The 286,163-nt window shown below is 42.8% G+C and overlaps 15 protein-coding genes and 1 long non-coding RNA gene across 28 annotated transcripts in view; 12 read left to right on the forward strand and 4 right to left on the reverse strand.

Moving 5' to 3' along the window:
- Positions 1-901: 901 nt before the first annotated feature.
- On the forward strand, positions 902-8,080 carry lxn (latexin). Its single transcript, XM_069706348.1, has 7 exons — positions 902-1,125; positions 4,119-4,292; positions 4,413-4,475; positions 5,765-5,939; positions 6,164-6,300; positions 7,302-7,364; positions 7,675-8,080. The coding sequence occupies exons 1-7, from the start codon at positions 982-984 to the stop codon at positions 7,789-7,791; spliced, it is 873 nt and encodes a 290-aa protein (XP_069562449.1). The 5' UTR covers positions 902-981; the 3' UTR covers positions 7,792-8,080.
- gfm1 (G elongation factor, mitochondrial 1) lies at positions 1,309-13,206 on the reverse strand. The gene is made up of 17 exons (XM_069706347.1): positions 13,024-13,206; positions 12,614-12,899; positions 11,412-11,616; positions 10,672-10,788; positions 10,374-10,524; positions 9,905-10,059; positions 9,704-9,788; positions 9,454-9,591; positions 9,036-9,137; positions 8,837-8,893; positions 8,607-8,744; positions 8,274-8,356; positions 3,098-3,260; positions 2,803-2,947; positions 2,532-2,692; positions 2,385-2,438; positions 1,309-1,796 (listed from the first exon to the last, which is right to left on the reverse strand). Exons 1-17 carry the CDS (start codon positions 13,096-13,098, stop codon positions 1,665-1,667), a joined length of 2,247 nt encoding a protein of 748 aa, XP_069562448.1. The 5' UTR covers positions 13,099-13,206; the 3' UTR covers positions 1,309-1,664.
- A 914-nt stretch (positions 13,207-14,120) lies between these two features.
- itpkcb (inositol-trisphosphate 3-kinase Cb) lies at positions 14,121-31,037 on the forward strand. Its single transcript, XM_069706349.1, has 8 exons — positions 14,121-14,477; positions 16,265-17,546; positions 26,135-26,234; positions 26,671-26,884; positions 27,207-27,411; positions 27,969-28,070; positions 28,778-28,849; positions 28,988-31,037. The coding sequence occupies exons 2-8, from the start codon at positions 16,422-16,424 to the stop codon at positions 29,195-29,197; spliced, it is 2,028 nt and encodes a 675-aa protein (XP_069562450.1). The 5' UTR covers positions 14,121-14,477; positions 16,265-16,421; the 3' UTR covers positions 29,198-31,037.
- Positions 31,038-31,121: 84 nt separating this feature from the next.
- On the reverse strand, positions 31,122-35,844 carry actmap (actin maturation protease). Of its 3 annotated transcripts, none has more exons than XM_069706351.1 (7): positions 35,640-35,844; positions 34,983-35,194; positions 34,285-34,353; positions 33,989-34,113; positions 33,632-33,761; positions 33,438-33,508; positions 31,122-32,019 (listed from the first exon to the last, which is right to left on the reverse strand). In XM_069706351.1, exons 2-7 carry the CDS (start codon positions 35,165-35,167, stop codon positions 31,685-31,687), a joined length of 915 nt encoding a protein of 304 aa, XP_069562452.1. In that variant the 5' UTR covers positions 35,168-35,194; positions 35,640-35,844; the 3' UTR covers positions 31,122-31,684. The 3 variants fall into 3 exon arrangements, with proteins under 3 accessions (XP_069562452.1, XP_069562453.1, XP_069562451.1); XM_069706352.1 differs by having other exon boundaries at positions 35,703-35,843; XM_069706350.1 differs by having other exon boundaries at positions 34,983-35,275; positions 35,703-35,843.
- Positions 35,845-35,894: 50 nt separating this feature from the next.
- Positions 35,895-38,621, forward strand: snrpa (small nuclear ribonucleoprotein polypeptide A). 3 transcript variants are annotated; one of them, XM_069706354.1, is made up of 7 exons: positions 35,895-35,955; positions 36,249-36,328; positions 36,419-36,591; positions 37,346-37,522; positions 37,618-37,791; positions 37,900-37,988; positions 38,075-38,621. In XM_069706354.1, the coding sequence occupies exons 2-7, from the start codon at positions 36,256-36,258 to the stop codon at positions 38,232-38,234; spliced, it is 846 nt and encodes a 281-aa protein (XP_069562455.1). In that variant the 5' UTR covers positions 35,895-35,955; positions 36,249-36,255; the 3' UTR covers positions 38,235-38,621. The 3 variants fall into 3 exon arrangements, with proteins under 3 accessions (XP_069562455.1, XP_069562456.1, XP_069562457.1); XM_069706355.1 differs by having other exon boundaries at positions 35,905-35,951; XM_069706356.1 differs by lacking the exon at positions 35,895-35,955 and adding an exon at positions 35,963-35,981.
- A 4,077-nt stretch (positions 38,622-42,698) lies between these two features.
- LOC138625446 (protein jagged-1b) lies at positions 42,699-87,340 on the forward strand. The gene is made up of 14 exons (XM_069706376.1): positions 42,699-43,499; positions 49,550-49,885; positions 67,354-67,411; positions 72,868-73,116; positions 74,827-74,887; positions 75,642-75,772; positions 77,520-77,639; positions 78,067-78,180; positions 81,101-81,214; positions 84,279-84,392; positions 84,762-84,808; positions 85,239-85,415; positions 85,878-86,028; positions 86,112-87,340. Exons 1-14 carry the CDS (start codon positions 43,341-43,343, stop codon positions 86,546-86,548), a joined length of 2,268 nt encoding a protein of 755 aa, XP_069562477.1. The 5' UTR covers positions 42,699-43,340; the 3' UTR covers positions 86,549-87,340.
- A 2,418-nt stretch (positions 87,341-89,758) lies between these two features.
- clasrp (CLK4-associating serine/arginine rich protein) lies at positions 89,759-102,605 on the forward strand. Of its 2 annotated transcripts, XM_069706357.1 has the most exons (21): positions 89,759-89,859; positions 91,480-91,619; positions 92,040-92,137; positions 92,260-92,361; positions 93,142-93,221; positions 93,421-93,505; positions 93,635-93,771; positions 94,473-94,569; positions 95,555-95,633; positions 95,715-95,788; positions 95,888-95,929; positions 96,030-96,218; positions 96,487-96,792; positions 96,874-97,059; positions 97,921-97,960; positions 99,323-99,383; positions 99,560-99,618; positions 99,700-99,746; positions 99,846-99,931; positions 100,201-100,225; positions 101,867-102,605. In XM_069706357.1, the coding sequence occupies exons 2-21, from the start codon at positions 91,521-91,523 to the stop codon at positions 101,907-101,909; spliced, it is 1,935 nt and encodes a 644-aa protein (XP_069562458.1). In that variant the 5' UTR covers positions 89,759-89,859; positions 91,480-91,520; the 3' UTR covers positions 101,910-102,605. The 2 variants fall into 2 exon arrangements, with proteins under 2 accessions (XP_069562458.1, XP_069562459.1); XM_069706358.1 differs by lacking the exons at positions 99,846-99,931; positions 100,201-100,225; positions 101,867-102,605 and having other exon boundaries at positions 97,921-97,964.
- An 836-nt stretch (positions 102,606-103,441) lies between these two features.
- Positions 103,442-113,087, forward strand: znf296 (zinc finger protein 296). Its single transcript, XM_069706359.1, has 3 exons — positions 103,442-103,647; positions 106,070-106,435; positions 110,049-113,087. Exons 1-3 carry the CDS (start codon positions 103,596-103,598, stop codon positions 111,833-111,835), a joined length of 2,205 nt encoding a protein of 734 aa, XP_069562460.1. The 5' UTR covers positions 103,442-103,595; the 3' UTR covers positions 111,836-113,087.
- A 10,617-nt stretch (positions 113,088-123,704) lies between these two features.
- capn12 (calpain 12) lies at positions 123,705-137,301 on the forward strand. The gene is made up of 22 exons (XM_069706454.1): positions 123,705-123,948; positions 125,445-125,514; positions 126,420-126,538; positions 129,471-129,604; positions 129,734-129,905; positions 129,986-130,069; positions 131,097-131,182; positions 131,286-131,363; positions 131,448-131,620; positions 131,712-131,956; positions 132,041-132,052; positions 132,175-132,254; positions 132,809-132,931; positions 133,840-133,876; positions 133,970-134,041; positions 134,139-134,184; positions 134,530-134,591; positions 134,906-134,974; positions 135,200-135,278; positions 135,483-135,599; positions 136,836-136,888; positions 136,978-137,301. Exons 1-22 carry the CDS (start codon positions 123,748-123,750, stop codon positions 137,002-137,004), a joined length of 2,139 nt encoding a protein of 712 aa, XP_069562555.1. The 5' UTR covers positions 123,705-123,747; the 3' UTR covers positions 137,005-137,301.
- A 5,715-nt stretch (positions 137,302-143,016) lies between these two features.
- LOC138625500 (uncharacterized) lies at positions 143,017-148,748 on the reverse strand. Its single transcript, XR_011311237.1, has 3 exons — positions 148,331-148,748; positions 147,983-148,013; positions 143,017-143,401 (listed from the first exon to the last, which is right to left on the reverse strand). It is a non-coding gene; the product is annotated as an uncharacterized lncRNA (long non-coding RNA).
- A 1,965-nt stretch (positions 148,749-150,713) lies between these two features.
- fosb (FBJ murine osteosarcoma viral oncogene homolog B) lies at positions 150,714-159,457 on the forward strand. Of its 5 annotated transcripts, none has more exons than XM_069706365.1 (6): positions 150,714-150,998; positions 151,328-151,515; positions 152,986-153,369; positions 153,897-154,004; positions 154,475-154,819; positions 155,921-159,457. In XM_069706365.1, exons 1-6 carry the CDS (start codon positions 150,935-150,937, stop codon positions 155,972-155,974), a joined length of 1,143 nt encoding a protein of 380 aa, XP_069562466.1. In that variant the 5' UTR covers positions 150,714-150,934; the 3' UTR covers positions 155,975-159,457. The 5 variants fall into 5 exon arrangements, with proteins under 5 accessions (XP_069562466.1, XP_069562465.1, XP_069562461.1 ...); XM_069706364.1 differs by lacking the exon at positions 155,921-159,457 and adding an exon at positions 154,980-155,187; XM_069706360.1 differs by lacking the exon at positions 155,921-159,457 and having other exon boundaries at positions 154,475-155,187.
- A 4,131-nt stretch (positions 159,458-163,588) lies between these two features.
- cunh19orf47 (chromosome unknown C19orf47 homolog) lies at positions 163,589-170,336 on the forward strand. 2 transcript variants are annotated; one of them, XM_069706366.1, is made up of 8 exons: positions 163,589-163,639; positions 164,837-164,924; positions 165,022-165,136; positions 165,595-165,676; positions 167,065-167,190; positions 167,311-167,460; positions 168,137-168,210; positions 168,294-170,336. In XM_069706366.1, exons 1-8 carry the CDS (start codon positions 163,621-163,623, stop codon positions 168,915-168,917), a joined length of 1,278 nt encoding a protein of 425 aa, XP_069562467.1. In that variant the 5' UTR covers positions 163,589-163,620; the 3' UTR covers positions 168,918-170,336. The 2 variants fall into 2 exon arrangements, with proteins under 2 accessions (XP_069562467.1, XP_069562468.1); XM_069706367.1 differs by having other exon boundaries at positions 167,311-167,385.
- Positions 170,337-172,575: 2,239 nt separating this feature from the next.
- Positions 172,576-286,163, forward strand: part of tbcb (tubulin folding cofactor B) — a 170,981-nt gene continuing 57,393 nt past the window's right edge. Inside the window, exon 1 of the mRNA XM_069706378.1 lies at positions 172,576-172,581. The gene's annotated coding sequence lies outside the window, so the exon portion shown is untranslated. The remainder of the gene's footprint in view (positions 172,582-286,163) is intronic.
- ttc9b (tetratricopeptide repeat domain 9B) lies at positions 172,590-193,644 on the forward strand. Its single transcript, XM_069706380.1, has 3 exons — positions 172,590-173,105; positions 190,038-190,220; positions 191,293-193,644. The coding sequence occupies exons 1-3, from the start codon at positions 172,646-172,648 to the stop codon at positions 191,385-191,387; spliced, it is 738 nt and encodes a 245-aa protein (XP_069562481.1). The 5' UTR covers positions 172,590-172,645; the 3' UTR covers positions 191,388-193,644.
- On the reverse strand, positions 198,910-234,436 carry map3k10 (mitogen-activated protein kinase kinase kinase 10). The gene is given in 12 exon segments (XM_069706368.1): positions 198,910-201,429; positions 202,763-203,297; positions 204,205-204,503; positions 204,587-204,699; positions 205,610-205,748; positions 205,826-205,948; positions 207,301-207,547; positions 208,016-208,191; positions 211,619-211,767; positions 212,845-213,025; positions 233,181-234,026; positions 234,029-234,436. Coding segments are annotated over 12 exon segments (3,348 nt in total). The 5' UTR covers positions 234,168-234,436; the 3' UTR covers positions 198,910-201,028.
- Positions 272,850-286,163, forward strand: part of sipa1l3 (signal-induced proliferation-associated 1 like 3) — a 34,437-nt gene continuing 21,123 nt past the window's right edge. For all 3 annotated transcript variants that reach the window (XM_069706369.1, XM_069706370.1, XM_069706372.1), the window contains exons 1-4: positions 272,850-272,933; positions 280,041-280,779; positions 281,618-282,575; positions 285,956-286,086. In XM_069706369.1, the coding sequence (XP_069562470.1) occupies positions 280,288-280,779; positions 281,618-282,575; positions 285,956-286,086 (1,581 nt within the window). In that variant the 5' untranslated portion in view covers positions 272,850-272,933; positions 280,041-280,287. The remainder of the gene's footprint in view (positions 272,934-280,040; positions 280,780-281,617; positions 282,576-285,955; positions 286,087-286,163) is intronic.

A 286,163-nucleotide genomic window follows, 5' to 3' on the forward strand; every position in this document is an offset into this window, starting at 1 on the left:
ATGAGAAGCTAAAGCGGATTATCAGGAGTATTTGTATGACATGAAGTGTTAAAGTTCCAGGAACAGAGTCAGATAATGCTTTGCAAAACACAGATTATCAGCCATTTCAAGAAACCCAGAGCTCTGACTCGCTTTCTTCCTCCTCTCCCATCAGTTACCAGGAGAAAAGTCTGCACACACAATCTCACTACGAAAGCCGTTGGTACTTTTTAACCTTATGGTGAGATTGTTTCATGATCTACTGTTTTCTAGGTCAAGAAGTACATTCAATCTCAAGGAAAAACATGTTGTCATTGTCAAACTCTAGCCCAAAGCACAATGGAATCTTTTGGGTGTAACATTTTTACATGAGGATAAATAGACAGTGCAGTATTTCTTTAGAGAATATTCTGTTGTAAAAGTCAGATTATGACCTTATGATGGACTCAGTATTCTAGCTGTCCTCTTGGGAGTTGCATAACGTCACTGTCCAGCACCACCTTCAGTCGTAAACTTTGTACATTTTGACCAAAAATCCCCGGGACAGGTTTAATTTGCCTCATTGAACGTCTCGCTTCCCCACATTTCATCTAACAAACTGTAGATCAGGCAAAGCTGCAACTCATCAAACTCTCACTAATCACACCTGCATCACCAGCAGCAGCAGCTGCAATAGGAAAACTGACCTCAAGCCAATCACTTCTGTGATGGGTTTAGGTGTTGAAACAATTAGGGAGCTGACAGCTTCAGCGAGTTGTTTGAGAGCATATGAGGAACAGAACCAGATAAAGTGAGGCGGTCTGTTGAGTTAAGAGGAAAAAAAAAAGAAACAAACAGATAATGCCAGGAAGACGGCAGGATCTGGACAGTCTGTTCTCTGCTTCCCCTTCCTCCTCCCCGTTATATAAACCCACACTGACAGCAGGCTCATTTCCCTGCCTGCGCTCTTTCACAGAAGTCCTCTTTTACTTTTCTCTAACGTCTGTTTTACAGCATACAGTAATGGGTTTGAGGATCCTGATTGTTCTGGCTGTGTTAATGGGGGTAACTGGGATCAACAGTGTGACAGTCAGACCTGAAACGGCCTCGACAGACGGATCAGCTCATCCCAACAGTGTACCCGAGATGGCAGAGGAAACAGGAAAGGTGAGAAGCACTAGCTATGACTGATGGTGGTGCATAATTTTGTATTCTTTTTAACGCGTTTTGAAGCTAATCAGCCGCATTTCACCGTATGGTATTGTTCAAGAAGAATCTGGGCTTGCCACTAACCAAGCATCTCTATGGGTTTGTTTGTTGTAAAATAAATAATCAGAACAGAAAAAAAAATACACTTTAAAAGAAGGACATATGTCTTTGTTGCAATCATTATTATATGAAAACCATTCTGTACATAGTACAAAAGCCATTATAAGCTCAAGTGAAAACACAGAGCTTGCTGTAATGATCCATTTTTGAACAGTGACTGCAGAGTGTAGAGGTCAAATGGTTCTAAAATCAGAGTAATAAATATATTTTCTTCAGGGGTCAGACGTTAGCAGGGAGGGAAACTAAAACAACAAAGAAAAGTACAATGTCCTGTCTTTGTTTGGCTCCATAAATTAAAGCCTTATTGTCAAATCGTGGTTGATGAGGGACGGGGGAGATGTCAAAAGTCCAACAGTGAACGGTTGAGCAGACGGCTTTCAGCTCTTCCACTTGTTCTTCTTTGCAGGCAGCTGTCCTGTGGCCTCTAAGTATTTGTGGATGAGTTCTTCTTGTGTGGCAGGCAGGCAGGGCTGATATCTGCTGTAGTCCATGGTGTACTCTCCTTTTCCCTGAATAAACAATGACGCAACATGTTAGTAATTCTAAGGAATTATTGAAATCTTATTGAACAAACTGTGTCTGAATTTTAAGAATCGTGTGTGAGGGTGTAATTTTCACTATTTTTTACTCCAGTTTCAGTTTGATTTCCTCTCTAAAAACTCTCTGAACAGTGTTCACTGACTGTCAAGCTGCCAAGATCCGGCGGAGAGAACTGAGGAGCTGATCAACATACTGACATACTCATCTGAGTCTCCCTCACTTATTACTGTGAGCTCTGCGCTCTAACATTTCTGAGTGCTTTGTAGGTGTTATTTGCCCTGTATGTCACTTCTCTGGCTCTGTAGAAGGTGGAGGCTGCACCAACAGACTGAGGAGGACTGAAGACGTTGGAAAAACACTGCAGAGTTCAGATTTTTTTCTTTTTTAAATAGAAAAGAATCTATATTTAGAAATACAGTTATAGATGCTACAATTAAATATCAAAGGCAGTAGTAAATACATAAAAACACAGTTTATCACAGAGTATCACCATTATCTTAAATGCTCAACATGATCTGACTGAAATGGATTTTTAGGGTGTCCGAGGTTGAACTTACTTCAGTACAGGAGCGCAGTTCTGTGGCGTAGCCAAACATGTCGTTCAGAGGAACCTGTTGGGAGAGACCAGTTGAAATTAGTGAAGGAAGACGGAGCGAAAAGATAGTGGATACGTGCTGTTTGAAAGATGTACAAACTAGACTCACATCAGCGTAGAGAGTGAAGTATCCCTCAGCTCCGTCCTGCCCTGTGATGACACCGTGGCGACGGTTTACTCCAGCAATGACGGTTCCCTGAAACTCCTGAGGAGCAACGATTTCAACCGACATGATCGGCTCCAGGATGGTTGCGTTGGCCTTCTCCATGGCTGTGAAGGGAGACCAACAATACCAGAGTTTAATGCACAAAAATACCAAATGAAGCAGACACTGAAAGAGATGAAATGACCTGAGAACAGGAGGTCGGTGTGACCTTCACCTTGTTTCAGAGCGCCCTCCCCCGCGCGGATGAAGGAGATCTCATTGGAGTCGACCATGTGGTTTGCTCCGTCTTCCAGGAGGAATCGGACTCCTGAGATCTTGTGCCCGCTCAGTGGTCCCTTCACACAGGCCTCCCTGAAGCCCTGTGGCATGATGGGAAGAAACCAGCAAGAGGAGACGATGAGACTGAAAACATACATTGCTTTTAATCTGTGTTTGAATAAATATTTATTCACACTGAATATTTCACATATATATAGCGGAGTGTGGTGAGAACTGTAGTTTGCGCTCGCCTTTTCAACGGCGGGTACAAATTGCTTCGGGACGTTGGTTCCGACAGTCTGGTCTTCAAACTCCAGCTTGGTGAAATGCTCTGGCTCGAGAGGCTCAAGGACCCCGATGACTTTACCGAACTGCCCGGAGCCGCCACTCTGCTTCTTGTGGGTGAAGTCAAACCTACAGAAAAAGCAATAAAACATCCAGATTTTAAAGTAATGATGATGCAGTGGATCCGGAGGAAATTGTTTTAAGAGTTATACAAATCTTTGCATATTTAGTATCCGGATCTTTCAGTTAGAGAAGACCGTCATTTCTAAACATATAATTGAAAATGTATTTGTTTTGTTATTATTATCATCATTAATGAAAAAGTATTTGTAAATGTTTGGAGGGGATCTTTATATGATCTGGATTTTATTAACCTCAGCTCACCTCATTAAAATGTAAACTTACCTTTATATTTTAAGTGTAGTTGAAACACGGACTTCTGCAGCACCAAATTATTATATTAAAAACATTTGTAAAGGTCTGTTTGAGGGCACTGAAAGTTCTCTAAAGTTGTTTGAAGTCAGGAGGATATTGAAAACAAGACAAAGGCTCTGTCGCTTTAAAAAAAAAAAAAAAAAAAGAGGGCGGTGCTCAGAGCTCTGCTGTCAAAGGAAGTAGGAAGTAGTCTTTCCACTAACATGAGGAGCAGCTGACTCGGAACACTAAACAGATTAAATTTTCCACCTGACAAGTGGTCGACAGGAAGTCTCAGCTTCCACTTACAGGCAAGATCAGACTCCCTAATTTAATTCACTGTTCATCACATTTTACAGCTGCACAGCTCTTCACCCTGAACTTAAATATTTGCTTTCCTTTCCACTTTTTACAGTGGTTGTCTTATGTCTAAGATTTGTGGAAAGATAAAAGCTTCACTCTGCTCACACATGAAGGTCAAAGTCCTTCGGGGACTGGAAGCCCATCCCTGCTCACTGGACCAGCTTCTGGCCTCATTCCCTCTATTTTATTTCCCTCTTTCTCTGTCCACAGAAAGAAGTAGCAGAGGTAGCTGAAGAGGAGGATGTGATGGCAACTGGTGATCTGAACCCCAATCACTACCCTGCTCAGAGAGCAGCTAAGGTGGTCCAACACTACCTCAACACCCGCTACGGCTCACCGTACAGGCTGTTTGGACTGCAGAGGGTCAACAGTGGAAACGCAGAGGTGAGCTGGCCTTCAAAACATCAACAAGCCTCAGACTTTTACATCCGTGTTAGCTGGTCGACACACAGAAAGCGATGGACACAAGTTCTACCTATGGCTGAATCCTGATTTCTCCTTTAGGACGTGGCAGAGTCTGGAAGAAAGTATCAGCTGGAGATTTCAGTGGAGGAGATCATCGGAAAGGTACGGTATGTTTTTGGCTTTGTTTTTTGTTGTTTTTAAATCACACGGAAAAAAAAAATCACAGAGATCGTCCGATTAAGATACAGAGAAGAATCACTACAGTAGCTTCATTCATATTTTGAGCACCTTTTATGTCTCATTGTAGATTTGGTTTGATTCCTGACTGCACTACACATCCAATTACATTTTTTCTGAGTCATATAAATACAAACTTTTTTTTAATTACTTTTGGAGCTGTAAGGTTTATTTGGTTTTGTCTCTAAAGACATCTAAACAGACAAATACGGAGAAACATAATCTATGTTCCCCCCCCCCCCCCCCCCCCCCCCCCCCCCCCCCCCCCCCCCCCCCCCCCCCCCCCCCCCCCCCCCCCCCCCCCCCCCCCCCCCCCCCCCCCCCCCCCCCCCCCCCCCCCCCCCCCCCCCCCCCCCCCCCCCCCCCCCCCCCCCCCCCCCCCCCCCCCCCCCCCCCCCCCCCCCCCCCCCCCCCCCCCCCCCCCCCCCCCCCCCCCCCCCCCCCCCCCCCCCCCCCCCCCCCCCCCCCCCCCCCCCCCCCCCCCCCCCCCCCCCCCCCCCCCCCCCCCCCCCCCCCCCCCCCCCCCCCCCCCCCCCCCCCCCCCCCCCCCCCCCCCCCCCCCCCCCCCCCCCCCCCCCCCCCCCCCCCCCCCCCCCCCCCCCCCCCCCCCCCCCCCCCCCCCCCCCCCCCCCCCCCCCCCCCCCCCCCCCCCCCCCCCCCCCCCCCCCCCCCCCCCCCCCCCCCCCCCCCCCCCCCCCCCCCCCCCCCCCCCCCCCCCCCCCCCCCCCCCCCCCCCCCCCCCCCCCCCCCCCCCCCCCCCCCCCCCCCCCCCCCCCCCCCCCCCCCCCCCCCCCCCCCCCCCCCCCCCCCCCCCCCCCCCCCCCCCCCCCCCCCCCCCCCCCCCCCCCCCCCCCCCCCCCCCCCATTCACCTAAACTTAATATCATTGTGTTCACTAAGTGCTCATGGAACAACATTGTAATTAAGTATAGTGTATGCGTTTTAGTTAAAAGTAAACAGTGGAATAATCTCTGGTTTCAGAGTGAGCAGTTCTAACCTGGACTGACAGATTACTAAACTCCCAGAAAAAGGAGGCTCGCATGATTAACTGTGTGGTGCAGCTATGACTCACTGGCTGCCATGGTAACATCTCGACTACGCCTTTGCTCTGTCCAATCCCTCTCCTTTTTCTTGCTCATCAAACCTGCCTTTGTGCTTTTCTTCTTCTTCTTTTTTTTTTTTTTTAACCCCGTGTTGCTTTGTTTACCCGTCCAGACTACACAGAAATGCTCTGCAGAGGTTTTGTTTCCACGGGGAGAGAGGCAACACTCAGCCCAAGTCCAGGCCCCGTGTGATGAGCTCCTTAAAATCAACACTGCAGCTCAGGAGGAGGACTTATACCAACAGTACAAGATGAACCAAATCCTGCTGTCAGCACAATATTTACCTGGTAAATAACTGACAAACTGCGCATATTACTGCTCCTAAAGTCAGATGTTACACAACATCTGCTTTTGCCATTTCAACATTTAGTGTTGTGGTTGTTGAGGGAACTCTGTGTTCCTCTTAATCATAATGCATCACAAACAGCTGTCATCACTTGAAACTGTAATCTGATGTACAAGAAAACGTGATATATGTGGCATAATCAGACACTATACACACTTTCCTCAGATAGTCACGGTCACGTTGAGCATGACATGAGGCCTCTCTGGCACCTGGGCATTGTGGCCTCCAGCTTCATCATGCTGAATGAATCCACTGAAGACACCCTGTTCAACATGGCTCAGGTGGCCAACATCACACAGCTGGTAGGTTGTTTTATCTGTTGTTGCATCTGCTCATCATATTCAGTTATTTTAAGTAGGGTTTCTTGATAGGGGTGCATTATATTGGATTTTTGCTGATTGACAGATATATGCACATGCTCTCTTTGTTTTTCACAAAATTCATCTTGATGATCAGGATGAAGGTTTTTGAGATGGACAGTCCAATTTGTAGTGTTGAAGGAATGTGATGTGGCTCCTCGCATGACCAGTGCTGGGCAATCACGTAAAAAGCAACTTTGCTGTCTGATTTGAACACTTTTAAAACCTACACACTGCAGACATGCGGGTGAATCATCTGTTGTACATGAACAGAGCACAGCGATGTGATGTAAGAGGAGCAGGGGGAAGCTATCGACAGAAACTATCTTAGGAGTTTTTTGATCCACCTCTCTACAGTATTGTTGCAGCTTCTTTCAAGTTCGACGCAAGAGATGCAGGATCACCATTGTCCCAGGGTCATTGCGTCAAGAATTTCATCAAGCATCGAGCCGTCGGATAAAATTAAATTGGGATTTTATTGGCCTGTCATATTGGCAGAAATTTTCATTTTGGGCTAATGCTAATATTTGATATTAAAGTCAATATCAGCCAATATGATGATGCGCCGGTGTTATTGTGCATCCCTGGTACTGGAAACTGACTATTTAAATACCGGCATATATATATATATAAAACTGGAAGATTCTTCTATTTTTAAGGGACGCATTGTACAATGAATGTAAAAGCAAGTGCACTATGTCTGCATCATAGTGCATAATCCACACTCAGCTGCAGATTGTGCACACTACAGAAGGAGAGCTTCTGCTCAGTCTGTTCAATGTATTCAGGTTTCCAGTCACAGTCCTTCATCAGGCTTCCAAAGCAGGTTGCACAGATCAAATACTGAGAAAGAAGCTGCACACCAGTTGAGGATTAAACCTGTAACATTTGTACTGGACTTATGTTGTGTTATTGGGCTTTATTTTTTCCCTCATCTACCGCAGGCAACGGAGAACGACCAGATCAAGTTCGACAGTCATGTACTGCTGCATGAGTTGGTCTCCCAGGTAAACATTTACCATTTTAAACTTCTTAATACACTTGAAAATATTAATATCCAGAGCTACAGCTGGCTAATTGTTTTCAAAATCACCCTGATCAAATATTGAAATTTATTTATGAATGTGTAAAATGCCTTAAAAAATGAATGGCAACCACAACTCATCAATGTCGGGAGCTTTGTCTTCACATTTCTCAGTCAGACTCTCATGAATCTAAGGAGAACCCTGATTTGATTATTTCCAAACTGATTTGCAACATTTATAAAAGTGTAAACAGTAAATATTATCGATATTTTCATAATAATTATTGTTGCAGGAAATCCTTCACTGGAAGCTGCAGTTCACGTGGTCTCCTGCAGAGGGAGTCAAAGTGCTGAAGATGGACCAGCTGCCTCACTGCCATGATTGTGAAAAACCTCCAAACACAAACTAAACTGCTGGCATCCATCACACGGGGGTTACAACCAAAACCACATCTTGATGCTCACGTTTTGTATTCAAATATTGGAGCATAAATGTGTTTATAATGATGCTGCAAGTGCTAAGCCAAGATATGCTGTTGATTCTATCAGCACAAACCTTTTGTAGGACTAAAAAGTGGAGTTTAAACTCCACAAATTGTATTCAAACTTCATTTATATAAGTAAATGATATCTTTGCAATGTGCTGCATTTTTGGTTTATGGTGTATTTTAGCCTAATTAAACTGTTTACTAAAGAACAGTCTCATGTGTGTGTGGGGTTGTTTTTATATTCTGGTGAGTCCCTGCTTTTGGAGGGATAAGGCATAGTTTTCAGGGTTCAAGGTTAAGCATTTAGTTGTACTAGTTAAGGGGTGAGAGAAGGTATTGTGTTCATAAGTATCCCCGTGGGGATAGTGAAACAAGAACGTGTGTGTTGGGAGGTCAGGACTTACGGTACGGGGCTGGTGACCGTCTCTCTGAAAGCCACTTTGGGCTTCCCCATCACACAGGGACAGTTGTATTCCCTCTCCATCCTCTGAAACAACAAATCAAAAACATACAGCAGGTCAGATGTGCTACAACTTCAAAGTGACACTTGACATTCACTGTGTCTCAACGATTTGTGGAGGTTTGCTTGATGTCAAATGGGAGCTCACAAAGCACCACTGGTTAAGACAAACCATTTACTATGTTTTTAGATGGACTGTTCCATCAAAGCAGCAACGTCACATCTTGCATGAAACACTCAGTGTAACTTGGGAGTTCCACTCTGCCTGATCAGGTACCTGAGAGTAGATTTCAAGATGCAGCTCGCCCATGCCGGAGATGATGGTTTCTTTGCTCTCTGTGTCAAAATGCACTCTGAACGTGGGATCTTCCCTGGTGAAACGGTTGATACCTTTGGAGAATTTATCCAGGTCATTCTGGTTGAACACAAGATAATAAGAGATGCACAGAGATAAGAGAGATGCATATAGAGTTGTAGTCCTTACAGGTAAATGTCAGGATTTGTTACCTTGTTGGAAGGTTTCATGGACATGGAGATGACAGGCTCTGGGATGTGAATGGACTCCTGTGGGAACAAAATGATACACAAATGGATTCAAGACGCTCCTGGTATCTTGGGACAAAAGAAAAAAATGGTTTCCAAAAGCTTTTTAAAAACAAGCCGGTTTCTTGCTCTTCTGTCCAGTGAAAACATTTAGGCTACTCACCAGGGAAAGGTTAGCGCTCGTCTTGGATGTAAACGTGTCTCCACTCGCACAGTCAATCCCAAACAGAGCGCAGATATCTCCAGCATACACCTCATCGACATCCTTAAACAGCAGGAGTAGAAAAGAAAGGAGAGAACAAGGGGTTACATCGGGGGACTGACTCGATCCTAATATATTTATATAATATCAATGAATACTCTCTACAAAAAAAACGTCAAAATATTGAACATCTTGTTCAGACAGATGGAAACATGTTATTCTGGTGTCGCAGGGGATGTGGTTCTTATCTTGATTAAAGCTGAAAGAGGAACCTGACATTTTGACCAGTCACGCTCCTCTGCTGCTTCAACTACAAACCACAGATGGAAAACTGTGACCTAACAGCCTGCTGACGTGCAGCACGCCAGTTTGTGCTCACCTCCATCTGATCAGCATGGAGACGCACAAGCCTCTGAACTCTGACTCTCTTGCTTGTGCGTGTGTTGTAGATGTATTCTCCCTTCTTCAGGCAGCCCTGGTACACTCGTATATACGTCAGCTGGCCAAACCTTCCAGCCTGTTGATGAAAAACAACACAGCGTGACAGAATGAGACCTTCCTGTGATGCAAAAGTGTGGAAATAAAGCAGAGACAAGACAAAACTGATCTTCCCTTTCAGAGTATCTCACCTCCAGTTTGAAGGCCAGACCAACATAGGGGCTTGCAGAGTCTCTTGTAGAGTCCATTTCAATCTTGGATGTTTCAGTGGAATCTCTAACACAGTGAGAATCACACTATCATGAGTGGAACAATTTCCTCAAGAGAGAAAACGTTAAAAAATAATTCCAGGAGATTTTTCATGCAAACTGACAACCCGCAACCATACTTACTCATTATTGAGGATGGCGTAGTTTTTGACTTCGCTGGGGTTCGGCAGATACTCCAGGACAGCGTTGAGCAGTGGCTGGATGCCCTTGTTCTTCAGTGCTGTGCCCACCAACACGGGGCTGAAGAGACGCTGCACCGTGGCCCTGCGGATTGCAGCCTGAGGACACAGTGGTGAAAAGTGACAGTGATTATAAATACTGACGTAAAAGGTTCTCATCCCAGTTCAGATGTGCAGTTTATGAGTCATTTTGGATGATTTAAGTGGTGATGGTTTGCTGACTTTAAATTAATAGAAAATATCCTGTTTTTTTTGGCTCTAGCATAGACATAGTTATGCTTCGTGTTTTCATTAAAAACAAAAACCAGGACTTTGAATTTTTTTGCTTCGAATTTCCGTTTGTTATTATAATTTGTCAAAGGTCCCTCAGATTTCACACACAACACGTGTTGTCTGTCTGTGACGACACAAACCTTCAGGTCATCTTTGGTTGGAATCTTCTCCTCCAGGAACATCTCTCCCAAGAGTTCATCAGCGTTGGCGACACACTCCACCAGTTCCTGCCTCCTGTCTGCAGCCTCAGCGCGGAAATCTGCCGGGATCTCGTCATAGCGGACATTTTGACTGCAGGGAGGGAGAAACAGTTGGAGTCCATTTCATACAGTTCAGATTTGCAAAGAAGTTAGAAATGAAGACTTGCTGTGTTACAGATGCTGTTGGTAAATATTCTTTTAACTCTGCTGTAACCGAGCTGTCGGTCTCACGCCTTACCCAAATGGTCCTTCAAAGTACATGCTCCGCTCCTCTACAAGGTCAATGATGCCGCGCATGTTCCCCTCCAACCCGATGGGGATGTTCACAAAAGCAACGTTGTGGTTCAGTTTAGATCTGAAGGGAAAAAAACATTCATTTAAACGAGGGCAAAGGAAAACCACAGCTGCTTACAGCCTTTGTTGGTTGATTACTTGTTATGATTTCCTGCCTAAAGGAGGGACATGAGGGTTCACTGTTACTGTTTGTACCATAAGAACTGGATCCAGTCTGATACTCCCTTCACATTTTATGGTTTCCATCTCTATAGTTTCATTTATTGCAAAACCAAATAAAACAACATAAATTCAAGAAAATCCTTGCTGGAAACATAAATCATGCAAACAGAACTGGGAAATACAGAATTTGGATTTTGAGCTGTATTTTGCAATCTGATTTGGGATCTGGGGTTTTTATTGTAATGTGATGACATCGGTTAAATATAGTTGTTTTCCCTGGTTTTAAGAGATGTACCAAACCCTGGTTTGTGTCTGCCGGGTGAATGGAACCATTATGGTACATTATCTGCCAGTTTGGCTGACATGTTTAGAAAATTTGGGGGAAAAAAAAAAGCCTGAACAGAAAAACAAGGACTTCCCAAACCCTGCACCACTTTTACTTCCTTTCTCCACCTTTTGGTTTCCCACCTTCATCTGACACCAAACATATAGCATCACACAATCTGCGTGAACAAACTGTACCTCATCTGCTGCAAGGCTCGGCCGGGGTTGGAGCCCATTCGGTCCAGCTTGTTGATGAAGGTGAGGAAGGGAACGTTGTAGCGTTTCATCTGTCTGTTTACCGTCATGGTCTGACACTGGACGCCTCCCACGGCACACAGAACCAGCACGGCTCCGTCCAGCACTCGCAGCGCTCGCTCCACTTCGATGGTAAAGTCCACGTGGCCTGTGAAAGACGCGTTTAGAACGACTGTGCTGTACATGTGATGACACGGTCCTTTCAACTTGAGACACAACTACAGTCGTGGACATGATTCATCATCTTCTTCCTCTCGGACTGCAGGAAAGAAATCAAAGCATCTCCGATACAGTAAAATACACCGAAACACTTCACTGAACTACCAAATGGGCAAAGTGGGCGACTTTCTTGTGCCTCCAGATCCTCCGGGGCATCAGCCTGTATTTAATTGCTAGAAATAAATAAGTGTGAATCAATCCCCGGAGGATCTGGAGCCACAAGAAAGTCGCCCACTTTGCCCATTTGGTAGTTCAGTGAAGTGTTTCGGTGTATTTTACTGTATCGGAGATGCTTTGATTTCTTTCCTGGAGTCCGAGAGGAAGAAGATGAATCATGTCTATGAAGACTGAGTGAAATATTGTTTCTTTAATCTATTAACTTTGGCATTATGTAGTTTCTGTGGCAAATTGATCTTCTAGTTTAAGAAAGTGTGCTAGAAAAGCTTCACATCACCTGAAATATTAAGGATTTTAAAGGGGCATTGCTTTGATTCTACACATGATCAGTGTTCTCGTTAGGGTTACTACTACTACTCAACAATTACACTGTGTTTCTTCTGCAGCTTTGATCAAATCAAGCCTCGCAATGTAATCAGGACTGGACATCAGTAGCAGAGAGGATGCGTGACACAGTGGGGGGGGGGGGGATTTGGTTTGAAGAACATGAACGTTTAACCAGCAGAGAGGGTGTCCTTCCTACTAAACTGCACTGTGGGAAATGTAGCATCTAATGGACCCGTTCCAGGACCTGAAAGTCAGCCTGCCGCTTCAGTTTTGACCATCTATTGTTAAAATTGTCCCTCAGCAGCCCCCCAAACTTTCATGCAGTCATTAAAGATCAGATAAGAGCCCTAACCCCGATGATTATCGCCTAACCTTCCATTTGATGCTGTAAATCCTGTCCCCAGTGACCCGGGGTGAAGTACCTGGTGTGTCAATGATGTTGATGTTGTGATTCTTCCACATGGTGTATGTGGCGGCTGACTGGATGGTGATGCCTCTCTGTCTCTCCAGCTCCATGGAGTCCATGGTGGCTCCAACTCCATCCTTCCCCTTCACCTCGTGGATCTCCGCTATCCTGCCGGTGTAGTAGAGGACACGCTCGGTCAGGGTGGTCTTCCCCGAGTCGATGTGAGCGGAGATCCCGATGTTACGGATCCGCTCGTTGGGAATAACACCGGAGGAGCACGTCCGACAGCTGCCGACGAGCACCTTGAGGACACACACCAGAGGAACATCACGATCCAAAACATTTCTCTGTCCGTTTACCGATTGTGAAACGCAGAGGACCGGTGGTCCGTCAGGTCAAAATGAGGTTCAGGCTAGCTAATGTTACCTTTTTAAGCGTGACGCTCCCTGGTGCCAAAACATGCGTTTTAGCCAAATACAGTCCCGCTTTTAATAATCTCATTTTGACGGCAGGTTGGTCGAGCACAGCGTGGTCGTATTTCTGCTTTTACACGACCCCCAGCACTGCTGACAACCCGGTGAAAGTCACGCCGGGCCCCTGGTGGCTGGTTGTGAAACACTACTTCCGCAACTACGGAAACGCAGGCGGCCCAAAACTATAAATGTTTGTGTTAAACTAAAAAAAAACAAAAAAACAGCGAAGCACAATAAACAGAAGTCGTCTGCGATATGAACGTTTATCTGTTCAAATATATTAAACCCCAAATTTATTTGTTTAATAAAAACGCATAAAATGGACAAAGATGCTGCTTTCAAGTGTTGTCAGAGGGAGCGAGACAGACTCCGGCGAAGTGTTAAAATTATTTTTGTGAATAATCTTGATAGAGTCCCAGAGTGTTTAATGTTGGATAAATGAACACCATATTAGCCTACATATATATATAAAATGTTTAAAGTATTTAAAATACGTTGCCCTTATTAAAACATTTTGTAGAAACCATTAAAACATCGACTTTTTTAATTCAACCTGGCGTGTTAGTATGTATACCTTTGATAGAGTAAATATTCAAACTTGCTTAATTAAAAATGACATCAAGATTTTCTAAGTTGAGCAACTTTATTTATCACACAGATATTATGTACAAACTTAGTGCTCTAAAAAAAATGTTTTTGTTGAATACAGAATCACATATCCTGTGAAAAATCACGGATAAACATACTTTTTTTTTATTTTTTTTTTTTTACCATATATTGCTTGTAGGAAATAAAAAAAAATAGTTTTGAAGAAAAGACAACGAAAAAAAAACAACAACGTTGAGCCGTTGAAATAAAACGACGTCAATAAAGTTATTTAATTACTTTATTTTGAAAGGGATCAAAGTTATAACGGCGACAAAGGCGAAATCCCGAAGAGCACGTGAAGGCAGCACTTTAACGCACACTGACAGGCCACCCCAAAGCTGCCCGTTTTTAAAAAAATTTTTTTAACGTTTTTATTAGAGGCAGTATAAATTGTAATTTGGGTTGAATCATTTTTGCTCAATTTTGGCCCGTTTGTTTCAGTCACTTCGTTCGTTTTATGGTCATATTTGCGTTTTAACTGCGCTGAATGTGACGACGTGAAGCTCCTTCGAGTCCGGTGGAAAGCCAGTTCAGTAGTTCGTGTGACGTCACGTGTCGCTTTAAGTAAAAAAACAAAAACAAAAAAACAACCTAACCCTGTTTCCTCTTTCACGGTGAACACATGCCGACACTACTCAGCGGCGTTTCGCACTCCGATGAGCCGCAGACAGAAACATCACCTTTTAAATATTCAGACACCTCCGCGTCCACGGCAGCCTGTTGAACAGCCGCCTCTCGCGTCAGAAGAGCGTCTGTCGGGTAAGTTTGGTCAAATGTCTTTTCCTCTGTGGTGATTTTAGTCGGCCGTTTTGTTCCCTTATGGATCAATTTGAGCATTTTGTGTTGCCAAACGAAAAGAAGAAGAAGAAGAAAAAAAAGGAAGAAGAAGAAGCAGAAGGATCGATACTTTTAAATTATTGATTAAAACCATCCTTGGACAGTTAAAAGTCTGGATTAAAAAGCCTAAATGCAAAACACCGTTATTGTTAACTGAAGTAAACCGTTATGAAGAGCGGCTGCGTGTCTTCCTGATTTGGGGGCAAACAAACAACGAGTGATTGTTGTTTGTGGTGATGTTTTGTGTTAATTCTTCTAAAAAAAAAAAAAAAAATCTTAATATAAAAACTTTTTTTCTTGAAGTGACCAACTTCCCATAAAGGATGTGTCACAGTTTTTATGTGTGCACTTGTCAGTGTGGCACAAGTAATTCACCGTGGTGAGTCATTATTTATGATTTTGATTACACAAGAATGTAGGCCACTTGTGTATTGTTGTGTGAATGAGTGGTTCATTGTGAGCTATTCTTTCCTTTTGTTATTCCTCCCGTCTCACTTCCTCTCTGTGAGCATTTCTCCTGACTGCAGAGCTGTCAATAAGACTCAGCGGCTCCTCCCTTCGCCGAGTAGAAATGCTTTAAATTGTCCCCGGACGCCATGAAACGCGTCTTCAACAGGAGGGAAGCTCATATTTACCGTAGTTTGGTCTTCCCTATGCAGTTTGTGAATCTGTACGAGTTGACAGAGGGAAGTTGAATTTGAAGCTCGCGTATTGTGAAAATTTGCTGCATTTTTTTTTTTTTTTGTGTGTGTTGGGACATTTATTTAGTGCCGAGATGAATAGTTGATCAATCTAGGAGTGTTACAAGTCTATGATTAAGTACACAGACCTTTTACTTTAGTAAAAGTAGTAATACCACCCTGAAAATGTTTTCAATAACAAGTAAAACACGACAGCATTCAAAGCTTACTTAAGTAGAATTGCGTAAGAAAAATGTACTTAAAGTACATTGTCTGAGCTAACTTCAAGATGTGATACTCCATAGTCTAATGTAGGTATAACGATGCAAAAATAAAAAAATAAAAAACGGATCATTTTATTTTACGTATAAAATGTTGATCTGAAAAGTAACTAGTAACTGAAATTGTGTAATAAATGTGGTGGAGTAAAAGTACAATATTTCCCTCTAAAATGTAAAGTGGAGTGACTATATAAAGTAGCAGAAAACAGGAAATACTCGGGTAAAGTAGGCCTACCTCTTTTTACCTCAGTAAATGTACTTAGTTACATCCCACCACTGCATACAGAGAGCCATCAAAGTTCAATTGAGCCGACTGGACCTGGTTTCAATGTCCAGACACATGAGGGCAGTATTTCACTAAGGTGAAACCCTTGCATTTTCTTTGCACTCAGCTGTTTTTCTGTCATTTTAAATCATTCCTCTTGTCATATTTTCCTGGGACAATGTCCCACTGCAGTTAATTTGACTTTCATCAGGCAGTTTCTATCTGCTGTAGGAAATAAAAATCGGAATGTAAGAAGTGATAAATCACAGATTACTCGGCATTTTAGGGCTTAATAATGGGATCAATGTCTGCAGTTGTTTCCTGCAGCTGTTGAGAGTGTGCTTTATATGTGCTGTTGGTCATTACATTGTCACTGTGATCAATGGAGTTTGAGGAAAGGGAGTGTCGGTGACAGATTGTGTTGTAGGAACAGACTATTTACTCATGCAGGTACTAAATTATGAATCATCTGCTTGTTCACAGAAATTACCAATCAAGACAAGGAGCAAGGAGATTGACCAGATCTCACAGGCTGGAAACATTGATTGCGTGAGTAATGGCTTACTGTAGATTGTAGGAGTTGTTTCAAATCAAACGCGGAGGGTGTGTCTGGGTCGCTGCTACTACTACGGCATGCAGGATGGGCCAAACTGGCTCAGATCTATCGCGCAGCCCCACCACACCAGGCACAACGAAATGGAAAGCGGACGAAACAGCACAGCGACTCCGTATCCGCACTTTTAGGAGCAGAGAGAAACAACGGAGTGATCGGTTGAACAGGAATCCGATGAAAAATAAAGTACTGTCGTGTCTGGGACGGAGAAAGCGAGACTCCAGCCAAACGGACGCGGATGTTGGTTGCAGAAACGCAGCCGCAGATCCAGCAACGCGCCGCGGCCACAGAGTAGGGAAGTTGCCGAGGGACGAGGTTGTGTCGGCGGCTGAGGGGCACCGAGCAGCCCCGGGTTGTTTTGACACAACATCCGGCCTAGATGATAACACGGAAGCTCTCCAACACGCCGTGAACCCGGAGGCAACGCCTGGTTCGTCCGATGCCTCAGGCTCTGGATCGCGGACCGGTAAAGTCAGCGGCGAGGAGCCGAAACCCGAGCGAGAGGACAATGCCTCGGATCCCCCTACGAGGGCCATGGAAGATCAGCCACAGGGGGGGGACACGCAGGCTCGCGTTGTGTCTGATGATGGGGTATTGACTGGTACGAGTCTGAGCTCAGCACCGCTGCTCACCTTTGACTCGGACACTGAACGGACCTCGTCTATCTTGTCCCCGGGTCAACATTTGGATGGTGGGCTGTTGATAACGGATGCTTACGGTGAGACTAAAATGACAAAAACTGACTGCGGCACCGTTTCATGTCCGCCCAAAGCGGCCGGTGATCAAAGCAACTGTTGTCCAGTTGAAACTGAGAGCCAAAAGGACTCTGATCAGACCCATCACAGTCCCACAGTGGGCCAAAGCTTTCCAGGAACCATACCGAAACTCATCATAACAAGAGACTCCAGTCCGACCCGCCCTCAGGTGATACTGAGCGAACTTCACCCGGACGAAGAGTCCCCCTGCTCGGACAGCGGCTGCGGAGGGTCCCCAGCTCTGATGCGCTCCCCGAGGAAGCTGTCCAACTCCTCGTCCATCGGCCTGTCCTCCGCCTCGTCCTTCGAGGAATCCGAGGACGACTTCACTGCCAGCGACATCGAGTCCAGTCTGTCTCCGGCCCGGTCTCTGTGCAGCCCGGACGATGGGACAGTGGTGAGTGTCTTTTCAAGTCTTTTTCCACCAAAGATAAACTTTAATAATAAGCATGATCATTGCTCTTATTCACTGGTTTAATAATAATAATAATAATTTTTTTTTAAAATTCAAAACTGAACTCCCACAATCATAAACCGGTTTTACTGCTTCAGATACCAAAACTGACAAACGCAATTTACCAAATACCAAAGCCGTGATTAGGGCTTTTCCTCCTCTGAACAAACCTCGCTTTTATCAGCAAAATGACCACACGGGTACAAATATAGGTAAGGGAATAGATTTTAAATTTGAACATTCAGTACACACACTGCATATAGGACAGGTGCAGGTTAACACTTGTATATCAGGTGACAGTTTTAACCACAGGCACTTTGTTTAGTTATTAGATACCTTGTAGGTGCATGAAAACACTCTCCCATGTATTTCCATATTTCCTTCAGTTTACCCAGCTGCTCTGTATTGGTATACAGACGCTTCATGTCAGGGATTAGATCTGGACAATCTGTTGGTATTTTAAGGTAGTTAATTCCCAGGATATGAAGATCTTTGAAGTGCTGTTGTACAAATGAGAAAAAACAAGGCTTTCAGTCAGTCATGAGGTTTTTTTTAGGTAGTGTGAGCTTCATGTTTGGGTAGCTCTGTCTCACGAATTAACAAAAATAACCACATTTGAAATAATTTGTGTGATGTGTGGTTCTGCGTCATAACAGATGGACTCCCACCATCCTCCATAATGAAACACGACTATAATAGATTTAAACCAGAGGAAACTGACGCCCATCTCCGCGTCCTTCTGCAGCCATGCCTCATGATCACATGGCTGTGATGAGCTCAGCCTCTGGGCCATTTAAACACTGTCCGGGCGCATTTTTGATTTGCTTGTCATCTGTTTGTGCGAGCCACTTTGTGCTGTAAATAGAGCTCGAAGAAGCTATCAAGAGATTTTAGTTTGAAGCCCCAAAGGCTCAAAGTTTTCTTCTCCTACCAGAGACAAGCTGCATTTTCCAGTTTCTAAGTGGGAGGTTGTGATGTTTCCCTCCAGTGTCAGGAGGCTTCGATGCACTGTTGACTAGACATGCCTGGAATGTCTTAAAAACAGGATGTCTCTGCTGGAGACGGTCTTCCAGTATGTCCACTTCTGCTCACGGCAGGATGTGAATGCTGACTGTCCAGGTTTTGTATTGGGGCCACGTCACCAGGCCCTCGTGTTGGCAGATGTTCAGCTGTCAGTATGCTATTCATACAGCACTGCTCGGGTCTCTTGCCCAGCCAGAAGAGGCTGTGCTCATCATATATTTGTTAATAATCCAGCCCCAGTTATTTTTCCACCGCCAATAATCCACCCTGGGTTCTTTTTCCAGTGGGAGACAATGAGAGAGGCACGACACGGAAAACATTTGAAAGGTTAGAACGTCAGTGGGACTTCATGCCTGTGGCTTTCTTTGTGTAAGATTTTATTTAAATTTCCCTAAATGATATAAAACAAACAACAGCCACAACAAAAAAAACAACAACTGAAAAACAGAATCAAAAGTGCCCACATATTGAATACACACAAATATTTCAGCATCCCAATGTAGATAAAACATCAATTAGCTTAAATCATATTATATATAATATACTCGTCTATTATCCTCGACCAGCTGAAACATTGTTCAAACATTTTGCCGTTTTTATTATTGTCCTATTTCATATCCTAAACCTTCAGATTAGTGATTTATGCGCTCGCATCTTTAGAACAGTACGGGATTATTATCACAATCTGTTAGTTGTGTTTCAACGGCACAATGTCAGAAAACAGTGACAAATCCCATCTATCATATCTTCAAATGTTTTGTGTCCGTATATTCAGCAGTTTAAAACACAAATTTATTCACATAACAGTGTAATATAATAACATCAGTGAAGGAGAAGTGTGGCGTTTTTGCTTGAAACAATTTGTCACATCATTTCTTAATCAAAGTAGTTGCTGAATACTTTTACACAACTTGCGATACTTCTGCCCATATTTTTGAAGTTGATGTCATTTCCACATGCAAATAATAGCATATTTCCTTTTTCCAGTGTTGTAATGGTAGAGGACGTACAGCCTCCGATTCAAAAAATAAAATGTATAATTTATATTCAGTGTTTTTCAGTTTCTGATAGGCTGTTGAATTTTTTGTTAAATCATGGAAATGCAGATTTCTACACATCGTCGTGCGTATTGATTCACTCCTTGTTACGGTAATGATCTTTTGAATCAGCGCTTCTGTGGACAGTGTAATTTCCTGGCCATTTTTACTGACGGCCAGGAAATGAGCAACTTGCACTTGAGCTGTTGTAACAAACAGGATGACGTTGGCCTGTGGCTTCTGATAAGAGCTGGTTTTAATGGGCATGTTTTGTCCTCTTGCAGTTGAGTAAAAGCCCTGCTGTGTGCTGTAATCAGAAGAATGAGGGCGTGTGTTTGTTGTCATTGGTTTTAAAATGCCGTGGCCGCGCTGTCAGCTCCCAGACAAACCTTACATTTGCATCTTGTACGCTCAGCGACGTGTGAGCAGATACTTGCTCGCACATGCATAGACACGCGCATACTCATTCGCAGCGATGCCGTCTTGCATTCAGAGTTCAATGTGTGTCATGGAAAATTGGGCTGAAGGCTGAGCCGGTTGCTAGGCGACGCCTTTGCCATATATGGTACTTTTTTTCTCCTCGTCTCTCTCTTTCTCTCTCTCTCTCTCTCTCTCTCTCTCTCACCGACAGTATCAACTCTGTCTCTGACATTTGAATGCTATTAGATGTAAATTCCTATGAATGTCTGCTCAGCCCGACAGTGCACACATTATTTTAGGTTTTTATCAGATTACTCCCCTCCCATGTGAGACACTCTTTCTCCCCCCACATTCAGCCGGGCTCTAAACTTAATATTTTCCTCTGAGACACCATGAGACATCCAGTGGAACAGGACACAAGAGGAAAATTAGGGTAAGCTGACTAAAGATAGAGCGCACACAGACAAAAACATCCACTGAAACTTTGAACACGCAGCCTACACGTGATGATTGCTCTTATTTATGCATGCGTATTCACTCATGAGCCACAATTGCACTCTTGTTTTCTGCCCCACACTTCACTCCCACAGCACTTATACACAAAATCCATGATGGAAAAAAAAAAAAAAATCCATGCTGCAAAGTTAAAAATGAAAAAAGAACAAACACAACACACATTTGTCTGATCTACATTTCTATTATGTATAAATAAATATATTCTAATATTTTTCAGTATAACTCAACACCACCTGCATACAACCTAGAATTACATCATGTGACTGAAAATACAACGCCTACACTCAAAAGACACGCAGTGGTGGTGGAACTATTTAATCCTCAAGTAAGAGAAACAATGCCACATGTGAAGATACTTCATTATAAGCAAGCAAGTTTAATCTGTCGTTAAGTTGAAGTAGGTAAGTGTGATTAGCAATGAGGGAAAAACAGTCAAATTCTTCCTGTGAATTATATTATTGGGGTGTTATTATGTGTAAATAGGAGCTGAGTGATGGGGACAAAATCAAGTATCATGATATTGCAGCAATATTGTAGGAACGACTATTGGTGCTTTCATGAAATATTTATAGAATATATACAGAATGAAATATTTTATAATCATCAGCAATGTGGATATAATGACTAAGAGAGTAAAGGCAAACAATACAACAGCTAGAAGAGTCTGGTAGGGTCAGAAAATGATATCACTTTACTAGAATGCAGCTTTTAACACCAGGAAAAGGCAACACCTATCACATTATCATGATACTCTAAATCTAAGACAATATTTAGTCTAATTTCTCAGTGTTATACAATATATAATAGGGCTGACAATAAAACTATATTTTAATATTAATTAATTTTCATTCATTTAATATATAAATAGTAGTGGAAAATGGAAAAATTCATCTGCTATCATAAGTTTCAGAGCTCAGGGTAACATCAGTAAATGTAGAAAATCTCCACATATTCAGTTCACAATGATATAATGGAGAGAGAAGCAGCAAATCTTCAAACCAGAGAGGATTAAACCAACAAATAATGATAATATGAACTGATGATAATGAATTGGCACATTGGTTCAGCTCATGCACTGGAACATTACACTCAAAATTAGACAGAAAAGAGGCTCAGAAACAAGCTCAGAGAAAATAAATAGCAGTATATTATGATATTGAACACTTTTCATTGTTTAATGTCTCTTTTGAACACCACCCTCCTCTGTACGTTCAGTTGCCCACCACAACTGAGCTGCTGCAACACTGAAGACTTTAGTTAAGGGAAAGGGATGTGGTTTACCTATGACTAGTTTTGAAGAAAGAAGCTCTAACAGTACCTGAAAACAACCTTAATGTACACGTATGTTGTCACTCCTGTAGTTGATGTCAGTCGTCTGACAGGTTCTGCTTTGTCTCCGCCCGCACACACACAGACACACACACACACACAGAAACCTCTGTAGTACTGAAGAACTTGTCTCGCAGAGAAAAGGAGAACGCTGGGAGGATCTGGAGAGGCCTGTTGTCCCTACCCCCATGACGCCATGTCGGTCATGAATCTGGCAGGAGATTGGCTCGGCATGAGGCTCAAGATAGGCCCTGTGGGGATTAAAGGATGAGAAGGAGAGAGAGGCGAAGAACAAAGGTTATACTGAGAGAAGGAGAAGATAGTTCATGCTGTTGGAGGTTTGTACTTCCAGGGGGACAGAGCAAGTGATTTCTGGGGAGGAAGCACAAGGAAAGGGGACAAGTTGAAGCAGGCAGACGGGAGAGAGAAAGAGCAAAATGACACATCAGCTCGGTGTGTGGATATCCTCGATGACAGCAGCAAAGATATCAGGTATTGAGAAAGTGTAAAGAAAGGAACAAGTTGTTGAAACAGGAGAAATTGTGAATGACAGGAAGAGGTTGTAAAGAGGGAGAAAGCAGTCAGTGTGAGAGCTTAAAACGGGAAGATTATTTACTAGGCAACACAAGCCTCAGTTTACAGCAGGGGTTTACAGACCGAATGACTGAAGCCACATAACCGGAGTAAGACGGAGCATTCGCTACGAGCTACCAGCAGACCCGGTTAAAGGAGGTTATAGATGATTCTGAATGATCCGGAGTGCACAGGGAGGCACACATCCCTGGTAGTGCTTGACCAGGCAGACCCTGTGCTGATGGTGCAGAGCATTTTGTGCTGGCTGCGTTCTCGCCTCGTCTCGGGGGGAGTGTGTGCCTGTGTCACCGCCTGCCTCCTCCTCCACTACTGCTCCGTCTGCCAGGTAAGTAGTGGATCATGACGGAGAGCAGGGATACAGATTTAGATTCAGCCTACCTTAGCTCCAGACCGTCAGACGTGTTTGCTAACGTCACGCTCGTACAGAAAGGGGATGAAGAATCCAGATTAAACCAAATGTAGGTGGTAGGTTTGGGTATTCAGTTGTGATGTGATTGATAGCGCAGCTCTATCTGGGTTAAGAAGCCAGGAAGCTAAGCAGCAGGATCATCGTGCTTCAGACTGTAATACTCGATGCACTCGGATAGTTTCTCAGAATTTGACTTTGTTATCTTCTTGTGAGAAATGCTCTCGGTTACAGTTTAATTACAGTAGGTGCAGCTGTAACGGCTAAAACTAATTGTTTGCTAAGATAGACTAAATATTAGAAACACCTGGCCATATCATGTAACAAATTAAAGCCTCTTAATTCATCATAATTTTGAAACAATGCCTCTCTTCGGCACCAAAAGCGGAGCGTTATAATCTTAATGACAGCTTTATTGTAGCTCTGTTGTATCAGACTGCATCAGTTTTAGCAAGGGGTACCTAATAAACTGGCAACTGAGTGTGTTTCTAACTGGGCACATTTGTGACCATGTGTTTAAAAGGTGAAGAGGGTCCTGAGGAACATTCGTGTGGTCCGTGTGACTTCTTCCAGTATGACCACTGTTGTTGTCATGTGAACCACCGAGGGACCCTGGCAGGGTCCAGCGTTTGTGTGTGTTGCTTCATGACGAGTGCTAAATACATTCCCGGGATTCCAAATACAAATATCGGGGAGGATGGGAATGTGACGAGAGTATGGAGAATAATGCAGAAAGCGTTGGAGGGAAGCAGATTAAAAGAGGGGAAAACAAGCTTGAGAAAGGAAGAGGACTGTGCACATTTATCGATGTCAAAGCTTTGGAGGATGAGTAGGAGGCTTTAAAAGCAGACTAATAAAATGAAGCTGTGTGTTATATATTGATGAGTTATATAAAAGACAAAGAAGAGATGGAAGAGTTTTGGCTGTGTGGGGTGAAATGTGACCTGTGTGTGTGTGTGTGTGTGTGTGTGTGTGTGTGTGTGTGTGTGTGTGTGTGTGTGTGTGTGTATTATTACTTCATAATATGAAGTAGATGCGTTCAACTCCACTGAGGCACATTAAACTGTCAGCATGAGGCAATTAGAGATCTGATGTGGATGAGAGGGGTGAAAGAAGAGAGGCCAGAGCGCCGGGTGTCTGCTTCACCGTCCTCTCCTCTCATCCCCCCCATGACTTCCATCTGTCAACGAGGTCATCATCAGATGAGGGAAGACGCCGCTTATAACCGCTAAATAAAAACAAACTGATGTTAAAGATATGGTTGAACACGGTTTGTTTTTGGCTACCTCAGCAGATTAATTTTAGGCTTCAGCTTTGTTCAAACTAATCTTTATGTGTGTACTGTAACGACATTGTTGGTGCGGCCTGCTGGAAATGTCGACCTTTGACAGTTTCACTTACACACAACATCCGTAATGTACTAACATGATCTAACTTGATAATAAGGTTGAAGGTTCAATATCCTACATTGTGTGATATTTGCAAATATAATCAAACAGAGTGCACATATGTGCTTTTCAAATTTAAATACCCTGATCAAGGCTGTAATTGTTTGTGTGTTTCAGCTTAAACTTAAAAAGTACAGTCCTGTTATTTTAAACAAACTGAAAAAGTACAGCCTTCGGGTTTGATTAACGAAGCATGTCAAAATGATCAAGAGGAATTTCTGTCATGTTGCAAGTTCTGGTTTTCACATTGCACATTTTGGTGAAATGAAGTCTCTGTTGCATCACTGTTGTTGACCCCGAGGGTGCGGAGGTTATGTGGAGGGTAATCTGTTGATGCGATTGAAGGCTCAGTTGACGCAGCCGTCTGATTTTCCCTCTCTCTGCCTCTTGCTGGCCAGCTGTCTGACAAAGCACAAACCAGTTCAGTGCAGTTTGTTTCCACGTGGAGCCAACAGAGCAATCTTAATTAGTCACCTGGGAAGATTTCAAATGTGAAAAATTTGTGACGTGAATGAAACTGATGCATCATATTGGAGGCTTCATAATTTTCTAGAGGTCTATGAATATTTTAGTACTTGAATCCTGTCTTCATAAGACAAATTATTCATCGAAATGTAGGTGGATTTAATTTGACCTAATTAGTGTTGGGGTATTGCAGATATTTTTGTCACTTTGTAAAATAAAGTGGCAAATAGATATTGTACATGCACCGTGTGTTGCGTCCTTTCTGTCTGCTGTTCTGGACTTTAAACCGGTTAAAGCCATTTAAAATCAAGGTTTTTGTCCAGAATTTCTCAGCAACAATCAAAGTTTTGAAAGGGTTAGAATATAACACTTAAACTAGGTTAATCGTCTTTCCCTAGCTCAAGCAGATTATTTAGTGTTACTTATTGTAAGAAGTGGATTGCAAAAACATGTTTTTTAAAGGCTTTCAAACTTTTGAGTTACAAAACAGTGCTGCCTAACGCCAAATAAAGCATTTCTTTCTCCTCTTCTAGAGTAAACGCAGAGCCACAGCTTCTGTTGTGTGTGTGTGTGGGTGGATGTACTGTATATTCCTGCATTAAGATTGTTTTATTGGGACAGAGTTTCAACAGAGCAGCTGGAGAAACAATGCAGAGCAGAGATTGGCCAAGCACTGTGAAAAACAGCCATTTACAGAAGTACTTCAGCTATAGGAATAAATGGACTGAAAATTCAGAAGGAGCCAAGACAAATATTAAATGATATTGTTTGACTTCCAGTACTGTAATGTAACATACACACATTCCCATCTACAACTGGCTGTTCATTTGTTGTGATTTCCCACAGACACACACACACATTTTAATCAATCAATGTCAGGGTCCTCTCGCACTGCTTGCGTCAAAGCCCCTGTTGCACACTGTCCTTGCCCTGGTGTTTCCCAACACAGATAACTATTTCACACACACGTGCACACTTTCAGACGGTAAAGGAGTGTTTTACGACTACACAGTGGTGTCTTTGGTAAATGTTTTATGAATGAGCTTTGTCATGGACATTGTGCACCTGGCCTTGGCTAAAGGGGAGGGTCCGTCCAATGTCTACTGATACGTTTGTACGTGCAGGGTGTGTTTTCCCCTTAAATGAATAATCAGTCTTTCTGCCAGCATTTGAAACAGTGCTTTGTTTGACCGGAGGAGAAAACCCTGGATTAGTCAGTGCTTCAGATTTTTTTTTAAATTTTTTGAGCACCATCAGGAAGATGAAAATCTTTGTTGTTTTTCTTTTTCCCAGAATAAGTCCTGGCAGAAGTTGAAGACCATGGTTCACTGGTCCCCCTTCGTCGTGTCCTTCAAGAAGCGTTACCCGTGGGTGCAGCTAGCTGGCCATGCAGGTATGTGTAAATATGCTGTGTATATCATGCATTCAGCCTTTAACCTCATTCTTTAAATCAATAGTTTCTGGGGAAATACACTCATTTAGGTTGTTACCAAGAGCTGAAAGAGAAGAACAGAAGGCTGCAGCCTGTTAGTTTAGCTCAGCATAAAGATTAGAAACAGTGAAACAGCGAACCTGGCTCTGTCCAAAGGTAACGGTCTGCCTGGCGGCTCCTCTAAAACTCACTTAGACCTCATTTGTTTAATCTGTACTCAAACCAAAATGTCAGGACATGTTGTGGTTTCTAAGCGAACTGTCTCCAGATTCATATTTTGTGCACAGATACAAGAGAGGTGTCAATATCCTCATGTAACTCTCAGCAAAAACAAATAAGGATACTTTTCAAAATGTCAGACTGTTCCTTTAATCCTCACTGTGTGTGCTTCTTCAAGGTAACTTCCAGGCCGGGGAGTTCGGACGCTTGTTGAAGCGATACTGTGAGTGTGAGCAGCAGTGCCTACAGAAGCTAATGAAGGACACTCTGCGTCCCCATGTGCCTGGATATTATGGTGTAGTGCAGAGGGACGAGCAGGACTATAACCTGATGGATGACCTGCTGGCTGACTTTGACTCACCCTCCATCATGGACTGTAAAATGGGCAGCAGGTAAGACTTATCACGGGATGTGCAAACTGGTGTCTTGTGACCAACATTTTCCAAGACCACACCGACTTATCAGAGCTTATCTGATGCTTTTGGGAGATTTAGCCTTGAAAATGAGCATTCATGCACATTTAAACTTTAACACAGTTTATTCCCACTAGTTTTCTGCCTTTGTTATTTTCATATGAAATACAGGCTGTGTTTGTGGTCAACAAAGGGTTTCAGACTGCAAACTTTCAAAATTAGAATATGCAGTGAATTACAATAAGGGAAAAATATCAAGAGAAAAATCTGAATATCTAAATATTAAGTGTTTTCTTTTCAGGACATACTTGGAGGAGGAGCTGATGAAAGCCAGAGAGCGTCCACGTCTACGGAAAGACATGTATGACAAGATGGTCGCAGTGGACCCCGGCGCCCCAACAGAGCAGGAACGGGCCCAGCAGGGTGTCATCAAACCGCGATACATGCAATGGAGGGAGACGCTCAGCTCCACCGCCACCCATGGCTTCCGCATCGAAGGCATTAAGGTCAGAGGTCATCCTGGAAGTCCAGCACTGTCAATGTGTCCGGCTGTAGTTCTCGGTGTTCTGCAGGAGAATAAACAGTGCTGCATGTTTCCATGAGGAGCAAACCAATCAGTGGGAGTAAATACTTATCAGCGTATTCACAACACAGACCACACACGCGCTGCAGTGGGAATGGAAAACACAGTTCAAGTTTTTGGCTCGACGTGCAGCCATTAAGAGGACTGTTTGTTCTTTCAAAAATAAATCCAGGGCCGGTTATCAGGGCAGCCCAATGGTAGATTTGCATGTTACTACTCGGTCACGAATGAAAATGTCTGATCGCACGCCGTGAGCACTCAAGGCAACCTGCTGCGGTCTTATTTTCCAGGTGAGCAAAAGTTACCATTTGTTTTTTTTTTTTAATCCTCAGCATGCGATTAAAGCCTGAACTTTGGCAGACAGTAACATCTATCGGCAGAATCTGCAGCTGGAAGCTTTGAAATTGCTGAAATGAATTATCGTCCTCATGGAGATCAAAAAACATGATATACATTATCTTATGTTTCTTACGTCAACAGAAGGCTGATGGGACTTGTAACACCAACTTCAAGAAGACAAAGCACAGAGAGCAAGTGATGAAGGCCTTGGAGGACTTTGTCGATGGCAACACTCAGATTCTGGTATGTTTTGTAAATGCAAAACAGCATTTTTTTTTAAAAATAAATTAATTTTTGCTTTCAAGACTTGTTTTCTTTTTTGTCAAGCGTTAGATGGGAAGACTCGTGTGGACTTACAATAAATATGAATCTACCACCAGCAGCTGGTTAGCTTAGCTTAACATAAAGACTGGAAACAAAAGTAAACCGTTAGTCTGCCGCTGTCCAAATGTAACAAAATCCACCTGTCAGTACCACCAAAGTTCACTAAGCGACACAAACAACACAATAATGTGTTGTCGGGGATCAATCGTTTCCTGGAGAGTCTGACTGGTTGTTTAGCGACTGGTTCTAGTTTAGAAAGAGTTTGGCAAACAACAAACAACAAGGTTTTCTACATATTCAATAATCAAGACATGATGTGTTAATGGTGAGCGTTGCTGGTAGGTGGATTTTGTTACTTTTTAAGAGAACCAGTTTCCAGTGTTTATGCTAAGCTAAATTAGTCAGCTCCTGGCAGTAGCTTTATGTTTACTTTCCAAACTGTGTTGTTTTTTTCCAAATGTATTCAGTGGTACCGTCATTAAAAAAGGATATGAGGCTTTAGGCTCACAGTTAAGTAGGAAAGAAAACCAAAAATATATTTTTGTTCCATGATGCAACTTCCTTTCTGTTTCTGTTCTCTAATCCTGATTTTCGACATGTCTTTCTATTTTTTTAATTTTTATTAGAAACTCTACCTGCAGCGGCTGGAGGAACTCCGCTCCGTCCTTGAGCAGTCACAGTTCTTCAGGACACACGAGGTGAGACACACCAACACACACTCAGGATTCAAGATTCCTAAACAAGTTTCTTATCCAACTTATAAACTTATCATTCAGTAGGCTTGTGAATTGCTCGTATACACGTAGTCATCTGTCTCACTGGTTTCTCCACTGCAGGTCGTGGGCAGCTCTCTGCTGTTTGTGCACGATGCCTCGGGGAAGGCCAGAGTGTGGATGATTGACTTCGGGAAGACGGTTCCCCTGCCGGCCCCTCGCACCTTGGACCACAGAACTCCCTGGGTGGAGGGCAACAGGGAGGACGGCTACCTGTGGGGACTGGACAACCTCATCGACATCTTCAGCAGCATGCTCCCTCAGACACCTTGAGAGGGAGATGTGACTTAGAAGGCTGCAGTGAAACACTGGTGGATGTCCTGGTGGAGAAGAGAGAAGAGTACACAAACTAAGAAAACCACCAGTTTGATTACTTTTTTCAAGACCCGCGCCAGGATCCGAGTGTCTTTACCCACTTGTACCTGTGTGAGAAGAAGAGGCAAAACAAGCACAGGATTTCTAGCTCAAAGTGGAATATGCCAAAGGCTGACGATATGCATTATGTGGAACTTTGGGGGCAGATGATGTGAGCTGAAGCAAAAGGTGAAAGAAGTGGAAAGAGGGAGAATTTAAAGCACAATTATATCTGAATTCATTGACCTTTGGCAGTAACTTTCATGCAAAGACACTCATGTAAAATCACTCATCTCCCTCCTCAACAGCTCCCTCTGTTGGTTAGAGGTGCACACAGCAGTCATCTCACAACCATGAACTTGATCCAGAGGAAACTCTTTGAGGATCATTGGGACATTTTATTTTTGTCATGGACCATTTTTGATGTTTAAGTACAAAGCAACACTAAAACACAGGTTAGACCTTGTATTAACTAGCTCTGTGTGTAAATACAGTTTAATTTAATTTTTTTTTTGGCCTTGGTATAACCTTCTTAACCTTGTTTGTACAATTTCTGTGCCTGGCATTTTAATGTTTGATCATTCCAGTGCAGTGAACTCCTGCTGTTTTCCTTGCAAAGAGTTCACCCAAGCATAAACTGATTTACATTTAATCCCAAAGTTGAACTTCTAGTTGAACCTGAAAGTGTTTTCTTAATTGGATTTTTGTATAATGATGCAGTGAAAAGTTTTTTTTCTTTTTCATTTAACTGTACAGTAAGCAGCTTTGCAACCATGTGTGTGTGGAGTTAGTTGCACTATGGATCCTCACAAAGCCATTGAACAAAACAAGGGGTGCCTCCGTGTGTCTTAAGATGGGAAGCAGCAGTGAAGTACTGCCTGGGTTTACAGTTCAGCATGAATTTATTTCGGCGTTATCACTCGCTCGTCTCTGATCAGTTTTGCGTCAGAGAATTTTACAGTAAAGCAGTCGTTTGACAGGTGTAATGAAACTGGAATTACCTGATTATACTGATCAGCCTCTTCAGGCTTCTGCAAAGTCTCACTTAGGTATCAGAATAGATCTTGAAACTGGAAAATCCAAACTAATGATTCAAAGGATGATGCTTAATTGAAGATCAGAAAATGACTTTTAATCATGAGGCAGTGCTGGAAACCTCATTTAGCTACACCAAACAGGAGCTTTGTGGGTTTCACCTTTTGTATGCAACACTGAGAGTTTACAAAGAAACAGCGTTGTTATATTTAGAAATCATGGCAGTGCTTGTGAGCATATGGCATTCCACGACTGGAATGAGACAGGTCGGTGAGCATAACAGTGTTCTGTCTTCCAGATGGCCTTTGGCAGTGTCAGGCAGCATTGTGTGTGTGTGTGTGTGCGCGCGCGCATGTGTGTGTGTGTGTGTGTGTGTGTGTGTGTGTGCGCATGTGTGTGCATCTGTGTGCGTCGGCGGTTCACTTAGAACACAAATGTCCAGCATCTGACTTCATCAAGTTGGAATTCAGACATTCAGTTCTTTCATCTCGGAAAAGCAAACATACCAGAAGAGAGGACTATTGTAGTGTTTACAAGGTATTATAATTCTTTGCCCACAAATTCTCTATATTTGTAAAACTATCAGGTTTTCAAACTGGATTCGTCACCCCATTTTGTACTTTGAAGGCATTTTACAGTCTCAAAACACAGACTGGTGGAAATTGTCAATAAATCCCTGCTTTGTCTACAAGGTCATGGATTGCAATAAACTGAAAATGAGAGTTTTTGTTGTTGTTTTTCTGAGAGTCTCTTTAAACACACCACTCGGTTGCTGCAAATCTCACACACAATGAATCGAGACAAAATATCAAATCAAGAGTTTTATTGTATAAACAGTCAGTCAGTTGTGAAGATTTATCAATTCGTAAACCCAAAAGATAAAAATATAAATCTCCATTAAAACTACTCAGTTTAAATAAAACTAATAAGATATAGGGGTAAACGATATGATCTTGTGTCCCTGAACACTGATTGTTTTAGCTGAAATTCAGCTGTAGATAAAATAACTAGTTAAGAATTCGTTTTTTGGTTCAAGTAGTGAATTAAATACTTTAAAAATATCTATTTGTTTCCATCTTATCGATGCCACAACAATTATTTTTGACAATGTGAGATATTAAAGGCACAGATCATGTGGACAATTATTGTCACGAGTTATCCCGGACAATCCACCAGGCACATACGGTGTTATTACTGTAACATGAAAACACTTTGAAGCCCTTCCAGACTTGCAGATATCATGTCGACCCATTTAAATGTTCCTGAATGAAAAGGGTCATACTGCACCATGAGAGTTCGCTGCGATGCCTCCCAGCAGAATAAACTTACGTCCCACACAGCTGGGTCCTGACCCGAGCAGCATCACACTCCTTACTGCTTCTGCGTCCTCGTGTGGACCAGCACCGCCTGTCCCGCCAGCCCGGCCTCCACCCCTCCCTGAGGAACCACATACTGGGTCCCATCGTTAGCTCTCTGAGGGTCCATCATCCTCAGCTGCTTGTTGCTCTGGGCGACACCATCCAAACTCCACAGCTGGTAGCGCAGGCTTTTACCCTGCTTGGCCAGGATGTAAACCTCTTTGACTGCCGTGCTGTCGACAGGACAAGGTGAGCATCTGTCCGAGGCGAGGAGGAGCCAGGGCAGCGTGGGGTCATGCTGAGTGTGCTCTCTGCTCACACTGCCCTGGTCCAAACCCAAGAGAACACCTGGAATGAATTCATGTGGTTACCGTGTGCCAAGATAACCAGTTAAACCACGCTCGTTTCATGAAGGCGGTCGAAATAAGTCCGACCCAGGTTACCATGGAAACGCCTCCATATATATATAGCCAAGTGTGTGAAGGTGCAAGACCGCAAGGAGCCGCTGGTAAACAGAATTGAAGATTACAAAAATAAAAGGCATTTTGATTTTTTTTTTTCTTTTCTGTAGCCTATACTTTGACATATCTCTGTATCCTCAATAATATTTCTGGCCTACGTGGTCATATAAGTTTTAATAAAATAATTGTTTTATACATTCATAAAAAAGTGCTTTTTTTGTTGTCAGCAATTAGAAAAACTACAATGTTTATATTGCAATTAACTGTGGGTAAATAAATTAGTAGTCTGGACACAGAGTAGACTTTCTAGAAGTGTGCAGAAAGTGGATGAATTGTGGGTTTGGGGAGACTTCAGCATCGGCGAGGTCTGCAGGAACGATGAAATCCGCCTGTTTGGATGGACCTCAGGCATCACTGGTGTTACAATCATCTGCCAGGCTGAAACGGTGCATTGATCAACGGTTCCTTTTTACTGCTGCACTGTGAACACGTTTTTAGTTCACATAAAATTCATGTCACATATTGGCAACAGATTGTACTTAATTGCTTTTTTAAATTTTTTTATTTGAAAACATTTGCAGAGCATTCCAGGCAACATCTGTCCCTTTAAATGCACTGCAAAAAAACAACAACAAGAATCTCTGCCACATGGCTCTGCGGTTACCTCCTCGTAAGTATTTTAACCGTTTTTTTCTCACTTTAAAAGGTCACAAAATAAAATGTATATAAAGTCATACACGTAGACATGCATTTATTAAACAAGCAGAAAGTGGTGGATTCCTAATCTGAGATATTCAAACAACATTTGAACCATCTGGAGGCTGATGTGCCACTTGTACCAACATAATTAAACTGATGAAATAAATAAAAGACCTGACCAGTTGTTTCATAGCGTGTAGCCTCCAATACACCATTTTTCAGCTGTGTCTATACAAACCCACAGCAACTAACAGATGATTTGAGTTCATCACCACATCCTGCAAGATGTTCTCCGTTGCTGTGTTTCTGGTAGTGATTGTAAGTTTGGACTGTAACATTTTACTCTCTATATTCAATGTTGAATAAGTATTGCTTTGTGGCTGCAAATGCTGCCTTGACATCTGTGTGTTATCTTCACCGTGAACCGATGTGATCTGTGCATGATGTTTCCGATCTGTGTTTCAACCTGGCAGAGACAACGGACACTAAACCAAGCCATTATGAAACACTGATCCTGGGTCAGTTTGTGAGGTTACATAAAGTCATGCTAAGGCCTACTTTTTTTTTTGAACCACCTTCATGAAACTCTAGGTAATCTGGTTTTACCTGAAGCGACTGCCCAGTGCGCCCTGTGGCCGCTACGCTGGCATGGCTCGTGGTTGTAGTCCTCATCATACCTGTGCACACTTGTCAAGGACGTTTCCCCTGTAACCATAAACTTTTATGTTGCAGTAAAAAAACAAAAAAAAAAAAAAACCACCACAGGATTGAGTCTTTTTCTTTGTTTGTGTTCAGGATACGGGATGAGAACAGGCTGTCTACCCCACAGGTGTGTGACGATGGCTGCAGTGTTTTTACCACTCAAACCCCCTGAGAGCAGTTCAGCCTTACAGCCACAAACCTCCTCTGCCAGCAGGGCCATGTGGTCAGCTGAAAAATGAAACACTTAATGAGAACATAAAGAACCCAAAACACCATAAACTCAACACAGTGTGACATTTGTAATTGAAGTGCTTGTGAAACATAAAGAGTGAATCACCACTAAAACAAAAGTGAGTTGTAAAGCAGGATCTGTGGCTTGCATCTGGAGGCAGACGGTAAAACCTGTGCTTCTATACTATCAGAAAACACCCCAGCAGTTTATGCACTTTTATTACCTGAAAACATTTCGCCCTGAGCCGTGTATCCCCGACTCAGCGCTGTCTGAACCACTGTTTCCATGTCAATACTCAGCTTTGGCTGCCGAAGGTGAGCAGCCATCCACAAAGCCACCAGACCGCACCTGAAACAAATAACACTCACTCGGCGAAATCCCGGCAAATATGTCACGTTTAATGACCGAGACATTCAGTTCAGCATAATAACACAAAAGACCCGTTGTGATATTCACATAATAAACATGGCAACAGTTTTACACGTGTTATAGAAAAATATTTCTGTGAGACAGACTCACTGTGGTCCATCTTGGATGAGTGAAGGCACATATGTGTTCACCAGTATCCACTGCAGGTCCTTCCTAAAACTGGAGCACAAGGAAATGGCACTGCACACATATTCCATGACAACAAACTTTGCTGTCAGCCTTCACATAGTTGTTTGTTACACTTTTGCATTGCAGCCCTACAATAGGTATTCTCCCTGAAACACATTTAGACATGTCAGAGTAGCTACTTTGGTTTCAGGGTCCTGGACAGTCAACTGTAATGAACCATTAATCCTGCCATCATGAACACTTGTGATTTTCTTGCTATTACATTATAGTTGCAGATTATGTTGGATTTCTTAATCCAATATCTTAACAGTTACAATGCCTCCGTATGTGTGTACCGGTATCATCAACAGAAAGGTAAACGTAATCAGCCTTACTGGGTTATTTTGGACATGTGCATCAAATAATTTGGTGAGCTTTTGTGATAAAAAAAATAATAATTTTTTTTTACATTTTTTTTTTTAAAGACATCTGATACAACTCTCAGCTGACATAATGAGCGATGTGACGCAATGTGTCAAATGTCGGACGTGGAAATTACAGCCGGGCTCATGAAGATTTCGCGCAAGATGCGTGTGCAGAAATGACTTGAGATTCCAGACAAGCTGAAAACCAATGAACGGTCAAAATGAAGGAGATGTTTAGGTTTCTGCAAACCTCACCTGCTCTCCCTCTGACTGAGCAGTAGGCGGGCCTCGGTGTGGTTCCCCTCTACGGGACTCCTGCTGCTGCCTATAGTCTGATACAGCTTCTTCTTTGGAGCTGAGGCTGGAGGAGGAGGAGGAGGAGGACATGGCACAGGTGGAGGAGGTGGAGGAGGAGGTGACAGGGGACACTCCACTGACATCTTTGCTCAGCTCCTTTTGGATGAACCCTGACAGAAGTGGTGGCTCGGTTTAGTATTTTTTGTTTGTTTTTTGTTGCATCTTTTCAGGGCGGCAAGTTGCAGCAGGACCTGACGATTACAGATACACACGGTAAACACTGTAACACCGTGGTGCGGTGATGTTGTCCCTTAATTTGGGGCTCGCTGGTAGTTATTTTACACACTAGTCCTACACTCACTTTTCAGACGAGCAAAGCGAGCTGACAACACCGGTATTATACCCATATTTGGCAATATCCTCTCTCTCTCTCTCTCGTTTCCTTCTTCTTCTTCTCTGTCTGTATTCTTGGATCACACGCGAACAGTAAAGCGCCATACCGCCCCCTGGCGTTACTAGATAAATCTCGATATTAACTGCACGTGTCTCAGTAAATTGTACTTTCTGAAAGGCAAAAGGCGATTGAAAAGGGCAATAAAACGGTGCTAAACTAACCTGAACAACAACATGCGTTTACAGCAGCGGCCGGACGGTGAAATGTATGGTCGGGGGACTTACTTTAGTCGATGCAGTTTCACGCATATGGAAATGTAGATCTAAAACATGTCGTAATGGTCAACTGTAACGTATAAATCTGCATCTAAAGCCAAACCGAGCTACTGGCGGAAGAAGTGGTCAAATACCTTTAAAAAAAAAATATATACAACTAATCGGAACGCGGAACCGGAAACTACGTTGCGTTGCTTCTTAACGCGAGAACTGAGAACGAGATTTGCGACGGCCGGGGTTTTCATTCATCGTTTCGAAGTGAGTATTCTTCCACATCAAGTTTAACAGGTAAACCTGTTTTTTGGGGGGGTAGAAAGATTTGGTGCGATCAATTTGTGCATTTAGGTCACATCTTTGTAATAATAATATGAGACACGCATAAGGGACAGATAGATGGGAGTTCGCTGGATAACGTTAGCGAACTTATAGCTAGTAGTTAGCTTCCATGCTAACGTCCCCCCCACACACACACACGTTTTTCATCCTGTATGATTGTTAGCCAACAGTTTTGAGAGAAATATCTTATTTTATTCCCCTTCTGACCAGAAAGTTAAGTTAGAGGATGGCTGCTCCGGACGTACGGCTCAATCACACCATCTACATCAACAACCTGAACGAGAAAATCAAGAAAGACGGTACGTTTGCAGCCTTCCGGTGAACACGGCGCACCGAGCTCTCTTCTCTCTCCCCCCCTCTCATGTCGTCTCTCTTCTTTCTACTTGCAGAGTTGAAGAAGTCGCTGTACGCCATCTTTTCACAGTTCGGACAGATTTTGGACATCTTGGTCGCACGAAACATTAAGATGAAGGGTCAGGCCTTTGTGATCTTCAAAGAGGTCAACAGCGCCTCCAACGCACTGAGATCCATGCAGGGTTTCCCCTTCTACGACAAACCCATGGTAGGTTCAGGAGCTTCTTCTTATCTTATCCTTTTTTTTTTTTTTTTTTTTTTAATGTATTTCCATGCCTCTGTAAAGCACTTTGAACTGCATTGTGTCTGAAAGGTGCTTTATGTAGAAGTGCTTTAAACGGAGCTTCCTCATGTCCTCTATTAGGACAGATGCAGGAGATCATTCCTGCCCGCTGCAATAAGACTGTACAATAACTCACCTCTGGCAAAATCCATCACATGTTTGGTTGTTTAAATATATAAAAAAAAACAAAAAAACTTTGCACTATTGTATAGTTAGTTTTAATGTAATTATTCTATTTTATTCTATTTTAGTGTATATACTGTCCCTTTTTATATTTAATATTTTTTACTGTTGTTTTATTTCTTTCCTCTATCTATAAATGCTGCTGTAGCGGAACATTTTTTCCTCTTGGGGATTAATAAAGTAACTATCTATCTATCTATCTATCTATCTATCTATCTATGACATGGAGGGCTGGGAGGTGCCTCTTAAAGTCACTGTTAAAAAAGGTTTAAAATGCACAGCATAACGAATATTATAATTACGCAAATGCATTTGATTGGAAATAAGATATTAAGATGTAACCCCATTTGTAATCATCAACATATTGAATAACAAATGTAGTTAGATATATTTACATATCGGTAATTAATTACAACTACATATATTTTGTAATTTAATAGTTACATGTAACTAGTTACTCCCCAACACTGGTCTTAACATACGTGTCTTCCTGCAGCGTATCCAGTATGCCAAAATGGACTCCGACATCATAGCTAAAATGAAGGGGACCTATGTAGAACGTGACCGTAAAAAAGAGAAGAAATTGAAGACCAAGGCTGATGGAGCGGGTGCTAAGAAAGGTGTACCAGGAGCTGCTGCCCCCATGGTGGCTGGGGTACCTTCTGCCATGCCTGTAAGTGGGGCAGGGGGAGTTTTTATTGGTAAAATTAATGTTGGCAACAGAATTTGTGACTGACATGCTCAGCATTGTTGTACTTTACTCTGAAGGGAATGCCTCCCATGAGCCAGGCACCCCGCATGATGCACATGCCAGGCCAGCCGCCTTACATGCCCCCTCCAGGCATGATGCCTCCTCCAGGGATGGCCCCTGGTCAGATGCCTCCGGGTGCTATGCCGGGTCAGATGATGCCCGGACAGATGCCTGGACAAATGCCTCAGCAGGTAGTGTGTCCTGTTTTCTGAACGAGCATATTCTCTTCACTTGGAAAATAGTATAAAAAATAAATAAATATTGCAATTGGTTTGATTCTGACTACTTTCTGCTCACAGGTTGCAGAAAATCCACCCAATCACATCCTCTTCCTCACCAACCTGCCAGAGGAGACAAACGAACTCATGCTCTCCATGCTTTTCAACCAGTCAGTAAAACTACTTTATTTTCTGTATTTGATTGTGCACATTTGTACGTGTTTAAGGCTGAGCCTAACTGTTGTTGTGTGTTCAGGTTCCCGGGGTTCAAGGAGGTGCGTCTGGTCCCTGGTCGCCACGACATCGCCTTTGTGGAGTTTGAGAACGAGGTGCAGGCTGGCGCTGCACGAGATGCACTACAGGGCTTTAAGATCACACAGACGAATGCCATGAAGATCTCATTTGCTAAGAAGTAACACCTCTCGGGATCTGTTTCTTGCATACAAGTAGATCTTTTTTTGAAATCTACAGCAATCGCCCAAACTAAAGTTTTATTTTTAAATTGACATTTGCGATCAGTTATCAATATTTTCCCTCCTCCCAGGATTACATGTAAGTATAAATTTTGTCTTTCCAGACTCACGGTTCAGGTAAATTTGTAGAGGTTAAATTCTGCATCCTACTGATATATAAATTTTATAAATATATCAGGTTTTTTCTTTATACTCAACACCTTGACATGTTGACTGTTCTTGAATAATTTGTCTGTCTTAAAGCATTGCACCCAGAGTCTGGTCTACCGGACACTGTACCTGGAGCTTTTGTTTTTCTTTTTATAATTAAAATTGTTACTGGAGACAGTGCTCTTTCGCTCTTCTTCTTCTTTGTGTGTGTGTACGTTTGGTTGCGAGTTGGTTGTAAGCAGACAGGTGGTGCTATAAACCTTTTTTTTTCTTTCACTGCTGATGTGGAAATAGGTGAATAAAAGGATGAATAAAACACTTAATAACAATAATGATTAGTAGTCACATGTACACCTTGCACCCACTACTGCTGTCTCTGAAGCTACAGCAGTAATCTGTCGGCAGGAAACCATTTTCTATGGAAGAACGTGAGAGAACTGAGGTGAGGAGATTTCCTCTTCAGAACAGCCTCCTGTATCTGGTGAGATTGCTTGTCATGTGGCTTTTACTTGGATTGTAAAACAGCCGATGGGCAGCCTTTTGTGGGACAACACTGATTGTCAGAATCGTTAGCGGAGCTTGAAAGGAAAGGAGGCCGGAGAACAAGCTCGAGTCTTTCCTCTCAGGATGCTGATGTTGTGATGCAGGCTGCAGGTCGGCCACATTTACCCAGAAGTCCTACTTTGTAGAAAATGAAATTCCTTCAGGTGTTTCCATGAGTGTTGCATTTATTAGAAAGGGTGATTTGGTTCAGTGCATTATCCCTCTATACAAATCATTGTATCTCTTCTACTTTTTAAAGTAAACCAGTTGGAATCTCATTCAGTGTCTGCTTTGTAGTATTCAGTGCATGCCTGAGCAAAACAGATGCATCTTTATTTGGTATTTCTGCTCTGCTAAAGAGCGAGAGAGATAACTCTTTAAATTATTAGATTATGTCTTTTAGTGGCTGGCTGGTCTTGTAACTTTCCCTTTCCTGTTTCAAGCTGCAGCGGGTTTTTTTTATTCCCTTCAAGATAGATGTTTCAGATGTCAGATGACAATGATTACGTTTATTTCACTTTAGTGCAGCTACGTGCAGAGATAATAATTTTATTTGACAAAATCAGTGTCCTCTGTAATTTCCTGCTTGTAGATGTCTTCATATATAACATGTTCATTTGACACAGATCTTTGTGATGGCACTGGAACCCGAGGTGGAAAAATAGAAAGTTCTCAGAACCAGTGAAAATACTCGGAAGAAAAAACCCTGTACTCAAAATGTAAGTACTCATTATGCAGTGAAAAGTGGCCGATTTGTCAGTGTTTACTAAAACATTCATGTAATATCAGTTAAGGATGAGCAATTAAATATATTTGGGTAGTTAAATTGACTTTTATATACTGTATATGACTTTATTTGTTCTGCCATTATATATGTGAAAGGTTTCTTGTAATGACAGAAGTCAGATGAGTGTAGTGAAATGTAGGAGTAAACTTGTAAAGCAAGCAGAATTATGATTGACTACATGCAAGTAATTGCAGTTTAAACAAATAACTCAATGCCATTGGTTACAGTTCCCACATGTCCACGATTGTCTCAGTTTGCAAATTAATAAATTCCTGCTGTTTGTATGCAGCACATCCTCATATGCTCCTCTCACTTCAGATGATGTAGGTTTGCAGAGGGATTACAGCAAGGCCCACCTCCTCCTCTCAAAGGCCAGATTCATGAGCGCCAGTTGGAGCAATGTGTGAATTAGGCCTGAAAAGCTTAATTTAGACCTACACTATCAACTGTGCTCGGTGCACAGAGGGCCTCCCTGTTGTGGACTTAAACTGTGCCCCGAGTAATTGTCTTCAGGTCAGCCCAACAGTGTACACAGAAATTCACATTCTTCTGCAGTTTCCCAAGCCTTTCCACACTCCCTTATTTTGCCTTGAGAAAGTGCTGACCTTAGCCACCAGGGCGCCATATGTGAGTGAGAGAAAGAGAGTATGTGTGTGTGTTTGTGGCATGATCTTGGCAACATGTCTAAAGCCTTCTCCCTTCACCAACACAGCAATCTTTCAGTTGCAGGGACTGAAAGGCAACTTATATCGTCAGCTGGGTTTATGCGGGCGAGTTGTGCCTGTCTGTCACTGCAGAGACCAAAAATCTTCACACAATGTTAGGATACAAAACTCAAACTGTGTGGATGAACCGCTCAAATCCTCAGAAACTTTCAATTCAACAGGGGAACCCAAAGTGTTCCAAAGATAAAATCATTTTAATTCACACCTTCACTGAAGAGAGAACAAGCTGATAGAGGATCAGAATACAATGATTGTAACAAGCTCTGAGGTGTGGAAACTGTTTAAAGTTTCACATTTTATTTGATCTTTGAAGGTTTTGCCTACATTTGACAGTTTGCAGTGTAAATAAAAACCAAGGACAGAGAAAGGGAGGCTCACCTGCAGCATAAGTTACCAGCCAGAATCAAACTGCGGATGTTATATTCACATGTCTTGTATACAGCAGGCAAAAGAGATTACCTAAATTCACTTTCTGTGAGAACTGATGTTGGAAAAAGCAGAAAACTTGCAGGTTTGTCACTGTCTTTGTCTAATTGGATGTCCTCTGTCAGCTAAAACGCCCTAAAAATGTATTTTTTTATGCAGTTTCTTACTGAGTGATAGGCTCATACACAAATGCAACATTTTATGCCAAGGTTAAAACAGTTTTTCCAACCGTATACTGTACTGCATACTTCAGGTTTTTTTTCCCACTGGAGATTTCTGTCTTTTCTTTCCCCTTTCTTTGTGGTCTTTTGATTGGATTAAAGTGACCACGACTCAGATAAACATTATGTAACATAAATGTCAATCAAATCTGATTCCCCCCCCCCTTCCCTCCTCCTCCCATATCCTGATGAAGCTGACTGAGATTTTAAGTGTTAAACTCTCAATACAATATTATTTACTAACTTGTTTGACAGGGCTTCACTGGCCATCAAAAAGTCTCACTTCCTCAAATTTGGACCTTAAAGGAAACGCGTGACCATTAGATGGTGCCAAATGCACAAACTACAAGACTTCCATTTGGGTAGGAAGCAGCAGAGTGAAGCTGGTGCATATTTTTGGTGACTTTTCCTCAGGTGAACCTCACACAGCAGCCTCTGAGCAGTCCCATTGATGTCTGTGCGTTTCCGGATGGTTGGTTAGAATTCAGCTCATGTTTGGAGGTCACTGCTCCTCTATGCAAATCAATCCTCTGCTCCTCAAGAGCCCTCTGTTCCGATCCCGGGTCACAGCAGAGCGCCAAGCCACGGAAACACCAGCGGTTGTCAGGGAAGCTCTTGAGCAACAAGCCCGTGATAGACCTTAAGATGGAGGAGGAGGAGAAGGAGGAGGGAGGCAGAATCTCATTAGGCTTCCTTCGATAAAGAAGGTACATTGTGTGGAGGTCTTGAGTCCAACAAGACAAGCCCTGGAGGTCAGATGTGGAAAATGTGCCATGTAACTGGTGCCAATATTCAAAAGACGTCTTCACGCCCTACAATTCGCTTTTATATTTATGCGCTCACCCGGTTAGTATTTGCAGCCGGCGGCTTCATTAGGCAACGACATGCGCGAACAGTGCAGAGCGGCAGCTGTCGGAACAAGTTTAATCATACATTACAGATCGACTACTCATTTCATGAGAAATCAGTCCACATTAAGGTGATAGCTGCGCCTCGGCACCTATGCCATGTGCGTCCTGACCACGCGCGTAATAGCCAATCACCTGCAACAAAGCCTCACGCAGCTCTGAAGGCATGCTGTGTTTGTTTCCTAACTTCCATTGCATCATCCATATCAGAGGGATATCTTAATTATGGAGGGCTTCGCTTGAAAGCCTCTAAACGTTTCCATTCAGGGATCACCAGAGCCCAGGCAGAACTGTGAAAACAGTTAATTTGCACGCCGGAGCTTTGATGTGGGCCGCGGAGATCAGAGGCCTGAAACTGGAGGAGAGGAACCAGTGAGGTGCTACAAAAGGTATAGAGGGAACAGAAAACCCAGATAGGAGAACTGAGAGGCGAAACGCATTCAGGATAATCCCATGCGTAAATGCGCCCACACACACACACACACACACACACACACCGAAAAAAAAAAAGTTTGGGTTGGGCTACAGGTTGCTCAAAGTGTAGAGAGGGAGAGAAAGGGATGAGAACGGTGCGCGCTGGGAACCATCCGGACAAGAGCTGAAATACGGATATTCCCTGCCTCAGGACACACCCTCCAATGCTCTCTCTCTCTCTCTCCTTCTCCCTCATTGTTTCCCACACTGACTGTATCGCCGCCAGGCTTCGTATCGGGTTGACAAATGACCAGCCAGCCGCTCCGATGAGAAGAAAGTGAAATCAGTCCGCTGGACAGACGGAACTTTGGTTGCTGCGTCCACACGCTCATCATGAAATAGGATGAATATAGATTTTTGTATCATTTTAAGCGTGGATCAAGCTTGAGGAGAGACGGGAGATGAAGAGAGAGTATCAGCTAATTGGGATGAGAGTTCAAGTCAAGTGAGCCGGCAGATTGTAAATCCTCTTAACGCAGGTGGTGGGAGGAATACAGCGCAAGGGGAGTGTGTGTTTATGTGGAGTGTGTATGTTTGTGTGCATGTGTCATTCCAAGTGGAAATCTACCCTGGAAACAACAGCAAGGGGGTGATCAGGTGTACGCGTGTGTGGGTGGGTTGGTTGGGGTTAAATCCAAGCAGAGACAGAGATAGTTATGCTTTCTCTGAAGTGGACGCGATGAAGTGGCTTTGCGGGAGTTTCAGGGTTTAACAACGGAGAAAAGGAGAGCTGGGCGGACGGAGGACACAGAAAGGCAGGAGGAGGGGGGCACCGCCAAAGCGCACAACACGGTCCCCAGTCCCTTGACGCAGGGATGGAGAGCACAAGAGCGCACAGGATAACTCAGCTCGATCCCAGAAGCAGGGGCGGAAAGATCAACGGGAAGCCAGACATGAGAGCTGAGAGACATCGGGGACACCTCCACCTGCAACGGACTGTGATTTTTCTCGTCGCTCTCACAATACAACCGCAGGTAAGCCACCGATTAAGTGCTATTTCAGGCGGCATGCCCTTAAACTCCCGAAGCTGACTTGGAACTGTGGTTTGGTTGTTGTTTTTTTAAATTACAGCTGCGTGAAAACAGTCAATAATGGAGTCCACACACTCTGTCCCTTTCCTCTTTGTGCTGCCCTCATTCTGCTCCTACATGGCGCTGTGCCCACCTGTTGTTTCAACCCGCTGGTGTCTATTATCTCACGCAACATAACGAGTGTAATGCTGTTTGAGAAGCATGGGATGCAAATAATACAGCAAAACATGTGTCGGTGTCACATGGAAAAAACATTTTTCAGCATTATAGTAAAGTTACTGTATATTATGCCGCATGTTTGCCAAACAAAGAGTGTACTGAAGCGGACAACAGGCCAATCAATCTGCATACAGCTGCTGAATATGGTTCATTTGTAGCTTCCCGTGCTAAATATATTCTTAATTCTTTTGGATATATTTGGAAGAATCCTCGATGAATAATGGAGAAGAAAAAACATGAAGTAGCACACACCCTCTAATCAGAGTCAGTTCCCTGGTTAGTAGCTGCATCTGCATCTCTTGGACCTTTGTCTATTTTGAATAGTATTTGCCACTTTCTGACTATTTCACATCTTCTCTGTCGTTATACCTTATGGCTGCATGTATGCACGCCTCTTTGGCTTTTGTAACAGCAAAGTTCAAATAAAACTGCAAATTCTGTCAACCTGGGAATTTTTTTTGGCAACATAAAATCTTTGCATGTTACGCCAACATGGGCATGAAGAAGCAAAACTCAAGACAATTTTCAGTCTTGTGAGCTGTGAGGCAGCAACTGGTTTTGGATGCGTAATTTGTGACAGGATCGACTCACCAGTACCAAGAACAAACCCAGAGGTGCTCCAGACTGTGTGCGTGTATGCGCGCGTGTTTGTTTTTGTTTTTTTCCGAATCCCTGACATCCAGCATCTGTGTCTTGGGTGTGTGTGGAGCCCAGGGCCGAATAAACTCCGGGGCGTGTGAATGTTGAACATTGGGGGGCAGCGCTGTGTGTCTCTCACTGCACCTCTACAACCCCTTCACAGCTGAGGAACAGCACACTCCACTCCCTCCCTCTCCGACTGCACTGCAGTGGGAAACACACTCAGGATCTTCTGCAGCTGCTGATGCCCATTTATAATGCAAAGGACAGGAGATATCAAACCTGTGGTTCATAAATGAGGCTTCTTGACACTCCAGCAGTCCCTCCGTGTTGTCTGTTGTCCTGTTCTATATCTCAATGCTTACACTGCTGTATAGGACGGCTCGCAACGTAGACTTTCAAACTGTGGCTTAAAACCTTTTTTTTTTTTATTGTTATTATTATTATTATTTTTAATTATATATATATATATATATATATATATAATTTTTTTAATGAAATCAACTTTATCACAAAAAAATCTTTGAAATCTCTCAAGCTGTCTGTTTCAACATCTCAAGCATGAACTGTTTTTAATTTTTTTCCCCATAAACTTCACATTGGAAACAAAGAACTTGTAGACTGAAGAAAACACAGTTCAAAAGGTTAGAAGTTCATTTACAATTGGATTTTCCATATTAAAGGGCAAGTTCACACAAAAATATAATAAAAGCCAATTTATCCTCTAACCAATAAATCTATCCAGATACTGCAGCTTCAGTGAGTTAAGATACAGACTTACCACAATAATGTTAAGTATGTACGGCTGCAACTAAAATGTAATTCATTAATCTGACATACACAATTATTTTTACAATATAGTTATATATTTGCACCTCGTGCATTTCCAGTCGAATAAGACTTGATTTTTGATAGGAAAACACAGAAAGTCTTTACGTTTGAGAGGCTGAAACCAGCAGAACGTTTGCCATTTTTCCATGAAATGATTCATCGGTCATTAAAATGGTTCCCACTAATTTTCAGCTCATTTAATAATCAGTTAATTAAATAGTTGTTCTCTCTGCAACGTCAATCAAAGTACCACATCAAAAACAGCAAAGCTTAAAAGAAATTAAGCTTTTCCAAATATAATTATCTGATAACTACTGTATGTGCCAAGAAACTGTTCACTGCACAGTCTGTGAACTATTGTGTATTTCATACTTGAAACACATTCAACATACCGATTGTATATGCATACATTTGATTTTTTTTTAAGTGATTTTATTTCCATCTTTTTGTTTGGTTTATTTGTCTTCTAATTAGAACGACAGCTGATGCATCCAAAATGACATACTTGACTTTGAAAAGGAATGAGAACTTTCCCTCTAACTTTCTCCTGTTCTGTTCTCAGACAGGTGGACTACTTTATAACCGTATCACTGGCCTTGAACAGCAAATCAGAGTTCAGTTACTGAACCTTGAGTGTCAGTCTTCAGAGGATTTGTTGTGAGACAGTTTTTAGTGTAGTGAGCCTTTAGCTGCTGAAGCTCTCCTGCAGAGATGGTCTGAGCTTCGATTCGGACCTGTCTCACTCTATCACATTGTCTCTGTGTCTCACTCTCTATGGGTCTGACTGCCTCTGGTTAGACTGAGCGCTGAAATGCTGGTATGCAGGGAATGGCTCGGCCAGCGAGTGGAGGAGAGGAAGAAAGGAGGATGTAGAGTGATGAGCGCCACTGTATCTCCACAAGCCTTTTGATGTAGACAAGTTCACCCCCACCACCACCACCACCACCACCATTCCCACCTCACCCCCTCACCCCCTTTCAGCTCAGGGACAGGGTGCAGGAGAGGGACACGCAACCAGTAACAATGGGGCAACTGAGATCGTGGCTCAGTCTCGGGCAGCTCGGCTAAAACAGCAGACTCATGAGATGTTGTTGGTCTTGGTGATTTCTGTCCATGATGTAATTCACAGCACCTCTGAGGTTACACGATTCTAATTCTTCGAATGAATTAGCTGTCATTGTTTCAGCGTTTGGGCAAGAAAGTCTAAAGGCCTGTGAATTATTCAGATTTATTCTGATGACAGTGGCCTTAGTTTTGTGCTTACCACTGTTGGAAGAAGCCAAAAACCCCACACAGGAGTTAAAACACACACACACACACACACACACACACACACACACACACACACACACACACACACACACACACACACACACACACACACACACACACACACACACACACACACACACACACACACACACACACTCACACACTCGTGTGTGTGTGTGTGTGTGTGTGTGTGTGTGTGTGTGTGTGTGTGTGTGTGTGTGTGTGTGTGTGTGTGTGTGTGTGTGTGTGTGTGTGTGTGTGTGTGTGTATAAGAGACTGTGTCACCCTCCATCCATTCTTAAAGAGGGAGGGAACACAGAGAAAAGAAAAGAAAGGGAGGCAGATGAAAGGGAGGATGGCAACAATGTTGAAAAGAGCCAATCGCCACCCGAAAGAGAAATTACAGCTTGTTCTCAGATAGAGAAAGAAGTGAGGAGGAGGTGGAGGAGGAGGAGGAGAGCAGAATCCCAGTGTCATCGTCTCCTGGGAATAGAAAGTGAGAAATAAGATGGGAGTGGTAGAGACACATAGGAGGAGTAAAGAAAGAAAGACAAGAGGAGACGAAGCAAATAAAAGGAAGTTGAGTGATAAACATTTAGAGGATTATGTGGCAGGAGTCCTGGAGTATCTGTTCATTATTTAAATGGAAAATGTTTGCTTTTTCCTCCACTGGAGGTCAGACAGAGTTGTGGGAATTCATGTTATGGCCTCATTTCTTTCTCTCTCTCTTGTAACAAACTGATAAACAGATGATACTGAGGAGACATGCAGGCCGATTTAGATTCCCACAAGCAGGAAGACAGAATGCTGCAGAAAACTTTAATCCAAAACTGTTATCCACTACATACAAAATGTCTAAATTGAGCTCAAGTGACCTTGGTTTCTTGTACTTTTTAGTGACAGTTATACATCTTTGTAAATCATCCATCAGTCGTGGAAGGTGGCAATATGGTTTTAGATTGTCCGTCCAACTCTCGTGGATGCGATATCTCAGCATCATTTGGGGAAATTTCCTCAAATTTGGCACAAATGTGAACTTGGACTTAAGGACGACCTGATTAGAATTTGAAAGTTAAAGGTCAAAGGTCATTGTGACCTCACAAAACACATTTGTGTCCATAACTCATGAAGTAATGTGCTAATTATGACAAAATACAAAAGTCTTATGAGATCAAATAGTGATGATGTTTATATCCAAAAAGTCAAAGGTCAACTTCACTGCGACATACAAATGTTCTGCAGAAAAACCTTTCTGTCTGTAACTCAACACCATAACTCGGGAAAAGAATTGGAGATTGTGCCCATATTTCACATTTGGTCAAATAATGAATTGGTGACACTAATCTTGACTGTCCCTCTTAAAAATTGTGGAGGTTGTAAAGATCTTCTGAGCTGTCAGGTTGACGATGTGTGTGAAGCATCAACGTTTCAGAAGCTTCTTTGCAGCAACATCCATATTTGAAGCATTGTCTTCTGTTTTGGCTGCAACTTTTGTTCTATCAGAATCAGCTATCAGCCAAGCATGTGAACACATTTAAGGATTCCTGTTAAGTCTTCACTACATAAATTATTTGAGTCTGATCAGACATGCATGTAAACTGTAACTTGACCGGTTGGATGCAGACAACTGTGAGGCGCTAATTGTTGTTTCCTTTAAAGTGTTTGTTTGTTGTAAAAAAAAAAAAGTGGTTCAGCACAAAATTTGTCAAACCAACAGGAGCAGTTTTGATACACAAACTGATATTTATCTTCCCTGTGTTGCCGGGGATATTGAGGGTCTGAGTGTCTCGATAGGGTCATCAATTATTTCTGACCAGCAGTGGCTCTTTTTACTCCAAAAAGTGGAGGATATAAAAACCAATTATCCCGTGAACCTTTACCTTCTCTATTTTTTTTAGTTTTGTGATTTTGTGGTCTAAAAGTTGGATTTTAAAAATATGACCTGTCTTTGGAGCAAAAAAACTTCTCCAATTATTAAAACATTAAAGGTAGTCAGGCACTTTGACTTTTGGAAAATACACTTATTTGCTTTCTTGTCGAGAGTTAAATGTGAAGATTGATACCACTCCTATGTCTGCACACTACATATGAGGCTACAGATAAGTGACTGCTGTAACTTCATAATTTTGTGATTTCCTGAAATCTCGAAAGCAATCGAAAGAAATCGAAAGCAAAGAAATGTGTATCCCAACATGCTGCACTGTTCCTTTAATCAGATTGTTTAACCCCATTGCATTACTACAGGTCGTGTCAAACACGTACTGTATTTTAAATGGCATCTGCATATTTCTGAGTCAACTTATATCATTTGAAAGCACAAAACCTCATGATGCAAACAATGCAAACCATCTTAAGGTACCGGTAACAATCAACAATAGCAGCAGCAGTTGTCTATACTTTGGAAAAGATTTAGGTTACACATACTCGTTAATTACTTTGTGCTGCACACTGTTTTCACCTTAAGAGTCATACGAACAAAATGCGTCCCGCTTTTATCATTTTTTAGTGAAAAGGGGTGAATGTTAAGCGGTTAAAATTTGTCAGGAGTGTTTCTGTCCTTCAGGCACTCGAAGTCCCGTCCACTTTCAAATTAGCTTCTGTTCCACTGGCTTTCATTGCTCAGTGTTACATCTCACAAAAGGCTTCTTTGAAATATCTTCCTCAAAAGCATTTTGGTAATGTTTTTTTTAAAGATAAATTGGTTTCCACTACTGCACTGTTAAGTAACTTAAATAGCTCTTGATTTGAACAAAGTTCAAAGCGACAACCCACGCCAGAGACAACTTTGAATCAGTCGAAATTACCTGCAACCTTTCCTCCCTGCAGCACTGAAGCATAATTTTTATGATGCTTTTACAGAGTACATTTTGCAGAGTGTAGTGAATTTTCAAACAACCTTAAATGACCTTAAATAAAGTATTCTCTACGTGCAATGAGTGCTTGCATACTGTAACTGTGCCAGTTTAATAACTGATAATATGTTAAAGTAACCCTCTCCTTCCTGCCCTGCTCTCTGCTCCCTCTGGACTCAGGCTGTGTGTGCAGTGGGGATGTTCGAGCTTCAGATCCGTCACTTCCAGAACCCACACGGTATCCTGCAGAACGGAGCCTGCTGCGACCTCCAGGCCAACGGGGGACAACGATGCTCTGCCAGGGACCAGTGTGACACTTTCTTCCAAGCCTGCCTCAAGGAGTACCAGGCCCGGGTCGCCCCAATTGGAGCCTGCACGTTTGGGTCGGGCAGCACAGGGATCCTAGGTGGAAACTCCCAGTCGCTCCGCCACCGAGGAAACGATGGAGGAGGAGGAGGAGGAGGAGAAGATGGGACTAATGGACACATTGTCATTCCCTTCAAATACGCCTGGCCAGTAAGTACAGGGGCAGTAGTGGTTACCAGTATGGTTACCATGGGAACAGGCTAAGCTTCAAGTACAAAACAATACACTCAAATTGAGGCAGTGGAATAACAATGACACTCATTGGCAGAGTTCAGACTCACATTTGTCATTACAATAGAGCATCTATTTTTTTCCACTGCTGGCAGCAGTCACAATATATATTTACATGTAGGAAAGACAATTGACGCAACAGAATATGATGAGTTTTATGTCACTGCTTGGTCTCCTCTCCTGAAAAACAAGTTCACTTTACAAAATTTGAATAGACTTTAAAAGAAAATGTACAAAAATGTAAAAAAAAAAAGAAAAAAGCAGAGGATCTGTTTGATACATCGAATGTATCAGGCCGTTGTTTAGATTAGTGGTTCTCAGCCTGGCAGCTGAACGCGGGACTCACCCGAGCAGATTCTGGGGAGTCAAATGATTATCAAAGGGGAAAAAATGCGTGCTTCTATTAGCTATAATAGTTTATTTTTGTAACATTTTAGGCTTGTTGGCATTGTGGCCTGAGAGAAAACAATGTTCAGTCCACTGCTTTGGTCAGGACTGAATTATGTTATCAACTATTATCATGATATTCAAAACGGACGTTATTGTGCCAAGATGCAATAATGTCTCATTTTGGTAACATTTGGTGACTTGTGAACTTTCATCGGACACCATCATCACATCAAAATTTTCAATTTATCATTACTTTGAATATATGACCAAAACAAGTGCAAAACGAATGACATTTGCTGTGTTCCAAATCATGTACTAACACTTACTATTTTGAGTGCATTCACTCTGTCAAGTGTGGAAACATGAGTACCAGGATGGTGCACTCAAAACAGTCCACAAAATGAGTGTGAAACGACATTTTCATCAACCTAAGGTATTTTCAACCTTCAGTGGCTGAAGAAGCTGCAGCTGTTGTTGAAAACCACATCCAGGTGATTATTTTTTTAACTAATTAGCACCATAGTGCTGTTGGATAGAAGCCATCACTGTGTTAAACAGAGGGCACAAAAATACCTTATTTCCAGGTAAAATAATGAAAGACGTCAGATATGTTGCCAAGTAATGCATTCACGTTACGGTTATTTCTGGTAACTGGAGAACAGCGGTGTTATTTGAGACAACAATACCCTGTTGAAATTCAAGCAATACACAAGTCAGAGTACTAAGAAAGAGTAGTATGTGGTTCTATTGAGGGAAGTACATCATTTGGAACAGTCATTCCCCTTCAGCCTCAGCTGTTTCGTATTTAGCGCTAAATTGTAAATGTTTAGCGTCTTAATTCAATTCGATTATATTATATTTATATATCTCCTAATCACAACAAAGGTTATTTCATGGCATTTAACACATTAAAGTCCTTACAGCAGAACTTTACAGCATTATACAGAGAATCCCAGCAATTCAACAATTTCCACATAAGCTAGGAGGGAAAAACTCTTCTTTAAGGGAGAAAACCTCCAACAGAGGGAAGAAAAACTCCCTCTGAACAGGAAGAAACCTCCGACAGAACCCACTAAACCAAGATGGTGAAAATGGTAAACATTATATCTGCTGAAGATCAGCGTGTGAAACTCATCATTGCGAGCATGTTAGGATGCTGATGATTAAATTTAGCCCAAAGCACTCTTGTGCCACGAAATGTAGCTTGTTCAAATTAAACAAGAAAAACTAACTCTTGTCAAACTGCTCACACGCGGCTTACGTCCACACTGAGGCAGGTAAAATATGTTTTGTGTTAAAAGGTCAGAAGCCTGGGAACCACTGGTTCTGAGTCTGAACATCATCTGCTACATAAGATGATCACCAGAGGAGAAGGACTGATACATGAGAATAGTAACAGATGATAAACTAAATTATAGGATCTTTTTTTTTGTATTTCGCTGTAGTTTGTCCCTTAATCGGTCACATTGTCTCCTTCCTGCATATATTTGTTTCCTTCTCCCTCTTCTCCTCCATCCATCCAAAACTTTCTGTTCTTCTGTTACAACTGCTGGTCTTCTGGGAGCTTTCTTCAGGGCGTATCGAACAATCTGCACCTCGATCTAACATCGCTCAGCTTGCTGCTCCATCTTGTGTCCTCATTAAATATCAGAACAATTAAACTACAATTAGAAGTAGGCAAGTGGAGCCAAGATAGATATTGATTATTCAATCCACCTTTTTCTTTCCTCCTCCGGCCCTCCGTCTCACCCTCTATCTGTGTTTTTGTTCCCCCGATACCACATAAAGAAGCCCCAAAAAAAAAAAACACTGACACGAGTTTGTGTGGATGAAGAGAGTTTTTCATCTGTAGAAGCCTCCTCACCAAACAAAATAGTGATTGTTGGACATATAATTGCTTCACTTTATTGTGCATCTATCATTTACACACACTGTAATAACAGAACTGAACCCACGTAGGCAGATAATTAGCAAGTGAATCCACTGAAAAATACCTGTTAAATACAGTATTTTGATCATTGTTTAATTGCTTCTCAAATATGGATATTTTCTCAGTTGTTAATGAAAATAAGTTTCAGGACCTTTATGTATCTCCGTTCATTTCTTGTTCTCTTTTTGTTTAATTTGAGCTTCAAAATTCTTGAAATGAGAAGACAGAGAGTAAAACAAATACTCTAATACCTGTTGGACATGTCTGCACTCATTAGTCGCTTCTTTCCTGGACTTCACTCCAGCAATTTATGCGTTTTTATCACTAAAGCTATAGCTGGAGAGAATCCCTTCAAAATGAATCAGTACATGTAGGAGTCAGCCACAATTTTCACAAGGATTTTAGAGGGTTTGTTTGTTTCTTTCACTGCAGTCTTTTCCTTTTTCCCCCTTTCTCTATGCCTTTGACCGCCCACAGCACGGTCGGCTGGTTTCTCATAATGAAAGGATTACAGAAATGGCAATAGAGGGCCTTATGGTTCTGATCCATAATCATATTGGGCTCTAATAATGTTTGTAATGTTGCACAAAACCCAGGTGAAGCTTCAGATCTGCACGCACACACACACACACACACACACACACACACACACACACACACACACACACACACACACACACACACACACACACACACACACACACACACACACACACACACACACACACACACACACACACAGCCATGTTGCTATCCCTTTAGACATTCCCTATACCATAATCATTATTTGTTGAACCAAGTCTTCATTCTAAAATTAATTTTTTTTCTGGTTTTCTTGTTCCCAAAAGGGAGAGTCCCTACACTGTGACTCTGTAAACAGCTTTATGTCTTCACTACATAAGTAATATAAGTACACACACGTACACACGCACACACGCACACACGCACACACAAGAATGTTACACAGCACTGGTTTAGGTTTCTTCTTGATTAGTATCAGTCCAATTACCTGTGAGACACTGTGTCCCAGAGCCAATTATCCTCTCTTATCTGTGTAGTTTGCTTTCGTGTGTGTGTGTGTGTGTGTGTGTGTGTGTGTGTGTGTGTGTGTGTGTGTGTGTGTGTGTGTGTGTGTGTGTGTGTGTGTGTGTGTGTGCGTGTGTGTGTGTGTGTGTATATATGTATATGTGTATATGTGTGTGAGACACTTTCCTCGTGTTTTTTTCTCGCTCCTGCCATACACTGGGGAGGTGTGTGATTGGCAGGTGTATGAGTGTGAGAAAGTTCTCCATCAGAAAGCCTACCTGGATCAGTTTCAGGGCCGGGCTGCAGGGGAGAGAGAGCGGGGACGCACTGTGGCAACCTCAGCGCATTTTCGGCTGAAAGGCTGGCTTTATCTGGCCATCTCTGGGAGGCGGAGGGTGGTGGGGCGGAGGAGGAGGAGGAGGAGGAGGGGGCAGAGAGGGAGAGTGATCCCCTGCCCCAGGTGAGGGGATGAACAGGTGAGCACAGTCATTATGAGGAAAGGTGAGCTCCCTGTTCACTTGTTCATTCTCTCTTTCTCCCACTAATCTCTTCAGGGAGAAATGTGCCACAGCAGTCATATGTGTGTGTCTGTATTTGCTTATGAATGTGAGCATAGTTGTAATTTGTTGTGTCGTGTTTGTTTTGCGTATAATGTTATCAAGATTGCCTGCATGGCTTCATCTCTGTTAGCCGGCTGTAAGTCTGTGCTGTGATTATTCTGGTTAGAGCTATAAATCCATTTTATTTCAGGCAGTTTTTAAACCACCTGTAAAAGTTTTCATCCTGGGTAACCTCTCTTTGTCGTATAATAAGAATAATTCAACCTTTTGTAAAATACATTTTTTTTGTTTAAGAGCTAGATGAGAAGATCGATACCACCCTCAATCCGTGCACTACAGAGCTATGTATGGTGTCACATTTCTCTTTGTCAACAGATGAAACAAGATATAACATAAGTAATGAGTGAGTTAGAGGTACCCAGTTCCATACACAGCACATAGACATTGCACTTGATTCGAATGTTATCAGTCTATTAGATAGCCGTCACCGTTTGTTAACACCCACGTAATAAATCTTCAGACTGGGTTGACTGAATCTCCAATGCAACCGAACCGGCTTTAGTAATTATGGCGGGATCAAAGGAGGAAGTCAGGTAACCTTGCATAAAGTCTTACAAAGGCTGGTGTTATACTGGATCAGCGGGAGGGTTGGTTGTTGCATTGTGGGAGGTTAAAGTTAAGGTTAAGGTTAAGGGTAGGTTGAAGATTAGGGATAGCGTTAGGGACCAGTTGACTGACAGTGAACCCACCAATCACCATAATTCAAACGAAGAAGCGTATTTTCCAAAGTGGCAAACAGTTTTATGGCTCAGTGAGGAAAGTTTATTAAATTGTTAAAAACAAATGTGACAGCATTTAGTGGACATTCATCATTATGGAAAAATTGCCGGTAATTGATCCTGTATTTAAAAACTACAAACGCAGAGGAAGGAGTAACATGTCCTTCTCTGGTTTTAATGTTAAAATCTGGATTTTGTCTTTGCCCTCTGGTCATCAGTGATCTTAGAGATTGTCAGAGGGACGTGCCTTCCTTTTGACTCCAGCGTTAAGAGTCACAGACACTCAGCGGTCTTGGATATTTAAGCTGTACTGCCTCCGCAGAGATCACAAAAGTTCAAAGACTTCATAAACTGCAATGTCATTTCTTTAAGCCGGCTGTCTGTTGGTGATTTCTCTGATGAAGGGAGATGGTGTAAAACCACCACTCAGCAGATGGTATGGGAAGTGAATCTGATATTTCCTGACCTTTTGTTGCTGAGTACTGATTCATCAAGGTCTAGTTAAGACTCACTCCTTTGTTAAAAGAACCTGTGACAAATGACAATATGATAGGTGCCATAGAAATACTTTTAAGATGAAGTGAATGGAGAGAAGTCCCAACCGTTTGTAATCCTCATGTCAAGTGTCAAAACTCCTTCATGGTCAGGTTCACTGCCGGAGGCCAGAGCTGGATGTTCCTGGGAAAGACTCAGCAAAGTGTGTGTGTGTGTGTGTGTGTGTGTGTGTGTGTGTGTGTGTGTGTGTGTGTGTGTGTGTGTGTGTGTGTGTGTGTGTGTGTGTGCGCGTGTGCGCATGAGTGCGTGTGTGTGCGTGTGTGTGTCTGTGTGTGTATGTCTGTGTGTTAACAGATAACATGGGTTGTTCTGATGTTTGAACGACTGTGACCGAAGATAAACTGTTGATGATATTGCTGTATGATATTAAGTTTGTGACTTTTAAAAAGCTACCATGTCAGTTAAGATTTAGATTTAGACTTAGACTTTATTAATCCCACAGTGGGGAAATTGAGTCATCACAGCAGCATAGAAACACAAAAAGGTGCACACAATAAGAACAAATTTACAAATATGTATACATAAAATAAGATAGATAGAAATAATTATTTTTGAAAAAAATAAGAGCAATAATTACATTTAAAAAAAAAATACAGTTTGGGATGAATGGAAAGTGTCAGGTGTTATGAAAATAAAATAAAATAAAGTGTTCTGTATACACTGTATACAGTGACTCCAGTTTTATGATAGCTGCAGATAGATGTGGCTGAAATATGACTAAGGCCTTTGACTTTAGTAAAAATGATAATACCACAATGCAAAAATACTCTTTCACGAATACAACTACTGCATTAAAACTTCTACAAAGACAAAGTAATTTCAGAAAAATAAAATCCATAGGATATTATTATTAAGACATTAAGATATAAGCAACATTTTCATGTCATGACTTGTTAAATTGGAGCATTACCATTTTATATTTTATGAGTTTATTACATATTTTCAATTTAAAATAATTGAATAATGGACAAAAATTATTACTTTATTCTTTAAATGACATAGATGTAATCTGTCCATTACCATAATTTTTTATATTTAAATTAATACAACTCAGAGTTGTACTAAAATGCAATGCAAAGTATACTGCAGTCTATACTTAGCTCTCCAGCACTACATCGCAACGTTTGCTGCAAATATTCCTCCGCACTCTGTTTACACTGTCAACTTTACAATGAAGTCTAACAGTAATCTTTTCACTCCTCCATTTTCTTGATCCGTTGAGGCTACTTAAAATTTTTTTTTAAATACAGTACAAGGCCTGTGATAAATGTTCACAGTGAGATCTGTAGAATATCCTCAGTAATCATGACAATGTTTCTAAAACGACACGTTCAGATTCACAAACGTAATTTATCCGATGTGTCGAGAGCACCACAGATCACTCCTTTCTCCTATCTAACAACTTCAGCTCATAAAATCCAAAACAAAGTAGTATCGGAGAACAAAAAGGTAGTTGTGCGTGTGAAGCACTTTTTCCTCAGAGCAAAATGCAAAGTGCAGCAGGCATGCAAATATTTTCACATGTAGCTGCTATGAAGTGTGCCGATTCTACCCATCAGTCTCTATTGGTTCCTTTGTCATTCTGCTATCTTTATCTATGTTCCCTCATCAATGTTGAATTCAAACAGAGGTGAAAAATGGCTTTTGTGTGTGTTACTATTGTCATATTTTGAGAATATCATCATTGCAAAGTGTATGAAGGGAAATGGGAGCTGCAGTTTATTCAGAAACAGCTCTTCAGACTAACATCGACAACTAACACACTATTATTGCTTTGTGTATCTGTGTCTCATCTCCTGCTGGTGTTGTTCTCCTGTGAGTCGTATTAAAGGGAAAAAACACCTAAATAGTTGTTTCGGTCATAGGACTTGTTGAACAAAGCTCCCCGGTCAGGAGTTGAACAGTGGACGTTGTAGTTATGTTATGCGCCTTCCTGGAGATGCCGCTGGTTGCATGGGAACAGCCAAGAAATAATCTGACATGTAAATATTGTTTGTAGACTTCTGATTTTGTACAGATTAAACAAACAAAGTATACCGTTTTAATTAGTGAGCTTTATACAGTGGGTACCTGAGGGGAAATATGTTGCCTTTGGACTTTGGCCAGGCTAACTGTTTGCCTATTTGTAGTCTTTATGTTAACAAAGCTCACTGGCTGTCAGATACATAGTGGAGTAAAAAGATCAATATTTCCCTCTGTTGCAGAAATGGAAACACTTAAACAACCACATAACTTTCATATAGCTTACAGTAATCGAGGGAATGTACTGAGTTACTTTCCACCACTGAAACTGAATGGAAGGGACTCTCGGTATCATCAAACAGGACACACGTTGTAACCTGTGCATTCCTGCTGTGTGGGAGCCGAGCAGAGGGAAGTCAGTGAAGGGAAACGAAAGGAGAGGAGCATAGTTGGAGCTTTCTTTTTCTGCCGAGTCTCCTTTTCACTCTTTCTCTACCTGTCGTTTGTGTTCTCCTCTCTTTTGTCCCCTAATTGACTCTCCTACGCAGCCTTGCATACCTGCATGTATGCCGATACTGTTGTGCACATCGTCTGCACATACACACCTGCAGGCGCACACGCACACAGACAGACACACACAGACACAGACACAGACACGGACACACACATTTCTCTATACAGACACACCCCAAAAACACAGATCAGGAATCCATCAAGCGACACACACACTAAACTCAAAAAGGCTAATTCCATCAGGATTCGGAGCTTGTGTTTTTCAGAGATAAGTTAATAACCCGGGGGTAAACGTCTCAAGGGAAGGGTGTTTTAATGATTTCATTTGTGTGCAAATTGGATGGAAAGTGGGAGTCTATTTATTAGAGAAGAAAAGAGGCAGAGGAATCTTGATTTACATGATCAGTGTGAAATTACGGTGTGTCCCTGTCATTGTGTGTCACTGAATGCAGGTAGACTATTTTTAAAATGCCTGTAATTACAAAAAGTAGTTTCCTTTCAGTGCCATCGATTTGTTTGTCTCTCTGTCTGTCCTACCTGCTTCTCTGACTTCTCTCACCCATCATCTCTCTCACACAGACTCAATGTCTCGCTTGAATTGCTCGTTGCTTTCAGTGTCACTGCCCTCCAGTTATGTTCAGCCACATCACGTCCCTGTGGATCACACACAGCAGACAGAGTTACATTACAGCTGCCATAAATCCTCCTCTGCTCTCTGTGGTTTGTCCCCGAAGCTCAACAGGAGCAACAACAAACATTTTTAGCCATTATATTGTGAAATCTTTAAATCTGAGTCCCAGTGGTAATTTTAATCCGGCCTCTGCAGCTCTGGTCTGATATCCAACACCTGTATGGTCCCACTTTGGATGAGTAGCAACACATGAACTATGTGATGACTGTTGATCTTATATAATAAGATAATAATATACATTAAAATAGATGTAAATTTAGGTTAGCGCTCAATGTAGTCATTTCTAGTTGTTTTTTACTCCTTAATTTATTAAAATATTTAGATGTTACATCAAACATATAGAAATCCCAATCACTGTTTTTCTAATAATCTCTTAAAGAATTGAAATCTTTCAAATATGCCTACTTTGAACCACTTTTCAAATTTTTTTATTGAAAAAATTGGGTGATATGTTTAAGAAGACTTCAGAAATCTGAATAACAAACACACAGAAACACACACTAATAACACACACACTTCCCAGACTCGTCCTGTTTTCTCACTCATAATACCGCTCTCTTAAAATGAAGCGTCCAGCAGCTTAACAAGGTAATTTCCTGCGGAAGTGAGAGAGGAGAAGGGGGTTTTGTTGGGGATGAGGGCAGTCGGTCTGGGTTGCGATGGGGGATGTGAGGGAGGGGTGGAAGGCTGTAGAAATAGATGAGATTAATAGACGAAAGGGTAAAGTTGGTGTTTTGGGTGGAGGTGCGTGTGTCATAGGAGCTTACTCACACTGTTGAGACAATCACAAGCAGCAGGGGCTGGTTATGGGGGGGTTTGAGGAGGGAGCACAGGATGAAGATGAGGCAGGGTGACATGGAGGATGAGGGCACATCGTGTCAAGAGGCCTCTGTTGTTCCACAGTGTTTGAAGTAGCCGCATAGTTTGGTTTAAGCCAATTACCCCTGCAGGAATGTGATGGTCAGACAGTGAGGGGGCGAGGATGTTGAGAGGGACAGGCAGATGGAGAAAGCAAGTACATTTACTCGAATACCACGTTTCAAAGAGAAATTCTGTGATTTTTATTCCACCATCTGACAGCTGCAGTTACAGATGAAGCACTGGACTTTTGCTTGTAATGGAGATTTTTTTTTTACACCCTTGTGTGGCTGTTGATGACAGGATCTGCGTCTGCTGGAGGGTAGAGAGTCTGAAGACAGACGAAGAGGTGTCGAGGTGGAGATGATGGCAGTGGCAGCAGTGCTGGCGGACACATGGAAAGTGAGTGCAGGGCACAGAGAGGAAGATAAAGTCTGGTGCTAATTATATCCACAATGGAAGAAAAACAGAGGAGACGTCGAGAATGTGACAACAGACAGCTGTAATTATAGAGACGGGGTCATGAGAGCTGGGTGGGGTGGACGGCTGCACACTGGGGGTCTAATTCCTCGTCTTGTGCAGTGTGTGTGTGTGTGTGTGTGTGTGTGTGTGTGTGTGTGTGTGTGTGTGTGTGTGTGTGTGTGTGTGTGTGTGTGTGTGTGTGTGTGTGTGTGTGTGTGTGTGTTTTCTCTACCTGAGGGCAGGGAGCTGGTCGGCACTGGATAATACCCACAGAGACTTTTGAAATTAACAAATTAGCCACTAGCCTTTAACGTCTTGTCTCTTCCACCTCTTGTGCACTTAGTACTCCTTGATCCACAGAGATCAATGTTTTTTATTTGTTTTTGTAAGCCAACGATCAATCAATAACACAATAATCATGTGTGACGCGAGGCTTCTTTGATTGTGGGTCTTTAGGGAGCTTGAGTGGTCAGATAATATTTTATTTTACTCTTCAAAGGAGTGACCTTTTGCCGTGTTCTTTACATTTTAATGTTATGAAATAACATAAACCCAGATTGTCACGTTTACTGCATTGACTTGTCTTACAGTTAGGTAGACCTGCAGGTTTGCTGCTGGAATAGTAATGCCATTGTTACTGTGGTTACCTCCACTGCTAATTTTTATAGTGCAGGTGAGATTTCAGCCATCCAATCCAGCTCGGGCACAGGTGCTGTCATGACAACCGTTTGCATGTTTGTGTTTGAGTCTGTAATTACATGAGCTTTCTGATGTGGTTGAACAACAAATGTTCAGATGAGCATTACGAATATTAAAAGTTGTGTAAAAAACAACTGTTAATTTAATTTTCTCAGCAAATGTTTTCAATTATCAGTTTGTCTTGCATGCGTGTGTTTCATATGTGCATAAAGGCTTAAGTGCATTTGTTTAATTCTTGTATGCAGGCCTTACTTGATGTTTACGAGGTTAGATGTAGGAGGCGAGCATGGGTGTGTCACACTTGATTACATATATAAAGATTTCTATTGTTTGACAAGATATGGAGCCCAAAAATCAGGAAAAAGAAATAAAGATATATCAAATGAGAAAAACATTTTAATACTACTGCCACTTAAAAAAAAGTGTTAGTTAAAACAAAAATAAAGATCTATAATTTTCCTTTGAACTTTAAAAAAAGAGAAAAACGGTATATCTTTTGCCTTTATCAGATGACAGAATAAATTATAACCTAATTTAAAACATCATCTCCCTCCATCAGTGCTCTGGACATACACGGACACTCCCATCTCATCATCATACATGCATTAGGAAAATTGGAAATGTGCTGAAAAAGTGGAAATGTTATGTGATGAAAATGGGGAATAGATAATGATTAAATGTGTGGGTGTAAAATAGAAAAAAAATGAAAGAGAAGACAGGAATCAGCTAGTGAGAACAACAATCAGTCAATAAACTAAAACTCTGTGTGTTTGAGTTTGTGTAAATGGATGGCAAAAATTGTAAAGAGCTTAAAGCTACTACATAAATGCAGACCATTTGCCAAAGAACAGAATACTGTCTGTATTTACTTTAGAGTCATTACCAAGTTGGTTCCAAACAGACCTGTAAAATAAATGTTTTTTATTCTAATTTTGTCCGTTTCTGGCTTCCGTAGATGGCAGATATTTTTGAATGATTAAAGCAAAAAAAAAAATCCTGTTTGTTTTCTAAATTGATAAATGACACATTTTATCTGCTGCAATCTCTAATTATTTCAGGCTAAATAATAGCCGTGTGTGTGGAAAACTAAAGGTTGCTGCCATTGGACGCCTGGCAAAGTCTGAATTGCGTGTACACTGGCATGCGGGTGTCTGCTCGCGTGCGTGTGCGCGTGCGCGTGTGCGTGTGCGTGGTATGTATGCATTCGTGTGTGAGCTCTGAGGGGAAATTCCTCTCTCAGGGCTGGGAGTTCTTCCTGTCGTAGAGCTGTGTTTGTACAGCCTGGCTTTGTCGGGATATCCTACCCTGCCCATGTCTGAGAGAGAGAGGGAGAGATGGAGGGAGGGATGAAGGGAGCACCGATAAGGGGGGGAGCGAGGGAGGGAGGGTGGGAGGGAGAGATGGAGAGGAAAGGATCAGGCTGAGAAACTGCAGTGGAGCAGTGAGAGAGGCAGTGGCAGGAGCTTGAAGGATGGAAAACAAACTTGACTTTTTAAAAACTTCATTTAATAGAATTTGGCATGCAATGACTAATGTCTGCCGAGTGGCTTGAATGAGCATAGTCCGCTGTAATCCTCAGCTTTACCGCTGTTAGACTGATGTGAGGCTGCGGGCGAAGGGTCTAGGCCGGACGACCAGACAGCCTGCAGCCAGAGGGTAGGGACAATTCATCATGCAGACTAATTCTCTTGTTTTCATGGTGTCTTGTTTTTTTTGGACATGTCTGTCCTCTCCGGTCACAGACTTAGACCACCTGCACATGTGATGACTGGCAACAATCAGAGAGCGGGTCTCTGAAAATGAGTTGTTTTTGTGCAGGGGGCCACGTCACTGACTCAAACTCAGAGATATCAGGATCTGATGTTGCAGAGAAAACAATCTATAAAGCTACTGAGTGGATGTGGTTTTGAAGGAGAGACACGGAAATAGAAGTGATTCTGATCATTCTTTCGGTGCGTTGGATAGAGAGGAAATCAAATATCTGTCTAGAAATATTTTCTCTCAAACTTGCTGAGTCTGTCTACAACTATGTTTTGCTCAGCACACTGATGACACATATTACTTGTCCGTGTCTGATATTTTATGTGGATCTGAAAAAAAAAATCCAAATATAATGTCCCAAAGTCTGTAAAACTGTTAACAGTTTTGAGCGACTGCCCAGTTTTTCCTGTTAAAACACTTCACTGAGTTTTCTTGTTCAGTTAAAAAACAAATCTCAGGTTGAAAGCATCACTGCACCTACAGAGTGAAAGTTTATGTTCTCTAACAGAATGAGCACTAAAGGGTTGTAAACTGGGGGAACAAATGGAGCGAACACAACCTGAAAAAGAATTCAAGGTAAACTTGCGTATTGACATTTTGACGTGTCAGATGCAGGTGTACTAAATAACTAATTAAAAATGTCTATAATACATGTCATTAACTACTGGAACAGAGTCATCATTAGTGTAATTAGGCCCACCTGTGCTTTACCTGCCAGGTGATGCTTATTTTTTATCATCTATTTCTATTTTTTTTTTGTCTTTGAAAACTATAAGATGCATTTTTCAGTTTATATTTACACATCAAAAACTAAAAAAGAAACATGCAAGTACATGATAATGATTTTTTAATGAGGCCTTTTTATTATCCAGCTGGCTGCTTAGCTCTATGGATGGCAGTGTTAATATAACACTTTGGTCCAGTCTGAAATATTTCAGTAACGTATGGAGTGCTGAGGTCTTACAGACATTTATGGTCTAAAACCTGCAAAACTCATTGCAATCTCATTAGCTGCACTTTTGTTTGGGTGCTACTTAGCAAATGTTAGCAGCTAAGATATTAAATTAAGATATCCTGAAACATATGTTAGCATGTGGACATTAGCGCTTGGCTTAAAGCTGTGCGGAAGTAGCCTCAGAGAGCCACAAGCATACAGAGTCTCAGTCTTGTCTCTAAAAATCTAATTTCAACTGTCAACTGTAAAGACAAAGAAAACAAAAATAATACTTGATGTTTCAGATATGTTTCTTATCACTGTTTTGAGAGGGGCTATTCTTCTCTGCACACACAAACATACAGTACAAGCACAAAGACACATTTTCCCCATTATGTCATTTCCAGCTGCACTTTGGTCATTATCGCCACAAACGGCACGAATAACACTATCATATTGTTTGTGTTAGAACAAAGTTAAAATATCACTCCATCCCTGATTGTGATCTTATCAGCTTCTAGTTTTTGTTGTTTACTTTTTGATCTTCCTCCCTATGCGTGTTATTTTTTCATGAACAGACTGTGAGGTCACTTTGCATGACCTGGCCTCTAATAGCCTCGGTCTGTCACACACAATCACAAACTTTGTTATTTCAAAACAAATTGCTGTGGAGTTCATCTGAGTGGTAATGTTTTGGAAAGGTTGTCAGGAAGGGCTTATTAAATCTTTTCAGACGCGGTTGTTGTGATTTTAACTTGGTAACCATGGTTAGTTTGACCCTTCCTGGCCGCAATGCAGGACCATAACCGTAACAACAGGGCTTACCACAGATACACCCTTCCTGCATCAGTCACTATGTCATGACTTACCTGGCTGTGTGCACTCAGTGGATGTGAGGAGAAAAGGCTCTGGATTTTCCGCAGGTCTCAGCGCCGCCATATTAGTTGTCAGAGGATGCAGGCAGAGAGAGGGAGAGGCGGACACAGTGGATGGAAGGAAGGATGAGGGAAGAGGGAGGGCGATGGGAAAGATAAGGCTAAGAGGTCTGCGAGCAGGACAACAGTGAGGTAATGCTGCGTGTGCATTTTGCAGTAGTGGACACTTCATCATAACCGGCATGATTGTCAGAATGCTCCAACTCCAGCAGCATTTCATCCACTGAACGTTTACCAACCTGCTGCAGCAGAGTCCTGCTGGTTTCATGTTGTAGTGACATTACTTCTGTACTGTGGTGGAAATCAGTTAAGTGTATTTGCTTGAATATACCTAAGGTGATCAGTTGATCAGTTTTACCCTGCCTTACTCGTACTTCAGTGTCACAGCATTTCAGATTCAGAGTGTGGAACAGTTTAAATAATCATTTTACAAAAGTTATATCTTCCTGTTAAGTCAGGCATGCTGCTGACTTAACACACAGAGGATATTCAAGTTGAACACATATTAACCTGCAAATGACAAACCAAGAAGGTTGTAAGAAAATATATTTAAAAAAATATAGAACCAAATATCTTAGAAAATAATAATATGACCACTTAAAGTAAATGGAGCCAACAAAATCACATTAATATTTAGTAGCAGTTAATTAGAAACACATTTTAGAGACAAACCCACTGGAGGATGGTTGACCTCCCGGTGTCACACTGGACTAAATTATCAAACTAAGTGATTAAAGCGCCACCTCGAGCAGCTGCAGAGGTAAATGCTGCTTGCCCATTGTTACCTCAGTATTGTTACTCTACTCTATACTGTCCAATAAAAACAAATGAAAGGGGTCATTTTTCTGCAGAACAACTACTTCTGATGAAATTTATTGTACTGATACTTAGAAGAAGGATGTAAGTGCATGTTCCATCCTGTGCAGAACAAATGTTATTGTAGTCGGCTGCAAGATCCCACATTGTAGATGTAAATTATTAATACCAAACATTGCTTCAGGGGAGAGTTTTAAGCCAAAGCTTAATGACTCCAGCTGGTCCAACTGTGGGTTACCTGCTATCTGCCAGCCTTAATGAACCCTCTGCAGCCCAGCACATCTCATTAGCACCATGACTTCTGTGTGTGTGAGTTCTTCCACTTCCCTTCCTACATGTTTCTTCTTTCATCTTTTCTCTTGTATTTCATCTTCCTTTTGCTTCACCCCCCATCTGCCCTCTTTGTTGTCTTTTCCCACCACATATCTGAAAATCTGGCAAACTCCAGGAGTCCTACAAATGAATCCACCGCAGCTGCATTTTGCCTCTTTATTTCTTTGCTCTTTTCTTCACATACTCCCCACGTATTTCTCCTTTCTATCCCCTTACTCATCCCTTTTCTCGTTCTGTACAATCACTCGGCTCACTTTTACCGCCCAACTGCTCATCTAGTGCAATTCAGACATACTGGATACCTCCAATTGAAGCAAATCCCTGACTCAATGTTTTCTGCCACACAATTTTCACTTCACTAACGTTTTGCAGCTTCACTGCAACCCTTCATCTTCTCTCTTGCTCCTTGCATGTTGCCTCGAGCTAACATTAATGCTGCTGCCAACCTCGTGCCCTGAACCTCCCTCTAAATCCATCTCTCCCTCACTTCACACCTCGCTCACCTCCTGTGCCCATCACCTTCCCCCTGTCCTCCCACTCGTCCTCCTCCTGGCTGTTTAGGCTCCCTCAGCACAGACGTGACTACACATCCATGCAGCCCTCTAGGAGAACCTTACCCACAATGTACACGGTGGAGCAATTTGCATGGTAGGCGCTTGTGCGTTTCACAGAGGGAGGGACGGATGAATGCAGAGAGATAAAAAAAAAAAAAAAAAAAACGGCGAAACAGAGAGTTGCAGGAGAAAGTGTTGGTCTGAATTATTCATTGCTGATCTATAGGATGATTGAATGTATCAGAAAAGAGGAGGACACAAGAAAAAATACCTGCCCTCTGTTATCTCTCCAGAGTGTGATATCTTTGTAAGCTCAAAGTCATCATTTGAACATGTTCAGCATATGCGAAAGTCCTCTGCTACTGTACTGCTGGATAGCAGAATGACTTTTTTTAATAAAAAAAATATCTAGATTTAGCCAAATGAACTGCAAGTCCTCTAAACAGAACAACCTGCCCCATCATCCAGGTTTGAGTTGTATATTGGAGCACAGGAGGCAAAGGCTTGTTGGAGTGTATAAAGCATGATGAGGGGCAATGCAGTGAATCCATTACATTTAACAGGAGTTTTGGGATGTCCCCTCTCACTGCAGGAAGGAAAGAAACTCACCATTTAATTTTTGAAATATTTTAGCTGACCTTATTTCAAATATACAGGATTATAGCAGATGACATATTCATTGTATGACACTTATGGGTAGAGAAAGCCCCACCTGTGGGGTTCAAAAAGGGTCTATAACGTAATCAAACGATGAAATAATGAGCAGAAATCATTTCAGCATCCGTATCACTGTTTGTAAAACTGTGGAGAAACTGTGCAAAAACTTTAAGTTTGTGGGTGTAGAAAAGATTTGTAGTTGCAGATAAATGTGAGAATGACTTCCTTTGGCCATTTGAGGAAACTGCAAAAATCGAATTTGAAAGAATGAGTGGCAAAGGGAAAATCAAATATTTACACACTTTCAACATTTTTCTAGAATTTTTATTTTTTATTTTTATTTTTTACATATTTAGACATTTTAATTTGTCATGCAGAGTTTGTGGCTATCACAGGGTTTAAAAGGAATTAATTTTATAAGCTCAAAGTCTTAGAGACACAGCCAGACTACAACTGTTTCAGCTGAGAGAAAACAAAATGTTTAGCTCCGTTTTCATAAGCTTTCAATTAGGAGCCCCTGTTCACAAAAAGTGAGTGCATGCACAGGGCTACCAAATATCCATACACTGATCCACATTCATATCTAACAAGCTGATATTTACAACCAAAAACTTCATTAAAAAGAACATCCGGAGTTTTAAATTTCTCGATAAAAACAACTTTATTTAAAGGCTATAAAGACTATATTTATATGTTGTAATCTTGACACTTTTTCAAAGGTCTTGAAGTGGAGAAACATTAAATAAATACTGAACATGCTGGGGGAACTGGACAAAAGCGGATCATGTGATTGTTGTATGTGACTCGTACTCTACGTGTACAGCGTCCACTGCATTCACGACAGCAGTTATGATGGATGACATGTTTGCCACACGGGTGGCAGAAAGAGACATGATTTTTTTGTTGTTGTTGCTTTGTATTAAACTTAACTGCAACAAATGTTTTAGATGCTTTTGTGTGTTTTCTTGACAGAAGTCCTTCTCTCTGGTGTTGGAGGTTCTGGACTACGACAACGACACATCCGATTCAGGTAATGCTGCAACTGCGTGTACCTGCAAACCTTTTTAATTGTGCAGACTTGTAAAAATGGGGGAAACATTACAGGAAACACTGTAACAGAAAAAAACAGATAAATTATTTTTTTCTATCACTATTTTGAAGTTCAAAGAAATTCTACATGTTTATTATGATCTTTTGCCAATGACTATTTCATTCCAGTCTCAGAAAATAGTTATTTTGTAAGATTTCAACAAGCAACACTTCATAAACAGCACGAGTGCTTGTTTACGTGGAGCCCCAATGTGTGGTTCGACATGATGAAACAATGTGGAAAATATCCTGTGTGTCTTAATGTCTGTGATCATACAAGTTTGGAGGCTCTTTTATCCAGACCCTTTAATTTCCTGCTCGTATCCTTGTTGTTTCTCCTCATAATCGAGGAAAGCTCCATCACAGAGAATGTGAGCTGCATGCTATAAAAAGCCTAACACACACACGCACACACACACTCAAATGCACCCCCCCCCACACACACACACACACACAGACAGATGTTCCTATGCCTTCCTCATTCCTGTCATGCCACAGTCCTCCCTCTCATCCCCCCATCCTCTACCTCCCTCTCAGACAGCAGAGTTACCGCAGTCATATCTAAAAGATGGCTGGTATAATAAGAAACTCAGTAACTGCACCAGAGATCCTTCCTCTTCTCTGCGGTGTCTTTCCTCTCCTTTTCCTTATCTCCTCCCCTGTGCCCTCCGGCACTGCTCTTACATCTTGTTTGCATTATCTTTCGTTTCAACCTGAGCTCCTGACAGCCCTTACATTGGGTCTAAAGCCATTCACTAGGCAGCTTAGCTCAGCCCAAACACAGGCATCCTATAACAGTCTGAATGGATTTATCGGACCCTGCTGCTAATCAGAAAGGATTACCGAGCACGACTGTACCCTATGAAACAGTCCTTGGAAATGGTGATAAAATATGATGTTCTTCGAGCGCTGACAGTACGACCTTCACTGAGTTTTGTTTTAGAAAATGCCGCTTTAGAGTTAATGTGCCCGGGCATACCTTTGTCTGGTACAGGATAATTTCAATTTGGTTCAAAGTTGGTTTTATTTCCATTGTGTTGGCCTCAATTTTATTCAGTAAGTGAAGACATTTTACTCACAAAAATAATTGCTTTGATTGGGAATATGATGGCCAGCCTTGCTCCACCTGACAATTCCTCACAGCTTCAGTCTTCACTGTGATTATTGTCTGGAAACCCTGTGCATGAAGGTTTGCTCTGAAGGGTAGTCCAATCAGCGACCAGTGAGGGTGACCAGGTGTGATGACGTTGAGGTAGTTCCAACAATGGTAACAGTTGTAGAGTTTCAGCGCCATAGACAGTAGATAAAAGTGGTCGTAGTTTCCAGGTCTGAAAAATGAGGCCAATGCGGAAATGCTTTAAACTGTAATACTACCGAGGGCCACTAGGAGTTGGCTCCAAAAAGGCTCCAGCGCCATAGACTCCCATTCAACTTCTCTTATGAAATACAAAGTCCCTCAATTTTTTTCCACAAGTCATCAAGTCATATACGCTAAAGTCACTCCTCTTTATTAGTTTTCTAGCGGTCGATATGAAAATAATCCCATCATTAATGAGATTTATGCCTCAAATAGTGGTATGTTTGGGGGGCGTGTCTGATTGACAGACCTGTGGAGCATTCAGGTTTCACCTATAGGTTGGCGGGAGTAGTATCCTCGGGTTTCCAGTCAGATTGAATCAGATTTTGAACAATGTCATCTGTGATGCTGTTCAGCCATATTTCATTATACAGACAGGTGCTTCTGCTATTTAGCCAATTTTAATTGAAATAAATACAGTGAACCAAGCAACAGAAACACACATCAGCGTAACACAGCACAAATTTAAAGCACCACATCATCACCTGTCCAAAACAAGAAATTACTAAACATCATAACTTCATGATGGTGGGATTTATTGCAGGACTGTACGGATCAGATTTAGCTACTGTCGGTGTACCCAAAAAACTGGTAGCTGAATGCATAAATTTAACATTATTCAGATAACTACAAAGAGCATAAATGACAGAAAATTAAAAGTGGAGTTCACCAAATCAGCACATCATAATCATGTCACACATTAAGGCAATAAAAAGAAAAGAATGTCAAAATGAAGAAGCAAACATCCTTAAGAATTAATTAACTTCTTTTTTCAATTTTCAAAAGATAGTGAGCACCACCCACCTACATCTCCACATCTGAGGGAATACTGAACATGTTTAGTTTTATTAAAGGATAAAGGAGGTCGTCAGCCTGTCTAGTGCTGTGAGGAGAAATTGGAGAATTATATTTTTAGATGTTAAGGGATGTGAGAAAGTGGCAGGAACATTTCAGTATATGTTCTGAATCTTACATTTGAAATACTTGCCTTGAGCAGTGAACTGATTTCATGTTGCAAATTGCAGCTTGCATGTGGCTAATACAGAGATTTGTTTAAAACCTGTTCCTGCACCATCTGCCATGTTCTCGGACTTCAGGATTTAAGATACCTTGTCGAGTGGCTTTTTATTTTGACCAATCCAAGGCAATAATCATGCTGTTTAATCAGCATCTTGATGTACCACAGCTGTCAGGTGGATGGATCTTCTTAGCATAGATGAAATGCCCACTAACGCAGATTTTAAACAGAGAAATAAACCTTTTCTGTCTAATGAGGAAGCCTTATATCTTTTGTTTCAACTGATGAAAAATGGGAGCAAAAACAAAATTATTGCGTTCACATTTTTCTTGACTGCAGAACAAATTTGTTTCTCATAAAACATTTGCAGAGTTTACTTTTGGAAGCCCTTTAAACCACCAGTGGAATGAAACCACTAACAAGACTGTTTATCACGCATATGGATGTCCCTTCATATGCGTGTGCACACTAACAAAATAAGGACCCCCTCTGAAAAACATGTGCTCTCTGGCACTGCTGGTGGCTAACCCCCCTGCAGGGAGCTTTGAACTTGTAATAAAGGAATCATCATAAAATAGCAGCAGTTAGTTTCCCCTATGTTTTTGCCTCTGTTTGCATATTTGTATGGTTATTTTTGAGAGCATACTTGCTGCTGTGCTCATCCACATTTAAACTGTATTGATGTTACACTCACAGCCACAAAACTGCCACCGCCGCTGGAAAGAAAGTTAGATGCTTCATAATCCGGAGCAGCTTGTCCAAAAAGATTCAAGACACATGTTCAGATTTAGCGCTTCATCCATGTGAGAATAAATACATTAGGACAGCTTATACTAGAATGAAATTGAAAATACAAGTGAAACCTACACACATCAAAACCAGGTGAGACACCAACACTATCTGGCTGATCCATCGGCTTCCATTGGTCTATTGATTTGTTGGTAGGTGATATAGACAGAAAGTCAAAGGGATGTGTTGTCTCTCCTGCTGTGTTTTCTCAGCCACAGTCAAAAGCAGACACTTCACAGCTAACAGCAGGCAGTGAGGAACAATCACCTGAGTCCAAAGACCTTTAAGTGTTTTTACTACCTGCAGACACAAGCCCTGCTGCTTTTGCCATCTAATATTTGAGCTCCTCTCTCAGGCTTCCTCTTAGTCTCCACTTGTGCTCGCTGGTTATTGTGCTATCTCATCTAATCACATTACACCGGAAATCAGACTCTCTTATACACCTTCCCTGCTGTGCTGGATGATAATTCAGTTATTTCTTCTTCTTTTCTGGCAGAGAAATGGTGATGATGAAATTAACAATTGACATGCCAGAGTCATTAAATAATGAAAAACCCACAATGCACTGCAGTGGCATGATGGCTGTAAAACCCGGCCCTCAAGGCTGTGGAGGAATTGGGCAACGGCTGAGCTCGCAGTTCGCTCAGTGTCCGCTCTGTTCCCATTCCTCTTGTGCTCTTAAACACACACACACACACACACACACACACACACACACACACACACACACACACACACACACACACACACACACACACACACACACACACACACACACACACACACACACACACACACACACACACACACACACACACCAGTCAGTATGTATCCCTGTTTTCATTCCTTTGTGTCAAACCACAGTGATCTCATCTCTCCATCAGGCAGTTTGTTATGTGTGTGTGCTAATAGCTGTTTCGCTTCCCCTTTGGCTCTGTTTGCCTCTGTCTGTCTGTCTCTCGCTCGCTCTCTCACACACACACACACACACACACACACACACACACACACACACACACACACACACACACACACACACACACACACACACACACACACACACACACACACACTCTCTCTCTCTCTCTCTCTCTCTCTCTCTCTCTCTCTCTCTCTCTGCTGACTTACTTCCAACAAGGCTTTTATGTTACTATCATTCAGTCTTTCCCTTTCTTCTCACCAGCATCTCTGAAATGTTCACATATATACCCTGAGCCACACAGACACAGTTTATGTGCCCACACACATGTTCTCAGTACTTGTGTTAACACCCTGTCAGAGAGGATTATGAGTTGGGGATGACAGCGCCTCGAGGAAATCCCCTCCGGGGGTCAGGAGCAGCAGTGCTGCCCTGGAGTTGCCCCGGGGCTTGTCTGGTCCTCACTGGTGTTGTGGCGGGTCCCCTCTCTTCTCTGCAGACCCTCGACCCCCTTTTCTCTGGTCCTAGTCGACCCTTGTCTCCATCGGTATTCAAACCAGGACTGTTTTTGAGTTTTCTCACCATATTCATGCTATTTGGTCAAGTGATTGTACCGATGGTTGAATATTAGAACGTCAATACCATAATGCAGATCAGTTCAAATATATTTTTCATTTTGGGAGGGCCTATCATCTAACACGAACTGACAGGGCGTGGTTGTCGTGTGAACAGACAAAACAATGATATTGAACAACGTGATGGCAGAGAAGTTCAAAACTGCACTTTTCAATATTTTCATATTAATAAGGGATCGAATGGCAAATGTTAAAGAGGTTCGTCACAGTGATCATCCCACTGAAATTGTCAGTCTCACATCTCTACAGGCCATTATAGAGTCTTACAACTGATTTTTTTTTTTTCAGTTATCAGCTCACAGCTTCAATGTTTTGGTTCACTCTGTTTCCAGCCTCAGTGGGAATCTTTTTTTTTTGTGATGATGTTGCTCCATAAATGCTCAACTTTAAAAGGTGATAATATTTCAGTGTTATGTTTATGGTTTGTTCTGTTTGCCTTAAGTGGCTACAAAAATCATTTAATACAATTTGAAACCTTTTCTCTCAGTTTGGACATTAAACTATAATTTTGACTCATCACCAGCTTTTTCAAAATGACCTACATTAATGTGAACATGTCTTCTTCTTACCCTCTCTTCTCCCTTTTAGCACCCCAGTTTCCTCCACTAAAGGCAAAATATCAAATAAAAGTAGTGCATGTGTTTTACTTAAAAGTATGTCTCCCTTCGGTCCTCCTCAGGTCAGCTGATCGAGCGAGTCCTCCTTTCCTCCATGTTGAACCCCGGTGAACAATGGCAGACGTATCGCCATCATGGACGGACTCTCAGCCTGGAGTACCGGCTTCGCTTCCGTTGTGACTCCAACTACTACGGACCTTTCTGCAACAAGTTCTGCCGAGGCCGCAACGACTTCTTCGGCCATTTCAGCTGTGACCCCAGCGGCTCCAAGGTCTGCATGGACGGCTGGACGGGACCAGAGTGCAAAGACGGTAAAAAAAGAAACCCAAAAGTGTCCTGTGTATGAAGTTTTCTTGTAAACAATCTAAAGTTGTGGTCACTTTATGTCTAAAGACATTGGGTTAGGGTTACAAGGTTAGGGTTAAAAGGTCAGGATTAAGGTTACAAGATTATGGTTACAAGGTTAGGATTACGGTTACAAGATTAGAATTACGGTTACAAGATTAGAGTCACGGTTAGGCAACGGAGGGCGCTAGACATGAGAAACTTTACAGGCATAAGGTGGCCCTAAAGACATTCAGCTACACTAACTTTCACATCCCTGAAATCTTTCTTCTGAAAGTTATTAAGAGACCATCACTTATTAGGATCCCCTTATCCGAATGAACAGACGAGAGGTGGTGCAAGGACCAGCCTCCAGGTGGGTCTCCCAGCCCAGTCCCACTCCATCCTGCTGTGGTTTCCGTGGGGATAATTTTTTCGTAGGCCATGGCGGAGGACGGTTCTGTCCTTTCCAGTGGCGAACGGGGGTCCAATTGAAGTTTTAGCCATGCTCATGGTTAATGGGGGAAATAATAAAATCAAATTTAAAAATGGCAATTAAATCATAATTTTTAAAATAGAAAATAATGTCTGTGGTGTGCCATATTTGTGTCTGTGGTGTGCCATATTTATCCGATATAACTTGAGTCTGCTGAATAAAATATATATTTTTTTCTTTCCATTTATTTGTTCCACTCGGAGAAGGGGGGTTACTTATTAGTGACCCTTCCCAAGGTTTCTTAAAGGTTTTTAAACATTGGCCTCTGAGGCCTTTTGAAATCTGTATTGCGCTGTTAAAGTAAACTTCATCGCTTTAATTTCGTGGATATGTCAGTTTGGAACTTAAATACTCAAATTTACCTTTAAATCCACATATTTACACATATTTATACTGACAATTTAATATTTAAACTGATTTATATAATTATTTATGGCCCTGTAACAAAAACTCAACAAAAATGGAACACTAAAACCGACACACACATCAAGTCCTGTCAGTAAGACTGCAGGATCATCCCACTGTTACACTCCAGTACATTAGTAAATCCATGTCAGTTCAGTGGAGAGGGTGTGGGCCATTATTTTGTGTGACTCATCAGCTGCACGACCTCGCTCAGTGACCTCGGAGCGCTGCCATCATGTTGCAATGGTAAAAGTGAATGGAGGAAACCAGAGTGGAAAACCATGGGAACCCTGAAGGACGCACAGCTAGTTTAAGGACATCCTGCAGCCCTGCCCCTGTCTTCACTTCGTCCGACTTCCTCCTCAGCACGACGCTGATTGGACTGCAAAGAAGCAGGAAGTTTGAGAAATTAGCGCTGGTCTCCCTGTTACCCCATGCAGGCTACTGATGATGATGAAATTCAGGGAGTTGTCGGTCTTGGACATGAAATAACCAACTAGTGTAATAGTACTTCCAGGTTTTTTAGGCTTTGCGTAAGTTTTGTGTTCTATAGCCGACTTGGTCCGTGTTCTGTGTATCTGGTGAAATCTGAGATATTCTGTCACCCACATGTTGTTGTCTGTTCTGTTTATATGGCAGCAAAATCACATGCATACATCTTAGATCTCCATGTGCTGTAACTCACCGAAAGAAAACAGTGAGGGTAAAAAACCTGGAGGTCTTTTCTGATTCTTTGTTATTGTTTATTGTCTATAATTGCTCTCTTTTTCTGTGTGTGTTAATTTTGTCTTCACAGCGGTGTGCAGGCAGGGATGTCATCAGGCCCATGGCTCCTGTACTGTACCTGGAGAATGCAAGTAAGTGAGACCAACCCCCAAGAATATGTCTGTATTACCACTCTGAGCACCGGTCCTGATACATATGATTTCATTTCAAAACCATTGTAAAATGTAACAAAATCAAATTACAATGACGGCTTCAGTCTCTACTTGATAAAACCAGAAATGAACATTAAATAAACGAGTGCATGTGATATTTTAAACTAAAGACTGTCATGTGATGCTGTAATTTCTTGATCCATTTCTAAATACTGTCTTCATCCACTCACTCATGGGAGGTGATACCCATTCTTTATGGACCAGCCAAAATACAATATTGATGCCATGTTAATTTTGAACATTAGACTGGATCAGATGTCTGCATGGGGGTTTGAATCTCATTAAATCCTGCAGCAGTAGGCAGGTGAGGGTTTGTCTTCACGAATGGGTTGTTTCCATGATAATGTTGCCGTTGTTATTACTGAAGCAATGAACCCCCTTTACAAATATAACTACTGAAGTTAAAAGCTGCGTGAGACCTGTTAAATTATCTTTTTAATGTGGTGAATTTACAGTAGATGGTCCAGCAGTAGCAGACACTCATCCAGAGAACTCATCCAGTGAACATTACTGACGCATCAGCATGAAGCGATCAGATAATGAAAACATTGACCTGAAAAGAAAAAGCATCTCGCCCTTCAACACTTAATTTAACTGCAGCTTCCTGATGCAGATAAAGTGACTTACTGAACTGCTTACAATCTGCCTCTCTGCTCTCGTCTGCTTCTTCTAGGTGTCATTATGGCTGGAAGGGTCCTCTGTGTGACCAATGTGTGACCTTCCCCGGCTGTGTGTACGGGAGCTGCACCGAACCTTGGCAGTGTGTGTGTGACGTCAACTGGGGAGGACTGCTGTGTGACAAAGGTCCGATATTTGACGCATTAAGAAGAAAGCGTTCTTATGCCAGTGAGCGGTTTAGCATCTCACGTGTAACTGGAGCCGTGTGTACTGAAGATACTGCGCTGACTATCAGACTCACATGATCCTCGCTGATAAATCTCACCCTGGACGTTAGCATTTCTTTGGATACACAATTCTTCTGCCCAAAATTAGTGACACACATATGCAACAGTTTCTTCACCTACACAAAACAAGTGAAAAAAGCCAGCTGACTATATGACAACTTCTCAGAATTGCTACCACCTTTAACCCAGTATGGTGTGGCACAGTTATGCAAAATTCCTGATTTCTATCACTTCTACTCTTATGAGTGTAAAACATACATTTTTGTGTCGTGTATTTTAGTTTTTATACCCAAAGGTATGAGAGATTTAACCTGCACTTTGCACTTCATGCTCAGAGACACCATGATTTTATAGCACAACAACAGCCTCTAAAGCCTTATCAGAACAAAGACTTGAATAAATCACTGAGCCGAGAACGCTGATATATCAGTGTATTTATCACTTTTTGTCTTGGATAACAGCATATATTTTTCATTAGAATTTTATTTTACTGTAAGCATTTTCAAACAAAGTTCTCCATGGCTAATTTCAATACATGAAAGACTGTGTCATCCACACGCAGAGTGAAGAGCTTTGCCAGGTATTGTGTGTCCAGTCTGTGTGGTTGTGGGACAGAGAAAGAAACATTGTGTGTATTAGTTAATAATGTGTTGTTCCTCACACGTCTCTATGCATGACATACGTATCTTCTGGATGCGATAAGACAAACCTCCCTGTGGGCTTCACACTCCACTCTGTTGTAACTTTTCCCACCACACTGTAGCAAAATTCGTCCCACGTTATCCCAGCATACAACTCTCACCTCCCACCTCTGTCCCAGTGAGCTGGGATCCGGGAGCCAAACGAGTGCCCACGGGACAGTGTATTGTGCAAAAGGAAAGGCGATAGCCTTGGGTAAGATGAACGTGAGCGGGGTTGGGCTGGGTGCTTTTAGTTAGGTGGGGTCCAAAGCTTTTTCTGTGCATTCAATAAGGCTCTGTAAAGAACTGCGTTGAGACAAAGGGGCTGTGGGCACAGAGGAAATGATTAGAGAAAGCAAAGCTTTAATCACTGGAGACAACAGGCCCTGCGGCTACTGGCCTGCACAGTCAGCACACTGAGCTGACCTGGATACACTTCAGCCCCCTCGGTGCTTTTTACGTGAAACTGGAATAAGCCTTGATCCGGCCGCACCCGCTCTCCTTTATCTTTTTGTTCCTGTTTACTTTGTTTCTCTGCTGTTTTGTGCTGTGAGTTAAAATATAGAACTATAATCCATCCATTATCTATACCCACTGTATTCTGAACAGGGTCACAGGGGTCTGGCGCCTATCCCAGCTCACTTTGGGCGAAGGCAGGGTGCACCCTGGACAGATCACTAGTCTATCACAGGGCCAACATATAGAGAAAGACAGAAACAAAGACCATTCACACTCTCATTCACACCTAAGGGCAATTTTGTAGAATCACCAATTAACCTGAGATGCATGTTTTTGGATGGTGGGAGGAAGCCGGAGTACCCGGAGAGAACCCACACAGGCACAGGGAGAATATGCAAACTCCACACAGAAAGGCCCCAGCTGAGGTTTGAACCCAGAACCTTCTTGCTGTGAGGAGACAGTGCTAACCAGAACCATAATCTGAATATATTTTTTATGTGGTTTCAGATCTGAACTATTGTGGCACCCACCAGCCCTGTAAGAACGGCGGGACCTGCACGAACACGGAGCCAAACGAGTATCACTGCGAGTGCCATGAAGGTTTCAAAGGACGCAACTGTGACATCGGTGAGTTCTGCCCTGCTATCCTGAAAACTGTTTGTTCATACAACAAGTGACGAAATGAAACGAGTTTTGTTTGTTTACGCAAATGGAAGAGATCTTCAGAGAAGCAAAAGATAGAGACTGAGAAGACTTTGGCAGAAGGAAAGAATTATTATTGTTCCTATTCATAGATAAAAACCGAAAAATAAGATATTGAAAATGTATAAATCTAAACCTGGGAATACTACAAGTTAATTCTGAATGTGGTACACTCAAAATTTTACCATATTTATAGGAATTTGTTTTCATTTTGAGAGAAAACAATCTGTGACATCCCTCTGATTTTATTACATTATAATTATACTGGGTGTTCAAATGTTTCCTCTATTGTGATTGTATTTCTCTCCTATCCTCGTCCCCTCCACCTACTCTGTCTCTTTCCTCCCTTCAGTGGAACACGCCTGTTTGTCGTCCCCGTGTATGAACGGAGCCACCTGTGTGGAGGACCCGACGGGCTTCAGCTGCATCTGTACCGAAGGCTGGACTGGACACACCTGTGCAGAAGGTGATTGTTAATGCCGCATGCATGCCGAGTCAGAGCTGAGGGGGCCGGGCACATTGAGATTGTCTGTGATTAGTTGTAATTGGATCAAAGCCAGAGAGTGACTCTAATCAATCCAAGAGTGGAAGCTAAATTAGTCTGAACACAAACAGTATCAACAACAATCAATCATCTGTCTCACCCTCCGTGCGGCTGTGTGTGTGTGTGTGTGTGTGTGTGTGTGTGTGTGTGTGTGTGTGTGTGTGTGTGTGTGTGTGTGTGTGTGTGTGTGTGTGTGTGTGTGTGTGTGTGTGTGTGTGTGTGTGTGTGTGTGTGTGTGTGTGTGTGTGTGTGTGTGTGAGTGAGTGAGTGAGTGAGTGAGTGAGTGAGTGTGTGAGTGAGTGAGTGAGATGTTTCTATGATGGTATGAAAAATAGCAAAGGAAGTAATAGTTTGATTTGAGAGTATGAAACACAAAGCAGATGCTTATGATGCATCAGTTTCCCACTGTTGACAAGAAAGCCAAACGGTTTCCCTTAAGAATTCAAGTCGCATGTTTACTTACACAAAGCACAAACCACAGTGAGCATCGACTGCACATTACATCATACTCTCATAGACAAGTGATTACCGAAACAACAGACCAGAATCACAGATGTGAGAATTTGTGCAGCAACATCCGGTTCCCTTGTGATATGTGTACATGAGAAAAAACTACTAAAAGTACCAAAGTGTCTGCCAAGTGAATGTAATGTTATCAGATTTTGTTTTCTCTGTGAGGAAACTGAGACCACAGCTAAACATAAAACACTTGTGTTTATGACAGAAATAACATGCTGTTGCTGGCCTTTGTGCTTATCCGTTTTGGTGATGTTATTTTGCTGTACAGTAGCCAGATGTTCTTTTCCTAAAAATATGCAACGCCAGACAGTCCAACATTAGCCATTTCAAGTACTGCTAAACACCAGCAACAGCAGCTGATCGTAAAAGAGACAATTCACAGCAACAATAACTGACATTATGACATGCGTCTGGTCCAAGAGAGTTGGAGAATTTATTCAGATTCTGAGAGATGGAGAGATTTCTGCTGAAGGAATATGGTCTCTCTTCTATGCAAAGCATAAACAGGGATTTAAAAAGGATCATGTGCTTGATAAAGGCTTAAAAAATAAAAATGTTGACATCGGTCTGGATGAAATAAATGCAATAAATCATAAACATAGAGGTTCATCCATGAATTCAAAAATTCTTAGATTGTAAGCAGCAAAGGCCAAGTAACCATTACTTTGAATGAAACGTCAAGCTCAGAAATGATGGATTCGGGCTACTTCTGGCAATATCATCATGGTGTTTTTCACATCCACGGCCACAGAAGACATCATACAGCCTTTTCACAGCCTATTTAGTCTTAATGATCAGTACAATGACCTTTAAGTATAAAAGAAGTGAAGTGCACCTTTAAGGTGGCACGCTTAAGGCCTCCAGATGTCTAAATCAATCAGCGCCCACAGCTAAACAGCTTCCTGTAAATTCAGACACATACAGTTAGAGGGAATGTTTTGAAAGAATGAATTCACACAACTTGTAAAAGTTTGATGTGTCTGAATTTTGTATCCGTCACACACCACTGACTTACAGCGGCCCTCAAACCTTGTAAGATCCTCCATTTCCATGTTTTGAAGGGTGGATAAAGGTCAACCGTGTTTTGGGCTGCAAACAACTGAGCTGTCACATCAGTGTGCCCTGGGCTCGATCATGTGGTCTGTCTGTGTGTGGGCCTCCTGTACGGTTTGAGCTCATGTTGTGTGTGCGGCGGTAGGTGAGATCGGATCACGCGGGTTATGCTCTGTCAGAGCTGTGTGTGTAAACAAGCGTCGTTCCACATCCTCCTATCAGGATTAACAGCACGGCAGGTCTGGCCCTGGCCTGTAAACACTTCAGCAAGAGGCATTTATATGAGAGACAGACAGAGAATAAGACGAGAGGGACAAGCAGGGGAATAAAAGAAGAGTTTATTTTTGCTCTTGTTATTTGTTGCTCGTTTGATTAACAGTCAGAGAGGCGGTCTATCTGTGTATGTGATGTGGGGGGGGGCGCTCTGGGGAATACACAGTGAGAGGATTGTGTGGCTTGCAGAGAATGACAACCAAAACCACAACAAGGCTCTGTTTTCAGAATAGATTTATATATTTAACCGATATTAATTAAAGGCTTCTCTGTTTGTTATGAATTCTTTGTCTCGTTTTGAAAGAAGTGCCGCTAGCTTGGCGAGGTTAGTATTGCTCGGGGTTGGAGTTAGGGTCAGGAAGATGGAAAATGGTTGCCGTGCAGTGTTAGGTAAATGAAAAAAGGTTATGAGAGCTCTTGAGTGAAAGCTGTATACCACAGAGATATGCATGGGAAAAGTTTGAATGCGACTACTGCACAAATATGCCATATGGAATAGGAAGTTATGTATGGTTAACCCCTATACAGTGAGCTCCTCTTTGTCTTTCTGTCTGTCTGTTTGTGCTCCTTTTCCTCACATTTCCTCCTCTTCTTTATCTTATTTTAAATCCTTGTCTAATGAACACAATCAGACCATTTTTTTATATTTCTATTTAAACCCTGTCTTTTGTTTTTTCCTATTATCTTTTCTTTTATTTAAAGGCATTCTATCCTCTCTCTTCTCTGGGAAAGGTTTGAGGTGTCAGCAATGTATGTACAGCAGATGATTGTATTTATCACTGTTTGCACAGAAACCAGAGCAGCAGAAAGGAGAATGAAAACACCCACCACCAAAGCATCCCCATACCAATGCCACAGTTCAGATCACACATGTCTACATGGTGGCATCACGCAGACTCAGTGACACACATACAAGATGTCTCCTTAATATTCACACACACATTCCCATTACACAGACCAGTGGTTGATGTACAATATTTTCTCTCCCTCTTCTCAGCGGTGAGGCAGTGTGATCGCAGCCCCTGCGGTCGTGGAGCGACGTGTCAGGAGGCTCCCGGAGGTTATCGGTGCCTCTGTCCGCCTGGATGGACCGGCAGAACGTGCCAGCTGGGTCAGTGGGTCAGGATTAAATGTATTATACCTATTAAATATGTAAATGTAGAGTGTCACTGCCTCTGAATAATGGGAGAATATTATGCAAGTACACTCATAAATAGTGCATAAATCGTGGCAATATGCCTCACTAGGGAATACATAAAAGCACAAATGACTAAATAAAGAATAAAAGCTGGGCTGGGCAGTAATTTAACATTTTTGTTGGTTGAATTTATTATGTGATCATATTTCATTATCATTCAATACATTAAGTTTATAAAAATGGATCACAATTAATTAAATTAATGGCCAAATTAGTTGCACATGGTCCTTTCAGTAGCTATAATAAGGGAACCTGCCCAGTTTACACAAAAGTATAGATATTTCAATTTGAAATTTCTTGACCTTAGAAATGGATTTCAATTTTGTAATATTAATTTAAAGTAAACTGAAAGTAAAAGTAACGTGAGCAAAGCAACTTAAAGGAAACTTAAAAGCAAAACTGAGATGCACATCGTGTTTTTAACAATGGAGGAGCAAAACAGGCACATTTTATTTATGATTGGCCATTAAGTACAAGAATTGTGTCTTTATTAGAAAGAAATGTTTGTAAAGAAAATTAGTGTTTGATTTTGGAAATAGATTAAATTGAAACAACAGAAGAAAAAAAAAAACAAGCTGGTGCTGTCATGGATTTGGTGCAGTTCAGTTAAACCTATACTTCACAGGATAAGCTGGCATCATCGGGGATAAACTGCACGGAAGTCTTTAAGCTGTGATCACATCTTACAAGCTTTAGGGCAAAGACTTCCTCCTTCCTCCAAGTTGTATTACTGATCAATAAGATATTGAATTTTGATGTGACCACTATGAAGACACTGCAGAGATTTCCTCTGAGGGTTCCTCTGTAATGATTCAAAAGTTTAGCAAAGTGCAGTTTTTGTGTTAGTGAGGATTTTATTTTGTTAGAGTATGATACTGAAGTTGTTTATACACAGTTCTGCTAATGAGAAAATCAATTTATCATCTTCAAAGGAATCTGTTCATGGGATTGTTAACACTGATCCTCTAACAAGAGAATCAATCTGAGCCGTGATACTCGGCTGGTTTCAAAAGCTGCAAAACAGATTTTTAAACGGGCAATATGTGAATAGATGTTCCATTTGACGTGAAATATGCATTTAAAGCACAAATTAAAGAGGCAGAAAAAAGCTGGCAGCAAGTTAATTCTCCATCAACTCATCCTAGCTGTGAATCAATATTCTAGAAATGCACCGTCACGTCTCTTTGGGTTCCGTTCGCTCATATTGATGAGTGTGCTCCCAGAGGGTTGGTGTGTTAGAGAGTACAACAAAGGGAATATTATACAGAATCAGGTCACACACACACAAACTATATATACTGAGGCTTCAGGCTTATGAAGTAAAAACTGAGACATATTTCAGGATGACATCTTCTCCTACTCCTCTGTGTTACAGTGATATGTCACTCTGACACTTGATAATTCCCCATAGTTCCACATCACAGGTCAGTAGCTCACTGTATAGCACGCACACACACACACAGTGTTCAAACACAAGTGATAAAAAACTCTTTATAGCCTGAACCAGTAGGCAGTGCTTCAAATGGTGAAAGGCAATTATACTGTCTATCAGTTTCTATCAGTTTCACTCCTTTATTAGCTGATTTCAGTCCTCACAGTTTCTCCCTAAATGACTGAATCCCCGGGCTCTTACCACAGGTAACCCCCCCCCCCCCTCACACACACACACACACACACGCACACACACGGTAATACACAACACTGCTCAGCCTGACTGTAAAAGATTTAGATTACCTGTAATTTACTGACTACTTCGTCCTTATTCATTTAGCGTTTCTTTCTAATCTTGCTGTGCTACCAGATAAGAGCCCTCGAAGGCTCCTTAACAGTCAGCACGACAGCAGGCGAGAATAGACACACATAACCTTAACAGAAGCAGTGGTGCAGTGAACCTATAAACAAAGATGATGTACGATGCTTGACCTTTTATGTGCTGTCCATCTGACAAGATAATATTTGTCAAAGGTGCATTCTGTCTCTCAGCGTTGGAGTCATACTCCTGGCTTCTACCCAGCGATTCTTCTCTTCACAGTCCAGTTCAAGCATTTAGTTCACAATCGAATTGAACTTTGGTTTAACTGGTGGCTAAAGATCGTCTTAGCTCACTGGGAGACATGCAGGATTAGATTCAATAGTTTTATGGGATGTGTGTCTCTGAGAAAAAGGGATTTATGTGATGTTTTATCTCATTCCAGTGAGAAGTTTATTTAATGTATTTCTGCAACCCGATTATGCTCCTATTTTTGTTTATGGATATTGTCCCTCTGTTTTTGGTGGCCAACTGAGAGACCTTTCTGTATGAATTCGGCATGTTCACCTTGTGTTCATGTGGGTTTCTTCATTTCAAAAACATCCATTCTTGGTTTTAGAAATATCCTTAAAATTGCTTTGACCATGTAAGACCAGACTTTTTGTTTGACTTTGATCGAATTGCTGAACAAGACGGAGTTACTCAGAACTGGTTCAAATTAGATAGTTTGAGGCAGACAAACTTCCCCAAACAGATCAATAATAAAACGATTTAAACTGTTACAAATCAGATATCAGCCTGTTAATTGGCCCTCTGTGTAAATGCAATAAAAGTACCCTCATCAGCTGAACAACAGATTTCATTTCAACTGGTTTTAATAGAAACCTTTAATTTCACATGATGAAAAATGTCTTGTGACCCATTTTCTTACCTAATAACTAATGTGTATTTTGTGACTGAAAAAGAGACAATACTTTATAAATAGTTTATAAACATTCGTCAGTATTCATACTACGTTTCCACACTTTTCTTAATGGAAACAAATTGCAATGCTCAAGAGAATTAGAGGTTCAGTACTTGGATAATCGTTATGAAGATCTATGAACAGTTTTACGTCCTTTTGTCACAGGGGGTGTTGAGCAGTGACAGAGATAAAATGTGGTTCTTTTTACCCTCATCAGATTTTTTTTTTTAGAAACTTTGTTCTCTTTGTCTTTGTTTCATTAGACACCAATGAGTGTGAAAGGAGTATATGTGCCCACGCCCGCTCCTGTCGCAACCTGATCGGCGGATACCTGTGTGACTGCCTTCCAGGATGGACGGGGCCAAACTGTGACATCAGTAAGTATAAAAGGATTAGAAAGGAAAAAAACCAACAGGAGGGCAAAAAATTTATAGAAGAGAAAAGTCGTAGTGAAACATGAAGCTGCCCTAAAGCAGCAGATCATTTTATTTCAACTGCAGTTTTTCACAGGGTTTCACTATAACACCGTGAATGTAACTTCCTCTCCTTAGTTTATGTTGACATGTTATTGTAAAAAGCTTCAATCTGTTTGGTTGTACAGTAATGCAACGTCCCTAATTCACATGACCGTGTGTCAGTCTGTTCTGTTTTTACTTTGTATATTGTTTACAGCTTCATAAATATGATAGATATTTTGTCTTTGTGTGACAGATTAATCTAGTTTTTCTGGTATCTCTGATTTCTAGGGAACAGCAGCTGTCAGGGTTTGTGTTTGAATAGCGGACGCTGTGAGGTGAGAGTCCTGGCTGTTTTTCCTTCCTGTGTCTGTCTAATTTGCCTGTAGTCTCTGCATGTCTGACCAGCTTCATTGTCCTCCTCTCACGCCGCCATTTACTCTGTTGTGACATCGTTACTTCCTTTATATGAGTATTCTTCTTTATTTGCTCTGTAAAAAAAAGTTGTCAGACAACTTTGAAAGAAAGAAAATCTTTGTAATAGGCATGTTGGGTATTATTCAGAAAATGCAGCCTTGTTTTGAGATGATTTTCCTTAATTTGAGCTCCATTTATTCTAAAATGGACAAATGTTTTATTGCTTGTCGTTAACCCATGACAGGCCTCCGCTGTTCCTGTCCTGTGCCTTTTTCCTGAAATGCATGTAATAATTGCTCTCTCTGTGTACATTCACATAAATTACATCTACATATTTACTGTCACATATAGGACCAGGTGTCAGGGTCCAGATGCTTGTGTCCACCTGGTTTCTCGGGGAAATATTGCCAAAATGGGCCAAGTCCCTGTGACAGCGCCCCCTGTCTGCATGGAGGGCAGTGCGTGGTGAAGGATGGAAGGACGGCTACCTGCGACTGTCCGATGGGATATTCGGGAATCTTCTGTGAGGTTGGAGAACCATTTATTTAAATGTTCAATATCTCAGATTGAGTGTTGTGTAAAGAGAAAAACTAACAAAGGGAGTTTAATAATGTAAAAGAAAAGGATACAAACAGTACAAAATGAAATATAAAGGACAAATCAAACAATACATTCGGAGGTGGGGGGGGAAATGCACTTGAGATGGCTGAGATGGCTTTGATTAAATCTCGAAGACATAACAAATTGGGTGACTTAACTGTAGTTTTGATTTCATCCTATCAGAGAGACACCTTTATATATACAGTCTGTTAATAACAAAAACTACGCCAGCAGGGGAATTAAAGTCTGAAAAAGTTGTTGAACATTTGGAAAATGTCAGAGACTATTAGATACATAAAGGACATGTAGAAAATAAGTTTAAGAATTGTAGATGAGTAAAGAAGAGTAAATCTTTCCTACACTTCTTATTTTTTGTTCTATTTATTTCAGATAATATTGGATTTGTGTAATCCCAACCCCTGCCAGCAGGGGGTCCAGTGTCACAGCACAGAGGGCAGGTACATGTGTGCCTGTCCTGACGGTTACTATGGTAACGAATGCATGAGCCTCAAAAATCCCTGCATTGGTAAACACTGTCCAGGTAAGAGAATTGTAATGTGTATCTAAAAAAAAAAATGCAGAACCTTTCTGAACTCTGGTCTAATCGTTCCTCGTTGTCTGAAGGTGCCATGTCTGACACCACACACGGGGGCATCAGCTTCTACATGATCCTGGTGGGGGTCTTGGCTTTGGTGACGGTGTGTGGCTGTGCCGCCTGCGCCTTCATCCTCTCTCACTTTCATCGAAAGCGAAAAAAGCGGCAGGCTGTCCCGCAGGAAGAAGGCATCAACAACCAGAGAGAGTTCGTCAACCTCATCAGAAACGTGGACCGTCCCGTGCCCCTCCTGCCCCCCGCCGCCCCTCTCACACACCCTCCGGCTCCTGCCCCTGTATCACGTTGCTACGAGGAGATTGAACTGACCCTGCCGCCCTCCCCGGCTCCTTCACACCCCTCCCCGGCGCTAAAGCCAGCCCACGCCCCCAAACTGGACATCTCAAACCGGGAGAGGGAGAAGTTGAACCGCTTCCACCACACAGACAACCAGGAACTGGAGGTCTGACCTTGTCCTGAATTGTTGAGCCTCTGCGGAGCTTTTCTGACTTTATTTTACGTCCTCTGCACTCTTTTGCTCACAGGACCTCGTCTCCAGTTACTTGCACTGTGCAGTTATGAAAATAGGGTGACCTATCGACAGACACCTGAGGAGCAAAGGCTGCTAATTAGAAAGGTCAATAGTCTTATTGTGTTGTCGTCTTTGAGTTTATTTTTGACAGCTATGAGAGGCAGCAGGTGGATGATGTTGGACTGAAAGACTCATAACTTATAGGGAGACTTCAAAACTTGCCTTGGAGTGCCTGAAATACTTTCAAATAAGTAAACAGAGGGTCATCCTCTGCAGGAGTCCCTCAACATGTTTCCTGATCCATGATGCCATCAGACTGGTGTTCAGACTGAACTCTGACTGACAGACAGACAGTAGAGACCAGTCAATGGATGCCTATTTAACATGTGGTGTGTTTCTGTGTCTGATTGTGTGAGAGTGAAAGAGAGAATGTATATTATGAGTGTATGTTGGGGGGACAAAAGGGCAGAAACATTTTACTTTACAAAAAGAAAACAAAGATGATATACTTGTCATACAACTATACACTGTTGCCTGTATTGTCTCTGTAATACTGCAGTTTGTCAAAATGTATGATTTTTTTCATACGTGCATGTAAAATAGCTTTTTTGTACATAAATATATTGTACATATTGATTCCTTTTTGTACTGTGATTTGGTCGTCACTGTATTACTTTGCTCTGTTTGTCCTGTTTCACTCTTTGGAACAACCAGCACATGTTGATTGTAATAAAAGTGCATTTACCAAATCTGTTTTATGTTTTTTTTTTATTGCCTGTAATCTTAATTAACACTGTGAGGCCTACAGTTCTCTGCTGAAGGGAGTTGTCAGCACCATCACACAGATTAATAACTTGGGTTATTGGAAAAGAGAGTGAAGTGCTTTTCTACCTTTTATAATTGCATAATAATTACATATTTGAGACACTATTACAACCATTCTTTTCATTGTCAATGTCCCAAGCAAGGACCTATAACACTCATTTGTAGTTTTCATTCACTCTAAATGTATAATAATAATAATTTATCATACATTACAATTTAAGTGAACTACGAGCTCAAAGTTTGTCTTTCTAGTGTGCAGGATCAGTTGTCACAGTCCAAACTCTTAATAAACTTCTTAAGTTATTTAAGTGTGTCCCTCTTTACAAATTTATGTTCCCATATAAATACCAAATATGTCTAAATGTTATGGAAATATATAATTTATGCAGAAAGTACCTCACATATTTTCTTATTATTATTTTATGAAATAATGCATTAACAAGAACAAGTTTTGTGAGCATCATGCAGCTTTAAACGTTAAAACAGATTATTTGGAGGATTTTACTTCGACCTTTAAGCAATTTAAAGATATTCTCGATGACATAAACAGTCGATTTAGGTTTAGGGATATAAATTAAAAAATTAAAAATAAAAAAAAAATCAATATTACAAATGAAATAAAACCTATTTAAAAAAAATATATATAATGACTAATAATACTAGTCTTTGTAATGGAGAATTGGATGCTTTTTACTCTTTGTGTTTGTGTCTGCAGTTCAGATGATACAACAAGCTTTCTTGTTCATATAACACTCTGTCAGAAGGCCCACTGGGAAGATATTTCATAGTGGAGCTCGGCCACAATGACTAGGTCAATGGGTCATTTTATACACATGGACTGTCACTATTGCTGTCTTTCTCTCTCTCTATGACACACACTCACAAACAATGATGGTGACGGTGCCAGGAAAAAAACGGAAAACCACCAGGGTGACTTCAGCCCTTCAGAGCGGCTGTGTTGCTCTGAGAAAGTTGTCTGTTGCTGGAAAGTTGTTTCAAAAGTGTTTGAATACTACACAGAATAACACCAACGTGCAGTTTCTGAATTTAATGTGTTTACAATGACTGAAGTCAGGCTTAACAAATACAACTAAATTATATCAAGAACATATCGATACACGGCAGTGTGCATGAGCTCATATCCATTACAGTGATGCACGTGAGATGGTGTTAAAATTATAAAGTGCAAAATGACAGTGTGTGAAAGGAAAGGTTTTGTGATTTGGGGCGGTGTAAAGTGACCACAAGGTCACAGCAGTGACAGTTAATGGACAAATTAATGTGACAAATGTGACCTTCAGCCCATGCAAACAGCAGCCTGGAAATGAACACGGGTTTCCTGTCACCATGCTGGTTAGGAGGAAATGTAGGATGTAGAGTTTACACACAGACATGCACACACAGTGACTCTTTCCACACCTGCTGGGCACTGCAGGATGTCAGACCCATAGATTGGACAGTTTACATTCAGCGAGGCAGGTTGCTGCCCCTCAGTCCATGTTTCATTTCATAACCTGTCTACCTGTTATATCCCAGGTGTTGACAGTGCTGCAACTAATGCTCAGTTTTCAGTTTGTTCCCCTCAGCTCTGATGCATTGACCTGAGAACAATACTAGTCTCACAAAGGAAAATTTTTGTCTTTCTGTCACTTCTTCTTTGAAACAGTCAGACACTTGAAATATGTATTTATCCTGGGACTTCTCTTGACAGCCAGTGAGTACAAATAAAGGCTGATATAAGCAGAAGAAGACCTATTGCATATGAGGATAAAAAAGAGAATCATTTATTATAATTCTGATCATCTAGGTTGAAACGATCAGTATTTCATCTCCAAACAAAGTTTTTGTGCACAGTAATCATTTCAAATGACTGCAATATATTTCATTTCACCAGAATAATTAAAAGGTGGACCTCAAAGTTGCTGCATTTACCCAGCCTTACGGGGACATCTGGTGGCCATAACAGGTACACTAACTGTAAAACCACTGACTATTTTTTTTTAATAACTATATACTACCTTTCTTATAACCAGCGGTGGAAATTAACAGATTGAATACATTTACTAAGTGCTACTTAGTGGCCTACTTTACTTGAGTATTTCCACCATATACTTCCATTTCACTGCATTTTGGAGGGAAATATTATACTTTCTCGTTCACTACATTAATTTGACAGCTTTAGTCACTTTCTGTATGAGCACTTTGACCATTTCACCATTGACCCATTAACATCGGAGTATATTCGCACACGCCGTCCTGGATGTGAAGCTGATAATACAGCGCCCCCTCACAGGCCGAGCCCGGTACTGCAGGCCATCAGGTCTTTTTTTTTGAAGGAGAAGGAGGCGTGTGGCGCTGCTTCACTGACGTCGCCTTCGGCTTCCGAAAACAACCCCAGTTTGTAGAGGAGGCCAGTAAAACAGGTACCCAGTGAAATTGTAGACGTTGCAGCTGTATTTCATATTTTTCTTGGGGTTATGAGGCTGTTATTCAGGCGCTGCTTCTAAACGTCTTTGCAGACCAGACAAGCTAAGCTAAGCTAAGCTAAGCTATGTGCTAACTGGCTAACAGCAGCATTGCATTAAAAAAAAAAAAAAAAAAAAAAAAGGCCCGGGCTTGCAATTTAGGCCCATGTGTGCTAAACAAACTCCTCGATAACTTTGAAAACATTAGGGTTTCGTATCCTGTCAGACCAAAAGCTACACAAGTCGGGCGCAAATTACGTAATAAAATGCACAGTTTCTATGTGATCAGCAGCTCGGGGTGTATTCAGCTTGACAACGTTTATATTGGTTAGTTTGCCAGGTTAGTTTTTTTTTTTTTTTTTTTAGCTGCAGACCGTGTAGCTGCTCTCAGAAACTTAAACACACAAACCAGAGATCAAATGGACAGGTGACACCTGGGTTTACAAAAAAAAAAAAAACAACCATTTGTGTCATTTAATGATACACAAGCAGAGATAATTCACATTGTTAATGTTGTAAATATTAATGTTGAATAAGATTGAAACTGTCAAAATGTGGGTTGTTTCTTAGGATTAGGTTTACATTTGAATGTAATGGCTATAGCTGAGCATATATAAGTACATTTGCTGTATATTTGTGCTTTCTTTGAAGTTGTAAATGTACCTTACATACTCTTGGTTTCTTGAATATACTGTACTGTATATACTGTTTTATATTTAATATTTTTTTACTGCTATTTTATTGCTTTTTTAAAATTCTATTATTATTATCTTATTGATTCTGTATGCTGCTGTAGCGAAACAAATTTCCCCTTGGAGATTATTAAAGTAACTACCTAACCTAACCTACTAAAAAAATTGTGAATTCAGTGCCAGTAAACCCTGTGAGAAATGTATAGATAGTATAGAGAACGGTCTAATCTATTGCCAGTCATATCTACCAGCTTTTGTTTTGTTAAACATTGGTTTGAATGTCTTATCATCAGATCGTCTTTGCTACAGTCGGAGCAGAGTGAATATTTTAGGACACGTTGGTGACTTAAGTCCATAAATGTATACAGAAGCACTCCGTTTAGAAACTGTGTCTGTTTATGTGCGATCTGTATGGAAAATAAATACCAATAAGTGATTAAAACAAACTTGTTTTAACATTTAGTAAGTAAGAGCCATCATGTCTGTTATAGTTGACAACTTATTTACAAGATATCTGTGTGTAATGTAGATTTTCAGAGTCTAAGCCTTGTATTGTTTCGACTTTATGTGCTCGCCGTATCAGAGACAAGTAAAATACTTTGAATGATCAGTAGTTCACAGTATACCGTAGGCATTTTAGTGGGTCAGTAATTTTCCTTGCCCGCTGCTATCTCTATTCAGCTTCAGTTTTGGCATTGTGTTTGCAAATGTGTTGATTGTGGGTTTTGTTCAATTCTGTTGAGGAAGAACTGCTGTAAACTGTCGGATGTTATGATTTCAATATTGATGTGCACGAAATTATGCGGTTTGCGGAAGTTGCGTGCAGTAAATCTATCCGTCGTGCTCTGATGTATGAAACTCAAACATCTTGTTGTCCTCTGTGTAGCAGCCGTGCCCCGCCGCGCCCCCACCCCCAGCGGAGCCGTCATGTGGCAGGAGGCCCGCAAACACGAGCGCAAGCTCCGTGGCATGATGGTAGACTACAAGCGCCGGGGCGAGCGCCGGCGAGAGTACTACGAAAAGATAGTAAGAGACATTGTCATCTAGCGGAGCAGTTTATACCGGCATATTTAAATATTATTACTGCTACAGTGTGTCTCCGTGCCATCGGACTGAGTAAATCTAGTCAAAGTTCAAAGTGCCGGCAGCTTTATTTCTCTCAGTTATTTTTTATTAAAGCTGTCTAATTGCCGCCTAATTTGGACCTGAAGATGAGAGATGAATACGCCAACTTTTACACTTGCAGCGATGTCCTGGACAATAATACAAAATTTGAGAGCAAAGTCTGGATTCCCTTCACAAGACCCTGTAAAGTAGCCACATGAAGCCTGATGTGTCCTACTGGTTTGAATAGAAGATGAAACTAAGAAGTTATAGTGCTTTTTGCAGTCTTATTGCTTTTATGTTATTTTTGCCTTTTGACAGTCTCTTATTTTTCCTTGACAGAAAAAAGATCCGGCTCAGTTTCTTCAGGTTCATGGCAGAGCCTACAAGATCCATCTGGATCCTGCTGTGGCGTTGGCCGCAGAGAGCCCTGTGAACATGTGAGGGATAACACACACGCATACACACACACAAACACAAAACAGATGCAAAACACACACACACAGGACTTGTGGGATCTTGGTGATGAGTTTATAGCTCTTTCCTGTTGTTTTGTCTGAAGGATGCCGTGGCAAGGAGATGCCAACAACATGATTGACAGGTTTGATGTAAGGGCTCACCTGGATTACATTCCCACCTACACCCCTCCACTGCTCAGCACAACGTAAGTTTTGAATTTACTCAGAGCCGTGTTTAACCCCAGAACCTGCCTTTTGGGAATATTTGTTTATGTTAAATTTCTTGCTTTATGGTTATACATGGGACAATTGTTGGGGAATTTACATGATATCTGTCCAAAATATAACGTCATGCATTAGGAGAGAGTGATGTAAAGTAATAATCGGAGAGGTTTTTGTGTTTCTATTCTTTCATTTTGTTGTTTTGGTAGCTCCACTTATCAAAATACATGTTTGCCTTTTGTATAGAACTAATGACTGTACATGTTCATTTGTGTGGTGTTCTCTGCGTTTGTGACTTCTGTAAAGTACTTTGTGTTGCCTTGTTGTTGAAAGGTGCCTTACATTGAAGCTTTAAAGTGGTTTTAATCAGATTTTTCTGTTGATGTAAAATGGGGAAAGAAACTATCAGCATTTAACTTTTCTGTAGTTTATAAATTATCATTTGCCTGAATCAAATACACTCCACAATGCTTTTATTATGTGATTAATGGTTTGATTTATATTGGAACATTTCTCAACAGAATACATCATTAAGGTTCACAAAATTGTTGCATGCATCTCCTACCTCATGAGTTGTAATCATGGACATGGTGGTCAGTAACACCACAACAGTACTTTTAATAGAGTTGTTATTGATGAGACTATCTCTTCAGGCTGAAGCTTTGTTCTCAGTCAAAAGCCCAAACTGCTTGGCCTGGTGGGATTTGAGTGTTCATTGAAGTGGTAAATGTTACAAACGATCCTCTACTATTTGTTTTGTTCAGCACTCCAGAGCAGGAGATGGAGGAGAGGAAATGTAATTACGAACGCTACAGAGGCCTCGTACAAAATGACTTTGCCACAAGTGAGTGTTTCCACATGATTGTAATTTCAAGAACAACAGACGTCAACAGGGAATAACATGCACATTAACCACCGTTAATACATTACTCACATGCACAGTGCTGCACACGTATTCTTAATTTGACTAGTAGTCTGTTAACCTGATCTCAGTGGGTATATTTTGCAGTTGTGTTCTTGAACTCCCTGCTGTCCTCCTACAGTTTCCGAGGAGCAGTGTTTATACCAGATCTACCTGGACGAGCTCTACGGCGGCCTGCCGAAGCCAAATGAGGACGAGAAGAAAAAGTATGCAATTTAAATGTTAAAGTGGTTTGATCATCCCCTGCTGTGCATTTAAATTTACAATTCTTTGTGTTTCTGGTCACTGAATTTAAATTGGCGATGCATTTATAAATCCCTCCTTACAATGTGCAGATTGGCTGAGAAAAAGGCCACCATCGGTTACACATATGAAGACAGCACTGTGACGGAGCCCGACCCCCAGTCAGACAAAGATGAGGAGAATTCAGAGAACAGCGAATCCGAAGAGGACGAGGGCATCCCAGATATTGGTGAGGAAATGTGACGGGCATTAATGAGAATCACACATTTGGGGAGTTAAAACTGCAGAGAAAAACCAAAAAGAAAGCTCTGATGTCAAACGAGATAGGATCCAATGCAGAAATGTGCACCCACATTTAAAAACTGTTTTCAGTTTGTACATCCTTACTAGTTTTGAAGAAAACCGGTGGAGTGTTTTGGTAAGTCCTACTCCTCTTGGATGTTTGAGCTTCACTGTCGAGAACGATTTATGTGCAGAGTTCTGTTTTCAAATTCTTCTGCTGAAAGTGCAAAGCACCCCTGACCTCAGCTGAAATTGGAGATTAAGGTGCGCCAGTGTGAGCAGGATTTTTGACATCACCACAAGGTTTAAAGCCAGAAGCGTGACGTGCACCAACTCTTAGTGAAGTCGGCTATATCTTGGAAAGAGCAGATCAATGTTTTGAAAGGAAAAATTATTGCATAGATTCTGGATTTTTATTTTCCATTTTAACAAGGGAATTCAACTTTTTAATGTCAAAACCACATCAGACACAAATAGAAAACCAGTGAATTTTTATACATCTTAGAGTTTGAACCTGAGGGATCTTCAGAAACTATGTCTGTGTTTAGAGGGGGGGGGGGTTGAAATAATGTGTATAAAGTGTGAGGGTAAGATGTGACATGTTAATGTGTTGAAAAGTTACGTTTCATCTCGTGTGTGAATATATAGATGTGGAGGTCGATGTTGATGAGCTGAACCAGGAACAGGTGTTGGACCTAAACAAAATGGCGACTCCGTATGGGATGGCTGAAGGCGACTTTGTCAGGTAACATGTCAGTGATTACATCATCATGTGAAAGTCAAACAAAGGGGCAATCAAAAGGTTTCTAGATTGTTCCTGTTGCTCAGGAACAGAGCGCAGCGTCGAATGGGAAGCAATAACTTCAGGGAGTGATTCTTCCAAGTTACGTCTCTTGATCAATATCAGCACCGGAGTTACTCGTGTTTTTGTGAGCACTGGTACGTGTGCATTTGCAATTTCACCGTCGACCTGAAACTTGAGCAGATAGTCATATTGTGTGTCATATTTGAAGGGAACAGAAGGAAGTAGCAGGGTGCCAAATCCAGTAAGTAACAGGTGGTGGGGTGTCAGGATAGTGTAGTTATACAAGCAAAAAAACAGTTTCAACACGCTGTGATGGTCACAAGAAGGTGTGTAACACGGGTGCTGATGCTGACCAAGTGATGTAATTTGGGATACTTAATCACAAATGTTATTGCTTCCACCTGCTCCGTGTACATCACTTTGCTACGCTCCCTTTGTGCACAACAAGTACGATATCAGGCCTAATGGCTGATTAATTTGTTATGAATAACAATCCCCTGCTGCGAGAGGATGCAGGTGGGTTTAATGTTTCTTAAAAATATTGTCAGAGTTTGCAAAATTACTTTGTTAGCTACAGAAACGGATGATATCATTGTCATGATGTTGTTGTTGTTTTTTTCATTATTATTGTAAAAAAAAAATATATATATATATATATATATACACTATGCTGCCATGAGGTCTTTAAACCGAAGAGCTTTATTTTCAATTAATAGGTGGTGCAACCACATAAAACACTGATGCCATTTAGTTCAGGGACATTTGTTCATTTTCCTTATCAAACCTACTTCCAGTTTTTGGAGAGTCACTTCATGTTTTGAAAATATTACTGACCGTGCTCATGAATGTGGTTCCATGTTCACCCTGCTGTTATTACAGATGTGTGTATTAATGTAATGCTGTGATTATGTTACCTGTTTGTCAGGATGTTGAGGAAAGACAAGGAGGAAGTGGAGGCCATCAAACATGCCAAAGCTTTGGAAGCGGAGAAGGCCATGTACTCGGTAAGATTATATCCAGGGAGGACATTGTTGGTGTGTGTTTTCTTTACAGTTTTGTAATGGATGTATGCTTCATCGTCTCAGGGCCGCCGCTCTCGCAGACAGAGGAGGGAGTTCAGAGAGAAGAGGCTAAAAGGTCGACAGATCAGCCCACCAAGGTAAATTCATGTTGTTTTTAGAGTTGTTGTTTTTTTTCCTTCATTAAGAATCCAATTGTATTAACATGCTTATCTTATGTTACTTACTCACTATTTCAGCTATGCCAGGAGAGACAGTCCAACATATGATCCATATAAACGGTAAGTTAACCCGCTGTTTTTTGTTGTTGTTGTTTTTTTCCTTTTCGTGATTCGTTGTGTCCGTGTTTGTATTACAACTGTCTTTTCGGATCTCTTTCAGGCCAGAGTCAGAATCCAGCTCTGAGTCGCGGTCCCGCTCTCGTTCTCCCGGTCCGGAGAAGATCACCTTCATCACCAGCTTCGGCGGCAGTGACGAGGAAGCTGCGGCAGCGACACAAACAGCTGCTCCTCACTCTGGCCACACCCCCTCCAATTCGCAGCACTCTTCAGGTCATAGCAGGGGCTCCCGGTCGGTAACTTTCCCTCTTCCTGGTTTTTTTCTTTGGTTGTTTTCCTCCTTCAGTCACGATGTTCATTTAAATGACCACATATTATGGCAATGCAAGTATAGCCAAAGCACTGGAATCTGCCTGGCTAATATGAAATTAATAGTACAAATTAATAATTTAAGAAAATGTTATATATATTTGTCCTTTAAAAAAAGCAGAAATATTCTAAAGATAGGTTAGGTGCTGGGGTCGTATTGGTACTAAAACTTTGTGTCTGTGTTCATTTAGGAGACGAAGGTCATCGTCCAGTCCCTCCCCTTCCTCCTCCTCCCACTCTTCATCTCAGTCCTCCTCTCGCTCATCTTCTCGCTCACGGCGCGCCCGACGAGGACGTGGAGGAAGGGACGGGCGGCGGTCCCGGAGTCGCTCCCGGTCGAGGCGGCGTTCCAGATCTCACTCTAGAGGAAGAGGAGGGAACGGAGGAGGCGGATCCTGGAGGAGACGTGACAGGACTCGATCACGGTCCCGAGACCGGGAGCGAGACCGGGACAGAGACCGGGACAGGAGACGATACTCGGCACGCAAACGAACGAGGTTGGATTGATCTCCCAGCAGCGCCGCAGTTACTGTTTCACAACAAACATCAGTGACCGAAGCCCTTCTCTTTCGTGTCAGGTCCCGCTCCAGCTCACGGCAGGGCGGCAGCTCGAGACGAAGGGGTCGGAGCAGCGGAGGACACCGTCGGGGAGACAGCGGCAGCCGCAGTCCCTCTCTGTCTCCCAGCCGCCCACACCACAGTCCCTCCCCTGCTCACAGAGGGGGCCAGCCTCCTCCCACCACCGTCTCTGACAAGCTAAGAAAGTAAGAAGTCCGAGTGAGCCTTACCACAGGGAGGCGGGAATTCACACTATTTAACAGACACGCGTGGGAATATAGAAAAAATATCTTGTATAAGTTTTATGTAGGATGTTTTCAAACAAACTTTGTACCAGTCACAATGTAAACACACATCCTGACTATTTGAGTAAAAACGTTACAAATTTGACTTTAATGATTATTATTTATGTTTTGATAAAATACTAAAGAGTGGTAGAATATATCATGCATACCAGTGGTGGTTCCCAACCTGTTGATCTGGAACTCTCCGGGGGTCAGAGGGTAAACCTGAGGGGTCCCAAGATGATGGACAGAAAGAAATATGAAATATTATTATATGTTTCTAATATTTACAAGTATTATAATCTAATATACACTGGAATCACATTGACGTCGGAGACCTGTAAAAAGTTTAACGCTTTTTGTTGCTTCAGTTCAATGGCTCATCAGACAAAAAGTGTGTTGTAAACTGGACAATGAAGTCCTTCATTCGATTGCTCTCTCGCCAGCATGTTAGCGTGTTTATTATACTCTCTCTTCCAATTTATCCAAAACATTGCGAGGTCATTTATTGTAACTTTTAAGAGGGTTATGGATGTTTTAGACCCTTCTGAGGAGAGTAATCATAAATCAATAACAGTAGTGCTGTGACATCAGACCATAATAAATCATAAAACGGTCAGCTTTAACGTCATGAAGTCAGAACAACCTGTTAAGACCAATTTTATCTCATTTTTGTTAAAGCTTTATTTACCCCTCAGCGTTGAAATGTGTTACAAAGTCCATATTTATTTGAGGATGTCTTTATCACCTCAGCTTGTACTTTTTCTTCTCTCCTCTCTCCAGGCCTGACACTGCGGGTGGTAAAGAGACGGGAGCTGCCAAAGTCAGTAAGAATTTGATCTAGCTGGGTTTCTTGCTAAAGCCTACGCCTCCCTCATCCCTGACAGGCTGACATGGTTGTCCATCAGACTGGGATGTAGGAGCCATTGTTGCCCACAGAGCAGAAAATGATTTTTTTACTTTACCCCCCCCCCCCCCTCCAAAAAAAAAAAGTGGACATGCACTGCCATGACAGTATTCTCTCTAACTCTGACAAATGACAGAATTAATGCCGCCATTTCTTTGTGACGTGAACATTCAGGAACTCTTTATTTACTGTCTTCATGGTGCTTCTAGTCTGGCTGGTGAATGTTTGTATGCTGTTCCTCTACGTGTGTGTGAGAGAGTGCATTGTCTTTCTATATCTGTTCGTAGTCTCAGATGCACTGCAGCGTGTCATCAGTGGCCCCGAGAGGAAGACGACGACCTCTTTCTCTTATCACCATTTGTCTCATTACAACTTATGAATCGGTGTTGGCCAGGGGACAGAAGGCGTCCCATCAGTCTTGAATGAAAAATAAGACGTGCGCTCTCGACAGTAATATCTGAGCTTGTTTTAACCCGCAGTAGCGCTCGCTCTGCCTCTTCAAGTGAAACGTTTAATGTCTTAACAAACAGTTTAAAGATTCGGGGTGAGAGTTAAAGAAATAGTTTTTTTTTGTTTTTTTTTTCAAAATAGACATTTTGGGAACTTTTTGACCCTCCTTTTCTTCTCGCACCATTTCCTGGAAAAGACTAAAAATGGTTTGAATACATTCCAACAGTGAAACACAGAGGAGACGTTCCGTTGTGAATTTCTGCTGAACTCGCCTGCAGTGTTGTGACCTGCAGTTTTTCTTGCCTGGCCAGGTGTGACTAGCCCAGCGAAGGGTGTGTCGGTGACTAAACACCACTGGCTCTTTCTGAACTTTCTAAACTCATGGCACCTGAATTTGCTCTTCCTTTACTTTATGCCCCCCCCCCCCCACCCCCACCCCTCACCCCCCTCTCCTTCTTCAGCCGTCCTCCTCCCTTTTATCTCCCTGACAGTGTTCGTATGTATAAATATGGATCCTGCCCGACAGCAGCAGTTTGCCTCTGTCCCACACACACACACACACACACACACACACACACACACACACACACACACACACACACACACACACACACACACACACACACACACACACAGCCCGTGTGCCTGTAGATTCAACAAACATCACTTGTTTGTCGCCTTTTATCTCCACCAGCTACTGTACATGAAGGTGATAGTATGGAATTTGTATAACAGCACGGTACCTTTGATCTTGCAGACACACAAACATTCACAGACACCTGTGTCCGGCTGTGAACGGTAGTGCTAACACATCTGTGTCATCTGCAGAGCAAGATGACGCCACAGGAGCGGCTAAAACTACGAATGCAGAAGGCGCTCAACAAGCAGTGTGAGTACAGCCGAGCGGAGCGCCTTCGTTTGTGCTTTGGTTTGTGTCACGGGAAAGACCTTTTCACTGTGAACACATTCAGATGTAGCCCAGATACATTTGGTCCGATTATGCAAATTGTAAAGATTAAAAATACGATTACTTGTGTTTTTTTTGTTTGTTTGTCTGACCTGCAGCCAAGGCGGATAAAAAAGCAGCACAGGTGAAAATCCAGCTTCAGGAACACAAACGGCAGGTGTGTTTGTGTGTTTTTCTGTGTTTGTAGTTGGCTCTCTCATCCTCCATTTTCCCTCATTGCTGTTTGTTTATTTTACAGGAACGAGAAGGAGAACTTCGCGCAATGGCACGCAAGATACGCATGAAGTAAGGCTGTGTGTGTGTGTGTGTGCGTGTGCGTGCGCGCGGGTGGAGTGTTTGGCGTTTGTGTGTTGCAACTGTCTGACCCTGAGGCTCTGCATTTAGGGAGCGCGAGCGCCGTGAGAAAGAGAGGGACGAATGGGAGAGACAGTACGGGCGGCAGAGCCACTCGCCGTCTCCTTCCAAATATGGTGAGACTTCAGTGTTTCAAGCGCCCACAGCCGTATGGATCTAATGTAATGACGATAATAATTTGGTTTAGTGAACATGCTGCGTTTATTCCGAGTGCAGTCATGCATCCACACACACACACACACACACAGACGTAACCAAAATATTCAATCAGCTGAGCCTCTGTCTGATTCTCTGCCACCAGTTTCTGCTCTGACAGTTTTATTGGCTTTAAGATGTTTCAGCATGCAATTGTTTTGATCGTGTCTCTGTGTCCTCTGTCCCTCAGGCCGGGAATCCAACTCGCACAGAAGGTATGTGAGAGAAGCCGCAACAATCTGAGCAGCTCCAGTGTAGCTGAGTGAATTATGTCTTTGTTCCACATTAACACAAAGGCTCATCACAATACCCGCAGACACAATACTGAGGCTACTTCTACATTAGTCTTGAGACGGCAGGGGCCAAGTGAGGAAAAAGTTAGAAGAAACATATTCTCCCAATCTATTAATTCCTGAAACCAAACCCAAACTTTATGTGCAGGTAAACTATTCCTCAGCTACAGAACCACTCACAGCGCACTTCACGTGGAATAACTTACTTGTACCGGGATCTGCTATCCCTTTCTTCTGAAAACAGACTCCATTTTTGGTGTCATGGAGATGATCTACTGAAGTCAGATCTGGTGACTGCGGAGGCCACTGATTCGAGTTCACGAAACATGACCTTTCCTTCATCGTGTTCTAAGCAGCCATTAGAAGAAGGTCAACTGTGGGCCTAAAGAGATTCAGATGGTCAGCAACAATACGCAGACAGGCCGTGATTTTCACACCATGATTGATGGGTATTAATGGGGCCCAAAGTGTGAGAAGAAAACATTCCTCACACCCCGTGACACCACCACCACCAGCAGCAGCAGCAGCAGCAGCCTGGACAGATGACACGAGGCAACTGCTCAGTTTTGGTGCCTCTGCGGCCTTCTGTTTTCAGTAAGAGGGGAACCCGACCTGGTGTTCTGCTGCCGGAGCCAATCCGCCACTCTTTCTTTCGTTTTTTTTCACGCCACTCTTGAGTAAACGGAGTAAATATCCCAGGAGAGCAGCAGGCTCAGAAATACTCAAACCAGCCAGTTTGGCATCAACAATCACGTGACGGACATTCTGATGTTTGATGTGAACTTGAACTGAAGCTCCTGAACTGTCGCGGCACCGCTGCCTCACGATTGGCTGATTGGATAATGGCATGAACGAGCAGGCGTTCCTAATGAAGTGCTCAGTGAGTGTACTTCTAATTTGTACAGCATAAGGTCATTTGCCGAAGACACGTTTAGAAATGCGTTGAGTCTATCACAGTTTTAGGTCTCAAACAATTCCCCAACCAGTTTTAAATATCATATCGTATCTATATTTTTGATCAAATTCCCTAACATTTTCATGATGAAACAAATCTTTGCCTTTCCTGTAATGCAGTTTCTTAAATCTATTGCCTTACACGTAGGCCAGCTTTGTCAAATGCGGTATGGACATATCGGCCAATATATTGATCCAGACAATTTTCTTTACCGTCTAGATTAAATACAGCTGTGATTCCAGTCCAGCTCGTTAAAATCATGGCTGGACTAATAACCACAAAATGATATTTATTGAGGCTCAGTCTATCATTGACTTGTAGAGTAACTCGACAGCTTAACCATCAAATGTGTTTGGTGTCAAAGTGTTTACGAACGTAAACCAACTCCCCCCCCCCCCCAAAAAAAAAAAAAAAACTAAGATTGTGTTATTAAATCATAAACATGCCTACTTTAGTTTGCACATGTGCTTAGAAGTAATGAATTATCCACTTTTGCACATAATAACTATTTACTTTATATGTATTAGTAAAATTACAGATACCACAGTTAAAATTCAATATAAATATGATGTTGGTTGTTTTTTTTTGGGCTGACTTGTTTTTCCCAGGAGGTCACGGTCTCGGTCGCGGAGTCCATACAGCCGACACTGAACTGACGGGTGGGAAACGGGACGCATCCCGCAGAACCTTCAGTACATTAGCTCGTCAGTGGGACATTGTCCAACAAACGCCTAATACATGGAAATACGAAGTCCTGGAGCGACTGGCTAACAATCCACACCTTGAACACGTTTGTTCTCTGGTGCTGGTCATGTATACCGGGTCAAACATCTGCGATAGATTCACTAATCACACAGCTGATGGGCTCAGCCACGCTGAGTTTCGTCTGCCCCTTTCATTTCTGCCTCATCTTATAAAGACGGTCCCGTTCAGTTTCTTCACTTCTGCATGTTCCCTCTCTTTTTTTTTTTGTATTTCCCTCCCGGACAGCTCTTCTCTGTGTGGAGACATTCGTAAGTAACACTAAGCAATACCTGAAGTTTTACCTTATAATCTTCCTCACGTCAAGATGCTCTCCCACACTCTCCCACACTCTTCCACTCTTGCGAAATAGGAAATACTCAAACTAAAGGACCATTTTAAAGGACATGAACCGGTGTACACAATGGTCATACACGTCCATTAGAAACTTCTCCGTGAAAGCCGATAAATTCAAAGTTCATGCATTCATTAAAACAAATAACCGATTGCTCTTTTTGTACTCCGTCTTCAGCCAGCCGGTTAATAACAGCAAACACCTCTTATTTTTTAATTTTTTTTTCGTTAGCGGTAATGTGAAATGTTAAATACAAATAAAACTTCCTTTGAAATTATTTGCTGGGTTTCTGTTTTTCCTGTTCACAATCGTTTTTGATACACATTATACATGAAGAAATATTAACTGAAATCTTAATGGAGTGCCTTGAATAGTACATCAAATACTGATCACAAGAAGGAGTACATGATATGAATGAGACCTTTATTGCCCCCGGGGGAATTTGCTTTGCACAAAGAGCATCAACAACAACCACACATGACAACACATAATCTGACGTAAAACACAAACATGACGCAAGAAAGCGGCAAAGTGTAAATATTTTTGGTGAGATTATTTCGTGTGAAGTTTTTTTTTTTAAGGCATGCAGGTCGTTATTTATATCAGTAGGAGGCGACATATCAGCGTTTCACTGCCGCTTCTCGTTTCTGAGTCGTTCTCTTAACTTTTTAGGTGCTTTTCTCTGTTTTCTTCATTTTAATGAGGATTTAACAGACCCAGGTGGTCAAGAAGGAAAGGAGAAATGAATGTTACTCTGGTTCCGGTTTGGTTTAGGCGACACCTGTGGGCAACAAGCGAGGCGGTTCCTCTGAGCTGCTGAGGAGGAACTAGATGTCGATTCTCACTATCAGATGTGGAATCGACGATTTAAACAGACTAGTTGTCTCTCAGTAGAAACAAATACAAAGAAGGCTTTTAAAGTGATAGAAGCTGGTGTTTACGGGAGTGTGTTACCCGAGGAGGGCGGGGTCAGGGTCGGAGCAGCAGAGTGGCGGGGCGGGCGGTGCCTTCAGTCGCCCATGCCCACTTTTGCCCTCCGCTCGCAGCGGGGGAAGAAGCGTGAACTTGAACGCAGCCTTCACAGCTCAGCGCGAGTCCAGGCAGAGGCCAGACAGCGTTATCCGTCCATCTCCGTCGCCAGGGTTTCGGTCAACTTATTGGAGAAGCAGCAGCCTGGACGGGGTCCGGTTTGGTTTGGGTTCGCTGGTTGGGTCCCAGAACGGTGCCAAACGCTCGACGCGATGTCCAGGCGCAAACTTGGAAGCAAACCGCGGCACCTGAGTGCGATTCAAGGTAAAGACGGAGGGGAGAGCAGCGGTGTGTGTGTGTGTGTGTGTGTGTGTGGGAGCCGTGAAACTGGTGGCGGACGGATGTGATGTGTTGACGTGAAACTTAAAACGCATTCAGGTCCTGGTTCTGTTTTATTGACAGTTTGGGCGCGTGGTTTGGATGTGCGTCAGCACCGGTTTTCAGATGAATTGATTGGAGCGTTATTCTTTCTTTTTTTTTTTTAAATTTCCCACCACGAAAGTGAGTCCTCAAAAGGTTTCAAAGTGTCTCCGTGTTCGCGCTGACCTCAATCGGGCCAATTTAGATGTTTAATCCTGTAGTCAGATTTCACACGCAAATATTTAAATAAGCGCTCGTAACGTTCGTGCTGTGTTTGTCCTGCTGTGTATTGTAGATGCAGCAGTTTCCACAGAGGAAGGACCGGTTTATTGGCACGCTGTGTTCAGAGGCTACAGGTCCGAACACGATTATTAATATTTCCAGGTTAGGCGATGATCAAGTTTCTCGCTCGGTCTCTGTCGCACTTTTTTTCCCTTCCTGTTCATCACTTTAAAGCCAAGGCGCTGGCTGCGTCCTGCTTCACATCACGCCAGCGGTTTTTAATAGGCTTATCGGCCAATTAAATAATACCCGCAAAATAAAAATGTTGACTAGATTTCCATTCAATCTCAATTGATCCTGTTCGGATTAAAGATGCGGCTCACAAAGACATGTGAGTGAATAAAGACAGAAACTTAAGCCCCATTTGTTTTTGTTTTTTTACAGTTCTGCACTGGAGACCAGTGGTGCATGTCTGGTGTGACCACATGCCCTGACTCAACCGCGCGTGTGTGTATGTGTGTGTGTGTGTGTGTGCGCGCGAGCGCGCGTGCGTGTGTGTCTAACCGCGCCTTGCAAGTCTGCACAAACAGCTCAGCTATGAAACAGGAAAGGTGACATTTTTGACTAACAACTGGTGAGATCTGACTTCAGACTGTACTGTCTGTACCTGTCCTGTATGCGAGCCGGTCCAGCCTGGGCAGGTGGATTCAGTCCAGGCATCAAGGTGTGCCCCGTGATCGGGTTGAGCAATAGACTTCTGATCCCCCCCCTTCTTCCTCCTCCTCCTCTCCAAAGAGACCTACCTGGTCTGAGACTGTCTGAAGAAATAGCCAGTGTTTACACAGGCTCTCCGGAGGTTTAGTTTAAGTTGTGTGTAGGTCCCTGCCTGCAAACTGCAAACCACATAAGATTTGCTATGTTGTTAATCAGATGAGCTGCCCTGCACACACCGGTGAACACAGAAACACAGGGCTGCTCTTATCTCAAACACCTTCAGTCACTTTTTTCTTTTTCTTTTTTTCCACTTTTATTGCAATCCACTTCCTGTTGAGAAACTCCGGCTGCATGTGAATGGCAGGGCAGATTTTCATTGTGAGTGAAAGGTGAAACTCTCGGTCTTGATTTTACACTTTTAATTCAGTAAATTGACTTTGACTCATCAACAGAAGGTTGAAGTTTGTGCTAAGATGGACAGTTGGGCTCCTCTCTCTCTCTCTCTCTCTCTCTCTCTCTCTCTCTCTCTCTCTACCCAGCAGCCCCTGCCAGAGAGAGCAGAAATGTTTCTGGGTTGCTTAAGGGAAGTGGTCAGTGTTGGCTGAGCAGATTGGCCTCATTGCTTTTGCGCTTACAACTGAAACTAGCACTTTCAATCACCATGCTTGTTTGTTGTTCCAATGAGGTCAACAGCACTTTGTCAATAATTTGTTAGAGCATGCAATAAACTTATATTCAGAAACCTGAATTAGGTGTGACCCAGCACTCCCTGATAATGTCCATACATTCATCTGCTTTTCGGGGAGACAACCTTATATCTGTCTCTGAGTTCAAACGTGCTACAGAGAAACATCTGCACTATTTTTACAGACACTGTTAACCCGAAAAAGAGGACTTGGGACACTTTGACTGCAGTAAGAGGGGCATGAAAAATACTACATAAAATAGGAATACTATTAGGAGGTAGGCCTCTTTATTAAAAAAAAAAAAAAAAAAAAAACTGGACTGTGACTGAAGCTGATTTTTTATTATCATTGATTATCACAGATTGTTTTCCTAATTACTCATTTGGTCTATAAAATGTCATGCAGTGTGAAAAATGCCAAATCATTTTATTCTCAAATAAAACATGATAACATTCACTTTTGAGAAGCTGAAATCTGCTTGAAATTTTACTTAAATGATGAATTTTCTGTCAATCGGTTAAGCATGTAATCAAGTCATTTGTGCACCTTTTATAAACAGTCTTCTTTAGTTTTTCGACACTGAATCTGCACTGTCTGTGTTAACTGACTCCATCCTGGACGTTGTACTTCTAGTAAAAAAAAAAAAAAAAAGAAGTTTTCCTCTGGTAGTATGTGAACTCTCTCTCTCGCCTCCTCTTCCTCAGATGCCACTGTTGTGCCGGATGGCCACAGCTCATCAGGGGACCACCCTCCTCCTCCTCCTCCTCCTCCTCCACAGGTCCGAGCCCCTGACGAGGGCAGTGACCTCCTAACTTGTGGCCAGTGCAGCCAGGCCTTCCCCCTCGCCCACATCCTGGCGTTCATCCAGCACAAACAGGGCGGCTGCGGCTCCCGTAACCCGGCCCCGAACGCCAACGCCACGCCTCCCTCACCTGCCAGCAGAGCACGGCAGCAGGTCAGCAGCGCTGAGCTGGGGCCAGGCTTCATCGAGCTGCGGAGAGGGGCGGCCAGGGACCGAGTCTGGGGGGAGGAGCCCGGCGTGAGAGTGAAGGCGGAGCCCAGCAGAGCAGGTGAGTGCCTGGAAGACGCAGAAACAGAAGAAGAGGGCAGGTTGCTAATTATTGACTCTGTTTTTTTTGTTTTTTTTTTGTTTTTCCAACCGCCCTCCTCTTCATTTAACAACTGTTCCTCCTCCCTCCCGAGTCCAGCTCATTAACTAGCCGTTGCCATTAGCAGACCTGCGTGAGTTAGTGATGCACGGGCTAATTGTGTGGAAAGGATAGGCGTCAGGAACATTCGGAGGGCACCGAGGCTCCCTGAGGGCTCCACACTGAGCACCTGAGCTCCCTCATATCTCCCTGACTGTCAGTCTCTGAGGTGGAATGGCCAGGTAAACATGTTGCTCATCCACTGCGTCCTGGACAACAGAGACTGAAACCACGTCCCCTGTAACCCAAGACGGGAGCAGGTTTCAGTGTTGACGCGGCCGGTCCGTTTACTTTGTAAAGGGGACTGATGGTTGTAGTCGTGCGCTGCAGTGTGAAACGGTCAGAGGAGGGGATGTGAGAAAGATTGTGTAGCTCTCCTCACTGTCATGACACCGTAATGGAGGACATTGCATCATGTGCCGCTCCTCTGCTATCTCCCACTGTTCTGCCCCGGGCCGAGCCACCTGAGCTCCTGGGAATCGCCTCCATCCTCCTGCTTTTTCTTCATCTTATTCATCCACCGCTTCCTCTTCTTCCCCTCGTCTTCATATTTTCTGTGTCCTAACCCATCCCCTCTTCTTTTTCTGCCTTAACTGTATAAAATATCAGCACTGATTTTCCTAAAGGTCTATTTCTTCACGCCTTTCCAGTTGCTGTTCAATTTTTTTTTTTTTTTTTTTAGAGGGGATGAGTAAAAATGTACGCGGACACTGCGATGCCAAATATAATATGTCACGGTGTGGGGGTCAAGCCCATCAAAGCTCAATCAGAAAATCATGAATTTTCATTGAAATCCTTTTAAAGAAATTTCATGTCCACCTGAAGAAAATGTGTGCGAGTTTGTTGTGTCTTCCCTGCAAAGGTCAGACGTGAAGGTCACGCTGAATCACAAAAGTGAAGAAATTGTTGTGAGTCTGAAAGATGTTGTAAAGGATTGCAAATGGACGGAGCCTCTTGCGACATGCGCTCGTAGTAGGTATGAGTGCCCCTGAGCACATTTTGAAACTCCCTGTCATGCACGCACACGTTAGCAGTTCCTTCCTTTGTGTAACACTCAAGGGACGGGTGCACGCTCCGTTTCCGTTTGTCCACAACCTCTCTCGTTTTTCTATTTCACTCTGTTTTTCATCTCTCGCTCTGGTTCTCTTTCGCAGCCAGAGAACACACCAGTTTAGTAATTTGGTGCCCGCAGGATTATACAACAAACCTAACACGTGCACATGGCGAGGAGGGGGAAAGAGCATGACAGCTCGTGAATAATGCAAAAGTAGTTAAGTTTGGATTAAATTTTTATTCAGGAATGTAGGTTGCATTTGGTTGGAGTTCATAAAAGTACATTTTCCCCCCAGTTTTAGTTTTTACCTTCTCAGTCGAGACAAAGTTTTGAGTTCTTGGATGTCAAATCAGGGAAAGTATATATTTAATTGGACACCCTGCTGCCTTGTGTTGTACTTGAGCTGAGCTGTTTTGTGGGAGAGAAACTGAGCATCTGAAGCGTCGGAGATGACTGAAAGTGAAAGAGCAGTTATCCCACAACACACAGGTCCTCCATCTATTTTCAGTATTCAAGAGAGACGTGTCGAGGACGGAGGAGGAATGGGGGTAGAGCGGCATGGATTACTGAAGAGCTGTGTGCATCTGTCTCATTCCTTTTTATTTATTCTCCTTGTTTGTTTTGTTTTTTTTCCTCATCTCCGACGTCCCCCCCCCCCCCCATCTTCAACACACTTTCGCTTTGCCCTCTTTCAATTTCTCGCCACCCCCCCTTCTTCCTCTCTTTTCTCCTCCCTCTGCCTCCCAAGGGAAAAGAGATTCTGCCTGCTGCTCGTTAGTGCTCCCAGCCAATCTGCATTTTTAATTAGTAGTTATTGCTTCTGCTTAATATTCAAGTGCTACCCCGGGCCAAATGGGAATCCTTACAAAAAAAAAAAAAAAAAAAAAAAAAAGCAAGGAGTGAGCGGGGAGCGAGTGAAGGAAAGAGAAACCGGCTGGGTATTGTGTTTCACTCCAGGACCCCGAGACAAAAGCACACCCCCCCCCCCCCCCCTCACCTCAGGGAAAGATTTGGAGGGTTTTGGGGGGCAGTGGGGGTGAGGGGTACGGGGTTGGAGGATGGGTCTCAAGTACCATCCAAAGGGGTGACATATTTTCGTGGTGTCTCTTGGCCCCCCGTACTACATTATAATCTTTTTATCTCATTTTCTTTTTATCTCTTGAGCCCTGACCTACCTATCGCTCTCCTCTTTTTTTTTTTTTTTACAGCTCTCACTCTTCACCCTATTTTTAAAAGAAGTATCTGAACTTCTCCTGGGTTTCTCCTCAGGCTAGGTTAAAGGACATGAACACCATCGTCTCCAGACAGAGGGAGGGCGGGCGAGGGGAAGAAGAGAAAGAAACAGTTGCTCTCTTTTTCATCTTCACTCTCCTCCCCCCTCCAGTAAAATACAGAAGGATTTGACTTGAGGAAACATGAAAGAGGCTTATATCAGAGTCGGCTTTGAACCTCTCCAAAACTGAAAAAAAGTGGGGGAAAAAAAAAAATGTTTTCCTCTCAATTTGGGGATCTTCTCTCCAATTTTGATTTATGCAGAAAGGCCTCATTTGTCAAGCAGGCTGAGTCAGTGCCTGATTTGCATAAAGCGTTCGTTTTCTACGTTCTGCTAATTAGCAATTTGCAGCTTAATTGGAGAGTGGCTCTCGGTTAGGAGACAAAGCTATCCACATATAAAAATATTTCCAGATGTACTTTGCGCCCCGACTTGCCTCTGTCGGCCTTTCAGCTTCCGCACTTCTCTCTTCTGCTTTGGGTCTTACTTTTGCACACACCTTTCCCTTGTTTGGCTCTTTGTCCTCGTTTGAACCGTTCCTCCTCATCACTTGGCCCTTTGTCTGACATTCGAGACCATGGCAGTCTCTCTGCACCGATGCATTTGTCTTTTATTATGTATCAGCGCCTACGACTTAAACACTGCTATCATTAATGTTTTCATATTAATAAAGGATCATCTGACAACTTGTGAAAGGGGTCGCTTTCAATGATAAAACAACACATGATAATCACTCATATCTTCAGTTCTATTTAGCTCTATTGAGACTTTGAACTCATCGTTTTGATTTTCATTCCCACTGTGCTCACAGAGTTGCAGCAAAAGTTCCACGTGCCCACCACCAAACTGCAGACAGACAAAGTTAGTGCACAATGTAGCAACTAGAGAGCCACATATTTCCTACAGGCGATGGTGGTGACCAAAACAGAGCTTAAATGAGAGAATATTGGACTTCCTTTCCCCAGGTGGAGAATGACACCTTGCTCTGTTTTGTTTCCAGCTTCTTTCTATTGTTGAGCATTAAGAATGCGCAAAGAATTTATCTCCGGGTGGAAGTTTCAAAAGAGCATGACATTATATTGCTGTATTCTTTACTAACATCCATTAATCAAAACCTCCAACTCTGTTTTGTCCATCTTTGTCTCCAGTGCTGGAGGAGCCCTCTTCATTCACCTGCCAGCAGTGCGAGAGCATGTTTCCATCTGCATGGGCGCTCTTACAGCACGCTCAGCACACACACTGCTTCAGCATCTACCAGGAGGACGAGGAGGATGACACAGACATGGAAGGAGGAGGAGGAGGAGGAGGAGGCCGTAAAGAGCACAAACCTGCTACAGCCACTCTGGACCCACGCCACCTGAGCCAAGCTCTCGCCTCGGCCTTCCAACCCTCCACCCTGCGCCTCGCTCGTTCCCGTCAGACTGGCGCCACCTCCACCAGCATCCAGCAGGCTCTGAACTTTTCAGTGCGACTCAAGGAGCTCGCCGAGGGGAATAATACAACCACTGGCAGCTCCATCGGAGGCCTGGCGTTGTCTCCATCCTCGTCTCCACCGGCAGCTTCTCCCTTTCCTCAGACTGGCGCCCACCGGGCAGACTTCCACTGCGAGCTGTGTGACCAGAACTTCCGGTCCCTGCGTGCCCTGTCCGCCCATCGCCGGACTCACGCCTGCGCGAGGCCCTATCACTGCGGAGTGTGCGGGCAGGCCTTCGCCCAGAGCGGTCAGCTGGCTCGGCACATAAGGAGCCATCACCGGGAGGCTGGAGGAGGAGGAAATGTATACGAGTCGGTGGAAATGGTCATGATGGAGGAGGATATAGGGAGACAGGGGATGAGAGGGAGGTTTCAGATGCAGCCAGCAGGAATCATGGGAAAGGGAATGGTCGGTACAGACGTGAGAGCGCAGGGCGCCTGTGAGCTGGACCTGTCCCTCCCCAAACACCCCTCCATAGCTTCAGGCCTAATGCTGCTGACCTCCCAGGTTAGACCGCCAGACAGGGAGCTGCTGCGGCTGTACCAGCGCCAGAGAGAGGGTGGAGAGGAGGAGGCAGAGGGGCAGGGAGAGCCCCAGCACACCTCACCCTGTGCCAGCCCCTCTGAAGGCTCACTGGAGAGCGGAGACACGGGAGGGAGCGGTGAGAGCGGCATCGCTAGTGGCAACTGCACCCCCAAACGTCCGGAGATGAGCGACAAGGTGCGAGGAGTTGGAGAGTGGGAGAACGAAAGACGAGAGATCATTGAGAGGGAGAAGGACTGGAGTTCAGCCAAAGTCAGCGAGGCTCTGCAGGAGTGGCAGAGGGACAATGACCGCCGGAGTGGAGAAGGAGTTGCTCACACTGGAGGAAACAATAACAGCTCCTCTGCTGGTTCTGCCGGTAAGAAGAAGAAAGACGAGGCATGCGAGTACTGTGGTAAACATTTCAGAAACAGCAGCAACCTGACTGTGCACCGCCGCAGCCACACAGGTGAGCGGCCCTACCGCTGCGGCCTCTGCAATTATGCCTGCGCACAGAGTTCAAAGTTAACGCGCCACATGAAGACCCACGGTGCCCAGGGGGCGAAGGCCTCCTTCATGTGCCAGCTGTGCGCGGTGCCCTTCACTGTCTACGCCACGCTGGAGAAACATCTGAAGAAAGTTCACGGCCTGAGTCACGCCAGCGTAGGCGCGTACGCACAGGCCAGCGCTGCGGACACTTTAGCTGCTATAAAAGCTGATGGAGAAGCAGTGGTGGTGAAAATGGAGGAGGATGAGGCCAGTTTGGATCGGGTAGAAATGGAGAGCAAAATGCAAAGTGATCTGGTGAGAAGCATGGAGGTGGAGGAGGGGCAGAGCCGAGCAGAGTATGTGGAGAACAGAGGGAGTCCCGTCATAGTGGGCGATCTCTCAACGGAGAGCAGTGCAGAGGCGAGCGTAGCTTTGACTTCTGCACCCTGAGAGCCATTCTCATTCACTCATTGACAGTAAAATAGCACTGTATAGGATTGAACTCACCCATTCAAATGAAAATAACTCATCCCACCACTGAACTGACAGTCGAGTTAAACTGGAGTCTATTTTAAAGAAGAAGCTGCAGCGCTGTAGAAAGCAGCAGGCAGTCCCGCTCTCCCCGCCAGCTCTGAGGCACACAGCAGCCACCATGTTCACGATTGTATGCAAAGCTGCTGATTGAAGTGCCTACAGTTCTTTAGACCACAGAGAAAAACAAGGCCATGACATTCAACGGGGAGATTACCAAAGCTCTTGAACAGGAAGTGAACCGCCACAGTCCACGCCGACACAGGAAGCTGATCACCTCGCTGCAGTGCAGGATGCAAAAGACGTTTGATTTATGTCTCTGGTGACCCACTGGACAGGTGGAGACAAATCTTAACTGTCAAGATTATGCAGAGAACAGATTATATAGACTAAAAATGCCTAGCAATAGAACGATGTTAATATATTTTCATCACCAACAAATGTAGAGTTGATAATGTGCTACCTAGCTGTTGCTGGTTTTCTTTTGAGAAGGCCTTTTAAAGACTAAAGATGTTTGAACAGACACAGGGATGAAATGAATCCAAACACTGTCTGCCTGCAGTTTCTCAGACTCCTCTTTTTAAAGGCGCTTGGTTGTCACAACACTTGTCACTTAACGTAATGTTTACAAGGCCCTCGGGGCCTCGCAAGGTTGTGCTCCGGACTTAGTGACAGTATGTGTGGATAATTTTCTGTTCTGTTTTCTTTTTTTTTTTTTCCTAAATTTATAAATGTGAATAAGGAGACTTTAAAATCTCATCTACTGATGTTTTCCATGATTAGTTTCTATGCATAAAAAAAAACTGTAATTTTACATGTGAAACGGGTGTGTATTATTTCTCTCTATTTGTACTTATTATTGTGATGGTAATTTCGCTCTTTCATTGTTTACATTTGTAAAGTGGCGGACTGCTTGAAGCTCTTGCATGTTTTGCAGCAATTTCGTTAGACTTTTTTTTGTTGTTGTTGGCTGTGTTTGAATTCTTCCTAATTTATGGACACTGCATGTTGGTGGTTGTGCAAATGAAAACGTTTTTTTCACTGCTGAACTACAGGGTCAAGAGGGGCGGGAGGAGTTAGTTGATTGGTGGAACTTCCACCGTGTGTGTGTGTGTGTGTGTGTGTGTGTGTGTGTGTGTGTGTGTGTGTGTGTGTGTGTGTGTGTGTGTGTGTGTGTGTGTGTGTGTGTGTGTGTGTGTGTGTGTGTGTGTGTGTGTGTGTGTGTGTGTGTGTGTGTAAGTACCCGTACATAAAATTCTGAAAAAACTCCTCAGGTGACACTTCTACTTGAACCCTCTGTCCTGTGATCGTGTGTCCTAAGCTTGACTGAACTGGTCATTATCGCAGCATCGTGCTTCTGACGGGTCATCGTGCTGGTCATTGGAGAAATTAAACAGGTCAGAGTCTTCCAGTAGATCGCTGTCATCAATTTCGTGACTACTGTGATGAGTTTGTGTTACTGTTATCTGATGTGTGCTGCATTCAGGTCAAAACAAGTTTGTGCGTGTGGTTTGAAAGTGATTTTGAATGAGTGCAGTGTTGCTGTTCAGGGATAATATTTTGTACATAGATTGCCATTCTTGCCGTTGCTCTCCGTATTATTATTATTGTTGTTGTATGGTCTGCCTGCCTCTGTTACACGCTCTCCATTTTTCCAAGCATTGCTGATTGTTTCCTTTTACGCTGAACACTGGCTATTGTGAAGCTATGGCGCTCTGCTGTCTTTGTAAACTTGACACCATTTTGTAACTGACCTTGTCAAAAGGAGTCTCAATAAAGAATTGAGGTCAAATGTTTTATATTGTTGGATGTTTTTGCTTCGCACCGGATGTTTTTTTGTTTTTTTTTCTTATTCTGGGACTCACAACAAAGCTTTTGAAACTATTTTTAAGTGTCTTTTCTCACCAGGATGCTGTCTTAGTCACAGTGAGGGTCGTTTCTCTGAGGACTACAGTCAGCGCTGAGTTATTAATTTTTAATGTGAGTGTTTGGATTGGGGACCCTCACTCCTTGTTTACATCCCTGTGATGTTACTGGCTTTGTCTAGAAACACTGTAATGTAATTCTACTGGGGGGGGGGGGGTGAGAGCGTGAACTCTACTGTGTGTGTGTGTGTGTGTGTGTGTGTGTGTGTGTGTGTGTGTGTGTGTGTGTGTGTGTGTGTGTGTGTGTGCGTGCGTGTGTGTGTGTAGATTTATTTGAGTTGGTGTCAGTCACAGATTGTGAGATGGGTGCTGTGATGAGACATGGGTGACCAGGATTTCTCAGGATACAAAATTGGGGTGCAGTTTGGTTATTGTTTGTGGGCATGTTAGGAGGAAGAGTTGGGTGGGTGGGTAGTGTCAAGGGGTTGGGATAATTGCTGACTCCATTTTAAGGGCATAAAAACCTCTGCTCCAGCATCTCTGGCCTTAACCCCCACACCCCCCCCCTAATGAAAATTAAGTTCTATGATCCCTCTAGCTCATTAACAGCAGGCCTTTTAATGAGCTTTCAACAGGGTGGGGGCTGGGTAGATGAAGAGGAGGAGCGGGGTTAGATGTGTGTGTGTGTGTGTGTGTGTGTGTGTGTGTGTGTGTGTGTGTGTGTGTGTGTGGGGGGGGGGTTGTTGCACCAGATGCACACACGCCCACTTCTACCAATTACCATTGTGTTGTTGAGAATAAGGAGGAAGTGAAGACAGAAGCCCCTCGGATCCAGATGAGTCAGTTTGTCCGTTTCTCTCCACAGAGACAGCAGAAAACAAGGAGGGAGGACAGTCCAGGTGACGGATAACATCGTCCCGTCTCTCCGCTCTGACTGTCTGTTAGGCGCCACAGCCAGCGCCATTTGGTGCTCGTATGGAACCAATTATGTAAGGTAAGGTGATACAGAGCAGAACACAGCATACTAGCCCCTACAGCAAGTGGATATCTTTTCCCGGTCCCTGAGTGCCCTTTGTCTTCCTGCAGTCCACACCTACCTGAGCTGCTGTCAAACCCTGCGCAGGTCAGTGTCGGTACCCAAACCAGCCAATCACAATGTGGAGACTTTATCATGTCTGCCAATGTCTAGTCTGATCAGTGACTGCCCATGGGCGATCGTAACATGGACTTTGAGATCTAATAGTTGTGTCTCGGCTTAACAGAAAAAGCTTTTGTCACAGTGGAAGCTGGGAGAAGTCGCTGCCGGACAGACACACACAACCAGCACTGTCACTGGGGAAGTTAATATGTTTCACACACATTAAAAGCTATTTCTGTATTAAAATGGATTGACACAAGAAGAAAGTTTCTGAAATTTGTATCATATTAACATTCTCACATAATTTAAAGTTGTGCTTTTAGCATCAGATCACTGTGAAGTGAAACTGTTTCATGAACTTTTTGTGCAGTTTGAGTTTCAAGAAAAAGTGCTGAAGCACTTTAGGCCATGCGTGAGATGTGCTCAATATCTTGTGGCCAGTACATAAAGAAAACTTCTGCTTACTAAAATCCTCAATGATATGGTATTGTTAATGTCATGGCCTAACACAAATATTGTTGTATGTTACTGCCAGTTTCGTTTTCTTCATCAAAAAGTTTGTGTGGTAGTAATACATTATTTTAATTTACTCTTTGATCCTTTACTTATACAACAGTTGGAGCAGTTCACTCTTTTGTAGGAGTGCCCGGTTTACACAGACAATAAAATTAGAACAAGAAACTGAAAGGGGTAGATAGTGAAAACAAGGCTTTCACGTGAACAATAGATGAAACTTTTACCACAACAATGTGGGATTAAGGCTCGATTAACTTTAAAGACTTAGACTCTGATATAATGATTGCAGTTAGAGATACAGACAGTGGTGGACTCAGTTAAAACAATAAAAACAGCCAAAAAAAAACAGATTATCCAATTTTAATTCATGATGCATTTAAATTAATCTGAATGGAACGAAAACAGGCCTTTTCATCGAGCACTGTTTTGCTTTTGTGAATGAGATCAGGTATAACAGTGATTTTTCATTTGCTGTGGAGTTTTTATAAAGTTGAGTGAGTTCATGTAACGGTGATATTTGAATATCAGCTGCAAAGAAGTGATAGACCTTTAAATTAGCATACATGTGGAAAACAGTATGTGACTCAGGACAGTCCAGGAATCAAAAGTCCTGAAATGCAACTGAGAAACTCCAGTCAGGAGGAAAACCACTTCAGAGCTGACCCTGAAAGTCCAAACCTGCATTAAAACCCAGCATTACAAACATAGAGCATTCACCCGCATCAGTTAAAACAGTGAATTGTCGACTGAGCCATCTAATTGCTCAACTTCATTGGTAGTCATGCACTTTGCAGACATGAAACGCTTTTTCCTGGCAGTAATGGAACAATCACACACTCAGATTAAATTTAAGATGATTAGCTCTGAAACTCAACAACAAAGGGAATGATGTTTGCTTTGCTATAGGGAAGGCCTGTGGCCATGAGAGGCTCTCACTTATGTATGAGAAGATTGTGCTTTATCATGGAAAAAGCCAATTAACTGTGAGTTTTAATTACATTTCTCATGGTATACTGCAGCCTCTGCCCTGTTGTCTTCTGCCTCCTCAAAATAGCTGAGGAGGAGGCAGAAGCTCAGGAATACATCATCAGCCGGCGGTCTGAGATGGGGATTACAAGAAAGAGAAAGATGGATTTGGGAGTGGTCAGACAAACCGCAGGACTCCCTCTCTGCTCTTTATCCTCGCATAGTTCCCACAATCCCCACCTTCTCTCGCCTGTCCTTCCTCCCGCAATGACCGCAGAGAGAAACCCGAACCCTGGAATTACACCGCTTCGTCTCACCCCCCTTCCTCCTCCCAACAGTGAGAGTGTGGGAGGACAAGGTGAGGGGCGACCAGGTCCCGGGCAGCCATCCGTCAATCCTCTCTTTTTTGCTTTTCAACACCTTCAGATAATGAGAGCATGGAAAGACAAGGAGGGCTCATTCTTATAGGGGGTTATATAATGTCACTGATCAGTGAGGACGAACTCTGAGGGAGGAGTATCCCTTCAGTCTTCTCTCAGTCAAGTGGTACTGATGAGACTGGAGGCGGGTTTATTTAAAAACAAAAGAGGAGGACATTCACTAATTTCTCTTCTTCACGGTGTAAAATGTTGTTGCAGGACAGCCAGAAACTGAAGCTACATAATGAGGGTAAAAATAACTACGATGCCATACATTACGATACGATATAATACGATACGTTTTGATACGATACAAAACGGTACTGTACGAAATAATACAATGCATTCCAATACATTTTGATAAATTACAATATGATACAAAAGGAAACGAGATTAAACTAAACGAAATGATACGATCCATTTTGATACAATACAAAACGAAACAATACAATACATTTCGATACAATTCGATACATAACAATAGGTCTGTGATGCCAAATAATACGATACGATACATTTTGATACAAAATGAAATGATGTAAAACAACAAAATATGATACATTTCAATACAAACTGTAACGGTACGAAACCGTATGAATAATAACATAATATACAAAACAATACAACATGATACGACTATGGAATGATACTTTAGCTTCAATACAATTCATTATGGTGCGACACAATGTAATACAATATGATACAAAACTACACGATACCCTACGATACAATACAGCAAGACAAAACTATGATATATTACAATTTGGTAATATACAGTATGGTATAATGTGGTGCGATAAGAAACACTACAGTGTGATATAGTGTGATGCAATTAGATACGTCACATTTTTACCTGATACTTTGTAATACAATACAACATGATGCAATATGATGCGACTTAATGCCCATACAAATACAGTACAATATGATCAAATTCGATAAAATAAACTTTGATGTAGCTTAATGACTTTATACGTCATTGTGTGAACAGGGCTTCTGAAGTGATTGCTGACCTGAGTATTGGCAAATGTAGATGTTTACACTGTTTACTGATGAATGTTTCTCTACTGTTGTATAAGTGTGAACAAAAATGCAATCAAACAAACAGCCTAAAAAAGATGGACGAGATTATCAAACATCTGCACACAAAAACGCTCTCTGATAAACCGTTCTTCAAACGTCTGATACTCTTTGTCTTGCAGAAATGCATTCACATTAGAGTTATGCAGTTACACAGGTAAACACACACACACACATACACGCACATATTGAGGTCAGTCAGTTTTTTTTCTCCTCAACCCGCCCAGAGGCGTCTATCCATATGCTGGAAAAACTGGATTTTGACCATGGACCACATTGCCCCACCCCCCCCCCAAACACACACACACACACACACACACACACACACACACACACACACACACACACACACACACACACACACACACACACACACACACACACACACACACACACACACACAGTGCTGGAGTCAGAGGTGCTGCCTTCATAACATGCACAGTAAGGTTAGGAGGGAGAGTTCAGTCCTGTGACAGGTGAAAATGCTTTCATGTGTTTGTTTCCTGCAGGCCCGAGGGCAGGTGAACTACAGCTCCTAACCGCCTCAACCAGAGTCTCCACATGCAACAAATCTTTACTGTCAGCCCGCTTATATTCCACATACTTTGTCCAAAGTTTTTCTTTGTCTTTTCATATCTTTGTATGTGGCATTGCATCAATATGACTGAGCATTGATTAGTTACTTAGAGGTAGATGTACTTCACTCTGAAATGGTCAAGTGAGACTGTATCTTGTCTCAGTAGACTTTGCAGAGAACATACTAACAGCAGCTGAGAGCTTTGTCAATACTGATGTTTGTTTCCCATCTAAAGAAGTATAAATACAGCCAGCAGTTGGAGCAGGTGTTTCCGTATAACAACAATAAACTATCATAACCCTATGACACATTTTATAAGAATAATTTACAAATATCACATTAAAACAGGAAACTTGAACTGAAATACACAATAAAGTATCAGTTGTATTACTGTTGTAAGGAAACTGATTTGAAATACTTTGTAGTGGTGCTTGAAAGTTTGTGAACCCTTCAGAATATTCTACATTTCTGCACGAATATGACCTAAAACCATCAGATTTTTACACAAGTCCTAAAAGTAGATAAAGACAACCCAATTAAACAAATGAGACAGAAATATTTTGTTCGTACTTTGTCTTTTAGTTATTGAGAAAAATCTGTAAGTGACATAGTTTGAAAAATATTACATGTGAGTACCGATCATATGGCTGAACACAGAACATTATTTACCTCTGAAATGTAGTGAAGTAGAAGTATGAAGTAGCACGAAATGTAGGAGTACCTGATACTTCTTAAGTAAATTAAACACTTTCCATCATGAGGATTAATGATGTAGATGGGAATAATCTTACAGTCGCATTACTAAGGGCTTTAACAGGATAGCATACCAAGAATATTATATGATATGACATCAGAGAAGTTAATTCAAATGCTATCAAGTTTGAATTAGAATATAGTGATTCTTTGGAGACTTTATTTAAAATGAGTTTAAACATAGATCAGACTGCCTCTAAACATAGAGACAGCTAAAACTATATAGACTACATCTCCCTCAGTACCAGCAAGACTTTTAAAATAAACAAACAGCACAATCAAAATGTCAAAAGAAAGTAACATAATGTGTTCATACAGCAAGAGAAAGTACTGCTTACTTAGTACAATAAAATCTAGTAACAGGCGAGGGAGAGTAAAAACGCCATCAAATAGACATAAATTGGATTTTCAAATTGGAAAAACACAAAGAGAGGTCTAAAAGAAATCCCCATTATTTGTTATTCTTCATATATAATTGGTGTCTCCTGTTGATCTCCCCTCAGTGGTACTGGGTGACAATAAGGTTCCCTTTTTCCATCTACTGACCCGTTCAGCCTGGTGTGATGTGTGAGTGATGCGGCAGAAAACGGGCCGGGACAAAGCCGGTTAACTAGCGGGGAGAGTGAGAGGGTCGGGGTGGCTGCTGGTGCCGGGGTCGTGGGATCAGAGCGGGTCATGGAGGTGGGAGTGTCTGCTCGGCCCTCTGACCTTTGTCACTGAAGCGTCCTATAATTCCATCCTCAAAGACCAAACAGACATAATGGAGAGCCCATGAATGGAGTTAAATGGTGACCATTAGGTGGATCTGTGTCGCTATTCTTCTTGTTTGTTTAGTGCCGGTCAGTCTCACGTTTTCAGTCTAATCAGGCGTATGATAGAGGGACGCCTGAGGAGGCCTGGAGTGAGCACCGCAGGGCAACAGTTTATTGGAGATGGATATCCACCTAAAGTTCACTGAAGAACACAACACAAGAGGGCAGAGAGAGGTGGAGTAGGGTGGCGGTAATTGGATGTCCACTTATGATTATTTGAGTTTAGAACATGGTTCACAAGTGGTCCACACAGAAGGAGGCCAACGCACCCCTTCCAAAAACAATTTACAATGGTCCATGAAGGTATCACAGAAAAAAAGCACTTATGAATAGTTTAATACACCAGTCTCATGCAAAACACGTCTCAAGATATTCAATCTCATATATTGAAACCCCGACAATGTTGTTCAAACAGAGGTGAGATTATTTTGTTCCAAGGAAATCTTTAGAAATGCCATAAAAGATGAAGTAGAAGCAAGAGAGAAGGATTTGTGGTGGACATTTTTCTGTGCTTCAGGTAATAATGAAGGTTTGTCATTTAAATAAATGTCTGTTAGAGCCATACGCTAAATAACTCTAAATGAGGTAACACAGCGGTGATTAAAGCCAGCCCCACTGATGAAAGCCTTTGCATTTGCAGTAATACGGACAGAACGGATTGGTGGTGGTGTCATTACATCACATTATATTACATTATCAGCGCCGTTAGTGACGCTTTTTCCATCATCCAGCGGTGGTTGTTTCACCAGAGAGGGTGGGCGAGGCGAACACAGCAGGTTCGCTCTTCAACTGCCAGCTAGCTGCAGTTTTTGCATATTGGCACAGGTGGAGCCAAACACCACAAAACCCAGATTGTAACTTTGATAGCTGTCTATTTAAAGCAAGACTATGTAACTTTCGCTGAGTGGCAGCAACAGCGGCCTCTGTGGCAGTGGGTGGTACTAATAACACAAAATCATAATTTCAATGCAACCAGTGATCGAGCTGTAAATTCATATTAAATAAAAAAATTAAAAAAATCAATGGGATGCTAACAAACAATGAATAGCTGGTCAACTAAAGTAACCTTACAAAAATGCGATGTAAACCTGGATGGCAACTTAGCCTACAAAGATGAACAGCAACCGAGGCGAGAGCATTTGTTACCAGTAATGATGTCTAAGCATGTTATCTGGCGTTTTGCTGACATGGCATCCAAATGTCTGCGTAACAGCTAAACTCCTGCTGAAAGTTGCTGACTTGGTTAATGATCAAAAACTGGAGTCAACAACTTTGCTAGCACAACAAAATGCCAAGCAAGTAGGCTTCAATAACACAATACACGGCAAACCGTATACATTACAGCTACCAGTCCAACAACAAAGAGGGCCAGCTCAGCGTCTTTCCCGCAGCCTTTTATTTCGTAACGCTCTCACCAACGACTGCAGGCCGGTCCGAGATTTACTCCTTCTGACTCTTACTTTTCTCTCGTTAGCTTCCTCCGTCACTGCTCACTTCAGTCACTCCACCTTTATCATGACGTCAGTACTGAGAATACAGAGCGGGCTTGGTGGTGTGATGTAGCCGTGTAAAACGTTCCTTTTCGCGGGAGACCCAAGTTACAATGCAAGAACAGGCATTCGAGGTGCACAGCGGTAATAAAATTTATTTTTTTTAAAGTTACATTCTTCCTGTTGTAGGTCTGTGTACCATAAAAAATACTTTTGAAGCTGTTATTTTAAGAAGAAAAAAAAGTTTCACAACTACCTTAAGTGATGGGTTAGGGTACCACTGCATAAAATGCATTTCTGGTGAGTGATTAAATAATAAAGTAACAATGAAGTCTCAAATACACTGTTAACACTTTGAGAAAGAGAACTGCAGTACCACCTGTCAAAATTTGATGGGTGGTGACCTTTGACCTTAACCCCCACCGCCCCCCATTTGGTAGGGGGCCCCTATTCAACGAGAGCAAAGAGGTGGAGTTGAAAGCGAACCAATGACAGTGACAGTGGGTGTGATCAATGAGGTCCAATCAGGTGCCGTTGGGTCGGCTTTATAGGGAACCAATGGAAGCTTAAGGACAAATCGAACTCGCTACTCTAAGCGCCACAATGACAAATTGCTTGCTAAAAGTTAAACATTCTGTTGTTCTCTAAACAAGCTGGCTCTCGTTATCATAAAAAATAATTTAAAAAAAGGATTCTATAGGAAATGAAACCACCAGGAGGTCAAAGGTCAATTTACCTAACCCTAAAACTATACAAAGGGAAGCAGCTAGGGGCACCAAACCTGGCATGCAGGGGAGTTGGGCCGAGGGCAGCATACACACAAAATGTGGTGCCCTTCCCACTTACGGTTCAGGAGATATTCCGAGACCATCACTTTTTTCCTTTGAATTGGGGTCCAAAGCAGCTATGCCAAGAGAGGGCGCTAGAGTCGAGAGATTTTACAGGCAACTTTCAGATCCCTGACATCTTTCTTCTGGAAGTTATTTAGAGACTATCAGTTATTTTTTTCCTGGTTCCAAGTTTTTACAACAACCAGTCTTTTAATTGAATTTTCTTGGTTCATGACCGTGACAAACTACAGCAGACTGAGGAACTAAAAAGGACAAAGCAAGTGTCCTGCTGGAGGAGGAGAGATATTTCAGAATAAATTGATGAATAATTAAAACACTCAAATGATTTCTAATCATACAGCATGTGATGACTATGTGTAGGCGATAGCCCTGACAAAAAGGTCAGGTGTTAGTAAATTGTGTTAGAATCAGTTCAGATTAAATACAGCATGCAGGGCGTCAATATTTATATAGAAATAGGTTTATATCACGTTTCTGGTTCATAAAGGGCTCAAAAGATAAATTATGTGTCAACAGCTCTAGTTTTCTATCATCCAAAAACACAGAGGCGGGACAGTAAAAACACCGCTTAGAAAGATTTTAATAAAATAGTCAATTGTCTTCATCATTTCACTCTGGATGTAGTGATCCGTGGTCTGGTGGCTTTAGGTGGAGTAGACTGCCCCCCCGCGGTGGTTTTAGAGATCTGACGGGGATCTCAGCTACTTTATAAGCAGCATCCTTTTCTGCAGAATACACAAACACAAACTGGCTGCATCTGACGGTATGCTCGATAAACGGGTCGTTATTATCTGTCTCTCTTCTCAAACGGGGACACACGCCTGTGCCCACACTGACATTGACACATTTTGTACCTGCAACAAGAGGAATTGTTTCTAGTATTTTTGCTTTGAAATAAAATGGTGACGTCTTTTAATGAGTCTGTAATTTCTTGAAAAGTTTCCTGGAAAAACTGAACATTAAACTGAATAAAGAAAGAAGAAAAAATACAAATAGCCTACTTGAAGCATTGTCGCGGTGGTGGAGGCAGTGTGCTTTGACTTAAATCCCTGCACAATTGTCCCAAGTTATGCTATATGACCGTAATTAGACTGTCCTTTTTCTCTTTACCTCTCTCTGCCCGCTCAGGACGATAGCGATGATGGACGATACATTTAGCAGGATCAAAGACGCTGTTGGCACCGTGTCATTACGCCGACTCCAGCTCCTCAGGGCCCCCGGCACTCTTGCATACCTTCCCGGGCCGGGCCAAGCCGGGGAGGCGCTCCAGTGGCGCTCGCTGGATCTGGTGGGTGTGCGCTCTTAACTGTATTTAAGCGCCAGCTGCCTCTGATCAAGAGTTTTTCTGAACATCCACTGACAGCATGGCGGCTGACAAGAAGGCACCTCTGGGCTCCATCGAGAATCCGATCAAGTTCCGGGACCAAGACTTTAATACTCTGCTGCAGGAGTCCCTGAAGTCTGGTGTGCTGTTCTCTGATCCAGCCTTTCTAGCTGAGCAGAAGTCCATCGGGATGCCAGAAGATCCGGACCCCAAAAAGGCCGTGCAATGGAAGAGACCCAAGGTGCGACTGTTTGACCATTGTCCTGTCGTAGCTACTGTCAAGTGCCAGTTGTTGTCCAGATGTTTTAGGGTGTTGTTGTTATCTGTTGGGATGGGGCTTTACTCAATTTAGTCGATAATTAAGTTATAAAATTGTTTATGCTAATTGTATTTTATTTTAAATGTGTTTTTAAAAGAAAGCAGTCATTTTTTGGGGCTACTTTTAAAAAGCTGCCTGAACAATAAGAAAATGCCAAATGTTCCCCAAGTATTTTTTTTAATTTTTTTTTTTTGCATTGGTTTTTCTCATGAACTCTGTCAGCAGTGTTGCTGGGTGTCAGCTGTCTGTGATTTAACAAAGTGTGGCTCAGGTCTGAGGACCTGCAGCACTTTCCTAAAGGGAGAAAGAAAGTAACTGAAGAAATCACGCAAATAACACTGACCATTACTATGCCAGGCTATGCAAGGTGGACAGATGTTATAAAGTGTCTTAATTTAAAAATTATTTGTGAATAGTGATCTTTTCTCTGCTGTATCAAACCTTCCAAGTAAACTCTCACAGATGTGTGTTCTAATCATTAATTTGAGGGACTTTGTCCTTAAAATCTTTTAAATACCTCTTTCAATATGAATCCTGAATATTATTATGATAGCCACAAAACATGAGCTACAAATAAAGCAAATATTGTAGATGGTATGGAAATCGTGGAGATGAGGTGAAGAAGTTAGAGGAGACCGTTCTGGGTGACAACGCAGCTTATTGGCAGCAGCTGGATGGAGGAGAGAGGCCACAACGGGTGGTCGCTACTAAACCTCTCCGTCTATACTCTCAAAAGGGCTCAACTACAAGAAAAATATTGGTTCTTATAAAGATAAGAATGTGTCCTTGGCTGAATACTGTCAGATAGAGAGTCAGACATGTTGTGTCCAATGTGACCACAGTCAATTTTTATCATGGACGGTTAGTTCCTGAGGTCAGGGTATCATTTATTGAACCTTTACCCCATTCAGGGAATCAGAGGAGTCTCATAGTATGTCGGGCCTAAACAATAGAGTTTCCTTGACAGTAGATTCTGTAAAACGTCAGAAAAAATATCAAATAGACATATTTTTTCCCCAGATACCATGCTAACATATTTAAATGTCTTCTTTTGTCAGAACAACAGTCCAAAAACCCCAAATATCAATCTACTATTACCAGAGAAAAAAAACACAATCCTTATATTGGAGGAGCTAAAACCATTGATTTTTGCTTCAAATTGACTTAATTGATTATTAACATTTATCTGAATTGTTGGAGAATTGATTTTATTTTATTTTGAATGAATCAATTAATTGTTTAATCTCTAATCATAGAAATCAATTCCCCCAAAGATAATTAGATTGCAGCATAGAACAATGATGCTGACCTTTTCTTAAAACATCCCACTCACAATGTCCAAACTCAGTAACATCAATTTTTGCTGTTATTAGAGCCTCTTGGACTCATGTTGTTTTCTCCTTGTTTCATATCTGAAGGAAATCAGTGACAACGCCGTGTTTGTGGAGGGCACGATTGGGACTACTGACATCTGTCAGGGCCAACTAGGTAAGACCATCAGAAATATATTCAAATCTGCTGCTCATCTATCATCCTCATGGACTGCGTGTTGAATCTGGGGCACGTCATGCTGAACTGTCCTAAATTGGCATTGCACAACATCATGGAAAAGTTAAATCCACATAACCAAAAGCTGACGCGCTTCTTTTTTTGAATACAGTAAAATGTGGTGACTTCATTACTTGTCTGCAGCTCACGTCCTTAGAGACCCAACTTCAAAGGATAAAGAGGAGGAACCCTCTGTGGTCCCCAAACCCAGGATCTGCTGGGGGTCCCTCTCCCCCATCCAGCCACGTCATTCTTATCCCACAGACTGTTAATCGGTGTTTTTCTGTCTGTTTCCTATTTCTGGTTTAATGACGTGACTGTTGTCTGCACAACCGCTAAATCTCTTTCCACCTCTGGGATTTCTGGATTGATCGTTTGTGTTGCCAGTTGTTTGCAAATATGTCAGTGACACACATCGATACCTCCTCCTTTTCCTCCTCCGCCTCTTTCTTCATCTTCTTCTCCGTCTTCCATGTGTGAATTTTGGGGATTTGCACAGATGATACCAGTGACTGCAACATCTGCAGAGAAACAACACAGAACAGATGTTTGTTGTTGGAGAGGAATGTGGCTTGTTAAGTGTGTGTGTGTGTGTGTGTGTGTGTGTGTGTGTGTGTGTGTGTGTGTGCGTGCGTGCGTGCGTGCGTGCGTGCGTGTGTGTGTGTGTGTGTGTGTGCGTGTGTGTGTGTGTGTGTGTGTGACAGTGAGAGTGAGAGGGCTACCTGAAAAACACTGCCAATAAAACATAAATGACACTTCACAGGAGACTAGTACCCGGACTCAAACTGAAATACTTTGATACCAATCACGAATCAATCATCATTACTGTTTCTTTTGTTTATCAGGTAACTGCTGGTTGCTAGCGGCCCTGTCCTGTCTGACAATGCACCCCTCACTCTTCGTAAAGGTAGTGCCACCCAACCAAAGCCTGGCCAAGCCTTACGCAGGGATCTTCCATTTTAGAGTAAGTACAAACTACATCTAAGCCCTCCCTTTTCTTACCAATCAAAAAAACCTCTAAATTAGAGCCTTTTTATTCCTTCAAAACACACAGTCATGCTCATATACTTTAGTGCTCATTCTCATCACTCATCTAATTTTTGCCTGCAAATGTTGCTTGATGTTTGTGATGGAAATGATGGAGCGGAGGTGGAGAAGGCAGAGGAGACCGTTTTGGGTGTCAACGCAGTGATGTTTATTGGCAGCAGCTCGTACGAGGAGAGAGGCCACAACGTGTGGCGATGACCGGTTGCTAAGCCTCTCTAACTGTACTCTCGCACGGGCTCAACTATAGGAACACATTGTGTTCTTGGTGAGACAGAGTCAGACATGATCAACATGTATCAGGAACAGTTCCTGTTCTTTATGTCAGGACTAAAGGTCAAGGTTTAAACAATGCATCGCAGCAACATTGAATATGCATTTTGTTTTGGCGGTGCAGCTCCGCCTATTAGAATATGAGGAAGTTTGACACGCACAGACCCCGAGCTCACAAATCCGGAGTCCCAGATACGTCTGTGTAATAAGTGCTTCGATTATGGATGCTGATTGATTTGACTGAAAGCACAATTCTTCCACAGCAGCTCCTCGGTGGTTTGTAAGTGTAAGTCCCTGCACAATGCATTCCTCCCTCTTGTTAAAACCCAAACAAAGTTGAGTGATGACATTGGGGGATCTCTTTAAACGGTTTAATTGTCCTACATTCACTCGTGTTCACACACATCACATCAAACCTGGGGCCAGGCATTTCAGGTGTTTTATACAAGGTAAATGAATCATTCTTGAGAAAGGCCGTGGTCATATATAATTTGATGTTAACTGTTCGTACCTGCCTGAACTACCTTGAAGCTCCAGTAGTGACGATCTCTGTTTATAGATATCAGGCCTGCACATAGAGAATGATTTATGCCCCATAATTCACACTCGCTCATTTCACGTGTGTCATAGAGGACTGTTTGTCTACATTTGATCTGATCTGACTCTATTCTTTCAGACTTCTTCGATAAGATGTCTGCTGACTAAGCTGTCATGCCACATCGCTGGTATTTAATGAAATCTGATGGATCAAACAAGTATTAACTTATCCAGGAGAAATCGCTTGCACGGCAGTCTCGCACGTAAAACACAAACATTAAGCCCTAATCTCCATCTCCTCATTAGAAGTGGTGATTCTAATCTGGAGCGTTCATCACTCGCTGGCTCTGACCTGCCAGGATCAATAAAATATCTTCTCAGACATATCAATCTTGTAAAAGCAAACAGACTAGTCGGTGATTATTTTGCCCTGAAGCTTTGGTCCTTTAGAGACCTTTAAGGAGAATGTGGCGTGACTGGACATGCAGGACAGAAACACTGGAAACTCATTTTGCCCTGTCAGGGTGATGGGAGAGCCGTCCAGACATGCAGGCAGTGACTACCCCTGGGAAACACACACACACACACACACACACCACACACATAGAGCTGCAGCTATGTAAGGCCAGTGCAGGCCTGCTCTTAGTTGCTGTTGTGTACTCAGTAAGCAGTAATTACACACCTCTAGTCGTGACTAGAACCGGTCTGAGGAGGGGTTTTAATAACGTGTTCCTTTAACTCGTCCTTTACTGACCAAAAGGTTTCATTTTGATTGATATTTCCTCGATTCAGATTTTCATTCTCGTGAAACATTAGTGTGTCATGTTGATGTTTTTGCTCTGATCCTTGAATATGACATATGATCATGTTAAATTACTTTAATTTTATTTGTATTATTATTTATTAAGGCGAGGAAAGTTTGTTTGAAGACCATGGAGTGAGTTCACTGATGTCAACCTTTACTAGAAATAAGTCATATGTTTGAGGATGAACAAGTGAGTAGACAACCAGCATCCTTAAAGAAGCAATAATTAAGGAAAAAAAAAAAGCTTGACAAAGCTTAGTTATGAACTTCGTGACATACATGTTAATTCATATCTTTATCAATCATATACTAATATTTGTTTGCACTTTAATTACCATTTAAACCTTTAGTACCAGTTAATACATTAACTGGTACTAAAGGTTTATTACTATATTTACTAATGCCCAAAGAATCTTTCTAAACTATTAAAAAAAAATCATAAATGTATAATTTAGTTAACATGAACACCCTTGATAAATGATTCTAGACACAATAGTTAAGTGCATTAATAATAAATAGTTCATCTCTAATGCTAAAAGCATCTTTATTAACTATTAACTAAGGCCTAAATTGATACCTTAGTTAACTGGAACATCCTTAATAGATGATTATCTAAGTATTAGTTGACTTTTAATTAAATGTTAGTTCACGTTTATTACAGCCTTAACTAAGGTTATGTAATCTACCCTTATCATAAAGTCTTACCAATTGAGTTGACTCGGGTTAGCGTGCGTGTGTGAGAGAGGGCAGCTGACATCGTCGGTGCTGAGACTGTTTCATCTTCAAACACGGCAGGCAGCTGTTTTCAGCAGGAAAAAAAAAACCTACCTGCTCAACAGCTAATGACAGACACACAACGTTAATGACGAGCTGAAAAACACAGTGGAACGTTTAGCAGCGAAAGAGACAGAGATTTATCTGAGGAGTTGGTGGAAACTGAACCAAAGCAGGAGAAAGGGTGAAAAATATTGGACCTACATTCATCAGGTGGCCAGAAACACAACTCAGTATGACAACTAACGTTTTCTGTGTCTACCGGGTATCGAAATAGGCAACTGTTTTCAAACAAGTTCATTGCATTAACTTTTTTAGTCTGTTAAAGATTTGGGACTATAAAGTTTCGGGTTGCACTCTGCCTTCCTCCTCGTTATCTTTCCTCCTGACTCATCACATCTATTCCTCCTGTTCTCTCACCATCTCCCTCTTCCTGTCGCCGTCTCTCTCTCCCTCCGTGCAGTTCTGGCAGTATGGTGAGTGGGTGGAGGTGGTTGTGGATGACAGGCTGCCAGTACGCGAAGGCCGTCTGCTCTTCAGCTACTCTCGCACCCGCAATGAGTTTTGGAGCGCCCTGGTGGAGAAGGCCTATGCCAAGTCAGTTGCCACTACCAGCATATGTTTGTGGGTTGTAATGTCTGAGATCACCCACTCTTTTTCTGTTTGTGAGATTGCCACAAAAATACACAGTCACCAAGAGAATCATTTCTCACCTCTCATATGTAGGTTAGTCGGATCCTACGGGAGCCTGAAGGGGGGCAACATTTCAGAGGGGATGGAGGATTTCACAGGAGGCATCGCATACTCTCTCGATGTCTCCTCTCGTACCCCTCGAGTCCTCTGGAGGTCTCTGACAGCTGCTCTGTCCCGAGGCAGCCTGCTCAGCTGCTTCATCCAGGTACATGCAGTATAATCCGCCAAATGTTCACACTGCACACGTGGAAAAATCCACTCGAGTTTCTGTCTTTGTCTTCACAGGTCAGCAGCTACCATGAGGTCGGTAAAGTGACCGGAGACGGACTGGTAAAGGGCCACGCTTACGCAATCACTGACACGGACAAGGTCAGTGTGACACAGAGATGACACTGCATTGCTCTCATCATCAACACGTTGTGTTTTCTTCTCTTTTTCTTTAGTTACTCTGAAGTATGTACGAGTTTCTTGCAATGATCCCAAAACAGTTTCCTCATCATCTCACCTCATGTCATTTGATTTTAGTCTAATGTAATTCAATGTGATATTTAATCTCATTTTATCCTAATCTAATTGAATACATTGTTATTTAATACATTTTCATCTAAATGTAATGCGATATGTTTTCAAATAATCTCATTGAAATACAATCAAATTTTATTTTGTCTCATCTCTAATCAAATCAAACAGGGTCAAACTGAGTCAACTGGATTTGATTCAAATCTAATCTCATTTTAATCAGATGTAATCTCCTTCAAATTTAACTTTATCTCCTTTTATTTCATGCCATTTATTCTCTAAGAATCTAGTCTAAATAATTGAATTCAATCCAATCTAAATAATAGAGTCAAAATTAATAGATTTGATTATAATAATAATCTAATAATAATCTAATCCATCCAAATGATCTAAATCTAATCACATCCCATGTCATTGCATGTCACCCTGATATATAGTTTTTTTATTTTATTTTTATTCAGTATACATTAATTTAATACGTAACTACATAATTGTACATATGTAAATTCACCAAAATTAAATGTAATCTCATGTTATTTATTCTGATATTATTCCATCTCATCATACTTTAATTTAATCTGAACTAATCATTGGTAAAACTGCCTCTCTATAATAAGAAGAAGGTTTATAAGAATCAGCTCTGGAGCTTTCGATTTGATCTTGATGATATTTTATGACTTCTCACAAACTGCGACTGAAAGTTCATACTTGACCCTGGAAACAGAGTAATACTATAAAATATGACGACCAATGGGCGGTTTAGTGAACCTTAATCTAATCCCATCTGATGTCATCTCATTTTTCAGTTGAAATAAATAATGGGGATATTATTAGGAACATTTCCTTTCAAAACAAGATCTCTCTGTTTACATTTTAGGTGAAAAAAGCATCAGAAGAGATTTTGTTGCTGAGGCTGAGGAACCCCTGGGGTTTTGTCGAATATCGAGGACCGTGGAGTGACAAGTGAGTAAAATTGCTGTTTGTGCACGTCGCACAAGAGAGATTACAGACGCATGCAGATTACAGACACTACATGGCGGTTCTCTCTGTCTGTTTGTGTCTGCAGGGGTAAAGAGTGGAACGAGGTGGGCCAATCGGAGAAGGAAAGGATTGAGCTGAAATCGAGAGAAGATGGAGAGTTCTGGTACGGAGGAGATACTGAAATTTACACCAGTGAATAACCTCTCAAAACATCCTGACCTCTGATGTAAATTATGGTCTGTATCAGGATCAGTGCTGACGACTTCAGCAGCCTCTTTGACATCGTGGAGCTCTGCAATGTGAACCCTGACTCTCTTGAGGAGGGAAACACTCCTGCCGTCCCGTCTACCTGGACCATCAGTGAACACGAGGGATTGTGGGTACCAGGAAGCTCTGCGGGTGGCAGCCGCAGATACAAGAGTGTGTTCATGACATGTTATTTGCACATTCATCATTTAAGCCCTGCTGGGGCCGTTTCTTTTGTTATGCTTGCTGCTGTTCTTTTCCTCAGAATCGTTCTGGAAGAATCCTCAGTTCCAGCTGGTTCTCAGAGAGCAGGATGAGGATTCGGATTCGGATGATGAGGATGATGATGATGACGAGGAAGATGAGGGGATAACCCCAGAAGAGAAGAATAGAGAAGAGAAACAGAAGCAGAAAGCCAAACAGTGCACAGTGCTGGTGGAGATGCTGCAGAAAAACCGCAGGAAGAAGGAGAAAATCCACTTCCTCTACATCGCTTTCCACATCTACAAGGTGAGAAAGAAACTAGTTATTTGTCTCAGCACCTTTATTCTGTCTCTTAATAAACTCACATGTCTTTGTACTTCTTTTTTCCAGGTTCCTTCTGAGGTGAGTGTCTAACAATTTTCAATTATCTATCGGACATTATCTCCTCAATATCAGAACAATCCGACATTGTCAGCAGCCGTTTAAAACTGTAGGACTTTTCCATCCATTTATACTCTGTACAGCTGGAGGGCATGTGTCTGGATCACAGCTTCTTTATGAAAAATCGCCCCGTGAGTCGCTCTGGGAAATACACTGCTCAAAGGTAAAAGACTAACATGAGAAGAAATGTCTGCTTCCTTGTCTAAACGGCCAAAGTTTTGAGCTGATGTGTTTATTTGGGGACAATAGAGTAAAACTTCTCCGTTACTGTGCTGACTGCAGGCTGCTGCTAATTCACTTCCACACAAAACTAAATATTAGCCCAATAGTTCCACCAAATGCAGACCATGTTGCTGTTTACAACTCTGCAGACATTTTTGTCTCGAAATTTGCGTAAATTTTGAGTTAATTCAAGCTATCTGGTTTGTTTTATTTAAAACTCACCTATAAAGTTAGAGTTTTAGCAGAAGTGCCAAAATCCATTCAGTGGATTATTGTAATCTATAAATAATGTTGAACAGCAGCTATTTGTGCTCATGGTGCTCATGGTGGCCAACATGGATAGCATAGTCTACATATAGTAGTATATATAAGAACATGTTTTGTATATAGAACAGTGCTTGGACTGAGCACTTTTAATGCAATTGTTTAAAGTTTCATAGCTGATGGCTTGTTGGTTATGTTCAATGACTATAACTGATTAACTTTATCCCACAGGGGTGTGTGGAGGAAGCTGCATTTGGACCCGGGTAACTACATCATCGTGGCATCCACCTATCGACCCAACCAGCCCGGAGACTTCTTTGTCCGCATTTTCTCCAAGACTGGAAACACTCTGGGGTGAGACGGAGGATATTCAACTCTGATGACCCGCAAACAGCGGACTAAAATACAGAGGAGGAGACTGCTTAGAGCTTGACGATAATACCCTCAAATTAGTGCCAGAAAACAGAAAAACTGCTGTTTATATAACTTTTAGTGCGTGTGTCTCCCGTCATCGATATTTATTTAAATCGTAAACCCACAACATTTCCTGAGGGTTCCACTGCACACCTGATTCGCCTGCCACACTCGCGCTCAGCAGCGCAGTCATAGTCACCCACACTCCCCTGTACTTACACTCAGGCTGACACTGTGATCCAACATCATACTAATGTAAAATAAAACAATTTGCCTTAACAACAAGAGGCTGATAAAATGACCAAATATTTTGGCTTCTGTCTGTAACATAACAATAATCGTTATTATTTTATTGTGTTTGGAAGAAGTCAAGTATGTTTACTTTAATAAAAAATATGAGTTTTACATTATTCTTCTACTCAGTTTAATTTTCAAGGCCAATAATGTACTTTTGACTCCTAAACGACCAGTTTATGAACCTTGATATAAGGTCACCTCTAAGAATGATAAAGTTTTAATTTGTCCTGCGACAAAGTCCTGAAAAATATTCTGTATAACTGCTAAAAACGTCTCTGAGCACCTTTTGGGGCACCTTAATTTAACACATGCATAATGAATTATTTTTGTTTGAATAAATGTTTCTGATAATTGTTTCACTTTGAGTTGAGATTTGACTGCACGACCTTTAACTGTGACATTGTAACATAATGGAATATTTTCACATGCTTTTACTTAGGTAGCCTGAAGGTTTTGAACACTTCCACCTCTGTTATTTTTGGTCAGTGAAAGTGCGAGTAAGTAAACTGATTGTGAGCATCACTGACAGTCTATCCCGCTCTGTGTTCCAGGACTCAAGACTTTACCTGCTTCTCTGGTTTCCTCCAGGTGAGTTCACAGACCTCGTCAACATATTAAACCACCAGCTAATTACAGACGACCAAACAGCTGTAATATGTTTATGTGTGTTCCACGTTTCAGGTTATGGCGGCTCCTGTCTCCCCTGAGGATCGAGTGATGGTTCAGAAGACTTTTGATGAGGAGGCTGGCCCAGTAAGTTCTGCTTCACACATACACTTTCTGCTACCTCACACAATAAAAGTGTATTTTGGAGCTTTGGGTGAACAGATATCTGCTGTCGTCCCGACAGGATGACCGGCTGAATGCCAAAGAGATCGCAAAGCTGCTCAACTCAGGTTAGAAGATACACTATATCAGGGTTTTTTTTGCTACTGTTTTTAAATGCATCATGCAAAAGCAGCCGGTTCAGCAAAAGCGATCATTGACAGCAATACCTGTAATGACCACTAGGTGGGAGCAAAGTAGCAACATGCTCCCTCTTAAACTGGAACAGTGGAGCAGAGGTCAGCGGTCTAGACAGAGGCTCATAGCTGCAGTCAGTAAAAATAAAGTAAATTAAACTTGGTTTAGTAATACACGTGAGACACTTGTCCTCACTTTCACCTTGCTTCAGCTAAATCCAATTTAAACCTGTATTTTCCTTCTCTGCCTCAAACTGTGCCTTTCTTTCCTAATCACAGTTCTTGTCAAAGATTACCATCTGCCACTGGAGACGTGCAGAGAGCTCATCTTTGGAGAGGATGTATCCTTTACTCCGCTGTATATTCTTTAATGTCACTCACACTCCAGTCTCCTTGTGGTTCAGTTCAACCCATGTTTACCACTGACGGCTATATATATGTCTTGTTTACGCAGTACTACATGGTTTTTCATGAGTTAACGTTGCAACTGCTGCTGATGACCTCTGCTGGTTTCACACTTCCTCGGTGCAGATGCTTGCTGACGAAAGGATCTGAACTGTGCTTCTGGGGTTGACTCATCATGACACCCTGCTGCTCACTTTCACTCTCCTCTCTGTCGTCTGTCCTGTTGAGATGTCCTTAACTCTGCTGGCAGACTAAAGGACGCTCCACTCTGAGTCGTGAGCAAGCAGAAACCCTGCTGTCCGGTCTGCGCAATCTGCAGGTACAGCACAGTGTGTGTGTGTGTGTGTGTGTGTGTGTGTGTGTGTGTGTGTGTGTGTGTGTGTGTGTGTGTGTGTGTGTGTGTGTGTGTGTGTGTGTGTGTGTGTGTGTGTGTGTGTGTGTGTGTGAGTGTGAGTGTGAGTGAGTATGTGAGTGTGTGTAAGTGTAAGTGAGAGAGGAAGTAGGGGAGCCATGTCAGTGTTTCTGACACTGCTTTCTGCTTCAGTCCATCTTTTTTCAGTTTGATGAGGAGTCTTCTGGGACCATGAGCCCCTTTGACCTCAGCACAGCACTGCAAGCTGTTGGTATGCATATATATATAGTGTACACACACACACACACACACACACACACACACACACACACACACACACACACACACACACACACACACACACACACACACACACACACACACACACACACACACACACACACACACACACACACACACACAGGGGGTTGCTGGTGTTTGGCTTCACACCTTCATTCACCCCTCTGTTTCCCAGGTCTGCAGTGTGATAACAAGGTAGTTCAGATGCTGTCTGAGCGCTTTGCATCCGGAGAGCTTCGCATGCCCTTCCATGGCTTTGTGTCATGTGTCACCAGGCTGCGCAAGCTTTTTGGTAATTACCACACACACACACACACACACACACAACTAGCTCGACCAGCTGCAGCTGTAAAATGCTGCTTATACATGTTGAATCTATTTTAACAATCTAATAGTCACATATCAATCTGAAACTGTGCATCTGTTATATGTCAGATTATTATTGTGATCTCTCGAAATGTGTGCGGCTTCTTATCTCCGTATGCACCTTGTACTAATAGACAGTGTATTATAATATTACAATCACTGTACAGAGTATGCTCAATATAGATATGGGTTTATTTTTATTTATTTATTCTATATTCTCTATTAAGAGCGGGAGGAAACAATCTATACAGAATAGATCACAGTATGATGCATCACAATATTGTATTGATGCACAGATGTCAACTATCCATATTTTGTTGTATAAATGAATTTGTCAAGTGCATGACATGTTTTAATTAGAGTTCTGGTCAGTCTGTCTGCTTGACAATCCTATGTTGCCGCATTAAAAGATGTCATAAGGGGGATGAACAGAATGAAAACTGTATTGTATTAAATAAAACAGATGTTGAGTTAAGAAAGTTTCCTACTAGGACAAAATTTGCAGTTTAAAAAGATCACAATATTTGCAGTATACAGTGTGTTATTGTAATACTCAACATATTGAAAATAGTTTGAAATCATTTTGTGACTTAGTTATAATGATAACATTGCATCGCTCTGGTGAGTCCCACTCTTCTATTTAGCCGTTTTAGTTATTGCATCAAAGTTCAGCCTTTGATTGCATCGTTTGTTTTTTAGCTACCTTGTCTTTGTTTTTGTATTTCACGTGAAGTTGCTTCTTAAACTGTTAAACTATAGTTTAAGTAATTCTGTGGTAAATTGTCGGCTGTGACAGTTAAAGAACATTTTAATGACACTATTTTTAGTTGAATTAAACTGAATTCAGGGCTGTATTATCGCATAGTTGAATAGCAACTTCCAAGAGACCGTTATAACGTTGTCTTTCTGAAGAAGAGTGTATCTTTTTGTGTATCTAATGATATGATCATAGCGTGATAAACACTATGTTAATGTCCTGGTGACATTTCACATTTTGTTTACATATCAAGCTTTAAGCATATTAAAACTGTCACTCAATAAACTTGGGATACTTGACAGGATCTCTGTTTTGACAACACGAAACTCGATGCAGAAGTTTCTGAGCGTTAGAGCTTTGAAAAGATGTTGTGTGCAGTGATCTCCTCTCCTCCTCCCTCCTCAGCTCTGTATGAATCAGAGACCAGGCAAGAGGTGAAACACAGAGGCATCAATTCTGTGAGTTATCTGGCCAAATATGCTCCGCTGTGTGTTCGTACTGACCCGAGGAGGTTTATGGTCTCTGATCTCCTGTTGTTCCTCCACAGTGGCTGCTCCAGTTCCTGACCGTGTGAAGACACTTCACAAAGAGAGACTCCACGTGAACCCAGATGAACTACAATATAAATAACAGGCAACATACAGAAACAGCATTTTACTTTTAAACTTTACAGCATTGTTTTGTTCTTGCTTATCTCTTCTGCCGATCATTTCATTGCTATAAAATACTATCCTATTACTCCACATCAATTTCACAACTGCAGAAATGAGTGCAGAAATATCCTTAGTGCTTTCTTCTTTTCAAAGTATTAACTCTATTATCAAGTAAATTGTTTCAAATCTAAATATAATCCATGTTATCCTTCCTTAAAGTGATTGTTTTTTTTCTTAAGCTGCTCTTCAGAAATGGTTGGTACAATTATTTAAAACATAGTTTGATATTACAAAAAAATATTCGCCTTGAACAAAATGCACACATGAGCATATCCTGGGAAATATCTGTGCACATGCATGCACTCATTGACACACACACACACACACACACACTCATGAGTGAGTACTGCCTGCCCCACTGAGGGTGTGAGGGTGATGTCTCAGCTACACGCACCATCTCTATTCTTATCGCACTGACGCCACGTACAGCGTCAACATACACTCACCCCCTCCTCCACTACATTCCCTCACTCCCTCCATCCATCCCTCATTCTTCCCCCCCCCCCCCCCTCCTGTTCTCTCTAGTAACTGTCTGAGTCTCACAATTTGCATCCTCCTCCTCCCTGTTACATGCTGGCCACTCTCACTCACACAGACACACACACAAACACACACATCCGCAAGCAAGCAAATGTCCTTTCTACACATGCTATTAATAGCACCTTTACTCACACACCACTTCCTGTTCATCCTTAGGTGAGTACACACAGGTTGCCCTCGGCAACCGTCCATCTACATTGTGATAGAGAGAGGGTAGAGAGACAGGAAGGACCCATAGAGAGTCCTTCTCATGATTCCTCTGAATGACTTGCCTCATATTAACATCGAGCTGCTTCATTATCTGATTTTCCTTTCTTTAAATCATGCACTTCCTCTTATTTGTGCGTCTGTGGCCTGGAGAAGGCTTGTGATCTGAGCCATCTGTTATCCTCACAGGACTCCAACAGATGTGCTCACTTTTCCACTGTCTCCTTCTCTGTCTCCAGAAAGTGAACAACAATCTAAAGGTTGGTGACGCTGCATTTGGGCTTGGTGGTACTAAATGCAATGTTAGCTGAGACTGATGTCATTAGTTTTGCAGGTATTTGGTCACAAACCAAAGCTCAAATTAAAATGTTGACCATATGATGGTGCTCTACGTAAATTTAAAGACTCACCAAAGCTTTTGCAATTCGCCCAGACGCTAAGTACAAAGTATCATCCAAAAAAACCACCAAAGTCCCTCTGATTGATCTTCTGGGTGTACCAAATTTCAAGGTAATTAAATACAAGGGTGGATCAAAAAGCTCCCGTTGGGCACGCATGGTGCGCAGCACCATGATGTGTAGGGAGCACAGAGAGGTTATACCCTATGTGAGAAAGTACTCCTAAATTTTGGCCCTTGATGAAAATCAGCACCTGAGTTACATGTGTTTTTGTGAGCAGTGGGTGTGTAGGTGATTTTTCCCTTGAAAGCCTTTAGGAAGCCTATGGCAGTGAAGCAATGATCTTAAAGTTGTTTTGAGTTACATTACCAGTTCCAAATGGGTGGAGTCACTGTCCAAAACCAGTCGCACAACCAGCTGGGTTTTTGTTTACATTTCTGTGGGGCTGTGCACTGTAAATTCATCCCTCAGGATCAGACTATCAACACTGAGTTTTAGTTTGTGACTATCTGAGGTGTATTGAGGGAACCACCACTCCTACTCACGGGATTTGGCTCACTACAGCTTCTTTCTGGACTTTGATGGGCATTCTCTGCTCAAGTTTCAGGTGCGTAAAGAATCACAAATGCACTAGGACCACTACTCACAAAAGCAGGTACAACTGAGGTGCTGATTTATATCAAGCAATGAAACTTAAGAATACTTACTCACGAAAATGACAGCTTCTGTGTGCTCCGTGCAGGTCATGGTGCTGCAGGAGAAGTCTCTGTACTTTTTGATCCGCCCTCATAGTTGCATCATTTGAGTCAGTGGCGGTGGTGTTCAAAGAAACATCAGAAGATTTTCAATTTGATTAGGATCATCATCTGGGGACCATAAATCTTACAAAATTTCACGTCAGTTCACGCAATAGTTATTGAAATATTATATTTTGGAGAAAAGTGGTGGACTGACTGACACCCTGCTAGCAAATCAATAAACACCAATCCTCCATTCAGTCTTTAACCTTGAATCTCTGCATGACTATCCTCAACCAGTGCTGAAAATGAGATTTCACTATAAAAAAAAAATATGTATCTTTACTCATGAATACTTTAATGAATTTCCGAACACAGGACAAAAATAACTTCAATTCAAAATTGAAATGGACATAAAACAGAACAGACACAAGAAAAATACCAGAAAGAAACAAAATACACTTAAAAGTGGGATTTAGGTCACCAATAATAAATAAAAACTACATAGTTACGTAATATAAATGTATAAAAACACTGCTTATAAAAAGACAGCCAAAGTGAAAGCAGATGACAACAAATACATTTGAATTAATTACAAGTATAAAATTCAAATCAAAACATTTGCTTTAAAAAGAGTTCACACCTCAATCAATTAGTAATTGAGATCACCCGTGTGCAGACGCTGCATATATTAATACATAAATATGTAGTGGAGTAAACAGCAACAATAAAGAAATTCATTTTTAAGTTCCTTTATGTCTGTGTTTGTGAAAAAGGGTCCTTATAGCTTCCTAAAACATGCAAATTTTTTTCCAGCTTAAAGAAGAAAAGGTCTCCCATCCAGGTAACATTTTACTTTAACAGACCTCTTTAGCCTTAATAAGCACAATTTAAACAGATCAACAAGTGCTTTATCAGGCGCTATAATTAGGTGTGATTCTATTTTTAATTGTTTATTAATGTAAAGTACGACTAAACTTTTATTACTTCCCACATGAAGACATATTTTCTGTTATTACTGCAGTTTTACTTATATTATCTTATTATCTGTTTATAGAGCAGCGTTGAGTCAGAAGGTCAAAACTTGTAGTGATTATAAATCTGAAATGTTGGAGTAAAATAGAAGTGCGTCCAAAAAGCTATTATATTTTTTTCATATAATTTGATTCTGAGCAGAAACTGGAGATAAATTAAAAGGTATTATGATTGATGACTCTAATAGTCCTCGTAAATGTTGCATAAAAGCACACACTTCCTGAGAGGAGCAGCATCTCAGTCGGCCGCCTTCAGATCAAAGTAAAGAGAAACAGTTTGCAGCTGATCTACCAGGATAAAGCTGTAAACTGCGTCTCCTCCCTCATGGAGAGAGTCTGCAATTTCTCTGTTGATTCTTCTCTCTTGACAGCAGCTGTGCTCATCCTTCCACCTGCTCTCCTCCACCCCCACGCCCCCCTCCCTCCCCCAGACACACACACACCCACACAAACACACACAGGTTGTTTCACACCTGTCAGAGCATCATGTGATGATGAGATGATGCTCTGACAGGCTTGGCGTCTGTTCTTGAAGGTGCTGGTATTTCCGTGCCACAGCGGCGGGGGCTGCTACAGGAATAGTGTCGAAGTTGTAGTGTACAGTGTGGGGGTGTGATCTGGGAGGAGGGCTGGGAGGTTTGAGAACTGAGATTTTAAGCCATTGTGTAGACAGGACAGGAGGGAGACCAGGGAGGATTGCGTAAGTTGGCTCCCCGGCTGCAAATTTAGCCTGGGCTCGCTCACGCATAAATGTGATGAGCAGCACCATCTCAGTCGTCAGAGCCGCAGTATTTTAAGATGTGAGCGAGTGCTGACATGGGATGTAGGGTGTATTTATTGTGCCTGTTTATTTACAAGTCGTGAAGTGCGATGGCTGATAATATTAGATGCAAAGAGCTGCAGTATCATCTCCCCTTCACTCTGCTCTCTGTTCCTCATCCTGTTGTTGTTTCTTTTCCAAATGGCAGACTGGTATAGATGCTGGTGACCCGGTTGTTCACAGTCACTCACTGTGCCACAGAAATATAACAGTGATGTGATATTGCACTTAAACTTCCTTTTTAACTGAAGCTTCATGTTCAGAGTTGGCAAGAAAAAACTTGAGACAATTAATTAAGTTAATTTACAGATTTGCAGCCTTTCTATTTCCCACTTAGGTCCTTTGTTTTGTCTAATTGCATACATGGGTGTTGGTCTGAAGTGTGTCTTACAGTACAAACACGTCCTTTTATACACGCTGTATATTTCTATACTCTGAATACTGTGCATTTTTAACGATTAATATTGTTAAGCGCAGTGGGTTAGAGAAAAAAGGTGAATTGGTAGTAATACGTAAAGAGGAACAAATGTGAATCCTCCACACTCTGTACACATTTAATTTGTCCCTTAGTGAAGAAAATAGATTAAAAAAATAATAGAATAAGATTTTTCCTAGGAATGCCCTAGATGGGAATGCATTATATCCCCCCCAGGAGGAGCTGGAAAAGGTTGCGGAGTAGAGAAGCATCTAACTTGCCCAAGCTGCTGCCACATTGACCCGACCCTGGATAAGCAGCAGAAAATGGATGAACGGATTAATGGAATTTGGCAGGTTATTATCTAAACCAGCCTGTCAGTGCAGTACATTTCATACTAATTGCAGTGTGTTGATTCCGCATCGCATTCACACTCCAGCGTGATCTAACATTTGGCAGCAGAATTGGTGAGGCACTACTTTAAACATGTACATCAAATGCAATGTCTTTTCGATATTCAACTAACTGTCGTGCTTTTTTTCTTTGACAGTGTGTTCCTCTTTTCATCCGCTCTACAGCGAGACGATCACAGCCAGCACTCTGGACTGATCTCAGCAGACCCTTTAATCACGTCAGTTTTCTTACAGCAAACCAGGTTGAGACCTCAGCTGGCTTAAAAACACACACACACACACACACACACACACGCAATTTTTGCACCTATTTTGCAGCAATAATAGTTTATTTTGATCGGTGGATCGCTTAGGTGTGACATGATAAGTGAAAAATGTAAACAGACTGAGATGTGCATAGATGAGATAAAAAAAAAAAATAAATAAAAAATGCAGAATGCAGTTCAATAAACAATACATTTTACATGATTAAACTCGTATAATTATATGACAAAAGTTTAACTGACACACAAAAAACTTAAGACCAGTCTACATGTGTACAGAGGAGGTGAATGTGCAAACCTCAAAACCAAACTGCTGTCGTCAGTTGCTTACGCTTGCGTTACTCAAATGCCCCGCAGCGAAAACACGTTCACAGTTCTGTTCATGACTCGGATACCATGTCAGCATTGCGTGTTATGCTTGGCTTGTTTGTATAACTCATTGCAGGCAAATGAGGTTTCAAGCGTCTCATAATTATTGGCCATTTGAAAAATATGTTCAGTCATATTCTGGATATTTCCACAGACCTGAGATTTAATAATCAATGTTCTTGTGTTTGGTACAATTTTCTGTAAAAAAAAAAATAAAAAAAAGTCTGATTAAAGGAAATTTAAAGCTGCAGTGGGAAATATTACAATTCAGACTGAAATCATTTGGACCACTGCATGTCGCTGACAATATCTAATTGAAGTGCTCCTTTAAACAAACGTGTCTCCGTCAACACCTGATCCTTTTTAGTATTTAAAAAAAAAACTGGAACCAGTCCGAATCAAACAACCAATCACAGTTGGCTAACACATATCTAGCTAATCACAGTGACTCTGTACAAACAAGGGTCATCCAGTCTCGACATGTCTTGTATCTTCCCTCCCTCTCTGCAAGGCTCCGAGGTGCACACGCAGAAGTTGTGTCGAGTAAAATTTCCAATACCTCCCTTATCTCTGAGTACGACAGACATTATTATTATTATTATTATTATTATTTGCATGTTTGATGTGAGGGGCTCAGTGGGATGATGCGAGGCAGCCGAGAGAAGCAGAAGATGAAGTGGTGACCAGTGGTGTCAGTCTGTCTCTCAGTCGGGTACTTCTGCACCAACTGGGTTGTAGGTTAACTACCCAGCATCAATGGGTAGTTGTGACCCAGTGTTGTTTATATATCACTATATATTACTTTATAATGTCGGTCATGTGTTTTGTACTGTATGTACAAAGCTTTTATCTTACAAAGGACAAATGCTGTCAAATAAATCTGGAGAAGCATAAACAAACAGACAGACAGACTTAGTGCCGTGTGGTGAGCAGCAGTAGGTCACCTGTGTCCTCAGATGATTTCTCTGCTGTGGCCAGCGTGGACAACATGCCGTGACAGAAAATGGGTCGTCATGTCACAAAGGTGGTTGGTGACGGAGGGAGCCGCAGGGGTCTGGGAATCTGTAAGAGGGGAAGCGATACCAAAGGTTGCCGACAACGTCTTCATCTGGTGACAAGCAGATGCCCTCCTGGAGACTGCAGCGTAAGAGGGGTTGAGATAGTGGGAGGAAGCGTGCAGAGAAAAGGAGAGGGCTCCGGTAAAGAGGTAAAAAAGCAAAAGGAAAGGATGAGGAGCAGGAGATGTGCAGTGTGTGGGCAGGGAAGGGCATCGAGGTGAGGGGCAATGACGGGGACACATGCTGGTTTGTGTCTTCCTGACGTGAGCAGTGTACACATAGTCCTCTCTTCTGCCCCCATATCTTTTCTCTCTCCCTTCATTGGATCTCATCCTCTATCATTCCCTCTTCCTCACCCACTCACTCCCTTTATTCCTACCTCTTACTGGTCCCTGAATAAAATAGGGCAACCCTTATGTAAGGACAAGAAGTGGGGAGGGGGGGGGGACTGAGAGCAGAGGAAAAAAGGTTGAAATAAAACCCTCTCGATCGAAACAAGCAAACACAGAGAGAAAGAGTGGAAGGAAAAATGAAGGGAGAAGACAAATTCAAAGATATTTAAAACAATGGTAGCAAGGAAACACTGCTAAATAAGTAAATGTCCTCATTTCCAAATGATCTGTTCAAGAAAAATCTAAGGACCATGTCAAAATGTTAATAATAATGAATCTGTAAATTGGTGTTGCAGACAAATTATAGCAATTCACTACACTTTGTAAGCCTTTCGTAGAGCACAGGCTTTACGTGTCCTGTGGGTTATTGGATTACAAATGCTATAATCACTAGTTACGCTGCATTCTTACATACGAGACATTTGTTACATCAAATTACAGCTCTCACTAAAATTCACTTTAAATTCATGACATGTTTTTCTTTCATTTAAAATCCAGTATATGTTGGAGTAAAGAGCCAGAACAAAACTTTCATGAGAAAACTTTCACGCAAAATAGCAATCTGTCAGTCATTAAAGCTGTCATGTGCTGTTTTAGTTTTCACAGGAGACATTTTGGCGTGTAAAAGCAGAAACGCAAACGTGTAAATAATATCTAATGAATGATGGCTGAATCCCATTTAGCTGCTTTTGGTTCTAGCGTTTGGTTCTAGCGTTTGGTTCTAGCACGCAGGCTCACTGTCCCGCAGTGAAGGCTGACTGGGACACGAGCAGAACAGAGCCATCTGTAATGCTGTTAGTAACGCCTGTGCTTTTCCCACTATGATGAGTTAAGAGTGTCTGTTGTGAGAAAAAAAAAAAAAGTGGACTAATTACTTTGAAACAGGGAATGTAGGAATGTTTTGAACAAATGCTTCAAATTACAACCCCGGATTTAACGCCTTAACAGTACACCTAATGAACAAAAGTGTTTAAGTACAGTCTTGAGGCACATACTGAGTTACTTTTCACTGCTGATCTCATTCTCAGTCTCTCTCGCCCTCCTGCTCTGGTCCCTCTCTTTTTCTGGCACGTTGCCTCTCTGACTGGCAGCGAGCCTGTTGAAAGTAGGCTAGGATTGACGCGCTGCTCGGGTCTGAGTCACAGAGAGCTGTGGAATACTGAAACCCACTGATTGCATTTAACTTTAGGCATCCGACTCCCATGCAGTGCATGATACAATAGCATCCACTCTTCTTTTTGCACCTCAATGCTGACGTTTATAGCTGAACTTACAGCAACAACAAAAAAAGAAAAGAACAAAAAAGGAACGCCGATTGTTCTGACGTTATGAACAATTGCAGAGATGGTTATGTAGAGGCATTTCTAATATACACATAAAGAAATGATCTCACTCACTACGTATTATAGGAACACCAAAATTAGACTATCCATCACGCGGTTGCTCACTGAAAGGTTTCGAATGATACTAAACAATAACGACGGGCTACAGATGCATCATATAATCTTAATTTTCTGCCTTGGTACAATCACGTCTCTCTTGCACAAAGCTGTCAAGCGTCTTTTTAATTTGTGCTTCATCATCCAGTCCAAGAACCTATTTACAGCAGGTCAGCCCTGCCACAGTCACCCGTAGCCCCAAACACCGAACGAAACAAGTACATGAGGCCTGACAGCACTCTGGTGAGTAAATGAAGATGACGCGAGAACATTTTTGTTTCACACCGAGGCAATGACGCATGCACAGCAGTTGAATGTTTTACCTTCTCCACATATTACTCTAAATGCTGTGCGTGTGTGCTGTGTGGGTTTGCGTAAACACACGAGCTTGTTACTTAACTGGGGAGCCGCAGGAATTACACAATATAAACACACACACATGAACATAAACAGGTCAAAAGGAAGCTGCAACGTGGATGTGTGCTGAAGAAGGGAACCAGAAAGACTGGAAAGTCACAAGTGTTAATAGTGTAATAATAATAATAGGCTCTTTACACTCACTTATGTTGACTCGATGGGAAAAATTCCCATGGCCTCTTTTGCATGGGTTTTATGGTCCTGGGAGGGGGGAGGGGGGGGGTTATGGGGTGTCAGGGCTGGTACTTTAGTGAGTCCAAAAGCAGGCGAGCTTTTACCAGTAAACGAAAAACTGAAACAAAAGCAGTTCACCGAACAATTGTTAAGTAACACAAAACAGGCACAACCAGACTGTACTTGTCTGAGCAACATTACGAATAGTATAGAGAGCCGGGAGGAAGTGGAGGTTCACATTGAAGCAATCTGCTTGTAATTTGGCTCTAACAACAAAACAAAACAAAAAAAAGGACAACGATTTCCCACCTCCCCTCCTTATCTGTGGTACAACTAACAGCTGCAGTCTGCCCCGGGCCATACGAGAGAACAGGACAAATCTGGACAGCACGTTTTCATTTGTTGCTCATAAAATGAAGCGGAGAGCTGAAGTACTTAGTTTCCTTTCAGACTATTACTAGGCCTGTCACAATTATGTCAGCTGTCTGTAATCATTTTTGAAGAACTGTTCAAATTGTTTCTTCTCATCTGTATAAATCAGCTGGATGCAGCTAACTGAAATGTCATATTTCCATCAACATGTCTACATTATTTTCCACAATTTGGGGTTTGATTTGCTCTTTTAATGACATTATCCTTCTATGGTTAAACAGGTGAAAAATTTGTGCCAACAACCGTTTGTCTTAAGGCGCTTAACTTCTGATATTCAAGCGGCAGCATTTCTATGAGCTTGTTTTGACATTAACGTCATGGATTCGGTTGCAAAACCAGACACCACCGCATTTCTGTGAGCACTGTTTGCTTTAAACCAAATGAAAAAAGGAGAGCCAATACGTGGAGGAGGCGATTTGTCAGATTTGCAGCAAAAAGGTGGCAATTACAGAAAATTAAATGGAAAAGACAACTAAATCGTTAATCGCAATTATTTGAATGACAATTCTTCGTGACTGTGACAGCTATTACCGAAAGACTACAGCAGCTAGTATACAAGCCAGGGGAGAGCTACAGAATAATGTAAACACTTCACAACATCATGACATCGAATACAACAACAAAACCTGTGATCTCAAAAACTGCTGTATATTTCCACGTACTGCTAACACACACACACACACACACACACACACACACACACACACACACACACACACACACACACACACACACACACACACACACACACACCCCTAAAAACCAAACTTAATCTCTTCAAAGTTAGTATTCATTGCAGGCATTTTGCAGCTGTCTTTGACTTGAAATTTGATCACAATCATTCAAAATGTAATAACGTTTAAATTTTATAAACAGACAGAAGAGAAACACGCTGCTTTACAGAATTAAAAGAGGATTTCCCGAGTTCAAGAGTTTATAGTTTAATCTAAGCAGAAATATTAATAAATGTAGGGGCCACCTTTTTTTTTTATTTTATTTTTTTCAGCTAATTCAGTATACACAAGCGCTGTTTACATAGACGTGCGGGAGGGTCTTTAACTCTGCCAAGAAAGCATTACTGGATTCAGACAAGAATAAGATGTCTTATTAAACCTTTACGGAGGTTTTAAGAAAAACCCGCCTGACAGATCACGTGACAATAAGCTTCAGGGCCATTTAGCCACAAGGCTGACCCGAAAGACAAGCATGGGGGGGGGTTCATCAACAATTCCGGTCTCGGTATCTTTTGCTGAGTCGCTGAGTGAGGACGGCTCTGACCCAATACTGAACAGACCGAAGGAAAATGTTGAGTGGCTGAGAGAAAAAAAAAAAAAAAAAACTTTGGTACGAGGCCATGAGACATTTTTTGGGTTGGCTGGAGAGAGAGAGAGAGAGAGAAGACCGATTAAATTTCTCTCGGCGAGGTGGGGAAAGCCTGTGAGAGTTAGTTACGCAATGTTGTCGGGATACGGAGCCAGAAAGGGGTGTAAACAACAGCGTTCTCAAATGGGACGGGCCTGTCGTTGCCTGGCAACAAATATTTGGGGCCAGACTAGGCAAACACTGGCCCGCCTTCCTAAAGGAAATAGGGGCTGGCCTCAAGAGCGCAGTGCAACTTAGTGGCTTCCCGAAAATAAGCTAAGAGACAGGGGCAAGCAAAACAAAGCACAATCAGGGCCATTAGACGAAACTGCTTATTTTATTTTTATTTTTTTTTTATTTTTTTTTTACCTGGCCTGGCTGGAGTCTAGACCGCCACGAGCTGTAAACAAAACAGAGGTTTGAATGTCTGACTCTAAACAAAACCGGTGATTCAGGCACATGCAGTAAAAGAAACCCGTGAAATAACTTCAGCCTGCTGTAACACCGTTTCACTGCTGATGAAGATGTTAATGCGCAATACAATACCCACGAGCTTTCAAATAGGCTATAAAAGTGAAATCTGGACTGTAGTAACACTTGACAACTACTCTTTGACACGGTTTACATTTTAAAGTTCATATATGTGCGCTATGTACCAAAAACAACAACAAAAAAATCCGCAGAATGGGTTAATATACAAGAATAATGAATGCCTACCTTTCTGAGAAAACGTAAGCCGTTTTGTCTATTTATTGAACTGAAAACGCAGCGGTCGGTTTTGTTTTGTGTTTCGCTCGTTACAGCACAACAACAACAACAACAACAACAACAACATGCATACGAATTGTGTTTACGGCGCGTTCCACAGCGCGAGCGTTTACATTTCGACTCGGGCACGGGACAAATACAAGTTTAGTAAAACGCAAAAGTTTCCCCTGTTGCCGCCAGACGTGACACATGACAGTGCACAAAGTAAGAAGCGCCGGCGTCCAGAGCTGTGTCAGTAAGACATTCTTCTTTGTGCTGCTGTTCTCTGTCCACAAAGAATCCGGAAGCCATATTGTGTGCTCGCTGGTGTATGTCACCCAGAGAGAAGGTTTCCACGGAAACCGGTTGCTAAGCGGCATAACATTTTTTTTTCTGAGCGGCATAACAACAAAAAAAAAAGCCCAAATTTATACGTCCTTACGTCAGAGGCAACGGCGTATCCATGGCGACAGAACGCTACACACATGCAGCAAAACCCATGGATAGCACATGGTCACTGCCACTTGTTTTTTTTGTGTGTGTTTTTTTTTTTTAGCACAAAATATCTCCTTCCGATGTGGTACAGCGGACTGGTTTTTTTTGTTGTGTTTTTTTTTAATGTCGTGTGTGCTGTTTGGTCAACCGGAAAGTCTATTTGAACGTTTACAAGTACACAAACTGCAGCTAAAATAGAGCTAAACTATTAGTCAGAACGGTTTCGTGCCCTCGGAGTTAAATTCAACCATTATCGTTTGCTCTGGTTATTTCCACACGAATGTGGGCTGCTCGCCCGCGTTATTCACCTCGATAATTCCCCCATCATGAACAACTTACATCGACGGAGTTAGTCATCCCGGTTTGTGCAGCGCCGCGCCGGTAACGGCGGCCCGGATGGGACGCAAACGTCCTCCGTCTAATCCTCGCCTCTGACGTTGTTGCCGTGCTGACTAATAACTTGTTATCCCCCAAACTCTTTCCCTTTTTTGCTCACGCCTTTTCACACAATCGGCTGGAGCAGGAGCCCTTTTTCACAGCGGCATGCCCGTCCCGTGACATTGTCTGGCATCACAGCCCAAAACAAACAAACAAACAAACAAAACAACAACAACAAAAAACCCGTCGGCCTTGAATTTGAGATCTTTCATTCATGATTTGCCACCCGGTCTTCCCGCAAAAAAAAAAAAAAAAAAACCCTCAACCAAAGCCTACCTCCCACCCGCCACATTTCCACTGGTGTCCGCATGTAGGCCATAATAATAATAATGATGAATCACATTTTTGCTCGATGTTTTGGCAAATGACAAACGCCGATTTCCGTCACTGCTGCCCACTTGTCCATGACTGAGTTACACTGCTGTTTACCAATTCATGTTTTGTTTCTTCACTTTTTGTTGTTGTTGTTGTTGTTGTTGTTGTTGTTGCTTTGAGGGGGCGGGTGTGTGAATGCTGTTGCTGCTCTTGTGCTCTCTGCTCCGAGTCTTTCCTACACTCAAAAAAAAATAAAAAATCCATAAAAGATTAGGAGCATCGCTTGTACATTTCAAAGATTATTTCTCCAACTTTTTTCCCCCAGTAAATCCATACTTGGCATCGTAGCTGCGTTCAGGAGGTCAGGGAGTGTTCAGATGAAAAGGAGGCTTTCCTCTCATTTACAGTTTAAGCTCTGGAGCAAAGAGGACTCCCCAGGGCGTGTCCTGAGAAACTTTTCAGCAGGATTTCCCTCTCATGCTGACGGGACTCCGTCTGAGCGGAGTGTTGCGTAATCTTTTTTCTTTTTTTTAATATTTACCAGGTCATACCCGCAGCCTACTCGATCAATTAAAGCGGCTCTAGATTAACCAGGAAATATCTTCCATTATCCTAATCTACACCCGATAGGTTAACTGAAGACGTGACGCGTCAATGTACGGCTGATTTCAACTAAATTAATTCAACAAACAACCCGCACATGCTCACAGATAAAGGATATTATAGGAATAGTACGATGTGTTCTTACAGCCCATGATCCAAAATGTTCCAATCGAGACAGACGCAAATATAGTCCGAAATAAACACTTTCCGTATTTATCACTTTTAAGTTTCTTAAAATTTCCTCGCAGGAATTGTCAGACGGTGAGAAATATCTCGTGCCTCTGACAATACCAAAAAAAAAAAAAAAAAAAACCCCGTCTAATATTATCCGCGGCGAGGTGAGCTTCTGGTCCGTCTGAGTGGGAGAGGGATTCCCTCAACGTCACCAAGGATACCAAACACAACATCGTACCAAATATGGGCATGTACGTCAGCGGAACTCCGAGGCGGGTCTTCGACGCCAGAAATGCCTTGCTGTTATACTCGAGGAGGATGGATTCATTCATAAGACAAGATCTGATACTGTGGGCCGTAATACAGCTAACGTCCCCCGGCGTACCGCGGATGGGCTTTATGGATTTATAATTGCACGTTTGACGGACGGGCAAAGGGGGAGAAAAAAAAGAAGCGCTCCGAGGATTTAGAGCTGAACGGGGAGGACTTCCTCACACAGACTGAACCGGGACACTTTTCCCCCTAAACGCGGGGAACTGAAGCTTCTTCATGCAACTTTTTTGGAAAGAAACCAAGAGCAGCTCACCGGGGAATCACAAACAGATCAACAAAGGTAAGACGACGCCGACTTTATGTGGACGATATGGCTGCAGTCTTAGCGTTAACAGCGTTTAAAAAAAATTAAAAAAAATAATAAATAAAAGTAGGTCGGAAACATCTGTCCTCCGCTGCCCGTCGTAGGCTTCCCTGTTAATGTTGCTCTCACCAAACAAATTCCACCTTTTGTCAGGGAATATCCTTCTTTTAAAACCACGATCACCCTCATCACTTTTGGTTTTGCTGCGCTATGCAACATCAGCCCCGGTCTCCCTCCGGTCGCCTACCTGCCCGTTAGTCGCCTACTCTTTGTGTGTGTGTGTGTGTGTGTGTGTGTGGCCGCAGGTGACATCGCGCTTTCCCCGGTAACTGCAGGTGTCGCATTCTTTTCCGGTCCCTCCGGGGAGATGTACCAAGGGTTCCCCGGCGACCCCGACAGCGGATCCCGTGGGAGCTCGTCTCCATCCATAGAGTCCCAGTACCTTTCCTCCGTGGACTCCTTCGGGAGCCCGCCGACCACCAGTGCTCCGCAGGTAAGCCAGAGTTTAACAGTCTGTTAAGATATATAACAAAAAATAATAATGCTTGGAAGCCGATGTTAGAATAATAGCCTACTCCGTTTGAGAATAATTGGTTAAATTAAGTTAAAACAAAAAGACGGACAACGTTACTGCTGGTTATTTGCTTATTTATTTCGTCCTGAATGCAACAGGTCGGACTCGTAAGCAGAGGTGGACCTGTGCTTACATCTGTGGTTCTACAGGCACAGAACATGTGCTTTTGCTTAAAAGAAATAATAATTTTTAAAGACGTGTTGTAAAACGCATCAAGCTTGTCACTTAATTTGATCGGATCTGCATAAAAGTAGGCAAATAACATAAAGAAAAATAGCAACGTATAAAGACTACAAAACACCGAAATTTCGGGACAGTGTGTTCGTGCAGTCAGACGCAAACAGTCCGGTAGGATTCAGTACAGATTTTGTCGGAGCTCCGTTGCTTGTCGGAGCCCCGGCGGCGGCGGTGACAACGTGCCCGGTCCACAGCGCGCCGCAGAGCGGATGACAAGAGTGCTGGAACTCTCCTACGTCAGCGCCGGAGCCACGCCCCTCCCCGCCTCTGTCCTTCCACGCGCGCGCCGCTCTCCTCTCACAAGCCTCGCCGTGACGTAAATTAAAGTTCTATTTTGGAGTGCTACGTCGCGTTGCCAAGGGGAACACCGGGGGTGTGACGGGGGAGGAGGATGGAAGGAAGGAGGGAGGAGAAGCTCTTTGAGAGAAACGATTGGTCGAGGCGGCCGCTTTCAGAGCCGCCTGTCCCAATGTCTTAACACGCTTTTAAATGAATATTAATGGTAGACGATACTCCTCCTCGGGGCTAAAATAAACCAAAACAAGACCTGCGACAGATCTGAGCTTTCCGTGTGTATTTTTAGACGTATATCCTGACACTTAAAACAAACCAAAAAAAGGTGGTGACACACTGCAACAAAAGCAGATTCAAAACGAGTACATTTTCACTTGTAAGTTAACTTGTACGTTAAACAAACGTTTTTCCTCTAAAAACTCATGCTCTATATCTACTTGTTCGAGCACTTTTCATAAACTATATCAAACTTAACCTTTATCATGTTAAAATAAAGAAAATTTATAGACGACACTAGCAAATATGTACATCAATTTAAAAGTTTGGGGTATTTTACAGTTAAAAAAAAAACACTTTTCGTACTTGTAAAGTCATGACGTCTATCTAGAACTCAAAATATGACTTCATCGGGACTGATTAGAATTTCAAAACAGCATATCTGTAATAATGGATCATCGAAGGAAGGATTTCATTGCAGAAGTAAAGTTTAACCAATGGTTGGAAAGATGGTGACAATAACTTTTGATATAACATGACAAAGCACTATTTCAAGGTAATCCGTGTCTGTACTTCTGACTGTCTAAGTTTGATTACATGTCTACACGCTCTGTAAATTAATGTTTCATATCCGCTGTTCAGGAGTGTGTGTCAGCAGGCGCTGGCTTGAGCATTGTGGGCAGCGGGCCAGGGACCAGTACTGGAGGTGAGATGCCCGGTTCATTTGTGCCCACCGTCACCGCCATCACCACCAGTCAGGACCTGCAGTGGATGGTACAGCCGACCCTCATCTCCTCCCAGGCCTCTGGACAGAGTGGCTCGACTGGCACCACAGCCATGAACCAGCCGGTGTCACTGGTTGACCCGTATGACATGCCAGGCCCCAGTTATTCTTCGGGGTCTGGGTTCACTCCTACGAGTTCAGAAACTCTGGGGCCAGCACCCGGCCCCATCCGCCAGCCCAGAACCCGCAGCCGCCGTACACGAGACGAGTCTGTGAGTGAAGATGGAGATGTTGGTGTGTTAGTAAGTTTGTGTGTTTGAACGGTTTGTTTGTCGACCCCCACATATTACACATGCAGTGCAGTATATTATTTACAAGGGAGCCAGAAGAACCAATACTAGCCTACAGTGTATTCTGCTGTTACACACTTTAAGGGCGATGGGTAACAGATTTTAAAAAAGGGTACCCCCTGTCTGCTGTAGGCCCTTCTCATATACACAAACATATAGAAACAGGGAGAGGCCAGGTCAATGTTGAGGGGTGTGTGGCTGGAGGGATCAAACATACATCTTTCAACTGTGGCTTGATTTAATCTTATTTGGTGTAATTCAGGGAATTTATTTCTTAGCAAGATAAAAGATTTTTAAAAAAAATGTGAATCAAGTTTTTTCAAACTCATTGAGAAAAGGGCAAGTTTCAGCCTTAACACAACCACAGCTGGTGTAGTAACCCTGACTGTGTGTCCACTACTGCTGCTTACACAACATGGTAACATTTTCAAGAACAAAGACAAAACTTTTATCCTAATCCATGTTTTTCTTCACTTTAGCTGACACCTGAGGAGGAGGAAAAGAGGCGTGTTCGTCGAGAGAGAAACAAGCTGGCTGCTGCCAAATGCAGAAACCGCAGGAGAGAACTCACAGACAGACTGCAGTCGGTGAGCTTGGCCCCATTTTAGCTGCCAGAGTGAATGATGATCATAATTATGTACTTTGTGTTCCCTCCCATAGCATTGTGGAGTGTTTTAATAAATGTCTTCATGTGTGTATATAAAAAATAATAATAATAATTTTTTTTTTTTTTTTTTAAAAAGACGATTATGGTAATGAGGTGTTTAGCTAAGTTAATGACTATCATAGTCCTCAAGAGAAACTATTGTACCTTCAGTATTTATGGATTAATTAAGGAGCTCTCCTATAAGACACCTTGTATATCCAACTGCAGGAGAGGAAGGTATTTCTGTTGGGATGGATACATCCACCCCCACAAACACTGAAGTAGAAGTTCGGTGTAACTAACACTCCTATCCTCTCTTTCTGCTTCACATCCTCCTCCCTCCCTGATCCATTTCACCCACCTTTGGCTCCCCTTCGCCATGTTTCTTTCATTCTCTGTACCAACCCGCAGGAGACGGACATACTGGAGGAGGAAAAGGCAGAGCTGGAGGCTGAGATCTCGGAGCTGCAGAAGGAGAAAGAGCGCCTGGAGTTTGTCCTGGTGGCCCACCAGCCAAGCTGTAAGATCCAATACCAGGATCAGCCCCAGCAGGGCTCAGGGCAGCTCCCTCCGGTGCAGTCCCAGCTCCCTCCCCAGACCTTACAACCGCCTGTTTCCATTGTGGGCTTGACAGTGAAGGAAGACTCTTTCTATCTGCCTCCTGCCTACACAGCCCATCCGGCCTCCACACAGTCCCAGCCTCTGGTTCAGCAGCCACAAGTCCAGCAGCAGCCTCAGCCAGGATTAATGCAGGAGGTAGAGTTTTCTAGTTCTTTCTATGGCTCATGCGAGCCAGCACCTGGTGGGCCATGCCTTATGGCCAGCGACAGTGGGGGTGGTGGTGCTAACCTTGACGGTGCGGCCATTGGCAGCTACAACACCTCATACACATCTTCATTTGTGTTCACCTACCCAGAGGGAGCCTGCGGGGTCAGTGCCAACCAGCGGAACAGCAGTAGCGAGCAGTCATCTGACTCCCTGAACTCGCCTTCGCTGCTGGCGCTCTGACTGACCGATAGACACACACACGCACACACATATTAACACGCACTCACATTCTGCTTCCTGGAAGTAGAGGCTGACACAAGTGAGTGCACAGCACCAACCAGTCTCACAGATGGAGGGGAAAAAAAAATCAAAAAAAAAAATCAACCAATCGAGTATAAGAATGAGTTCAAGTTTACTCATTCTGAAATACATTCCAATAAATAAAGAGCCATGAAAAAATAGTTGCTCATTAGACTCAACCTTTCGCATTGAGTTTCAACAAAGAGTTAATTTCAGCAGAATACTTGCAAGTGGACATAAGAAGTAAATACAAACTCAGTAACAAAACCAAGTCCGTGTTGCCAGTCTAAGTGCTCGGAATTAAAAGACTAATTCACAATGATTTCTCTCATTCTCGTACTGGAATAGAGCCAAAAACAACATTCTTACATTACACCCCTACAAGCACAAGTGCCCCCACCTTGTTCCCTCTGTCGGTTGCTCCTTTTCCAGTGCTCTTGCTCTCATCCTTTTCCATCCTTTTCTCCCCTCTTCCTCTTGCTGAATGTATTTGTGCCAATCTGAAATAGGGACCAAGGACACTTTGTTCAGAGTCTTTCCTTGTGGGAGACAGACTGCTGACCTCTCGCTCACCTCTAACGCTTCATCTGCTCGACTACCCTCAGCTTCTTCATTTGTTGCTTGGACTTGGCAAGTTGGGGATCTGAGTATCACAGCTGCCACTAAATCTTGTGCTTTCTACTCTCGTTTTGAAAATTCCTCTGCCGACTACCTACCTGTCATCCAACCCATCTCTACCCATCTTTGTTTTCTCCTGTTCTGTCTCTATGTTTCTCCCTCCCCCTGAAGTCTTCGACCCCCGAGAGCCCGAAGACCCCCGAGAGCCCTTGGGACCTTGAGTGAAAGCCGGCCCAACTAACATGCTCTTTTGCACCCTGTCAATCAAGGGCATGGGATCCACCCAAAAAGAAGAACCTTTTTCTTGAAGTGCATTGCTCCATCGCATTTCTCTTTACAGTGAACAGCAGCTAAATACTTTTTAACATGCACATAGACACACAAAATGCAAGATGGATGCCACTGTCTTCTGCTGAGCCATTTTTCATGTCGTTCACACGATGAAGATTAGACACATTTGTCGTGAGGCTTGTTAATAGTGATTATGGATAGAGATTTAGCAGTGTGAGCAACCCAGACCAACTCTGATGGAGTCTGGATCGAGGATGACTCCCATCCTGACCATCGATTTTTGGAACCAAATGTTGAAAACAAAGATAGAGCCAAATGTTAAAAACAAAGCAAAAAAAGAACGGGAAAAATAAATAAATCCTCCTGCTCTTGCCAACTGTGTGGAAGGGTGACCTCAGTAAAAACACCTCCATACCGCAGAGCCTCATCATTCTGGGCCTACATGCGTATAGTCACACCATCGCTTTTAAGTCTCTGAACTGAAGATACAGACGTTTTGCTGCAGCGCAACAGCTCTGAATTCTGCTCAGAATCAATCAGATGTGAACCGATGCCTTTATTTAGAGGAGAGACGCTTTTTGTGATTCAGACAACCTCTAAACATTGGGCTCAGTGGTCTCTGCACCTCCCCTTGTCTCTCAGAAGAGATGAGGTGGAGGTGCATTTATTGTGAGTGCGTCCACTCCGAGGCACCTGGCCTGTTTATTTCTTTCTTTATTGAGGTTGATGTGGCGAGTGAGCACAAAGCAAGACCTGGAAACAAAAGAGGGCAACATGTGAGTCGATGTTGTGGAGTGAGCGTCCTTTCTTCGCCTGTGAATTTGTAAGATTTGTTTTCCCTGTATGTTTGAGTGAGAACTGTTATATATTTTAATGTTTATATTTGTTTGTGTGTTTCATTGTTTTGCATTGACCTCTGCTTTCTCTTGTATTGTTGCCGTTTCTTGTTTTTCTTTGTTGTTTTAATCGGGAGATTTCCTCATAACTGTTACTATTATTATTGCATTGTAACAATTGTTTCATTATTTTATTGTATTTTCATTTGGCAACTTCAGAGGCATGTTGTGCACTACAAAAAAATATAATTGTAAGTCTATATACATATACATATATACAGGTAACATGTATATATAAGTGTATGTACCATGATTGTAAAGTATGAATGTCTGCAGATCTAAATGGAATATTTTTGTCAATGAAGAACAAGATAAAATGTTAAAATGAATATTTTTCTAAAGGAACAAAAAAAAAGCTATAATAAATTTAAAGTAATGCCCTGTCCCTCCAGATGAAGCACAATGTCACTGCCTCTGTCAATGTGTATTTATGTTTTATAGACAATATAAAGCACTATCAAAGTTACATTAAATGTATGTTTATAATGATGACGTTAGAAGGTTGTGGTAACGCCTTTGTTTTGTTTTGTTTTTTTCTCTGTGAGGTCTGTTCCAAAGCTACTGACACCTTAATGCCATGAGATCCTTACTGCAAAATGAGGAAGAAAAAAAAAAAACAGTGCTTAAATGTCAATACACATATTAAAAGTGTAAGTGTTCATATGACCACAAAATGACTAACCTGTTTCTTTTTAAGGACAAAGTATTACTCGTATGCAGTATAAACATATCACTCAGTAACATTTATACCGCAAAAAAAAAATGGATCGTTTGATTGACATTATCATGTTAAGGTTATTCTATTCTTGTACTCAATAAAACATGTTGTCTAACTGAGATTTTTTTAAAATCTTGCGATTGTATAAGAAGTTTTATTTTGAATAAAATAAACTTGTTTATTCAAAACAACAGCCAGATTAATGGTATAAATGTTTGATCCAATGTGGTTCTTGGTGGTCAGAAAGTGGGCAGACCTCATTTAAAAAAAATGTTGAATAAGGACTGTGTTTGTACAGATGTTGGAGATGCCTTTTGATTTCTCTCCAAATGCAAATGTGATGAGACTATGTTCTGGTGTCAGAATAAGTATAAAACATATTCAATAGTTCTCATTTATTTAGATTTTTGTGGTGCTACTTATATTAGACTATAACGATGAGGCAGTTTTACATTGAATGGTGGAACGTTACAATTTGCCAATGCTAAGGCTGCAGAAAAATGAAAACATTGATTGTCTCATCAGGATGTTTTATTTTGAATGACAGCCAATAACAGTACACAGTTGAAACTCTGAGAGCTCAGTCACTCTGTGACAACCATTGTTATATATCAACTGCTTGCTCTATTTTTAAGTATGATCAACAGATCTCAGAGGGCCCTTGTACTGTACCTGCACTCTACACCTGTGCCCCTGATCACCACACAACATATTAGACTCAATCTGTCATCTAATTTCTTTGCTTTGGATTTAATTGAAACTTTCTGAATTTGCTTTATATTTTTGTAAGGTTGCAATCACAGATGGGTTGCTCATGATTTGGGAAAGGAGAAACATTCAGCCACCAGTTATAGACAAAGAACCTGCCCGCACCTACCTGTGTTGTGCGGTGGCTATGATAGCGTTAACTGAACAAGAGCTTTTACTATTTTTCTATGATGAGGTGAATGTTGTTATGTGTTTCTATTTTTCCACTATTCCCATATGCACTCTGATTTCATATCATCCCTGTGTATGAAATGCAATACTTATTATCCTCTTGGATGAACATAATGTAGCAAATCAAGCAGTGATCAAACTGACTGCTACTATATGTCAAGTGTGATGATGTATTGCTTTAATTCTCCACATCCGTAACAGTGTTGAAAGTTGTCCTTGATATCTAAAATAACATTTAGTTTTGAGGAAAACGTGATGAGGAAATTTATCTAAATAATATTTATAGCCTTTATTGGTGATGCATTGAGACTAGAAAAGCTCCTCCCTTTCAGAAAGCTGTTGCTTTTGTTTCAATCCATTCCTTTAATCAACGTTTCATCATTTTCATTTTAGCCATTTACTTTTTTGTTTCTTTTTCTGTGAGCAAACACTACAATTTTGTCACATTTGAAATACATGAGATAAATGACAGATAGTTTCCATGATTTGGTATATTTTTAGGTTTCACAAGTGAAAGGAACAAAGAAACTTGAATTAAGGTTGTCGCTGAGGGCTCATGGATAAATACATAACTTGCTGATGAAGGTGCTCTGAAATCAAATTGTCTTCTTTTGAGTGTATATAATTCAACAGAGCCTATTTGTTTTCTGTACATCGCTGTAAAGTACTGTTTACTTATTTTTATAACTTCATTTTCATTTGTTTCTACTTTTGAGGTGTATGACTTCTCGATGATCCTCTGACCCCTTTTTCTATCTTGAAACGTTTCTGATGAAGTGTTTTTCTCAGTTTCTAGACTGCAAAAGCTGGGTGAGCTGTCTCCTTTAATGACGGTTTGTGAAGAATTACATAAATAAAATGACATATTATAAGGTACACGTCCTTTGATTGTAAATGCTTTCCTTTCATTGAGTTCTTTGACCTTAAAGTTCTTTGATACTTAAAAAAAAAAAAATCAATTTCCATCTTTGTTGCTTGAGTTGAGGCTGCAGGCGGTCAGCACAGACCTGAAAAGTGATAATGTTTTTGTATATAAAAATACACATTGAACTGCAGTTATTTTCAGCATCTTTTAATCTAATGACTATTTTAATGCAAAAAAAGAAAAAAAGAAAATGACTCTCACAATTCTTGGGAGATCAAAATCGCGTTCCAGATTACCAATTCAACAAAGACAGAAAATCCTCACGTTTAACTAGCTGGAACCAGATACCTTTTTTGTTTGAAAATCCGTTAAAGCTGTTAATACATTTTCATCCAGATACTATCTGTGTTTTTAATCTCTCATAATTTACTGTACTAACAGATGTTTTATGTTGTTTATCAGGGGTCTCCAACCTTTTTTCGAGAACGACTTTGACAAAGTGTCCGAGAGCTACTTATGTTTAGTAACACTTATCAACATATCTGAGTTTCACGCACACCAGCAGAATTTTATGTGAACAATGACACTTAATACACACATTTTGTATCACAACAGCTGAAATTCAACAGCATGTGCATGTTTCTTTTTTTCTGCATTTCATTACGTTTTCAATTGGGGGGGGGGGGGTATTATCTGTATATACACTTCCACAGATGTTCCCAAAATGACTACTGCAGTGCACGCAACTAGTGTGTGGCCAAACTGGTTGGAAAAGGGTCAAATAAAATATAAGATTTAATATAAGTGTTGCGATTCAGCCAAAAAGAATGTACTGATGTTGTTTACGTAATTTATAAGCACCCATTTTTTCCACCTTGGTGTGAGTCTCTGCTGCATTTCTGTCCTCTGATCTGTGTGTTTCAACCACTGCTGCACTGACTCTGCAGAACAGACTCAGGTGGAGGAGATTGCATTGCTCGTGTCATTCTCTCGGACAGGTTAAAAAATAGATAGATTCAAAATGCTGAAATGGAAAGAAGCCTACCTCTCTGAAGCTGTTACGGGTTTGACTATGATTTTGTGGCGCCAAATTTTGTCATGTTAATGTTTCAATTACGAATATTGCCAAATAAAACAACTATAATGTTGCCATTGAATTCCCTCTTCAGTTGAAAGTAAATGCTGTACAAATCATATACAAGAGGAGGATGTCATTCTTCATTTCATCTGTAAAAATGTTGTTTTTCAAAGCTTTTTGTTTTGTTTAATAATTATAGGTAAAGTCCATATTCTGTGATTATATGTAAGGTGTTGTGGGAGAATGCTTTATAATGTTGGTGTCAAAGGGCTGAGGTTCAAACCGAGCAGGTTTGTTTCTTACCAGACAGGACTTTGGGAAGGCTTATTTTCTTCACAGCTTCTCTTATGAACTCTAGTTGTATGAAGGTATTTCTGTCTTTATAATGCAAAAAAAACCAAAAAAAAACAGTTTTGAAAGCAAATTTCTCACACTGCCATTAAAATTCAAGTTTGTAAGTAAAAATATATAAACTGAGAATTAAATTATTTGCATTGCAAACAAATTTGCTCTCAGTTTTGTTAGTTTCGGTCACAGAATTAAGAATTTTGCTTATGAAACGAGAATTTTTTTTTTGGCTGCAAATTTGAAAACCTTTGCTCTCAAGTCAAAAAAGAGAGTTGAGTTGGATGTAGTAGGCGGGGCATACGATGGAGACAGAGTTTCTATTGGCGGATTGACTCAGACCCCCACAGCACGGCTGCAAGACAACACAACTCGCTGCTTCCGACAGCAGAGGGCTGTGTTACTGATCTGCTAACGTTATATCACTCTTTTCCAGTGAAATGCTTTAAAACGTGACAGCACAGCTTTCACTTTGGTTATATTCCACGTTGTTGTTAAAGTTAACAAGATTACAACTGCAGTTTTCCACAAGTGGTGCTGATCCTTTCAGCGACTGGTACCGCTCGTGTTCCACCCGCACAAACGTTTCCAAACCGCGGTTAACTATACCGACGGGCTGCGTCTTCTTCATCCAGCGGAATAGGAAACCACATGCACCGGCGGAAATACGAGCAGCATCCCGCTGTGTGTCCGCTGAAGGGATCGACATGCTGATGGCAGCATGAAATACTGTATAACCAAAGTGAAAGCTGTGCTGCCGCAGTTAAAAGCGTCTCAATAGAAACACACGAACATACATACCTCCATGTAGTTAAACACAGTCCTCTTAACAAAAAACTAACAAAACTGTGACAGCAAATTTGTTTGCAATGCAACTATTTTATTCTCAGTTTATATATATATATATATACATATATATATATTTTGTTGTTATATATATATATGTTGTTTTTTTGTTGTTTTTTTACAAACTTGATTTTTGATTGCAGTGCAAGGAATTTGCTATTAAAACTTTTTTTTAAATTATTTTTGCTTGCTTAATAAAGACACAAAAATACCTTCATATAGTTGGGCCTCATCTAGCAGCTTGATACGAACAACTCAAGTTGTACTTTACATGCATATCTGCCCAAACCAAATAGGATGTTGCTGCAAAGAAGCTATAAATTTTAAAAAAAAAACACAAAAAAAACATGGATGGTTCACACACAGCTTCAATCCTGACAGCACAAATGATCGATACATACACCATCATTTCCAGATGGACAGCCCGGGGTAATGTCACCAATTTTAGGATCTGTCATAAATGTAAAATATGATCATGTGGAATATATTCCCTTTGAGCGTTCATCAAATATCGTGCATTAGCATGCCTCGTTGTGACCCAAAATCGTATCCGTTTATTCTTTAGTCCAAGGGAAATGTTTGTGTACAATTTGAAGAGATATAGAATAAATGAAGGATTAAATGAGTCTCTTTTACAAAAAGGCTATTCATCAATGTTGAACTATGGGTCATGTGAAAGGGTCTTTTGTGATGAACTCGTGAATATTTCTAAGCGTCCAACTGCTCCACAGATATTTTAGGTCAATGTTTTGGTTTCACTTTGCTGTTTTTTTTTATTCAGTCACATCTTCTAGTAAGCAGCTAGTTAACTTTAGAAAAAAGCTCACAACATTTAGCGGAAAGGGGAGCATTTTTACCAGCTCACGAGCCAGATCATTTCCCCAAGGAACAGCTGTAGACTAAATGCACCGTCAAGTTGAGAGTGAATACTGGACTTGTTGTTGCTGGATGTTTAACAGCTGTTGTTTGATAACAAGTAAATGGCTGTATTCATTAGCTAATGTTGATTCAAGCAGTCAACAAACTTTCAGGCTGTCTGGAACTTGACTATTGTGCGATTCTGTGCTAGGTTATGTTTACAATAATACAACATATATGGATGCCATATCATATTAATTATACATAGGTCGTATTATCAACTATTAATCCTAAGGGGTAGACGAAAGGGTGTGGTTGTGAATGAAGGTGTAGACAAAAGGGTGTGGTTGTGAATGAAGGGGTAGACAAAAGGGTGTGGTTGTGAATGAAGGTGTAGACAAAAGACTGTGTTTGTGAATGAGAGTGAAAGTACTCTGCCAAACCAAAAGGTCACAGGAAGGGGTCGGCAACCTGTGGGTTTCACATACTGTTGTTCTTGGAACAGACGGCTGTTGCGAGGACTCCAGGGTGTGAAGGAAGACAACCACCACCTCCACCAACCAACAAAGGACACATGACTTTTTGGTGTCTGGACTATAAGAAGACTGGGTGAGGGAAAGTCAGGAGATCAGACTTCCTGAACTGACACATACTCTGTTGCGGTCAGGGAAACATAGTCTGGACCCAGAGCTCTGCAAACTGGTTATTCTGCGGCTGTTAAATAAATATCTTGAAGCCTGACATATTCTCCTATTGCCTCATTAAAGAACACGCAGGACTGAGGGCTGACACATATTGGCTTTGTACTAGTAGGAGCCCAAGTCCAACACTATTTAAAATTAAACATATTTCTGAGGGCTTTTTATTTTTATTTTTTTGTAAATTAGCAGTCTGCGTCGCTCTCTGGCGGCCAGGAATGAAAATTTCACAGGACGCAGGTTTTTGGTTTTTTTTTGTGCTAGTGCCGGAAGTTGCGTCACGGACCAACGCAGTTCTTCCGGATCCCGTCGACGTCACCACGCATTTGTTGTGAACATGGCGTCCGTGACAACAGGTGAGGAGCATAAAGGCCCGGCGAGCCAACGTTAACATTTTTGCAGTAATTATAATATTTCAGATAGTTTTCTTCTAAATATGACCACAGCATCGTTTCTCGATATTGTCCTTCATTTATTCTCGCGTTTCCGTTCGTAGTGTGAGCCGTGGATGGCCTTTTAATTCACGGCTCGATCTACCGCCGAGACAATGCTAACGCAGAAAGCTAACACACACGGTACTTTCGGTGGTCTCCCGCCGCTGCCTTTATGATGTGATTTTAATATTCAGGGTTAAAACCGACTTCTGAATTGTTGGCTAGTTTAATTTGTAAAATAGGCTTAAATCGTCTTTAACTCATCACCCTACAAGAGGGTTAGCCAAAGAATCCGTGTCGGATTTGAAACTCAAAAGATTGTCCCGTTTGAATGAGAGTATTTCATTAATCCAGGATTTATGCGGCGGCGAGTGTCTTTTTTTAATTTTTTTTTTTTTTAAAAGGCGTCTCTTGAGCTGTCGTGTGATTCTTGACTCGTTCAGTGTCAAATGGGGGTTCAGCCACCGTGTGAATCTCGTCTCGGTGAGGCCGAGTTCATCAGTCAGACCACGTTGGACTGAGCCATTGTTCAGGCAGCTGTTGTGCTTCCCTTCACGCTGCTGTCCGTGGTACTCACAGCCACAAGACGTTTCGTTAAATTGGTGTTATAAATAACCTCCAGCTGGTCAGCATATGTTAGACCTCGGCATGCTCCCGTCTCCTCAGGTTTACATGCCCCACTGTGGTCGGCAGCATTACTTGAAACCATCGTTGACCACTATGAAGAGGATAATATGATTCAAATAACAGATTAATCCATTGATCATTTTGATTGTTATCGTACTCTGGTTTCAGACCTTTTTTTTTTTTTAATGTGCATTCTCCGCGTCATTATTCTGTATCATTGTGACTTAAATTCTTTGGGAAACAAATGAATCGATAAATTGATTGAAAGAAAATGGTCGCCTGTAAATAATAAGCCATTTTGAGTAATTTTGTTAAAGGAAAAAAAACAATGTTTAAATTCTCTGATTTCAGCTTCTTTAATGTACATATTTTCTTGTGCCTTCGGTCCTTCCTGATGATAAACTGATTATCGTTTGGTTGTGTTTCAGTGTCCTTCAGTGTTTTGTTGCATTAATAATAATTTTAAAAAAAACATCTTCTTTGTCTCTGAAGCCACCTCAGAGTGGATTCAGTTTTTTAAGGACGCAGGGATCCCAGCCGGTCTTGCAGTCACTTATGCGCTTTCCTTCGTGGACAACAGGTAACCATTTCACAGGCCTGATACACTTACACAACATAAACACATCCATACTGTGATCATACGCACTTTATCATTATGATTGTTTTTGCGGCTTCAGAATCCAGAAGAACATGCTGATGGATCTCAGTAAAGACATCATGATGGACCTCGGCATCACTGTCATTGGTGACATCATTGCCATTCTTAAACATGCCAAGCAGGTCTACAGGCAGGTAAGGCCAGACCTGACTTAACATTTTCATTTGAGCGGACACGTGCGACCGGCAACATAGATATGTATGAAATTTTAAAAAAAACAGCTCCATATTGTTGGATGTACTTTTCAGTATGGCTTACATGTTTTCAATTCTAGGTGTGACTGTATTACAGGGTGAGGACAATATTGGTATTAACCACTGGCTCAAAAACTATCCACAGCTGCCAACATAATGTGTTCTTAAATACTTTGACATTTATACAGTAAGAAATAAATGCCTGAGTTTCGTCTGAGTGACTCAAATACAATATTCAAAGGGTTTCTTCTGTTAATCAGCAGACATGGAAAAATTTTGAAATTGTTTGTTTTTGCAGATTAAAGGTGTATCAAATTTACTCCACTGGTCACTGACTTCACTGTAGCCCGCAGATTTCCCCCAACTCATGTTACATTGTTCTGTTGTCCCATCTTCAGGACATGTGTAAAATGGCAACAGAAGCCATCTCCTCAGGACAGACCAGTGTTCAAGCTGAGCTCAGAAGAACTGCCAACACTCGTAAGTAACAACATTTATTTTTATTCTTGTTCTAACTAAATTGAAGGGTCACAGCCACTGTTCAATTTAGAGCAGAATTATCCGAGGTCAAGACGAGCTTTATTTTGTGTTTCAGGTTTTCTTTACAAAAGAGTTGTTCCTTGGGTTTTTAGTTGTTTGTGCTTATTTCATCCAACCTCTAACACTGCTTTACTGAAATGACACAACAGTGTGATCCATTCATCAGCCCAGCCAGAAGCAATAGGAATCATCAGTTGTATCATCATGTGGTATGTCTGCATTAATTATGCAGACAAAATTGAGCTGGTTGGCCCAGTGGTAGACTGGCGACCTGTCCAGGGTGAACCCTGCCTTTGCCCAAAGTGAGCTGGGATGAGTTCCACATTTAAGTTGACATTACTTACGCTTCATAAAACACTTTTTTTTATTTATTTATTTTTTTTTTAATAGTAGAAAGGTAAGTTTGAAGAAAGCTGCAAAGTCTGTTGTATATCACATGTATAACATTTTTCAAGCATTGTGAAAAATGTGACATTCAGTAAGCCTCAGAAGACTGTAGCTGTGGAAATGATGGTCCATGAATATAACCGTGTCCTGTAAAATTTGTGATTTTTCAGTGGGTAAGGCATTGCACTATATAACATGACAGTAATTCATATGAGGCTCAAATAAAGACTGATATGAATTTAGAAGTGCTTCAAGTGGACGAAAAAGCATCAACAACTAAAACCAAAGTAATTTGACAATTTTTGTTTTCATTAACTCACCAATATAGCCTTTTAAGTTTAAAAAAAATAAAAAAAAAAAAAAAAAAAATCAATGAGTTACTGTGTGTTGGTCTGGGTGGCTTTTCATGGTAAAATACATCTCCCTGGATGGTAGCAGCTAGTTAAGGATACTGCTGCTTCCCCTTCACTTCACAAGCAGAAAACCAGTTCCAGCCAGCTAGCACTCGGTCACTATGTGCTGGGAAGCGCTGGCTCTTCTCTGCATTTGTGCATTTTGTGTGAAACAGCGCGTGACAAGAGGATCCACACAAATAGTTGGACACTCACAAAAATATTCACATTTAAAAATGACAAAAGTACAGATGACGATATACGAGTTGTAAATTACTTGCAAACTGTTAAAATTCTGCCAGAGGGCAAACGTTTTCATCTGGATTGAACAGAGCTGAGCAGTTTGATGCTCTGGCAGTCAGCAACAGTTTCCAGTATGAATTTTATTGAATTTTTCCTAAATTGAACGCAAATTAAAGGACTCGTACATTTTTAGAAGAGAACTGTCCCGGCTGTCCTCTGATCTCATCTTTGCTGCAGAACATGAAGGTTTTTAAATGAAAAATGCTAAATCCCAGCTAGTTAAGAATGTTTCTGTCTTTTTCTCAGCTGCCACTCGCATGATTGCCAATGCTTTGAGCCATGACTCCCCGCCGACCACTCCTGCCCGTCGCCCTGACAACCGCCTCTCCGTCACAGTGTCCAACGTGCAAGCAAACAAGAGTAACAAAGCAGGTAGACTCAATGAAAGTTTCTTTTGCCCCATCAGTCCTCTATTTGCTGTTCCTCTGGAGCCACACGTGCCCCCTTTTTACCTCTGTGTAATCCTCGTGTACCTACCACTTTGTTTGTCAGTTGTAAGTCAGCCAGCTGATGAGGGGAATGGTTTGCCAACAGTGAAGCGCCGGCGTGTGACAGCTGAGATGGAAGGCAAGTACATCATCAACATGCCCAAGGGCACCACGCCTCGTACACGCCGAATCCTGGCCCAGCAGGCCAAGAAAGGTAGGCCTGACCCAGTGGCCTCGCCGACAACTCGCCAAACTAATGCTGTTACTCACCACAACTAGTCAACAATAAAACCTTCATGAATTGAACTCTTAAAAACTGAAACCGCGGATGCTTTGCTGGTAAACGGAGCCTGTTTGACCTTCACCTTCTGTATTTTTTGTAATTCAGCCTCCTTAGTAATGACTGCACACTCATTCTCTCTGTCAAACCGTGCCCATTTTTCTTCCTTCGTCTCACATTGCATCATATCAGCCAATTTTTTTCCGCATCTCTTAAAAATGGCACAGACACGCATCTAACAACATATTCTCTCAGTTGAGGGAAATGTTCTTAACTAGCTGGACATACACCTGTTGACTCCTTGTGAGGTTGGACAAGGATAGAAATGGTTAAAAAAAAGTGAAAATATATGAAAGCATTGAAAGTGAAGAAAAATAAACCAACCTGGACTTTGGACAGCCGGCACAACCATCGTGCTGCTCCACAGATTCTCTTCTCCTTCTGTCTTCTTGTAGGATCACAGTGGTGTGAACTTTTTCTGTTTACTTTTTAGCTGATTATGTTTCCACAGCTAATGAGTAATCAGAACAAGAACCAAACTAATCACAGTCAGGCTGTCACATTAACATTTGTGTAAAACTTTCTGTTTATTGCACTTCTCCTGAAAAAGGTTCGACACGCACTTCAGTGTTCGCGAGACTTGGAGCCGAATCGAAGGCCGACACAACGACCAGCAACAACAAGGTGAGGCCTGTCAGTATATCTTAGTTAGCTTACTGTTTACAATAAAGATCAGACCTGAGCTTATACTGCTTGCGTTTTGGCAGCCCACCGGGGTGTTCAGTCGCCTCGACAAAGGGGATGAAAGTGAAGACAGGCCAGGAAATATGAGTGGAAACATGGCTGAAGATGACAGTGATGGAGAAGGCTCTGTCCTCCAGTATGCTGGTGTCCTCAAGAAACTGCCTCTATCCCAGAAGAAAGAGCCGGCTACTAAAGCAGCCCCAACCACCCTGCGCCGCCTCGGAGGCAAATTCAAACTACCTCCCTCTGACACTCCCACCTCCTCTTCATCTTCCTCCCCAAATGGCCTTCCCCCTGTCAAGATCAGTGTTCTTCAGAGACTGGGTAAGCTCCCCACCACACACTCAAACACTGCTGTGTCGCTAACACCCGCTGACACGCAGGACAACAGAGTGACCAGCACCAGACCCAGAGCCCAGGAGAGATTGACTGTAGTGAGCTCCAAGGTGAGCAGCAGCACCGGGGTCGCAGCAGCAGGAGGAAGAGCAGGAGGAAGAGCAGGAGGAAGAGCAGGAGGAGGAGCAGGAGGAGGAGGAGGAGGAGCAGCAGGAGCAGCAGGAGCAGCAGGAGCAGGAGACTCCTTTGGCGCCCAGATGGATGTTAAGGCTGTCAGTGTTTTTAAGAGACTGGGCAGTAAGAGAACCTAACACACTCTCCAAAACTGATTCAGACTCTTTCTTTACATTCTTTATAGAATTTGTATTGCCACCTTTTGCATTTATCTTGCTACACGCAGGACTGCAGATTATTATTAATGGGGGTGTTGTTTGTTTACCTTGGATGTATGGACAATTGAACACGGCTTTAAAGTTACTAAAAACTGATGGGGTTTTTTTTTACACTTAAGTCATGCTGCCATTGGAAAATCACCTTTGTTTAGTGTCCAAGATTTGAATTTGATGACTCGCTGTGTATTGTATTGCTCAGCCTGAAAGCTATTTATTGTGTCTCAGTCATATCTGCCATATATCATGTTTTAGAAATATGTCTTTTTTTTTTCCTCTATATTTGTGAGCTTAAAGCATGAGCATGATGTCAACCAATCTGCCATGATGGCGGTTTCAATTTAATCCCGTCACTCCACATATAAGAATGCTGCTGCTTAAACTTCCCCTTTTTGAGACTCCTCCTGAATGAATACAGTTGAGCTGTAAAGCGTGTCACTTCTCCAAGAAGAATTTTGTGATTTATTTTGTTAATATTTGCCTCAACGTTAAAATAATTCTCAAAAAAATCTGAAGTAAAATGTACAGATAGATAAAAACCAAGACAGCAGTCAGACATCGGGCTAGCAGCAACATAATAGTTAAAGCTTTCTATTGTCGTGACCGTCACCTGAAAGTTACCTTCTGCATCATTTTTTTTTAAAGTAGGAAATGTGTAAAAGTGTCAAAAAAGGCTTCTGAACTTTGACTCCAAACTTGTGAGCGAAAAAGAAAAATCCAAATGGCTACACAAAACAACCTCGTCAAACACTTGAATCTAAAAAAAGCACTGCACCTCCGCTTCTTCTGCGCTTTGTGGAGTTGAAGTTCAGTCCTCTGAACTTAAGTCAACTTTTCTATGATAGTACTGAACATTTTCTATAACCACCTACTTGAAAGTTGGATTAGTAAAATATTGGTTACTTTGAAATGCAATATATAGATTTGTTAGTCTTGATTTCACACGGCACAAAAGCTGCTCTGCTGCATATTTTTCTATGTGGACCTTCTTGCATCATGTGTCCAAGTGAAGGAACTCCCGAGATGCCATTGGGCCTCATCAGTGTCAGGGGGACCGCTGTACTGTAGCTCAAGTAGGCAGTTCACCCTGCCCAGCGTGGCTCATTCACACCCGTGTACTGTTTTGGTCCGTCAGACTTCACAGCAGAACTTTATTACACTGTAAATATTTTTGAAATGGTTAAAATCACCTAAAGAATTTGTATTGTTTTAAGAAACAAAGTAAACCAAAACACACACGAACCGTTGCAAGTTTTTTCAATGTATTGAGGAAAAAAAAAAAGTTCTGAAATTGAACAAAGTATGCTTGGAAAATTATTAAAAGAAAAAAAAAAAAAGGGTTCCAAATGTTCTTTTTGTTTTCTTTCTTTCTGCAAAGGAGAAATTACAACAACGCATGTCAGTGGCACATACAGTATCTCTTTTAAGTATCAACATGACAGCACAGTCAATATTCCTATCCCTCTGGGAACATTAAGCAGATCATTCATCAATAAACATATTAAACACCAACTCTACTCAGTGACGTTGCTGTTGACACTGTCCTCAGTGAAACAGTATGTATTTGTGGCTGCATTAATATACTCCTCAATTATACTAACATTGGCATCTCCTTAAATGATTACAGCTATTATTTGTTTTAAAGTAGGAATAAATAATATCTCCGGTGACGCCTTTGAGGCAGCAACTACCTGATTTTAAATGTGAAAAATGCAAAACGCAGCCCAGGATAGAAATACATACATTCATTCATAATGCTGCCATGTGGCTTTAAACAAAAACACGACGTCCTCGATGGCACTTGAGTAAATAGTTATTAAGAATGAGTGGATTGGACGTAAATGTGTTTATTATGTTCGGTCTTTGTTGTCTTGGCTTGAGGTTCCAAACCCAGGCATCGGTGCCCATCTGGTCTGAATGAAAGGAAAAGGTTATAGTACCATTTTTTTTTTTTAATTTCCTGTGAGATGCTGTATACATTGCTGCTTTAGAGCTTCAAGCCCCTTTGAGTGAAAGCATCTGCTTGACTGGTGACAATTCTGGTCCTGACTGGTCACAAGTAGACAGTGCTTCATTTTAGATGTCCACAAGCCAAAATGGTGGGAAACACTGATCTGGTCCCCGTTAGCAATGAAGTCGCAAAAATAAACACAAAAACTGAGAAAACCTCTATTTACCCACTATTCAAAACTTAATACAGGTAACTGGAATCAACACCCACATTTACCAAGCAGCTGCCACTGATCGCCAGTCTTGACTATGGCATATGGAGAGATTGGGGGGTGGGGGGGTATGTGTTTTATGTCAGTGTTATAGTCTAACAGCTGCTTAAGTTTTTCTGTAATTAATTATTCAGTGCTTTTCCTCAGTTTTTGACAGTTCACCCTCATACACCACGAGCAGATGTGACACTATATGTTCGCACAACTGTCATTGAAAGGATTTGCTTCAGGACTGGGTTAACCCGATGTGAGGCGTCGCTCTGCTGCTTATCGACCAGAAGAGTCCCACCACAGAGATGCAAAACAACCCATGAATCTACAGGAAATGAGGTGACAACCCTGTAAGGTCTCCGCCATTTACAGAAAGCAATCTTCCGTGCAGGGCTGATATGTCTGGCTTATGGGCTTCAGGCTAACCACACATCACATCCAAATGAGTGTAATTGACGCAGTGTCCCCTTGAGGTCGCTCTCTCCCTCCTGTGTCTCCTGCAGCCTCCTGCTGTCCGTCTCCCATCTCCTTGAAAACCTTATCAGCTGAAGTCATCAGGCACTCTGCTTTGGCCATATCGATGTTTATAGAGGGGAAATGAGTTCAAAGTTGGAGCTAGAATCAGCCCGTATCAGCCCGGTTATTTTTTATTGTGATGACTGTCCACTTCTCAACAATGGGAGTGACGTAATATATAATCTTTCACAAGGCTATTAAATAATAACGTGAGATATAAACTATAGTTTACAAGGGGTCTTGTGTCGGGGTGTAACCTTTGACTATTAGTTCAATAAATATGCAAATAAGCTGTTGGTTATTGACAGACGCAAGTAGCCTACCTATTTAATAATCCATATACTTGTTAGGAATTGAGTTAAAGTGCAACATATTGCCAAAATAATCAATCGAGTCAGGACTTTCCTGGGTTGTTGTTGTTTTGGGTTTTTTTACGGTTTTTGACATGTAAAATCTGGACTGCAGCAACGCCTCACGAGTTCTCTTCTTTCTTTCTTCTTTTTTTTTTTTTTTTTTCCCACAATGCTGCGCGGTGGGGGTTGTCGTGTGTGCGCTGTCTGTGGTGCTGAAGCTGCGCGTGCCTCGGAGGCTGCTATTATAGAAATCCACCCGAGCATCCTTCCGCGAGACGTCCACAACGAAGAGTTGTTATTTTCGACGGTTGGAAAATTGAGGGTTGTGAGATTCACGGTGTTTCTTGCCTGCAGCTGTCATCTTGTGTGTGGTTTTTTTTTGTGTGTGGTTTTTTTTTTTAACAACAAATTAGTTTCCAATCTGCTCCCGAATCACAAGCTGTAGCCACAGACGTGTCTGAAGCCGTTTTCTTGGGTGTTTTTTTTTTTTTTTTTTTTTTTTTCCCCCCGAGGCTCGTCGTCTCTCCGGTTCCAGCCGTCTTCTGCCGCCCCGTCCCCGCGTCCATTTATGCACAGCACGCTGGTCCGGTCCTCCCCAACAAAACGCACCTTCGTGTCCGAGCGTCATGGCCCGCTCCAGACGCTTCCACTGAGAGACATGGAAGCCAAACAACACCAGATAAAGAGCCTCAAAAGCTACCCGGAAACCGGCGGCCGGAGTCTGGCGGCGGCCGCCGGAGGAGACGGAGGCGGGTGTCGAGCCGGCTCGGCTGAGATGGAGATGGAGGCGAAGATCCAGAAAGCCATCGACTTCAAGGCGGAGGGTCATCGCTGCTACAAGGAGAAGAAATTTCGGGAGGCGATAGGCAAATACCACCGGGCGCTGCTGCAGCTCAAAGGGGTGCATGTTGTTGACGGGACGACGGGATCCGAGGTCAACCTGCTGAATCAAGCCGCCGCCAAGCTGACCGAGGAGCAGCGGAGAGCCGTGGAGAACACCGAGATCGAGTGCTACGACAGCCTGACAGGTGAGCGGCGCCGGCCGGTACACCTGCACAAAACACCCCGACCTCGGTGGCCTCGAAAGTGCTGCTGACACCGTTGTTCGTTCCGGTTCACCCGGTTCACACGAGCCAGTGGGCTGAAGTCATTTGTGCAGGTGCTGGTTCCTCGTGCAGGGGCAGGTGAGATATCACCGGTGCTGTAGAGACGCAGATGGTTAGTGTGTGTGTGTGTGTGTGTGTGTGTTGGACAAATTGTGCTTGTTTATTGAAGAATGTGAAGGGATCCGTGTCTTATTTAACCCAGAGAGGCCATTTGCCAGCCATTACAGAGAAATGTCACAATGTTAAATTAACACATCCTGTCGTTGCCATGCCAATCCCAGGCTCTAACAAAGCCTTTTAAGTGGTTTGGCTGCTATTTCTTTATAGCACATTCAGGCTTCATCAACGTTTCATTTGTAGATGTGGTCCTCTAACTGTGTAAGTGTGAAAAAAAAAAAAAAGACAATAAAAGAAGTAAAATCAGGGCCATAATGTTTTCACCACGCGGTCGTGTTGTAACAACATTTCAGGTCGGGTCTGAGGACACAGATGATGTAAGGCTGTGTTGACTGTGCTCCTCATTACTGCTCCATGTACTCCAGTTACTGCATTCAGTTCCTTCATGCTAGTGTTCATATGCTGTAAAGAGAACAAATATACGTGTTAAACTAATTAAATTAGAGCAGCCATTAGTGATTATTTTTTCATTGTTTATTTTCCTCAATTCACCATTTCGTCTTTAAAATGCCAGAAAAAAATGGAATAGTGTCTATCGCAAGATGACGTCTCCCGTTTTGTTTTTTCCCGTCCAAAACTTAGAGATATTCAGAAAATGGTCTTAAACGGTCACAAACTGCAAACTAAGCAAATTGTTGGCTTTGTTGCGTGGAAAATTACTTAAATAATTTAACAGTCATCAGAATAGTTGCCGGGTTATTTCCTGACAATTCATTGATCTATTCATCACTTAATAGTTTCAGATTGATATTCTAAAGTAACATTTATTTAATGACATGCACTAAACCCACAACACATTACAAAATGTCACATATTACAGTATAAAAATACATTTAATTGTTTTTGGTTGTATAATTTTGCAGAACCATCAATAACACAAAAACTAAAGATGACATTACAACAACTTATTGATGATGTCAGACCATAATATCACATTTGCATAGCTCTCTTACTTCTTTTTCCAGATCTTTTGACCATTCTTGTGAATTTCAACAGTTAAGTAGACATTAAACCACAAATTAATGTTCCCAAAGTCAAGAGGGAAACTTTATGATTAAGATCCTGAAGTAAGGTCTTTTGATGATCTTTCCCCATGTTTCACCACCCTCACAATGACATGAATGAGTTGGCTCATCAATCAATCAATTATCTAATAGCGACCGTCCTTCTCACTGGATTGCTGGGTTGTGTTTTGTGCTGTTAATTTAGTCAATAACATCGTGTATCACGGTAAAATCGAGTAAGCACAGTAATGGTCATGATACCGCCGAGCTTTGATGTGATTTAAAACTGTGGTTACGGTGAACAGCAGATCCTGATGAATGCTGACATCCAGAGGGAATTGATGATGATAGTGTTTAATGAGGCACTCCGGCGCGACAGCAGCTATATCACGTTGCCTGTAAGACACCGTAACCTCTGTGAATGTTGTGATTTTTGGCCATGAGCGTGGCATGATGGTGGCAGCGAGCGGTGGTGGTGTTGTGCTTCGTCGCGGCCCCGGTCAGCCTGCCGTGATGCACCGAAGGTCGCTTGCTCTGCGCAACATTCGGAAACCTGTCTGGAGCCTGTAGGGAGGCCACTGTGGCGTGAATGAAGGATGGGGGATGGGGGATGGGGGGAGGGTGAAAAATGGGAGGAAAAATTAGAGTATGGAAGAGGAAGGAGGAAACGGGAGAGATGGTGGAACAGAAGGCGAGAAAGGAAGTCATTTAGAGTGGAATAAGAGAAGAAAAACTGGCACAGTGAGGAAGAGCGGGGAGCAGTGGAATAGAGGGGGGAGGACGGTGGACTGTGGGCACACGACAGGGGGCATATTTACCATGGCAACCATCCCCGGGCCTTTTCCCTGTTGTTGTATTAATACTGCTCTTGCCCTCCCTCTCACTGCTGCTCCACACGCACAAAAGAAACCCTGCTTCAACCTTGGTGTGCCATCGCTGAGTTGCGCAATGGTCATTTTTGCTTCTATAAAACATTCATTTACTGTATAAAAAAAAAAGTTGTGTAAATGGACATTACACTTGCACTAAATGTAGTGTACTATATAGTAAATGAGCATTTTTGGACAGAGCCACAATAATGTGTTTTACTCTTGGAAGACAGTGATTTGATAAACATGTGTATTGGTTGATTACAGAATATCAACTCTCTCTCAGGCTTTGACATGTAATTTGAATACTTGAGTCAATCAAAAAGACCTTAATTCAACCAGGAAATCTCACTGAGATTAGGGATCTCTTCTGCAAGAGAGGCTCTGTTGGGCGGCTCCACCTGGTTACCCAGAGTTCTGCTGGGCAGACGGTGGTCACCGTGGTTATGAGTGAGGAGCTGCCACTTGATTGGTCAGCTGACATTGGCTCTGACATATGACAGAAGAGCATCAAGCAAGCAGAACCAGTCACACGTGTGAGAGTGATCGCGTGTCAGCATGTGTGTGTGTGTGTGTGTGTGTGTGTGTGTGTGTGTGTGTGTGTGCGTGTGTGTGTGTGGGTGCGCGAAGAAACGATGATGCAATATTATGGATTGAACTACCAACTGTTTATGAAATAGTTCAAATGAGCTCCAACATGAACAGTAACAAAACGATAATATTACCTATCACAGTGGTCATTTTCCACATTAAGTGTCTATCTTTTTAGTCTATAATTGTTAACTATTTTCAATATTATATAAATCATATCTCAATCACAAAATCACAAATATTTTCTGGTTTTAGCAGCTTATTTGTGGAGATTTCCTGCTTTCTTTTGTATTATGTGGCAGTAAACTGAATACGTTGAGGATTTGGACAAAGCATTCAATTTAAAAACTTAACCTGTTTATCTTTTTGGACAATGTAAATATTCATGAATTGCAGTCCCTACCACCACTACTACTGCGTCTTTTGTATTTTACTCTAAAAACATTTGAAATTAAGAACTTTTTCTTCTATTGCAGTGTTTTGTGTTGTAGTGTTGTTGTGTGATTTTTCTACTTTTACTTCTATCTTCTGTCAGTCAAAATAAGGGCCAATTCCTGCTTTCCATGCCCGCATGGTCCGTGTGACATGAATTCCCGTATCTGCCCCAGTTTAGTTAGTCTAGTTTTCTTTGCAGACCCTTCTGCTGACATCCACAGGCAAGCCAAAATATGTGACTTCACAGACTGTACGCATTGTAAGCTTCATTTAAGGAGAGGCCGTGTGAGGAGATTCCAGACCGTTAACATCATTTAATAAGTACATGGGCACACAGGTGGCGTTAAAGTCCTGGCCAAACCACTCTCCACCATCACTTTTAATGACTGTGGGTCCCTACGTCCACCATTGTGAAGCGACAACATGCATCGCATAAAGCTAGGACAACAGTGGAGTAGTCGCTGCTGGACTTTGATGTTGGAGTGACTCCAGCTGAGATAAACAAAACAAAACAAAACACGAGATGAGAAGATGTAGGCTGATTAGAGATAACAGAAAAGAGCAGAGAGAGACTGAAAGTATTTTTGACAAAGAGAAAGATTTAGAAATGAAAGAGATGTTGTTAGTTTTTAACTTCATATTGAGACGTTAATGTGAGTTAAGAAAAGTAAGTATCAGCGGCAACAGTAGCGTCACCTGATTCTGTCAAACAGAACGACATGGATGATGAATGTCCTATTTGCTGGCCTTGTTAAGGGGACCCGTGTCTGTGTGTCCCTGTAGGGCTGTCTCTAAATGGGTTATACCACCGTCTGCGTCTGTCGCAGTTCACAGTGGTGCAACACGTTTGCCAGATGCAGACTGCCTGCCAACCCTCCTCAGCCATCCATCCATCCACCCACCACAAACACCCCGTGAGGCACATACAGAAATAACAGATGCGACTGCAGTTTGTTTGCTCTTTTTCCTGATATTGATCACGAAGAAGCACTTTCAACAACAGGAATAGCAGTTTCCTAAAAGAGACAGACCTATGGCAACTAGCTGAGGGCTGTAGTAACTTTTAATTGGTTCAAATGTACAGAGAATAAAACTCTGGGATGGTGTGATGCTGTTGTGAGAGGGATCGGTCTGACTTTTCATTAACTCCTGCTCGCTCTGATCTCTGCCTGGGATCTCCTTTTGTTCCTCCTGACTGGCTCAATCTGCGAATGAGTCATAAGTCACAGCCTTAGGTGAAATGCAGAAGGAGGGAGGGAGTGAAATTGTTTGTTTCGTAACACCAGCCACCTTTTTGTTCAGCTGCTGCCACTCACAGTTGCTCTGCTTACCATGATGATGATCCAGAAAATTCCACCCACTCGTCACATTACATTTTTTTTTTTTTTTTTTTTAAAGAAATGAACATAAAAACACAAATTGTCTTTTCAACTCGAACAACAAGCAAAACAATCGATTTTTTTTAGTATTTATATGCAGAAGCCGTAACTATAAAAGATGATTTAATCTTGTTAAGACATTTGCTGACAGGTTATGGACAAGTGAGCTAACGTTTGGTGTTTGTAGAGACCTGCTGTGCTGCGATAGTTTATTTCATGTCATGCCCCCTTGACTGTTTACCCAAAAATAATCTCTTGACTCATAATTTCCTGTGTAGAGAAAAAATAAAATGTGTTTAAATATAGATACAAGCTGCGGTTAGGGTGGTATAACTTCAAAGTGACAGCCTGGTTAATTAAAACTCCTTTAAAGCTGATGTTAGTTGCAGATACATTTAAACGTTTAGTAACTGATCAGTCATTTAGCTCATTTTTGAGGTAAAATTCACCCAAATGTTCCTTTTCTATGATAGCAACCCGAATATATACCATCTTTTGTCAACATGCATTCTGGAAATTGGCAATGTGCATTTAAAAAAAAATATTTTCTGATATATCATAGACCAAATGATTTAGCATTTCATGCAGGGAAAAAAAAAAAAAAAAAAAATCAGCTGATCTATTTGCTGATGAAAATAAGACCTGAACTTACAAACTCACTATTTTGCTGGGGAGAACATGTTCATTTCAATTTAACTTTAAATTTAACTGTAAATATGCCAATTTAAAATGAAAAGAAAGAAGTGAATATATTTGTAAGGATGAAAACCTTCTGGATCTGAAGTGTCTGTCCCTGAGGATTTAAGTGATTGTCCTTCCTGTACTCTACAGGATCTAAACAATGTTCTTGTCCAGTGGAGACAAATCTTAGTTATGCTTAGCTGTGATAACGGTCCAAGACATCAATTTCATTGATGCATTTACTGAATTTTTTAGATCACTTGGTTGAAAAAGGGGATTATCACCATTTCATTTGATATGGTGAACATGTTATCAAATGGTGGACTTACACTTCCAGCAGAAATTACGCAACATTAGGATTCATCGATGGCTGGTGAGTATCGCTCTATTTTAGCTCTGTCTTTGGTCTCCACCAACTCCTGAGAGAAAAATCTGATGAGGGTGAGGAGGAAAGTAGATGGGGGGAGGGAGGGGGAGAGAAATGTACGAAAGAGCGGTCAATACGAGCAGAAAGCAGCCTTGTATAAGCACTTGGGAGTGGACTCGCTCGGTGCTTTGGAGAGAAGAAATGTGCCATCAATGTGCTGGTACTGTAGGAGGATGTAGGGGGAGAGGTGCCAGGGGTTATAACGGGGATGGGGGGAGGTTTGGTTGGTGTATTGTCCCTCCCTCTGTGCATGTACGTCTGCCATTGGAGAAATGGCCAGAGCAGTGCCGTGAGGATGTCGAGTGCCAGAGCTGCAGATGGCGTGCCGTTGCTGTCAGGGGTACGACCGGCACTCCCTCCACTGTACCATTCACCTCACACCGTACCTCTGAATTACCTCTCAGCTTACCGATAGGGATTTGGAGGATGGGGGTGGGGGGGAACTCAGAAATCTCTTTCTGAGTCAGCAGAAAGAGATGAATAGGTGCAAACGGGGAGGGAGGAAAACCAAGGGAGCACGAGAAACTGGACAGAACTCTTTAATATGATGGGATTATAAAACAGAAGAGGGAGGGGAGGGGGGGGCGGCGGTAACGGAGAGTGACAAGTGGGGAAGGAGACGAGGAAAATATTTGACCTCTATGAAGTAGTGAAGGGACTGCTTTCAGGACTGCTGACTGTTTTGTTGATACCCCACCCCCCTTCCCCATTGTACCGAGAAATCCAATTCAGACCAAACTGATTTATATTACAGGCCTGACAGGTCCAGATGACTCCTGTCACAAGAGTAAATAAGATTCAGTCATTTGTCAGGAAGAAAAGGAAGCAGGGCAGGCAGGGAGCGATGGACAGAGAGGCAGGAAAAGAACAGGAAAGAAGAGAGTCTGAAGGCAAAGTTTTTTTAATTGTAATTACTATAATTATAATTATAATTAATACATGGCACAGTTGCAGGCTTCAAGCTTACATAGAATAAAGTCAGAACAACAGAACAGAAAACAGTGTGAGCCCACGCATTGTTAAAATAGGAAGTGAAGGAGTTCAAAAGGCCACAAAACAAACAGAATCAAACCAGGAGTGAATAAAGAAGACCACAGCAGAACTTTTAATGTTTTCCATGTTCCCCATCTTAGTTTATTGTGTTACTTTATTGATAATTAGCACTAAACGTGATGCACATTGCAGATAGTTGCAGATATTTGATAAACCAAACGGGGGTTTCAGATCTGCCAGAAATACGATTACTGCACGGCACTGCCACATTGGAAAAAAGATTGAAGGAAAGAAATCTGTGTATTTGGCAGAATTACAACTATCACAATATGCAGACACCGCAGGGATTTATTATTAAACCTCTTCTTGTAACCATGTGTTTGTGTTGTATGTGATGTGTGTGTGCTTTAAAATTTTTACAATGCAGTCTTCTTTGCGATGGACTGACAGTTGTGGGAAATAATGAATAAATTGAATGTGCCCGTCAAAGTTTTTTTTTAGTCTGTAGTTAAAAGTCATGGCATCAGCTGAGAGTAAAGTGAAACACATACCCTTTACTGACACCCTCAGGGAGGGAGGGAGGGAGGGAGAGCAATAGCAAGGCAGAGATAGAGAAATGCAGAATATTCATCCTCTGTAAGCCATCAGTAATGAGAATTTGCTGAAGCTATTTGCGCATATCTAACACCCCCTGCTCCAGTGGACAGTGCGGAGTAGACCAATTCACTGTTTATATTTATCCGCAGAGCTCCGCGCTGAAAAAAAAAAAAAAAGAAGCCGCGTTGGTCTCTTGGTATCTTGAAGAAAATTGTACTTTCTTGATTGTTGTTGTTCTGAATTTGTTTGAAATGTACTTATTGTAAGTCGCTTTGGATAAAAGCGTCAGCTAAATGAAATGTAATGTAAGATCTGAGCTCTCCTTACTCAGCCTGCTCCCGCCTGACACTGAATGCTTTATTACGTGCACTGCCGGAGGTTGACATTGAAAACTTGTCCTTGTTAACCCTGTTTGTGACGGCGGTGAAATGTAAAGGTTGTGTTGAGCCTGTTTTGCTGATCCAGCACTGAGGGGGATGCTCAGTGACCTAGGTTTGCCAGATTAGATTCTAGTCAGTACTGTCACAAATTTAAGAAAAATAAAATTAAGAAGCAACATTTAGAGTTGAAGCTTGAATCTTAAAGCCACTGTAATTAATACTAACTAGAAGGACAACTTGAGAGCGCAGAACTTCGTCATAGCAAATAATCCACTCTTCTATGATGTGCAAATCTGCCACTGCAACACTGCATATCTCGGGCAATATTCACAATTATTGCATGTGTTATTACTGTACCAGTTACGTCTCTCTGTTGTGAAACGTCTGTCCCTGAGTGCTCTGGGAGGTTCTGGCCTTTGGGAATCTGTGTCAAATCCCAGCGGGTTGCCAATGGACCATTAAAAAAAAAAATCCATAAAGTCATTTAGCGACCCTGTGTGTCTTTACTGCAGCTTTCTCTCTGCGTCCCCGTCATTCAGGGTGGGCAGACAGAGTGCCGTGGGCGGTCTGGACCCAGTGCATAAGTCCAGCGCTGAATTTCTTTCCCATTATATCTCTGGTGCTCCATAACGACTGCTCGGCACTGGATGGTCCGAACTGTTTCGGCTATGTCCCGATCCATATTCTCTACTGCTGAATGATCTCCGGGTGTTTTCTAAACACGACTGGCTGCCGGCATGTGCCTGTTTCATTCTTAGATACTATGGAACCATTAATGTACTTCAGCTACTGAGTGGAAAAAGCTCCACTACCTCACAGATAAAGCCGGACTCTTTCCATGTCTGTCATCTGTCTTGTAACTACTCTAATGCACAGAGTGTGGTTCTCACAGCCATATATTATCTAAAAAAAAAAAAAAAAAAAAGAGGAAATATACAGGCAGTGGATCAATGTTATCAAATATAGGTTGGATTGGACTGGACAATATTTGACTTGAGGCTGTTTGGTCCGACTTAATAGCAGCAATGTGTTTGACAGCAGCAGAAGACAGTAGCCGAAGATCGCCTGAGCTCAAGACAAGCGTCTGCTCTATGTCCACAGATGACATCACCAATCCCATAATGGGCTGGCGACCGGCCACAACAAAATTATATCCCTGTCAGGGAGTTCAGCTACAAATATAACCTCAATAAAAGTCTCTTTTATGCTTTATTAAACGGCACTTATCTGCTATTTTGAAGGCCTGTTTTTACTCAGGATAGTAAAAATAACAGAAAATCCTGGCTCATCATGAGGCCCTTAGACACTTGAGAATAAAAATATGTATCAGCAGAAATGATCTAAATGAAATCCTAGCAGCATGATCATCAAAACACCAAGACCCACCTCTAGTATCACAGACAAGAGGAAATTGTATCGTGCAGTGGAGAACATTAAATGATTTCATCTGGGTGAAGTCATCGACAAGATAGCTTCCTCACTTGTATAAATATTTAAGTAGATGAGTATTAATCCTGAGTCAGCGACTATTTTAGGAGAGCGGAATAATGTAAGAGGTTGCAAACTGACGGAGTAAAGAGGAAGACGGGCACAGCGAGACATTTCTGATGCATGAGTTGGGGTTTGAGGACAAGGGTGTGTGGTAGAAATGTAGCGAGGAGACAAGTGAAGTCATCTCTCGAGGTGAAGGATCTCCTCTCTCTCTCTGAAACAGTGTCAGACCTCCAACATTGAACCACAAGAGGAGTGGATTTTAGAGGCTCCTCTTCTCCGTGCACTTTGCTCTCTGTGATATCAAACAGAATAATCTGATTATTTGATTTCCCTTCACTCCCAGGATCAATGTTGCATGGTGGGTAATCCATGCGAATGTGTTTGATGTAACAGCGGTTTCCCGATACAGCAGGCTGTGTCAGTGTTAGGGGGAGGGGGGGGGGTGGACCGGCAGGCCAGGAGGGGCCCGACAAATGCTCTCGAGTTAGCAATGTAAAGACAAACGAGGATTTCTAGAGGAACATTTTTACAATTGGAAAATTAGGCCATTTCACTTTTTTTAATGAGAGTTAGATAAAATGCTCATTACCGCTACATATAAGGCCAGCGGTCGGTTAACTTCGCTCAGCATAAAGACTGGAAATGGCAAGAAGCAGCAAGCCTGGCTCTGACCAACAGTAACAAATTGTTTTTTTATTTTTTATTTTTTTTAAAGATTTACACTCTGCAGCCATTTTTCAAACAGTCGACACTTCAGCAGCTCTTTTCACCAAGTGAGAGACATTGGAGAAAAATATGGTCAGAATAACGAGGAGGCTAATGTGAACATCATTTGCCTGTCGTTACAGGATGGATGACGTGGCCATGAACTCAGCATAAGCCAAGTTAACAGGCTGCTGGCTGCGACCTTACATTTAATAGACATTTATGAGAGTAATGTCAATCGTCACATCAAACTCTTGGCAAGAAAGCGAGAAATCGTAAACCCCCAAAAACGTTAGACGAGTCCTTTGAGCCAAGTCACGTAGTATACAGAGTGTATGAGTACTCAAGTGTCTTCACCTGAATGTGCTCCAAACACATGAATTCTCAACCCTTCCAACACTCGACCTCGACACAGAGTCTCAGGCGACCCAGAACTCTACATTTCTGACTCGCATAGAGGAGCCCGGAGGCCTCAGAGACACAGTCAAACATCAACCATAAGAGTTAGCAATTACGATTTTTTTTTTTTTTGACACCATATGGAGCTGCATTCATCTTCTCCGTGACACACAATCAAAGAGATCATCTGCTCCTCTTATTTTAAAATGTTATTTGATGACAAGATGAGCTACTATCGTCGCAGCGTAATAATAAATCACAGCAGTCATTATGTATATTTCCTCTGAGGAAAAGAGCCTGCTTTATATTCCTTGTCACATTTTTAATGACATTAAACAGCCACCCAACGTGCTCTTAAACTCTCATCATCTGGTGCACAGTGGGGAGAACAGCTTCTTCTAAAATTCCCCCCAAAAAAAGATAAGATGAGAGATGATCAAATCAAACTTGATCCCAAGAGGCATGTATCATTACAGCACCACAAGCAGACCAGAAAGAACAAAACACAGACAAGTCGGAAAAAAAAACACCGAACATGCAAAAATGAAAGTTAGTTACACAAACGTTTGTGCGTTACTGTATGTGCAAAACCAATACTTCAGTTTTCTGACAATCCCAAAAAGTACAAACAGTACACCCACTGTGAAATGCGGGATTCAAAATGAAAACTAAAACGGGACAGACAGAGGTGCAGGAAGAGGAAAGAAAGGGGCGGTCCACACGCTGAAAAGACATATGATACTGTGGGTGGTGGCTGGTGAAGGTGGAGTAAATGCTGTGTCACGTCAGCGCAGACGACGGACCTTTGTGATGAAGCGAGCTAGAATCTGTAGTCCTGTCCCACTCAATAACAACAAGAGGCATTTACTGACAACGCTTCGGGTGGAGCTATTGTTAGTGGGCCCGCAGAGACCGGTCTCACTGTCCGAGAGCCGTGGTGCCAGATCGGATTTTGCTCCAGAATATAACGTGTGAGGAGGCAATTCTATGATGACTGTGGAGGTTTTTTTGTGTGGGTTTTTTTTTTGTGTGTGTCTTTAAATAAATCTGTTGTGACATTTACAAACAGACAACAGTTGATGCAGTGGGAGGTGAGAGAAGGGCTTTGAGGCGATGAGGGGAACATGCGGGAAGATAACGGAGGAGCAAAGGACGTAGGTCGAAGATGGAGGCCGTCGTAGAGAATTTCCGGGGGGAAAATGAGGAGCGTGTCTCTGTCACTGTGAGAGTGTCGGTGAGAGCGATGGGGTCTCTCCGTCTGTCGTTATCATCCCGGAGAACTAATTACAAGGTGATGGACAGCAGACTAATCACCAGGGCCACCGGCGGCTATAAATTAACCGGTGCCGTGGTGTCGCGACCGGTGTGATGGAGAGGGACGTAGAGAAAGAAAAGGAAGCAGCATAGGAGACACTTTACATCGGACAGCAGAAGAAAGAAAAAAAAAAAAAAGGAAAGTGATAGACAAAGAAGCACAAAAAAAAAGGAAGCACTTTCACACTTTCTCTTGTCTGCTTCCTCCTACATTTATCACTCTCCCCTCGTCCTCTGTGCCTCTCCTACCGAAATTCGGTCATTGTCGTCCCCCCCCCCCCCCCCCCGTTTCTGGATTTAGTTTCTTTGGTGCCGTCTCTGTCTTCATCTCCCGTCTTCCCTCGCCCCCTGTCTCTCTTGTCTTTTGTGGGCTTCCTGTCTTCTTTTTTTTTTCTCTCTCTCTCTCTCTCTCTCTCTCTCTTTTATTCCTCCCAGGCTTCGGCAGTCTGTCTGCTGAATGAAAGCGCGCCGACTATGCAGACTCTTGTATTTTCAGACATGATGCTTCAGGTGCAGCAGTGGGGTTCCTGAGCATGTGTGAACCACTCCCACTCACCACATCATCATCACTCCTTCCACAGTCAAGCAGCAGAAACACACGCATACAGTCACGCGGAGACAGGCAGACACGTTTTCGCACCCTCACGCTCGACAGCTGCTTTGTTCTTGTCGGGTTTTCTCTGAGTTTACAAGTTCAGATACATTGTCAAAAGCATTTTCCCAATTTCCCGTGTCTTGTCTGGTTCTCCAGCTCCGAGAGAGAAAGATACACCGCTCGGGACTTCGTTTCGGCTCATTCTTTGCCCTTGTCCACCCCCGTGAAGTCCCTAATTAAGTCCAATCTATCTGCCTTGCCCGTGACACTCGTTTCCTTTGTTCAGTCTCGTTATTCGTCCCCTCGTATCTCACGTGCTCATGAAAATGCATTTTTTTTCTCGGGATCAAAACAACAGTGAATAAACCATGCGTGGGGTAAACTCTGTGGACGTGAAAGAGGAACTGCCTTCCATAGAGAGGTCAAAGTGCAGGGTCAGCCAAGCAGCCCTGCAGCTGGCGGGCTTTCAGTAGCTTGCTCATTGACATTTGAGGAGTGTGCACGTGATGGATTGTGTCTCTAAGAACCGCAGGTCCTAAATCTTTTTGGCTCTCAATTCATCTCGATCATTTTGTCTAAAAAAAAAATGTCAGAACATTTCAGAGCATCAGTTCTAAACCCCCAAAACATTCAGTTCACATACTTGCTACCCCTTGTCACAATTTGCATAATCAGTGACATCTCTTACATGCACAGTTCCATCCCTTTAAGAAGTCTCTCCTTCTACGATATCTGTGCATGGCAGCGGTATGTCAACAGTACTATACTTTATAAGGGTAGTTGCAGTGCGTACTGAAAGTAAAAAGAAAAAAAAAAAAACATAAGATTCAACTTCATTCACCCACCAGGTGTCCTCAGACGTTCCTCCTGATCCTGGTCACCTGACCCCCACACCCATCTCACCTTGTTTCCAATTCTCCAATTGGCACCAGTGTGTCTTGCTTGCTTGTGTTCTTGGTCTGATCGTCACCCATGTGCCAGATTGGTTCCTGCTGTTTTTCTACTCTTATCTTCCTGGTTGTTCTGGTTTTCTGCATTTAAGTTTCATTTAGCGCTTTAAAAAAAAACAAAAAAACAGCTAAAACTTTTTTTCCTGCCTTGCCATGTCTGCACCTGAAAACAACTCAAAACAATTAGAAGGGACACTGGGCCGGTTTGGTGACACGTGACCAAACAGTACATTTGTCTTTTTTTATTTGAATAAGTTCCTACGAGCCATTAAGAGTCAAACTAGCCTGTAATTTACGTGACAAAAAGCAAAGAGGAGGAGTTCCTTTGTTGCGGAAATGTCTTGTTAAATATCAACTGCACCATCAGCCACATCTCTCTTGTAATACGCGACACATACGGCCGTGTCCCTCAGAGACGAGGACACCTTGGCTCCAGTGATATCGCTCTGCTGTGTTTATCAGGTCTCTGCCCAGCCTGCTCCGACCATCCCGTCATCATCACACCCTTAATGCAGCTCACCACACTCTACATTTCCTCTGGCATGCCATCCATCCGCCTAATGGGCCAGTAGGGCGCGGCCGTCCAGTCATCACTTGTGCACGCTGCTTTTGTGTGTATTTGTACGATCACTCCAATCATCTGCTTGTGTGTTTGTGTGGTGAAGTTGTAATCGAACCCTTGCTTACACCCTCCTGTCCGTTTGAAGTCACCTGTGTGTGTGTGTGTGTGTGTGTGTGTGTGTGTGTGTGTGTGTGTGTGTGTGTGTGTGTGTGTGTGTGTGTGTGTGTGTGTGTGTGTGTGTGTGTGTGTTGCTTATGTTTGTGTGTCAGTGCCAGTGAGCTGCGTCAGCCATTAGGCCATTATGGACTGTAACCGAATCCTCTGAAAGGTCTGCTGGATGGATAGAGGGATGGATGGAGGGAGGGATGGGTGGGTGGATGGATGGATGGATGGATGGTGGGAGGATCGATGGAGGGAGGGAGGGATGGGTGGATGGAGGGAGGGAGGGAGGGAAAGAGGGATGGATGGATGGATGGATGGATGGATGGATGGATGGATGGATGGATGGATGGAGGGAAAGAGGGATGGATGGATGGATGGATGGATGGATGGATGGATGGAAAGAGGGATGGATGGATGGAGGGAAAGAGGGATGGATGGATGGATGGATGGATGGATGGATGGATGGATGGAGGGAGGGATGGATGGATGGATGGATGATGTGTGGATGGATGGATGGATGTGTGGAGGGATGGATGGATGGATGGATGGATGGAGGGAGGGAAAGAGGGATGGATGGATGGATGGATGGATGTGTGGATGGATGGGTGAATGAGGGATGGATGGATGGATGGAGGGAAGGAGGGAGGGAAGGATGGATGGATGGATGGATGGATGGATGGATGGATGGGGAAAGAGGGATGGATGGATGGATGGATGGATGGATGGATGTGTGGAGGGATGTGTGGAGGGATGGATGGATGGATGGATGGATGGATGGATGGATGGATGGATGGATGGATGGATGGATGGAGGGAAAGAGGGATGGATGGATGGATGGAGGGAAAGAGGGAGGGAAGGAGGGAGGGATGGATGGATGGATGGATGGATGGATGGATGGATGGATGTGTGTGTGGAGGGATGTGTGGAGGGATGGATGGATGGATGGAGCTCACAAACAGCTTCGACCTCACTGCTCCGCTGAATCATGCTGAAAATAAGAGGATTGTCAGGTTTGCTTTTGCTGGTGTTACTATTAAGCTGTGAGTGTTTACGTTCATCTGATGATTTTATATTGCGCATACGACAACAATCGAGCAGGAAATGTTACTTTTAAGGGCAGAAATGGAGAATATTTGAGTGCACCAGTTCATCACGTCTGAGCCCTCAGTGTTTGGAGGATTATGGAGATGATGACGCCGAAGGCCTTTCGGCAACAAATGACTTTCAGATGACATTTTGGCATTTCATCCCGAGCCTGCTCTTACATGGAGCCTGACTTTACACATCCATGTACACGCGATCATTACAGTCTTTATGTCATTTCTAAAAAACAAAATGTGCAAAGACATAAAACGGAGTACTTAAAAACAACAACAACAACAACCCGGATACACACGTGATACACGGTCACGTCGTGTTTTTCTGGGACACACGGGCTGTCGTTAGTCGTCTTTAAAGTCGTGGTCTTCTTGCTACGACGAGTCAAAATGTCGGCGGTGATGAAGGCCCGCGCCTGAGAAATGTACACATCAAGAAATCTATCGCATTACTCCATTTTCATTCTGTGGCGACCGTAAAATTGGGAAGAAGGTCAAAATGAAAATCTGGAGAAAAAAAAAAATTGGAGAGTATCTCTTGAGAAGAGTCGCAGTAATTCTGATTACGGGAATGTGCTCGGATTGACGTTATGGATAATGATGAAGAGTGTTGACAACATACCGGTTTAAAAAAAAAAAAAAAAAAAAAAAGAATGAATGAATTAGAATTTCAAAATGAAATGCAAGAGAAGGAGCTCTTCGGGCAGCGACTCGACACGTCCAGAAACATGGATTGATATTGAACTTGCTCGTCCGCCGATGTCCACAATGAATTATTTAGTGGTTTGCAGTGGAGTTGTTGACGAGCAAGGCCGCGCACACGCACACACACGCACACACACGCACACACACACACACACACGCACACACACGCACACACACACACACACACACACAGAGGTGTAGGGGGAGGTGGCAGGTAGAGGGTCACTAACTGCTTTTTAACACTCTTCCTCCTCTCCTCACCCTGTAGTCTCCCATAGGTCTCACCTCTTCTCTGCTTTAACCCCACCTCCTCCTCCCCCCTCCTCCCCTCTCTCACTCCTGACTCACCCCGCCTCCCAGCTTGACAGTCCCTGACTCATGCAAGCTCACAGAGCTGTCTGGTCGTCAAGGGCAGAGGGGAGAGGGAGGAATGGGAGGTTAAACAGGAGTCAGATCGGTGAGGGGGGAGGAGGGGAGGGCGGGGTGGGGTGGGGGGGGGGGCGGTTGCTTTCCGAGATATGACTGCGCGACAAGAAAAGAATAGAGGGGAAAATACTTTTGATGCATCATCAGATCGATTAAGATACTGGCAGGAAGGGAAGGAGTCATGGGGAGGGAAAAAAAAAAAAAAAAAAAGGGTGTGTGGAAATAAAACCTTTTTGAGTGTTTGAGCGATCAGATATCTGAGCCATCAGCGGGCGTTTTAAGAGCCCTGGTCGGACTAAAAGCTTCGTGCACGCGCGTCTTTACTAATGAAGTTACGGTGACCTCAGCTGATCCCGGCGCTGCTGAGAAGAGCGGCTGCAGCGACCCGTCGGATCGATGAAAACCAAAAACGGGTCTCGTGCTCTCCGAGCGCGCGCGGCGGCGTTGCGCTGTTTTCGGCTGCTCGTTTAAGTTCAGCGCACTTGATCTCGGCACCACGCTGTCACTTGATCTCGGCACGATCCTCGTCCGTCTCCTCCTCCCTCCTGCTGCCCTCAGTACTTACAAGCCATCCGATAAGTCCTGGGTCGAGGACTCGCCGCAAGCCTCAGTCGTCACTCGGGTCTCTTACGCTGAGAGACGTTAGTCCCGGCTATTTATAATCCGCTCGCTGCCGCGCTCAGGAAGAGCTGTGGAGGCTGAATTTCATTATGGGCCCCTATTAAAAGGTTACAGAGCGAGATGTCAAGCAAAAAAAATAGACCCTGTCTTTTGTTTTTGTTTTCGCTCATGAGATGTTTTCATCATCTAAACCGCGCGACGGATATCTGTGATGCACCTTTATTTGCATTATTTGACGTGTCAGCATTTTTAACTTTCCCGTTCCCCCCCCCCCCCTCTCTCTCGCTGCAGCGTGCCTGTTGCAGTCCGAGCTGGTAAACTACGAGAGAGTGAAGGAGTACTGTCTGAAGGTGCTGAGCCACCAGAGAGACCACTTCAAGGCCATGTACCGGGCCGGCATCGCCTTCTACCACCTGGGCGACTATGAATGCGCCCTACGTTACCTGCGGGACGCCAAGAACCGCGAACCCACAGGTAAGAATCAACGCGGATCTTCGCGTTATGGTATTTCACCATCACTTCAATTATAGTTTTTGGTGGACTTACGAAACACAAATCTGTGTGCAGGGGACTTGGATAATTAGTCATAATGCATTATTAAAGGCGCAGTGCCGACTTCCCTACCTGTGCTACGCGATGTTCTTTGCAGGGGAACTAATGGGGTTTCAGCTACACGAGGTTGATATTCTGCAATGATGAATATTTAATAAGCCAACTCATTTGGACTCCCCATGTCTTAATTAGAATACAATACATCATTTTAAACGTTTCTCCTCGTGAATTTCCTCCTCCCTGGTTTCCTCTCGGTCCTTGCTGGCACGTTGCTGCATTAATCGGTTGGAGGAAAAATGCTTGAAAGATGAACACAAACAGGACTCGCTTTTTAAGTAACTCAACACTGCTGCTAATGGCGGAAATAAACAACAGCTCCGGACGGTACCTTTTTAAATCTGTTTTCAGTGTTGTGTTTTGGTTTTTTTGTTGTTTTTTTTTTACCCAAATTGCACTACTCAGTCTAAAATGTCACATTTTAGGAGAGGAGCTGCAGAGTCGGTGACGGCGGAGGAGAAACGTGCTGTCGGGCTGTTCAGATTAGATTAGATTTGACTTTATTAATCCCGCAGTGGGGGAAATTCAGCCGCACCACCAGAGTCCTTCATCTGTTCTCTGATGAACGAGTCAACAAGCTCGGTGTGTGTGTGTGTGTGTGTGTGTGTGTGTGTGTGTGTGTGTGTGTGTGTGTGTGTGTGTGTGTGTGTGTGTGTGTGTGTACATGCAGGTAACTTCCTCTGTGTCTTCATTACATCGGACTGTGGAGCTTCATGAATTAGTAGTCTATCCCCAGTTATTAACGTTGACATTTTGCCTTGTGCATTTGCCTTTTTGCCCTAAAATGTATATATATATATATATAATTGTATTTTTTTCTCTCATGAAAGAAATTCATAAATTCCTAATATGATTGCACTGATTGAAGTAAAAAAAATTTGTTTTGTCTTTTTAATATTTCTGTCTTTCTGTCTCATATTTTCTGTCTCCATTGCAGACACCAACGTGCTGCGATACATCCAGCTGACAGAGATGAAAATGAGCAAGAGTGGACAGCGGGAACGAGAGAGCGGCAAAGAGACCCAGGGCTAGCCCTCGACCTTTTCACCCCCTCCCGCCCCCTCCCCTTGACCTTTAACCCTTTGAGCAGCCTTCTGCTGAACACCCTCCTCCCCCTCAACCCTTCCTCCTCCTCCTCCTCCTCCTCCTCCTCTTCCTCCTCTTTTGAGTCCTGACAGCAGCACAGACAGAAGAGACCCAATCGCCCGCCTGTGATGGACAAAAACGTGACACATATCAAGTGCTGTCTGCAACCTACCCTCCTCTTCCTCCCGTTCCTCGTCTTCCTGCCGTCCCTCCTCTTCCTCCTCTTCTCCCCTCCTCCCCCCCTCTCTCCCTCAGGTGCTGTGGTTCCTCTCCCTAGAAGCAGTCAGCAAGCAAACATTAGAAACAAAAAAAAAAACCCACAAAAAAAAAAACCCACAAGGAAGATGCTGTATTATACTCATACGAAACCGTCGCGGTGGTGGAATGAAAAAGGAGCTTCAAAACATACATATGAATAATGGACATTCGCGTGATTTAGTAAACGTTTTAAAAACATAACATGCGTTTAGTTTCTGCTCTCTTGCTCTCTCTTTTTTTCTCTCTGCCTTCTCTCCGTCCGTCTTATTTCGAACTCTTGAGGGGAACACGGGTCTGGGAAGCTCGACCACACCGGGAGGAGGTCGGGTGTGTGCGTGCGTGTGTGTGTGTGTGTGTGTGTGTGTGTGTGTGTGTGTGTGTGTGTGTGTGTGTGTGTGTGTGTGTGAGGGAGGGGGGAAGGGGTGTGTGTGTGCAGGCAGTTTGAAGCAGGGGATCGTGAGGGATGTGTGTGTGTGTGTGTGTGTGTGTGTGTGTGTGTGTGTGTGTGTGTGTGTGCGTGTGCGTGTGTGTGTGTGTGAGTGAGAGACACATATCAAGACCGCAGCCCCGACCTGATTGTACATCCTAACCCAAACAGGGCTCGCTCAGGCCCCTTAAGATGGGACAGAAACCTTTCACCCAGTAGAGAAAAAGCCTGCCTCTGCGCTTCGTCTCGTCACTTTTCTGTCTCGACTTTTCCTTTCTTGGATGCCATGTATCTTCAGTTTCTAGACTTTTTTTTTTTTTTTTTTTTTTCTCTTCTCCAATTCAAGGGCTAATTCAAGTGTTGTTTATTCTTGCCGGGAGGGTTTTTAATTTGCCGTCGCACTCGGTAGTCAGCAATCGGCGGTTCGCAGCATCCGTGTGTGCGGCAAAGAGAAAAGAATTCTCCGGCGGTTCCCGCCGCCGCCGGGTGCGCGCTGTCGCGGAAACCGGCGTGTGCTCGAATCTGTTGTCCGAAGCCCCCTCCCGGGTCGTGCGTCGCGGCGACGGGTCGTCGGGGCTGTCGGAAGAACCTTTCTCTCTTTCCCATCGACCCCCTCCTCCCCCTCCTCCCTCTGTCAATGATGTCACAACGGAAAATAGCCAAGGAGATCGGAGTTCCATCAACTGTTCGCTGGCTGGATGGCGATCCACTCTGAAAGTTTCCCAGCGAGAAACACTTTGATATTTCCAAACGGAGGTCCAACCTTTTACCGCTAATGCCGAAGCTTTCCCAGACGTCGATAAGACACCGCGGAGGCTCTCCGCGGCATTAGTGCGGGGGAAACAGTCGCGCACGTCCGTCTCGACGGTCCAAACCGCCATCTCGGAGCACTCAGCTTTAGTGCACGTCAACAAGAGGGACCCCCCCCCCCCCACCATTTGAGATTTCTCCTGCTTACAGTTTATTGTATTTTAATAGATAAAACTTCCGTGTTTGGAGATCGTTTCCAACACAGAGCCGTACGGACAGATAGCACACCGCATCAGCTTTAGACTACTGTCACTAAGGTTTGTGGATATCCATCACACGCTGTCGAACGCCGCCGCTGCTTCTCTCGTGACTCGTGAAGCTGAACCATTGATAATGCGAAAATATTGCTTTTATAATAGCTTTTACCACGGGCTTAAGATCTGCCTGCCCTGTTCTGCAGAAGGTGGGATTGATCATTTGTGAAAAGCATGGCCTGAATTTCCCGCCTCCCTGACGCCATGAAACCCAGTTTCCTCTTTCTCGGGCGCAGAGCCCGCCTCCTTGCATGCAACGTGCGGCTCCAGAGGGTTACTGCAGATGTTTGGGATCGGGATTATATCCGCTCTATTGCTTTCTGTCATGGCATGCCGCCGCTGAGATGTTTGCTCATACCTCCGTTTTATCTACCCCCGCCCTTTACAAACACAGAAGGTGGTGACGGACTGTGATCGCGGCAGTAGAGTGAGTTTGAAATATTCCCCGGGGGGGGGGGTTCGTTCAAATTAGGGTCACCTTCTGCCTTTGGCTGAGGTGACCGATAATTCCACTGCTTAACAATTTCAAAAAAACAAAACAAAACAAAACAAAAAAAAGGTGTAGGAGGAAATCGAATCAAAGAAAGATGCTGGGAGAAGATTCCCCCCCCGCCTTCCCCCTCCTCCCCCGCCTCCCCACTCATTTCACTGACCTGCTATGAGGTAAATGGGGACCTAAGTGTGTCAATGGGGACTCCGGAGAGACGGCACCATACGGCGAAGAGACCGGCGTGATGCGGAGAGGCTCCAGCGGAGGGAAAAGTAGGCCATCGGTGTAGCAGCCGGCGCTCCGCTGTGGCAGCGGAGACGCAGAGAGCTTTAGAGCCATTTTACCCTCGCGCACACCACCACCACCGTTACCAAAACCACGCGGCCACCGGAGCCCGTGTCAGGCCGCTCCGACGGCCCCCGCTGTTCTGCGAGGGCTTTCCACGAGGTGCGGGAACCCGACTGCTGGAGTTTGCTGGAATTTTGAGACTCCCGTCAAAGTCGGCGGAGTCCAAAACTGAGCGGGACGTTTGATTTGGTCGGTGAAGAAGCGTGGGATGCAGAAGCCTTCCTCGCTGTCGATGCGCCTCGGAGCTCGGGGCTTCCCGGAGGGGATGAGTCAGCAGCGAGCGGCGGCACCTGCAGGTCTCGGTCTCCACGGCTGCCTGGGCTGAGGCTCCTCACCCTCGGGCCTCTCGGGGATAGGTCCCTCTTCTCCCCCCCCCACCCCCCCACCCCATGGACGGTCCTCTCTCCATGGCACCGGTCCACCATCTTGTTTTTGTCTCGCTGTGCTAAGTCACTCTGGCTCAACGTGTACTACGACCGTCTAGGGATAACTAGCTGCACATCAAACGGGATTGTTTCCAGCCGACGGGTTTTTTTGTGGAGATTAATGACCGAGCTGCCTCCGAGGCTGTTATTGTAAGCGTAACCTGCCGCCTGATCTGTACATCAGTGTAGCTTTGAAAACAAACGGAAAGCACAACAAAAAAAAAAGAGACGGAAAAGTTCAACTATTGGCTGTGTTCATTTTTGCTGTTTTACTTTGATGTCATTTGAGGTAAATGTTTGTCAAATGTCAAAAGTAGTTTTTGTGAATATGATACAAATGTACAACAACAACAAAAAAAATTGCAAAAAAAATGGAAAGTTTTATGGTTGTTAAAAGCTTTACTTTACTGAATTACTTCATCAACGGAAAAGAAAAGCAAGAGATAGAAAAGATAATTTTACTATAGCTCCTCTACAGAGCTGCTTTGTGACTGTGCCTGTATTTGTTGGTATTTCTGTTGATGTCCTTCTCGTCGAGGGATCCAGGACCGGCTCGGAGGACGCGCAGTGCCCTTCGACCCCGACGCCGACCGACCGACCGACCGACCGACCGCAGGCTCGCCTGTTTCCGAACGGCGAGGCTGCCGGCGAACGCAGGAGTGGACGAGAACTCTGAGGGAACTGGTGCCGGAGCTGCTCTTCACAGCCGCCGGCCTCCAGCCTGTTTGTTTCCGTGTTGACACGAAGGGGACGTCGAGGCTCGGACTGCGTTTTTTTTGGTCTGGCCTCGAACCGAGAGGCCTTCCACCCGTTCGACATCCAACAGGCCTCCATAACTGGTTTTACTGAACTGCTAGCCCGGGAATGCACTATTGATTGGTAAATGAAGATTATGAATAAAGTTTCAAACAAACCGGAGAGCTGTTGTTGTGGTGTGGTGAAAACTTATTTCAGTGAAAGGAACAACAGGTTGGTTTTATTTATCAGAAGAAAGAAGTGAGTCTGCCGGCCTGCTCCTCATCTACTTGAGGCTGCATTAGCTGCTGCCGGCATTAACACACCTAAATCGCGGCGATCGAGTTGCATTGTGGGTAATGTAGGCAATGCTGCCTGCATCGGTTCTAATACTTAAAATTTAAAAAAAAAAAAAAATTAAACTCTCTCAGACAAAGTTGTGGCAGTGCGATGCCCTTTTAAAGGGACAGTCCACCAATTTCAGTGGTTGTTTTGTAATATATCTTCCGGAGGCGTCTGAAGTCTGACGATTGTCTGAGGATGAAGATGACAGCTCTGATGATTTTCACAGGTCACTCTTGACAGCAGTTGACCTGTAAGTTCCCTTTAGATTCTGTCCTCCAGCTTTTTTTTTTTTTTTTTTTTTTTTAGTCACTTCACATGTTCATCATCACCAGATTATGTAAGGGGTCAGATTATTCTTGTTTATTTTTATAACGCTTTAGAGACAAAGTGATCTCACCTCGAGGTCCACAGAGAGCTTTTAATCATATCACACGATATCCTTCGCGATCTCGGCACATTCGGTTGCTCGGCTTTATTGGATTGTAAATGATCACGTTTTCTGAGCACTTAGGGGACTTATTTTTTTGTTTTTTTTGTCCATGTTGGCTTTAAAGTTTGAAATGTTGTTTTGTCATCAGGGTTACTGCAGGTGAAGTTTAAGACAAATGGAGACATGGAGTTTGAAATGCAAAGGCCCCAGCTTGAGTTGCATGATGGGAGGCAAGGACTTGATAAAGCTTGACATCTCTTTTTTTTTTTTTTAATTGTATTATGACAAGGCCTGAAAACTCATTTTGTCCATTAGCCTCCATGCGAGTGAGGAGGTTCATTTTGTGTGCACTCTGCTTGAGGAGGCTCGTTGAGAAATAGTTGATGTCACACACTTCTGTGCGCCAATCAGGATTTAGCAACGTTTAAATTACACTGGGATCACAGTTGGTGGACTGTTCGCTCACTGTTCATCAAAATCTGATCGAGCGACACGCAGTCCTTAAGAAGCGGTCGAGTTTCTGACTGTTAAACTCTTAAATTTGACCTTTGGATTAGATGTTTTTCTTCAGGCAGCTTATTTAGTCACGACGTTTTCAGAGCCGTCAGATGGTTTCTTTCACTAAATAGTTCAAATCTAAGTTTCGGCTGAGATGAGCAGTTTGTAGTGCGTAAAATAAAGAATGACTCTCCTTCCTAATAACAACTCATCTTTTCATCAGTGCATTACTGCCTGGTAGATGCTCATATCTTTCAGACTTTTTGCCTATTTTTTCCCCTTCATTGCACAGTTCGTAAAGAGACAAGAGATGAAACGAGGGGATTGAGAGTTTGAGATGCAGCCCAGACCCCCAGCTGGGATCAGATGGTGGATGTTATGCAGCGTGCGCTGTAATTATTGGTTTTCTGTTAAACCTGTAGCCTCCAAGTCTCTTTTTTTTTTTTTTTTAGACTTAACGAAGGTCCTCCAGAGATATTACACAACTGTTTTCATGGTTTAAGTAGTCCTTATTGAATAAACCGACTCTGACGTGGTAAATTAGTGGAAGGCCACTTAACTCAATCCTAAATTTAGGATTGTTTTACATTCTTCTTCACACAAAGAATGTCAAACTTTTTTTTTTTTTAATTTTTTTTTTTATAACATTTTCAAGTATTACATCCTTAAATCACTTTACCCAGATTTGTTCCCTAATATTTTCAGTATTTACAGAATAAAACTTTGTTAGTGGTTCAATGATCTGATGAGGATTCAGTAAAAGGCAGAAAGAGTCCTTCGGGCAGATCTGAGGATTCACCAACCGGCAACCAATCTGCTCAGTTGTTCACTTCCAAAATGAACAGGAAAGAAACACACACACACACATTTGTATGCTTCTCTTTGTCCACTTGTCTTTATCCTGTCCCGTCCTCTCTGAAGCCCTGCCAGCACCGTCACCACCTGAATCTGCCTATAAAACATTTGCATAGCTCCCTGCAACCAAAGAAAAGGGAGGACTTGTGATGAAAAGCAGGAAATATGGTAAAAAAACAAACAAACAACAACAACAACAACTGTTGCAGAAAACAGTGAAGGGAAAAACAGAGAAGGTGACAAACATGAGAGACTCATCACAGCTGTGAAGCAGGACAATACAGGCAGATAGGGAAAGACAAAGAAAGCCTCCCTCACAGAAAACACTCATATTGTGTGATTGTGTCCGCTGAATCCTTTCTCTTGGCGTTTTTATCACCTCTCCATCTCTTCCTCACTTCATTTTCAGGCCCCGTCGTCCGTTTCTGTTCCCGGTTTCCGCGCAGAGTGTGAGTGTCGTTGCCTTTAATAGCATAACCATGGAAGCGAAGCAGGGTTGCTAGGTAACTGGCCGGCGTCTAAAAAAGGGTGTTTGATTGGCGGGCGGCCGCACCGACGGACCGGAGCGGCGGCGGCGGCGCGCGCGCGCGTGCGTGCGTGAGGATATTTGCGTTCGCGAACATCTGTACGGGCTGATGTGTCCGGATCTGTCTTTTTACATCCGGTGTTAAATACCGGCACGTGAAACATTTCCCGTGAAGGTCTCCGGGTTTTAACCGACTTGACGGATGTTTTGTTCACTGCGGTGAATGCACGAGTGCGCCTTCGTCTGCCTTTCGTGGCAGCTGCAGTGTCAAGGGAGCGACGACAGGGACGCGTGACATGGAGGGGGGGGGGGGGGGGAGACACAGCAGACTCGGGGAAAGATATGACATCATATGCCACAGTGGGGACATCTAGAGGATTGTATCTGCTACTGCAGGCGCCTTTGTCCTGGCTGGCGTCAGGCTTTTGTGAGCACCAAAACAATGATAACCTGTCCCTGAAGCACTGCAACCGAGTTTTAACTTCACTGTTGCTACGTTACCATTTGACGTCACCACATTTATAAAGGGGTTGTCCGATGCATACTTTCCAATTATGTAATTGTGCAATTTCAAACTCGTTTCTAATTTGATATGATATTATTCAGCTGTAAAACCTGGCCTGACACGGAAAAGACACCTGAACTTCACCTTCTCAGCCAGTTCTTGAGAGGATGTCAGACGCCATTTCTCTCCGCAGGTCAATCTTTGGCTTCTACTTCAGCTGGTTTTCATCTTAAAATCAGACCTTCGCAAAGACTCCACGGCCTGTTTCCTTGAAACCAGGCAGCACCTCACAGCTGCTGTCTGATTGGTTCATCTGATCTAGCATTTTAATTGGTCTATTTGATCCTGCTGTCTGATTGGTCTATCTGATTTGGCATTTTAATTGGTCTATTTGATCCTGCTGTCTGATTGGTCTATCTGATCTAGCATTCCCCAGCGTTTTACTTCGCTTTAATGGCACTTGGACTAAAGTAAAGGATCTGATTACTTCTTCCGCCACTGCTCAGATATTATACGGCCTTGTGAAAATAACAAAATCACATGTAGTATTGACTCCGAAGCATCTTTCTTTCTTTGTTTTTTATTCGTCTCTCATTCATCACATTTCACACTTATTCCTCATTGAACCCAGAAATGTCACAGGTTGAGACCGAAGACATCATGAATGTTTCAGTGAGCAGTTTCCCGGGTTTTCCTTGGTTTATAATTAACAAATATATACAGATATCCCAGGAAGAATATTGTAATAATAATTAATCCTTTCCAGTAATAATAATAATAACAATAAATTTAATAAATACTCAGTGTTCTTAACCACACGAGGAGAATGAGTTTGGGCTCACTCTTTTACCAATGGGATTGTCATCATCCCATACAAATAATAACAAACACGCACACAACATACACCCAAATCCACACACACACACACACACACACACACACACACACACACACACACACACACACACACACACACACACACACACACACACACACACACACACACACACACTCACCGAGAGAAATTTGCACAGTCAAGTAAATACCATCTGCAGCCAAGATGAACAGTCCACTGTACGAAAACAACTCCGGGGATAAAAGTTGATTTTTCAGCTGCGACTTTGTGCCGAGCCCAAGAGTTCACAGGGAGACTAACTAGTTGCACAATATGGCCCCTAAAGTGCCACTGATGTTGAATACAGCAGGTCAGAGAGGAGAGAAGATGAAGTTTCAGGATACATGAGGTTGACGTTGAAATCAGAGAGCATGTTTCTCTCAGTGTTTCCTATTTTGTGTCCGTTTCAGTGGCTTTAGCAGGACTGACCGCCGGCGAGGAATGTTTTTGTAAAAAAAAAAAAATTAAAAAAAAAATTAAAAAAAGAGACAAAGAGATGAGGAAAAACGCGCGTAGTAACGAGTTGAAGAAGTTCTGCGTGTAGCGTACAGCAAACCATTCACACGTAAAATAACATGCACCGAAAAAAGCACCAGCACGCAGAAATGAACCCATTCTGTTCGTCGCACACATGTACAGTAATATATACACATTCACACAGAGAAACACACCTGGGCCGCCAAAACAACAGAAAAAAAAAACTTTTTTTGCTAACAGGTTGCAGCAGGGATGGTGCAAGCACTGATTTTTAAAAAAATTAAAAAAAACTCTGCGTCAAAAAAAACAACAACTTCACGCCACAAGGCCGAGGATGTAACCAGTCCACCAGCGCTGCGAGAAAAAGGCTTTTTCGAGGACAATGACCACCATGCAGAAAGGTGACACGCGTGAGGATGAAGGCAGAGCTGATGAAAGAGAGCTGATGGGAGATATCTGCACCGGCAGAACAAACGGTGTGCAAAATAAGAACAAGGACGCTCTCTATTGAGAATTTGAAACAGTCCAGCTCCTCTTTTTTTTTTTTTTTAATCAGAGAAACGCTCCTGAAATTAAAAAAAACAAAAACATTTAGATTAAATAGTGAATGAAGACTTTTCTGTTATTTTAAGTGGGAGACAGGAAGGATGCAGGCAGAAAGTGGGGAGCTACACACACACACACACACACACACACACACACACACACACACACACACACACACACACACACACACACACACACACACACACACACACACACACACACACACACACACACACACACACACACACACACACACACACAGGCACAAGCAGATGGGTTGAAATGACCAGACAGCAAAGCAAAGTGGCTTTTTGAGTACTTGAATGGCTTTTTGAGGATTGTGAGTCTTGAAGGAAATGCAACCTGGTCATGGGGCAACGAAGAAGCGGTTGGAGATGGCTTCCAAGGAGGCAAAGAAGGGTAAAGTAGCGTAAGGTATGTGGATGAGCACACTACAAGGCTTTTATAAGGCCTCTAGGACCCTCAGTGTCGTGCAGGTTAGAGAGCACTATCGGGATGGCTTGTTGTCAAGGTTTCACACCTTATTAGGACACTAAAAGGGCACACGATAGGGATGGCTTTCAGTAAGTGCCTAAAACCGTGACAAGAAGTAGGATGTTTTTGCAAACTTCAGTGAATGCACTTCGCTCGGCTCGGACGTCAGTAAGCGTTCCTCAGCCAGCCTAAGCTCTAAAGTCCTTGAACAGGTCTGAATGCAAAAAAAAAAAAGGTAGACTTCAAAATGTTCACTTGCTGTTTTTCACTACGAGTCTTGTTGGCCACACAGAGTGGCGGGATTCTGCTTCCCGCACAGGGGAACAGTGCTGTCCAAACTCTGGCCCTCCATGTCCATGTCCATCAGGTTGGGCCGTGCGGCGCTGGCGTTACTGTCCCCTGAACCCAGGGGGCTGTCACAGCTGCTGCCCGGCGACGAGCTCAGGGTCCGGGAGAGAGAGCCCAGCTTCCACGGGTCGGGTCTTATCCTGGCCGGCGTGGGCCGCGGCCGGGGGGCAAACTCCAGCGTCTTGGGTCTCTCCAGGGGGCTGATGAGGCAGAGAGGATCCGCGTCGGGGATCGGTGGAGCAGGGGCTTTACGCCGATGGGGGACTGGGAAGAGGGTGGCGGGGTCGGGGAGACGAGGGATGTCCAGCTTGTCCTGTGTACCTGGATGACGCAGAGAGGTTTTGTCATCACGAAAGCTAACATCACAAACATTTTCTGGTTTCTAGTGTTAGATGCTTTTTTTTTTTTTTTTTTTTCCCAAACAAAACAAGTAATTTAAAGGTGTCAGCTTGGATGTGTTCATAATTTCTGAAATTTTGAAGACAAGAAAATCATCTGCAGACAAATCATATCGAAAATGAAGCCCTGTCAGATAACGAAGCAGTGTTTTCTATGTGTTAACCACGAACTGCAAATTTGTGCATGATTTACAAACAGATGATGAACCCTGTGGGGTCTCGGCTAGTTCTTAAAATATCCGTTGCCTTGCATCTTTTATTATATACAAGTTTGTTAAAATGTATTACTGTAAAATTCAAGCAAGTAATTATTACTGTATTTCATTTCAAACCTGGGCTGTCTGAATGTGTATGCTGCTGTGATGTCACATTCACAATTATAGTGATCGAAAACTCCTCAATGTGAATGTGCTTTTGCCTACATTTCCGGCAGGGTAATAGATGCAGATACTTGAAATCAGTGGAAGTAAACAACATGTTGTTGTTGTTTGTTTTTTTTTGTTTTTTTTTGGTACAATGTGGTTTAAAGCAGGGACTTCTTGAAAAACTCTTTCCTGTCGGGAAGCTTTGAGTGCTCGTGTGAACCTCTGTGATCTCAGATTATCTCAGAAAACCAAACTTAGACAAAACGCAAGAGGCGAAGACAAGTTGTGTTAAAAGGTCACAAAGGAAAGGTCAGGCAGGAAGTCATTTTACTGTCACGCGTTTCCAACAACACGTTTCTTTTGTGTGTATGCTACATGTGGTCCCCTGCACAGGATTGGCTCCAGCTGCCCGCCCTCACTTCCGGTTTCCTCTTGGACAAGTCGAGGATCCTGATTGGTGCGGCACCCGGTCCGGTTCTTCAGTCCAGAGTACAGTATAATAACTTGGCCAACCTGTCTTTTGGGGCGCCTGAATTCCTCAGTGAGCTTTTTGTTTGTCTGCTCTTGCAAATTTTGAAGGTTTGTGAATTTGCCGCTAAGATCCCTACATGGGGACTACGTTTAGATCTGCAAAAATTGGTTGCAAACACGTACGAATCTCTCATTGTCTCAAAACACCAGGACCAGTGGGGCTGTTTGGCCGGGTTTTTGTTTTTTTGTTTTAATCCAGACAGAAGAGGTAGTTATGTCTTTATTCAGGAAGTTAGTTTGAAACTCACATTTTTTTTTATGCTGGACCGATACACGTGGCTGTAGGTTCTTATTTTTGTTTGTAAATGGGAAAAAAAAATGGTCATGTGTTGTGTCGAATCCTTTTCTGAATCATCGTACCTTTGTTTGTGGTGATGTGCGGTCCTCCCGGTGGAGGAGGCATGGGCATGCTCCCATCCGACGGCGTCCTGTGGTGTCCCAGGGTTTGGGCTCGGGGTCGTATCGCCCCTTCCGAAGGGGTGCGTCTGTGTCCTCTGTTCAGGGCCATGGCTGCAGACACGTGGGTGGGCGTGAGCGACTGGTTGGGCTCCTTCTTGAAGCTTTCGGCCCGCAGGTCCAAGAGCGGGTTGAGGGCGGGAGCTGGAGGCGCCGCTGGTGTTTTGACCCCGGTCACCGGGGTCACGGGATACTCGTCTGGGTCCGAGGGGAGGAGGGACTTGGTGGAGTTGCAGTCAGACAGGGAGGACAAAGAGAGGAGCGTGACAGAGGGAGAGGGGTCCATGCAGGGAAGCGTGGAGTCGGGATGTCTGGAGAGAGACAGGGAGAGGTTTCGACTGGGAGGAGAGGTGCTGCGACGGAAACGTCCCGTCCGCTGGAAGAGACCCTCCTTCTTCTTACGCTGCTCCTCTCTGAGGTCCTGCTCGTCCTGAAGCACCTGACAACAACATCAGGGCACATTAACATGCTTAGTCTCACTCTGAGAGAATATCACCAGGCTATAGCAAAAGCTGAACAAATACTGTGAAATTCAGGGAATTTCTTTTTGTGTGTCTCCTATAAATAAATGTATTATCTCTGTGATGATCACTTCCACATCCCATCAAAGCAACTGCGGCGAAGGATTACAACCAGATCATTATTTTTTTTATTGTCCTGTGTACCATGAGTCTACTGTGGTAGGACATTCATTTGCCTCAACAACACAGACAGAAATCCTAAAACAACAAAATGCTGGAAAGACCTTGTTTCATGCTGATTCAACAGCATCGCACATTTCCGACTGATCATTTGGCAGCTTGATCGTGCTGTTTTTTCTCACTCCAAAAGGAATATATTACTCTGAGGTGAGTTTTGTGACATGGTGCCTGTTGGAAATATTTATCTAATAGTAGTTGATTGTGGCACCTGTTCAGCAACAATATTTTGATTTCAACTATATACATTTAGTTATAAGAGGCCTGAGCTGACACAAGAAAACACTAAAGAGACACACACCCCCCCCAGTACTGATTCTTCATCAGAGAGGGTTCTGGTATTATTAAAGTGAATCCTGAATGTGTGAGTGAGTACACTATTTCACCACGATTTAAAATATTTTTTTATTACGTGAGAGAAACTTTGCAGCCAGGCAGCATCATATACTAAAAAAAGGAACTTTAAAAACAATAAAATCTCATATACTGGCACAATCTGAAGCAATAACCAGCAAAGAGGGTTGGGTGTAAATAAAGGCCAGTCTTACACTAAATCCTGAAATAACAGCCACCACAAAAAATCTGATGAAATCCTTGTTCAGTTTTGATTGACTCTGTCAGACTGTGATTCGCCTGTTGTTGTCCTACCTGCAGTTTTCCCAGCTGGAGCAGGTCTTGTCCCAGAGCCACAGATGCAAGCAGAGAGGCACAACCCAGCAACAGCATGTCGCTCTTCTTCCTCTGGCTGCAGCGGCGAAGTGAGTCCTGGTTGTTCACGGCCGTCCCCAGGCCTCCAGGCCCCTGACAGGAGCTCATATTACCAACAGCAGGCGCCGTGCCGGGCCCCAGGCTGCTCCACGGGGACCCCGAATCCTCCATGGCCCCATTACTGCTGGTCTCCGAGGGTTGTAAGGACCCTGGTGATTCCTCAAACTCACAGCACTCCTCTGTTCAAGACAGAAGAGAGATGAGGTTGGTTCTTGTGACTCAGTGAGTGACGCACAGCTTTTAATGAAGAGAAAAGACTCACCCATTTCATTCAGACTGGAGAAACCAGCAGTCATGGGTGCGTGTTTGGGGGACTTGCCCAGATTTGGAGCGCTCGATGACCAAACTTTGCATCCTTCCCCGAGTGATTTCAGCCTGCAAACAGAGAAACAAATCAACCAACAATCAAAGCTAAATTTTAAATCATCAATTAAGGCAAAAGGTGCTTCAAAAATTGCATTTTCCGGATAGAAAATAATGTCCCGTAGGTGCAGCAATCATACGCAACAGACATTATTGCTTTTCGTCTCACTGCTCCGCTGGCTGTAATGAGATATTGATCAAAAGGTTTTCTTTCTCTGTGCTATGAACAACAATCTGTCCAGAAAAATATCAGAAAAGCCGGTTTCTTCTTGTTTGTGAGGACAGTACACAAACAGAAAATGAGCCTCATAATCCTCGTGATCCAGGTTCTTATTCTGCAGTTTCATCGGGTGTTTTATAGAAAAGTCTTAGTGATTAAAAATGTGAAAGGCTGTGACTTTCTGTATATATAACATATTACGTGTCCCTGTGTGACACACAGCTTACCAAATTAGTTAATCACAAAGTGAAATAGATTGATTTATACTTTACCAAAACGCTTCAAGCTTGTCTCTTTTCAACCAGTAAAGAGGACCTGTGAGTTTCAGGGTTTTTATGTTATTCCTGTGTTTGCGTAGACTTCCTCCTACAATCTAAATATATAAATCCATTCGTAAGTGCCAAAAACAAGCTTCAATAGTGTGTAACTTTACTTTTAAATTTATAAAACTATACCTGCTTAACCTGAGAAGTTACTCCTCCAATCCTTTCTGGGACATTTTACTGAATACGTTTTTTTTTTTTTTTAAATTTATGCCAGTAGGTCCTAATTTAATGATAATAGGTCCTGACTTAAGGAAATCAGCGAATCCTGCACATTGTTTATCACTTTCACTTTAACGATCACCATCAGGACGTCATCAGGTTAAAATCAATTTCACATAAACAAAAACGTGTATTTTAAGGGAATTTGCCGACATACTTCTCCTCCCCACCGACCCGCTCCCTCTGGTGGGTGGAGCTCGGGCCCCAGGTGCGTCCTTTCTTCTTGTTGGCCGTCAGATCTTCTTTTTTGCACACAGCGCTGCGGCCCCACGTCTTACTGCCGTCGCTCGGCGTCACTGAGGGACGGGGCAAACGTTCAGAAAACCATGTTTCTACTGTATATTCTCACTGACAAATGGGCGTTTGCGCTCACATCTGATGGCTCTCAGTCGGGGTATGACCCCCGGGCTGGCTGGCGGGGTGGTGCTCTCGCTCCCCTGAGTCTTCCTCTTGTCCACGCTGGGTGACGCCTGCACTGTGATCTTATGCTCGAAGCCTGCAGAGAGAGAAATGTGCAAAAGATTTATTTTTCGTTTGTCAAATATTTCTATGAACTCGTTATGTAAACGCCCGCACATCGAGCTGCAGACTGTCACGAGCCTAAATACAAATTACATCAAAACGGCCTTGATGCTGCAACAACACCGGTCACGCCCCGTCTTAATGAAGATATATCATCCCCAGACAAGTCTGTGCCAACTATTACACCACAGATATAATAAAACCACCATCGCAACATATACCATGGATTTCCTGTTTACAACTCTGGTTTTTGATTTCGAGTCCATGAATCATTCAGCTGATGGGCAGAAAATGGATTATTTCCCATTTTCGACAGTCAGTTAAAGTTAATTTTGTCATTCATCAAGTAAAAGTATCAAACATTTGGTAGTTTGTGGCTTTGCGACAGCAACAGTTCTTCAAAGAGCTTCCTTCTTCTTGAAGAGAATAAATGGCTGTAAGCAGTTTCATTCCATCGACACTCGTGTGAACAAGTGTGAAGCGTCAGTGGCACAATTAAATCATTGGAGCATCACGTGTGGTTATCTTCCCAAAATGATCATCTGCACAACAAAAGAGACTGAAGTGAAACTGGCTTTACAGCGCACCAGTTTAGATAAATGATGTCCAGTCTCTCAGGCTACATTCAGACTGTCAGTCAAAATCAGATTTTTCTCCAATTAAAATCTGATCCTATGTAGCCGGTCTGAGCAGCCAAGAGTCAGATGAGATACAAGTTTTACAAATTTGTTCCCACATTCATATGTAGTTTGACACACGATTGAAAAAGTACTTCTACTTCTCGGTTTCGGTATGACTACTCTGATTGGATTTCAGTTTTTTGTTTTGTTTTTATGTCTGCCACTTTTGATGCCACGTAAAGTCATAGGGAGTGACAGCTACATGACGAAAAGCAGAGCAGAAAATCCTCCTTCGTCTCTGACGCTTACTCATGATCTTTATAAAACCTGCTCCACATTGTCAGATGGTAAATAAGCGAGTCACCCTCCATTTTGGTATATTTATGTCAGCTTCTTCTACTTACTTTTTAACTATAGCAACCAATGTGGATAAGACAGAAATTGAGGTTTCCCACCTGCACACTCAAATAGGATCTGGTCACTTGCAATATATAATGCGTACCATCAACCAGGAAGATTGGATTCTGATCAGATATTTTCAGAGAGATCGTCTGAACACAAGCCTTGGGGCAGACTGTGTCCTACATTTCCAACCTGGACAAACCCCATGTGCCAGGAAGTGGCATCATCCCTGGGGCGTTGCCAGCTTTGTGCAGCTGATTCATCAGAATAAAAGAATCTGACTGCGGTTCCTTCTTTTACCCACCAGAGGGCAGACTGATGCAGTTGCTGTCTCTGCCCAGCTTCAGTAAGCGGCTCTTCTTGAAGTGGCCCTTCCTCTTCTTGACGCTGGGCTTCTCCTGGTACATCTGGTGGATGATGATGTTCAGCTCTCGCTCCACAATGTCGATCTCCCTCTCCGCCAGTTCCTGCTCTCTCCTCTTCAGCTGCTCCTCCTGCTCCCGCTGCTCCTCGGCTGCTCGAGCCAACGCCTCCTCCCATGATCTCAGCTCCTGCAGAGAGGAGAGGAGGAGGAAGAGGAAGAGGAGGAGAGATTACTGACAATCAGCACCTCCTTTAATACCTCTTTTAGCTTTAGGCACCTTTTGAGGCACCTTAAACAGATGTGAGATTTCTCCTACCTCAATATGAAATGTAACTTCTGCTCCTAAAAGCAGACTTCTGCTTGAATAAATAAATACTAATGAAAGAAAAAGAGAAAAGAGGTGCACATACATGTCCAATTGGATTTACTGACAGCCCTTTATTATCTGCAATCTTCACAGGACGATGTCGATTTAAAAACCTCAATTTCTGTGATATTACAATATTGACAACTGCATATTACAGTAGAAATGTGTTTTCTGAGCCTCCACTGAGCATCTCCACATAATCAATTTTGTATATGGACTGTTTAATAAATGCCTTTCCCGAAAATAAGACTTATGACTGTACCATATCTGCATATTCAGCTTTCTCACCTTCTCTTTGGCCCGGAGCTCGTCAAACATCTGCTGGATCTCCAACCTCCAGTCTTCTTGTAGGGAGTGAAAGGACTCCAGAGGCATCTGAAACATGGCCGACTGCTCAATGGCCAGCAGTCGCCTCAAGATGCTGGTGAACGAAGGCCTGCTGTGGGGGTTGGGGCTCCAGCACTCTGAAGGACGAGAGAGAAGACAGAAAGATGTTGAGGTGATTTCATGAATTACAGTCTGGAGTTTGTGTCATCAATTATGTATTTTATAACCCCAATCAGATGCTATAAAGAAAATAACCATAAGCAGCATGTGAGATTAAATGTCGCTGAGTTTGTGTGATGGAGGTCGTTGCTTTTCATCACATTCACTGAGCAGATGCTGTTTATATCCTGACAATAAGTGCGTTCAACCTCCAGAGGAAATCTGAACTGTAATGATGCACCTGTCTGTTGGTATTCTGTGTATTTGTGTGTGTCTGCAAAACAGGAAATGTGGGATACGGTGGCTCAAATGGTGGGAAGGGTTTCCTGCTCATCGTAAGGTCGGCAGATCGATCCCCGGATCCTCCTGTCCACATGCTGAAGTGTTCTTGGGCGAGACACAGAAGCACAAGTTGCTCCTGATGGCAGGCGAGCACCTTGCACGACAGCTCTGCCACCATTGGTGTGCGAATGTGTGTGAGTCTGTGTGTGTGTGTGTGTGTGTGTGTGTGTGTGTGTGTGTGTGTGTGTGTGTGTGTGTGTGTGTGTGTGTGTGTGTGTGTGAGTATGAACGTGTGAGAATGTGTGTGAGTGTGAACGTGAGTGTGTGAGTGTGAACGTGTGTGAGTCTGTGTGTGTGAATGTGTGAGTGAGTGTGTGAATATGTGTGAATGTGTGTGTGTGAGTCTGTGTGTGTGTGTGTGTGTGTGTGTGTGTGTGTGTGTGTGTGTGTGTGTGTGTGTGTGTGAGAATGTGAATGTGTGAGTGTGTGTGTGTGAATCTGAATGTGTGAGTGTGTGTGTGTGTGTGTGTGTGTGTGTGTGTGTGTGTGTGTGTGTGTGTGTGTGTGTGTGTGTGTGTGTGTGTGTGTGTGTGTGTGTGTGTGTGTGTGTGTGTGTGTGTGTGTGTGTGTGTGTGTGTGTGTGAACGGGAGGTATTCTGTAAAGTGCTTTGAGACCACTATGGTGACAAAGCGCTATTTAAGTGCAGACCATTTACTTGACTTGAAAAAACAACTGACTGAATTGCAGAGTTACGTTTTAATTTACAGTATGAGGAAACAGAAATATGGCTCATTTCACTGTTCAAACTGAGCTGGTTTCCAACACACTTCCTGGAACACAGAAGGAGTTTCAGCTGGCTGTCTGACATGAAGGAGAAGGCTGGTGTAACTGAGCTGAGCACAGGATGAGTCTGCTGATACAAGCCAACAATGCATTTAAGGCACTAACACGTGTTGTTGTTGAGTGTCTGAAGCTTGATACAGTTATCTCCTTTGTACCTTGGAGCGCTACTGTGAAACTGTTAAAACACTGCCGTGAGCCATAATGTTGCACTGGGCGACATTTTTACCTTCATAAACAAGAACAAGTCAATAAGAAATTCTCGCCAGAGCACAAATTACGTACTAATCCGCAGCTGAGAATAGTCCCTAGTGCCGCTGCATCGCTGGGAACGCTGCAGCGTTAACTATGGATGAAAAGGTTTCTTGAGAGAAATTTCTTATGGGCTGTTAAGAAAAGAAAAGCACGGGGACGGCTTCCTGTGCGTGACACTGCTTCTTTCAATGTCCGTCCTCACAACAACACAAATAACCCCAAAAATACCAATACATGACGTCATCACCTTCCACCACATCACTTCGCCCAACCCAACTCAACATCAGCACTCCAGGTAAAGTGCATCCCATCATGTCGTTCCCAATTATAAGAAACAGAGCAATCACGAAACTTGTCTCATCTTATACTCCCAGCACTACTACTGGACTTCATTTTTTATTTTTATTTTTAGGGGGGGGGGGCTCAATCATTTCTAGAAACAGCTGGGCAATGCCGTTTTTACCAAAAATGACTAAAAGCGGAGTAAAAAGCACTTTTATTAGGGACTATTTTCCGCTGCGGTTCAGTACACATTTGGTGCTTATAGTGAGAATTTTTTTTTACAGCAGCAGGACGAAGCTTAATGTTCATAGTAATGCAGGAAAAATGACACTCAGTGCAACATTATGGCTCACTGATGTGTTTTTGTTAGATTTAGGACAACAGTAGATCTGCAAGGAACAAACTATATTAACCTTCAGATACACAAACAATATTTGTTTGTTGGTTAAATACATCGTTGGTTTTGACAACAGGAGAAATTCAGAAGAGACGTGTCCTGTGCTACCCTGCATTTAAAACTATAAACTATGCAGCCCGTCGGGTTATCAATACAATACAGGGAGGACTGAACCACGAATTGTTGGTCTGCATATATTTTTCTTTTCTGGCAGTAAAACAGCAACAGGAGAAGTGGAAGAGAACAAGATGGGATGGCATATGGCGACCACCACGAGCCAAACCCTGACTGACGGTGTTGCAGAAACATGCTGCACACCTACAATAAACTGATCGGCACCAAACCACAACACAGACTCAACAGCGCTCCGCATCACAAATGCGCCAACAAAGGTAAAGTAAAAAACTAAAGCTCAGAGCGGCTTCACAGGTTAAAAATGCAGTTCACTGCGGACCACATATATTTATTAGGTGCACTTAATTCGCATAAAATGTAACGTGGATAAAGTTGGAGGGAGAGGGGATGAAAGTGAGCTGATGACAGGAGTAAACAGTGTAGAGAGCAGCGCGGGATGACAAAGGGGAGATTAACGGATGAACATGGATAAGATGAAGAGGAGTGAGAGGGGAGGATGAGGAGGAAAGGAGCTTTGGGAGCAGAGTGGGAGGGAAGTGGAGGGAAGTTTGGCTGACAGTTTGAGAAACAGCTCTCTCTGTTTTTTTCATTAGACTTAAAACCTGCCCAGCGGCTTACCCGTAAGCATTAAGAAAATAGCTTGGGAATAAGCACATTAGGGCAATTTGGATATAAGGCAAGTATGTGTTTAAACAGAGATGACCTGAACTGTGAAACAAGAGCCAGTTAATACTCCACCGCTGTTAACAGAGATTATTTGCAAGGTGAAAAGGAGAAATCTGGCCCAGGGGAGCTCTGACGGAGGACTGCAAGAGGATGTATAAAAAGCAACCTATGGAAACTGTTCAGACCGTCTTCATCCATTTTAACTCTTAACACACCTTCCTGCTCCCAGAATGAAAAAGGGCTTCCAATAACCTCAAAAACTCCAAAGTTACGCCATGTTAAAGTCAGTGGACGTGAACATCCACAGGGCTTTTATCAAAGTGAGTTTCTGCGTCAGCAGTGACATGCTGAAGGTCATACTTGATGACTGATGTACAGTACAATCAGACACAGAAACACAAGGACAAACAAAGATCCCGAAAGTTTACTTGGCAACCGCGAATATAAGTGACAACTGTGATTATTTCCATGACACGCTTGTTATTTGTTTGTTTGTCTCTACAGCTACTTGACAAATCCCTGAGGGTCCAGGTCGTCGCCTGCTTACCTCCCAGCAGCTGAGCAAAAGGTTCAGGGCAGGTTGAAGGGACGGGAAGTGTCAGCTTGTTCATGGCGACACCGTATGCTACCGCCAGCGCGTCGATCTCCCTGTAAGGAACCTCTCCGGTCAGCAGCTCCCAGAGTAACACGCCAAAACTGAGAGACAGAACGGAGAAAACAACATTTATTTAGTATTTTATTTTCCGCCACCAAAGATCATCCCTGAACAAAGAGGGCTGAGACCATTTGCCAATCTCCCGATTCTCTACTATCACAATACTTTGATGTATTGCAATTTCTGGGTATTGTGATTCAATGTTACAATTTGTTACACTTTTTGTTTACTTTTTAAACACGAGACCACCGGGAAAAGTTCAGCCCTACAGAGACTATGTATATAATGACTCATATTTCCAAAAACAGTGCACACAACATGTCTGTCTGTGAAAACTCCCAGTTGCCTTTTGATAACAGTTAGATTGTGTAAGTGTATTTACACATCTGCTTGCATTCATCTCTACACACACACACACACACACACACACACACACACACACACACACACACACACACACACACACACACACACACACACACACACACACACACACACACACACACACACACACACACCAGTCACTGATTGCTTTTACTTAAAGTTGGCAATTGTGAAAATGTGTTAATGATACAATTAAATGAAATAATGAAATCATATGTACACACAAAATTACATCAAACACCATTACATCACCTACGATCTTTCAAATCATCTTTAGAGCAACAATCTGATTCTACTGGACTGAAGTCGCATGAACCTTTATGAACCAAACCATGACCTGCTAGCTCATCCTGTTAGAATAAATAATGTCACCTCTAATCTTTAAAATACATTGAATCTCAATTCATCTGTAAGTATGTTCAAAGTTTTCAAAATAATAGAAAACAGTCCTTTCTCATTTACTGAGCACTAAAGCTGGAAGCAACATGAAGGAAGATTTGTTTAATTCCATTCAGTAAAGTGAAGGTTTTAGACACTAAAAGCAAAGTGGGGATGCTTTTCAAAAATAATGACAACAATAGTGTTATATTGATCAGTTGAGTATTTCATCAATTTGCCTTTAAAACAGCACCAGTTCTTCCAGGCACACAGTTTTTAAGGTGCTCGGCAGGTTGGTTGTTCAAACATCTCGGCGGACTTTGCTTCACAGTGACACACAGAGACGACAGCAGTACCTCCACACGTCGCTGCTCTTGGAGAAGAGAGAGAGCTTGATGACCTCCGGGGCCATCCAGGCGTACGTCCCCGCTGCGCTCATCTTGGTGGTCTGGTGCCACTCGCGGGCCAGACCGAAGTCTGTGATCTTCAAGGTTTTTTCGTACAGGTCGTCCCGCTCCACCGGCTGCAGAATGAGGACTGAGGAAGAGGAGGAGGAGGAGCAAGCGGAGAAAAAAAACAAAACACAGTTTGAGTTAAAAGGCGACAGGCTTGTAGACACAACACAGAATCAGTATCAGACAGAAGCACGCAAATGCAAACACACTTAAAAATGGATTCTGTGACTTTCAAATATATAAATTCTCTCTGATAGGACATCAAACTAAAAAGAAACAAATAGAAACAGAGAGCTCCAGAGTCATAGATAATTAAAATGTAAATCCTGTTAGATGACAGTAAAAGTGAATTCACCTCATACAAACTAGAGCTGAAGCAATTTGCATTCTTACTCTAAACTAACTCACCTTAGTACATCTCATAGATTCAATAGTTCTGAATACAAGTATCTACTATTTATTTTTGTTATGTATTTACATTATCTTTAGCATTTTTTTTCATCTGCATTTTTTTTTGCTTTGTTGTCGTTTGCCTGTGTGGGCAGCTGCAAATGTATAGAGGAATGTACGAACAGCAGATTTGATTGTACGACTTTGATGAAAATAAAGGCTTTCTGTTATATTCTGTTGAACAAAAAATACTGGTTTTATATTTTCTTAAACGTAAATATTTGCTGGTTTTCTTCTTCTTTTTAACTAAATATAATTTCTTTGGGTTTTGGACTGTTACTTGAACAAAAGAAGCCATTGGAGGACCTCAACTTGAACTTTAGGAAATTCTGGGGCACATTTTTCACTATTATGAGAAGAGCAGTTAATGTTGGTGTTGAATAATGGCCAGAAAAATGTTTGTAGACTATTGTGATATCACAGCAAAATTGACCTTTGACCTTTTGGATATTACATGTCATTCTCTTGTTTTATTGCACATTTGCATGAAATTTCATCATAATTGGCGTATGAGTGAATTAATGGACTATGAAAAACAATTAATCAATATTATTTGAATTACTTATTATTAGCTATTGAATAATAATCAATTAATAATTATTTATTATAGATTAATAAGTAATTAATGGATAGGACAGTCGGGCTCCTCTTGTTAATTCTTCTCACAGACAAACATCAGATTTTAATTCCCCACTGAAAATCTATACAAACATGCTGTTTGTTAATGCAGTGGAACAGTTTCATGATTCATGGGTGATCGGGAAAGCACAATATAAAATCCAGTCTCACATTCAAGAACAAAATGTAAAGAGGTGAATAACAGAGCCATGTTTACATTACAGGTGTGGTCGAACCTGTGCGGCGTTCAGGTTTCTGCTGTACGACGTGACTATTATCTCGGTCCAGCAGTCTGCAGTGTGCGAGCATCATTCCTACACAGTGATGCTCATTTTAATGTACGCTGTCTCCTCGTTAACGTCAGACTTCCACCTCATCTGTCTCTCTTTGTCTCTGTCTCCTCCATGTACGACTTCCTCCTTCCTTTCCGTGAGAGGGCTGGCTATGGAAATATTTGGAGTGTACACAGTTCACTGGGAGCCAGGGGGTGGGAGGGGTTGCTCTCTCTCTCACTTATCTACTGGCGTATGCAAAGGGTGGCGAAACAAGGCTACACACACAACAGCGTCTTTGTTTACGCACACACACGTACTCCTGCACACACACACACACACACAGAAAAAAAACCTTTTCACGTGATAAAGGTGTGCCTCTCTCTGTCCACCAGCTCGCTGGGAGTCCAGTTTCAGAGATAAAGAATTAATCTCAGTGGATACTTCCACAGTCAGGCGATGTCGACAGAAGAATCCAAATCCAACGCAGTGAAAACACTTCACTACGGAGGATTGTATTAGACTGGACATTGTAGTTTTCAGATGATGCCTGAATTGTGCTTTTGTAGCGTGTGTTTATGGTTGTGAGGAGGTCATGTGGCTGAAAGTTGTCTGACATCCAATCAGATCATTATTATTATTCATACACTTTATGTTTACAATCTATAATTTTCTCTTCCTGAAGTTTCTTCTAATATTTTCCCAGAGTTTGTCCTTTTACCCATCAAGGGTCTCAGAACAGAGGGTGTTGGATGCCGTACAGCTTGTAAAGTACCCTCCTAGTGTCTGAACAGTGGATTGAAATGTCTCTATAATATATGGACAAAGACAGACAGTGAGATAGACAGAGATCTGCGTACAGACTTGTGAACTATTTTGGAAGCCACCAGATATAAATAAAACTGACTTGACTTTTACTTTTGCAATATTTTGAAAGCAGGACTTTAATTCATAATGGAGTATTTTTACATTGTGGTTTTGGTACTTTTAATTAAGTGAAAATTCAGATTAAAATCATCATGTTTTATCATCTTTAACCACATCTCAGAGACGTACAGGTTAACTGAGAAAATACTCTGCAGATATGTTGTTAATGAAAATAATTAATGGAGCAACAGAAAATTAATCAGCAATAGTTTTGAACAGATATTGATTGTCTTTATTCCATCTTCTCACATGTGGATGTTTGCTCATTTTCTTTAGTTTTGTAGTAAAGTAGATTTAATATCAAACCACATGAATAATTTGACATGTCAACTTTTTTACTATTATTTGACAGGTTAGAGACCAAACAACTAATTCATTGCTAGAGAAAAATGCATATAGGTTTAGCTGATCACATGTAAATGTAGCAGAACAAAAGTATATTTTCCTTTAAAATGCACGGAGTGGGAATAGTGCAGTGAATGGGTGATTCAAAATGTTTACTTGAGGACAGCAGCTACTTGAGTCAAAATAACTTTCCACCACTATGTTTAGTAATGTGATCCTGTGTCTCGTCTCCAGACGAATCAGTGCAGGTTGCTGACAGCGATAATAAGTAGCCATCATCCTCTGGCCGTATTTTCTATTCTGATACCGTCGTCTCTGAGGGACAGCTGTCTCCTCGGGCTTCAGTGTTTCTCTCCGAGTCTCTGAGAAGTAAAAGATGGAGCCACACAGACTCGAAAAAGAACAGGAGATCAGGACGTGTTTGCATGCTCAGATGGGTGTGTCGCCCTCACAGTCCACCTTTCCTGGTTCGTTTCGTGTGTACAAATATGGAGCGCATCCACTCAGGGAGAGGACATCATGTTTGAGGTGGAAGGTTTCTCACGAAGAGACTGAATGGAAGCTTGTTCCCAGAAACTGAACGTGTGAAGCTGCACTTCCACCTGCTCTCCCTGTGGCTCTCTTCCTCATGTAATTATAACATCATCAACTCACTTTCGCACCTCCGTCACAGCTGTTTCCTGCTGCCATCATTTCATCCATACGTCACACAGAGAGGTCAACATGTTTGTGTTCAGATGGCAGCGGCGAAACCTGAAGTGCAACGACACACAAATAACACCCACGAGGGCGTGGGAAGCATCGCAGCATATTTTATTACAGTGGAGGAAATAAAGTCCTCAAGGATAACGTGGCTTTTGCACAATGCAATGCCAGCGCTGTTGGAAATGTTATCTCAAAATAGACCAATGAGAAGAAAGGAAGGAGTACTGCTTACAAGCTCCTGAAGTCTTCTGAAGCAACGAGAATTATGGGAAATATCACATGCATGGATGAGTCACTGATTAATCTCACAGCTTCATTACAATAAACACCCAGTGAGACACATCATTGGGTGTACTACAGCACACTTGGAAGAGTTATGAGATAATGTTGCTTAAATGTTATTTTCTCTGCTCGATTTGTTTTTAAATTTAATTGCCTGTCAATCAAACTTTGTCTTATCGATGAACAAACCTGTGCTACGTCTGCGACCAAAGTCATGGAAAAATGACGCAACATTTTGACCTTTAGTCTGGACTAAAGTTCGAAGTTCTCCATCCAATAGTTGAGAGGAGTTTTCACTCCAAAGTGATGGTTCTCGACTGGTCGGTTGCAAACAGAAAGTGGGTCACAGGGCGATGTTGGGTGGATCAAAGATGTGTGCCTTTAAAAAGTCAAACTTGTATTTTGAAGTCTACAAACTTCTCTAATTTGAAGGACATTCTCTCAGGACACGCAGCGGGTGCAGTAGCCATTTGCTGCCTTGTCATGAAAGTATTGACCAAAACTACCATTGTCACATCAGTAGTTAGCTCTCATTTGAGCATTTGTAAACAGGGTTAGGATTAGATAAAGTCTTTATTTCATTGGGTTTTTAGACCTGTTTGCACCTGTTAAACAGTGCAGGAAGGCAATTTTTATTACTGCACTATTTTTTTGTTAGATAAATTCAATGGGCTTGAAAATTTAAAAAAAAAAGTAGGGTTGTGACTTAATGATTTCAGATAAATGTGGGTCCTGATGTCGGGCCAGTTGAGACCAGCACACATAATGTCCAGGGGACCGTTAGCCGCTAATGTGGCTAAAAATGAAAACATTTATCAAAATAATGTAATGTTTCTAAAGAAAAGGACCGTGAGGCCATGTGAACCCACTCGGTATACTGTCATATAACGGGTATGCACCAGTTTGCGATCTTTGGAAGAGGACCGCAGGGTTCAGGATGCCATTCGGGCCGGGCACACAGTGTGACATTTATCACGGCTCAGGCAACAATCCAAAAGCTTCTATCACAGCCAAGTATTGATCAGTTGTCAAAGACACCTGCTGGTTGGGGCGTGGCCAGAGAGTCGAGGTTTCAGCACACAGAGAGCAATGAAGCAGCATCTATCTGCCCCGTTAGTGTTTATTTAGCCTTTAAACTGCAGACATTCATCCTTCCATCCTTGGACCCTGACCCCAGCCGAGTGTTGAGAAACACCAGCGAGTCGCTGTTTAAACACTGATAGAGAAGTAACCACTGAGGCTTTAATCTTACTTATGATCCCTCCGCCTGGTCTGTTAAGAGCAGGTGACACATTAGCCCACAGAGGAATGCAACCAAAGGTCCTCTGAGTGATGGCATTTCATTTCACCTCTGTTCCATTCTGGAAAAAAAACTTCACATAAAATAGTTTGAAAAATAAAAATAAATTGTCTAGATTTATTATATTAGAGGTTTTCTTATAAATAAACTCACCCAGAATTTTATTAGGAAGACCTGTACAATATCCGGTCCACTGCATTAACAGATGCGAAAAGGGCAAAATATTAGGAACATTTTTCAATATAATGAGATCCACCACCCACTATGACCTATATAATAGATAGAAATTATCAACTTTTTGACAATATCAACAAAAACTAAGTGTAAAAGTAGAATTTTTCCAGAGCTGTTGTGTTGGATTGCACAACAGGTGTTTCTAAGAAAGAGCTCAATGAGTATATTCATGTTTAAACGGTCATGTTTCAGTCATATTCAAAAATGTTAGTCTTTACCTCTTTTTCCAGCAGAATCTTAACAAAAATAATGATAAAAGTTATTTTAAAACACTGTAAATTACCACCAGTATAGTGTTTTCATAAAATGGCTTTGAACATGCCAAAGTGTTGAAAAATACAATTTATAACTGCCTTGGATTATTCCTACAAATAAAACCTTTCAGAACTAACCAGTCTCAGTAAAGTGCCATTGTCACTGTGCTGCCCCGCCTTATAAACTGTGTGATGGGAGAGCGAGCGATCAGCTGGAGTAGAGTTTTGGGCGTGGTCATCGGAGCAGTCAGCTGAGAGGTTTTGTCTCTGTGATCAGCTGATCAAGGATGTCAGAGCTCTGTGTAACTTTAATTTCTCTTCCTGTGTTCTTCAGCGTGCTGCTTTAGTGACGTTACTGAGGCGAGATGATGGAAGCTTCAAGTAAAATCTTTATTTACATTTTTACACCATTGTGCACAAATGCACTCCACAGGTGTGTGTTGAGGGTTATTTCTGTTCTCATTTGACATCTGCATTTTAACTGGTGAACCTTTAAGTGGCTGCTTGCTTTTGGGTACTTGGTCCTTTCCTTGTCTAAATCTACATCTTTTTCAGCTCACAGTGACCTCTAAAAATAAAGTGAAAAAAAGGATCCTAGTCTAAGTCAGGTATGAATGATCTTGTCGTTTTTTTTTATAGTTTTGCAAAATTGTCGTCTGGGTGTAAAAAAACATTTCACACACATTTCACCAAAATAAAAAATTTAAATGTAGTAAACATGAGAAAATGTTCACAGTGTGGCCAAATCCAAATCAGGGGAAGTTTACTGCTTTGTGCACTTGATCTGTATCTCTTATCTGGGTGCAAACCTCCAGGAGAGCAGGCCGGACAGAAACAGCTGATGATGCAGACTCTGGCTGCTGCTTCGGTCAGACAGACGAGGAACTTCACAAATGCAAATCTTCTGTGAATGAGCAAATGTCACTGAACTGTTCAGTCTGAAAATGAACAGTGAGTGACACACAAAGCTTGACCAGTTAACTCACAAACTCGTTTTGGCCAAGACTCTGCTGTGTCATTAACTTGTTGTTATGGTAACAAGGGCAAAGGGTCACAAACCCAGATTATGATGCTGGGGAAGAGGAGGCGACTGAGAAACGAGCACCCGTGTGCCCCTATGAGGATCTGTTTTTGTGCTTTTCTCAGGAGGCTATTGACCGATTTCCACCATTGTTTTTAAATCGGCCTCTGAAGTATGCTAACTTACTGGAAGTCCAATACTGATCGGCTGGTGTGCCTCTTTAAATTCAGCAGTTGGGGCGTTCACTGGTTCATTCACAGCCACATCCAATCCTATTCATCCAAGTGTTCACCACGACCATTACAACCTGACATTCCTCACGCTTACTCTGTTGATGCTGATGGTGCTGGATGCTGCAGCTCCATCTACACCTCTACACCTCCACCTGATTTGACCGGTCTTATTATCAGCTTCTGTAACGCACTCTGAACGGCACCAAACTGGTGCTACACAAAGTTTGTTTTGGTCGATTGCGTTCGTTTTTGGAAATGCTTTCTGTTTTTAAGGTTGTGTTAAAATTTTTAGACATGATGCCCAAAGTGCAGTGCCTACTGACTTTGGAGATTTTGGGGCTTTTCCTCGAACACTATAATTTTTTTTCAGTAGTTTAATTTATGACCAAACAGTAAGTGCAATACTAACAAAAAAATTGGAAAGGAAGTGTTACCAAACAATAGTATTCTAACACGTTAAATCAAAATGGTTGCGATGGTAATCACTACACCTGCATGCCGGTCTCACAAAGCTGCTAACAGGGCTGTTGACTCTGAGCCTTGTTTTAATCTAAGAAAATATTTGTGAATGTTGTGAATTTATGTCTGTTTTCTGTGGGTCTTTTTCAAGAAGGAACCTCTGGGGGTTAAATATTTCATAAGACTGAAAGGCATGTTACAGCTGTGCCAGCTGGTGAGACAAATCTTGAAGATCCTCATGAAGATGTAGAGATTTGTCTTTTTCTTTCTCTAGCTTGTTCTTCTTCCCTTTCCCCTCACCAGTCTCTCATTCGACCCTCTTCCACTTCTTCTCCTCCTCCTCGTCCTCCTCCTCCTCCCCTCTCATACAGAAACAGGTGTAGCCTGCAGGGTGGAACAGCTGTTTCTTTGGGGCCAAGTCAGCGAATCAGGTCCGACAAAACCCCCAACAAACTCCCCTGATACCTCCTTCCAACTCTGCACAGCTCCCCAACACCTTCTTCCACCTCCTCATCCTCCTGCATGTCGAGAGCCGCTCGCTGTTTATGTACAACACCCGAGCGCTGGTTCCAGACGTTTGTCTCGGTACACCGGTGTGACAAATACTGGAAGCTGACTGACATGGCAGCAGGTCGATGTGCATCAACACAGATGAGATACAGCCCCCTGGGACGCTGATCAGCCAGCCCCCCGCCCTGCAGGCCCCGCCGTCTCTGTTTCTTTGGCAAAGATCAAAACCTCGGCAACAAAAAAAAAGCAACCACCCCCTCCATCATAGCTCCATATGACTGTCTCTTCATCTTCGCATTCTCTCTTTTCCCCATCATCCCCTCCCTCCGCTGGTGCCCACTGCCTGACTGTCTGCTGTTGCAGCTGTCGCCAGCCTGGCTACGATCACAACACACCGGGGACGAGGAAGGGAAGAAGAGACAGAGGCAAAAGCACGAGGGTAGAGGGGGTCAAAAAAACACAGAGTAACTGAGAGGTAGATTGTGTGTATGTAATGTGGGAGGTGGAGGGTGTGTGTGTGTGTGGGGGGGGGGGGGTAAGAAGATGAGGAAGCAAAGAGGGTGGCGGTTTAAGATGAGGAATGGGGGATGGGAGACTGAAGATGAGAGGGGGAAAAAAAAGGCGAGAGAGGGACAAAAATGACGAGGGAAGAGAAATGAGGGCAAAGGAGGAAAATGAAATATTGGGAAGAAGCAGCGAAAACTGATGCGAGCAGTTCAGGAGGGTAAGAAGAGGCAAGAAACAGAAAGCCAGATGGAGGGGGAAAAAAAGGCCCAAGCGCCACGAGTAAAGAGGGAAATATTAAGTGGATGAAAAGATGCGGGCTACGAGAGGTAAAGAGAGATGACTGGAGGGAGAGCTTTTGTCATTTCCCTGGCAGCACATGCCAGATGTCTTTGTAGCCCAATAGGTCGCTCCCTTTTTCTTTGGCTTTCTCGCATCTCTCGCCTCTCAAAAGATTTTGAGAAAAAGGAAAACATCTTTCCAAACAGACAGAAAAAATAGAACGTGGAGAACATTAATACAGCAGATTTGGATCCTAAAAACCTCCTCCTCATCATCATCAAAACCTGTCAGTTTAGCAAACTGACATTTGAAAAATACAGCACTGCGATGATTGCATCATTACATTTCATTTAGCTGACGCTGATCACCGAGACACTGCAGACGGGACTTTTCCCTGCTCCTTCTGCAGCACTGAGAGAATATCTCTGTCCATAAACCACTTTTAGTTTAGACTAAAAACTGATGCGTGGCACAGCGAGACGTTCCATCTAATCACTGAGTCCGTTCCTCAGTGCTTTGATACGGAGGTTGTAGTGAGTATGCTCCCATGTCATCGATACTACAGCTTGGCTCCACTTGTACCACCACAGGCCATCGGGGGCTCTAATCCTGAGCCATGCAGTGGCACAGTTTCACCCTGCAGCCATTCACTTTGTCTCCACACAAACGCAGCTGCCAGATTCGTGTGACCAGTCAGCCTCTCTCTCAGAAGACATGGAGGTATTGAATGAGGCGGCTTTCTTGTGCGTGGAGTGTGTACCTGTGTGTGTGTGTGTGTGTGTGTGTGTGTGTGTGTGTGTGTGTGTGTGTGTGTGTGTGTGTGTGTGTGTGTGTGTGTGTGTGTGTGTGTGTGTGTGTGTGTGGTAGGAAAACGGGAGTACTTACATTGTGGGAAATCACTAAGAGGTTTGAGCTTTTTTTCACTCGTGATCTGTTACAACTTTTATGGCTGCCCTTTAGTCTAACAAATTGCAAACAGCACCAACCAACAAAATTTTGTTAAAATACTTATCGAAAACGAATCCATTCTTCCATTTTGAACCTTAATTCATGCTTTGATCCATTTGGTGAATTTTATATCCAAATAATAGACAGAAAACTGCACAAGGTTCAAGGTCCAAACCAGGTGGCAATCCACTGTCATGTCACCCACTGGTTGGTAAACTGCTGTTTTGAAGCCAGCATCTTGTTTTTATTATTATTATTTTCCAGTTATTTTTCTTCTTCTACTGTTGAATGAGTGAACATAGCCTGCCACAACTTTTCCATAGTTGTTCCGAAAGTCCAAACTATCAAAAAAGCAGTTTTCACACTGCAAACAAACCAAACCATGGTTTAGTTTGATCCGGACCGAGACCAACTCCTTTGGTCAGACCCAATTTTTGTCACTTAAAGGCAGCTTTGACACATATTTGTCCAAAGGTCCAGACAAACAAGGTGGGTGTGAAAGTGCCCTTAAACGTCAATACAAATGACCACATTGATGAAGACATAGCATCATATATTTTTGTTCAAGTGTGTCCTTGTTCTTTCGAATCATGATGAAAAACATCCACCCATCATTTTCCAGTGCAAGTCCAGTCGTAGCAACAACAAATTTAACAGCTACAGTCGTTTTGTGTGCGAACAGATGACAGTAGAAATGTTCTCTCTCCCCTGATTCATGTTTTTCATTAACTTTCAGATGATTAAGGCTGTAGATTCTCTGAACCAGTGAAAAACTGAGAAGACAAGACCTGAGCAGTCTAATGTAATCTTAAGTCATTTAACATCCCTGAGTTACAGATGGACCTGAGCTCTTAGTCGTTGTCAAGGAATCAACTCAAGTCTGTAATTTCACAACATGTTCGCATGTCAAGTCTCTCCAGCAGTGAATGTAAACGCTGAATAAAACATCACATGCTAGTACTGGCTCTCGGGCCTATACAGTCTAAACCCGTTGCCCGCTGTCTGTCATCTCACTGAAGTGTCCTTCACATGACTCCACTATGAAAGTGGGTGAAGGACCTTCGGCTCGGGGGACACCCAGCGCCCTCTCCGCTTGGCCTGACTCTGCACTCTCCGTGCCAGGCTGCTGGCAAACAACAATGACCCTCTGACAGCGGAGTCAACAGCCACCAAACATACAACAGCCCAGGAGTTGCCACTGTAAGTGTGAGTGTGTGTTTTACTGTTTATCACTTTGTCCACAGAAATGTTCAGCTTTGCTTGCGTGTGCTTTTCTGACTGTGGTGCTAAGAAACACTAAGTCACATTGTGTTTCCAATTTGCAGCATTTTCTACAGCATTTTTTTTTTGTCTTTAAGCTCTTTATGTGCTGTTTCTGTTGATCTCTTCTCATTTCATCCCTCTTTTTACATTTCTCTGTCAGTTTGACTTTAAGTTCAGACCTCTTGTGCCATTGCTTCTCAGATGCTCTTTGAAAAGAGCTGAGGTGAGTTTGAGGCGATGATTAGGAACGCACGGCTTGTAGCATTTAACAGTGGCGTTTGCAGCACTACTGTTTACCTGTCTCCTGACTCCCAGCAAACTAAAACACTCCTCACACCTGTTTTGCAGACAGGGATTAAGAAACACCAGAAGCCGCAAAGTGTTCCAGCTGTGTTTATGTAAATTCACTGCAATTATATAATCTACTAGTCAGTATGGGTTTACATGTAAACATGTAAGTGTGACTGCGTATAGGTGCAGTTCTATGACCAAAATGTGACAAAATCTTAATGAACATTAATGATCACAGTACATACAAGGTCTCATCAAAAAGATCACAGATTGCTCCTGTTGCACACAAACGGAGTGCAGGACCGTGACCGGGGGGGGGAGAAGCAATAAGTATTCCAAGTTACATCCCTTTATCAACATCAGCACCGGAGTAACAAGCATTTTTGTGACTACTGGTATGTGCGCCTTTGCAATTTCATAATGGACCTGAAACTTGAGCAGAGAGCGAACACCAAATTTTGTGTCAAACTCAAGAAATCGCCACCAGAGACCCTTGAAATACATCAGGAAGCCGACAGCAACGAAGCAATGAGCTGGGCGAGGTGTTTCTGAGTGACATTCATGTTTGAAGAGTCACTGTCCAAGACTGAAGAAGGTGCATCAAGTCAGGAGTGAACCAGGAGCATGCTGGCGGTTTTCCTTGACATTGGTGGGGTTGTGCACCATGAATTTGTCTCCCAGGGTCAGACTGCCAACACCAAGTTCTACTGCGTCATTATGAGGCGTCTGACGGGAAATATTTGGTGCAAGCAACATGAACGATGGTGCGATGGCATTTTGGTTCTTCCACGTGACTGCGCGCCCACTCAGCTCTCCGAGTGTCTCACCTGCAACAACACAATCTTTGCTCCCCACCATCCCTACTTGCCAGATTTAGCTTGCTGCGACTTCTTTCTGTGACCCAAAACAAGGTTGAAACTGAAGGGTTTCTGTTTTGACACTATAGAGAAGATCTAGTGCAAATAGCAAATGGTGCTTGACAGTTGACACGCTTATAGAACGGGACTTCCAGGAAGCGCGCCGAGCGTGGCAGGAAGGAGCAAAGTATCGCTGCACAAGGGGAGTCATTTGAAGGGGATGATGGGCAGACTTAAGTCTCTTAACTTTATGATCACACCTCATACCCTGGACATTCACAATAATGCAGTGTTCATGAGCAAGAGGCTGTGTAAATGTGTGTCAGTATGCTTGGAAGGTCCTCAGAGAGCCGAAGCTGCAATGCACTAAAGAGAGCGGGGAGTGATCACTGTTAACTGGCTTCAGATCAGCTTTTTATTGACCAGTGGAGGAAAATAATCGTGATGCGTGTTTAAGAGCGGGGGTGCGTGCTTGTGTATTGATCTGTAATCGGGCAGCCATTGACTGGTGTCACTGTTCGGTTTAGTTGTTTCACTCTTCGCTCTGCCTGAAAGTCAGCACTGTTTACTTCTGACTGCGAAGTGACACAAACATCTGTTAGCAGCGAGGCTGAGTTCACACAGTTCAAAGTCCTTCCAATAATCCACGTTTTATCACCAGTCTGTGATGAGCAGCTTTATGGAGCCTCCACACACCTCAACTAGTACTTCAATTACTAATTTACCCAAATTCCTTTTGATAGTCTACTGTAGTGCTAATAAGAGATAATAGCAGAAATGCATGACTTCATTCGTGCTTAATAAATCGAAATGCTTTGTAAATTACAAGCTTTTAATCAGAACAACTTAAATGCTCCTTCATCATATCCTCAGGAAAAAATCATTTAATAAACTACTTATTAACATTTACAACGGCAGAGCTGTGACGGTATCTCCATTTATTAACTTCCAGATAAAGTTTGACTTGCTGGTGATATGTGTGCAAAGCCTAAAATAGTACAATTGTAGATAGGAAATTAAGTTCTGTTTGAATAAAGACTCTGGTCATCTGCGATGTTTATATACAAATAATTGGTAATAATGTGGCTTTATGTCTCTATTCAGTAGTGATGCAGATATAAATGTCTGCCAATCATTTATAAATACTTTGGGTTTTACACTCCCACGCAGGTTTGCAGTTAGTTTGTGTTAGTATGACATCACTAAAGAGTCTCGATTTCTAATCGGCCATCAGCAAAAGTTACTCAAAAATTAATAAGTTAATAAATCACGGATTCTACAGTCAATCAAGGCTGCAGATGTAAATATTAACAAGCCGTTTGTAAATGGATTGTAAGCCAGATATCCAACAAGTGGTCAAACAGTCTGATGAGGAGATGTCCTTTATCTATTGAACAGCTTGCTCAGGAGACAGCGTCATGCTGGGAGAGCTGTTTTCACAAGCTGGCAACCGAACAGTTGTTCTTATTAATGGCTTGTAACAGATCTGTAAAGCAGCTGACAGACCTTTGATATAACAGCAGTGGTAATCAGAAAGGAGAAACACTCACATCAACCCTCACACAATGTCTGGAGCGTCCACGGAGGCTTCTGTCAGTGGACAACTGAGGTCCATGATCACGAGACAGAACGGACACAAAAACCAGGTTTTTACCCAACAGTTGATGCTCCACTACAGCCACGCTAGCAATACTTTGAGTCTGTCTTAATGCTAACGTAATGCAACACTGACCATGCTACCATGCTAAGTTTTATCACGTAAGAGTGTTATCATATTTACTATCTTTGTTCATCCTGCGGGGGGGCCTAGAGGGGAAGTCAGATAATCAACAAACACCATCTGAGGACCAGAGCTATCTGTACCACATATCATAACCACCAATGAAGCTGTTGTTGATATATTTCAGTCTGGACCAGTGAAGCTGGATCAACCATTATTAGCTGCGAGAGTGGCTAAAAGAAAGACAAAGAGGAGTATTATAGGAACTCAATTAAATTTAGATTATTACAAACAGTAATGCCGATAGATTTACTTGATGTACTGTAAGAAAAAAGTGTCCACGACATCCTTAAATCGGGCTTTTAGAGTGGTCGGATCGTTACCTATTACCAAACCTGCACATACTTCATATGGCTACAAATTTGTGCATTTGACTTGAACTTGCAGTGCATCGTATAATGAGGCCGACAGTACTGAGGCACGGGCACTGCAGACAACAGTGCACCGACGATGTTCGCCTTAATCTGTAGCTGTCTCACTCAGAGAAAGAAGAATGGTTTGACCTCCTCTCCAACTGGCCTTATACTTCTCTCTATTCCAGCGTTCATCCCTCCCTCCCCCATCCATCTCGCCATTCCCTTTCCCAGCAGCTGAGCCTCCAGGGGTTTCTCTACCCATCCTGCCTTGCTTCCATCCATCTCTCCACTCTGTCATTCCACGGCCTACAGTCGCCCCTCGCTGCCTCCGTCTCCCATCCTTCGCCCCCTATTCCCCTGCAGTGACTCCTGCCATTGTGAGCCCTGCTCTCGCTCTGTCTTAGGCTGCTGTGTGAGAATGGGGTCATTGTTGCTGCCTGTATATGAGTGTGTGTGTGATAGTAGGAGTGCGAGTTCTCTGCCCTAGCGCCAGCATGTCCTGCAGCCTGACCTCCATACGCACAGAGAGCTACATACTCTCTGCACATGCACCAGGCTTGCAAACATAGAAATCAAAACACAACCTAATCCATAATTCACTTCTACAGCGTCACGTTGATTTGCTATTAAAAAAAAATATATATATTCTCAAACTGTCTCTGTCAATAATCTCTACATAGTTGAATGTTATTTGGTCTAAAGCTTTGATGTTTTGTATATGGAGGCATGTTCAGTTATTTTTAAAAAGAAAAAACAATATTAGCTTTGGAGGTTGGTTCAGTTATAGCAACGTGATGCCTAAACCTCCAATTAGTAAAAAGAGTTATGTTTTGATTTTGACCTCACAGCAAACTAGTGTAACCAGCTCCAGGTGAAACTATTGTAGATGTGATATTAAGTACAGTTTGCACAATAATAGTATATTGCACAGCTTTTTTTTGTTAGATTACTATTATTGCCATTTTAAAACAATGTGCAAAACCCAGTTTCAGGATTTCTTATGTCCGGGCTGTAATCAATATTAAATTAACACCTGAAAATAATATATCTGTACATATTCATGTACATATCGTCTGTCAACCTCATACCGATGATACACTTCCAGACTCTGGTTTGAAAATGGTTTTGTGGCCCGTTCCTGATATCGCTAGCTCGCACTAGTCCAGTTAGTCACAGTCTTGGCCTCGGCTCTGTCTCTCTGAGGGATTAGCAGCCGGCACTGGCCACCACTCTAATCCTTTCCTCAACAGACTCACTCTTACGTTCTCTCACACAGACACACACAGCCAGACACGGCTTTTCAATGTCTATATGTCACATCTTAGCTTGCCAATCTGTTAAGTAGCAATTACAGCACTTGTGTGCAATGCTGTTGTTGATGACATGGTTGCCATAGTTTAACGCGTCAACCAAAACAAAAGAAGCCAAAGGATATAGTACTTCAATTAAATGAATTCGTCTCATCTTCTTTTCTTTTATTCTAAATTAAATGCTTTATGAGCACACAGCATACTTGACAGGCCGGCTTTGAGACACTGCGCTCCCCCTATTCAGATGATTGTTGTCTGTGTAAACATGGCGTCCATTTGAAGCTACAGCAGTCAAAACAGCAGGTAATGTCAACCTACCTCTGTCTTTATTGTGTGTGTCTACAGTATTATCCTCTGCATTCATAGTTAAACATCACAGAGGCTTCATCGACGACCATAAAACTACTGTTTATGTTCACATTCATTTGTTGCAGCTTTTTAACAAGTGCTATAATGAGGTGGAGACATGTTGTCTAACAGGAGTTCAAAGAAAAAGACAAATATCGGATATACTCTGTGTTTATGTTAACGATGTAACTTTTACTGTATGTTAAAGCAGGTAGAGGTACACATGGGACATAGCCCAGCCTGTGTCTGGCTGCTGTTAGCGACAGGTGATCAGCTCACCTGTATTGTCTTACCTGCAGCTGACTCACTGCTTCTACAGAGCTCCGTATCAAGTGTCAGCGGCTCTCAGGGATGTACATGTAACGTTAAGAGGAACCGTGACTCAGGCTCCTGTCTCAGCAGTGGTAGTGAAACAGGAAGTTCAAAATTTATAGATTGAGCAGTTTCACTCACTTAATTTTCTGGAGCTTCTGACCAAAACACACAGTCCTCATAAACACACTGAGGCTGCTCATGAAAGTGAAGATGTTCAAAATGATTCTGAGCATCTTTTGGACTTCTTTATTCCAGATGATTTAAAAGGAAATAGACCTAAATGAGATGGTTGAAACTTCAAAATTGGACGGTCAAAATTGTTTTGAGACCTGCTGATTTCAACAAATGTTATGTTAAATTTTTGTTGTTTACTTTCACCTAAACGAAAGTTGCAAGTTTAAATGTAAATCCCAATCCACACTTGTTCAGAGGCGACGGATTCATGAATTACCAGTTTCAGGGGCATTCTGGTGGTCCAGGGGTTTAGGTGATGTTGCAACAGGTGCAGCAACCTATAACACCATGTAAATCAATTACTTCATCACCTCCTCCCTAAATTCTGTAAATACAATTAAGATCAGTGATATTTTTATTATCTCCCATGATTTTTTTTTTTTTAATGATTAATTGAAGCGAAATCAGATGCCCAACCAAGAAGTTTCCTCCTGCTACAGCAGTTCTCTCACTCAGTAAAGACGTGAAATGTCCAAACAAGAAAGCAGTTACAAAGCTTTATAACTCAAGGACACATATTTCAGATTGGCAAATAAAGATAAATAAATAAATGCTTGGTTTTCAGCAAAAATGTGAATTCTTACTGGTTGTCTTAGTTTTCTGTGACAGTAATCTGAATATATTTGGGTACTGTATCGTTGGTCAGACAAAAAAAGGATCATTATAAAAATGTATCATGAAAATAGTCATTAGTGGCAGCCCTTGTTTTATACACCAATTGTCATTATACTTCATTATATTCCATCTTTCATGTCTGTATTCAAATCGACAGTTCAGATGGGATTCCGAATTTTGCTTTAGTTGAGCCAAGTGAGGAGGACTGGTGCCCTATGCTTCGAGAAACTGGAGGCAATCCAGGATCAGAGTGGCAGGTAAGGCATGACCATAGGGGGCAATGACCTGCCAACCCACAAATATGCTGTGACATCACTCTAAGGAGGTCATGGTAATCAGATTATCCCCGTTACACAGACTGACTCACTCAGTCACTCGCCACTGTGGGCGTGACCGACAGCAACACTCAGCAGGTTAAACACAGAATCGCACATGCTCACGGTACACACCTCAAAAACTTCAACTGAGGTGGGATAAATTTAGAGGAAAGCATGTGAGTGAGGCAAAAATAAAACTCCTGTGATGTGAAAACACACAAAGACACACCGACTCGATCAGAAGCGTCCCGTTTTTCCTTGATGGCTTTGTCTTTGGGAGAGTGAATATTGTTTACCGAGTGCAGCAGCTTGGCTGATGGGAGACAGAGCAGAGGCTCGGGGGCCTGAGCTGCTATGTGCACCGCAGCGATGCCAAGTGGTCGGCGGTTTGAAGAGGACACCTGAGACCAGCGCACCTGGACAATGAGCCGAGGTGTAACCCTAAACTGAGATGAACCACTGTTTATCCCCCACGCTCTCCTTCTCTTGTTCTTTCCCATCAGTCTACTCTCTCGTTTCATAGAGCTCCACTCTCTCTGGTCCCCAAGCTTATTTTCTCTCCACAACCTGATCTATTCCAGCCTGTTATTCTCCCAATCTTTTGATTCACCAACTCTCTCCTCTGTCTCACTTTCTTCCCATGCTTTCCCCTTCTGGGCATCGGCAGGCTAATGCAAACATCCCTCAGTGTGGGTGTGAGTCATATAATAACATACTTAACGATAAGCACCCCGCATTTTTCAGCAGTATTCATCATTCAGGTGGAAAAGAAGGTCCGAGCCCTCCATGAGATATTCCTGCATTTCTTCAGTTGCTATTTTCACACACACAATACCCTAAATTAGGGGACTGACATTTTGCTAAGCAGCTGACAGCGGCTAGCAGCTGTATGACTCAGTGACAGAGAAGCAGTGCCCATGTCACCGTGGATAGGCAGTGTTATGGTGTTGTTGCCAAGGCTCTGCTGTCCAATACGCATCTGATCCCACATCGTTACGGTCGGTGCCGCAGAGAGAGGCGGGAGAGGAACGAGATGGGAGCTGGTATACATTTGAAACACGATAGAAAAGTAAGAGAGTTATGAGGACCAAGTGAGGGATTGAAGATTAAAAGACACGTTGGCAGATCAGCAGAGAGTGTGTTGAAACTACACTTACTGTTGATGCTTTAGTCAGCATCCTGCACACTCCACCCATATTTGTACACTCCCTCACCCATCACTCATGTGACTTGTTCTAAACACACACACACCGCCTGAACTGCACATATTTACAATCGCACTTAGATGCAGGCTGTGTATTATTTCTTTGATGCACTGACAACTGCAACTGCATCTTTAAACAGCAAGTAGCACAAAGGACCAAAAATAGCACAGTGAGTTGCAGAGCAGAACTGCTCTCCTTGAGGAGGGGAGGAAGAGCAGGAGGAGGTGCAGAGAGAGCTGACAGGGAAAAGATGGAGAGAGAGACCAGTTCTCCAGGACTTAGCCCTCCCTGCTGTGTTCAATTTAAGTTTCTCCTCCAGTGTCAACGCTTCCAAAACCTCGGTGACAACACCAGAAAAATTACATTTCTGGAAAATGATTTGGAGAGAATGTCATTACGTTTATATCTGTCCGCTTATTTGTTCCATACAGGGCAGGAGATGAGACCACAAATCAAATATTTAGACTGCAAAAATGTCAAAATTAGAAGTGGGACAGTTAATATACACCGCAACATAACGCAATATGCTCCTTTGCAACTCTTTAGTAATACATACAAGTTTAAGGTATTCTTCTTTGCGTTCCCACTCTTTTCTGGTCTGAAATACTGTAAATGATATTGTTTTATTCTTTATGCTAAGCTAAGCCTTTCCTCACTACAGCTTCATATTTAGACTCGAGAGTGGAGTCAACCCTCTTGGCAGACAGCAAGAAAAGGAATGAGTAGGTGTTTTCTTCTCCAGTTAAACACTAGTGTGATGTAGCGTAGTAGACGAGTGTTGCATATCCCCCTGATACTATGGTTACTAAGGGCAACATGTTGTGACAGCATTAGTCCATTAGTCCTGGCTTCAATTACAATCAATGTCACAATAAAGATGGAGTCATGTCAGTGCATTGAATTTGCCTTCCAACATGCAGTGCATCCAAACCAATGAAACCGTTTCTCCTATTTTATTCACAAACAAACGAGAGGGAGAAAAATACACTCGTGTAGCTGCTTGTTTAATAGGCACACCTAGCGAAAAGAGTAACCGGAAATCTTACATTCAGGAAGGCTATTGTCATATTCAGCTTTTGTTAAAACTATATGACATAATTACTTGCAATATCCAATTACCGTGCATGTCAAAGCACTAACGTTATGTTTGTTTTTTTTGTTTTTTAAATTTCTAATCAATTGTTCACTCCATTAAGACTATATTAAGTTCAGGACACATTTCTCAGTAAAATTGCAACTGCACCACAAACTACAGCCTCCAAAATGATCACAAAGTAGACACAACATCTCCCAAACAGCTTCAATAAAAGCTGAACGGTAAAACATTCATGAAGAGTTTATTGGAGGATTGTTGTTTTAGATGCCAGTTTATACTAATAAATGTTCACACAGAAGAACTTTGTTGTAACTTTGTTTTAACCTACTTGGCTCTGTGTGTTCGGTCTCTGGTGTTTGACACAACTTCCCCTCGTTGAGCCTGAGCTGAGAGTTCATTGTTATACTATATACAGCTGGGTGAGCATCAAGGTCCATTACAGATCTTGGAAACGATAATAACAGTGACAAGCAATACGTTAGCACAATGTCTACGCAGTCTCAATATACTATCGCCCTCAGCCACATGAACTAAACTGAAATGTTCCCATGACAACTGACCAAACTCCGGCCGAAGAGGAATGCCACGAGATGCAACTGAATGGTCCAGAAAATTTCCAGTGCATGGATCTTGATCAAAGAATTGACGGTGTTAGCAGATTAAAAAAAAAATTGTATCTTGACAAAGATCTAGCTCAGATGATATTTATCTAATATTGAGTTTATCTTGGCTCTGCTCAGTTCTTTTGTGTTATGTATAGTTCCTGTAATTTACATGGGAAACTGGTACTGGTTCTACTATATTATCTTCATGCCCTACAGCTTTCCTCTCGCAACGTGTAACAATGGTGTCACCAGTCTTTTCAAAATATTTTCATCATATTTGTTGAATTGCAGACACACTTACTGTTGCTGGACTTCAGGTCTCTGTGGATGATAGGGACGAATGCCTGGTTATGCAGATAGTCCATCCCTGTTGCAATCTGGACAGCCCAGTTCACCAAAACCCTTGGGGGAACCTTCTTTCCAGCGAGGGCCCGGTTCAGAGCCCCCCCTCTGGCATACTCCATCACCAAGCAGAGGTTGGGCTCCCGCAGGCAGACCCCACGGAGAGCGATGATGTTGGGGTGCCGGAGCATCCAGAACAGCCTGGCCTCCTGCCGCACGCTCTCTGCGGTCACACTAATATCCTCATCCGGGTCTTGCCTGGCAGCCTTTACAGCCACTTCCTCTCCCCGCCATACTCCTTTGTACACCTTCCCAAAACCACCGGCTCCTATCACCTCCTCTAGGAGCAGCTCTGAAAAGTCAATCTCCAAGGGACAGCTACCCACCCCACCTGCCACCAGCTGCTGGTAAGTGGCAGCGTCTCCTCTCGTGACATAGTTGCTTGGAAAGATACCCACCTTGTCCTGGATCTTGCCTGTCCACCAACCCTCGTCCCCAGACACTTTAGAGTCTTTGGAGAGAACCTCAAGAAGGTCCCCACGGCGCAGGGTTAACTCCTCATCTGCTGTGGCCTCATAGTCAAACACTGCTGTCCAGTAAGGGTTGGGGTTGTTCGCCCCACATCGGTGACCAGGGTGGGAGTCTGGGGAGCCGGAAGAGGAGATAGTGGAGGACTTCCAGCTGCTACCATTCTCCACCTGCACGACTGAGGCGGGAAACATCGGCGGTGGAGGAGTCATATTTGGGGGCATGGAAGAGGAGGAGGTAGTAGAGGAGGGCGGGCCCGGGGGGATGAGGCAGGGGGAGGGGGTGAGCAGCAGCCCCCACAGCTGGTGCAGGACAGGGGGGCCGCTGTGCTGCTCGCTCTGCCGTATGGGTTCATGGCAGCCTGACTGCTGTTTGACGTTGTCGGCCTGCCCTCTGTCAACTCAGGCACAAAATCCATACGGGGCCCATTGACTGAGACGAGGTGTTCTCGACCACCAGCGGAGGGGAGAGGGGCTCAGGGGCTCAGAGAGCTGCCACTGCTCTCCCCCATCACCACATATTGCGGTTGAATCTGTGCCAAATCCTGTCAGCGGTTGCTGCTTTGCTGTTGCTACGCAGTGTGTAAGTAACATGTATTCCCAACGGCAAGTTCATTCAGGGTCAATGTAGATCAGGTCAAACAATGACACTCAGTAGAGCGGATCCATTAGTGTAACCCCGCCCACCCCCCCAAAACCAAGAGTGATATTTTTTTTTTTTTTTTTTTTTTTCCCACAGTTGTGTCTTGTAAAAAAGCTGCCAAAACTCTCTCAGGAGTCGTGAATGAGTTTATCTAGAAAACAGCAGGTTATGAAATCCGTCGGAAAGATGCCTTCAGTCTGATGAGGACGTGATCAGTCAGCCAGCTGTAAAAATGAATCCAGACTCTCACTGGTGTCTCAGACGCTGCCAAGAATTAACAAAACAGTTAATGATTTACTATATTGCTGCTACAGTTAACGAAAACAATCTGAGCCATTATGTCTTTATAGTCTTGAATTATTTGCCCAAATAAACTGGTTAATTTCAGCCCATGAGAATCAGTGTATTGAGCAGCCGCTGAGGTGATGATAAAACCACAGCTGATTGTCAGATTAATTTCAAGGAGGAAAATGCACTATTAAACTGCCAATAAAAAACCCAGTCTGTGTGTGAGCTGAGTGAAATGCTCCGAGCAGGGGTCCTCCTTATTTCTCATCCAGCCCTGTGTAGATGCACTTCCCCCGCCAGCCATCTCCGTGAATAAGGGCTGTTTTCTCGTCTATGTTGTTTGGAAATATCCGCGGATATTCGCCCTACATCCCGACAAACCGGTCCAGGCTATAAATCCTACATGCATGGCCACTCATGAGTAGGTTCAGCGTCCCTTTATCAAAAAGGCCCCGTCCATTTTAAGACAGCTGGGGAATTAGAGAGAAACAAGCCGGAGGCTGGACGGCAGGTATTCAATACAGAGCTGTGAAGTGGCACCATGTTCAGCATCCAGCCAAGTCTGAGCACAACAAACCCGCCCCCGTCTCTGTGCAGCGGCCTGGTCCAGTCGCCTGTGCCGGGCTACATTTGTGATGGTGACGAGCGGTCTGTCAGACAAGAAACTCTTCTTCACCGGAGACAGAACAGAGGTGCCAGCATTTCTCATTATCCTGATGCTTTCCGAGCACGCATGGTTATACTTTCTGATCATCAATCAGTAGTGCTGGAGAGGAGGTGCGTTTTTTTTTTTTTTTTTTTAAATGTCCACCACTTCTTTAGCAAAGACAGGAACCGTCACACGGTGGAAAATATTGTCAGCGAAGGTTTGCATGGAGACATTGCAGTACGTCAGTATCTGTGATCCGAGTGGACGAGATGAAACGCGCGATGAAAGAGATCCACTGTGTCCATGTTTTCTTTATCACTATATCGACACCCCCATCCCACCAATAATAATAATAATAATAATAATAATAATAACAATAACAATAATTATGAACGATAATTAATTACGCGGGTAGAATGTTGGAGCCTGGGCATCCAGCCGCTGCTCGAGTCCTCCAGCTGTATTTTAAAACGTAAACAATTGGCGTTTACTGAAACCTAACCTGCACACTGAAGGCTGCAACATCCACTGACATCGTCGCATGGGCGTATGGTTTACATCCAAGTAAAAGAGGTCCGTAACCCAATTTGGCGACAGATTATAACGCTCCCGGCAGACTCTGTTCGTGCTGTTCAGCCAGCTGTCCGGAGCTCCATCGTATCCAAGCAGCCTTTTCCTCCAAAAACACGTAACATTTCGAGCTCTGAGCTGTCAGTCTGCCTGTGGGCTGACTTTGCATCCAAATACACCGGCGTGCCGTTCACATACGCGGGAGCGAGTGCTTCTTCCGTCGCTGATCGTCTAACCATGTGGATGGGTCGCCGCGCGCAGGCTGCCCACGCCCGTGCTCCCATTGCACCGCGTGCAGATCAGGGTGCAGCTCGGCGTGCAAGGGTGGAGAGGAGGACACCGCAGTGTGTTGGAACGAGACTGGACTGTGCTGGTGCACTGTGGGTAATGTAGTCTCGGAGACCTCTCCTGCTTGACCTACATCATTCTGGCAGCTGATATAGCTGATTAACAATATTACAATAATTAGGAAGAGGACAAGTGTCATTAAATGCGTACTTAATTGATTCTACGCAACAGGACGTTATCCTTTTGTCCTAATGCAATATCTCGGCCAACATTACATTACACGGATACATCTTACTGTAATGTAATGAGAGTCATGGCAGTTTAAGTCCCATGCAGTTGGAGAAAGGAGATCTAACGATTTGGCAATATAACTGTAAATTGCATTACCGTTATTATTTCCACTTGCTATATATATTCCACTTCAAATGGACTCGTCCATAATCTCTAGTTGCTACTGCCTTGTTCTACAGTGTCTTGTATTTTTACCCTACATGTGTAAATTTAAGGTGGCTATATACCTGCTGTATACATTATAATTAATCATAAAGTGTTACCCATTTTTAAAAATTAACATGTAGAATATAATATCTGCAGAATGACCATTTCATCTAAAACCTAATTACATACCTATCAGAATTTCATTGCAATTCAGATTACAATCAGTCAATGGGTTATTCAGACAATAATATTCACGCCCATCAATTTTTGAGCCATACTGACCCCTGCTGTCTAATTCCTGAAACACAAAATCTTTATTTGGGGGTAAAGTGTCTTATGCATTTTCAGTAATAGGGGTAATTTGAAACATACTTTGTTCTCTAGTCCAAGTAGCACATTAGGTTTTCAGCATTTCCCCCTTTTGTCCACCTTTTATCCATTTTTTATGCTTTTTTCGAGAAACAGCTTGTCCAACTCTGCATCCTTCCACTTGATTACATCTTAAACTTTTACAGGACGGAGGACTGAGATTAATTAGCTAAACATCCACGTTTATGACACAACAGATTTAAAACGTTGAATTTATTTTAAGAGTAATTTGTGAAATACCAACTGATACCAAAGGACTGACTCTGCTGAGCAACCACAAGGTTGTGCTGTTGACCCATTTATCAGCAACAAATAATCAGTCTGCTTTTCCTGCCTGATATATAAGCAGAAAATTTACAGTGTATACGCTCACACGTAGATTACTCACTGTAAAACATTGATCTGTCTAGTGGTGGAAAGCAAAGAAATACATTTACTCAAATACAGTTCAATTTTGAGGTAGCCTACATCTAGAGTCTTTACTTCTACACCTCTTAATCAGAGGCACATATTGTACACTACTTTTACTTGACTATTTATTTGGCAACTTCAATTACTTTTAGGATGAAGATTTGATACAATGGATGATATAACAGCCTTTCAAAATACAACTCATTGTTGAAGAACAAACCAGGGGTTTCTAACATTTTAGCCTTCTGACATTTCACATGTCTACAGATGACCAAATACTGACCCCCCCCCCTCCCTAAACTTCTCACGTGGTTTAATTTCAATAAATGTTCAACTGATCCAATATTTCACCAAAGATTAGGGGAAAAGTCATCCATTCAAATCAAGGTTGTTGTTTTTTTTGTATCAGAACTTAGTTTTTTCTTCTTTTGTCTCCCAGTAATCATCTGACGACCACTCAGATTAATCTGCTGTTTTCTAGTTTAAACCAGCTCCACCTGCAGCAGCTACAACAGCTACATGCTGCTTACACACCAAAGCTTCAGTATTAACAATCTGCTTATGTCACACATGATAATATATCAGTCAGAGGGAGCAAACCAGGCCTTTTACTCTACTACTTTAATTCCATTTTGCTGCTACTTACGTCGGACTTTTACATAAATTGGAATTTTTTTTTTTTTTTGCAGCATTTTTACTTGTAATGGAGTATTTTCACTTTTACTTTAAGTAAAGCTTCTGAATACTTCTTCCACCACCAGATAATTAAAAGTGTGTGTGTGTGTGTGTGTGTGTCCAGTGTTAGTAGTTGTAGTGCGCTTTGCCCTCTGCGTTACTATCAGTGGGCTGCGCCAGCTGCAAGCCGCGCAGGCGCAGTGGGTGTGCGGGCGCAGCTCCGCCGTGGTTTCGGTTGAAGCCTTTGGCAACGTCTCGCTCGCTGAACAAGGCAGCCCGCCGTCGTCCGACGGCTGTTTCCACAATGTCCGGAGAATTGTTTTTTTTTTAAACGGAGTAGGAGCCGAGAAGAGCCGCCGGAGCAGCGTTGTAGGTAAGGAAGTGTGCGCTCTTTTGGTTTTCTCTCGGCAGTTTTAGTTGGAACAAGCCGAAGGATATTCAAAAAGCGCCGAAAAAAAGTGAACTCAAGCGTCGGCGAGCGAAGGAGGCAAAAGCAGCGAGAGGCTGCCGAGCCGACCAACTTCAGTCAATGCAGACAGCAGCCTCTTTACTACGGCTCAGTCGAGAGGCTCAGTCCCACCTGGAGCCGTTTTACACCGGCTTCTCGCTCCCCAACTTCGACCGCCAGCCTTTTCAGCAGAGTACACGCAAAGAGCCCCAAATATGCCGCTACCCGCAAAAAAAAATGTAAAAAAAAAAAAATGTATTAACTAGAAAATATTCTACAACCTTCCTGATCATCGAGGTTCCAGTGCGCATGCTCGTGCGGCTCCGCAGACTTCGAATTTGTAGTTTTTTCGTACCTGAGTTAATCAACGTCGTGAGGGCCAAAAGAAAACGGTGAAACTACAAGTTCCAGACAATGGCAGCTTTGTTTGGGGGGGGGGGGAGCAGAGCAGAGCTAGCCAGCTAGTTAGCCTGGACGAGCTTTGAATTTCGAGTAGTTGTGCTGCAATCGGAAGTTGTGCCTTGGCCGGAGATTTCTTTTAAAGCATGAGCTTGCACGGGAAATGCTTTTGCCTTGTACGGTTCAGCTCGTATTCTGGGAGCTGCGGTTCAGTAGCTGGATACGGCAGTGAGTTGCCGCGATAGGGTGTGCAACATGTTTTTAATTGCTTGGTGGTAAAAGAGAGGGGTCGATCGAGCTTTCCTGCGTGTGTGGACATGCGAGGCTGTTCAGCTGTCAAAAGACGTGTGTGCACTTTGTGCAGGATTTGCAAGTGCATTGTAGAAACGTGTGTGTGTGTGTGTGTGTGTGTGTGCACAGTGAATGAGAGGTGATGATTTCCTCGGCGTGTCGTCTGCCTTTCATTGAGATCCCCCGTGTTGCTGTTGTATTCCCCGACCCTCAGGAAACGACACGTCGAGTATCAGGATGATGGATCGGTCGGGCAAGAGCAGCAGAGCACGGCAGCGCCGCACACACTCCGGCCATCGTTGCCTCTGGTTGTCTCCCATGTGGAACTGATGTAGTGATGATTATGACCAGGAAAAATGTCAAGAATCCTATTCAAGTGTCTTAACCTGGTTATCCCGCTGCTCAGCCGCCTGTAACATTACGCACAGGTGTTGAGGCAGCACTGCCCCACTGGTCTTTGTTAAAAAAGAAAAAGAAGAAGAAAAAAAAAGGGGAAATCCTGCATTTCATGTTGAGTCTGAGGGGAAATCACATTTCACTGTACCCAGGACAATCCTTGATGTTTATGTTGAATAATAATGACACGGTTCTCCATATTGTAAATCCAGCTTCCTTTGATCACTGTGCAGCAGACTGCTGTGAGTCAGTGACACAATGCTCTCCGTTTTCGAGTTTCCATCAAGAAATTTCCATGGAAGTTTGAAAAGAAAAATTAAGGGAGTGACCTGTTTACAGACTGGGAACTTATCACGCTGTGCTACTCCAATGGGGTGGGGGGTGGGGGGGGTTTAGCTGAAAATCTTAACGAAAGGGCTGCAACTGATTATTTTCAGGATCATTTAATCTGTCGACCAAAAGTCCATAACCAAAAGGTATTCGGTTTGTTATCGTGGAGGACCAAAGGAACCAGAAAATATTCACATTGAAGAAGCACGTGTAGTTCAGCATGGCATACTCCATTAGTCAATGCAGGAGCAGCAGCATGTTCTTGCAAGCCGCGAAGAAAACAACAGGAACTTTAAGGAGATGAAGCAAACATGCAGACGATATCACGCACATCAGCCTGTTGGTGCAATTATGATTCAAAAAGATTTTATAGTTGGGGTGCTGGAATCCAGTATTGTGTGGGTCTTTCTAAAGCAGGCTGCTGCCAAAGTTATGTTGTCATTGGTCTTCTTCACGTGTCGTAGCAGTAGCAGTAGCATAAGTGATAGTAATAACATTAATGATGGCTCTGTTCTGTTAAAGTGTCTCGGTAATATCATGACTTTGATGGGATCCTAAGACTGAAGCAGCTATATTGAACTTATTTATTTTATGAGGTACAGATGTGCTTTTTTGCCAGCGGCATTTTAAAATGTCTTCCATAATAGAGGCCTATGATGCTTGTTATCGAGGGGCCAACAGTACCAGAGGCCTTAAGATGAAAATGTAAAGTTGTCTGACATTAGATATTTATTACATATATATATTTTGTAATCCTCTTTAAATGTCTTTTTCTCAAAGTTGTAGTATCGGGTCTCTGTTTTGCTTAAAGGTTTGCATTTACAGACCGTTTCCCAAATGTTACATTGTTTTTCCAAGTCGGACAGTTTGAGTCACATGAATTGAATCAGAATCAGTCCGCTCACCTCGAACAACGTCGTGTTTAGACAAGAAAATAAAAACTATATTTGTGATCTTTTCAACCACCCAGTTTTGAAGTTGGGGGGGGAATCACATTTTCACATTGTGTTCTCAATATTATGTTTAAGCAGGATGAGTTCAGAAATTCCACGTGTACCTTGGGTTTGGTCCAAAACATGTTTTGCTGTGAATATCGCAGGATTTTGGAAACTTCTGCCAGCGCCACCCTATCTGTATAAGCACGTTTGTTTTGGTGTCAGTGATATCACTTTATTCATGCTTATCTACACTCATTTCATGACTTTGGACCCACGTCAGACCGTTGTAAAGCACCTCCAGCAGTCAGCTTGTAGTTGTCTCCTCCTGGGTACCAGATAACTATTGCTCGCCGTCTGTGATCTTGAGAAGATCTCATATTCTGCGCTACTTATTGTGGTTTCATTGGAAGCAGCTGCAGGAACAAAGACTCCGGTCTTCAAAGAGAGCTGAATGTGGGCCACCTGACTTATTTTACTTGTAAACATTTCGTTGAGTCACCGTGTCCTATCTCGGCAGAGGTGACTCATCAGTTCTTGATTTTCCCCTCTCCCTTTATTTCAAAGTGGGATTTTCAGGAACTCGATCACAGGCATGCAGTCGTGGTTATCTGTTGGGAGAACAATAAAATCTCTCCCATCACCGTCCCACGTGGTGTTTTTGAAGGCAGCAAAGACCAGTGGTGGATGGGGTTCTCCTTTCCCAACCGCGACACCTTGGCAGCCCTCCTCTGCTGGTTGTTATTTTAGGATGCAAACTCTCTTGCCAGGTTTCTATTTAATCCTTCAAAGCGTCTTGGTTAAATAAAGGTTAATAGAAATGAGTGTTTTCAGAGTGTGCAGAAGAACACGCACGTACGTGCACAGCATCTATCCCCATCATCGGGTGTATCCTGCTAGGTCACAGAGAGGGAGGACAGACAATGTGTGTGTGTGTGTGTGTGTGTGTGTGTGTGTGTGTGTGTGTGTGTTGAAAAAGCTGAACATGTAGAATATCTGTAATTTATAGTGTCGTCTCCTACAGTCTCCAGATATCCATTTCTTATTAGAGCGCATGTCAAACTGCTCTCTCTGTTTATTGCTGGCTCACAGTCATCTTTACAGTCCTTATAAACCAACAGTGTGACGCAGGTTAAACCCATGTTGGCTGTTAATCTGTCATCACACCTGGCATTAACAGCCTCCTCCCAACCGGGGTGAAAGGCAGGGAGGACATGAATTGACTGCGGTGAACAGGTGTCTCTATCGGATTGTAGTGGGTTGTTTTTTTTCGTTTGTTTGTTTTTTAATTCAGTTTTTGTGATTATTTATTATGGTTCAAATATTGAAACATGGTGAGAAAAGTGCCCTCCGCTCCCAACCTGCTGGGGACCAGACCCTCCTTACTGCACGTATAAAGACTCCAGACACACCGTATGCAAATCATTGATATAATGTGGATGCTTAAACTACATTTCATTCTTCTGACAAGGCAGTCGGAGGGAGAGCAGAACAGAAACCCAGAGCGCATTGTGTGGGCGAGAGAAAGCATGTATGCCGCGAGAACAGAAAAAATACATTTTTATTTGATAATTATGTAATGTAGTGTAGTTTTATGTAATTCTGTGGTTTAGCGGCGATGTGTATGAAACTAGCGTTTGGCCACCGTCTCATTTTATATATATATATAGATTGCCGTGTAAATTGCTCAGTGATTGAATACAGACAATTGATTGGATAATTTACTGTATTATGTATATAAGAAGCTGGTGTGATGCTTGTTGATGAACCGAATAAAGGTTGTGTGTAGACCTTGACAGTGTGCAGGGTCTCGTATATAAATGGGTAAAACGGGTTGACTGTGCGTTCGGTAGAGCTGCATCGTATACGCGTGTTAGTCCGGCTGCAGGTGTACAGGTTAAGATTAAATAGCATTAGACCATCAAAAGGATTGCAGCCCCCCCCCCCACACACACACACACACTCTCTCTTTGATATATTATCTTATCCATAAGTCAATGTGCACGACAGTGTCAAGAGGTCAGAGATTTACAGAACGAGGGGCATGGCATGTTTCCTGAAATGAGTCTGTGCTTTATGGCTGTCTGTGCGGCTGTAAAACATTTGCTGGGGAGGCAGTTGATCTATCGAGCCTGCGTCCTCTTCTTTTCCTTCTCCCTCCCTCAGAAGTCAAATTCCCTCAAGGTGTTGTTTACCAATCTGTGTCTTCTTCTCGGGGAACAAGATGAATCACAGAATCACAGTCCTGCGTGTTAACGTCTCTGATTTGGCCGGTAGCGCCGAGAGGGCCCTTTTTTTTTTTTTTTTTTTTTATACAGAGCTTATGGTCCTCTCAGTTTGGCTATCAGACAGAATAGCCTCTTTAGCGTTGCATAGGCCAGGTCCCGGGCTGCATCTTTTTTTTTTTTTTTTCCCCTCTTGACTCCTCTGTGCTGAAAATGTTTGACTGGGATAAATATAGCCTGTTGGTTTTAGCTGGAGGATAAACACAGATGTTGAGAGGGCCTTTCTTGCCACAGGTTGGCCTGCATCCTCCCCGTGGTCAGCATTGGTGGCAGAGGGAGAGAGTGAGAGAAAGAGCCTCACCGTCCATCCACAAAACACTTCAACGGCCTTATTGGACTTAACACTCAGGTCAGGGTTATAGGGGGGGGACATGACTTCACGGCCTTTAGACAGCTGGACAAAGGGCTGTACATAAAGATTGATTGACACAGTTCTACATATGGCTGTCCATTTAGCAATTCAAAGTGAAGGTCATTTTAGATTTACAAATGGATATCCACTTAAGACAGAGCTTAGGCCTCTCAGGCAGTGAGTTTATACTTGGATCTGTGTTTGTTGAAGCAGAGGAGAACTTGAAGAGGACGGTCAGAGGACCAGCTCTGACTGTTTGAGTTATTTCTGAATTCTCCCTCTGAATCCAAGACCATGAGTGTTAGGAATAGCTGCAGTAACTGGCGACAGGCCTGCTTTGTCCCAGAGCCGTACTGAATGTGCTCATCTCCATAACATTAAGAGCTCTCGACTGGTACTCCTCTCTCTTTGTAAAGTTTCTCTCTACCTTGTATGCCTCTTTCAAAATGGCCTGATGATGTTAAGTGTTGTTTCAGTGCTGTGTCGTGAGAGACCGGTGATGATGCCAGAAGGACAATACATGCATTTTTATCTCCTATAGGGGACAGAGACTTCTGGAGACTTCAGATATCCTTCCCTCGATATGAACCGTGATGGAGCTGAAAGGGGCAGCTGCCACCTTTCTCTGTAATGTCTTTATTCTGGTAACTTCTTGTGTCTTGGGAGTTGAATTTGTCTGCTGCTTTAAGGGGAAGTGTGTTTTTACACCTGCTTGATATCTGTCCCAAACTGACACTTCACACATGGGGATGACAGTGTGTGTGTGTGTGTGTGTGTGTGTGTGTGTGTGTGTGTGTGTGTGTGTGTGTGTGTGTGTGTGTGTGTGTGTGTGTGTGTGTGTGTGTGTGTGTGTGTGTGAGCTCTATCATACACATGCATGGTAGAAATGTTCTGGAAACAGGAAATCCTGCATGACTGGATAAAGAAACAGCTGATTCCGTCTCCATCTGTTTTTATTTTATGGAGTGAGGAGGAGTAAATTAACCTTGTGTGCCTCGTACACATGAGCTTGACCATCACTGTCAAGTCATAAGCTCACTTGCTATCTGTGTTACTCTGAGCTGCAGCACGTAGTTATAGTTCATTCATTCATTGTTTCAGACATGACATTTTGTTTCTCATATATTACAGTGAACTAAATATCTTTGGGATTAGGAGTGAGGGTCACACTACAAAAAAATGTAAATCAAACTGGGCCTTAAGAAATTTAGAGCACTTGTTTGTTTGTTTTTTCACTACTTTTTGGACGATCAATCAAAAAAAAAAAAAAACTAAACAAGAAGACGACCCACTCCCGTGGTATATTTCAGTGCTCATTTTGAGGCAATGAAGACCCTACAATTCTTAGTTTCAGGTGATCATACACTAATTTAATCAAAATTAGGAATATTATATTCCATTCCTGACAATAGATCCTGTTAAATCTTTTTCTTCCTGATTTAAATTTGAAGTTTAAGGACATAGACAGTCAAATTTGAAATAAGAAATGAAAAATGTAAACGTGAAAGAGGAGGTTAAAAAAACACACACACACAAAAAAGCCCTTGATCTCAGTCAGTGGTCTCAGTCACTGACTCGACAAAAGGCTGTAGTGTGCTGCCTGTTGGAGGTCAAGCTGTTGGACAGGAAGTGTGTGTGCTGAGGAGGATGCAAGTGTGCGGTGGAGATGAGTGTTGCGGTGAATCAGACATGAGGCATGGAGGAGAGAAGTGGCCTTGCGTAGAGGAGATCTGTCACGAAAAAAAAACAAATGACCAGTTCACAGGAAGTGGGTAAAAAAAAAAAAAAAAAAACATTCCTCTCGAGGCTCAGAAAAATGCCGCACGGTTCGTCTCCGGCATGCGGCTGATATCCCCGACGTTTTCTTTGCTCATTCGTTGTTGGGATAGTTTAAGATGAGCTCATCTTTGTTTCCGGAGAGGAACCCGCTGCCTCAAACTGCACGTTAAGGAAAACGGAGAAAAAAAAGGGCGCAGCACCAAACGCCATCAGGAAACATGGAGATAGATTTGCATGTTCCCCCATTCTTCTGTCTCTCGACATGTTTTGTTTTCAGTGACCTGCATATCCTTTTGAAACGCAGCCCGGCGCACACATGCTGGGCCTCATGCATGTATGTTGGGAGTGGGTGAGTTAGTGTGAAGATGTTTTAAGGTTGTTTTTTGTAATGTGAAATTGTTTATGAAACTTCATCAAAAGTGCTCCCTTCTTCTTCTTTTTTTTAATCATTTATGTTCACAGCCATACAGTCTCTCTGTGCCTCTTGCCTCTTCACAGCACACATCTCAAGCTACTGACTGCTGACTGTGGCGCCATTGTTTTAATGCTAATTGAGTGTAGCATGTGGTCATTCCATGAATATCTCTCATCCCGGTTTATAATGGTACTGTATCAAAATGTGCCTCTTTTTTTTTTTTCCCCCTCCTCATTTCCAAATCAGATTTGATACTGGGATGGGGGTTATTTAGTGGGCTATTTTCATTTAGTCTGCTGTGCTCACAGAGAGGACGGTATGCTAATGTGTTTATGCTGTTGCTGAGGCGTGGCAGTGCAGACAATGTGTTGAGTCTGCTCAATGAGAGGGACAGAAGGGGATTTCTTCAAAACATACAGTATACAGCGGCATTGGCGCCTTTTAAACCTTTGAATAAAATGCAATTGTTTATGTGTGTGGAGATATAGATAGAGAGAGAGAGATAAAGAGATAGAGAGAGATAGTAATTTTGGCGGTTTATAGTGAGGAAGGATTTTACTTTTCTTTTCTTTTTTTTTCCTCGGGACTATTTTTTAATGACATTTAATGCATTTATTTGACATTGGAGATGGACAGAGAAGGAGAGAAGTGGATTGACGTGCAACAAAGGTCCAACCACCTGCGGATCAAACTGTGGACTCATTGCTCAGGACATAAATGTGCCCATGTGGTACAAACTCCAACCACCTGGCTACCAAGTCGCCACCCGGGTTTTACTTTTCATTACATCCTTCACCACAAAGACGACCTGGTAAACATTCGAATTATGCCATTCGAGTCACAGAGTCGTCCACCAGAATTCTGCGCTCGCATGGATTGGAACAGCGAACACGGTTGTGTTGCAAATCTGCACAAGTTTAAGCTGATTTGACTTTTTTTTTTTTTTTTTTTTTTGCAGGATCACAGCAGTGTCATATAAAGGCATCAACCAATCACAAAAATGTCAACGACAGGGTCACAAAGATGACGTATGGAGTAGCATCACCCAACAATTAGACTATCGGGATAGTGAGCCGTTGATGTATTACTTTCGGTCGTGGTAAAGAGCTTCACCTCCATACGAGGTGGTGGAACTCTTCCTTCCTTCCTTTTAAAATAGGATGTACCCCAAAATCTCCTCACGCTTTGTAGAGTCAACAGGATCAGGAAAAGATCGTCACCACTGAATGATGTTGAACCCATCACGTTACCCCGAAGAACAATCCAGTCGATTATTTTTTTTCTTTTCTTTTTTAATTAGTGTTGCAACTGTTGCAAATTCCCGTCGCTTTCAATAGAAATAGTTTTGACGTGAAATATTCGCTGGCGTTTTGTGTCGTTTCTTCGTTGTTCCCCCGATGCGTAAAGGAGCCGACATTAGTACTGAAGCTCACTGCGATCGCGTCCACACTTTACATTCTCTGAACAGGATACTGTCTGAAAGTAGATAGTGTAGATCCAGAAACTCGAGTGTGACTCCTACTTCTTCACTTCCCTCCAAGTAAAGGATCTGTTCATCCAGCACAACACACATACACATCTTTTTTTTTTCTTTAATCTTTTTTTTTGCTGAGCCTGCACAGATGTTTCCTGAGCTACTACACATGAAAACTTGTATGCCTTCAAGGGCTGTTTATTCAAGTGCCTGATTAAATTAGTAGTATTGTAATTAGCTGTGCTGATGCCACCTCTTGAAACACTTGCATTGTTCAGCTCTCTGACTGTTTTTAATCCATTCCACACTACAGACTTTGGCTTTCGCTGCTTTCAGATCACGCACCGCGCTGCTGAAAGTGACTGGTAAGGCATGTCTATGCGGTGAACGCTCTTTTTTTTTTTTTTTTTTATTTCCGGGGCAAATGTGAAATGCATTGATTATCAATGTAATGGTTTGTTGTAACCTCAGACGGCGATCGAAACAGCTGTTTTTCCAACTTCTGCGAGTGTTGGAGTGAGCGCAGCCTTGTTCACTGTCCCAAAAGACCACAGGCCGGAGAGCGGTGGAGGAGTTTGGGTGTTTCTACACGCACCAGCCAAGGCTGTTATCATCGTGGGAGAGGAGGAGACGGATGAGCTGATAACTCGGAGGGAGAGAAGCGGCTTGACGGGGAGGAGGGATGGGAGGACCGACAGAGGGAGAGACTGAAACGGAGGTCTGTTGCAAGAAGAAAGCCAGCTCGTGTGCCTCCTTCTCCTCTTTCACCTCCCCGATTCGTCCTCCCGTTTCTCTCCCCGTTTTCCCCATGACCTCCGACGCCGAGCTCTGATTAGATAACTGTCTAGTTCAAGTGTGTCAGGCGAGGCTTTACCTGAGAAGTTATGATGATGATGTCAAAAGAAAGAAGGACGAAAAAAAAAAAAAGAAACACAGTGGAAGCGAGTGACTATTTACAAGAGTGTGAATGTGATACAATCCCCTGCAGAGAGAGGAGGGAGCCTGAGAGACGGCGCGAGGGAGTGTTGTGTGTGTTGTGTGAATCTGTGGAGGAAATACTGTTGTGTGCTCGTCTCTGGAGAGGGTGTACGTGGAGCGGATCTCCTCTCGCTGTAATCGGGTACGATTAAGAAAAGCAACACAAAAAGGTTTAGAGCAGGAGACGGCGGATATTTTGTCTCCATGCTGCAGCCAGGTGTCTTCTTCTTCTTCTTCTTCTTCTTCTTCTTCTTCTTCTTCTTCTTCTTCTTCTCCTTCTCCTCCTTCTTCTTCTTCTTCTCCTTCTCCTCCTTCTTCTTCTTCTTCTTCTCCTTCTCCTCCTTCTTCTTCTCTCCTTCTCCTTCTCCTCCTTCTTCTTCTCCTCTTCTTCTTCTCCTTTCCTTCTCCTCCTTCTTCTTCTCCTCCTTTTTCTACTCCTTCTTCTCCTCCTCCTTCTTCTTCTTCTCCTCCTCCTCCTTCTCCTTCTCCTCCTTCTTCTTCTTCTTCTTCTCCTTCTCCTCCTCCTTCTTCTCCTTCTCCTCCTTCTTCTTCTCCTCCTTCTTCTACTTCTTCTTCTCCTCTTCCTTCTTCTTCTACTTCTTCTTCTCCTCTTCCTTCTTCTTCTTCTCCTTCTTCTCCTCCTCCTCCTTCTCCTCCTCCTCCTCCTCCTTCTCCTCCTCCTTCTCCTTCTCCTTCTTCTCCTTCTCCTTCTCCTTCTCCTCTTTCTTCTCCTTCTCCTCCTCCTTCTTCTCCTTCTCCTCCTCCTTCTTCTTCTTCTTCTTCTTCTTCTTCTTCTTCTTCTTCTTCTTCTTCTTCTTCTTCTTCTCCTTCTCCTTCTTCGTGGAAGGTCACTGTTCTCCCCCCCTGTCCTTGATTGAAACTCGCTTGACCCACTTTGTTGCCTGAAGACACTTAAACACCCACAACGCTCCCCTCTGCCTGTGTTAGACATGCACTTAGCAACCCTCCCCCCTCCACCCCCCATCTCTCCCCTCTCCCAGACATGAACTCTGTCGCTGCTCTGAGCCCAAACACCTCAACACACACATGGCTGCATCCATTAAGCACATTTCTGCCATGTAACTACTCCAGACGCCCCCCATTCCCCCATTCCCCCTCCCCCCCCTCCCCCGCACACACACACACACACACCCGACCCCTCCCCTTTTTATACACTGGTACACACTCATATGCACAGTTGTTTTTCCAGTGGTTCCCACGTCTGAGTTGGACCGGAGTATTGTCAGCCCCATGGGAAGCCTCCAGGCTGTGGATTTTTTTTTTTTTTTTTTTTTTCTTCCTCCTCTCACAATCTAATAACATTCAACATTTTGGGAAATGCACTTCATTTTCTGCTGAGAGTTAGATAAGAAGATTGATAACAAGTGTGAGCCTTGATCATTCAGGCAGCCGCTTAGACACAAGAGTGGTATTGTCAAAAAAAGCGAATTATGCACATTTCCCGAAATGTCCTTTATTATTTCTTCGAACGCGCGTCCTCCCCTCTCTTCATCTTTCATCCATTTTGTTCCATTTTTCTTCTCAACATTTTTGTCATTGGCCAAATGTTTTTAGTTCCACACCTCGGCAGTACGCCTGGAGGACAAGTAGGCCAGTGTACGCCGCTGCCGCCTGCCGCCAGCACGTGTGCAGCTCGGTGCGGGTGCACACGCAAGTGTAAGTGCATGCGCTGCTGTGGGACCACACCCTGGACTCACGGCACGCTTTCAACCAAACGCAGGGAGAAGGCGAGACAGCTCGGTGGATGGACTTGGCTTGTTGTGACGGCTCTCTGCACTAGTTTGGCCCGCGACAGCGACGACTGAACTGTGCGTCGCAGGGCGCAAAGTGGCAGCCGCGCTGCGCTCCACTGCGATCTCTGGTCCTGCAGCTGCAGCCAAGTTTGAGGAGCAGAGTGATGATGGTGATCTGGTGGGGTACACCCCCCCCTCCCGCTGTTGGAGTTTCACTTGATTCACTGGTTGGAGCGGACACACCTTCGACTCCGCTGTTATTACTGGACAAATTCCACTTCAGAGATGCCGCCGTCGGTCCGGATGCCCGAGATAGTTTTTAAGGGTTGAGATCTCTATAATCGGTGTGTTAAACTCCCCCTTCCCCCCACCCTCCCTGTGTGATTTGATACTGCAACTTAAAACCAATAATCATTCCTAAATTATTACGGCTACTTTAGCATTAGAAACATATGCTGGTTTAGACCTAAAGGAGTTTTAAGGCAGTGGAGAGGTTGACCTCGACAGACAGCAAAGGCATCGACAGACCTTTAGTTGGATCCTTCGTCTCTCCACTTAGCGTTGCCAATAGGGTGTTCATGTGTGGTAGTCAAAGAGCCCTACTCCCCCCCCCCCCCCCCCCCCCACACACACACACACAATGCCCCTGTGAGTTAAAAGGAGCCACACCTTGCTCCTGTAATCCTCTTTCAGTCAAGACAAACCCCTCTTTATAATGTCCTCTGAATAGACTGAGTTCACCTGGACTCACCACATGCCTCTCCTTTGCATAAGTGTGTTTGTGAGTGCAGCATTTACTAGTGCACACATGTTTTGGACACATAAGTCCACTTAAAGAAAAGGGACAATAGGGACCATGAACAACAAAAATGACAAGAAAACAAGAGAAAGGAAAAAAAAGAAGAAAGATTAACAATATGATATCTGATGAGTGATGTCACAACTTGTTACGCTTGTATTATTGGTGTATTGCTGTCAGCCTCCTTCATGTTGCAGTATTGTTTTCGTCTGGTGTTCACCTTTAGAAGGATCAGACTTCTTGCGATCAGAAACGAGGAGGAGAAACTTTGATTTAGGATTCTTCATCAGTTGTACAACTAAATTGTGAGATAGGGACCGTGTTGTATTTTGGCACCCAGCATGTATGCATTTAACAAATACACAGTACAGTGTGGAGTTACCTTTTGAGAGCTACCTCTGCTGCTATTTGCTCAGGTTTAATTTCCCTGCTTGTTGGCTGCGTTCTTTGTTTCTCTTTTCTCACAGCTTTCTGTTCCAGCTCCGTCTCAATGGACCTACTGTACTTTGTTTGCTCTCACTAGGCAAAGTCCTGCAGGCAAACACTGCCTGGTCCCTCTGGGGCCTGGGACTATAGGCCCGCTGAGCTGCAGCGCTACAGTTTCACCGTGCACTCATGTTACCACACTGTCTGTCTGGTGTGACATTGTGTGAGAAGTGGGGGTGTATGTGTTTGTGCCGGTGAGTGTTGGATAGGGACTCCGGTGTGGGGACACCATTTGTTTTCTTGAACTAAATCTGATTCATAAAAAGAGTCACAGAGATGCACAATTTTACCTCCACACACACACAAGAGTATGTCAACGAATAAAGGAGATGGGAAAGGGAAGGGAGGAGGAAACACTAGACATCATAATAGTGTGAGGGGAAGAGCAGCTGACCGCTGTAAAAGAAAGATGCATCCCCTCAGGCAAGGGAGACTGTTGGTTTTGTCCAGACGAAGTTGCATGTTCACATTTTCTATTTAATCTAACTCCCTCTACCTCAGCATCTCCCAAGTATTCTGTGGGACTTGGAATTGCTCCCCTAGGCTGGTGTTGGCAGACGGAGAAGGAGGAGGCGGGGGAAAGGGAGGGGGAGGCGGAGGCCGGAGTGATTATGAGACCTGGGGTGTGCTTTAACCCACTTAGCACACCATCTCAGGGTCTCCTGCCAAAACGGTGAGCTTAGTGCTTTAAATCCTCTTCCCAGGATGAGCCGATAGTTTGTTGCTTGCGAGGGCTCTTTGTCTTACTGCCGAGAAATGTCCTATGCGTGAGTTTTTACCCTTCCTTCACAATTTATGATCATCTGCATCAGCGTCATTGTTTAATTTTGTTTTGTGTAAGTTTGCATAAGAGTGTGGATCTGTCCATCCTCCTGGAGGGTTATTGTGTGTGCGAGTTGTGAAGCAGTTTCCTGGTCATAAACACACCAGTGAATAAGTAACCCCGCTGTGGTTTGAAGTGACCCCCTCCTCCCGCCCAACCGTAGGCCCTTCCAGCACTCTCAGCCAGGCAGGCAGGCGTTTATTTGCCCCCTCCAGACTGGTTTGTACCGGGCTGGCCTCTGCCCCAGGCGTCTGACTACAGTTTAGTTTGAGCTCCAGCGAGTCCATCCTCTCCCAGCCTTCTGCCAGCATCACATGTCTGTGCCACACACACACACACACACACACACACACACACACTACGCCTCTCTTAATAAAACAGGCTCACAACGCCATGTTCCTTGCATTCTTTATGTGCAGACTTCTCTCTGTTTTTTCACATGCATGGATGGGCTGCACTGAGAAATGTCGACCACAACATTAATGAAGCCAAATTGTGCACAATACTTTTCGTGTGGCTGAATTCTCTTGAGTTTTAGTCTGTTGATTTGCCAATCTAATGCAGTCACAACATTGCAGATCACCACCCAACATTTCCAGAAGTTTCCTCTGTGGTGGATGCAGAAGTGCAAAGTGAAGAGCAGTGGGGTGGGGTGGGGGCAGAAACAAGTGAAGGCTGATTCAGTGGTGGGGGTGTGCTGTTGGAGCAGCAGCCCTGTCATTGTAGGTTTACGTCTGGACTCCTCCCCATAGACACACACACCCTCCTCTCCTTCTAGCACAGAGGAGTCATGGCAGAATTGGGGTCAGCAATGCTCCCACATTTGCAACCCAGCCCTGATTTTTCTCCCTTTCCCCCCCAAATAAACTCTCCTCTTATGTCCTTCTCATATCCATCATCTGTCTGTCTGTCTTCTCATTCGAATCATTCAGTTTCATTTCTTTGTCCTTCTACTTCTCCTAATATCTCTCCTCAGCTCATTCTTTTCTCTGGTTAGCTCCTCCTGTTCCTGTTAAAGGAAGAAGATATGGTGGGACTTATAATTAACAAAGGCTGATTGTAGTCCTGAAAGGGAGAGCTGTCTGGAAGAGTCCGCATGGAGGGGAGCTCAGTGTGGGGATGGTGAACAAATTGGGCTTTTTATACAGATTATCAGATAGATGCTGAGGAAGGACCAAAAAAAAAAAAAAAAGCTTACTGATGAGGTACAATGATTGATGTGATCTAAAAAAAAAAAAAAAAAAAAAACGTGTGCTGATTTTGTAAGCAAGTTTTGGCCAAATCTAATTTGCTCAGCCATGAAAGCACTTCTTTTTAAAAACAGCCTCCGGTATGGTGGTGTTATGTAGTCCAACACTGCGGAGATACTCTGATAAGTTTGGGCAACCATGAAGACTCGTTACCATCTCATAAAAGATCTTTGTCCCCTCAAGACTACATTATCTCTGGTGGAATTACCACTGACACTCCGTGTTCCTGTCCATCCATAGAACAGTTACACTTTCCTCGAAGTGCAGTTTGTGTTTGTCACAGTTTCTAACTTGAGTATAGATTTAACTGCTTTTTCCTCATACATGCAAACATTTTACAAAAAAAGGACCATCTCTGATTTTGCGAGACAAGAGTGTATTATCCGGTTTCTACATGCCAGGTTACTTGCTGGCTCAAGGAAGCCTCTCGGAAAGGGGGGAAAAGGGGGGAAAGAGGGGAATGCAAATGATATCCAAAACAGTCTCCCTCTTTGAAGACAGGGCTGCTCTGAGGCTCTAAGGCAGGGCCTGGCCAGTCCTGGCACAGTTGGGTTGGTTAAACAGATGGCTCAGTGCAGGTCGGTGTAGTGGAGGCAGGGACTGTGCAGACAAGCTTTTAACCATCTGGGCTCAAAGTGGCGCTGGGGTTTCTTTGTCCATACTTTAATCAACTGGTACCTGCTTCCCAATGATAAGGTGGTTGGTTTTTGCTGGTATGGATGATGATACCACGACCAGACAATCGATAATTTAAACGACGGATTGACTGTTACTGCAATAAAATCTCATCTTTTCTTAAAGAACAATTATCACTGCACCACCTGTCCATTTAAATAAGAACATTGAGCCAGCAGGCTAGCTTAGCATAAATACTAGAAAGAGCGAGGCGACAGGAAGTCACTGCACCTGACCAATAAATAGTCCCGCAAATGATGGTTTTGCACTTCAGTTTTTGCACAGACTAAATTTTAGTCTGTGTAAAAACTGAAGTGCAAAACTTAGTCACTAAACTAAATGAATTGGTTTGCTTTTCATGCTGGTAAGCAGATTTTGTTCCATTCGAACAGAGACAGACAAGCTGTTGAGTGTCTGTTTGCATAGATAAGCTTACTGCCTAATGGTTATAGCTTTATACTTACCATAGAGACATAAGGTATCAATCTTCCCCATCTAGCTTCCAGCAAGAAACAATAACGGTAATGTGCAAAATGTTGAACCAATCTTTTAAAGTTATGTTATCCTCTCCAACTAAAAAGATGACGTGCTGTACAGTCTGTCCGTCTGCCCGTGGCATTAGTTTGGGTTTTGATTGGGGAGAGATAATGCATTCTAATATCGAGTCAATTTAGAGACAAGCTGGTTGCAGATTACCAGAAACTATGATCTTGTTGTCACGGCAAGTCTCTGATTTGACCGTCCAAATATGATTGTGATGACCATAATCCCTTTTTTCATAGAAATGTGGAACTAACACTTTAACTAGGAACAAATAACGCTTCCCTTCATGAGTAACCGACAGAAATGGGTTGTCCGGTTTTGGTACATGCACCGCTGCGATTTGAGCAAAAGTCCAAGGTGAGGTGGAGGAGCACAGTGGCAGGGCCCAGGACAGCCCTCAGTCAATATTTGACTCTTGTCAGTGACTAGCCTCTGGCAGGAGAACAAACTAAACCAGTCAAGTGAGTTTCTTAGTGGGAAGAGTCCTGGACAGAGGTGCAGACTTTCTTTCCAGTGGCAGCTCCAACGTTAACGCTCCTACTGCCGCCATTGAGAATGTGCAACACCTGTTCCCCATGTTCTCCTGGTCTGTGTTTATAAAAAGCATCAGAGCAAAACCGCAGCACTGAGTGGTTAGTGGGTGGCTGCACCAGAAGCTTCATTAGATGCCTAAATGTACTGCGTGTGTGTGTGTGTGTGTGTGTGTGTGTGTGTGTGTGTGTGTGTGTGTGTGTGTGTGTGTGTGTGTGTGTGTGTGTGTGTGTGTGTGTGTGTGTGTGTGTGTGTGTGTGTGTGTGTGTGTGTGTGTGTGTGTGTGTGTGTCTCGCTTCGGCTTAACGTTTGCATTGTGAGCTGCTGTTGTGACACACCGTCAGCAAACAGCTTGGACACAGTCCACCCAGCGAGAGCTGGACTCTCTGCTGCGGTGTTTATCACCACTCCCCCTCTGCTCTGTCCATCTGGCACAAGAAGAGAAAATGAACCGCGATACGCAGGTGGGAGGATCGTCCGCGATGACACAGAAGGAATGTCCAAAAAAAAAAATGACGGCAGAGGATGAGGTGGAAAATCAAGAATTCAAGAAAATGATCGGCGATGAGGACGTCATAACGTGCAGACAGGTAGTGACTTGAGGGTAAAAGTGTGTGTAATTTAGCAACATGTGGCACGTAAAGAGAGTGGCTCGTCTCATTAACCAGATCTTCCACGGAGGCCTTGAAAGGAGCTGCGCCTCCCCAGTCGCTTAACATTTCCCACCCTCTCGCACTCGGGTTCAGTATGGGAGCGTACAGGAAGTTGTGTTCCTGTTGGAACAAGGCTTACTGTGTTGTGGCTAAGAAAAAAAAAACCAAAAAACCCCCCGAATAATCAAATTTTCGAGTGTTTTATTTTTATTCCTAGTATTTTGCCACATGAATATACAGGTTTTTATTATATCAGAAGGTATATCTTCATTCCACCTTGTGAAATCACCTGCCATTTATATATTCAAACCTCTCCTGGAGTTCCTGTTTAAGTCGGGAGGTCATTGTGTCTGTATGTAGGCCAGCAGGCTGTCGCTGGAAAAAATTTTAAGAAACCCAACCAGATTGTTACTCCTTATTCATGGGTTGTGCAGTGACTCATCCCATAGTGAAACTCGATTGCCTAGTTTGCTCAGAGTCATTCTTGCTGTGTTGTGCACTATTGCACTTGAGTTGTATTTCCTGTTTTAGCGGCCGGCGGCTTCATTTCTGGGATTTGGACTGTTTGAATGTGTTTACATGTAACTACTCCAGCAGAGTGACAGACATGGCGACATGGAGACATGCAAATGAACATCCATAAAGTTGTGTGATTTTTCTTTGAATAAAAAACACATGGGGCAGCTGTAACTCAGTCGGTGGAGTGTGTTGCACACTAATCGGAAGGTTGGTGGTTCGATCCCAGCTCCTCCTGTCCACATGCCTAAGCGTCCTTGAGCAAGACACTGATCCCTAAAAAAAAAAGAAAAAAATTTGCTCCCGATGGTGTACCATCGGTGTGTTGCAAGTCGCTTTGGATGAAAACGTCAGCTAAATGAAACGTAATGTAATGTACAGCAGTGACACCACCTTCAATCTCCTGAGCTTAGTCTTATAACCAGTCGCTCTCTCATAGCTATGCCGCTGCCAAGACAGAAAAAGAAACCACAAAGTCATATCTATTATAGATTAATATCCAGTATGGCTGTATGAAAGACCAAAATGGAAAAGGGGCCATTGACAGTTCTTGTGGTCTGCATGTGGTATGTCCATCGCCACAGTAGCCTCGATGTGTAGTTATTTTAGGAGATCTAAATGCTTCAGGAAGGCAGAGGGTATTTCATTGTGCTGAAAAATGTTGTTAAAAGCCAATTAGGTTTTCTAAAACTGATCGAGTTTAGGCGGAATGAAAGGAATTGAAGGTATGTAGGTCATAAGTTTTACTCAAGTTCTACCCTTGAATGCAAATCTCCGTTGTAATTAGGTGGAAAAAGAAGCTGATAGAAATGCTACGAGAGGAAATGATGAGCTTTTTATTCATTTCAGTTTGGTCCTAGCCACGCCCTGTTCCTTACCTCTGAAAAAGCCATCCACATGTCAGGCTTGTTTGCTAATTACCCACAAAAATGTCCACAAGTGTGGTAAGAAGTTGTTGAAGGTCCTCATCCAGAAATAACTGCAATGTTGATTTCTGGTCAGGGTGAAACAAAAAAAAACAACACTTCAGCAAGAAATCAGATGAGATAAACACAAGTTGAATGAATGAAGTCAAATAAAATGACAACTCTGTCTGATCATAAAGCTGGTTTTGTCTACATCAGACCTATTGGCCTGTCCACAGAATAACAAGGATCACTGGGGGGCTTTTATTTTTTATTTTTTAATACTTTTTATTTTTTAAGAGAATTTTTAAAATAATTTTTTTGTAATGGTTGGAGATTGAGTTGGTCTGTGCTATGATCTAGATTCTACATCAACTGTGCTTTAAGGCATTGGCTCACCATATTTCACACAGAACTTTCAGTCAGCCAGTAAAAACTTGCTGCGAAAACATGGAGGATCAAATTTTTGGGGTTCCCCTATGCATTCCTCCTCCTTGTCTTTTCCATGTTCCCTGCCTGCATTTCCTGTTAAACATTTCCAAGTATGCCACTCCCCCCACCTTCTGTGAATGTCTTTCTGCGGCCGCAAGCAAGCAGATCCCAGAAATTTCTCACCGACCTGACCACAGACGCGGTGAAAAGAGCCTACAGTGAGAGAAGGGAGTCTTATGTAGCTATGGGTTTTGTGAAATTGTGATTCATCTCGGTTTTTCAGAAAACGATTTGAAATTCTTCAGCTCAGCTGTGATCAGTGGATTCCTTATCGGCAAGACATCCAAGAAGGATCTGTCACGTGTCCGTCTCGTAGTCTAGGCCTCCGGGGTTGCGGCTCTACGTTTTCGAAATGTTGTGAACTTAAAATGCAGACTTTACCAGGAGGTAGCTACATTTGGCCTTCTTCAGGGGGAGAGGGAGGGAAAGGGAGGAACGAGGGAGTGGTAGATGTGTTTTTAATTTCCTCTAGCAGCTCTCAGCCTGCTGCTGTTGCTGCTCTGCTGCCTCCGTCTGCAGTCCCTGCGGTGGATTGAAGGGGTCTGGGTCAGGATCACCGCAGGACAGGGTGGGTGTGGGGGGGTGGGGGGTGGAGGAGGGTGCCATTGGCCTGAATGTAGATGAAGAGAGAGGTTGGGTGAGGACAGCGGTGACATTTAAAAGGCATTATTTCTGAAGAGCTGCTAATTTTACTGCAAAAGTTGCACCTTCAGTCGTTGCTGTGGTAATTACATTACAGCCATGACTGATTGTTCTTCTTGTACCTACTGGAGGCTACAACTGTCACGTCAGCTGTTCTTTATGGTCATTATTTCCACCATGCAATACGGGTTCTGTTGTTCACATCAGGTTTGTTTTCTTCCTTTTTTTTTTTTTAATGGCAAACCTTTTGAACTTGAAATTGTTCTGCTTTCTGGCAGCTTGTTTGTGGTCGTCTGACATTTACATCACGGTACATAAATGCGGCATGTAAATGTTCCATGAAACGCTCGTACTCTGCACTTTGGTACACGCTGTTCCAAAAGGACCGGCTTGGATTTTTTTTTTTTTTCCATTTGGCTAAATGTACCTGCCGAAGCCTGAACGTTTTAATGCATTTGTGCCCAGAGTGAGGACGGCGAGTTTTGACCCCATCTTTCACACTACAGTCGCTCTGCAGGGTCCTTCTCGCGCCCACCGTGCACACAAGGCATAATTACAGAGAGAAAACTCAACACGCGCCGTGAGTCAAGTTGATCTTTTAATCTCGGTTGTTCATAAAACCATTTGCAACTCAAAACTTTGTAAATATGACAAATGTTTATTCATAATTATGTAGTTCATAGTTCAAATATATGATCAGTGATGCAGCTAATGACAATTTTTTTTTTTAATTATTATAAACTGAACTGGTGATTATTCTCTTAATTAATCATTCAGTAAAATGAGTAAAAAATGCTCAAGAAAATAGGGGAAAATGACTACAGCGTAGCTCCCAACGATGTCTTTAGTTAACTTGTTTCGTCCGACCAACGGTACAAAACAAAGACGTTCAATTTTCGGTCGTGCTTGACAAAAGAAAACAGGAAAAGGTTCTCGCATTCGAAAAGCTGAAACAAAGAGGAACGTTTTGGCATTTTTTTTTGCTTGAAAAATAATTAATCGGTTATCGAAAACATTTCGATTTTCTTTTGCTCAAATAATCAATTCATTGAATAACTGTTGAAGCTTTTAATTCAAGTGTATCGTGGAATCTCCTGCATGACGCCGTCATTATTACGGGTAAAATATTTGAATCCCCGCCACATATGAAGCAAAGCAGGCAGGATGTCAGTCTCACGATCCCAAAGTCGTGAGTTTGTTCCTCACACGGGGGAAGTGTTAACAGCTCACTGCGGGCCGAGCGGTCGCCGGATCGAATGTTCGGACCGTCAAGGGGAAAAAAAAAAAAAAAAAAAACGTGGGCTGTGGAAGTGAATGAACAGCGCTCCCTCAACCTCCATGTCTGACGTGACCTTGAGCAAGGCACCTAACCCTCCCTACTGCTCCCTGGGCGCTGCAGCTGCCCACTGCTCCTCATGTTTGTGTGCTCGCTGCTCGCCGATGGATTAAATGCAGAGGGCGAATTCCTATCTGTAAAAGAACAGATGCTGTGTGTAACATACTGGCAAAATACAATTATTCCCGTTCTGTTCCTCCATTATTCCCTCACGTGGTTCCATAACAGATCACATTTGTGTATTTGGCTCCCAACATCCTCTGTAATGACCGCACACATGATTGTGACCTCTGCTGTTCAAGATAGACCGCTTTAACCTTGTTATTCCAAACCTTTATACACAAATCACTAAAAAGTGAGCAGTGGTGTCGGGGTTGTGGAAGTAGCTACGACCCGTCCGCGTTAAGGTTAAAGCGGCAGTCGTGCTCATTTGCTCTTAGGCCGTGTTGCCCGGTGAGAGATGTGTGGTAGGCACCGTGTCCTCGGCATATCCTGACGCATGTTACAGTGTCACTGGGATGGAGGTGAACTACGCCTCGCAGCTGCACTTTGAACCTGCAAGTGCGTGAGATGAATTTTAAACCCCGTCGCTGTATTACCCAGAGCAGTGTATCTGACTTCCTAAACCGATCAGTGGTAGGTGTGGCTCACAGAAAGCACATTAAAAGTGAACGTGTAAAAGTGGATTTCTTTTCATCCACATTTCATGTATGAGCACGAGTCGGCTCCCTATTTGGCTGAACTCTTTTTCTTGTTCTGAGATTAATTTGACAGTATTAGACCCACAATAGGCCAAGCCTTTCCCACACTTTGTCTTGTCCTAACTGCCGACTGTGGTACGAATCCAGCAGCAGTACAAACGGTCCGCGGAGAAAACCCCAAAGGAGTTCGTCATTTCACAGGCATCAGAGGAACCGGCAGGCACTATTATCTCTATCTCTGACCGCTATCTTTCAGCCCTGCCACGCTCTCTCTCCATCAGCTGAGCTTATCTAGGCCATACAGCTACACAAATGCTGGGTGGAGGCAGCTGCAGTCCTAAATTTCAAAGCCCAAAATCAGACAAGAGGCCTGACTCCATTGTAAATCACGGTATTGTCACCGTCTTGATTTTCAAGTGTAGTGACATTTTCTGAGCCAGATACAACCTCCGATCCCCCGGTCTGTGAGAGTCTTTTACTCCGCGGAGACAGTGAGTGAGAGAAAAATGATCTGCAGCAGTCAGGCTGCTCTCTGAGAGCTCGTGTGTTCCTTCGGGAGCTAGAATAAGGTCCTAACGGCCTCTCCTTTCAATGGCACTATTCAGGGGGAAAGAATCAAACAGTGAGAGGGACTGTCTGCATCAGTGTCAGAGGCACTCTTTGTTTGACTACACTGTAACCCCACCACACGCACGCACACACACACACACACACACACACACACACCCTGTGCTCTTTTGCTATTATTGATGCATCATGCAGAGTATGTTGCAGAAAAGAGGACAGAACTGTCACTTCTCATTAATCAGCTGTTGGAAACCAAACTGATGGAGACGTCACTCTGGATACTCCTTAATGTTTGAAAGAAGGTGCGTTCGCCCTTAGTGGTAGATGATGTTATGTTCTTGTATCCGGCTTAACAGCATTTTTTTTTTTTCACTGACTTTGGACGTCAAATTTAAGTGATTTGATTTAACCCGAAGACGAGGGGAAATAATGGTTGGCGTTTGCTGCAGTGCTTTATCCACGTCTATACTGTAGCATCTAGTTCATGTATTGGGTGGGATGAAAGCTTGCTGAACCCTGAAGTCGGGCTTAGTGGCTCAAGAAACTTGTTGACTGACCTCAAGTCCTCATCCTTAGTTTAATATATTTTCAATCTATTGCTTGTTAGACAAATGGTTTAAAGTGCCACTGAGCAAATCCAAGAAGCCGATCCCGTGTCGTGATACGGTGGAAGGCAGCAGAGCATCAGAGATCAATACAGCATCATCAGATATCCCTGTTTTTGTCTGAAGCGAGGGAATATTGTGCAGTCGTCTGTTTTTTATTTGTCCTAAGTAAATCATGAATGTTGCCAGATCCCGTTCTTAGCCTTAAATACCCTCTTTGGCTCATTTCTGTTCCCGCACTGATTAAATAATCTGTTTTTAGTGAAGTGCACAGAGGAATGCGCTTTAGGAATTTTTTGATTGAAGCTTACCCCATGTTCGACCCTTGCTGATCCGGTCACTGGAAGTAGCGAGATGAACTTTTAAGTCTACTACTTGGCCGGGAGTCTGGTCAGGGGGGCGGTTGAATGAGAGCTTACATCTGTTTACATCAGCAAACACAGCACAAACCTCAGAGATGGGAGTTTGGTGCAGGGTAGTGAGGGGAAGCAGTGTGCTTCAAGGTCCTGAGAGCAACCCTGACCTCCCTGACTGCCCTTTGAACAAGGGAATTTCCATATGAGCATCAATAATCATCACATGAAAATCGTTACATGCCTCCAAGTCATTTTCGATTGCACAGCATCTCTTAACTCCCAGTGGACTTCGGTATATGATGAGACCAGTTCCTGCGCCAGATATAGTGTTTCTAGAAAAGCAACGCTTCCGGGGGGAAAACCGTGACTCCCTCCCAGCTGTTTGACACATCTTCTCTTCTCCCTGCTGGAGGCCTTCTCTTCCTGAAGCCTCAACATCATTTAGCCTCATTAGTCTGTCACTGCTCTGATTTGGTTACAGGAAGAACCTTGAAATAACCTGCAGCTCAAACACACTTACATGCATGTCAACACACTCCTGCCTCCTCTGTGAAAGCATTATTAAGGAAAAATACCAAAGAAAGACTGGAACAATGTCCTTCCACACATTACCTTGATTTATGATTTTTTTTTTTTTTTTTTTTTTTTAGAAAGCCTCCTTTTACATTAAACAAAAGGAGCTAAAGTATTATGCTCTGGAATTTTAACTTTTCTTTTTCCTCAGACTGGACACATGAAAATAGTTTCTAAAACACATTAAATCATTACATTAATTCAGATTAATAAGGAAACAAGAAAATTGCCACCGCTCAGCACTTAAAGGAAGAGTCTGACATTTTGTAAAATTCATTAACTTTCTGTGTCGCTGAGAGTGATGGCACTAAAATGTCTGTTAAATAAGAAGCTAAAGCCAATTAACTTAGCTTACATAAAGACTGGAAAGAGTAGGGAATTAATACACAATAGAATAAGCGTTTCTTCCAGCACCTCTAAAGCTTGTTAATTCAAATGTTACAACAGTTTGTACTCACAGAAACACACTTGTGTTGAAAACCTCAAGTCAGAGAAAATGACTTGCAGAACACCTTTGAACAAGTCGTCCACTTGTGTCGACATCTTGACAAGAGATCATGACTTGTTTCCTGCAGGCAGTAATATCAGCACGTTATGATTGTGATCAGACCCTCTGCTGCTCTGATTGCTCTTTCCATCTTTGATTGTGTGTTCCAAGGGATTTCCGAGAAATTATGATAATAGTCCAAATGATTACCAACCTCTTAATCACAATCGGCCGGCAGAGAACAATGAAATTATAGCGTACAGCTTCATAAGCGGTCAAGATGATTCTGGTTCGTCTGAGGCTGTCTGTCTCAGCAGTCCACTTCTCGTTCTCGGTGGTGAATGTCTTCGGAAACAGGAGCACAAATTACTAATCAGCTGTTGCTGCTACGTCATGCAGCATCTCCAGCTGTTCGTGCTCGGCAAAGTTGAGTATGAAGGGGAAATGCCGGCTGATCGGTGTTGTGCTTTTGATGGATTGAATGTGACAGACGTATTTTTGATACTTGAATTACACTCGTGATCTTTCCTCAGAGCTGTCAATCTTGGCGACAGGTGAGCGAGCATGAATCCGACATTATTACCAATTAGTAAAGCACGTGTCACTGACATGGAACAATGACAGCCATGTCTACCCAGCTGTCTGTATAATGCAGGATTTTTTTTTTTTTTTTTTACATATCTCTGTCTGTAATGATTAAATATAGTAGGAAATCATTGTTTCCCGTCAGCACAATGAGTGAGCAACAGGGAACAGTGTCCAGGTAGAGAGGTCAGGGGTCATGTCGAATAAAAACCCTCCACTGTGCCTTCATTCTGATGCGTTAACTCACGTGTGAAAATTACACAAATCGCACACGAATTGAATAATCTAAGCATATTTAGCTCCAGAAATGTTATTCTTTTATTTTCCAGATGATGTACGAGGTGTAACTTCACTGCAAAAGTGTGAATGCAAGCATTCAATATGCCTGATTTTGCGTTATAAGATTTATAGTAATACATCATCCCTCAAATAGATGCAATCGACTAAATACTAGCACTATTTCAGTGGTAATAGTAGTATGCATCCATTTGGCTCAGACAAACAAATAGCTTCAATTGACTTGAATGCCAAATGTGTCAGAAGTTTGATGGCAGATGGCATTAAAATAGTGAGATAAAATCGTTCTCCTCAGGTCACCAAGTCCTCTCCCCCGCTCTTACTTGCTCTGGCAAATCCTTTATTGCGATACAACTGGGAGCTGGATCTCAGTCTAGTTTATTTGTGCCGTCATGAAGCCATCTATGTGATACGATCAAACAAACTAAATATTTCACATGGATAATAAATGATTAAAACGCGGATTACGCGAGTAAAATGAAGAGATATAACAAAATCCTAAATCCATTGTCTGTTGCGGTAGAGGATGAGCACTGCTGAATTATTTATTGAATGTTAATGATTTAAGCTATACGATGATATCTTAAGTGCTGTTAAGCATGCAGCCTGGCCTCGGTCTGCCTGCGTGTGTGCACGCGAGGGTTTTCCTTGATGGTCCCTGCGTTGGTTAATCAGTGTGGAGCTGCAGTAGCCCACTGTTCTCCCCCGAGACTTCTCTGTGGGAGCTGCAACAGCTGTGAGTCAGGCGCACACACACACACACACACACACACACACACACACACACACACACACACACACACACACACACACACACACACACACACACACACACACACACACACCCACCCAGTTCCTCCGCACGCTCGTGGGGATTGAGGCCGAGGCCGCAGCGTTGTAGCTTGGCTCCTTATTGTCTGTCTTCCTTATGTTTCTGCATTTATGAGCCGTCGACCACGTGTCTTCATTATAGTCATTATTCCAAAACTGTCACACGCGGTGTGAAGAAGTGTGTTCATCTGAACACAACGTCGGCCGTTTCAGCGTTCAGTTTCTCAGTAAGTTATTGTTGGGTTACAACAGCTCAAATGTTCTGGCTGCTGCAGAGAAACACATGTACGTTCTGACCGGGAACGGGCCTCCTGGCCTGAGTTTGGATAAAAGAATCCGCGTTGGGTGTTGGCTTCAACAGAAGGGGGTCGGCTCATCTTTTGTCGGATCTGCACGTCGCTGCAGAGAAATGCAGCAGGCATCAGGTCGTATGTCTTGACAGTCAAGACTAAATAGGGGCTCGGTCTCCTGCAGCTGTAACAGGTAGCCAGCTGACAAAATCTAGATGGTAATCACCGCTGTGTGCCAATAGCCACCTGACGCCAGGTGATATGCCTTGATAAGCCAAGAGAATGGCTGTGTGTTGAGAAAATGTCTGCGTGGTGATGAAATCCCCTTTTTCATGTGCGGTACGTACTGAACATGCAGGCCTGGACTATCTGAGAAGCCATTTATATTTACAGCAGCTGGCTAGAACATTGTTAGAGGAGAAGATTATATTTAGTATATATTTGCACGGTGGTTCTTTTGAAAAGAAAGAGAAAAAGGACCTTTTTTTTTTTTTTCTTTTGCGGTATCTCCACCAGTAAGCTTCCAGTCATACAGTAAAAGTTTCCCCTTTGAACTCCTCTTCTGGTCCTCCTGATTTACTGGTTCCAACACTGCAGATGTAACAGAAAAGCCTCCCCATACAGCTGGCTGCAGAGTTAGACAGAAGGCTGGATAATTCTCCATAGATTGTGTCCAAGTAGACATCTACAGAAAATGCGAGGAATTTGCTAGACTGGATTATGGTATGGGAACGAAAACAAGTAACAGATGCTGTAAGTGTGCTGATGAGTGCACTTTTACAGCCCTGAGCTTCTTCATGTCTCTGAGCCGTCTAGAGCCCACCGAGACTTGCTTTGATGCTCACATGGCACGTGGTTGTGAGTCGAGGGCCAGGAGAGAGCGAGGGAGACGGACAGACTGACAAAACCACAGAGGGAGAAGGAACGCGTCTGAAGGCAGGCATGAAAGTTCAATTAAAAAGATCCACCGAAGAACGTGACGTTTTACAGAAAGCACATGCTGTTTGTGCTGCACGCGAGCGTTGCTGTGCAGCTGCGAGCACACGTCGACACCAAGGTGAGCAACTTGACGGCCGCCGTCGTGGATTACCGAGTTATGTCTTATTATTTACCGCTGCGCTCTCAGGTTGTGTGTCCTGATTGCCTTGCGGCCCAACCGCCTACATCGTACGTCTTCTTGCCGGTGCACCTTTGCGTTCCTATGGCAACCGGCAGCAGCATAGCGATCAAACAGCTACAGCAACATTTCCAAAGTGGTTTTGGTAAAAAGAAGCTCTGTGTATTGCATATGACTTCATCACTATTATTTTCCTTTTATGTTGCCCAGAGTCAAAGCTCATAGCCAGCGGACTTCACTCAGTTCTTACAAACTGAGAAATGTCTGATTTGTAGTCAGATTATTGATTTTTCTTTTGTGCCACGGATTTTCAACCTAATGAAATAAACAGTAACAATGAAAAACATGAGGATTAATAAATAATTGTAGCAACAAGCACCTACATTTACCAGCAGTGAGTGTGGATTTTAAACAAAAATGCTTTTAGTAAATGATTACAGCCTGAATCAGCTTTGATAGATTACAGTAAACAGGGTGTGTTGACTTGTTGAAAGAGAATAATAACGATATTCCACTTGATGTGTATCAGATGATGCAAAGTGTGCAGGCTTAATTTGCAAATTCAAATTGGAAAAGTCTGAATAGGAGTGTCATCAGTCTCAGAAATGAGAATGAATCTTTTCTCATGTTGATCAGCTGTTAATCTCAAGCTTGATTTATTCATGGTGTGCACAGGGATACGCTTAGAGCACCGTGTCTGGTTTCAATCTGTTCTTCCAGCGGTTTGGACTCGTCACGACACCGCCGCTCCATCCCGTCTTCTTAATGAAGATGTTCACAGTGGGAAGCTTTACCTCGCGACTGAGCCACGTGTCATTCACTTTGTGAGACTCAGTTGAAGGGGGCTAACCAGGATCTTTTCTTTTTTTCCCCAACACACCCATTGCTGCATTTTAATTTGAATACCACGAGGCGGTGGGAATTACGGGGGGGAGACGGAGGGGCGTACAGACCAACAGAGATGTGAAAGGGAGGAAAGTGTGTCAGTCTCCACCTCCTAGTGTTGGAGTATGAATAGGGCTGCCCACCCCTCTCTGCAGGGGGTTCCCTCCCCTCTCCTGCAGCATGTGGACTCATTACACACTCCAGATGAATGTATAATATGTAAATATGTTAAAAAAAAAAAAAAATAGACACCATATTCAGAATACAATGAAGTATCTGATGCTGTTACAGGAAAAAATTACAAATTAAGCAGCTCATATTCTTCTACGTATTGACGTGATGAATTAGCTCCTTATTAATATTCCAACAATAATTATTGCTGCTGATTCAGATTGTCGTGTGTATTTAGTCTTCGTGGATATATAAATTAGACCTGCAACTAATTATTATTTTTATTATCAAATATCACGTATCAAATCTGCTTATTAATTTTTCAATTAATTGGTTGATAGTCTGTTAAGTATCATTTAAACTGCGAATATTGTGCCGATTACAACTTCTTAACAATCGCAATGTCTATAAATATATTTTTTGTTACCAACACTAGAAAAAAAATATTTTTACAGTAAGACAAAACTGAAAAAAACCCACAAATATTATCCATATTGGATAATCCTGACCACCCTCTCCACCACCTGCTGCAGGGACAGCGGAGCACGTTCTCCAAAAGACTCGTCCAGCTCCGCTGTCACAAGGACAGATACAGGAGATCATTCCTGCCCACCGCAATAAGACTGTACAATAACTCACCTCTGGCAAAATCCATCACATAACAATAACACTGTTGTCTGTGTTTCTTGTTTGTTTAAATATAAAAAATATATATATATACTGTGCATTTTTATATTTAATCGTTTTTACTGTTATTTTATTGCTTTTCTGTATCTATAAAAGCTGCTGTAGTGAAAAAAAATTCCCCTTGGGGATTAATAAAGTAACTACCTACCTACCAAATCTTCACACACAGAAGCACAAATCACTGATTTTTACTATTTTTGCTGCAAAAATGACAGAAATTGTTTATTATTTTTCTGTTTAACTAATTGATTCATTTATCACTTTTCAGCTTTGATAGTATACACTATAAATGTTGTGCAGTGTGCAAACTTAAAATAGCCAGATAAAATCTGATATTTCAACTTGTATTCATTATTCTAGAAAACATATGTTTTAGGTGCTTTAATGTCGACATACGGGCTTTCGTTTCAGCTTCTATTGAAGTCAGTTGCCCAGATATACACTGATAAAAATTAAAATTTGGAAAAAATATGTCGATTTGGGCAAAATCTGTGAAAGTGTGAAGAGTTCAGTGTGTTGATTTCCCCGTGTGCATAAACTAACGGCGAGGTTTGGAAATAGAAGAGCAGTGATGTGAGGATGCACAGATATTGTGATGATCTTTTAGTTTCAGTAAAAACTTCAGTGGGCTGAACTCTGAAGGAGGACTGACGCAGCAAATGCGCTAAAATATTCATGCATTAGAGCTGTGACAGTAATCCCATTTTAATCACGACGTAATGCCAATGATGGCGGTGAAGGCGCAGACATGCCTGCAGACACGTACACATTTTCTTTTTATCCTGTCGGTGGCGGCTGCACTTCTGCTGTAATGAGATCAGATTGGAATGTCTTCTCTGTTATGCCTTTACCAGATGACTTTATTTATTTATTGAAATATTTATGCTGAACTCATCGTCCCACTGTCCTCAAACATACGGTATGTATGTACACAGACACACAGAGGATTACGCCAGCTCTGTTCTGGCTGTGTGACAGTTATTCTGGCTGGCAGGACTCAGAAACACAGACAACAACTCCACTACTAAATACACAGCAGATACTCAAGACGTAACCAGAGTCCCAGTCACACAAGTGTGCTTTCCAACAGGCACGTGTGGACTCTTGACTTCTGCTCTCTGCACTCCACCGCTGCCCGTAAGGGGTCAGTGATGTTTATATGTGGTGCCTGTGGAGGCCACCGAGGGTCATCTGTCTTCATCCTGATGTCCTTGAATCTTCTGTGGAACTTTCTGACTGCAGTGTGCTTTGCTGTGATGTCGCCGTTCATCAGACCCAGTGGACCATGCAAGTTGTACGTGCTGTTACAAAACCCCACCGCCTTTCAGAGTTTGGCTCCAGATTTCTTTCTCAGAAACAGCAGTGTCTCAGATAAACAGCTTTCTGATCCTCACAACAAACATTTGAAGTTGAGCCCGTGTCACTGAGGTGATGACTCAACTTTGCCGCAATTTGTGAGTATGTACTTTAGTGGTGTGCATGCGGTTTGCCAGCTATGTCGGTACGAGTCCCTTTACTCTTGTTTTCGCTCTTCTGTCCACTTTGCCGGTGTTCTTTGCAGCTGTTGGAACCTGCACGCCAAAACAGCGCACCCTATTGTTTTCTCTGAAAGCCCAGACGCCGTTTACATCTTCATGCATCAACTGTCCAAATAGGGAGCGTTTCTACCTGAAAGGCATGTCCAGTGTGCACTGTGGCCACGGGGTGGTTGTGGTGTTACGGGATGCAGCCGTCAGATTTTCACTTCGACTTTCGTCTTTTTTTTTGTCAAACATTTGTAAAAAGCACATATAATAACTTGCAAAGAAAGCAACAGCACTTTTAAATTTAAACCGCAAGCAGTGATCTTCGCACGCTGCACGTCGGGGATCCAGCGGGTCGGGGCCGCCGGCTGCCCGACGTGCAGCGCGCGACGGTCCGCATATTCCCGCTTGCAGTTTACATTTTGTTCTCGCTCTCGTTCCTTATTATTCTTTTTTTTTTTAAATTGCCTTTTTTTTTCTTGGCAGCTTTAACATCTTCAAAAACTCATGAAAGTTGGTGCCTGGCGCATGTGCAAAGTTTCCTGAGGTTTGGAGCATCGTTTGACCTTAAACATCAACTTCCTGTGTCACGGCGAAACATCAAACTTAGCCGCATCGCCCTGGCTATACTATATACTATATACAAAAATGTTGTAGTTTGGACAGAAATCCAAGAAGATTTAGACACCCTTCATTTAATTTTTTTTAATTTTTTTTATTGACTTTGGATATTTTGGATGAATTTTTTTTTTTTTTTTTTAAATCACTTTTTGGACTATAACCTTTTTCTGAACTGACATGAGCTCAAGTTATTTCTCACTGAGCCAACTGCTCCAACCAGTGCACCACTATGTCATACTATAGCATGTTGCCTGAAATATGAAAAAAAAAAAAAAAGTCTCTTTTTTTTGTTGTTGATTTTTATTTTAAGTTTTGTAGTTGACCTTTGGTTTGGTATTAGTATGACCGCATGTACAAACCCGTGTGGCTTACCCTTAGAGGGATTCTCTCTCCACGAACCATGTGGTTTATTAAGGGGACTCGCCCTCCGAGAACCGTGTGTAATACCTGAGCACGCTTCGAACCCGTGTCTTTATGAGGTCGGAGCAGAGTCGTAGGCCGCTGGACTATCTTCGGCGCTGGAGAATGAGTTGCGGCAGGAGAAAGTGTTTCACGGAGTTCACTCAGAGCTTCCAGAGACAGTCTGGTTAACTCGACAGGTAAAAGATTCTCCTTCACCAAGGTTGCTATTAATGGATCAAATTCCACCTCGGCCTGTTGATGGTGATTCAACTTTTAGTGAAGTTGAAACGTTTGGAGAAATTGAAAAAGGTTTGCATAACACTACACATTACAGGACGATATTTAATGTCACTGCAGACCCTCTTGAAAACACGTGTATCTACTATCCAAAGAATGTCTGCGGCAATTCTGGTCGCATTTGAATGAATATTTATGGACGGTGGAGTTATAGTTATAGGTTTTAATGAGCCAAAGATTTGTCATGATGCAGACTCTCTCCTGGGAAGATTAGTGGTGCAGTGGTTAGCACTGTTGCCACTCAGCCAAGAGGTTTGGGGTTTGAGCCCCTCCTTTGACATGACTTGTAAAAAAAATAAATTAAAAAAAATCATACTATGGCATGTTGTCTAAATTATGGGGGGGGGGGATGTCATAATATAGCGAAAAGTGACCCAAAAGTCACTTTTTGCTATATGCTACATGCTATAGTATGACTTTTGGGTCACTTTTTGGCCGCCACGCCACGGGCACACCGATCGACAAAAACTAATTCTTATAATAACTTTTAATTCCAAACATGTTAAGAGTGCACAGACTAAATTTCAAGTCGGTCTGACAAAATCTGTAGGAGGAGTTTGTTAAAGTACAACATGTGTGCTAGCGAGCCATTTGGCCACGCCCACTTGCGACTCCACTAAAATACGAAACGTTTCGCCGGGAGAGGCGCGTGTACCAACTTTCATGAGTTTTTGAGTACGATAAAGCCTCCAAAAATGCAGTGTTTTACGGAGAATAATAATAAACGCTTGAACAACAATAGGGCCCTAATAACGGAAACGCCGAGTTAACTGTTCCCTGAGCTGACGTTTTGGCAACAGAGGGCCATCTTCGGAGCTTGAAGGAAAAAGCCTTAGAACTTTGTATTTATACTTTCAGGTGTAACCGGAGGCAGGAAATCCTCTGTATACAAAATATTTAGTAAACCCTCTTCTTAATCATTCATTTCTCAATACATGTCACACGCTTTTAGTCAACATTCATCTTAGTACAACGAGGTGTAGGCGCACTCTGTAAGTGTGTGTACATTTTAGTGTGAGAGTTTGCTTGGGATTTGACGTCACCTATGTGATATGTGTCCTTGAGTCTGTGTGTGATAATGGCTGTACCGTACACAGCTCCTCTATGCAGACGGGCAGGTATAATGACTTTCAGGCCGAGGCTGGGGCCTGTGGTCCAAAGCCGGCCACGGTTGGGAAGTTTTCACTTACAGTTTTATTTCATTTTCAGGGCAGTGAAGCCCGGGACTTAAATCCTACCGACGCTGCTGGCTTTGTTAAGAACCGTCACTAAAATAGACACTCGCACAATCACTGACCCCCGTTCACCCTTCCTCTCCACCCTCTGCTAAAGATTATGCTTCATGTGGCAGGATAAGTGGACCCTGATTGATCAGTATTGATTAGAGCTGTATTTGTCAGACAGTAATGGGCCTCCCTCTCAGGAAATGATGTCTGCTGACTCCCACCCGCCCCCTCCTCTGGCCCCACTTCACCCCTCTCTTTATGTCCTACTAGAAGAGCCCTGCTGCCTACTGTTCTTGGGTTCTCGACCTCTAATCACGGTGCACAGCCTCCTTCACTGTGCCGCCACGCCACGTTTCCATCTACGCTGAAGACCGAGCAGGAAGATGGAGACGGAGTGTGAGGATGAGATAGGAAAAGGTTAATTGAGGTTAATTGAGACAAAGTCAGCTTGCGTGCATTTCTTTCTGTTTACCTTCGTGTGCAGTGGAACTATTTTTCATAAACATTATTCCTGGTTAATTTGATCTGAAGATTCAAAAAAAAAATTTTTTTTTAAATTGCGCAAAACCTCCTTGATGTGGGTCTTTTAACTCTTTTGTGTGCAAGCCCGTCTGTGTGTGTGCAGACGTGTTGACAGTACTGACAGACCGCCTCAGGCCTCTTTGGTTAGACTCCTCACAAACAATAGATGTGTCTGTGTGGCACGCCTGATGAGCGTGAAACCGAATACAGACGCTCTGCAGGAACACACACACACACACACACACACACACACACACACACACACACACACACACACACACACACACACACACACACACACACACACACACACACACACACCCCGAGTTATTACCAGCACACACATTATTATCATGTGACATACAAAAGGTTGAAGATAGTAACCTGTTATCCATTATATCACACAAAACATAAAACCTAAAGTTATATGAATAACCAAATCTTAGCTGTATACTTTGCCTTTCCATTAAGAATCAGAACTGTGTCGATATCAGTTTTACGAAATGTCCATTTCTCTTTTCTCTTCCCCCCCCCTGCAGAGTAAAATACTGAACCTCTTCTGCCTACACAGTGACGTCAAACCTCACCGCACCTGCTTCGCCTGCACAGCTGAAAGCAGAGAAGGTAAAATTAGCAGAACATATGATGCTGTGCATCTGTATACCATTTCATCTTGAAGCAGGCTGTTTTCTATTGTTTGTTGTGATGTGCACTTGGCAGACCGTAACACTGAGCTGACTACAAACCAAACATTTGTTTTGGGTCGGTGACCCGTCTTCATTGCCAGTGTATGCGTGGAAGTTTATTTGTGTGCGGGATGTTCAGCCGAGGATTCATCTGCTTTATTTTGAGTTTGAACTTCAAAGGCTTGATTGAAGGCTAATTGTCTTGATGACCTGGATACTATTTTTCTGCACCGTAGCGTTGAGCTGACATGTACTCCGTAAAGGAGAGCTGCGCTAATTTTATCCGATTCAAGTAACAACTCCCGAGTCCTTTACTCTCTTTCATTCTGGTTGCTGTTATAAAAGTCATGTTGTCAGCAGCCTCCTTTGATTTCTGGCACTTTTGTTTTGTCAGCTTCCGGATGTCTTTTGCCCTGCCTCTGTCTGCCAGTGCAGTCGTCTCCAGCCTCAGTGGTGATAACAAAACTGCAATACTTTGTTGTTTAGTCTTTAATTCCTTTACATTTTATTGTGAGTATCTCTGACCGTGTGTTGACGCTCGTCTGGATGTGTGAGATCTTCTTATACGACACAAGCATTTATTATTTAGAAAGTTGCAGTAAATTCAGCAAAGAAAAACAAAGAAATTGTGGTTTATGTAAAAAAAAAAAAAAAGCGTACATACTTTACGTTAATTTGAGCCTGAGACTACATGCTGAAACACAGATGAAGTACAGTGTGTTCCTATTATCCAGTTCAGCTGCTTGTTTAACAGTCAGCTGCTTTAGCTTGGAAAGGTCATGGTTCAACGTGGCATCTGAGGTTCAGGACCCTTTGCCAGCAAGTCTATTTTCTTGAAATGTCCTTGAGCAGCACACTGAAGCCCCTTCAGCCCCTGGCATGTTGACCTCTGACCTCTCTAAAAGAAATGGAAAATAAAAATACAGTTCCTCTGCGAGGATGAGCCAGATTGCTTCATATGATTTTGTGTAACCAAGGAAATTGAGACATTTTTTGTTCTGCAATATCTGAATAATCATATGTTGACCTCCCCCTTGGTTTCTTGGCTGTTCTTCCATCTATTCCCATCGCTGCTGTCTTCTGTCTCGTCTCGCCACAATTCATCTGATCTGTCTCCCACAGATGAACCAGTTAATAGTGACCGGGGATGTAGGCTGCAATTTGTGATCTTCCAACTTGATGCAAACATGACACTTGTGATGTTAATGTCTGACTGTGTGTGTGTGTGTGTGTGTGTGTGTGTGTGTGTGTGTGTGTGTGTGTGTGTGTGTGTGTGTGTGTGTGTGTGTGTGTGTGTGTGTGTGTGTGTGTGTGAGCGCTAAATGAGTCCTGCTCTTTACACTCCAACCCCTGATCTTCATCCTCCTCCTCCTCCTTCTCATGAGCTATCTCAGTGTCACGGGACAGCGGCCTGACAGACAGACAAGCAGATGGAAGTGACGCGAGCGACATCAGTGGAATTCAGCAAAACAATGTAGATGAAAATCAATGGAGACAATGACAGTGGGGTCGGGAGAGACTTGCGGAAAAGACCGGGGAGGAAAGTGAGCGGAGACGAAGGCAGGGCGACCGTGAGAGAGCTGCAGCTTAGCAAAGCTGCAGTCTGAGATGTCGCCTCCAGATAACTCAAACAGACTTACAATCCCAATATAGACCAGAGTCCGAGGCTTCCACTGTGTTTCCTTCCAGCCCAATGTTCTGATATGTTGTTTTCAGCGTTTCCTGTCGAGTCGACTCGTTATTATTTGCATTTTTCTCGTTGTGGAGGAAGTTGTTCCTGCTGTCGGAAAAGGAAACCGTCGTCTGTTACAACTGGACTTGTTAATGATGCCTGGTCAGAAGCCGAGCTTCCGTTTTCCAGCACAAAATCCAATTTGTTTATCAAATGTGTTACTGCAGAGGGAAAACAGGTTGCCTCTTCAGTCATGTCGGGAAAACTTAGTCTTATTGATTTTGAATTGTTTTGAGAGATTTTATTCAGTCAAAAGAAATGTGTCTTTCAAGTGTTAAGAAGGTCACGTCACAAGTCAAGTTTTCAAAGTATGACCTGAGTTTAAATACAGATTGACTTGAGTTGAAATGGTTAAAGTTCAATAATCCTTTTATGTTCTTTAAATCGTCACCTCAGCTAGACTTAACGTCTGTAATCACTCTCTTCTATACGAGACGAGGTTGATGAGGACAAACTTGAGGTCAGTGGCGACCTGCTGGCACCTCGTTGTCTGTCGTGATCTCTGGGAGTCCTGGAGGGTGTTCCGGTGGTCCGGTGTCATGAACGCTGGATGTGCTGTCGCCGGTCTGCCTGCCAGCACTGCATTGTGTCGTGTTATGGTGGCGTGCTCTGCTCTGCTCCTGTGTGCCGTCTGCCAGTCATATGTGCCACCATCTGTTCTTCGAACAAGCCCATAATCTAGCTGGCACTCTGGCATCGTTTGCTTTTTTTTTTTTTTTTTTTTTTTTAAACACATGCTGTAACTGATGCTGATGTTTCATATCCGGGCCGTTTGTATTTGAGCATGATTGGATCCATGAATCATTTTGATGGGTGTTATAGAGTTTCAGAAGCCTCTAGTCTTTGCTCTAACATCTTTTCATATGACTTTTGCTTGTTGCCATCCATCCCCGCTGCAACATATGGCAGGTCTATCCCGCCTCATCTCTGATCCAAGCTCTTTAGACTCCACACGGATCTCAGCTCTGCCTGCACTGCTGCGACATACCAGTGAGCAGCAGCAGTGGCACCTCCTCCACAGTGATTACACTCATTCCTCTGGAAGCTGCGTTCCTCTGCTAGCTCTGTCATTACTACCATCTAACCGGTGTAATTACCGGCCTCGGTGTGTGTTTGCGGTGCACGGTCCAAGCCTGCACCATGCGGGGCAAGTCGGAGCGGGTGTGTGCGCAGAGAGAGCGAGGAGCATGAATGGGAGAGCCAGGACAGGGGAGGTACATCCTTGAGCTAACTAATTACTATATGTGAGTAATTAAAAGGCCTTAAATGTCTGCGCTTTATTCTTCTGAGGTCTGTGCCAAAGCTGGATGTGTCTGCCCAAGTCTGACTGCAGAGGAGGAAGATTAATCTTCTCGTGCGCTTGTCTCTGGAATTTTTTTTTTCTTTTTTGTTTGCAGTCAGTATTCATGTTGTTGATTTGGCTCGAAAAGTAAAGCTTTACTTTGAATATATCCTTGCTCTTCCCTCACCACACCAAATTTGCACACTTTTCAGCTAATGTCTGAGTATGCTGTTTTCTGGTATCCACTATATTGGCTCTTTCCCCTCTCTGTACATCTGTACACAGCTACAGCCCTGCACTGTCAGCACACCTGAGGAATACTTCCTTATTTCAGTGTTACAGTTGTCACCACTAATTCATGCGCTTTCTCTGTGCGTGTTTGAAAGTGACTTGATGTTTGTCAAGATACAGACACTGATACTTATTGTGATCCAAGAAGGCGGGATGTTTCTTCCTCACACAATCACTTTTGTTTTATGTCGGCTCTATTCATTGACAAAAACTGCGCGAAACCTTTGAAAGCTCCAACAACAAAGCCCTGACTTTGAGTTGAGAATATTCTGTCGTGCTTACCTCGGAACTTCAAATGGTCTTTTTTCTGTGTTCATGAAACACTTTAAAAACTCATGAGTTTCCCATCAGCCCCAGCTGAGCTTTTGTTTAAAGCTAATTAGCAAATGTGAGCATGCTGACATGTGCGGACCATCAGCCTGTTATCATTTACCATTAGCACGTAGCTCAAAGCACCTCTGTGCTGCCACACAGAGCTGCTAGCATGGCTTTAGATCCCCGAGTTAGTGTTCAATTTAGAAAGGTGTGCTTGCCACGGATGGGCTGTGTGCTGACAGCAGTCATCAATAAAGCAGACCACACTCTCTCCATTGGCTCCCTCATCAGGCACCTCGGGCACATAATGAAGCCATTCTGCAGCTCCTGCAGCTGGGGCGGATAATCTGGGATTGGACCTCGTAGTGGATCACAGGACTGCCCTCTGAATGAGGACGGACTCTGTCCGAAAGCATGATCAGAGCAGGAGTCTTCTCCGGAAGTGCCTGTGGTTTCCCAAAAACAAAGACATGATAGATTTGCGCCGCCGTCTGACTATAGGAGCATTCTGTTTGCTGTGAATGACTTTTGTTGATGGGGCCCTGTGTGCTTGTATGAGTGAATGAGTAATGCAGTCTGAGGGCCAGAAATGAATTCAGCGAGGGCTCATAAAAGGCGCTGTGTATCATAAAACACACTCAACCCACTCTGAGCTGCGATGACACAATGAAAAGCTCAACTTTATGCAAATTTGACTTCATAATGAGATAGTCATCCCAGGAGCCGACGTTTGTAGAATTCACTAAAACTGAGGCAGCTGGAGAGGGAAGCTCAAATTTGTTCTCGCATCAAAATAGTTTCTGATGTTTGCTTCCTGCTGGCTTTTCATCATACGGAAAGAGTCAAATGTTTCACTCCTCTTTTCATGGAAATGTAGACTCCCCTCATTCTTACACCCCGGTGGCTCAATCTGAGAGAGCTGTATCAGGGAAATTTTGACGTCGTCAGATGTGAGTTGGATGTGAGCCCATTGTGTGTGTTTTATGCTTGTTGTTGAATCATGTTAAATTCTTTAAAGCTTTTTTTTCTAAGGATTAAAATGGTATCACTCCTATCTGAGTAACCATAAAGACCAGTGGCTATCTATCATTTTGATGTGAAAACTGCTTCAATAAGTAGTGTTTGATTAATTGGATGGTTGAATCCTATCCTATATAATGGAAAGGTTTTATAGATGACAAAGGTGGGTACAGGACTTAATACAATCTCAATAGATTCAGAAACCCCGGGATTTTATAAATGCTGCATACAACAGAACAGCTTTGTATAGAATCTGAAGGAAAATTGGAATTTTAAACATTTAACAAGAGCACTTTTTTTTTTAAAAGATATATATGGAGATTATATACGGTTGCCCTCAGAGCAAATTTGGTGTAGATATTTTAGCGAAGGTTTGAGGAGAGGCTTATGTAGGTTAAGTAGTTTTAATGCGAGAATGGAGACCTAAATACAGAAAGAGATTAGGGAAAAACTTGACAATGGAAAAGGAAATTCAGAAAGACTGGAGAGGTTGTACACGAGCAGTTTTGCGGCAGCAGAGAATTAAGCACATTTACATTTTAGACATTTACCTGAATCTCTTACTCATAATAACAAACCCCAAACCCAGACTGTTGATGTCACAGGTGTTGAGTCCACGATGTCTGCACATCTTTGAGCCTAAAAAAGTCATGTTTATTGGTTCTTCCAAAAATCAAACAGTATTTTCCTTTGTCTGACCGCGGCAGGGATGTTGGTGATGAAATGGGGCTGTTGGAACCTAACAACTAAAAGTGGAGGCTGTTTACTGTTTTGTGAAGCTTGAGTCAGCGCCAGCACGGCTAACTTTAGCGAGAAAGCGGTTAGTTTCAAGTGGTTCATCCACCCGTTCATTTTCTGCTACGAATCTATTTTCAAGTTACATTTATTTCATTAATTTTATCAGTAGAAATGTTTATATACAGGAGTTACCGAAAAATGGGACAAATTATGAATATTTTCTACCCTGTATCATCTGTACTGACTTTCATTCATACTTTGGTCAGGGTGATTGTAAAACGGATTTTAATTTGCATTAACACGTGTTGAATTGAGCTTGAAAAACCCCACAAACCCTTGTAATGAGACCCGAACTCACAGAATACAGTGCGTTTCTTCTGCAAGGCTGATCCCCCAAAGAGGGGGGGGGGCACCATGCCAGCTCACTGTTATTGCTTGCTGTGTCACTCAGTGGAGTCATAACCACATCATAAAAGAATTCCCCAGCCGGTCACCCTGAACAACCGCAGAACTGACGTGACTATAACTTGAAACTTTTGTCTGGACTGATGACCAAAGAGTAAAATATTCCAGTAGTGAATCAGACTTCCAATAGTCTGCTGAGAGCTTTAAGTTTAGCTTCACAGAAACATTAAGGCAGCTCAAACCAAAATGATCCGACAGTAGTCCTGTACCTGTGCAACGATCATGTGAGATATTAATACTTGTAAAAAAAAATCATTACATCGAGCCTCACAGACGACATAAGATGCTTCTGAGTAAACAAGCGTCTTTACGAGGCGATTGAATTTTGAAGACTTGATGCTGTGTGACTGTCGTACTAAAGCATGCCGTTGTGGTTCACTGAGCAATGCAGCGCTCTCCTCCGTGCTCTGTCCAGTGACTCTATTTCTGGCTTTACCCAACCTCGCCCCTCAGGCTGATGGGTCACTTTGTTCTCTTGCCTTTTTCTGTCTCTCCTGTTGTTCCTCTTCAGCTCCCCGTCTTAAGGACGCAAAGTTGTTGTTGTTGTTTGTTGTTCAGCATCATTCTGTAGAAGGGCAAAAAACAGAGTTGCTTCTGTCTCAGTCATGTGGGCACACATGAAGACTAAATCAGTCAAAAGCTGACTCGAGCTCAGACAGTGGACCTCCATGGTGTGAAAGGGCTCCAGCTCTGTGTTTAAATTGTCTGTGTACTCTCTCTGTTTGGATTTGTATTACTTTCCGGTCTGATAATATTAGCTGCGAGTGTTTCAGAGGTTTTAATCTGCAGCAGAGCGGCCACTGCCTTCATATCCTGTGTGTGTGTGTGTGTGTGTGTGTGTGTGCGCACATGAACTCGAGTGCACAGAGTGTGATAATAATATCCCTTGTCAGCCTCCTGAAGATTAGCCTCAACTGGAGAAATCCTCTGTCATATCCCCTCACCTTATTTTCTCTCTAGCTCTCTTTGGCTTATCAGTCCCACATTGTTTTACAGTTGAGTGACTCACTCTTTTCTAAATTCAGAGCTCAATGTTTCTTTGGGTCTGTAGAGAAAATTTGGGTCACCCAACCTCTTCCAGTATTTCAAAACTAATCTGTTTTGGGTTTTGATTTGTATTTTTTTTTTTTTCCTGATCCCCTGAATCTGATTTGTTTGAATAATTATCCTTCTATTGTTTTTTTGTGTTTTCCTTCTCTCAGATTTATATCAGAGTGAAAATAGTCCAAGAAAAAGAAGAGGAGGACCGGCCCTGATCTAGAGTGGTCCATGATGGACCAGTGAAGTCTTTCCCACCCTGCCAGTTAAAAGCGATGTTTTTTGGAGCTGGAGGCCGTAACAGCATTAGCAGAGTGTGTGTGGGGCCTCTCCGCTCCCTCTTCCCCAGCACCCCTCCTGACATGGGATGCCAGCCGCCTGCCTGCCTGCCCTGAGCTCATCTGGGGAGCAATGAACACCTACAGAGACAGAGGGGTAACTTGCACCTCCTCAGACCTTCTGGACGGAGGAGGAGGAGGAGGAGGGTTGCCCCAGCACACTCCATTTCGTCACACCCCCAATGGCCACCCGGCCCCCGGCCCCATTGACCCGGGCATCCAACCGCGCATCTCCGTGCCCAAAATGGGTGTTCGTGCGCGGATTGCAGAATGGCCTCCACGGCGTGCACAGTCTCGGGAGTCGCTGCTTGAAAATGGGCAAATTGGAAGCTATCACTATGGAGACGACTGCTCCACTTCAGTTTCATCATCGGTTTTGTCATCCGACGTCAGGCTGGTGCGGGGAGGAGTCACCAGGTTGCCCCGACGGCGGTCCAAAGATGTAGAGTTCAGGGGAGGAGGGTTTGTCGGCGAAAGAGGATCACCTTTCAGCCTCAGAGTGTTCCCACCTTTGAGGCAGCGTTCCAACAGTGAAGTGACGCTAAGTGAACAAGACGAAAATGAGGTGAGTCTTAAATCTCCCTCTAAGCTCTCTTTCACACCTGTAGTTTGGTTCATTTGGTCTGGATCAAGGAAAATGATTTAACGGTGCCTTTTAACACTAGTCGAGTTCATGTACACGCTGACTTATTACAAACTCAGATTAGTTTACGTGAAGTTATAAAGACCAACAAGAACTCATTAGTGCTGCATCGATCCACAGAGAGAAATCCTGCTGTGACTGACAGCAAGTCTTGCAGCACTTCAGTGTGCCGTACGTATCGATTCATGTTCTCACCGAGAGTTCACTAAGGAACAACTGAGTTACTGTAAATATGATGTCTCGTCTTTATCATGAAATTAAGGGTTTGTTAACTACTTTCCATTTTCCAATGTATTTGGGGAAATCCTCACACTTGGGGTGATGTACTCACCTGTTACTATGGTTACCAAATTATCGTGCATAAATATACAAATGGTTTATAAGATAGCTCCTTGGACAGCTCATGGTCAGAAGATGAATTTAATAGCACTTTAGCCTTTCAACTCATACTAAAGTCACTGTATCTTAAAAACTTGTCCATTCTCATTTAACTTGACAATTGAACCACACATTGTTAAATTAGAAGCCCACACTTCCAGGAGATCTCTGTGTGACTGCTTGGGCCACACTAGAGTTTGATTGACAGCTTTTACATCAGACCACACAAACTGAACCAAACCAGAAAGAAGTTGGTTTGCAATGAACCCAGCAGGCTACGTGTGAAAGCACATGACTTTATATATTTTCAAAATAAAAGAATGGTGTTGTATTCACTGATCTGTTATCGCACAATGAAAATCTCCCCTCTCTATGCTCCCAGGTGGAGACTCGTGGAGGTGGTGGGATGGGAAACCGGTTCAGAGAGTACGGCAGCACCTCCTCCATCGACATCCAGGGCATTCCTGAGCAGAGCTTCTTCGACATGCTTAGCCAGTTCCACCAGGAGAGGCCTGACCAGCGCAGCTCAGCACCTGTACACCTCGGGGAGCTGCTGCGGGCTCCAGACTCTCCATCAAGCGCAGCTCTTCCCTTTGCTCCCTCACCTGGTCCCACAGGAGATGACAGAGGGACGGGAAGGAAAGACGGTGCTGAGAGAGTGAGGAAGAAAAGTGGAGGGACGGAGTCGTCACTGGGCACCTCCTCTTTGTTCCGGAAACTTCGGAGCTCCAGCAGAGGGGAGCTGGATGGAGGAAAAGGAGAGACATCGACAGATGTCTCGTACAAACCGTGGGTGTGTCCCAAGAGTTTTGTCCACTTCGATGCTCAGAGCATCCTGTTTGACCTCCACGAGGCGGCGGCCCAGCGGGGCTTTGCCACCCAGAGGAGGAACACAGCCACAGGGGCATCAGCTGCGTCAGTGTCCCTGTCCGTGTCCAGATCCTCAGCTCCCAGTGTAAACGACCCCATTTATTCCAGCATTGAGGATCTGACCCCGAGCCTCGACCAGGGCTCCACGACACCCTCCCTGGCCATGGACCCTCTGGACGGGCCTGGGGCCCACGTCGCGAGCCCACTGCTCCTCTGCTGTCCCCACTTCCTCAATGAGACCGGGGGCCACGGGGAGCGCAACATCAGCTTCATCAGTTCATCAGCAGAGCGAGGAGGAGACGGAGGAGGGGAAGGAGGAAAAGGGTGGCTGAGGAAGAGTAACGCCAGCGTCTCAGTGCTGGAGGTGCCTGTTGAACATCAGGTTACGAGACTGGACAGACTGAAACTGTATAGCATAGAGCATGTAGACCAGGGGGCCAGGTACTACAGAGACTACTTCCATGGGAAAGGTAACCCTGAGTCACACACACATACACGCACGCACGCACACACACACACACACACACACACACACAGTCCACAAATATTGTGTGATGTAGATGTCATCTGTGTTATGTCAGGATGAGAAAAAAAAAAAAATCAAACACCTTGAAAGGAAATCATTATGGACACCCGAGTATGAATCATGTTGTTGTAAAGAAACGGACATAACAGGATTAATTCTCTTGGCATGGTCGTTTAACTGGCTTAGCACCTTTCAAAAACAAATCGATTTTTAGAGAACATCAAATGGCATTAAGACAAGTATAAAGAGGGGTTATAAATTGTATAAACCAACATCTAAACAAGTAATAAATGAGACAACAAGATTTCACTCTTCATATATTAGTGCTGAAACCTTTGGTCAGTTAATGTATTAGTCAAACTGCCAGACATTAGCCAGCAACCATGTTGAGGATTGATTATCGAAGGCTTCTATTAGTCACTTAGATGATTATTCTGCATTAATTGTTCACTATTATATCGTAAAATTATTGAAATCCCTCATTTCCAAAGTGACTTTGCAGTTTGTTGTCCTCCAGTCAGCTGTCCAAAATCATGAATAATACATAAAAACAAGACATAAAAACAAGGAAAATCTGCAAATCTTTCAATTTAAGAAGCAGGAACCAAATGTTTTTCAGTCTGACTTCAAAGATTGATTGATAATCAGTTTAATTGCTGCTTAATGTTGTTTCTCACTGCTGGGACCTTTTGTTATGTGTCTTTCTCTCCCTCCATTTACTGCCAGTATTTCTACCGTCACTCTCAAATGAAGACAAAATGTCATCAAAATAATCCAAAAATAATTTGGTGTCGATAGACTCATCAGTCAGTTAATCAACCGAGCATTGGATGAATACTTGAAGTCGTTTTTCCTCAGCTTCTAAAATGTGAAAATTTGCTCATCATAATTAATTTGCCAGTTTAAAAAAAAAAGAAGATTAAAAGATATCCAACTTATTCAAACATTAGTTAGTTGCAACTCAAAAATGTAGACACACTGATCCCGTTTCATACTCTGATTTGGGCCCTTAATTGTCATTTGTTCATACAAATTAGACTGTGTTCATGTCGTTTGTCCAGCCAGAGTTTCTCCAGTGTCATTTCTCACATCTCATCCTGCGGCTTTTAATATCCAGCTGGGCCTGACCAGGGCAGTGCAAGCCAAACTGGCAACCCTCCCAGAGCTTTTATTACACGTGTACCTGCTACTGAACTGTTGGCCAACTGAGAGTCGATGATACACCAAATGCCTCCTTGCGGGATCACAAGCAGCACTTTAGAAATCGTCCATTGCAGCTTTGTTTTACATCTGTTTTTTTGTGTCAGAAGTAACACCTAACTTCAGAGAGGAAGGGCGTGCGTGCGTGCGTGCGTGCCTGCGTGCGTCCGTGCGCGCGCGCGTGTGTGTGTGTGAGCGTGCGTGAGTGATGTGTGTCTGTCATGTGGACATTTCTTGTCAGCATCACCTCTTCAGACACTGTTGATGAAACTTCCCCCTGGCAAGCATCATCTGGCTGCAGCCTAATTAATGACAGATGCTTTGAGGTGTGTGTGTGTGTGTGTGTGTGTGTGTGTGTGTGTGTGTGTGTGTGTGTGTGTGTGTGTGTGTGTGTGTGTGTGTGTGTGTGTGTGTGTGTGTGTGTGTGTGTGTGTTAGAGAGAGAGACAGACCTGCAGCCTCACAGTTAAAGGTTATCGTTCCAAAAATATGTTCATCTGCTCACTATTTTCCAGCTTAACCGTCCCCCAGAACGCACGTGTGTGTGTGTGTGTGTGTGTGTGTGTGTGTGTGTGTGTGTGTGTGTGTGTGTGTGTGTGTGTGTGTGTGTGTGTGTGTGTGTGTGTGTGTGTGTGTTTGCTGTGACGTTGCCCCCGTGTGCATGTCAGAAAGCCTCATCAAAAAGCTGACATTTCCACCACAGGACATGGCATAGAAATTAATCAGGCCTGAGTCTCCTTGACGTGTGCGTCGTCGCGGCTCACCAGCCGGTAGAGGGTGTGTGAGGGGATGGAGGGGGGGGGGTCGAGTCGAGGAGGACTCCTTGTCAAGCTGGATTCCTCCTGCAGTCTGGAGAATCTGTGTTTGGACTGCCGCTGTGCCTGTGGCGTTGGCATGAGCGCGTCTTAGCTTAGGAGCTTTAGCAGAGGACATGCAATATGCTTTTGAAGTGTGTTGAGAACTTTCTCTGTAATGGCCGAGAGATGTTGTTATGCCAACAGTGGTAAACAAGTCACTGAATGTTAACTTTGGACAAAAGATGTTGTTCATTTCCTGGATTTAAAAGAAAGAGGACATATTTTATACTCTGATTCTGGTGGTTAAATTGTGTTTCCTCTCATCCCCGTCTGTACTGAAGCTCCATCACTCATCACCTTTCTTCAGTAGCGATTAGTATTTTGAACGGGTTGTGCCCTGACTTAATGAAATAGATTTTTTTTTTTTTAATTACCTGAGTATTGATTACTATAACATGCCGTTGTCTTAGTGCTGTCCTTGACTTTAACACCCCTCCTCTGTCAATAGCACATACTATACATAAAGTACGTCACGTCTCTCCCTCTCACTCCTCCCCACCAGTCTCACCTCGTGAAGCTTACACTATATGTACTTCTTACTCTTTATATTTGTTTGGGTTGTGAACCTCAGTACATTTTTGGTTACAACCCAGGTGTGTCTGTAGCAACCTCTGACACTTAATGTTGTCTTTTCATGCCTCCTTAGATTTGCAGTTTAGTTTTTTTTAGATATTTACTGATTTAAATCATAATTTTGACAATTTAAGAAGTTCTCATACAAGTTTTTTTTTTGTGTTGTGTTTTTTAGAGAATGGCTGCAGCTACCGATTATTATATATACTGTATTTGTAAACAATGTGCCAGTCATATTCTTGACAGGGTTATTGTTTGGTTTACAAATTGTGAAAAGTTTTTAAATGATTTAGAAAATCGTGAGAAGGTTATGTCATCAGATTGCTTGTTTTGTCTGACCAGCACTCCAAAATTAAAAGATAATGAATTTGCCATCATTAAAGGATAATAAAGCCTGTAAATATTTGCATTTAAAAAAAAATCTGGAGACAATGAAGTTAGTGGAATCTTTGAGTGATGAATTACATGTTTGAAAAGATGCTGGTGAATTATCTATTCGTCAGATAATCAACTCATCATAGGAAGTGTTCAACATGTACATTTTGGTTGTTGTTAACTGTTCAGATATTGTATAAGCACTTGTGTACTAGTCCCCTCAACCTCATGTGTTCATTCACTCAGCAGCAGATAAAACACCTGCCCATGTTTACCCATGGATAAACAAATGAACCTTGTTTCTTTCTGTCCTTCACCAGAGCACTCAAACTACTTTGGGACGGATGATAAGCTGGGCCCTGTGGCCGTGAGCATCCGCAGAGAGAAACTGGAAGACACCAAAGACCTGAAAGACCAGTACCAGTACCGCCTCATCGTCAGGACAAGCGAGGTATGCACAGACCTGCTGTTTGTTTGTGTTTGTCACGCGGATCTCTGAGTGACGAGGCAGCCGTGAGTCAGAGTCTG

Source organism: Brachyistius frenatus, unplaced genomic scaffold, assembly GCF_029030835.1.
Source record: "Brachyistius frenatus isolate BFR_SWC_R1_liver_20210118 unplaced genomic scaffold, ASM2903083v1 Contig_62, whole genome shotgun sequence".
NCBI lineage: Eukaryota > Metazoa > Chordata > Actinopteri > Embiotocidae > Brachyistius > Brachyistius frenatus.

What these genes read in the sequence shown, in the direction of transcription:
- lxn (XM_069706348.1), top strand. Translation starts at nt 982, where the DNA reads ATGGGTTTGAGGATCCTGATTGTTCTGGCTGTGTTAATGGGGGTAACT. An exon ending in TGGCAGAGGAAACAGGAAAG is followed by an intron (nt 1,126 to 4,118) that starts GTGAGAAGCACT and finishes CTCTGTCCACAG; the next exon opens with AAAGAAGTAGCAGAGGTAGC. An exon ending in TGGAGGAGATCATCGGAAAG is followed by an intron (nt 4,476 to 5,764) that starts GTACGGTATGTT and finishes TTACCCGTCCAG; the next exon opens with ACTACACAGAAATGCTCTGC.
- gfm1 (XM_069706347.1), bottom strand. Translation starts at nt 13,098, where the DNA reads ATGAGATTATTAAAAGCGGGACTGTATTTGGCTAAAACGCATGTTTTG. An exon ending in GGAGCGTCACGCTTAAAAAG is followed by an intron (nt 12,900 to 13,023) that starts GTAACATTAGCT and finishes TGTGTCCTCAAG; the next exon opens with GTGCTCGTCGGCAGCTGTCG. An exon ending in AACTGCGCTCCTGTACTGAA is followed by an intron (nt 1,797 to 2,384) that starts GTAAGTTCAACC and finishes TTGTTTATTCAG; the next exon opens with GGAAAAGGAGAGTACACCAT.
- itpkcb (XM_069706349.1), top strand. Translation starts at nt 16,422, where the DNA reads ATGGGCCAAACTGGCTCAGATCTATCGCGCAGCCCCACCACACCAGGC. An exon ending in TCCGCATCGAAGGCATTAAG is followed by an intron (nt 27,412 to 27,968) that starts GTCAGAGGTCAT and finishes TTACGTCAACAG; the next exon opens with AAGGCTGATGGGACTTGTAA. An exon ending in ATGGCAACACTCAGATTCTG is followed by an intron (nt 28,071 to 28,777) that starts GTATGTTTTGTA and finishes AATTTTTATTAG; the next exon opens with AAACTCTACCTGCAGCGGCT.
- actmap (XM_069706351.1), bottom strand. Translation starts at nt 35,167, where the DNA reads ATGTCAGTGGAGTGTCCCCTGTCACCTCCTCCTCCACCTCCTCCACCT. An exon ending in TCAGGGCGAAATGTTTTCAG is followed by an intron (nt 33,762 to 33,988) that starts GTAATAAAAGTG and finishes TTCATTTTTCAG; the next exon opens with CTGACCACATGGCCCTGCTG. An exon ending in GCACTGGGCAGTCGCTTCAG is followed by an intron (nt 32,020 to 33,437) that starts GTAAAACCAGAT and finishes AATTCATTCCAG; the next exon opens with GTGTTCTCTTGGGTTTGGAC.
- snrpa (XM_069706354.1), top strand. Translation starts at nt 36,256, where the DNA reads ATGGCTGCTCCGGACGTACGGCTCAATCACACCATCTACATCAACAAC. An exon ending in GGGTACCTTCTGCCATGCCT is followed by an intron (nt 37,523 to 37,617) that starts GTAAGTGGGGCA and finishes TTTACTCTGAAG; the next exon opens with GGAATGCCTCCCATGAGCCA. An exon ending in CTGGACAAATGCCTCAGCAG is followed by an intron (nt 37,792 to 37,899) that starts GTAGTGTGTCCT and finishes TTCTGCTCACAG; the next exon opens with GTTGCAGAAAATCCACCCAA.
- LOC138625446 (XM_069706376.1), top strand. Translation starts at nt 43,341, where the DNA reads ATGGAGAGCACAAGAGCGCACAGGATAACTCAGCTCGATCCCAGAAGC. An exon ending in CTCTCACAATACAACCGCAG is followed by an intron (nt 43,500 to 49,549) that starts GTAAGCCACCGA and finishes CTCTGGACTCAG; the next exon opens with GCTGTGTGTGCAGTGGGGAT. An exon ending in ATTCGGGAATCTTCTGTGAG is followed by an intron (nt 85,416 to 85,877) that starts GTTGGAGAACCA and finishes TATTTATTTCAG; the next exon opens with ATAATATTGGATTTGTGTAA.
- clasrp (XM_069706357.1), top strand. Translation starts at nt 91,521, where the DNA reads ATGTGGCAGGAGGCCCGCAAACACGAGCGCAAGCTCCGTGGCATGATG. An exon ending in CCTCCACTGCTCAGCACAAC is followed by an intron (nt 92,362 to 93,141) that starts GTAAGTTTTGAA and finishes TGTTTTGTTCAG; the next exon opens with CACTCCAGAGCAGGAGATGG. An exon ending in GAAGGCGCTCAACAAGCAGT is followed by an intron (nt 99,384 to 99,559) that starts GTGAGTACAGCC and finishes TCTGACCTGCAG; the next exon opens with CCAAGGCGGATAAAAAAGCA.
- znf296 (XM_069706359.1), top strand. Translation starts at nt 103,596, where the DNA reads ATGTCCAGGCGCAAACTTGGAAGCAAACCGCGGCACCTGAGTGCGATT. An exon ending in GCACCTGAGTGCGATTCAAG is followed by an intron (nt 103,648 to 106,069) that starts GTAAAGACGGAG and finishes CCTCTTCCTCAG; the next exon opens with ATGCCACTGTTGTGCCGGAT. An exon ending in GGCGGAGCCCAGCAGAGCAG is followed by an intron (nt 106,436 to 110,048) that starts GTGAGTGCCTGG and finishes CTTTGTCTCCAG; the next exon opens with TGCTGGAGGAGCCCTCTTCA.
- capn12 (XM_069706454.1), top strand. Translation starts at nt 123,748, where the DNA reads ATGGCGGCTGACAAGAAGGCACCTCTGGGCTCCATCGAGAATCCGATC. An exon ending in GGGAAATACACTGCTCAAAG is followed by an intron (nt 132,255 to 132,808) that starts GTAAAAGACTAA and finishes TTTATCCCACAG; the next exon opens with GGGTGTGTGGAGGAAGCTGC. An exon ending in CCGGTCTGCGCAATCTGCAG is followed by an intron (nt 134,975 to 135,199) that starts GTACAGCACAGT and finishes TTTCTGCTTCAG; the next exon opens with TCCATCTTTTTTCAGTTTGA.
- fosb (XM_069706360.1), top strand. Translation starts at nt 150,935, where the DNA reads ATGCAACTTTTTTGGAAAGAAACCAAGAGCAGCTCACCGGGGAATCAC. An exon ending in ATGGAGATGTTGGTGTGTTA is followed by an intron (nt 153,370 to 153,896) that starts GTAAGTTTGTGT and finishes TCTTCACTTTAG; the next exon opens with CTGACACCTGAGGAGGAGGA. An exon ending in TCACAGACAGACTGCAGTCG is followed by an intron (nt 154,005 to 154,474) that starts GTGAGCTTGGCC and finishes ACCAACCCGCAG; the next exon opens with GAGACGGACATACTGGAGGA.
- cunh19orf47 (XM_069706366.1), top strand. An exon ending in CTTTCCTTCGTGGACAACAG is followed by an intron (nt 164,925 to 165,021) that starts GTAACCATTTCA and finishes TTGCGGCTTCAG; the next exon opens with AATCCAGAAGAACATGCTGA. An exon ending in CAACGACCAGCAACAACAAG is followed by an intron (nt 168,211 to 168,293) that starts GTGAGGCCTGTC and finishes GCGTTTTGGCAG; the next exon opens with CCCACCGGGGTGTTCAGTCG.
- ttc9b (XM_069706380.1), top strand. Translation starts at nt 172,646, where the DNA reads ATGCACAGCACGCTGGTCCGGTCCTCCCCAACAAAACGCACCTTCGTG. An exon ending in GTGCTACGACAGCCTGACAG is followed by an intron (nt 173,106 to 190,037) that starts GTGAGCGGCGCC and finishes CTCTCGCTGCAG; the next exon opens with CGTGCCTGTTGCAGTCCGAG. An exon ending in CAAGAACCGCGAACCCACAG is followed by an intron (nt 190,221 to 191,292) that starts GTAAGAATCAAC and finishes TCTCCATTGCAG; the next exon opens with ACACCAACGTGCTGCGATAC.